The 214,162-nt window shown below is 37.2% G+C and overlaps 16 protein-coding genes, 2 long non-coding RNA genes and 1 pseudogene across 31 annotated transcripts; 8 read left to right on the top strand and 11 right to left on the bottom strand.

Moving 5' to 3' along the window:
• Window positions 1-8,673: 8,673 nt before the first annotated feature.
• Window positions 8,674-10,340, bottom strand: LOC120460704 (galactose-specific lectin nattectin). Its single transcript, XM_039648628.2, has 6 exons — window positions 10,217-10,340; window positions 10,065-10,143; window positions 9,605-9,747; window positions 9,330-9,470; window positions 9,058-9,172; window positions 8,674-8,907 (listed from the first exon to the last, which is right to left on the bottom strand). Exons 1-6 carry the CDS (start codon window positions 10,217-10,219, stop codon window positions 8,813-8,815), a joined length of 576 nt encoding a protein of 191 aa, XP_039504562.1. The 5' UTR covers window positions 10,220-10,340; the 3' UTR covers window positions 8,674-8,812.
• Window positions 10,341-17,088: 6,748 nt separating this feature from the next.
• LOC148978502 (uncharacterized) lies at window positions 17,089-18,449 on the top strand (annotated as a pseudogene).
• Window positions 18,450-20,447: 1,998 nt separating this feature from the next.
• Window positions 20,448-32,581, top strand: tcirg1a (T cell immune regulator 1, ATPase H+ transporting V0 subunit a3a). 2 transcript variants are annotated; one of them, XM_039689966.2, is made up of 21 exons: window positions 20,448-20,695; window positions 22,020-22,142; window positions 22,399-22,477; window positions 22,657-22,805; window positions 22,908-23,003; window positions 23,091-23,152; window positions 24,211-24,337; window positions 24,430-24,512; window positions 24,613-24,706; window positions 26,861-27,073; window positions 27,272-27,422; window positions 27,536-27,675; window positions 28,166-28,323; window positions 28,977-29,067; window positions 29,153-29,271; window positions 29,403-29,616; window positions 29,720-29,827; window positions 30,820-30,906; window positions 31,048-31,168; window positions 31,262-31,433; window positions 31,781-32,581. In XM_039689966.2, exons 2-21 carry the CDS (start codon window positions 22,026-22,028, stop codon window positions 31,869-31,871), a joined length of 2,472 nt encoding a protein of 823 aa, XP_039545900.2. In that variant the 5' UTR covers window positions 20,448-20,695; window positions 22,020-22,025; the 3' UTR covers window positions 31,872-32,581. The 2 variants fall into 2 exon arrangements, with proteins under 2 accessions (XP_039545900.2, XP_039545893.2); XM_039689959.2 differs by having other exon boundaries at window positions 30,814-30,906.
• Window positions 32,582-32,943: 362 nt separating this feature from the next.
• kdm2aa (lysine (K)-specific demethylase 2Aa) lies at window positions 32,944-56,337 on the bottom strand. Of its 8 annotated transcripts, none has more exons than XM_039689914.2 (23): window positions 56,048-56,337; window positions 47,845-47,983; window positions 47,680-47,758; window positions 47,457-47,503; window positions 47,168-47,346; window positions 46,977-47,083; window positions 46,331-46,424; window positions 45,732-45,885; window positions 44,495-44,610; window positions 44,121-44,144; window positions 43,874-44,000; window positions 43,561-43,793; window positions 41,750-41,827; window positions 40,990-41,241; window positions 40,779-40,895; window positions 40,489-40,575; window positions 40,149-40,307; window positions 39,792-39,818; window positions 37,626-38,770; window positions 37,257-37,420; window positions 36,990-37,136; window positions 36,677-36,892; window positions 32,944-34,132 (listed from the first exon to the last, which is right to left on the bottom strand). In XM_039689914.2, exons 1-23 carry the CDS (start codon window positions 56,096-56,098, stop codon window positions 33,951-33,953), a joined length of 3,924 nt encoding a protein of 1,307 aa, XP_039545848.2. In that variant the 5' UTR covers window positions 56,099-56,337; the 3' UTR covers window positions 32,944-33,950. The 8 variants fall into 8 exon arrangements, with proteins under 8 accessions (XP_039545848.2, XP_039545856.2, XP_039545832.2 ...); XM_039689922.2 differs by lacking the exon at window positions 56,048-56,337 and adding an exon at window positions 54,839-55,687; XM_039689898.2 differs by lacking the exon at window positions 56,048-56,337 and adding an exon at window positions 53,134-53,319.
• Window positions 56,338-57,158: 821 nt separating this feature from the next.
• On the bottom strand, window positions 57,159-61,466 carry stx3a (syntaxin 3a). The gene is made up of 11 exons (XM_089132840.1): window positions 61,437-61,466; window positions 60,164-60,238; window positions 59,974-60,073; window positions 59,790-59,864; window positions 59,619-59,689; window positions 59,426-59,534; window positions 59,240-59,313; window positions 58,145-58,291; window positions 57,905-58,102; window positions 57,539-57,624; window positions 57,159-57,422 (listed from the first exon to the last, which is right to left on the bottom strand). The coding sequence occupies exons 1-10, from the start codon at window positions 61,464-61,466 to the stop codon at window positions 57,547-57,549; spliced, it is 957 nt and encodes a 318-aa protein (XP_088988966.1). The 3' UTR covers window positions 57,159-57,422; window positions 57,539-57,546.
• A 1,797-nt stretch (window positions 61,467-63,263) lies between these two features.
• ndufs8a (NADH:ubiquinone oxidoreductase core subunit S8a) lies at window positions 63,264-67,007 on the bottom strand. The gene is made up of 7 exons (XM_089132096.1): window positions 66,901-67,007; window positions 66,122-66,178; window positions 65,950-66,015; window positions 65,767-65,856; window positions 65,493-65,665; window positions 65,221-65,349; window positions 63,264-63,996 (listed from the first exon to the last, which is right to left on the bottom strand). The coding sequence occupies exons 2-7, from the start codon at window positions 66,162-66,164 to the stop codon at window positions 63,865-63,867; spliced, it is 633 nt and encodes a 210-aa protein (XP_088988222.1). The 5' UTR covers window positions 66,165-66,178; window positions 66,901-67,007; the 3' UTR covers window positions 63,264-63,864.
• Window positions 67,008-67,517: 510 nt separating this feature from the next.
• Window positions 67,518-71,918, top strand: LOC120491950 (galanin receptor 2b). Its single transcript, XM_039689977.2, has 7 exons — window positions 67,518-67,640; window positions 69,335-69,474; window positions 69,577-69,766; window positions 70,879-71,020; window positions 71,105-71,269; window positions 71,356-71,434; window positions 71,562-71,918. Coding segments are annotated over exons 1-7 (930 nt in total). The 5' UTR covers window positions 67,518-67,639; the 3' UTR covers window positions 71,775-71,918.
• Window positions 71,919-72,830: 912 nt separating this feature from the next.
• On the bottom strand, window positions 72,831-73,775 carry tmem187 (transmembrane protein 187). Its single transcript, XM_089132095.1, has one exon. The coding sequence runs from the start codon at window positions 73,692-73,694 to the stop codon at window positions 72,924-72,926; it is 771 nt and encodes a 256-aa protein (XP_088988221.1). The 5' UTR covers window positions 73,695-73,775; the 3' UTR covers window positions 72,831-72,923.
• Window positions 73,776-75,564: 1,789 nt separating this feature from the next.
• LOC120491875 (uncharacterized) lies at window positions 75,565-81,789 on the top strand. 2 transcript variants are annotated; one of them, XM_039689886.2, is made up of 7 exons: window positions 75,565-75,839; window positions 76,167-77,114; window positions 77,287-77,357; window positions 79,507-80,008; window positions 80,785-80,866; window positions 80,977-81,165; window positions 81,300-81,789. In XM_039689886.2, exons 1-6 carry the CDS (start codon window positions 75,819-75,821, stop codon window positions 81,123-81,125), a joined length of 1,773 nt encoding a protein of 590 aa, XP_039545820.2. In that variant the 5' UTR covers window positions 75,565-75,818; the 3' UTR covers window positions 81,126-81,165; window positions 81,300-81,789. The 2 variants fall into 2 exon arrangements, with proteins under 2 accessions (XP_039545820.2, XP_039545812.2); XM_039689878.2 differs by having other exon boundaries at window positions 81,297-81,789.
• Window positions 81,790-83,266: 1,477 nt separating this feature from the next.
• On the bottom strand, window positions 83,267-85,140 carry LOC120491862 (galactose-specific lectin nattectin). The gene is made up of 6 exons (XM_039689854.2): window positions 84,620-85,140; window positions 84,395-84,476; window positions 84,136-84,275; window positions 83,863-84,003; window positions 83,684-83,798; window positions 83,267-83,428 (listed from the first exon to the last, which is right to left on the bottom strand). Exons 2-6 carry the CDS (start codon window positions 84,462-84,464, stop codon window positions 83,346-83,348), a joined length of 549 nt encoding a protein of 182 aa, XP_039545788.2. The 5' UTR covers window positions 84,465-84,476; window positions 84,620-85,140; the 3' UTR covers window positions 83,267-83,345.
• Window positions 85,141-87,972: 2,832 nt separating this feature from the next.
• On the bottom strand, window positions 87,973-96,628 carry p2rx3b (purinergic receptor P2X, ligand-gated ion channel, 3b). The gene is made up of 12 exons (XM_039689832.2): window positions 96,259-96,628; window positions 95,546-95,681; window positions 94,526-94,597; window positions 94,330-94,399; window positions 93,487-93,580; window positions 93,323-93,400; window positions 93,005-93,146; window positions 91,433-91,569; window positions 91,088-91,181; window positions 90,942-91,007; window positions 88,322-88,399; window positions 87,973-88,229 (listed from the first exon to the last, which is right to left on the bottom strand). The coding sequence occupies exons 1-12, from the start codon at window positions 96,399-96,401 to the stop codon at window positions 88,101-88,103; spliced, it is 1,239 nt and encodes a 412-aa protein (XP_039545766.2). The 5' UTR covers window positions 96,402-96,628; the 3' UTR covers window positions 87,973-88,100.
• A 6,889-nt stretch (window positions 96,629-103,517) lies between these two features.
• Window positions 103,518-114,575, bottom strand: ssrp1b (structure specific recognition protein 1b). The gene is made up of 18 exons (XM_039689826.2): window positions 114,484-114,575; window positions 113,967-114,066; window positions 113,690-113,875; window positions 113,487-113,592; window positions 112,809-113,002; window positions 111,700-111,800; window positions 111,456-111,585; window positions 111,221-111,324; window positions 110,695-110,823; window positions 109,954-110,175; window positions 108,924-108,996; window positions 108,104-108,236; window positions 107,688-107,733; window positions 107,290-107,413; window positions 107,040-107,207; window positions 106,196-106,293; window positions 105,880-106,054; window positions 103,518-104,926 (listed from the first exon to the last, which is right to left on the bottom strand). Exons 2-18 carry the CDS (start codon window positions 114,018-114,020, stop codon window positions 104,861-104,863), a joined length of 2,109 nt encoding a protein of 702 aa, XP_039545760.2. The 5' UTR covers window positions 114,021-114,066; window positions 114,484-114,575; the 3' UTR covers window positions 103,518-104,860.
• Window positions 114,576-117,682, top strand: pold4 (DNA polymerase delta 4, accessory subunit). The gene is made up of 5 exons (XM_039689865.2): window positions 114,576-114,729; window positions 115,461-115,562; window positions 115,693-115,782; window positions 117,347-117,458; window positions 117,545-117,682. Exons 2-5 carry the CDS (start codon window positions 115,463-115,465, stop codon window positions 117,567-117,569), a joined length of 327 nt encoding a protein of 108 aa, XP_039545799.2. The 5' UTR covers window positions 114,576-114,729; window positions 115,461-115,462; the 3' UTR covers window positions 117,570-117,682.
• A 1,407-nt stretch (window positions 117,683-119,089) lies between these two features.
• Window positions 119,090-144,694, top strand: LOC120491817 (sarcoplasmic/endoplasmic reticulum calcium ATPase 2). 2 transcript variants are annotated; one of them, XM_089132094.1, is made up of 23 exons: window positions 119,090-119,158; window positions 120,527-120,646; window positions 120,794-120,811; window positions 121,606-121,688; window positions 122,236-122,340; window positions 122,483-122,621; window positions 125,513-125,679; window positions 126,813-126,968; window positions 129,149-129,290; window positions 130,146-130,312; window positions 130,483-130,571; window positions 130,756-130,858; window positions 130,954-131,085; window positions 131,205-131,330; window positions 132,084-132,305; window positions 133,273-133,384; window positions 134,144-134,385; window positions 134,464-134,684; window positions 136,910-137,112; window positions 137,727-137,812; window positions 139,549-139,682; window positions 140,026-140,143; window positions 142,303-144,694. In XM_089132094.1, exons 1-23 carry the CDS (start codon window positions 119,134-119,136, stop codon window positions 142,585-142,587), a joined length of 3,195 nt encoding a protein of 1,064 aa, XP_088988220.1. In that variant the 5' UTR covers window positions 119,090-119,133; the 3' UTR covers window positions 142,588-144,694. The 2 variants fall into 2 exon arrangements, with proteins under 2 accessions (XP_088988220.1, XP_039545737.2); XM_039689803.2 differs by having other exon boundaries at window positions 119,118-119,591.
• A 123-nt stretch (window positions 144,695-144,817) lies between these two features.
• On the bottom strand, window positions 144,818-146,133 carry LOC148978501 (uncharacterized). The gene is made up of 3 exons (XR_016168824.1): window positions 145,474-146,133; window positions 145,368-145,400; window positions 144,818-145,273 (listed from the first exon to the last, which is right to left on the bottom strand). It is a non-coding gene; the product is annotated as an uncharacterized LOC148978501 (long non-coding RNA).
• Window positions 146,134-151,402: 5,269 nt separating this feature from the next.
• On the top strand, window positions 151,403-170,090 carry slc43a1b (solute carrier family 43 member 1b). Of its 3 annotated transcripts, XM_089132092.1 has the most exons (16): window positions 151,403-151,650; window positions 156,005-156,131; window positions 156,912-157,069; window positions 157,393-157,579; window positions 159,121-159,176; window positions 159,415-159,491; window positions 162,222-162,314; window positions 162,436-162,569; window positions 164,213-164,352; window positions 164,434-164,583; window positions 164,779-164,814; window positions 165,895-166,024; window positions 166,116-166,245; window positions 166,919-166,992; window positions 168,058-168,181; window positions 168,258-170,090. In XM_089132092.1, exons 3-16 carry the CDS (start codon window positions 156,916-156,918, stop codon window positions 168,438-168,440), a joined length of 1,668 nt encoding a protein of 555 aa, XP_088988218.1. In that variant the 5' UTR covers window positions 151,403-151,650; window positions 156,005-156,131; window positions 156,912-156,915; the 3' UTR covers window positions 168,441-170,090. The 3 variants fall into 3 exon arrangements, with proteins under 3 accessions (XP_088988218.1, XP_039545726.2, XP_039545718.2); XM_039689792.2 differs by lacking the exon at window positions 156,005-156,131 and having other exon boundaries at window positions 164,437-164,583; XM_039689784.2 differs by lacking the exon at window positions 156,005-156,131.
• On the bottom strand, window positions 168,702-175,669 carry med19b (mediator complex subunit 19b). Of its 2 annotated transcripts, none has more exons than XM_089132093.1 (6): window positions 175,310-175,669; window positions 172,633-172,755; window positions 172,320-172,453; window positions 172,064-172,160; window positions 171,890-171,984; window positions 168,702-170,447 (listed from the first exon to the last, which is right to left on the bottom strand). In XM_089132093.1, exons 1-6 carry the CDS (start codon window positions 175,530-175,532, stop codon window positions 170,382-170,384), a joined length of 738 nt encoding a protein of 245 aa, XP_088988219.1. In that variant the 5' UTR covers window positions 175,533-175,669; the 3' UTR covers window positions 168,702-170,381. The 2 variants fall into 2 exon arrangements, with proteins under 2 accessions (XP_088988219.1, XP_039545709.2); XM_039689775.2 differs by having other exon boundaries at window positions 175,325-175,657.
• Window positions 175,670-176,032: 363 nt separating this feature from the next.
• On the top strand, window positions 176,033-183,377 carry tmx2b (thioredoxin-related transmembrane protein 2b). Its single transcript, XM_039689767.2, has 8 exons — window positions 176,033-176,348; window positions 176,983-177,043; window positions 177,371-177,484; window positions 177,629-177,705; window positions 178,679-178,785; window positions 179,351-179,416; window positions 179,505-179,634; window positions 182,508-183,377. Exons 1-8 carry the CDS (start codon window positions 176,160-176,162, stop codon window positions 182,688-182,690), a joined length of 927 nt encoding a protein of 308 aa, XP_039545701.2. The 5' UTR covers window positions 176,033-176,159; the 3' UTR covers window positions 182,691-183,377.
• Window positions 179,533-181,207, bottom strand: LOC148978500 (uncharacterized). Its single transcript, XR_016168823.1, has 2 exons — window positions 180,799-181,207; window positions 179,533-179,755 (listed from the first exon to the last, which is right to left on the bottom strand). It is a non-coding gene; the product is annotated as an uncharacterized LOC148978500 (long non-coding RNA).
• Window positions 183,378-214,162: the final 30,785 nt, after the last annotated feature.

Below are 214,162 nucleotides of genomic sequence, written 5' to 3'. Positions count from 1 at the left end.
AAACCCAGCTATTTATTATGTTAATTTCCATGACCCATCTCCTATTTCATTTCTAACCCATGCCGGCATTGTGGTTGCTCACTAAGTGAAAACTATTTTTGTAGACAGTACATTTGTTGAGGAGAGGCGTCTGGTAAATGACAAGCATCTGAAAGGCTAATAGTTTTAGTTTACTAGCACACTAGACAATAAAAACGTGAGATCTTGTGATTACAGACAGAGTTGTGATCTCCAGGGCTCTCAAGTTTTGAAGACAGACTATTGTGACATTTGCCACAAAAGGGTGCTGTCCAAACAATATTATTAGTATCAAATAACATCAACTATGCAATACACTTTCATTTATTTAGTGCTACTAAAATTATTAAGCCTATTTGGAGAGAGAGATGTTTATAATGTGATGTGATAATATGTTAGTCATTGTGTGATAAGGAAATATGACTAGGCCTATACTACTTGTTCTGAGGAGGTGCTGTCAGTGAACAGGCTGTAAAACTGTTGGCTAAGTTACAGACACTCATGAAAAGCTGGTACTAATTATCTGGGAATCATTCTCTAACAGCAGTCAAGTTGTCATTGTTTGTGTCGAACAAATTGTGAATTTGTTGTAACATTAAAACAGGAGATCATGACTTACTCTGTGCTCAAAGTGATGCTCGAAGCTCCAGTGTTTTCCTCTGGGTAAACAAAACTTTAGAAAGATGACGTAGAATCACGCAGAAATATGTACAATTCCAGGATATGTTTTTTTTTTCATTGGTTGTTGCGTTAAATCTTACCCAGATACAATAGTGCTATTTTCTGATTGGCTATTGTGAAGCTCCTTTCTTTTTTTTTGATTGCGCAGGCTCGACTAAGAATTTCTGTGGAGACATGCTTCATGGCATAATGTATAATATTACAATTATAAATATATTATATATATTTTTTGAGGAATACAATTTGTGGCGGGAGTGCTTGACAAAAGACCGAAATGAGTGACTGTCACTCTCAACGCGTGACACAGCCCTGGATCTCTCAATGTCTCCACTTGACGCTGCCAGCCAAAGTTGCTGCAACTCACAGTCAGAATGGCTTTGCCTCTTATGATCGTGCATGATAAACTTGCAGGATCTCTTGTATAGAGACATTCATTATTTGCAATTACTTTAAGTAAACATTTGGGTGTTGCCATTCAATTCACTGCATTAGACATAGTCTGACTCAAGACTCTTTTTTTTTTCAACTTCAACTTTAACCTGATGAATTTACATTTGTCACTTTGTGTCGCTTTTATTTTCACTATACCCCTCCATTTTTCACCTCTCGTTCTCATTATCACTCTTCATCACACATTAAAACCACAAATGTGGCCTCATGATAAAGTGCTGCTTGTATTAGAATGTAAATGCATTATTCTGCAAAAAGCATTAGTTCTTCTCATTTCATTTATCAGGCAAGAAAAAAAAATCAACTGGTGATAGCCTACTCCCTTGACTTCCAGGAAGAGCCAAGAACTTGTTTAACTCACAGCTTGTAATAATCATAAACCATTAGTTTTTGTTTACAAATTCCCTCTGTCCTTACATTTCCAGTTTATCTCCACACATTGCTCCTTATTGAAGATGTGGTTGGGTTCACCAGTTGCCCAAATTTAATATTTCTGTTTGTTCCACCTTAATAAGTTGAAAGCCTCAGAGTCAGAAGCGCATTGTTTTGACTAAAAATATTCACAATGCATAGAGTTTTTTCTGAATTGCTAAAACACTAATGCCCATTCTCTGAACCGAATTCTTAATAGACTAAACCAATTTGTCGAATAAATCACTCTGTAAAACATTAAACAAGTTCAAGATGCAATTTGCAAATCTCATGCTCTTAACACATCACATACTAAAACACATTTTGCACTATGACTTATGTTTCAAAATGATAAACACAAGTGCAAGATGCTTTAGCACTTCTAATTTCTTATTCACCTTATGCACCAGAGAAACGTGGGCGCCGTCATCTTTAGAATATTGTCTTTGAACTTCCGGTTTCGGGGTCGCTCTGTATATTTCTATGGCATCACTGTCGAGGAGTAATTAGCTGGTGAAGTGGATTTACTTATTGTAGAGTTAACAAAAGTTACCATGAGCATTGTAATGTTTATCATAAGCATTGTAAAGCAGATGTCTTAACAAATGTCGACCAGGAATTTTTTTTACGAGCAGTTCATTCACACCTATGCAAGATCGCTGTAAAAATACAGACCGGAAGTCAAAAGACGAGCGCAATGCTGAAAAGGGGCGGGGCTACATAAGGTCTATAACCTGAAATAGTTCACTATCAACTCTGGAGCTGTTTATGCCCATTTTTAGATGCTGAAATGTATGATAATATATTCAATAGGGATGAGCGAGTACAGCATTATCTGTATCTGTATCTGTATCTGTTAACCATATGAATTATCTGTATCTGTATCTGTACTCGGACTGGGCGGGGCCTAAACCCGGAAGTGGGTCGGGTAGTCTTGAAATGGGCGGGGCTTTAACCGGTATGTTATTTTAAGCATGCAATTGATATGGGTTGATCTGAAATTGCTTTATTTTTTGCTGATAAGAAATAAAACTATTTACATGACAGCATCAGCATTGAGCTTCAGATCAATGGTTTTGATCACGATAACAAACGAACTACAAAACAAGTTTTGCAACAATGAATACAACACATGTGGCTGCAATTATGAAGTAAAATGTAATGAACAAGAGTATTCATCTCAACTACGGCTGGGTGATATGGACCAAAAGTCATATCCCAATATATTTAGGCTGAATTTCGATATACAAAATATATCCCGATATTTTTTCTGCAAAGTGAGAGCAAATGTTCAGTCAAAGCCAAATATGACATGTCACAAGTATAGTTTTATTGAAACTTGAACATTTGCCAAACCAAATGAATAAATAATAAACAGGTTTCTTCACCTTAGGGCTGCATGATTACAAAAATCTTCATTGCAGATTATTCCCTTGGAATTGTAATTGTGATTTATTAATTGGTTTATTTATTTTGTTAATACAACGTTGGTATGAGCCATTACAGTCATTAAAAAAATATAAAAAATAACACAAAGAAAAATAGGGGCATTAAGGGGTTAATATAGAAACGACAGTTACTATGGTGAATAGTGAATACACAATACTAACAAGAACTGTTTATGAAACATGGAAACTGCTCTGGTGAATAGAATGAAAATCATAACTGCATTGCTTTTATTTCGTGTAATTTACAACGTAACGGTGTTGCATGCTCGTATAGTTTCTTTTGCACTTTATATACAGAGGCGATCCAGCGCGCGCCGCCGCATTTGCGCGTGCAATTGAGTGTGCGCTACGACTAACGTTACAGTATAACGGGTGACAGGACAGAAAGTCCGTTTTGCTGAGGTGAAAGACTTTATTTCATAACATAACATGCTTTAATCAAGCACGCAAAGTGGAAAAGGAGTGGCTGGGGCGCGGGGAGCAGTGCAGAGAGCTCTGGATCAGCACTCAGCAGCTTGCTTGGAGCAAGGATCACAGCGCAAACCTGAATAGCCTATATCGATATGCAATATGGTTTAATTACATATCACATTTAAAAATATATATATATATTATATTGATATATCGCTCAGCCTTAATCTCAACATAACTTTTTTTTTTTTTATCCGAGCACAGATATTGACTCGTATTACTCGTATAATATTCGTACTCGACAAAAGTGCTTTATCCGTACCGGATACTCGTTTCAGCCGAGTATCCGGCTCAACTCTAATATTCAAGCAAGCTAAAGTTAAAACCGAAAGTAAAATTCTTGGATCATTGCATACTTGGATACTCTACATTCAGAAATATCTTAGTTGGCTCTTGAAATGCCTGCTAAAGTAAGAGTTTGGCCTGTGGGTATTACGGGTGTGTCATATTGTGATGACAATGCACTCAAAAATCTGCTCTTACTCAAAAAATATTTTTTTGTTAGAAAATGTCATTTGTATTGCACTTTACAAGTGAAGGACACATCTAAAAGTGCTACAGGTTCACAGGTAAAAACACAAAAAACATAAAAACAATCGATTTTTTTTTTCAACTTCACCTTTAACATGATGCATTTACATTTGTCACTTTGTGTCGCTTTTATTTTCACTACCCCTCAATTTTTCACATCTCATTTATTCATCACTCTTCATCACACATTAAAATCACAAATGTAGCCTCATGATAAAATAATGCTTGTTTTAGAACGCAAATGCATTTTTATGCTAGAAGCATTAATTCTTCTCCAGCCATGTCCAACTGCTCTGAGGGCACGGGCGCTTCGGTCTGGTAAAACTTCCGAAATCTCTGTGTAAACAATGTACAAGTGCAAGCGAAACTGTTTGTTTTTGTCACACAAACCACTCATTTCGTGTGTTAGGCCATCAATGTGTACTTACATTTACGAGTCATTAAATCATGTTTAATTTGGTTTTCTCTGTGCACGCTCTTAAGAGGTGAACCGAGGGTGGACCCCCTAAACCTGCATTATATGACTGATAGACAACAACGGTTTGACCGAAAAATATCAAAATTAAAAATACCGTGGAAACAAAGACACCTAAATCTTGGATGCCCTTGGGGTAAGCTAAAACATATCAAAAATTAATTTCAAAGTGAACTATCCCTTTAAAGAGAAGCCTGCCTTGATGAATAATGATAGAAATGAAATAATGTAAATTGGAGATGGAACAGGTTGTGTCCGGGGTGAGATGAATCTGCAGTGATGCTTCCTGCCTGTTTCCTGACTCTGGAAATGTATAAGTCTTGAATGAAGGGCAGGTTGGCACCAATGATCTTTTCTGCAGTCCTGACTGTCCGTCGTCTGCTCCTGTCCTCTTTGATCTGTTCCAGTTTCTCCCCTCTGGTAGGCGCTACAGAACACTGTAAGTCAAAACCAACAGACTAAGGAACAGTTTCTTCCTTCCCATGACATCCTGGCTCTGGCTAAATCTACATCTGTCCACTGCAGAGGCTATAACCACAACCTGGATGAGGACTATAGTGTAAATGTATAAAAGTATAATACTTTTAATAATTCCACAAAAGTAGTGGCACAATTCAAAGATGTGGCTTACCATGAACCCATCCATCCATCCATCTTCTTCCGCTTCCGCTTAGACACATACCTTTGCTGTGAGAGACCCAGGTTCGAATCCACTGTGAAACACCAATGTGTCCCTGCAAGACACTTAACCCCTAGTTGGAGCAATTGTAAGTTGCTTTGGATAAAAGCGTCAGCTAAATGAATAAATAAGTACAGAGCACTGCCTTTCCCTGGTGGTTCATCAAACAGAATTAAACCCAAAAAGCACTAAAAGATCTGAAAGTCCCAGAGCTAGAGATCATTTTTGACTGAGTAATGCTAGGTTTCACACACAAGTAGGTCTACATAACTAATGAGAACTACAAGCTGCATAAAAAATATATAATTTACTTAACTGACATATGAGTATATTACACTGGAGAAAAATGCAAAGGAAAATACAAAGTTTAAAAACTTTATAGATTTGTTTTGGAAGAGTTTTGTTTGGGGTAACAGTAGATGGGGGAAGCTGAGAGTTTTTAGCAGCTATAGTGTCATAGAAAGAGGAGCTGGAAGGCAGGTGAAGTTCTGCACACCCTTCAAACTCAGTGATGAGCTTCTGTTGGTAGCAGTGCTTGCCTTCTTTTTGATATAAACACAAAAACCTTGTTGCCTGTTGTCGCCACAGAAAGAGTCTGAAGTGACCTCTGCTGGTTGAGCTTCCACATAGCAAGAAGGGCTATAAATATGTTACAAACTAAAATGTGAATTAAATAATAGAAACTTATAAATAAATAGGCTACCTGCTATTGCAATGGGTAGAGAAAATGGCATCACATTTTAAGTGAGGAAAACAGTTACCTCCTTAGCCTATTCTTTTGCTTTTAATACATGTAAGCTAACATTCCCATGTTTTTCGTTGCTCTGCTTCACCGCAAGGGGTTATTATTTTATAATGTCTGAAACCACCACTCACTGTTAACTACACACAATATTTGAAGCAGAAATATGTCGCTGGTCACGTCAATCGTGCTGCTGCGACTTGCAAGTGACCCCATTAATGTGAGACACTGTATATGACAGATTATTTATGGTGTATTTCCCATTGACAAATTATATCTCTTTGGATAAAAGTCCAAAAAAAAAGTGCTAATAAAAATCAATAATAGGCTAAATTGTCCCATGATAATGTCCATAACTGTCCGTAGATGATACCCATGTCTAAAGTTCACATAAAACGTGAAAACCCAACAACCCAATGAGAATATATCCTTGTTGTGTAAAACATCTGTTAGTAATCTGTGATTACACAATTCCAATATGAATAGCACCGGGAGGCGTCTGGAATAACAGTTAATCAATATGGAGTATTAATTTCCTTTTCTGTTGGCCTCGAGATTTCTCGTAGTGAAAATGCGCAAAGCTTCTATGTGAGCGTGTGTGTGACGTACCTCCATAGACATTATAAAGATAGACGCCCTAATGGCTAACGCTACTGCACGGTCAGACCAGAGCCATGTATTGAGAGAGTTGGCTTTATGCACAGCTGCACTACTTCCTGAACTTAAGCCAGCTCCTTGTTTCCTGTCTGCCATTATTGGTCAAATTGATTAATTCAGGTGTGCCTGACCTCAGTAGTCACGGCAACAATAATCAGACACACCTGAATTAATCAAGTTTGGCCAATAATAGCAGACATGAAACAAGGAGCTGGCTTAAGTTCAGGAAGTAGTGCAGCTGTGCGTAAAGCCATTTGCGACACGCTTTGATGTCGCCGCAAGGCTGTCACGTGGTTCATGGAAGCCCAATAGTTCCAAAACAGACGCGGACTGTCATGTTCTTCAATGGACAGACAGCAGCGATTGCATTATTAAACGGTAAATATAAATGTAGGTTATTGATTCCCGTGATCTTGCTTATAAATTACGATTCAGCCACAACTCTTTATTTACTAAGATTAGTCAAAAAAAAAAAAATCCATAAAAAAGTATTGCCAAACAAATAGACATATTTTGGCCTCATCACATATAACATATGTACATTTACATTGTACATATTGCACATTGAGAGAGAGAGAGAGAGAGAGAGGGATGGAGGGAGAGAGAGAGAGAGAGAGAGAGAGACTGTGAGAGTACACGATACAAAATTTCTTGTTATGCTGCGTTTGTGCGTAACATTTAATTATTACATATTGTTAGCCTAAACAATAAATCAGGTAATCTGGCTTTCATAACTCAGTGCCTAGCCGTTAAAAACACCACATAGACCTCTGATAAACACCATTAAAAACTTATTTAAAACTTGGCTAAAGGTGATGACTTTGAAGTAGGCCTATTCAAGTTTTCCTTGATGAGTTATATATTTATAATAAATCTGATTTAAATAAATCCAATGTCATTTACTGAAATTACTGACAAGTTTAAAATCGCTAAAAAACATTATTATAAATATTGCAAATTAGGAACTTTATACGTTGCCCGGGTGCAAGGACTTGCTGAACCAGAATTAACTAATCTGGAGAAATGTGTATCTAAACCAAGCCTTTGGTGGAGGACACATATCTTGTTTTTATTGTTAGGTTCTCAGGAGTCATCTACATCCAGACTTGCCATGTGGGAGCAAGATCTTGGATTGAAGATAGATTATGAAAAATGGGAGCAAGCATGTGCAAAAGTCCAAGTACCGGCAATTAACAGCAGGCCAAAGCTGCTACAGTACAATTGGCTTATGCGTAACTATATAACCCCGGTGAAACTAAACAAAATTTATAGCAACATACCAGATAAATGTAACAGTGCAAAAGGCACATTTATTCATTGTATGTGGGAATGTGATAAAATAAAAGCATTCTGGAGAGAAATTAATAATATGATATGGCATATAATCTCAGTAAGATTGCCACTGGATCCTGGGCTTTTCATTATTGGTATTCATCCTGATAACTGGAAAATTAATAAGGACACTCAAGTATTGATTGACATGTGTATTCTACATGCCAAACGTTTCATCGCCATTTATTGGAAAAAGATAGAAAGGCCTATAACTTGATGGTTAAAAGAATTATCTTCATGCATAGCAGTAGAAAAGATAACATATATATATATATTCTTAAAGGTAAAGAAGACCAATTTAAGAAGATTTGGAGTCCCTTTTTACTATTTATTGAGCATGGGGATATGAACAATATAATGGAGGAAGAACAAAATGCTTGATTAGATATCATATCTATCTAAGTAAGTAAGTAAGTAGCTATCTTTGATTGCAGTGAATTGTTTACTCTGATTTCCAAAGTACATACTTTATTATCCATTGTTGGTTTGCACTATTGCACTTTTCAGGTAATAAGAGCCCCGGTGTTTGTTTGTTTGTTTTGTTTTTGTACATTATATTTGATGTTACAGACATGTGATGTATATTGTTGTGTAAGTGTTCAAGAAAATGCAATAAAAACAATATTACAAAAAAAAAAAAAATCTGATTTAAACCACTTTTATTTCCCAACACAAGCATTTGCTATAGTTAGATTAAGGCATGAATTTGAAGGAAAAATGTGTTACAAAATTACATATCAGACAAACAATAAATAAATAAAAATGAACAGATCATTTTGATTGCAAAAGTTCTTTATTATCATTTTAAGGAAGAATTGTTTTTAAAGAATTTTTTTTTTACGTTTTTTTGTTGATGCAGAGAAAATCATTTTATTCAGAATGTTTTATAGAATGATACTCAGATAAAACTGCTCCATCTACTCCTGGTCTATTTTCAGCATGTCAAGTCGTTTGAAGGCGCAGATGTAGTTTTTCTTGACACTACAAGAGGCGTCATTCCACTTGCCAACCTCTGAAAATGTGAAATGTACCTTCATCTATCATTGTGTTTTACCAAACATCCTATTGTCCTCACAGCATCAATGTCACTATAATAAATAATTTAGCCAAACATCAAGTTTAAACTCATTAGTTGTTTTAACAAGTTTCTCTCCATCCTTACCTTTCCAGTTCATCTCCACGCATTCCTCCTTGTTGGTGTACATGTGGTTGGGTTCACCACGTGTCCAAATTTGGTAATTCCAGTTGGAACCATCAATCCAAAAAAAATGACCAGACTAAGAAAGTGAGAAAGAGTTTTTTTTTTTAAATAGAAAAACTAAAGAAAGAAAATGAGAGGTTGTTTCTTTGTGTTTGAGAAACGAGTGGATGCATGTCAATAAAAAAAAGGGAAAAAAAGAAAATAACAACTCATTTCTTCTAATTTCTGTTTACCTGGAAGAATTCAAAGCCTCCGAGCCAGAAGCGCAGGTTTTTGCGGTTAAATCTTTTCACAAGGCAGAGCAAGTAATCATTTTCCTTTTTTTCATGCACTGACACCAGATGTGCACCAGGGGCTTTGGACCTACACCTGAGCTGAATATGTAAAAAGAACATTTAATAAGGCCTACTATAATGGTGGAGGTGATAATGTTCAGGGTAATATAAACTAAATATCTTCAGTGTAACAATGCAACAATCTATTTTAAAAAAAACATGCTACAACCTACCTCGGCATCAGCGAAGTTAGCACGGCCATAGAAGTATTTGACACAGTGTTTGCCCACTTTGAACCAATCAGTGAAGCCATGCACATCACAGGCTTTAGGCATACGGCACCACGAAGTAACGTTAGTACGGTCAACATCAGGACCTAAATGACAGTCACACACATTACTATTTTAAGCTTTATGGCACTTTAATAGTATGGATAGTTTGCCTTGTCTGTTTGAAATAACTTGTAATATATAAGTTAATATATCTGTTAATATATTAATGCTATCAATGTTTACTCAAAACAGGTCACATGTTTTGTGTTAACAGCATCTGCCTTACAGTTTATTGTTATTGGGGTACATTAAGGAATAGGGTTTACATTAGAAAAAAAAAGATTCAATGGGGTTGATAACTATGGGCTATAGAACCTTAAAGTGTAGAATTTTGGAAATATATTGTCGAATTAAACATTACCTCTCTCCATTGTTAAGAAGCTGCCACTCTCAAAGAGAAGAGCCATCAACAGAACAAATCTTAGGGATCCTGATTTCCCCTGCGAAAAAAAGCTCATATGAATAATATATAAAAATTGATACAAAAATTGTTCACTCAAGAAAATTACTTACCATTGCAGTTCTTGAACTTTTGTCTTCTATCTGTCCTTAGAGAAACTGTTTCACCTTATTTTATTCATTCCATTCATTTTCACAACTCCTCCCCTTCTCTCAATATTAACATCTTCAGTTTTTTTTATTCTTCATCACACAGAAACTGTTTCACACCTCTCCATTGTTAAAAAGCTGCCACTCTCAAAGAGAAGAGCCATCAACAGAACAAATCTTATAGATCCTGATTTCCCCTGCGAAAAAAAGCTCATATAAATAATATATAAAAATTGATACAAAAATTGTACATTCAAGAAAATTACTTACCATTGCAGTTCTTGCACTTTTGTCTTCTATCTATCCTCACCTTATTTTATTCATTCCATTCATTTTCACAACTCCCCTTCGCTCAATCTTAACATCTTCAGTTTTTTTATTCTTCATCACACAGGAAAGCGTTTCACACCTCTATACTGTATATACAGTGCCCCCTACTAATCAATTTACAGGTCTGTTGCTACTAAAGTACCATTAGTACTATATTAATGTTAATCTTGCACAATAATAGTATGTAGGCAAAAATATACTCATTAATTTAAAACTATAGCACCAAGGGGTCACTAGGATTTTTCTTGTAGGGAGGCTAAGCCCCCTATGAGGTATGATTTTTATCTTTAAGGTAACACTTTAAGGTAACACTTTAGTTTAGGATATAATGGTCACTATTAACCAGTTTCATTACCATGCAAAGGCTGGGTTTTATGATCAATGTGGTCCCGAATGTGAGGTAGGTTAAGTTAGGGCGGCTCAGGGATTCCCAGAGAAAAATTTGATTTCTCTGATCTATTATGTGCATTTTATGATGTTTTGAAGGCCAAAAAAATTGGATAACAGCTTTAAAACCATGTCATTGGGCAGCTGATTAATTTTCTCTCCTCATCAGCGTCACTGTGGCCAGGGGGGCATAGAAGTCTGTAGCAGGAGATAGCGGGCAGAACCGCGTGGTGAGTAGAGGCTGACATTTTTCCGGGAATCCCGCGGGACCGGGAATCGTGATAAAAAAACTATGATACCCAACTTTATTCACAAATAAAAAGTTTCTATAAATAAATTTTGAACTAAATTCTATTTGCCCCGTCTCTTAATGCTCTCCTGTTTGCTTTGGTGTGGCTGGTAAAGTGAATGACATGCTCCACACACCCGTACCAGTCGGTGGCTGATATACATAGCTGCCAACTCTCATGCATATTGGCCATAAGACACCCGCATTTGATTGGTTTCACATGCTCACACGCCACACCCCCGATTTCTCATGCTGAAGTGTCAACCTCGTCGGTCAAATGCCTGGAAGATGAGTTTTTCTATATATCTACCTGTTGAGCCACTCGTGATCGAGTAGTTATGCCGCAAATTAGTTAAATTCTCCCGGCACGAAGACCACGGCTGTCTCCTCCACTCACTCCACTGCTGCAGCTGACCCTCCGCTCTCTCCACGTCAATTCCTTGACCCGCTTCCTGACACTGGGGTCGCGTAGAAGGTCTGGGCCGGCCTGTTGGCGCTGTAGGGACCCAGGTCATTTCATTGATCGCTGTCCGGTGATGGAGGTGGGGACGCTTATCCGGGTCCCTGACGCGCCAGCGGCAGCCCTTGATCAGACTGGCCTGTACCAGTAAGTATAAGGGGGGTTACGTATCAGGCTTTGGTCGATTCAGGCTATAACCAAACCTCGATCCACCAAAGCCTGATTCATCCTCAGGCATTGGATAAGAGCCACGTGGTTAAGGCACGGTATGTGCACGGGGTCGTGGTGAGTTATCCCATTTTGTCTGTGGTGATTCAACTCCGGGGACAAAAGCATAGAGTTGGGGTGGCCGTTAATCCGCACCTCAGGCATTTGCTGATTTTGGGAACTAATTGGCCGGACTTTAACAAACTATTGGGGACTTTTACTGCGGGTGTCTCTTGGGTAAATGAAAATAGGGTCAAGTTGGCTGACGTTCAGGTGGGCGAAGCTGAGCTGGGACCCCTGGGAACTGTGCAGGCAAACGGAGTGCTCAGGGGAGAACCGTTCTTACAGAGCGCAATGATTTTCCCCTGGAGCAGTCCCAGGACGACTTGCTAAAACATGTGTTTGATCAGGTCTGCTCGATCAATGGCCAGCTCCTTCACCCAGACCAGCCGCTCTCTTATCCCTATTTTTCTCATTTAAAAGATAAGATGTATCGGGTGAACAAAGACGCCCAGTCAAAGCAAGATACAACTCAGTTGTTAGTACCAAAAAGTCTGTAACCCAATGGCAGGACATTTGGGACAAGCAGCTACACTAAACCGTCTCAGGACCCTGTTCTTCTGGCCGGGCATTCACGAGAATGTGCGCAAGTGGTGCGCCTCTTGTCGTGAATGCCAGTTGGTTAATCCACCGACCAACCCAAAAGCACCTTTGTGCCCACTTCCCTTATTGCAGGTCCCCTTCGAGCGAATTGGCATGGACCTCATCGGGCCATTAGAATAGTCAGCACGTGGACACCACTTTGCTTTAGTCCTGGTGGATTATGCAACGCGGTACCCAGAAGGACACACTGTTTTCATTAAACTCCCGGGTGGGATTCCCGAAAGAGATTCTCACTGATCAGGGCACGACGTTTATGTCACGTAAAATTCGCAAGCTTTATGAGTTATTGGGCATTAAATCGATTCGCACCATTGTCTCTCAGCCACAAACAGACGGACTGGTGGAATGATTTAATCACACTTAGAAGACCATGATTCGGAAGTTCGTCCAAGAGGACAGCAAAAATTGGGACAAGTGGTAAGACTTGTTGTTTGCTGTACGTGAGGTCTCCCCCTTCGAGCTTCTCTATGGACGTCCTTAGGGAATTAGAATTAGAGGCTCCCGGCCTGAGTCGGGTGGTGGGGGTATGTGGCGAGGGGGGCGTGGTTCTGCGAAGTCTGTAGCGGGACAGAGCGGGCGGTGAGTAAGTAGGTCAAGTGCAGATGATGAACATCTGTGTCTGATTGCAGTAATTGGCGTGGAGAGACCGCTTATAAACTGGCAGTAGACAGAGAGAGAGAGAGAGAGAGACTTGGACTGGGACTCGCGGGGGACTGCCGATCCTGAAAGAAGGACAATTTATTTGAGAAGAGAGAAACTGTCTGGTGCTGTGGACTGCCCACGGTGAAAGTAAAATATAAGTATTAATCTTTTCTTGTAAATTACCTAAGGAACGATCTAGGATTTCCTTTGTGCAAGGAAGCTTGGGAGGACAGACCTTCCTCTAGCAAAAATGAATTTCAGCATGTCCTAGCCCAAGACAAGCAAAGTCAGCTGTATAACAGGGCCCAGGGATCTAGGCTACGACAAATTTACACCAGGAGATAAAGTGCTTGTATTGCTCCCAACGTCTAGCTCAAGATTACTCGCAAAGTGGCAAGGCCCCTTTGAGGTCACATGGCGGGTTGGAGATCTCAACTATGAGGTGGTTCGAACAGACAGGGATGGAGCACTCCAAATATACCACCTCAAACTACTCAAAAAGTGGTCTGAGGCTGAGTCAGTGATGTTGGCGACAGTGGTGAGGAGGGAGGAGGATCTCGGGCCGGAGGCAACTCTAAAAACTCAATCCCTCGCCCTGGACCCTGGGGGAGATCACCTCTTGCCGTCCCAGCTCACTGACGTAAAGAAACTGCAGAAAGAATTTGCAGATGTATTCTCGCCCCTGCCTGGTCGAACCAACCTCATTCAGCACCACGTCGTCGTGCGCATAAAAACATTAAAAAAAAATGGTAGTTCAGGACAAATTAGAGGCAATGCTAGATATGGGGGTAATAGAAGAGTCCAACAGTGACTGGGCAAGCCCGATAGTTTTGGTCCAAAAACGAAACCTGACAGCTCGGTGTGGACAATAGAAAGGTGAACCAGGTGTTGAAGTTTGATGCTTATTGTTGTGAATTGCCCCATTGAAAACTGGTGGATTATATTATTGATCGCTGCAGAACTCTGGTCAGGGAGTCGGAGTCATCAGATAGAGTTGAACTGTTTATTGCACAAGAGTGACCATATGCACATAATAGTGTACTTGAGGTAGTTTCTGAACCAAATAATATAACAGAAATAAATACTCACTGTCTAAGCACATTCAACGATTTAAGAGATTGCAAACCCGAATTAAAAATCTCTGTAAAGTGCACTGATACATTAAACAAATCGAGAAATATATCAGTATGAGTCATCAATAATGTGCATACTGCAATGAAATTGACTGTAATAAGTCTGCATCGGCTCACACTCTTAAAGAGTAACTAAACACTTAACCAACTTTTTTTTAGTTTTTTACTTTTTTTAGTCTAGTTAGGCAAGTTCCATACAAAGAGATGCGTATCTGGTGCACGACCCCCTCCGCTGGGCTCTGCCCACTTTTACAGAATTTTTTCAAATATTGCCAGTGGGTGGAGTCAGGCTCTGACCAGGGGTTTAGTTACCCTTTAAAAAAAGTGTTAATAACAACACAACAGGTGTTGTTTTCAACACATGATCTGAGTGTGCTCAGGGACAACACATACTGTACTGTGTTGAAATACAGAATATATGTTGTGAAAACACACAGACAAATGTGTTACTTTGGTTAACACATTAATATGTCTTTTTTGTATACATCTAACACAATTGTGTGTTATAGATTTATTTTATTATAAAACATTATTGAAAAACCTAGATCAGAATACAATATGTACAGTTATCATGAAATCACACTGAAGAATTGAATAAGGTTCACATACTGTTTATTTAGCTTTTTTTTTTTTAAAGTTGTAAAAAAGTTGCGTATCTATTACCAGAAAAGCAATATGACATAACTATGTTTTCAGTAGTGTATAAAGAACTTACTTAATAAACCGTAATGTTTTTATTACCTTAGAATGAGACATTTATATCTGCATAACCGCGGGAATCATGCGAGTTCACTCATAGGCTGCAGCAGTTTGCCGCAGAGCAACCAATGAGCTCGCTAGCTAGCCCGCTCATGGTCTGCAGCTGCTGCACTGCGTTGACAATGGATACAAAAGTTAGGATAATGAATCTTAAAATGATAAAATGAATCTTTCCCGTAGCGTAAGCTAGCTTATGCAATACTCGTCCCCTCATCTAGAACCGAGGTTACGTTAGGTAACCCATTTGTTTGCTAGTATGTGGGGAGAAATGTGCTGGTTTACGTTTGTGAGACAATCAGCTGATTACTATTATTATATTAAATTATATATTAAAACCCTTGATCCTCACCTGACTATGGCTTTGTAAACTTTATCCATGATGTGGTTTATAATGGACTTTGGTACAGAAACAATGACAATGTTACACACTCTTTGCTTACTCTGGCTATTCTCTGTTGTCTCAGGCGACGAGATGCTTGTCCCGTTCTAGCAACCGTAGCTTCTTCGAAAGGGAGGGGTGAACAGTGGGCTGAGCCCTTAGTGCAAACCTGAAAACTCGCAACCGAACCGCTAGATGTCGCTAAAAACCCACACTGCACTTTTAACATGGAATTCATAATATAAAAATACTATTGATATAAAAATAAGCATTTCAAAACATCAATCATAAAATATTAAATAACATTAAATAACAACAGATCAAATATTTTTAAAACTCGTATGTTAGATCCTGTAAAATACAATGTCAAATAGAACAAAGTCTGAAACCATTTCCAAAATAAGTCCAAACTTTCTCAGCTTGGTCTAAAATAAGTATTAATCTTTTCTTGTAAATTACCAAAGGAACGATCTAGGATTTCCTTTGTGCAGGTTATACTTTTTTGTACATAATAAGTTACATTAGCAGAAGCATACATGCAGGCAGCAAAAAGTAGCAGCATAGTCTGACTTGTCTGACATTCTCTCCTAGATTATTTGTTCTGCTTTCATCAATTTGACAGAATACATCTGTTTCAGTGTGTCAGTTGGCATGGATATTGAAGATTACACAGCCAGTAGAATTTGAAAAGTTTTTCAACAGCACATGTGAGGTTTTCAACATCAAGTGGAAGAGCAAAGGAATCATTCTTAATTACCAACGCATTCTCACCCCAAGGCGTCACCTTTGACCATGCTTCAATATTTGACGTTTTAGGCGCCCTTTAGCGTCACTTACATGACGCGATCCTACGGCGTCATCTAACTGACGCTAAAGGAAAGCGTCTTAGAGGACGCGGTTAGGTTTAGGTGTGGGGTGGGGGTAGGGTACACGCGATCCTAGGGCGTCATCTAACTGACGCTAAAGGGCGCCTAAAGGCTGATTTATACTTCTGCGTCGAGGGTACGCCGTAGTGTACGGCGTTGGCTACGCACGTAGGCGACGCCGTTGTGAGCATTTATACTTCTGCGTTCAGGTATTGGTTGCTCTGCAGTACTGCTCCGAAACGCTAGGAGGCGGCGGAGGGTTTTAATGTTCCACTGTGTTTAGATTCCTCGCGGCTAGATTACTACAAGCAATAGCGACTGAAAGAGAGTGGATCATGTTGGAGTTGGAGCTTATTGGGGTGGAAAAACAGTTCATTTTAGTGAAATTACTAAAACTGAAAGGCAGAAATGAGAGAAGACGTCGGAGGAGAAGGTACGTGCGGAAATGCGTATGAGGAAATACGATGCTACCAAGCCGACCAATCACCGATCTTGCGGTCCGCGTCGTCGCGACGTGTAGTTACATTTTTGAAGAGGTGCGCGTCAGGCAACGCGGAAGGGTACGCGGTATGGGACGCGTCTGTGCGTATGCTACGCCGTACCTACTGCGCGCACCCTACGCAGAAGTATAAATTGGCCTTAAAGCGTCAGATATTGAAGCATGTCCAAATGCTTCCCAAGGCGTCAGTTAAGTGACGCCTTGGGAGTGAGAATGGGCTGTAATTACATACAGGGCTTCATGTCCTGCAGAGCCAATGGAAACCAATGCGGCTGTGCTGAGACCATAAAACATAATAAATACATTTAGGCTTCTGCTTCTTGCTCGGTAAATGACCAATCAGAATTCAGTAAGCAAATATTCTAAGTGGGAAGAGTTCAGTCACAACATTGTTGACTTTCAGGAAGCATACCTTGATGTTAGTGTGGGAGAGCTCTGAGACACATAAATTGGGGATTTTTAGATTTTACTTGTTCACAGAGCACCTGACAAATGGAGATGAAGTGTTCACAGAGATGACAGAAGGAACTGATCAACAGACAGATGCAGATGAGCATCAGAAAAACACAACAGAAGATAATGAGCAGATGACACAAAAAGCACATGAACGTGAACAGCAGACACACACTGTGGAAGCTTTTGTCTCTACTGCTGTAGAGATTGTTGATCTTACATTTTTGTGTGATACATCGGAGGTCCCTTTGCAAGGTGGTCCATTTTTAGAAGATCTTGATGACACAATCTTCCATGAGCCTATAGAAAAGGCAGATAAACATCAATGCCCTTAGCTCAACTCCTGTCAATTCTGACACCGTCTGCTGGCCCATTAAGTCCTACTTATGAACTTTTGCATGTGACAGTGAAACTCCACAAAGTCAGTGTCTTGGAGGAACTAATTACCCAATTCAAGGATGAAGCAATGATGTCCTACTCTGTGAAATACAGCTTCATTCATGAAATGGGGGCAGATGCTGATGGCGTGTCCAGGGATGTATATGGGAGTTTTAGACTGTGCAGCAGAGGGTGCAGATGTGAGGGTGCCATCACTATCCCCAAAAAGGCCAGAGGAAGAATGGAAATCTGTTGGTAGGATAATGGTCAAGAGATTAAAGGACCATGGATATTTTCCCTCTCGGCTGGCTCAAGCTTTTACAGCAGCAATCACATTTGGTGAACACACTGTCTCACCTGATTTACTGTTTGACTCACTAATGTTGTATCTTAGTCAGTCTGAGTGCATATCTTGTCCACCTTGATGCTAATGATGAAGATAAGCTTCTTGATCTTATGGATCGCATGGGAGTAAGAACAGTACCAACACAAGAGAACTAAGCTGTGCTTCTCCAAGTGGCCCACAAGCAAATTATCCAGCAACCAAAATATGCACTGGATGACAATCAACACAATCAAGTCTCAGGGAGTTCTTCCCCAGTGTGCTGGATATACAGATGCATGAGGATCTTAAACCATCAGCACAAAAGGTATTAAAGTTAATCACGGCCTCTCTAGGTACTTTAGCAGAGAACCTTTGCGATTTTCGCGATCTGTTCATTGCAATCTGGGTTGTGTTACACTTTGGCTAATGTTTTTTGCATTAAAGGAAAAAAATAAATAATAAAAAATAAATAAATAAATACCCTGCATATTCTGCTAATTTCCATGACACTTCTCCTATTTCATTTCTAACCCATGTCGGCACTGTGCTTGCTCACCAAGTGGAAACTATTTTATAGACATAGACAGAGGTGTCTTGTAAATGACAAGCATGCAGTTTTACTAGCACACTAGAAAATAAAAATGTGAGATCTTGTGATTACTGACAGAGTTGTGATCTCAATGTGTCTCCACTCCAAAGTTGCTGCAATTCACAGTCAGAATGGCTTTGTCACTTATGATCATAAAGATTTAATCATCAGTTTGCATGATAAACTTGCAAGATCTCCTGTATAGAGACATTCATTATTTGTAATTACTTTAAACTTGAATCTAAACATTTGGGTGTTACCATTCAATTCACTGCATTAGACATACTCTGACTCAAGACTCTTTTTTTTTTCAACTTCAACTTTTACATGATGCATTTACATTATTTTGTCACTTTGTCTCACTTTTATTTTCACTACCCCTCCATTTTTTCACATCTCATTCTCATTTATTCATCACTCTTCATCACACATTAAAACCATAAATGTGGCCTCATGATAAAGTGCTGCTTGTATTAGAACATAATTATTCTGCAAGAAGCATTAGTTCTTCTCATTTCATTTAACTGGTCATTTTGATTGCAACGATACAAAAAAAAAAAGGACATAAACTCAAACCGAGACCTGATGACGTCCAAAAAGCACCAGTTAGTGTTTCAAGAAACACTTTCATTTACAGACCTTTGTCAAGGTTGATGATTTATTTTATGTATGAAAAAAAAGGTGCGAGTTTATTTGACATAAAAAGTAGCAATACAACATTGTAACAACTTCTTTTTCAGTTTTATCACTTTTATTTTCACTACCCCTCCATTTTTTCACATCTCATTCTCATTTATTCATCACTCTTCATCACACATTAAAACCACCAATGTGGCCTCATGATAAAGTGCTGCTTGTATTAGAACATAATTATTCTGCAAGAAGCATTAGTTCTTCTCATTTCATTTAACTGGTCATTTTGATTGCAAAAAGGCACCAGTTGATGTTTCAAGAAACACTTTCATTACAGACCTTTGTCAAGGTTGATGATTTATTTTATGTATGAAAATATAAGGTGCGAGTTTATTTGACATAAAAAAGTAGCAATACAACGTTGTAACAACTTCTTTTTCAAGGATAACATGATAAAGTTGCATCAACTTAGTTGTGGTCCTTCATTTTCTTTTAACGATACATTTTCATGACAAACCACAACAAATAGGCTACACATATCCATAGCAAAAAATAATGTCTTCACTAAAGCCAACATTATCCTTTAAAATCTTTATGTCAAATGGCAACTTATTCCACTCCAGCGCACCTGTTAAAATATGAAATATGAAAAATATGAGTTAAAATAGAATGAGGCCTTATTATTAATTATTTTATGAACCATTTTTAGTTTCAGGAATGCTCACCGTTTTTCAATGGGTAACCATCCAAGCTGCTGTGTCCATTATCCATGGGTAATAGAACGATATTCTAAAGCTACTCTCAATAAATTTGGTTTTTGGCTTTATGTTATGTTAAAGAGAATCCTGCCTTGATGAATAATGATAAAAATGTAAATCGAATCATGGATTATTTAGATTTTTTTCCAGGCTGGTAATTCAATTCAAATATTATTACATTTTCATTCAATTATTATACATTTGCCAATTCAAATATTATTTTTATGATCTTTACTTAATTTTAACGAACTTGTAAAATATGCTTTATTATAGGCTAATTGTTTTCCAAAGCTATTAATTTCAAACATTACCGTTGTGCATCCCAGTATATCTTATGCAGAAATATAAATAGGCATTAAGAGATTATTTATTGTTATTTGTTACTTTCATCTGATCATCATATAAACATCCTCCTTATTGCCATCATTATATTCTGATCGTTGAGTTTTAGAGGTAATATGCTGCGTTGATGTGCTCTAGGCTTGTGAACTGTTGTTACTGTAGCAGTTCTAATTCATTGACTGAATCACATGGCAATGACTAGAACTGGAGTAATGAGCGGCCACGAGCTCAAAGATCCGCTGTTTACATCGCAAAACCTCACACAATGTAACCGACCATGAGATCGAATTGTGGATAATTCATTTTCCAACATCGACCGCCTTGGATTGATCGATCCGCGTCTCTTATACGGTAAGATCATCAGTTTTAATACGAATTTGAATTGAACTAATGTGTAAAACGAGCTCCTCGTTTACACAATAAATACTGCCTACTTAAACATATTCACAGGCAAATGAATCGAATTTGTTCATTTCACTGTACTGTCCCATTTCTGTCGGTGGGTTTTGTTTATGTTGTTACGCCATAATGCTGCAGTAACGGGACACTGCCACCAGACTGCATACGCCAAGTGCTTTTCGACAGACTCGAATAATTCCAATAATTCTCACAAAGCCACACCATATTGATTAAATATGTAAAATGTCACTGCAAATACTTATACCACTGTTTACACTGGCCTGAAAGCAGTTAAAGGCTCTCTTTGTACATCTTTACTTGTCTGGTAAAAGCGAGGAAATGCCTTGCAGCAATAGCATAACACCGTTAGGGTGACATCATTTTGATTAACAGATACTCAAATAATACTCGAAGTTTACTCACAGATGCCTTATTAATTTCAATACATTTAAAGTAGGTTATGCCTCCTCTAGAATATTGTTATATTAAGACACAAATTCAGATTCTTCGAGGTTACTCATGTTTTATTATGAAAGGTTTCAAAAATAATGAATGAAATAATGATAGAAATAATGTCTCTTTTGTATTAGCAAAATAAATATATAGGTAAATAATAAATAACTAAAAGAAACACCTCCAGGACGTGAAAACAGGTCATGTCACCCTAGTGTAGCTACTTGTTCATAAAGCGTTTGTAACTGTTTAAAATAAATAATCATTCAATGCTAAACAAATCTTTATGAGCATTCATATTTTCAAAGCATTACGGATAGTTTTATATTTAAATTGCTAAAAACAATATTTTTTATGCCATGGTTCTATCAATAATACAGATCCATTTTATTTAGCCATTTCTCAAGTGCAATAAAGTACTGATCACTGGGACCTTATCACAGATCAGTTTCAGATGACTCTAATTTAGGTTCTGTTTTCCTTTCATGAGTGTATTCATCATCACATGGGTATGGGTGAATCCCCTATGAAATCTCAAATTAGATTACATCTAACTACTGTCACATGAAAACCTCCATTGTAGAATCCTTTTCTTGGATCAAAATTAGGAAAAGCACAAGCTACCCTATTAAATAAGTAGCCGCTATGCCCAATAAGGGCTTTTATTTTCATTGTCACACTGTGTAAGCACACAATAAATAAGAACACTTATCATTTGTTCTTAAATGTGCAAGATATGGAAATGCTGATCTCTCAGCTACTTACATTTTTGTACTGTTAACATTGTATTGTTTATTGTTGAGATTTGTATGCATCATTTTAGGCTACCATGGGAAGCCTCTTCCGAAGTGAAGAGATGTGTCTGGTCCAGCTTTTCCTTCAGGCAGGTTCGGCTTACAACTGCGTCAGTGAGCTTGGGGAGTTGGGCCTAGTCGAATTCAGAGATGTGAGTTTAATGGATAAAATATAGCATTCAAAAGTTGGAGGTCAGTAAGATATATTTTTGATTAATACTTTTAATCAGCAAGATCAAAAGTACAAATTTTACATTGTTACACTGTTCTTTTGATCCTGAAAAAGGGTCAAGGTTTCCACCAAAATATTGAGCAGTACAAATATTTTCAAATTTGTATTAGTATTTCACAATATTACAATAAACTCTCTTCCCTCTTGTTCTGTCTCTCTTAAACCCATTTTCTCAGCTGAACCCAAATGTGAATGCCTTTCAGAGGAAGTTTGTTTCAGAAGTGAGAAGATGCGAGGAGCTGGAGAAAACGTTCAGTATGTAACCATTAAATATTTACCTTTCAGTGACCAGCTACCCCTACAGCAAGTGTTATACACAGTAGTTATTTCAGTCACTTTTTATTTTAAGGTACTCTCATCAAAGAATTGTAGCATAATCATTGTAGCCTGATTGTGCTCATTCTCAACACGTTTCCCCTTCTCTTATTCCTTAGAATATCTGGAGCAAGAGGTCAATCGTTCCCTCTATCCTCCTCTTAAAGGGCTTCTACCCATGGCCACGCCAATCCCATCAGCCCCACAGCCAAGAGAGCTGCTCTCCATTGAGGAGGAGAGCGAGAGACTTGCCAGAGAACTCAAAGAGGTGAGAGGAGGGAAGAGAAATAGGCTTAGAAATCAGAAATATCTTGTGTTCCATGATAAACAATTTAGTGCAAGTGGTGATCTTGACCCAGTTTGCATTTAGGTGTCAAGGAACAGGGATAGTCTACGTAACCAGCTGATCCAGCTCAGCCAGTACAGAGGGGTCCTGAAGCAGAGCATTTTACTACCAACCTCACAGGTTTTAAAAAAATCCAACTTTTAGCATGCTTACCTCCAAGAGATCTCTCTCCGATATTCATCAAACCTTCTCATGATGTCTTTAAAGGTTCCACCTCCAACTCTTGAGACCACAGCGCTATTGGACAGCAGACAAGATATGCGCTTGAGGTGAGGTGCAGTCACATTTACTGTTGCTCGGTATAGTTTCTTAGAAATTTCAATAGGATCCGCATGTTTAGTATTTTTATATATTTTCACCACTAACAACATATATTAGATCTCATTAAACGACAAATTATTGTATACTATCTATTTAACACGTCACGCTCTGCATGAGTGGTGTTTACAAAAGTAACGTTAAAAACAAGTACTCCACAGTGACTCTAGGGGTCGCTGTTTGACAAAAACGGGATTCCTGCTTGGTGTCCTCTCATAACATAGAGTGCAGTTATCATTATAATAGTGATGCCTGCCTTAGCAATCTAGATGAAAATGTAAATGTTAAGAAAGTGTTTCCCAACTCTTGGGGGCACACTAACAGTACACATTTTGGATGTCTCCCTTATCCGACTCATTTATTTTTGGTCTTGGAGTCTCTAGTAGTGAGCTGATTAGTAGAATCAGGTGTGTTTGATTAGGAAAAGTTTAAAAATGTGGACAAGGTTTTTCAACAAGGTTGGAAAACACAGTCAAATTTGCAAAATGTTGCGTGCAAAAAAGGTTGTAAATAGCTTAGAGATTTGTGAAGCACTGCTCTCACCAAAGTCACTTTCAAACAATTAGCTTTCTGTTGGTCAGCATGGCAAAGTTGGGTGACCAACTGGAACATGAGTGCAATCTGCGTTCGCCCTCACAAGAAACTTCAAAATACATGGATTGCTATTGTTATGACTGTATTTGGCTCAGCGAAATTTCATTAAACGTCAGTAAATGTGAATGGGGTAAGGTGACATGGTATTAGCGACATTTTGTTGGAAAAAATATCAATTGTCAGTAATGTTTGAAGGACAGCTTGCACAGAAGTCACTTTCAAAACTTGAATTTGCTTTCTGTTGGTCAGTGCGGCAAATTTGCATGAACATGAACGAAATCTGCACAGTGAATTTACCGTAAATGATTAGAATTTGCCTGCAAAATTTCACAGATCAACCTAAATGTGAGCAAATCTTTTGACTATTTGTAATATTATTTTCACATACGTAACAAAACACGTCTTTCCTGCAAAGCTTTGTCGCTGGCGTGGTTCATCCATGGAAGGTTCCGTCGTTTGAGCGGCTGCTATGGCGGGCCTGTCATGGTTATATCATTGTAGACTTCTGGGAGATGGAGGAGAGGCTGGAAGTGCCAGACACTGTAAGAGAGAATTACGTTAAAATAATTCAGATAACTCGTTTTAATAAAAATGTCAATTGGCCATAAACATGATGTGTTTTTCCTGCTCACAGGGAGAGATGGTTCAGTGGACTGTCTTTGTGATCTCTTTTTGGGGAGAGCAGATTGGACAGAAAGTAAAGAAGATCTGTGATTGGTACATTCATAGCTTATATCAATTTAATTATAGCTTACTATAGCACCTTTCCATGATATCACATTATTCTTATTTCAGAATCCCATCTCTCTATTCATAGTTTCCACACACACACCTTTGTGTATCCCGAGGGCTTGGAGGAGAGAGAAGTTATACTTCAGGGCCTGGAAAGCAGGATAGTAGATATCAAAACGGTGACTTGAATGTTCCCTTTATCCTTTTATTTTGTATATTCTCTTTGAGAAAAGATCATGCAGTGTAAAATAGTTAGATACTAGCTTTTCTTAAAGTGGCTTATGAAGAATCAAGTGTGTAAATATTTTTCTTAGCAAATTATTGTGATGTGTTTTTTTTTATGTATTGTGTTTTAGTGAGTATCTGTTATTGTGTGTACCTGCCTAGGGACTACGGACGTAAATTAGCAATATTGCTATAATACGGCTTGTTTACATCTTGTATTTTGTACAAATTGTCATTAACATGCTTTGTCCCTATTAAATAAAATAAAAAAAACTTCATTACATTAGATAGCAAAATATGAAGTGGTACCACCAATGGTACAAGCACACGTTTTTAAACAAAACATTGCAGATTATAAGTTAACTTATCTTTCATAATCTGATGTATTTCCAAGTGAAACAGGATAAAGAGAATATTATACACTGCCATTTAAATGTTTAGGGTGAGTAAGATTTTTAAAAAAGTTAAGAAATTAATATTTGTATTTAGCAATGATGCATTTAATTGAACAGTCTAGAACAGTTAAGGTGTTTACATTATAACAAAAAAAAGTATATATTTCAAATAAATGCTGGTCTTTTTTACTTTCGATTAAGAATTCTGAGAAAATGTATTATGGTTTACATAAAAAAAATATTAAGCAACACAGCTGTGTCCAACATTGCTAATAATAAGAAATGTTTCTTGAGCAGCAAATCAGCATATATGAATGATTTCTGGAAGATCACGTGACACTTAGAGTAATGGCTACTGAAGCGCAGGAATAAATGGCATTTAAAAATGTATAAAAAGAAAACAGTTTTCAATAATGTTAATATTATTTCACAATATTACTGTATTTTATATCAAACAAATGCAACCTTATAAGAGACTTCATACACAAACATAAAAAAATCCCTTTAATAAAAATATTAAATAAAACCGATGAATTGTGCACAGTACTTTCATTAAAAAAGTAAAGAAATAATGGTAAAACTTTAGTTCAGGCTCCAATTCAAACTATTAACTAGTTTTTTATTATCATGTATATTACTAGGATATTGGCTCTTTATTAAGTATTATAAAGCACATATTAATTAGAGCCCGACCGATAAAGGATTTTGAAGTCCGATACCGATACAAATATTTATTGGTTTTAAAATCCGATGTTCCGATATATCGCCCGATATTTTTTCTTAATTATTATTTCAGAAACGCGCAACAAATTGTAAAACATACATTTTCAATATAACATCTCATTGCTATAACTGTCACGCGCTATTAAAGAAATACTTCAGTCACATTGTCAAAAGTTAAAAGGACTACACTGTAACAACATAATGTAACTATTACTAGCTAATTCCGCTTCATTCTCGGCTTATTTAACAGCAGCAAAACTGGACATGATAGTCACAAATTTTGTTAAAATATTCATTATCAAAATATGATGCAAAATATTCATTTATTGGCCAATTATAACTGCCGATACCGATAATTTGGAAAATGCCTAATATCGGCCGATAATATCGGCCTGCCGATATATCGGTGTAGTGACGCAGATGGTTTCATTGTCTGTTTCTGACGCGTGCTTATTTTTTGACTTAAATAAATAAATGTCCATACCTTCAGATTCAATTTTTGATAAGCCAAATCCTTTTATTGCCCATTTGGCTTTGCAAACAACAAAATAAAACTAAAATAAAACACTAAACCTAAAATTGTGATTCAAACATACAGGCATGAGCACAATTCCACTCTCCACATAGCACAGCACGGTCAAAAAGTTTGTTTTACCTTCCATTAGCCACACCTGTTACTCGTTATCACCCCACTTAAATATACTCAAAATACTAATACGCCCTCTAGTGTTACAAAAAAAATACAATTCAAAATAATGGCTCCAACAATCGGTCTGGCTCTAATATTAATGCCTTATTCTACATCCCCTAATCCTACCTAATACCTAAACTTAACATTTACCTTAATGACTAATTAATAAGCATTATATAGGTGTTTATTGTGGCAAAAGTTGTTAATAGTGAGCTAATAATGAGAATCTAATCTAACGTGTGACCGAAATAATAATAAGATGTTATTAAGATAGTTCCACTTCAACTTCAACTTTGCAGGTGCTGTCTCAGACGGAGCAGTATATGCAGCAGCTGCTGTCCCGCTGCGTGTGTCAGGTGCCACAGTGGAAGACACGAGTGCAGAAGTGTAAAGCCGTGCAGACGGTCCTCAACCTCTGCAGCCCTTCAGTCACGGACAAGTGTCTCATCGCAGAAGCCTGGTGCCCTGTGGCCAAACTGCTTCTGCTCCAGAGCGCTCTGCTAGAAGGAACGGTGAGTCATTCAGTGAATTGTTTCACACGAAATACATCACAGATATCAAATGTTGATTTTTAGGTCTTAAAGAAGTACTGTGGTGCACACAGTTGCCATACTTTTTTAGATGACTAAGAAATATAATAGTGAACCGAAGGTCGCTCATTCAAAGCAGTGAATCTCACAATAGCATATATATTTTTTTCTATTTCTTAGAGAAAAAGCGGTAGCAGTGTAGACTCCTTCTACAATCGTTTACCTGCACCCACATCTCCTCCAACACTCTATAACACCAACGCATTCACGTCCAGCTTCCAGAACATTGTGGATGCGTATGGTGTGGCCAGTTACAGAGAGGTTAATCCAGGTAACACACACACACACACACACCACATGGACATTGTTACCTAAAGTTGCATTTAGCATTATTGTTTAGTATAAATTTAGTATAAATGTCTTGTGTGTGTGTTCCTTTCTCAGCTGTGTACACCATCATTACTTTTCCCTTCCTGTTTGCGGTGATGTTTGGAGACGTTGGTCATGGTTTACTCATGATAATGGCTGCCCTGTGGATGTTTCTGGAGGAGAGAGACCCTAAGATGAGGAATAGCACTAATGAGGTTTCTTTCATTTTACACAGTGCATATCATAATCTTTACAGCTGCCTGCAAGACTAAAAAAGGCATTTAAATAGAACATACTATACAAGACTCTTTCTTTTAAAATATCTTTCTAAGTTACCTTTCAACAGCATTGAGATTTTACACTACTGTTCAAAAGCTAGTAATCTTGTGCTCACCAAGGCTGAATTTTTCTAATCAAAACTACAGTAAAAACAATAATATTCTGAAATATTATTACAATTTAAGATAACGTTCACAAATAATCCTAATATGTAGATTTGGTGCTCAAGAAACTTCTCGTTATCATTATTACAGTTGTGTTGCTTAAATTTTTGGAAATCATAATAGGTTTTTTTTTCAAGATTTTTTTTGATTAATATAAAGTTCAAAAGAAGAATAAATTATTTGCAACATTATAAATCTATTTACTGTCACTTTTAATCATTTTAATGCATCTTAAAGTCTTACATTTGTGTTTCTCTTTTAGATTTGGCGCATGATGTTTGGTGGGAGGTATCTGATCCTTCTGATGGGGTTGTTCTCCATCTACACTGGTGCTGTTTATAATGAGTGCTTCAGTAAGGGACTCAGTCCTTTTTCCTCTAGCTGGCACCTCAAACCCATGATTCAGCACTATAACTGGAGGTACACACACTATTACATCCAAGCCAAGGCAAACGTACATTTTAACTAAAAAAGATTTAAGATCTCAGGACAAGGGATTGCTCTAACCTGGGCAATAATGGTGGACATGTTCAATAGCTTTTTTTTGTAGAGAAAGACTATAATGGGTTATTTCCTTGTTTATTAGTTTCCTAATTCATTATTTACTTGCACTAATGTCGTTCCAAACCCATAAGATCATCTGATCAACGAATGCTGACCAAGTATTTAAAGGTTGATCAGCGAACTCATTGCCTACTGATACAGCAGGAACCAATCAGCTGTGCCCTATAGAGAATGGTGTGATTGCAAGCAGATCAGCCTGCGCCATCTAGAGTTTCATGACAGAACTTGGTATGAATCAGTGCGATTGGAAATTTGTTCATAATATTTGGGGAAATATTTCCCCAAACAGATTTCGAAAACAGTTCAAGTTAGATTCACCAACAGAAAGCTTGTTCTGTGTGAGCTGTTTTGTACAGCTATACACATTTGACAGTAGACAATGGATGTTTTTTTGTCTGTGATCTTTTCACTTTGGCACTGTGAACCTGATCAATTATCCATCATTTCAGCTTGCCTATGTGCTCTCATTTTACACTCACTTTTGTCTTCTTTCTCCTGGGCTGGTTCAGTGATGAAACTCTGAGGAGCAACCAGTACCTCACTTTGGATCCAAACGTAACTGGAGTATTCCAGGGACCATATCCATTCGGCATTGACCCGGTAATCAGGCCTTTAATCAAATCCCGCTTGCGTCTAGCTTACTGTGAGGTTTGGGTTTGACTATCTCTCGTTCCCTGGTTCTTAGATCTGGAGCCTTGCCAGTAACCACCTCACCTTCCTCAATTCCTATAAGATGAAGATGTCCGTCATCATCGGGGTCATCCATATGACTTTTGGAATCTGCTTATCCTTCTTTAACTACATGTGAGTCATAAAGTAGGATTCATTTTGGTCTACCATTACTTTATATTTCTGATCACTTCTGGGTTTATGGGGATTAAAAACCGTATTCTTTTATGTTTTCTTATCCTTTTAATGCTACACTTTCTCCTCAGGTACACAGTGGATGTGAGCAGCATGTTTCTGGTGTTGATTCCAGAGCTAGTGTTCATGCTGTGTCTGTTTGGGTACCTTGTCTTCATGGTGGTGTTTAAATGGATTGCGTTTGGACCTCAGGATTCAGACCGCGCTCCCAGCATCCTGATCCACTTCATTGACATGTTCGTGTTTGGTGAGAACCCAGACAACCCACCACTTTATCCAGGACAGGTGAGAGATTCATTCAGTATACACTGATTATAGTAACATTTTTATATCGTACTACTGTTTTACTGCGGTGACAAATGCATACATATCCTGTCCCTCGCTTTAGGTGACAGTGCAGAGAGTATTATTGTGTTTGGCGCTGCTAGCAGTTCCGGTGCTGTTACTTGGAAAACCGCTTTACCTGTACTTCAAATACAGGAATAACAGAAGAACGGTAAGCCGGGGTGAAATTAGGCTGTTCTGGCGTCTTTGATTTAATAAATAATGCAATACTTTGGCTTTACAGAGTAACTTAGTTGACAACTTTTGACTCGTAATTTTAATGCCAGGCTTTACCTGACCAACCATGTTCTTTTCTTGATCAGGTTAACCTCAAATTTGAATATTGAATTGAAATCATAAAAATATAGAAAACTATAATAATGTACCATACAATGTAACAGAGTTGACGGTCCATTAATATATTCTCTGGCAATTGTTTATTGTAAATAAAATACTGAAAAAATGTAAAGGCGTTTTACAATGTTGTGTTCAAAATGTCCACTACAAAAGAAAATAACCATATGACTTTGGTTCAAACAAACTGAAACGGTGCAAAAAATATTTGTGAGATTGTGCTTTCCATTAATGGACAAAATATGATTTATGTAAAGAAAATTGTTATTATCAATGGATGTGAAATGTACCCTAAATTGTATCATATTAGAATGATCTGAAGGATCATGTGACACTGAAGACCGGAGTAAAAGCTGCTGAAAATTCAGCACTGGAATAAATAACATTTTAAAATATATTTATAGAAAAAGTAATACTATTTTACTGTATTTACAATTTGTTTTAATCAAATGCAGCCTGGGCAATCATAGGAGACTTCTTTAAAAATATATATATATATCATACCAATTCCAAACTTTTAAACGGTAGTGTAAAAAACAAACAAAAATAAATTCAGGTTGGTCTAGGACCCCATTTACACCTGGTATTAAAATGCGATCTGTATCCAGATAAGTTATCCGGATAATAAAAAAACGCATGTTAATGCAAGGTGTAAATACATTGTGATCAGATTGTATTCTGGAGCAAAAAAGTCCAGGTAAAGTACTTACCAACGAGACATGTGGCTCTTTTAGCTGAAATGTGAGTGTTCTTGCATGTTCTCCCAAAGTGTGTCTGATCAAAGGTCTTGACCCTGTTTTTCAGTTACAGGAGGAGCAGCACCCGCTAGTCACAGACACCAGCTCTATAAATGCTCAACTGGGAGACCTAGAGGGAGGAGGGGGAACAGAGGAACAGGTCAGAAAAAGAAAATATCATAACACCATTCCTCAAATGAAGCTAAACTTTTAGAAGTGTCAAATAGAGATGTGAAAGTGTAACATTCCAGTAGATTCAGAGTTGAAAGATTCTCCATTCCAGTCTTTTTTAACTTTACAGGACTTTGATTGGACAGAGGTTTTTATGCACCAAGCCATCCACACCATAGAGTACTGCCTGGGCTGCATCTCCAACACTGCATCGTACCTTCGACTTTGGGCCCTCAGTCTCGCGCATGCACGTATGCAAATACTCACAAGCATCATTACGCATTACATGTTCACTTATAGGTGAAATTGTTGTGCTTAGTTAGTTTTGGTTTTGTGTGTGTTAGAGCTGTCGGAGGTTCTCTGGGTGATGGTGATGAGAATTTCACTCTCGTGGCAAGGCTATGTGGGATCAGTGGTGCTGTCAATCATCTTCTCCATCTTCGCCATGCTCACTGTCTCTATCTTGCTCGTCATGGAGGGGCTGTCAGCCTTCCTGCACGCCCTCCGTCTGCACTGGTGAGAAATTCACACACAAACAAACTTAATATTGTAGTGGTTCAACCAAAATATTATGCCACTTTGGTATTTGAGGATTTTCCTCACCTTCCAAAGGCAGCGCTCTGTGTAAATGTTTTGAAGAGAAGGGAGATTGGTTCCGATCATCCGTTGGGCCGATCTCACTACTCTCTGCTGGGCTTTATGATAGAGGGCAGTGCGGTTCTCAAATCAGGCTGTGGTGCAAGATAAACGCTTAATTTCCCAGAAAGCCATTAGATGTTGAGTTTCAGTGAAGAATAGTACTTAAAGGGGTGATAAACTGAGAAATCAAATTTTTCCTTAATTTAATTTCCCATTTGATGCAGGGTGGAGTTTCAGAACAAATTCTACAGCGGATCTGGATACAAGTTCAACCCTTTCTCCTTTGCCACAATTCAGCATCTAGAGGAAATGTAAATATTCCCTGTAAGAATGGTTTTATACTTCATTTTGGAACTGAATGGTTTATCACATAAGTATAAAAGGTGATCTTCTCACCCTCATGTTGTTCCAATTATGCTTTTGTTTTATGGAAAACAAACTTTGGAAGAATGTTCCCTGGACTCTTTTTAATTCAATGCCAGCATGTCAGGGGCAGACATGCTCCAACATTTTCATTCTTGGGTGAAATCCTTCACCAAACGTGTGTCTCAAGGTTTGATTTAAGCATTCATTTAATCTTAATGATGAGAACATGATGTATGAATAACAAAATGCGCAGTAATAAAGGTTTTTGTTACTAAGAAATAACAATATTTACATTTCTCAAGATCGTGGTTATTCACAACCCCTTCACATCAAGTTTTACCTTTTTTACTTTGTCTAAATGCAAACGAAAACTCCAGAATAAAGTAAAACAAAATGCACCCTTGCCTTTGAAGGTGCTGTGCAGAGTTAACATTAATACATTAGGAGAATCCTATTGAGGGAAAATTTGAAGCGAATATTTAAAATCTGTACATGCTCACGGAGTAAAGATATTAAATACCCAAGAGCTAAAAAGTAATATATTAGCCATACATCAACTATACATAAACTGCGAGATAAAAGTTTGTACATTGAATGCAATTTATTGGCCATTTTGTGCAAATCTTAATTGTACAGAAGAATCCAAAAGTCTAAGTTGACCACTGTCTTTCCTTAATACAAAACGTGTATGCTTCAAATGGAGGCAAGGAAATCTGCCCTTTTGTACAAAGAGGTCTCACGGTCAATTTGATTTGTGACCTAGAAATGAAACTACACACGCATTTTATATCATAAAATATCATATCACCTATATTAACAGGAATAAAACAAGACGTTCAACATGATTTCAGACTTTGACTGTACTTTTTGATAAGCTAATTATTTTTTTCATATTTGAAGGCTTTCTATCCTGATAATTAACTTTACGCATCAGTAAAAATGAGATCTAAGCTTGTACATTAATGATGTAACAATTATGCATTCTGATGAAAAGCCGGAATATAAACAAAAATCAAACACGTTGTTTGCGTTCCACTTTTTATTTTTCCATCTTTTTCATGAAAAAACTTGAACTAAACGAACATCAATAAAAAAATAAAAAAAAAGTCCTCAGAAAATAATTGCTATTGTGTTGCTACAAGTTGCACTTAAATTATAGCTTTCCAAGGGTAAATGAACATTTTAGCCTAATCTGTGAGCAACCCTTCCCAGGACAGGAGAATGCAGGCGAATTGGCCATTTGAGATGACAGCAAGCGAAAGAACAAACCATCAGATGAAAGAAAACAAATAAAGAGTGATTTTAGTTTGGTACGAGCGAGTAAAAACTTAGTGTGGTCCGTTGAGTGTCAACAAACATCCAGGCAGCAAAACCTTCAGAGAGGTTGAACTACCAGAAATTGCGTTTAGACGGTCACTAAGAAAGCATGAGTGAACGATCTGGATCAATATGCTGAAGTCTTTATGATTTCGATTCATCCTGTGCTGGCACTACACTCTTTGATCAACAAGTTGTAGCAGATGAGAACTATCAGGATGTGTCATTTTCTTCCTCCTCAGCTTACCATTGACACCAACTCCTCCGTGCCAAAAGATCCAAGTCTAAACATCAGTGGTCACACCAGGACAGAATCCTCTGATCAAACCTTCAATCCCTCATTCACCAAATCCCACTTCGACTGGATTATGAAGTTCAGTTTCAAGCATAGCAGTAACATCTTCTGAAGAAGTCGATTTGGATAAGACTGAATGCCCAGAGAGGAAGGAGCCACACGCTGGATGTGCCTGGATCGGTCTCATGGGTTGTGGGAATAAAATCCTCTTCCCTGTTAGCCTGTTTTTACCCTTGTAAAACAGCGGCCATAGTCTTCCACCCGTCTCTTTGTCTTCAGCCTCATCCTCTTGTTCAGGCTAGATCAGCCTGTATTGAGTGGGATGGAGCACTCGTGAGCTCACTAAGCAGAGCTGTGTGGAGACTGTGTGTATGTATGCGCGTGTGTGTGTGTGTGTGTGTGTATTAGTGTGCACGTTATGATATTCTCTGAATGAGTTTTTCCTCTGTCAGACAGAATAAGGTGCAGTAGGACAGGTCAGAGATGAAGTTTTCACAGCCGTGCCGAGTCACATTCCTACAGCCTCGCAGATCCAACAGAGCCAGAGCCGATAATCGCTTCATATAGGACAGACACGCATCTGTCAACTTATTACACCCTAGAGAGACAGAGAAAAGTAAAACCACCAATCAGTGTGTACCAGACTGATCAAGACTTGTGTAATATATGAGCATGTCATTTTTGTGTAATTACTGCTTGTATGGTATCTTTTAAAAAAATCTAATTAAACCCAGATTAAATTAAGACATATTAAGTTTCAATTGTATATGGAACAAACCCATAAAACAATCTCAAAATAAATCATTTAAATGCGAAACAAGGTAGCTGCAATTAAAAGAAAGTTGTATTCAATATCCATTTGTATTGAAATTGGTTTCTGTGCAAATACTGCAAAACATACAAATTAGAGGTCAATCGATATTGAATTTTTGCTGAATTTGTACGATGGCAATTTTGCACGTGACGTCACAACTACTGGCTGGCGGGCAAGGACGTCATTCTGTAGCAACGAAACCCAACGATCTTGCCAGGACGTCGCAGGTTTTAATATACAAAAGTTGGTATTTTGTCATCTGTACGTGATTTGATTTGATATGATATGAGAAGATGAATACATGGAGAATGAATGACACGTTACTGTTGCACACTGCGTCTACTTATTACTCACTTACAGTTACTTTGCATGCATACTATCGTATACTTATTACAGTATTACATTACAGCCTAACAGATTGCTAACAGGATTACACGCATTTCCCTACCCCAGCTGCTCTTGTCTGTTGTCAGATGCTATGTGGAGTGGATAAGCAGGTAGGCTACAATGTTTCACATCCTGCTAGCCATATATGATACAGTTGGGACAAGTTTTTATTTTTGTATTTGTATTGTCTAAAAAAAAATCCCCATGTTTTCGGCGCTGATTTGGTGGTGACGCTGCATGTAACCAGAGAGTGACGCTGCCAATAATGAAAAACCTGTCATAAGGAACTGGCCAAAGTAATGATTATGAATGTTTCAAATATAGCAAGGAGACATTTTAATTGTTTATTAATAAATCAGAGTAATTAAAAAAATAATAATAACAGTTTAGCTAATAAATAGTGACCGCAGTAGATAGTTAAGTCGTCTTTAGAGAGAAATTAACATTTCATATGGATTGCATAAGCAGAGAGTATTCGGTTTCTTTTCGTTTTAAATTGTTTAGTTTAAAATAAGACATTTTAAGCTTTCTATATATATATATATATATATATATATATATTTCTTGTGTCTGTGAGGCAGCTTAAACGCTGAGTTTCGGTTCATTTATGAGATGAGCTCAAGTTCACAAGCGATGCAATCGCGCCGGCGCCACCGTGTCCTGATTATATTGTCTAAATGCTATATTTGCTTCTTATTTATTAAATCCAGGCAATTCGTTGATGAAACATTGATTAAAAATAAGATACAAAACAAAACTTAATAAAGTGCTCAAAATCATATCTGACCCACACGTCTCCCGATATATTGCGGCATCTTGCAACACATCCCGCCTTGCTAAAACACATGTGGGCTATTATGTAAATATGTCTTGTTTGTATTTTTTTTGTATTCTGTGTTAATTATGCTGCTGCAACACTGCAATTTCCCCTCAGAGATGAATAAAGTCTTTCTATTTCCTATTCTATTCTATGTGGGAGATGCAGAATGGATAAAAATAACTCAAAAAATAAAAGAGGACTTGAATTAGCCCAATAATGGCATTTTTTTAGTCATGCTCTTAACGAACTTTATTTTATTTCCTCTTTCCATATTGTGAATAAAAAATGTGTATCATTTTAATTTGCTTGTTACACAACAGAGCCAAAATTATTGTAATAATTATTTGACGTAAACTACTTTTAAACTTAGAATAATTTCTTGGCATTCTCACATAATAAACTGCATTTTTTTTTTTGCGTGCTGGTGGTACTCTTTTACGTAGTGTGCAGATTGATGTTAACATTTAAGCCAGCTGGTGAGAGAAAACGGCACTATCAAAGAGTCTAAAGAGGAAAGTTGACAGCGAAATTAGCCATACAAAGAATAATGAAAAGACAACTATGTGTTCATCCTACCTAGTTTTGTAAATGCAAAGCCAGTGTGTCTTATCTGCAACGAAGTTATCGCTATTTGGAAAATAATATTAGACATTTTATGATGGTTATTTTAGACTCTTTTGAATATCTTTCATAACTTTTCAGGCTGCGGCACGGGCCATATATTATTGCTGTTACATAGTGCACCTTTATAGTACTTATTATTTTTATTTTGAAATGTTTACACTTAACTGCTTCTAGCTGCTCATACAAAAAGATGAGGTAGATAAAATTATGAATGCTTACAACCATAACATATTACAACATGGTAAACATTGCATTCATCAACAGCAGATCATGAGCAATTGCTTGGCATATTGCACGTATTCAGCGCTGACATTTATTTGATTTCATTGAAATACTTTCAACTGTTTTAACCTTAATTTGATCTGAAACTGATTTTAAAGACATTATAAGATGTTGCTTTTGCACCAGTAGTTAGAAATAATCAGTTGTGTTGTATTGGCACCACAAAGAAAACCTAAATAAAAATGTGGAATGAAATATCAGAAGATCAGGGGTACCTGAAAGATTGAGCTGTCTGAGTGTGTTGCGAGTGTTGCAGCCAGTAGCTGTGAGAAGGTTGATGGACTGGTCTGTGAGCCCCTGGCAGTGGGACAAATCTAACCGGCGCAGTGATGGCATGTGTCTGACGATCATCTTAAGGACAGAGTCACTGATATCCAGACCAGACAAGCGCAGAGTGAGTAAACCTCTCAGTCGACTGCGACTTTCACTGCCTGTATGACAGGAGAAAGTAAAGGTGAAAGAGTGAATGATTCACTTCAACTCAAGCTGTACACACAGTCCCAGTAAAAATAATTATGAATGCCTCACCTGGCAGCACAATAAGGTCTTTAATTTGTGAATCTTTGACGCCCACGGCCCAACACAAGTCAAGTGTTCGCAAAACCGGACAGCTCTGCGAACTTAACGCTGACACGCATAATGAAGAACAACCTGACATTATTAAATCTTTTAAACCTGTGAGAAACAGAGAGAGAAAGAGTATTTTAGTCTTTATTGTGGTGCACTTTTTATTTTCAAGCATCAAGCATTAAAGCATCAGGCAATTTCAGAGTAGAGACTAAAAGTAAACTGTACTTGGGAGGTGATGAATGAGCCAGGCTATCTGTTTCTTTGATACAGGTGTCCAGGAGAGGTCAAGTGTCACAGGTTGTCGTTTAATGACAGCTGACAGAGCTTGGGGGGTAAGTGCCCGACAGCGACTCAGATCTATTCGTGTCCATAAGCGCTTATCACAACACCTGCAGCAGGACAGGAGAGGATCCACAACAACCGATCAGAGTAAAATCCACCCAGTTATCAAGATAACCATAATTACTTGTATTTTTAAGAAATATGAGCTTGTACTTTCTAATAATCATCCCTGTTTTTGTTCGGAATGCACAGCTATATTCCAACATACATTAATTTAGGTAAATTAAAAAGAAAACGGTGTACTGCACTTACCACTTGTACCAAGCCTTGCAGACTCTCATACACACAGCCAAGTCTGTCCGACCCAAGTAGCGGAACACTGATACCCAAATGTCTTTTTCACAGCCACGCTCATTTCCAACATCACGGAAAGAGGGATGAGAGAGGAGCGAAGGAGGAGAAGATGTGGTGACGGCTGGAGGAGGAGGTGGTGGAGAAACAGAGGAACGTGAAGACATAGAGGAAGGTGACGGTGTGTCTCTGTCTCGACCATCTTGGTTGGAGTTCCGCCTCGTGTGGCGGCCGGAAATGTGGGCGCTTTTGGACTGAGAGAGGCCATTCCCGGAAGGGGTCGAGGTACTGCTCCTGAGTCGGGTCCTGGGTAGCGTTTTGCGCTGGACGAAGCCAGGACCGCTAGGTGTGCGGGGAGACATAGCCGCCTCTAATTTGGGTACAATGGAGCCCGGGTCACGTTTGGCCTTTGGAGGGCGCTGGAGGGTCACAGTCAGGTAGGAATCGTTCAGCAGATCATCATTCAAGTCCGAGACAAGTAAGACAGGTGGATCAGGATCAGAGTCTGATTGGTTCTCTCCATCCTCATCATCTTCCTCTCCATCATCCAAGTCTTCCATCTCATCATCCTCTCCATCAAAGTCCTGTTCATCACTGTCTTCCTCATCATCATCCTCGTCATCATCATCATAGTCATCACCTCTTTGTCTCCGTCTCCTTGAACGATGATCCTTATCTGACCGGCTAAGATGCCTCTCTTCATCACTGTCATCCTCATCATCATCATCATCGTCGTCACCCTCATCATCATCGTCGTCGTCATCATCATCTTCATCCTCCGTTTCATAGCGCCGTCGCCTCATCTGGGATCCTCCTCGTAACCTTACCCGACCACCTCTCTCCCCTCTCGCCCCAAGTCCTCGCCTCATTTTTAGCGAACTTGTTGCCAAGCTGCCTCCGCCTCGACTCCCTCGATGCGAGGAGCCTCTCCAAACACCTCGCCTACCAGCTCCATAACCACGGCGGGATGAAGAGACCCCACCCCGGACTGACGACAGCTTGCCACTATCTCCATCGTCATCGCTGCCTGAATCGTCATCATGATCCATTCCATGTCGCCGGTAGATCTTAGCCACGCGAGGATCGAGAGATGAAGACTTGCGTTTCTGAAAGACAAAAAAAGACTATGTGAGAGACAAAATAAATAAAAGAAAACAAAACCCACAATAAATCCACCTTCAATAAATCCACCTTCAATAAACGACAGACAGGGAGTCATTCATTTCCAATGGAGAGAGTGCAGGAGCTGCTTGGAGTCCCAATCTTACGCTTATGTGGAATTTTTGATTTCTATGATCACCAAATGTAATGAATTCTAATGCCACAAAACTAATGCCACAGTCACGCTAGACTTTGAGGACACAAAATCTTCAGAGGACAATGCAGCGGTTGGAATATCACACTTTTATCACGTCTTTTCTAAAAATATCATTCAGTATATAATACCAATAAAAAAAATTACACTTTACTGAAAAATTTGCAGCTTTTAATTTCACATTCTTAGAATTCAGAGATGTCATGCTGTGAACTATCAATTTTCTATTGATCACGTTTTCACAAATTTGCAGGTCTGACTTCACCAAACTGTGGATCACAGTGAAATTTGCATGAGCGTATGAATGGAAGTCAAAAAGTGTGAGAATTACCTATATTTATGCAGTAAAATAGTATTCTTTAAAGACGGTTTCTGTCAAATAGGCAGTTTTAAATAATTATTTAGAGGTTTTCCCCTAGAAAACCTACAGTTTTTTCTTTTAGATGAGGTGAATAATCGGTGGGTAACAGCTGCTTCACAACCAATATGAAAGTTGCGTCCGATGGAGGAATGTGACAATCATTTGATAATGAGTGTGGGAAGGTAGCTTATGGGACCATTTCATATAAAAATGTATGATGAAATATTTTTCCAATACCCACTAAACCACCATCCAGAAATTGGACATAAAAACAAGCAAACATTTTTTACAATTACCGTATATATTTGACAAAAACATTCTGCTAACTTGTCATAAAACAACATTATTTAAATGTTACTAAATTTCACATTTTGTGTTTTTAATGTTACTTTCATTAAAAGTTTAGAAAACCATTCACAACACAATCTTCCAAAAAACAAATATAACTTACATGTGTTTTACCAGCTTCCAATTTTAGCTGCAAAACAGAATAATAACAACATACTGTGGTAAATATGAATTTGAAAAGAAAGAGCAGAGATAAACGCATCAGTACCACTGAATGGAATCACACAAGCTGCAAACCACAAAGCTAACTCTGAAACCCTCAACAAGTCAAAGCAGTGATTGGGCACGATGATGATGAACAGGGCTGGGTGGGCCAAAGAGAGAGCGAGAGAAGACACAAAAAAGGTGGAACAAATTACAGGGAAATGATTGCTGGAGGTATAGAGAGAGCAGAGAAGAGAATAGATTTGAGCGGCTGTGCATGCGGCAGCAGTGGCTTGAGTGAGGCGGAGCCTCTCACCCTCTTCCTGAGCCGCTGCTCAGGGGCTGTTGCCCGTTTCTGGAGCGACCCGTGAGAGAGAGAAGAGGGGGGCCGCCCGACCCCGTGCCATGCCCCGCCCTCGCCCCCACGCCCCCCTGACCCATCCTGTGCCGTGATGTCATCACCGCTGCCTGACGACTGGCACACAGGAAAACAGCCGTTACTGTTACACACGCACATCGGAGTGTGTACAACACAGTAAGCTCTCGGCATGCAATTTTTCTACATGGTGGGATTGATTGTGTATGTATGTGTGCAGGCCTGCATAAGCTAGTAGCATTAGAACAAAAAACTCATTAAAAAAACCCGAAAATCTTACCTCAGAATCGGTTTCTTTGCCGAAAACACATTTGGGACACTCCCAGCAGCTCGGTAGGTCTTTGTTCACCACTCCCTCACCAGATGTCTACAGACACAGAAGAAAACAGATTTTTCAACAGTAAATCTAATTACAATACAGAGGGAAACACTATAAATAGGCATTGCACTCATATGAACAAGAGCTGAACCATCCCACAAAGCCTCCAGTCACTATGCTCACCAGGTAAATGAATCTGAATAAAAAATTTTGAGAAGTGTATTGAATTGCTGTATTAATAATGTTTTTACCTTCAAACAGCTAGGATGAGCTATCTGAGCACAGTTGGAGCACTCCATGAGCTCTTCACTAGTCTCCTGGTTGCCTTCCTCACAGATCTCACATACAGCAGAGAGCGGCAGACCAGGCTATTGAGAGAACACACAGAGAGAAAGTGATATTAATAAATAGAAGCAAACAAAGGAAGACTACATTAACAATGCTCAATGTATTGACACTTACAGCGAGACACTGGCGCAGTACACAGGTCTGTTTGAGTTTGCCAGGGCCACCAAATTTCTTCATGTCTCTGCAGAAGTTGCAGTCTCCACATTCTGTTCGTAGACAGGCCTCACAGCGTTTACAGCGCACGCGGCGCCGTCGCAGGACCGACATATTGGAGGCTGGTTTCACTGGCCGTGAAATAACGGGTGTGGTTGAGAGCTTGGGACGAATGACAGGTGGAGGGGGAGGAGGGGGCTGGTACCAGGGGGGCTTGGGAGAGACACAAGAAATGAGAGTTAAGCACTGCAGTGTGGTGGTGGGTTTAGAATAGACTATTAAAACAGAATAAAAAAAGTAAAACTGCAGATTTATTTGTTTTAAATACTATGCATTAAAAATGCAAGTTAAATCAAGCTGTTTACTATATAGGATAGGTAGTCACAATTGTCTGGGAAACAAAGAAAAATTTCTGGTCATATTAGACTCGCACCAAAATCAAACGAAAAAAGGGACAAATAACATTGTGTTGAGCAATTAATTTCATGTGGTACTGAAAAATCACTGTCAGGACAATGCTTTTGTCCAAGCATATATTAAGTTATAAAATTATTAATTATTAAACCCGATAATACAATAAGAAGTTCCTATTTTTAAATCCACTTCATGCCATAAATAAATGGACGAAAAGAAAAACTCTATAAGTTGCTAGATTCATTTAAAGGGTTTTCTGTAAAGTCAATTAAAAATACTTTTAAAGAAAATAATTCTGTGATCTTACCCTCCTCGGCCACCTGACAATGGGTTTTCCCGTGTAAGAGAGTTTAGGGATGTCATTGGCATGATCTTTCAATAACGCCTGAAAGTGATAGAAAACACATTTTTCATTACTAACCATTACATTTTAAAATATTTCAACCACAATATTAAATTACTCCTTAAAGGTGCTCTAAGCGATGTCACACGTTTTTTAGGCACAAACATTTTGTCACATACAGCAAACATCTCCTCACTATCTGCTAGCAGCCTGTCCCCTAAACACATTGTAAAAAAAAAAACACAGTCTATGCAGAGGTTCCACAAATGGCAACAAAAACAAACTGCAGCAACCTGCTCCACGAAACATAACAAACTGTTCCAGCCAATAACTGACATGAAGGCCCTGGGGGTGGGGGTCAGTGCAGATGAGGAGGAGGGAGGGTCTATCTAGCCTCCGTTTTGTTTGAAAATACTTTAAACATCAACAAGAAGTCACGTCACCCGACATCGCTTAGAGCACCTTTAAGCGGTGTTCACACTGCCAGTGACAAAGAAACATGATTCCATTCAATTTTAATGGAGAGCTGGTGATTTCTGGCGACACGAGTGACACTGACCATTGACAACAGGATTCAGGCGTGTTCAGCAATGTCACAAAGGCTGAGAAAAGGCTTTATACAAATTAATAGCGATTTTCAGGCACGACAACAGACAGGAGTGAAGTCAGTGGAGTGCACATGATCCATCACTGCGTCTTGTAGTTGAGTGTCAGTATTCGGTGATATGATAACGATTTGATAATATGATACCATATGGTGGAATGAGTGAAAGATGCACATTCATTCTGACAGCAGATGGCGCTGATGGATCAGCAGAAATGCAGCAGTTACCCCGGTAACCACGTAAACAAAGCACCAGGGCAACTGAAAAGTATTTAAAAGGGACACTATGCAGTTTTTTAGCTAAAGTGAACAGCTTCGGAGTTATTGAAATGGTTATATGACTTCTTTTGGGTTGAATGGTAGCCGTCTCGCCCCCCATACAGGAACAAGGAAGGAAGGGAGGGAAGGAGTTTGTCACACTATCGTCATGGGTGAACCGACATATAAGGAGCAGAAAGATAGGAAAGCATTGTCGGAGGAACAGAGAAAGAGGAAACGGCAGACTAACTGAGCGAGGAGTCCAGACTATACTGACTATACACGAGCATAGGCGTAATTTGCGGGTGTAATATGTCCACATTGATATTGTTTGAATATGTTCTGATTCTGTTCACACTTGACTTTACATTAAGGTTCCATTATTTAACATTAGTTTTGGAAAGTTAATTTAGCAGTCAGCAATTTTCTTATAATTTATTATAAGTCTCTGTGTACATACATTGATATGAATGGCTTGGCTTTGTGAACTCAGATAGACTGGCGCTTGTGTTTTCCCCAAAGATAAATAGCCACTCATTTATATTTAGTCCTTTGCCACAAATGTTGTAGAAAAGGAATCCGTTTTCTTGCAGCTAAAACTAAACATGGAATAACATCCATGACTGTCATTCATACATTTTACAAGGCAACCGATAGTGGGAACGCCCACTGGAGACCTAACCGCCAGGCACTGGCGACATGCAGTGACAAAGCGGCGGTGTGAATGCAGCTTATAGCAACAAAACCTAAAATTAACAAATTCCAATAACATCCGGAATCTCATGTATGTAGGCAAGTCACATTTATAAAATATCTTGTGATACAGCTTCACAAATAACACTGGCAGCAAGTGCATTTGTACAACCATTTCCAAAAAACAAAAGCCTAATAGACTATGAGTGTGAGTTCTGACCCGTATGTCGTGTAGGAGGGCAGCAGCATTGTGTATTCCTGAAGGCACACATTTCTTATGTGAGGGCAGTGACTCCAACTTCCCAATCAGGTTCCACAACCCCTCCAGCTCAAAGGGAGTCAAGTGAAGCTTCACCCCTGGCCCAATAGGTGGAGAGGGAGCATTGTTGTCATCTCTTTCCTCTTTGGTGTGGCCATTCAGTACCTCACAGCCTGAGCTTTCCTGCTTCAAACCTGTGTATTAGTATCAGAGAGAAAAATAGTTTAACTTATGCAAATCTATATGGATGTGAATAGGTTGTTAATGTACTGACCGATGCCCAAAGAGTATTTCTGGAACTCAGGGATGAGGTGTGATGTGTTGGTCATGCTGTACAGATAACGCTCCAACACGTACCAGCCCATCTCATAATAGAATGGATACCGGAACTTAGCAGGCACCTGAGGACAACCAGAGACCATTACAAATTTCAGTAACATTATTTTTATACATTTTTTTTTTTTACATATTATCCTACCAAATTTCCAATAATTATGAGAAAAACATCACATTCTCATTACCGTAAAGCAGTAAGGAAAATCATCCTGTCCGGACACAAAGGTTTTGTTTTTATTAAAATCAGAAAAAAAAAAAAAATAATTCAGTACAGGAAATACTGCCATGATTATTTTTTTAATTAAAATATATCAATTTATTTGATTGAAAAAACATTATGGATTTTACCTTTTTATAATGACAATTGATAAAATTAGTGATTACTGTTATCAAGATAATATAACAAAGCAAAATAATGCATTAGAAAAACAAAGCTGCATTTTTGAATTATGCATCTTCTTCTTATAAATTTAGGATCAAAACTGACCCAGACGTGTTCTTTTTGAGATGATAAAAGAACTGAAAAATGGCAACCACTGCAGTGAAATGTTGGGCTCACCCTTGTCCTGTCCTCAATGCTGGAGATGTGCAGTTGCATGGGGATGTTAAAACTATGAAGAAAATTCCCACCAAATACAAGCGCATCCACTGGTGTGTACACTGCATGAATCCAACCTGATACAAAACAAAAGTAATTTAAGAAAACCTTTTTTTCAACTACCAAATAAATTTACCCAGGTTGATTAACCAGCAAAATAGCAAAAGTGGCTCCACTTTCGGTGGATGAGAATCCATGAACCCCATTATTAGAATTTTTTAAAGCTGCTCGATATATTACACCAGTGTTTCTCAAACTTTTTTTTAGAGGTGGGGCAAAAAAAAATAAAAAAAAATAGATGAATAAATAACAAAGTTTAAGTTTTATAAGCTCAAATGGTCAGCTTGCTCTGTTCTGTGATGCGCGTTCGTGACTCTCCTATTCGAACACGTTCATCAAAATGAACAAATCTTTTCCTGACTCAACTCGTTCGTTGAATGAACCAAATGACACGAAAAAAAGATTCGTTCATTTTGATAAACGAGTTCGAACAGGAGAGTCACGAACGCCCATCACAGAACAGAGCAAGGCGACCATGAGCTTATAAAACTTAAACTTTGTTGTTTTTTTAAATGAGTGATCGTTTCGCTTGATAAGACCCTTATTCATCGCCAGGTGTTGTTTAAAGCCCTTTGAACAGTTTGCACTGAAACTGTCTTTTGGACCTTGAACCGTTTGGTACCCATTGAAGTCCATTATATAGAGAAAAATCCTGGAATGTTTTCATCAAAAACCTTAATTTCTTTTCGACTAAAGAGAGAAAGACATGGACATCTTGGATGACATGGGGGTGAGTAAATTATCAGCAAAAGTTTTTTTTTTTAAAAGTGAACTACTCCTTTAAGAAAAAAACATCGACTGTATTTTCTTAATACAGTGTATTTTCGTTATACAATTTCTCAGTGGATGTTTTTCTTAACTGCTTAAGAAATTCTTTGTAAAGTTGCCAAATATTAAAGATTAAATAGACATTTGATTAAATGATGTTTAGCCAATCTTAAACATGATTGTTGTTGTTACACTTTACAGCCTTGAGGCCAATGCCATCCTCTGCAGGCATTAATATAATACAAAATGCACATACATGGCTTATGTTTATATTATGTACATTACATAAGTTACTTTCCGTGTTGTTCAATAAAGCCATTATCTAGTTTTCTCTTCACGTAAATGAACGTGTGTGTGTGTGCATGCTTACCCGATGGAATAATGAACGTGTTGCCCTGCTTGAGCTCAATCCTCTGACAATCCGTGGCCTTGTCACCAAGAAAGATGTCGCCTTGTTTCCCTGACAACACCCAGTTCTCATAAAGCTCCAGGTTTTGTGGCGTTGGGGGGATTAGCCAAAACACCTGTAGCAGACACAGGCAATAAGGCTCATCTAGGCCAAAAACATTTTGGGCATTTTGACAGCAAACTGATTATCAGATATAAAGCGCAACAGTTCATTTGGCATTATCAATAAGCAGAAGTGTCTAAGCTAAACTCATATCCCAATGATTTCTACATGTACACTACCATTTTGGGGTCAGTGAGATTTATGTAGTTACATTTACATTGAATCATTTGGCAGACGCTTGTATCCAAAGCAACTTACAAAAGAAGAGAGCAATAGATGCAAGTCAAATCACCCATTAGTAATAAATGACATTTTATAATAGAAAAAACAGCTATTTTATTGAAATTCTGATCAAATAAATGCAGCCTTAATGAGTATAAGACACTTCTTTTTAAAATATTTTAAAAATCTTAATGACCCCAAACACTTAAACAGTAGTGTATGTGCAGTTTTCTGACCTTGCAGCCCCGCAGTATGTGGTACCACACAGATGTGCCTCCAAAGTCTATGTGGAAATCTGTGTAACAGCCCTGCACACTCATTAGGCAGTACCTGCGCACAGAACAGGCCAATTTGAAATAGTGGAAGAGGACTGATTTGTTAAAATATAATAAAGAACAAAGAGAGCTGTGTGAGAAATGGGACGTAAAGATAGAAATTTTCTATCCTGAAATTTAGGATAGAAAATGGAACACAAGAGGACTCATTTCCTGGTGAATATAGATTATCTTTTTTGTGCAATAAAACAAAATGGTTTTGAAAGAAAAAATGACTAAATACTTATAGCAATAAAAATATAAATTACAAATAAGGCTTTTTTACTTTCTAAGGAGCGGGTAAACCTTTGTTTTGCTTTGTGCAGTTCATCATTACAAGCACAAATTTGCTCTGCTGTCACTCATTGCAAGTCTAATAGCTTTACTTAAAGTTTTGAATTTCCAATCATTCCAGTGGGCAGTATCTAAGCACCAGTCTCTCTCATTTGATCAAACAACTCTCAGACAGAGGATTCACTACTGATCTTCCACTCATATTGCGTGGTCATAGTATAACCCTTCAAGTATGAATAAATAAACTATATTGAAAGATCTAAGAAATGCTCACTTCTGCACTTTGGGGTATTGCATCTCCATGATAGAGTTTGTGGCATCTCTTTGCCTTTCTTTTAAGTGCCTTGGCCACATGTTGTCCACCCAGTCAATCATGTCCACCTGTGACAACATGGAAAAATTTGGCTATAAAAGACTGGTCTAAATATTTGTATTTTTGGCACATCTAAGCGTTAAGGTACCTACCGTGGTAGGTCTTTTGACGAGGCTCTCTAGTTTAGTGTGGCTAAATTCAAGGCTGATAACATTATAAAGCTTCTCTCTCTGAGAGGGAGGAGTCTCATAATAGCGCCTCCACTGGGCCATTGACATCTCTGTGCCCTTTTGAGTAGACACATCCATCACGTCAATCATCCGCCGACTTCCTGTTAACAAAGAGGAAGGGAGAAGAGAGAGGCTGAAGCATCCCAAAGCAGCACCAGTGATTCATTCACCTTTTCACCAGATTCTGCATTTCCACCACAAAAACACTTACCTACAAACAACTTCACATCATTCACGCTGAAGTCTGAATCCGGCATTCTGAAAAGGAAACATAGCAAATGTAGATTAGATTCAAATAAAGATTCTGATCCTGAAAAATAAACAAAACAGCAACAGTAAAAACAAATAGTCATATGTGAAACTCAAAAGGGAGGTTTTTATAATAAGAGAGTAAAGCAAATTACATGAAAAATGAAAAAAAGACAATCTCTTACTTAATTCCAAGTCCATCAGGTCTTTCAAAGATGATGGGATCCCGGAGCCCACATCTCTGCACGTACTCGTATGAGAGGTCTAAAAAACAAAATATGCAAAGTTAAATTACACACTCCATAAAGATGTATATCTTTGATTGGTTCTGCAAGAACTGCAACTATCACCTTTGCCCTCCATGTGTTTGACTCGGTCAGAGCTGAAGCGGCTACTATGCAGCTTCTCCTCCAGATCGAAAGTCCTCTTTCCATCGATCTCGTCATCGGAAATGCCATCGTCTTGGTAACGCCGCCGTGTGCCAGACCGCTGTAAGACAAGAGCATCAAACAATGGAAAATCGTTGCCAGAACAACACTATTTCTCTGCATACATTAATCATTTCCCTCCAACAGTTGAAATATTGTACAGTATAAACCACCACAGCACCAAAATGTTGGGTTATTTGAGCACACCTACTCTGGGCTGAGAAAGATGCACTTGTCAACAATCTCACACATACATAAACTACACTAAATAACTCACTTTCATCATAAGCACTAGCCCACACACAGCAACTATTAATTCAATAATATCATAAATCATGCTGATGCACAAGGATTCACTGTTGAGAGTCTTGAAGCAGAACTGCTGGTGTGGTTTCAGCAGAAAACCTCTAACGGCCAGTTTGGACAAATTCTCATATCTGTATAGCATGTTTACATCCTTAAGCCGGAGACTCACTTAACTGAGACTTTAGAGTACAGGTGAGTTTCAGTACAGTTCAGGAAGTTTCTTTAACAAGCTGTTCAAAAATGTATCCTTCAGTAGAGGAAGATGCATTTAGGATTGTATTTAAAACTGGCACTGCAGTACAAATAAATGTCAGTGATTTCAGCAACATAAACTAGCGTTCAAAAGTTTTGGGTTGGTGCAGTTTTGTTTTTGATGTTAATGCTCTCCAAGACTGCATACTTGATCCAAAAATATAGTAAAATAGTGAATCAGTGTCACACAATCCTTCAGTAATCCTTCTAATAAGCTATTCTGGTAACTGTGAGCAGCTTGTCATTGATGCACGGCTCTTAAACGCATCTGAAAGCACTGAGTCACTTATAGTGTGCATTTGAAAAAGCAAAACACGTCAAACATCTTTTCAAACATGAGAATCATTTATAAACCTCTTGTCCAACAAAAGACAACATTTAATAACATGCTTTACTCCAAACTCACTTCATAACGAAAGTTGAGCATCCTTCTGTTAGATGATGTGGCTTCTTACACAGAATAAGGCAGTTGTGTGTTTATTAGTCATGTTTAATCAACAAACAAAGCGTTTAAATCTTCTGTTTATTCAGCTACAGCGATGATGCCTGAAAGAGATTTCCTGGAATGATGCGTGTTATTGTACTTTTTTGAAGCGCGAATGTTGAAGGCGAACTTTGTCAACTCACTGGAAATCCAAAATACTTCCACACCAGCGACTTCAATGAAAGAGTTCAGGTTCAGTTCAGGTTCTGTCAATGGGTCTCCTGCATCTGCAGTTGCAAGGCTCGAAATTGCGACCATTTTGGTCGCATATGCTCCTGAATTTTAACCTGTGCGACCTAAAAATATATTTGGGAGCATTAGTGCGAGTGCAAATAATGGTTGTGGTGCGACCTGTTTTCATTTCTCTACAAAAAGTTCGCAAATTACTGTGTACCACACCGTGTCCTAACTACACGCGACGCGATAAAATTCTAGCGACAGCAAGTGTCTGTCCACACTAGACGCGACTGTGAGATGCCACACATTCAGAACAGCGTGTGAGCGGAGTCTCTCTGTGAAAGCGCACTGTTGGCCCGCACTCGCATTGAATATGGGTAAGGACATAATCAAATAAAGAAATAACATTATTAAAAATCAAACCATTAACAAAATATACTCATTGACTAATTTTGTTATGAAGTACAGTTGTATGTTTGCATAGAATTCATTTTGAACGCTATATTACATGCTTTCAAAATCTGAGGTAAATTATCCGTTATCGCTTGTGACACAGTGACCTTTTTTTAACTAAAAATAAATAAGGTATACTCATAACCAATGTAATTTCTTCATTCTGTCAGCCGCGACGTCGCAGAAATAGGAACCGTTTCTAAATTAGAAACTTCGCGTGTTGCCGTCGCGTCTAGTTAGGAGTAGGACAAAAACTCTGATTAACATGGAAAAGATACCTTTTATCGCGTGTCATTAGGACACAGTGTTATTCTGATACGCGGTGGCCAGACCATCATTTTATCCAACGTTACATAACCAATCAAACTTCATCCATACGTTCTTAACTTTAAAGCAGATTTTAAATTGGTTAATATCAGCTGTCAATCACTCCCTTTCGCGGCGCTCACGTGTGCCAATATAATCGGGGTCATAGCAGATAGATACTATCCGCAAGAACAGCGCAGTTAAACTGTCGTCAGCTCAGTACATCTCTTTCATTATCGATGGAGACACCGACCTGTCTGTCAAGGAGTGTGTGATCGTGTATGTCCGCGTCCAGCTTGATGGACAGCCCACGAACATCCCGGACACGTTGAGGTGGAACATGCAAATTTTTTTTTATTTATATTTTTTTCTTAATACATAGCTTCTTTAGTATTATATAGCAATATATGAGTAATATACTTTGGTTGTTTCATTCATGGATGAATCAGCGTTTTTTAAAACAAATCTCTTGAATGAATGATTCAATAACAAATACATTTAAGTCACTTGTCGCCACCTAGTGGAGTAACAATGTGATCGATACAATTGTTATTTGAAGCTCAATGTTACTTTCAAAAGGTGCTTGTCTCTATTTTCATCGCTTCTGTAGACGTCAGTGTTTATATCCAAACCATAATCTTTAATTCTAGTTCCGATTCAAGTTCTTCTGTGATGAGAATATTTGTAACACAGAAATAACAATACTGCGTAGTTGTATATACTCTCTGGGTCAGCAGGAGCACCATAATGTTCCACTGTGATTTATAATAGACATGTTTAATAGACAAAAAGTTGTAATTTAGGAATGAAAATCAGACATTAGATCTTCATTACATCCTAACACAGTAGAAGATCTAATTCAACTCAGCGTTGAGGGTCCTCCTTTGGAGGCGTTCGATGCCTCAGTGAAGAGATGGATGGAGGAGGGACAGAGAGCCTGGAGACCAAATTTTAAATCCTGGCCACAGGATGTGTAAAGCCCTGAAAAAACTTTGTTGGTGTTGATAGGTGTTGTTTTTAATTGAAAGAAATCTGTTTATATATAATTTGTAATTGTGGTGCTCCTTAATTTTTGGTGGGTGCTCCTTAATTTTTGCTGGTGCTCCTAACTTTTTGAAGTTGGTAGCACCAGTGCTACCAAGTAAAAAAGTTAATTTCGAGCCCTGAGTTGCCGTGCTTTCTTTTGACTGGCTGTAGTCATTGGGGTGTGGCAGCATCGATGATTTCATTTTTTAATCCGGAGTTCGAGATTGTGACTTAATTTCGGTTGATTTCGATTTAAAATCGGAATCATGACAACCTTACTCTCTATAGCATAGAGAGTAGTTTCCGTTTGAAAAAAAAAGGTGTCGGTCAAAGTGACGGACATTTTGACGATTTATCGGTCAAATATCGCCTCTTAATTAGTCAGAAACCCTGCACTATAGGAACTCAAGATTAACATGAGATTGGCAGAAACTGTGTGTTTTATGTACCATTTAAAGTATCTTTTGATTTTTTAAATCATTTCATAGATATATCATATATTCATTTTATTTTTAAAACAAAAAACATTATGCATTTATGTCACCTCTGAGCTGCATTAAACAGTCAGTGTAAATACATCTAAATGCCACTTCAGATACAGAGCTTCTGTTTTCTCGGCATTGCACAGAGTAAGGATTGGTAACATCCCTATAGCATCTTATTGTTCTAATTAAACATTTACTTAAGAAAAAATAATATATGCCCTTATAAATGGAACAAAAAATGCAGATAAAATGAAAAAAATCCATTTAAACTTATTTGAAAACGTAATTTCTGTCACTGATGCGAACTAACTACCGCACAGAATATGAAGAATAACAAAAACTTTAGGAGTCAGCTGTCCACACACACAGCAGTCCTAAACCTGCCAAAGTACCAGCACAATAAACACACACAGCAAAATATCATCTGATTATCATGACAAATACCAGAAAATAGATATATAATTTGTCAATTTTGCAAACCCCTAATATAAATCTTTATTTCTATTCTAAATAGAATCCTTTACGTTCACATCACTTTGGATACATTTACTGCATCCTTATCCTTACTATAATTTTACTATATGTAATATTTAACATTAATATTATATATGATAATATTAATTTCTTTTTCAAAAATCTTACTAAACCAAAACTTTTGAACAGTAGTTTGCAGTTTTAACGATGCTGTGATGCACAAGAGCAGGTGACTAACACATACAGGAGGCACACAATGAACAAAACAGTAAGACCCTCCTCTACTTGCCCTTGCCTCTGCCCACAATGTCTCTATGGTGATGTGAAACCACTAGCCAATCACACGGCCCTAAAGCCCTGTCATCACACCCTCTCAATGACAAGAATAAAAAAAGAGGGGGGTAGAAAAAAAAAATCAATGAAATGATTTGGGCATGACTGTGCAATATCTTAAGAAATGTTCTCCAAAGCATTCAAAAATCCTGATTGAACTGAACATTGTGCTCCTTTGTAAACATGCAATCAAACCCCTTTATATTAGCACACAAATGTCCAAACACACCAGCCAATTATTGGTCTCATAACTCTACTTTAAAGCACTATCAAGTTAAAAACATTTAAAATTAAAAACCGTGACTCAAAGTGTTCTGTTCCAATACATCAATTATGTCCTGTCTAGTTAGTTGCTTTTGAAAATTGTCACAATGTCGCCATGTACACAATGTTCCAATTCTAACCAATCAGATAGTGAGGTACAACTCAAAATGCAATTGTAAATGATCACAATATAAAGAACAGACATTTTTAAAGATGCAATTGTTATCAAGACCAATCTATGATCCAATTTCCGAGTACTAAGCACTTGTGCCCATCCCTAGTCAATGATGCTGCAGTCTTCCCAGTTTTCAGGGCCAGAGGGTAAACCCTGCCAATCTGTCACTCTCTTAATACTGTATTATTGCATCTTTCAATCTCTTCCATTCACAACAAAGATCTAGAAACTGTCAGTAACGAAAGCTGCAAATATGAATTCACGGTGAAACAGTACAACCTGTACACTAGAGGGAGATGAAATCAATCAAGATGAAACTGAGAAGAAAAAAAAAGCAACTGATGGCAGGATTAAAACCTTTTCTGTTCCCTTCCACATGCAGCTTTCCATCGCCCTCTCTCCAAGCGAGGCCCTAGACCGCAGTGCGCTAGGAGGAAGCCCTTGTGGAGGGCAATAAGACACTACACACCTCGCACCTTCAGTGTCACATCATCCTGCTGGCTTTTCCTCTTCCTGCCTCTCCGCCTCATCAACAACATCCCCCCGTCAACAAGCGCAAGGATCTCCTGTCCGTTCTCCATCCCTGCATTTCTTCCCTTCTTTCAAAATGAGAAAATCTGCTGTCTGTTCTCCTCTGTCATCCTTTCGCCTCTGCAGTGCCCCCGCCCACTCCTCCTCCCCCCGTTTCCGCATGTCTGATCACATGGTCTGCTAAACCAATGTAATCATTCGTCCTCCACTTCACCAGTCTCTACAAAAACAGTCTGCACACAACAAGATCTCAAATCCAGCACACTTCTCCATCCTGCTGGGTAAATGTTGCAACTAAACCATTTTAATCATAGATAAATGCTAACGCATTGATTGAGATCTTTTAATTTATGTGCTACAAATTCTCTAAAACCCAACCTTAAACAATAGCACCAACTGCACATGCACAAGTGTCTGGCTCCATCCGAAATCACATCATTCCCTACTATATATAGGCAAAAACCAGTGTGTGAAAAAATAAGTACGTCCGAAATAATTCACAGTACTCATAAAAAAGTAGGTGAAAAATATCTGGATGACCTACTTCTTTTAGCTAGAATCTGAAGTGTGCATGCATACGATGAACACTTTAATATCCCATGAGACCACGGGAGAGGATTTGTGAATGGCAGTTAAGTGTAGGTTACATGAGAATGGACGTACTACATTCGGCATGTTGTCAATCACATTCATACTTCACACACATACAGAATGTACTTTTTAGCAGTACAACACATACCTACCTACTCAGCCATTGCGTCAAAAACTAACACTCATAATCTTTACAACTGAGGGTATTGTTGGGGTAATAAAAAGTTGTTGGGATATTAAAAAGTGAATGGTGAAAAGTGAGTGACATGTCAGTTTGGATCAAAAGAATTAAACCACTTTAACTGAAATTAAGATGGCAAAAAAAACTATAAGTAGGAGCATAGAATTGATAAACTATTAAAAAAAAAAAAATCACAAGTTTTACCCAATCGTGATAAACTGCAAGCTGCAGGCAGCAGGTTTCATCACAAGTAAACTCCATAAGGACTTTAATGCATAAGAATATAGTCTAGAGAATAAATATATTTAACTTCTTGATGAGGCAAAGGAAATTTAGATATCTGCAAGATCTTCAACCAATTAGCTGTGTCGACTAGTAAATCTCTAGGTGTTTTAATCACCATAATTTATTCCAAGTATGCTTTGTAAATTAATTTACTCAACAAAATCTGTAAAATTTTCGAAAACGTGAAAATGGAAATGTTTTCAGATCATGCACCTGTAATGGTCAGTGGTTGCTTGCACATTTGCTGGTCACGTGGACCTTCTGTCAGAAGCCAGCCAAGAATTCAACATCTACAGTATTTATCCTTTCCATGAAAGTGCAAAACTTGTCAAAGCTTTCAAGAAATCCATCTGCTATCTGGACGCAATTAACCGATACGGAGAACATTAAATGAAAATAAATGTCTTCATTTACACCTTGCAGGTTATTTTTTTCCCACTCAAATGACAGCACTAGTGAAAATTGCTGCAAACATTTCAACAGCAAAGGAATTTATCAGCAACTGCTCTCAATTCAGAAACTCCATTGCAGACTACCATCCAGGACAAAACATTTTATTTTCCAAATGTCTACTGTGATGTAAGGTTACTTACCAGTCGCTTGCTGTAACGCGGTTTGGGATCGTCCATTGTCAATTTGTCAGAATAAAGACTCACGCGCAGCCCGCCAGTGAACTGACAAGTCGCGAGCCAGCGAACGCGCTTCTGTCAGTTTATCCCGTTAGAATTAACCGCCACAAGTTCAACTGTTTTCGATGGACACTTTATTACTAATAATATTAGTGTCCGTCTAAACGAAATAACGACACTTTACATGGATACTGCCTAGATATAATAATCGCTGTTTTCAAATACTTGGAAACTAGTCCGCAGCTTTTTTTTCACATAAAACGGACCATTACGCTACAAAATATTGTATTATATTTCACACCAAAAATAATAAAACAGCGGGTCATAATAAAACCATGACAGCTAGGTTGTCAAGCTAATCGCTGCTGAGGGGAGAGTGAGTGAACGAGCATCAGCACCAGCCAACAAACATTACGCGGGTGGTAAAAAAAAAAAAATTAAATACAAAGAGATATGGGGTTTTACTTATACATACGGCTTATATGTACAACGTATAACATTGCAGTCACCCATGAGTAGTGAGGCGAGGAATGAAGAGCGTATATTTATCGAGTAACATACGCTAATCTCGGTTCAAGTTTAAAATAAAAACACATTTCCAAAAGACTTAAACTCGGGCTCACAGTGGGGAAAATCCAGCGGTCAATATAGTCCTCGTGTATTGTTTACTAATAAAATGTTCACTCCGAGTAGACTCGTCTAGTAACTTTTATATTCTAAAGTAAGCCTTATTCAGACAGCTCCACTGTGTGAATTCACGACAAAGTTAATGTAGTAGAATAGATCATTCGCCGCCATTTTCACATCGTCACCAAAACACCACGGAGTAAGCCCCGCCCGCTACAGACTCGGCATCCAATCACAGACACATGCGACGCCATCGATTTGACTCCCATTGGTTAATGCTGCTGTCACTTCACATGGAGGCGGTACTAAGAGACAAATAATAGCGCAAGAAACTAGACGAGCCATGCTCTCATTGGCTGGAGTTGCACGCCGATCAAAACAGCTACACAAAGATTGGCTTACATGTGCTGTAAACTTCGCGTTGCCAACCAATCAAATAGAAAATATCAACACACTCATTCAGTTTTAGCAAAATGTATGTAACCAAATTGTTTTTAAGTTATTTAATATGCGTAATGTGATTAGTAAAACATAGCCTTTAAGTACCTTAGATCTTACGTGGCTTGGCGTCCCATCGCCGGCGGATGTCCAGTCCATGACTGCATATAAAGCTCTGGCTTGTGGCGTCTGGTGAAATATATCTACATTTTCTTTCGAATTAGCCCAGTGTAACTTCACACAAGGTCATCATGAAGCCATCGACATTCCCTTGAGTCCAATAAACCGTTTTGAAATACTATGAAAATTGGTACACATTGAATTTTCACCCGTAATCGACCCCAGATAACTCCGCATGGTAAAACTTTTTCGTTTATCCCAATCGATCAGGAAGTAGTTGCTGATTGGTCAGCAGTCATCTAACCCGCAGCGACTCATTGGACTAAACATCTGTCGATAATCACAACGTCACAATCCACTCCAGAAAAGTAGCCTTGATGAAAGAACGACCACCACAGATTTTTAGACCTCGGTCTTTTAATCACAACCACTCAGTCTAGACGATAACTCAAGTCAGACTACTGTATAATTAAACTCCGGTGTCTCCAAAATATACAATCCTACTATTATCAATTACAGAAAAATACTAGGCTAACTGAAGAAATAAACTAAGAGCTACACATCTGCATTAAATAAGTAAATGGTCAGTAACAACAGAACAACTCTCATTGAAAATCTCACAAATAATGTGACAAACACTAAATTAAAAACATGATTTAAATGTTTAAGTTTCCAGTAAGGACTAAGTGGGCACAAAATATTTTTGGTAGTGTAAAATGTTTCACCTGTCAGTTAAAAAAAAAAAAAATGAGGCCTCAGAAACAAAACGTAACCTCTTATTTATCTTTTATCATCATACATAGGCTTTATCATAAATTCCACATAAAACAATAAAATAATTTAAAGGGATGGTTTGCCCAAAAATGAAAAACGTGTCATTTACTCAGCCTTGCGTTGTTCCAAACCTGTATGGAAGACAAAAGAAGATGATATTTTGAAGAATGTTGGTAACAAGACAGTTGACTTCCATAGATACGATGGAAGTCAATGGCTACCATGAACTGTCTTAAACCAACATTCTTCAAAAAATCTTCTTCTTTTGTGTTTTATACAGGTTTGGAACAACATGAGGGCGAGTAAATGATGACAACATTGTTGGGTGCACTGTCCCTTTAAAGCTATTTTCATACCACAGCCCTGAAATTGACAGCTAGCTATTACATCACATTATACTATGATGCCTCTAACAATGCAAGGCCAACTGATAAGACAGGAAGAATGTAAAAGACCAAATAATATAAACAAAAAAAAACACAAAACATGTTATGTGTCAGTAGGGATGCTCATGGTTCACCGGCACTAGGATTCTTCTCTTGATTTTTGATAGAGACTCTGGACTTGGTAGATTAGACAATGTCTTTATCTGAAAAAGACAGGATGTTACTCACAAATAGTCAACATAGAGTTTTATGAATGTAGCTTTATGAATGCTTACCTTGAAGATTATGAATGCTTACCTTGAAGTTTATGAATTCTTACCTTACAGTTTATGTCAGCCAGCTATACACCAGAGAACCACCGATGACCGCAAGAATCGTGCAACACAGCATGATCATCATCTTCTTCTACAAAGTCGGAAGTGAATGGACAGTGACAGCATGATAATGATATAATAATAGCAGAGGAAAGCAGGGGATGATTGGGAAGGAGAGATTTAGAAGGTGTAGAGAACAGACATATACTGTAGAGATGGGGATGAGGGAGAAACCGAAATATAGAGAAGCAAAACAGAAGAAACTCAAGGGATGATGAAAAATAAAACCTGCTGAACATAAAAAATTGCTGCAAATAGTGTTTTTTATTATATGACACAATTGTTTTACTCCTCATAATTTCCAAGCTCACCCTGCGTGCTTCCTGTTGGAACTTGGCAGCCTTTTTAGTGTCAGCCACAGCTCTTTCCACAAAACCCACGGACTGGTCCATGTTGCTCTCAATTCTGTCAATCATACTTCCCTGTTGACAGATAAGAATAAAATGCTGAAGATATATAATAGACCGGTGTTCAACCTGAATCAAACAGCAGCTGTAATCATAAGGCATCTGAGATGGGGCTATATCTCTGCTTTATGCTCCACAAAAGACAAACACATGTACCTGATTCTCCACCAGCATTGCAATGTCCACGAACATGTCATGCAACTCTTTTATGCTGCTCTCCAGTCGCATAATATCTTTGTGTCGCGCCTCAATCTCACTTAGTGCCTGTTTTGATATTCCAGAGTCCATAATCTATAGAAAGGGAGAAAGTTGTTTAAATAATAAACACACACTACTGTTCAAAAATTTTAAATCGGTATGATTTTTTTATGGGTTTTTTTTCTCTCTCTCTCTTTTGCTCACCAAGGGAGCATTTCTTTGAACAGAATACAGCAACAATTTTAATATTGTGAATTGCTATTACTATTTAAATGACTGTTTTCTATATTTTAAAATGTCATTTATTCCTGTGATGGCAAAGTTGAATTTTTAGCATCATTACTCCAGTCTTCAGTGTCACATGATCCTTCAGAAATCATCTAATATGCAGATTTGGTGCTCAAGAAACATTTCTTGTTATTTTTAAATTCTGAAAACAGTTGTGCTGCTTTATAGTACCATTTATAGATTATCAATACCATTTATAGATTATGAAGACATAATATAGTAATCAATGACTACAACTAACCATTCATAAATGCTGTCTACATATTGTCACTTCTTATTGAGTCTCTCCATCTTTGTCTGACTCCGGTTTGAACATAAAAGGCTAAAAGTTTTTGAATTTTTCAGTGCATGTCTGTGTGAGGTAAAAGGACACAAGCTGTTGTAGCTCCGCCCCTGTGCCGTGAGCACCAGCTCATTTGCATTTAAAAGGACAGACACAAAAAACTGTGTGTTTTTGCTCACCCTCAAAAAGGGACCATTTTAACATGCTATATATAAAATATCTGTGGGGTATTTTTATCTAAAACTTCACATACACAGTCTGGAAACATCAAAAGTTTACTTGACATCTTGTGAAAAGGGCATTGTACCACCCATTTGAATCCTTGCTAAATAAAAGTATCAATTTCTTTGAAAAAAAAAAAAAATCTTTCTGACCACAAACTTTTAAACGGCAGTTTAAGAAAAGTATCTTTTAGCTCAAAAACATACAGACAAAACATCACACGGATAAGTATATAGAATAGTACTCACTCCTGCAGTGAATACTGCAGCGTTACCTCCTTCCAGCATTTCCTCCAGTTCCTCATCAGTAGTGACTTTGCCAGCTGTAAGACATAAGCCAACATCAGCCTAAAACATGCATATAACATTGTAAACACTGATTTTCTTTTTTAAATCAAAGCCTAAAGAAGATTTGTGTATCTGCTTGTTACTCACTGATCTCCAGCTGTCTTTGGATGCGCCCTTTGCTCTTCTCTTTAAACTCCATTTGGGCTTCATTGTATTTGGTCATCACCTCTACAAACTTCTTAGCAAGAATGGCTTGCTAAAATGTAGGAGATAAACACTGTATGAATAAAAACTCAACTACTTGAAATCCTTTTGGGCTTGTGGTAGAGCTAGCAGTTACCTGAGATTTCTTTATCCGTACATCTGCTGAAACCCTCTCCTCAGTGTTAGATGCCAAGCTCTGCTCAATGCCTGTCAAAAAAATCCGAATTTATTGACAAGAGTGCTGAAGCATATTGTCTAATTACTGATATATTTTCATGAACAAGCAACGCAAGAGCTGAATACTGACTTTTGAGTTTGTTGCGAGCATTGTTGGCCATTTTCTTTATCTCATTAGTAACTGCCTCCAATTCGTCCTGCGTCTCTAGTTGAGAAATGAGATGAGAGATATTTAAAACCTGAACGTGGTGGGGAGATGACAGAGAAAAATGATAAATCTCTTAAAAATAAAAGTAAAAAATGATTAGACTAACTCTGGTCTGATGTAGGTGCAGAGAGGATGACAGAATACAGTCGCTTTATCTCGGCTATATTTTCATCAATCTTGTCTATACTGCTGCGGATTTCCTCAATCTGTAGAACACATACAGAAATTACCCAATTGTGATCTTCAAATATCCACTTTCATTTTCTTAAAATGTAGTTAATTCACATATAGCCTACCTGAGTGAAGAACTCATCCATAAATTCTTTATTTTCCATTGGAATTTCCACATCGTCAGGAGCTTGGTCCGACTTCTATTTTGACATACAGGAACAAAGCAGAAAACGTATTAATTTGGCAGAAACAGCTTTCTCTGTGTAAAAACATATTAAACCAGTTAAAGATGGTCTTAACTGGTCCCAGGCTGGTCAAGTCAGATGGGATAACGACTAAGATTAGCAAACTACATAAGCTTTTTTTTTCTAGCAACCTTTATTTGCTTTTGTCAGAAAACTTATAAATAGAATCCATTGCAGTTTATCTTCAAAATTTCAACAGAAATGGAACATTACAAATTTTGACATAAAAAAAACAGATATTTTAAACAGATTTGGTATTACAAGTTAGTATGATGTGGATGCTAGCGAATCTCATCTATTAATGTCAGACGCATTAAAGGAGTAGTTCACTTAGTTCAATGTCAAACGCAGTTAAAGGAGTAGTTCACTTTTAAAAAAAAACTTTTGCTGATAATTTACTCACCCCCATGTCATCCAAGATGTCCATGTCTTTCTTTCTTCAGTCGAAAAGAAATTATGGTTTTTGATGAAAGCTTTCCAGGATTTTCTCCATATAATGGACTTCAATGGGAACCAAACGGTTCAAGGTCCAAATGAGAGTTTCAGTGTAGCTTCAAAGGGCTTTAAACAACACCTGACGATGAATAAGGGCCTTATCTAGGACCCTTCAAGTCATGATTTGAAAAAAGATTTGTTCATTTGATGAACGAGTTTGAACATGAGAGTCACGAACGCTCATCACAGAACAGAGCAAGGCGAGCATTTCTGCTTATAAAACTTAAACTTTTTTATTTATTTTTTAAATGACCTATCGTTTCACTTGATAAGTCCCTTATTCATCGTCTGGTGTCGTTTATTGCCCTTTGAAGCAACACTGAAACACTCATTTGGACCTTGAACCATTTGGTTCCCATTGAAGCCCATTATATGGAGAAAATCCTGGATTGTTTATCCTGGATGACATGGGGGTGAGTAAATTATCAGCAAAAGTTTTTTTTTTTAAAGTGAACTACTCCTTTAACATGTTGTTTGCCCTTTTAACCTATTTTTATCATGAGTGTGTGTAATTAGATAATCTAACCTTACTACGCGCAATTAACCATAACTTACAAAGACCCAGTTAGTCAATACTGAGCTCAGGACCTCCTAGGTAAAGGTCAAACAGTAGCAATTCAGTCAGTGAAATAATAACTCATAAGAAAAATCCTCTTACCGCTTTTAGTTGTTCCAGTCGATCCTTCATCTTCGGTTCAATGTAATATGAGACTTCAAATAGCTGTAATGGTCAATATACAAGCTATAAGATTCCAGCGACGATGTTTTCAGACTGGACAACCAGTAAACATGTTTAACTACAGCATGAATACTCCCAGTTAGAGAGTTCCAATAGAATCGATTAGGATTATTGATTTAGACAAAATATTCAATTTTAACTAAAAATATTCTTTTTTTATTGCAAAACAATCAATATGGCAGTATAGCTTCTATCTTGTAGTTGTCCTAAGTCTATCCTCTCAAAGCGGATTAGAGCAACAGTTGTATGCCGGGTAGCTAATCTTCCTTTGCTGAGGTGCTTCAGTTTCTCCATTAACACAGAACGATGCAAACAGGCTTGACACTCGGATCGCACACTAGGAATGACACTTAAAAATAAAATTAAGGAGTTAATTCAAACATAAAAATGGAAATAAATTAATACTTTTTAAAATAAATGTAAATACATAAACTGTTTAATTCATGTTTTAAAATGTAGTTAAATAAATCCCTAAATTAATTTAAAAAAAAACCCCAACATATTAATTAAATACAACTATTTAATTCCATCCAACAAAAAAGTCGAGGTGGGTTGGGGTACTGAAGTAGTCCTATACTGAATGTCTGTATGGAGAAAATTATTTACTAAAAAAGCCAAAGGAAGTGGGTATTGTCCTTGGACCCACCACTCTAACATTAATTTGTCATCATTTGTGGTAGAAATTTTGATCATTGATAATATTGATTGATAATGATTGATAATATCCATATACACAAACTCACTCACACATTGGCAGTGTTTTTTGTTAGACCTACATGTTCTTTATACGGGTACACAAAACATAATTCGATAACTTTGTCCATTACCATGCCAAACACTCATAATTATGACAGAAACACATAAAGAAGTAAAACACAAACTAGAAACATAATATAGACGTAATGAAGACCAAGTTCCAGTGAAATATCTTCTTTAAGTCCACCATTTTGGTGTAATTGAGTGGCAGTTTCTCTCTACAGAGGAGGTTATGGGATGTGGCTACATCTGGGAAGAAATACACAATTGAGTTTAGAGTTGGAGTGTGTCCTTTTCATTTGAATATGTAAAAATATTCATGTTCATGAAGGACAAAAGTAGCAAAAATGGACAGTATGAGAGTCTTTTACAATGTTAAAAGGCAAACAACCATATAAAGTCATGGGATAGCTTTTTTGTGTGACTGGGTATGTTTACGCATAAACCCAAGTAATAAACAAAATCTAACAATATAAATGATAAATTCAATATCTACTGTATACTTACTGACACTTTTCTCCACTAACTAAACAGAGCTGGCCACATGTTGTGTTAAACTAGAAAAAGTCATAATTGGAAGGAAACAAGTTACAATTTGAAAGTTAAAATCTATAGACTAATTCTTTTTAATAAAAGAAATAATTTACCTGTTGAGAATGTGTTGACAATATGTGTAGTTGGATCCTTGAGCTCCAGAAAACCAGTAATGAGGTGGCTTTGACAGTGATTTGAAAACAAAAAGGCGGTAATAAAGAAGCCTAAACTTTACATTTTCTATAATTTATTAGAAAACAGTTCAAGATGACGTGGCTCTAAATAGAACTGATACTAAGTGTAAATAACTATTTTTCTGATAGTTTTAATACAACAACAAATATTTCACACCCCTTAAAAAGAAGCAAAATGAAAATTATCTTAAATATACATCTTTTTTATGAAGCTGTCCAAAATATTGCAATTTAGAAAGAAAAGCACGAGACTTAGACAGACTTAGACAGAGCATTAATTTATTATATACGGTACACAAGTATTTAGTCTTTGTACAGTTCTCACGAGGACAAATAAAATGTTTTACCTGTAAGGATACAATGTGAGAAACTCAACACTTTCTGAAGTGCTTTTGTTTATTACAACTCTTTCTTTATTTAAACCCACTGGATGGTCAAAATCTGAAAGGAAGAAAATGGGGAGGTTCGACTGCTGCAAAATGAGAATATAATATTGTCCACAACTTGGTTCTCCTGCCATTAGACACATTTTATTACACAACTGACCTCAGTTTCTGTGTGAAGTTGTGCACAGGGACACTGTTCAAAGTCAAAATGACAGCTGTAGATGTACAGAGAAATGTTTTAATCTGTGTGTGAACCGAGCATCCATATGTATGACCAAGTTGAAAGAAATCGAAAAAGTATGTGCATCTTTAAAAAAAAGGATTCAGTCCCTGGGCATTGAAAATGTGCACTCAGCACAACTGTAACTGTCTAAAACCAATTATTCTTTATGCAATTGAAACTGTGATTATTGGTAAGAGAGCATGTTGAAGACTATATTGTCACTGTGTTGAGATGAGATAGTTCATGAAGCTTGTTTATCTGTAGAGATAGTCAGCTTGAATGTTGGCAGCGATCTCAGCCTCCCACTTATCTCCATTGTTGAGGAGCTTCTCCTTATTATAAAGCAGTTCTTCGTGAGTCTCTGTGGAGAACTCAAAGTTGGGGCCCTAAAAAGACAGAGGAGTAGAGGTAAACATTAAAGGAGATCTCCGAAGCAAAACCTTTAGTCTAATAAAACATTGGTACCTAGTCAACCGTTCTCTGAGATTTGTTTTCATGATAACCGAATGTAAAGAGTTTTATCTTTAAATTTTGTTTAGTGTATAACGCTAGTATATGGGGACATTTAATTAGTAAAAAGAAATCGCTAGTTAATACAACTAACAAGGCTCAAAATAGCCCCACATTAACACAGAAACATAATGAGGGTCCCTACATGCAAAACGAAGCATTGAGAACTTTGTAAGTGTACAGACCGTTTAATAAGAAGATATTTTATAAAGATAGTCCACTTTGTGTATACAGACAGGAGCCATCTTTGGAAAACAGACTCAATAAGTTGAACCACGAACTACTTCACTGTTTATGTCTATGTCGAGTCAAGCAGATACTAGGCTAATTCGTAGTCTAAAATAGTCAGAATATAAACACTTATTATGTGTTCAGTAGTGATTCAGGATAAGACAAAAAAAAAACACAGTTAGGAAAATGGATTCATGATGTACTCGCTTATAAATTCTGAACACAAAAAGTTACAGACTGCAGCTTTAAGCAAGGATGCATTAAATTGATCAGTAAAGATACAGCAAAACTACAATATATATATATATATATATTTCAAATAAATGCTGTTAACAAATATCACTGTTTCCACAAAATATTAAGCTGCACAACTGTTTTCATCTTTAATAATAAGAAATGTTTCTTGAGCAGCAAATCTGCTTATTAGAATTATTTCTGGAGTATCATGTGACACTGAAGACTAGAGAAATGATGCTGAAAATTCAGCTTTAACGTCACAGGAATAAATTACATTTTAAAATATATCCTGATAGAAAGTAATTTAAAGGTGTAATAGTATTTCACAATACTGTTTTCACTGTATTTTTGATCCAATATACACAGCATTGTTGAACGTAAGAGATTACATTACAAAAAAATCTTACTGACCCTAAACTTTTGAATGATTATGTATACCCTATTAGTTTTATCTAACTTTATTTTTTATATTGTGGTGTAGTATCTATCTGACAGCTCTAAAAATACATTCTGCAAACTTTTTTTCCACAGATCTCCTAGAAACCAGTTTGAACACATCTACTTTAAGGCATGTTGTCTGAAAACCGGGATGGCGGGATGAGCAGTTGAAATGTGTGCTGCTAGATGCTCACCTCTACAATAGCATCCACAGGACAGGCCTCCTGGCAAAAGCCACAGTATATGCATTTGGTCATGTCTATGTCATAGCGCGTTGTTCTCCTGCTGCCGTCAGCACGAGGTTCTGCCTCAATTGTAATAGCCTGAGTGACAGAAATAGGGTGCATACATTACTTTTATTTCCTTGCAATTACTCTTCCTAAATAAACATACATGCAATTACTGCTTTTCATTACAGTGTCATGATATATCAGGATGAACAAGGGCAGTTAGAAAGAGAATGTACCTGGGCTGGGCAAATGGCCTCACAAAGTTTACATGCAATGCATCGCTCCTCTCCAGAGGGGTACCTGCGCAGAGCATGTTCGCCACGGAAACGGGGAGACAGAGGGCCCTTCTCAAATGGGTAGTTGATTGTGGCAGGTTCACGGAAAAGATAGCTCATGGTCATTCCCAAACCTGCATCAAAACAAATATCAGGTGGCTCTTACTTTTTCAAGTTATCTGGATCATTTGTATGAAGACTTTATGGAAGATGAAAGGCTTTTGTTGTTACTGACCTCTGAACAGCTCTGTCCACAGAAGAGTCTGTGCTGCACGGTCCGTGATGGACTTCATATCTGTGGCATCTTCCAGATTATTGACATATTCTGCATATAGAAAAAGAGAGTTATAAAATTCTAATTATGGGAAACTTGCAATATATTAGAGTGGCTCCTGTTTTTGTACTATGAGATACTTACTTATCCCTGCTCTGTGCGCGGATAGGCTGAGAGGACGTGCAAGACATTGACTGGCCAGAAATGACCCTAAGGAGTAAATACATAACATCACACATATGTGAGCCAAGACCACCACATATTATGATATACATAAATCCAACTGTATTCGTATGTATCTATTTCATAACCCCACCTGGCCTTGATACGGTGTAGACCACACGTAACGCAGCAGACATCTCAGTGAAGTGCACTGTGGGCAATAGGCACAAGAATGAGGTAGTAGGTTTGTCAAGTATTTGCTCAGGTTACAACACTAAACTTTCTGGTGGATATCTTCTGACAATTTTTAATCATCTAATTTACAAAAAAGAAAGAAAATTAGGTAGTTACACAAATAAGTGTGCCATGAATTACTTCCCCTTACTGAACGTAAACAAAAACCCTAAACCATTGGTTCCGCTCATATCGCGAGGCAGCAGATAAGTTACATAAATGTGGTTAATTTGACAACCACACATCAATTATCACTAATTAATTGTTAGACAGCATGTAATACGTCCACAATAATGCATAAAGCACTGTTTGGACTGTAGCAAGTGGCTTAAGGACACGAACTAAAGCATGTCAAGCAGACTAGCTTTCGACACATTAACGTTACACTGACTGTTCAGTTTCATTAAGACATCAATGTATATGTAAGATTTCCATAACTATCTGTAACTCGGTGTTCATTTATTCGATCTCAAATGTTGCCCGTGCAGTGTTTGTAGTACTTAACGTTAGCTTAACCACAGGCAGATTTCTCAAGGACTTTCAATGACTATACTGCCATTATTTGTATAACCTTTAAACCAATTTTTGACTTCTCAATATTTAATTAATTATATCGGTTGCACAAATGCGTTTATGCGTTGCGTGCACACACAAAAAGACAAAAAATACAGTTGAGTTTAAAAATCTGTTCGTACTCACCGGACAGTCGCTATTTGGCCTTCTCAACCAGAACAGCGAGCGGACGATTGAGGAAATGCACACAGAGAACGCCGGAAGTGAGATTTTCTTACAAAATATAGGACGTACAGAATTACAGTACAAATAAGTATGCAAAATTAAAATATTATTTTAAATATTAAATTAGAAATAATAATAAAACGGCCTTTATAATCAGATTTTTATCGTTTCACTCTCATAAAAAAAAAATCAATAGTAGTCCAGGATTTGTCATATTTTTGAGAAATTGTATAATATGACATTTTATTAAAACGTCTTAACAGATCCTTCACTCAAACATTGGATATATATTTTTTCAACATTGTTTCACCATTGCACAACGATAATGACTTATGCAATAGTTTTCAAAATATGTGTTCATAGTTCAGCCAGACACGACGAGTTTATACACTACATTTTGGGTTCTGCAGGTGTTTAAAGTCCTAAAATTAAGATTTCTGTGTGAGGAAACGATTTCTCTTATAATGCTCTGCTGCACACAACCATTAGTGCCGTCACTGTGAAAAAGGCTGAATACGTGTTCAATGGTTAAAGCTTAATGAAGCACGCTAAGTTTAATTAAAGAAAGCTGTGACGTATGTCCTCATGTAATCACGGCATTCTGTGCTCTCATATATCACATCCAAAAAAACAGCCGAGTGTGAAGCTTTCCTTTTTCTAGGCTAATTGTTGGGTTTATCTGTAGGTGCTTCGGTGACAAAGTAAGTCAACAACCTTTAAACAAAATTATCTGTACCCTAATTTTATATTAGGATAAATAAAAAAATCAAACGTGATAGCCTATGCTTTTTTAAACACTTATTATTTTTTAAACACTATATTTGCATTGATGGTTCCTTAAAGAACCTTTGCACAAAAGGTTATTTATCATGGAAAATTTTCTTTAGATTATAAAATGTTTTTCACACGAAAATTGTTCTTTGGCAAACTCAAAATCACTGTGAAAGTCTCATTTTGAAACTTAAATTTTTACTTAGTAGCTACTCATGTTGATGCAGACTATAAGCAGGGCTTGACTTTAACAACAAAAAGATGAGGGTGGATTTCAGCAGTGGCATGATTATTCTTAGTTTCACCCTCATGGATTTTAGTTTATATCCTTCAGTCACATCATGTCTCATTTGTTCCCAGTTTCCCACCACTTGTTTGTCTCTCGCGGTTACTCATTGCGTTCTAGTTTATTTCTATGCTTATTCATCAGTTCCCTCATTTGAATCACCTGTGGTAATAATCAATCATTTTTGTTTTCACTTAGAATATGCCTGTGTTAAGTGTGCTTTATTTCTCATTTTTCGGTTCTCGTTAATGCTTATGTTAAGTTTGATGTAGTTCACTTTCATTTAATAAATTCTGTTCACTTTTATCTTCATCTTCAATTCATACCATACACCACACTCAGCCAAAGTGGGACAACAGTCACTCCTACTAGCCACTTTGGCAGGTTGAATTTTATAGGCGTTTTTTTCAATTGTAGTCTTTTAAAAAGGCATCTGAAATAATAAACAGTGGAATGTAGTGTTGTCAAAAATTTTAGATACATAAATTTCTATACATATCCATACTGAAATATCCAAAACACTTCCAATACCGCTGAATAGATACTCTCTCATCTCTCAGTCAAACAACGAGTTGACACACAAACCCGTGTCCCTTTACACGTTTAATTTGCTCCGGATGAATATTTTGCTGGTGTTACATGGCTTGAATTTCTGCGCAAGATTGTGCATAATTTTAATAATTCCCGCAGATTTTGTGTGCGCATATAAAGGTGCCTCTCAGTAATAAGTTGATTAATTTAATTACATTTTTTTTGCTGCTTATTGCATTTAAACAGTCCAATACTCACAAAAGAATGACAAAATGCTGGCCTTGGCTAGTATTCACGTAAATAGTCAGTTGTCTTTTAACTTTCAAGTGAATGCAAACCATTGAGAAAGAAAACACGTGTATAATGGGTCCGTGTATCAGGTCTTAAAGTGACAGCAGCTTAATATACCTGCTGCCAAATTAGGAGATGATATTAAAATTATCTCACTGTAAAAAAGTATTTTCAAGATTTGTTATCACAACATTTTTTCTTTTGTCAAATCAACTTAAATAAGTTATTTAGTTGAGATAACCTATTATTTTGAGTTTCTGATGATTAAATTAATCTCCTTCATTGTATTAACTCACTTTTTCCAGTTTAATCAACTTAAAATTTTAAAGCAACCGGTTACTTACTTTAAGTTAAACCAACAATATTTATTTTTACAGTGATATGACCCGCTATAGCCACAGTCGCTGGTGAACAAAAAAGTTAATGTCAAGCCCTGGCTATAAGTATTTAATTTTCATTTCTAAATTGATTCTCACTTTTTAGAATCTGTGACATTATGTATCTTATTCCTTGCAGTGAACACTTCAAATAATATAACGGAATCAGAGGAGAATTATTGGTCCAGAATTGAGAAGTCTGTTCTCGCTCCCATTCTCACAACTGAGATGGTACTGGGAGTTTTGGGAAATGGACTGGTTTTGATAGTTAAAATAGTGGTAAGAATAATGTATCATTTTATGTTTTTTACCCCCTTAATGTTTTAAAATACAATGACCTGCCTCATGCCTTTATTTATTTTATTTTCTGCCTTCTCACAGTGTAAAGAACATTATCAGTCTCTTTACTGGCTGCCACTTTTGAGTCTCACGCTCTCAGATTTCTTCTGCTCCATCCTCGTAATCTGTGGCTCCCTCTTAGCCGTACTGAGTGATGGTCAGATTTCACCGTGGTGTGAGGTGGTGAGCCTGCTAAAGTTCACCTTCATCACCTCTTCCATTGGAAGTGTAGGTATGGCTGACATTGGACAATTTAGGGAGTTAATTATAGCTCTATGGGATATCTTTACAAATACTGCTTTCATTGTCGTTAGTAATAAAGGACAATAAACAGCCTGAATGAGTGCAGACAGGTGCGTTGGACAGAGGATATATTACACACAACCACAACCTTTCATTCTTTTTCAAGTATTTATCTAACAAAAGTAATGTGACCACCTTCAGATATTCAAATGATTTGCTGTTTTAATTAATACTTCTTACTAGTGTTTGAGATTTTTCTTCTTTCATTATAATTAGAGCCTAATAAAATGTTTATTATTAATATTATTTGGTTATTTAAAGTGATTCAAATGTTTTTGTTTGTTTAAATTAAAGCAAATTAGAGTTATTATAAGAACTAAACTCCTGTTTGAGCCTTATTTTATTTCATCTATAAAATCTATTAAAAAAATTATGCTATCGAGGGAGGGGGTAAAAGGGTCAAATTCTTACAAGAAAGTAGAAAACAAAATTATTCCGAGACTTAACTTTTAATTATTCCGATTATTAACTAAACTCCTTGTTTGAGACTTCTAAATTATCTAAATTAAAATTATCTATATACAGTGTTAAGACACATTTATACAATAATTTTTTTTTCCACTTTCATTATTTTTTATTTGGTTATTTAATTTTTAATAGTTTTTTTATTTTTAGAAAAGGGTAAAATTCTTAAATGATTAAGGGAAGCCTTCGAACTTTTTCAAATATTTGTTTTAATTAAATTGAATTAAAAGTGAAGTTATTCTGAAAACTAAACTCTCTTTTAGCCTTAAAAAATAAATAAAAAAATCTAAATTATCTTTTATATATAAAAAAAAGGGTTGTCACAAATACAACAGTTCTTTGTCCAATAGCTTGGGATTTTTCTTCATTTGTTATGATTAGTAATAAAATATTTTATTAATTAAATATTTAATTATTTAAAAAAGGGGTAAAATTATATGACTGAAGCAAGTATTTTAACTTTAAATGTCAAAGTTAAAAAAATGAAGGTGTATATTATGAGAACTAAACTCCTTCAAGTTATTTATAAAAAAAAGTGTTATGTCACAATAGCATTCTTTTCTTCTTTGTCCTCAGCTGTTCTCTGTGTTCAGAGATTTATGGGAATTCCTTCCAAAGGTAAAAGTGCCATGTCTATTGTCATGGCAGTTGCATGTGTGGCATCATGGTGCATTGGTGCTATATTTGGAGCAGTGCCAGTAGTCTATGACTGGATAAGGTGGGTAAAGTTAATCAGAGATACTCCAAATACTGTATATGCATCTACATAACTTCTCACTGGACCCTGCGTCCCATGTTTCAGGTATGATCCAGCTGAAATGCTGTGTGCAGTGTTCTGGGAGAGCAGTTACTCTGACATGCTGGTTTACATCCTCTGTGCTTTCTCCATCTCCATCTTCATCCCTCTCCTCCTCATACTCTTCTGCTCCATCCTGACTTATTTAGGCTTTGGGAAAGAGTGTTCCAGGTTTGTAGAGTTGGAAGTGGTGAACACAGAGGTTTTCAGAAGGATTTTAAGGTCATTTCCTTTATCAGTTTGATCTGTTTGTATAGCCAGGATGACGTGTCCTCTATCACGCCACTACTGGTGATCGTGTATCTGTTCTGCTATGCTGCGTTTGCTGTATCTGAGGTGAGAAAAGAATGGAAAAATCTTCTGTTCTGTGTGTTTTTCAATGGCCTCTCTGTCAAAGGAAGGATCGATTTGAATGTGTTTGTCCAGTCCATGATACAAATACTGCTCATTGTTGTTTTCCTAGTTGGTTCTCCTTGGAAGGCTTGATCTGTCCCCATCTCCGGAGTGGCTGAGATCACTATCTTCAGTAATGGCATATCTGGACTGTTGTTTAAACCCATTCATCTACTGCACAAATAAAGGCTTCCGAGAAGCAGTATTCATACTGTTTTGGAAAAAATGGAGATCAACTTCCACAGAGCCAGTTCTGACTGGTATTGCAAGACTTGAAATATGAAGATTAGTTACAAGCAAAACAATGATAAGAAAGTTTAGATTTTTCTGTGCAACACTTTGTAATGCATCATAATATGATTTTTAATTGTAACAAATGACACAATTTTCTATGACTACATGTGCTGAGATCCCAGTATTGCAGTGTGTTTTTGCCCGTTGTTTTAATGAGCCAAGTTAAGTCAAGAATAATGGCTGTTCATTTGTATATTGTGCATGTTATATATATATATATATATATATAAAGAGAGAAAGTTACTTAAATTGATATATATATATATATATATATATATATATATATATATATATATATACCCAGACTGAAACATAGTGTCGGCCACTTCCGGATCAATGTGGATTCAACACGAAACAGATGTGTTGAAATGTTGCTGTCTGGTTGTTGAAATTAACTATATAGACACTTTACAATAAGGTTTCATTGGTTAACATAAGAAGGCCTATATTAATTAACATTACTTCTACAGCATTGATTAATCTTTGTTAATTTAATCATGAAGAAATGATTAATTAAAGTTGTATTTGTTAGTTAATGCACTATTAAATAACAAACAAATAACGAACAGTTGTGTTTGTATTAACTAACATTAACAAAGAAAGATGAACAAATACAGTAACAAATGTTTTGCTCATGGATTTTAATCTTGTAGTAAAGTGTTACAAATATATATATATAGAGAGAGAGAGAGAGAGAGAGAGAGAGAGAGAGAGAGAGAGAGAGAGAGAGAGAGAGAGAGAGAGAGAGAGAGAGAGAGAGAGAGAGAGAGAGAGATTTGGTTCTAAAATACTGTATTATAGGGATTCAGTCAAAATAGCCTATAATGGCACCTGTTTTTATGTTTATATAGGCCTACCCCCTTAAAAAAAAAGATTGCAAAAATGATTCAGGAGGATGAAACTGGTCAAAGAATATCATCAGATCAGTGTGTATTTACAAAATCGTTGATCACATTAAAAAAAAAAATCATTAGGCATATTTGTACAATCTATAGCCAAGGCTGTCAGTGTGACATAATGTTACTGACAAATAATAGGCTACAAAATGTAGCATTTGTTCATTGTCATATTATTCATATTGTGTTCGCACAGTAGCCTACGTACTAGGCCTACTTATTAAATTACACGTACTGAGCATTTATGAAGCGCGTTTTTGTGCATTTTCACTAAGGCGAGTTAGAAAACAAAAACTGTAATGAAACTGCAGAATGTCGCAAACTTTGGACCAGAAATGCCCAGTAAGATTTTGAAACACCCAGTACTCTGCAAGAGAATGGTCCAGAAGCTTCAGGACCACGAAACCAGCGCAGGACAGCAACGCCAACCACAGGTAGCGCATGGACTGGGTATCCCCGTGGCTCATCTGCGCTCGGACGCCTTTGAACACGGCGCAGGAGATGTGAAGACCCAGAGCTACCTCAAACCCTCGGTCGTGAAAGAGCGCCAGGCCATAGCTGAGGATAGAGCACGATTCGACCATTAAAGCGTAACGAGATGACCAGCCTTGGTCAATGACATTACACCACACCAGCACCCACGCAAAAATAGGCAAAGTGAACCACTGGTCCAAAACAGAGGGCGCGCGCCGCAAGGTGGCCAAGCGGACCCACTGCACCGGTCCATATGCGATTGCCATGAAGGCAAACACGTCTTTGGTGTAAGCGGCTCCACTGCTGTTTTTACCGTCTGACATCCGTTGCAAGATCCAATAGATTCCCAATAAAATGTATCCTGAATTTATCAGACAGTTAAACGGCATGGCCAAGAAGGCAGGGAGATCGTCTACTTTCTTCTCCGCATAGTGATCATAAGTGATATCCACCAAAACTTTGTCGAAAATGTGAGTGTTTGCAAGCGCTATGCAAAGCAGGAAGGGCACGAGAACGTGGACGACCGCTAACATCGTCATTTTTTAAAAGAATTACAATTCCGTTTGAAGCGACATCAAGAACACATGTGGGAGATTGTGTACAAAGTACAAAACAGTGGTTGTTTTCCGCAATCTATATCACGTGACGACCACTGTAGGCTTTCATTGGTTGCCACAGTGACCTCGGAACTCTCCGAATTTTAGCAGACAACCATTCTATTCATTCATTCTAACCATTCATTTGCCAAAATATGCAGCCAAGAACACTGTATATCCATATTCCAGTATATTCCAAAATTACATATGGACATGTGGTCTTTCTTTCTTTCTTTCTTTCTTTCTTTCTTTCTTTCTTTCTTTCTTTCTTTCTTTCTTTCTTTCTTTCTTTCTTTCTTTCTTTCTTTCTTTCTTTCTTTCTTTCTTTCTTTCTGTGGTTCTACAGATACACTACAAGACATTACAATTTACTGTAAATGTAATAGTATACATCCTCCACTTACCGTTTTTCTTGGCGAAAAGTTTGGATGATAGAATTGTTGATCTTTTAAGATTTGGATTCACTAATTTGGCAGCCTCTGCCATAGTAAGGCCTCGGTACACCACATGATCAACTTCATTAGAGACAACAGTTCTGCCCCCGTCTCTCTGATGACCAACCGTTTGAAAGGCCCCATGCCCACTTCTCTGACCTCTCTGTTGGTGCCCGTGCCCATGCCCACCTCTCTGACAGATCCCTTGTCCACAAGTTTTTCCTATTCCTTGCTGTCTATCCTGCTCCATTTTGAAAGAAATTGCCAGTACAACACCGCACTTTTACATAGTTTGTGCTTACTGCTATGTGAAATCAATTAGCAATAACGAGTATTCATGTGTGGTTACACATAATTTATATGTTACCCAAATCAGATGAGAGGCATATCAAAAGTGTTGTGAGCATTGCATTGTGAAAGACAATTACTTCATAGGTATTTATTTGATGACACACTGATTAGGTGTGGTGAAAAAGTCAAGTGAATGTGTACATTTGTGCGTTGTACTTAATTGAACATGTGATAACATGTTTTTGATGATCTGCTTTGAGTCTTGTACTAACAGTTGTGAGGTTTTACCACATGCTTGCGATAATAGTACCGAAGCGAATTAAAAAAAAACTGTAATATTGACAAACTCATAAACATTTTAATGGAGTTGAAATGTACAAAAATACTAAATATTTATTTAAAAGCTTATAAATCATGACAATAGTCATGAGAACTTTGAATATTGTTGTGGGGGACCTTGGTGTCAAAAAGGTTGAGAACCACTGCAATTTACTGTTGTGTATGCAATGCATTTTCACTGGTGTTGGTGTGTGAGCACATATCTATGTGTGGAATTTATGAAAATAGGGACACAATTTACAATCAAGTACGTAGTACGTACGTAGTACGTAGGAAGGACTTTCCTGTTTGTCAAGTTTGTCTGACCAAAGTGCTTCCTAGCAAGGTCCTCCTCCAAAGACAGAAAGATTTTTTAACATTTCCAGTCAGGATTTTTTTCTTGAATTTTTAAAAAATATTTCCTGCTTACATGTAGTCCAGAAAAGACTAGAGATATGTTTGATTCTGAAAAATAACAACATCAATACACACTCTTAATCTTGAGATACCAATAATATCCATAATACCCTCTTAATATCTTAATCTTAATATTTTACAGTTCCTTCCTCCACGTGTTATACATTTGCACATCTGAAATATATATTCTCTCATAGTAAAAAAACACAATTTTTTTTTTTAACAATTTAGTCTCAATAGTATTGTAAAACTGCACATTTTGAAATATAAATGATCTACAATCAAAATAAAAACATTTAGCCTAACATTTAATGCAAAAATACATTCATGCATAACATTGGACAATTTAATACTAGGAGATGGATTGTGTGATGTTTACAAAACAGGTTTTGGCAGTACAGAAATGCTAGACTATAAAAGGAAGTTAAAAGACAGAGAGAAAACAGTGACTCAGAGGGAAGCACGAGACAAGGTGCTCCACACAGGTTGCACAACTGTTTTGTAAGAGCTATAGACTCTCGATTAAAGAAAGGAGAAAATAAGTTAACACACTTCAAAATTATTAAGCAATGCAGGATGTGTAAAGGATAACCGAATATGAGAGACTATGGAGGAATCAACAGCAAAGGTAGGAACAGATTGTTAAAGACAAGTTTTGCAAAAACACATTTAAGTTCTTAAAGAGTGTAAAAAGATCACATAATTTTAGGTTTGTATATTATGTAAGAGTAAATATGCTCTGTTGCTATTGTACAATCTTATACTAGTGCACAAATAGTGCTTCAAAAGGTAAATCCAAAGCAACTTACAATTGCTATATATGTCAGAGGTCGCACACCTCTGGAGCAACTATATAGGGGTTAAGTGACTTGCTCAGGGACACATTGGTGCATTAGTGCCATTTTAGTGCATTAGTGCAACATAAAATCATTAGTTTTTTCTTTTTTTCATGCAGAGTGATGTGAGGGATGGTCATCAGAATAACATCCCATTGCTGCAGTCCATGCTTCTGAAACTTGGTCCAAAAAATCGTGTTGACCATCCAAATAGAAGGACTTCAGATGCATATCCGGATACAACCTCTCAAAGTGTGTTTTACCTATCTCTGGAATCTGAAGAACGTATAACAAATGAAGACAGGAATGATTTGGATACCGCAGTCAGATCAGATGGTGATGAGAAACAACCAACAAGCAGTTCTAAAACAGAAGATGGAAATGGAGGGGTTGAAGAGTTCAGAGGGCCTCCAGATGAGTTTCATGAATTTGAGAGAAAGAATTTTCCTCCTTTATCCATAAAAACACAGGCAGCAGAATCAAGTCAGGGGCCAAAAGAAGGTGAATTGTTGGAGGACAACAACAACAAGAAAGAACCAAGCGTGGAGGAGCACATGGCTGGAGCTGAATCACTGCTTAACAATCCGTCTCAACAATCATCTGCATACATGTCTCTCTTCTCGACGTCCTCAGAGAGATGTGACACTGCACAAACGGAGTTTAAGCATGAACAACTAGATGAGGCTTGTGGTGGTCCCTCAAAAGCAGTTGGTTTGGACACAAGCAGTGTTCTAACCTATCAAACTGCTGTGAACGTTACAAGCAGGACAACAAGATCCGCTTCAGATCCAGTAACCCAGAAGCGTAGGGAGGAGAGAACCCTCTCAGCTCCAAGTATGTCAAACCTCCAGGAATATGAAAACATGACAGATATAATGAAAAGGTTCAGCAAAGCTGCTACGATTTTGGAACAGGACAACTCACTTGTCAAAATGCAAAAGAAGGGAGTGAAAAACAAGATGAAGAATCTTACTCATAAATTGATGGACATGTTGAAAGAAAAACACGATAGTGAGCACGCCGACAATAAGAGCATTCAAGACAGCGGGGAAGAGGAGGCACAATGTGTATGTTTACTTTATCATACTTCTATTCTCAAAGTATTCTTAAAGTATGACAGATCTTTAATTTCAATGAATGTTGGAACTGATAACTACATTTTTTGTTAGCTGCGTTTTAACTATTTAACTCTTCCCTCTGCTCTTTTTTCAAACTTAAATCGCATGAATCACCATGCAGCTAAATTCCATGGAGGTTGATGTTCCACCACCACTTCCACCAAAAAATGGGAAATATGTTTTCTTAAACAGGTGGGATATGCTTAACATATTTACCAGTGTTATTTTTAACAGTGTAATTGTTTATATACTGTTATTGTATTTATTTATATTTTGTGAATTTATTTTCAGTTTTATTGATATCTTAATTTTAATTTGAATCTTAATTTTTTTTTATCTTAAAGGGATAGTTTACCCAAAAATAAAAATTCTGTTATTAATTACTCATGTCGTTCCAAACCCATAAGACTTTCGGTCATCTTCGGAACACAAATAAACATCTTTTTGATTAAATCGGAGAGATTTCTGTACTCTCTATTGACAGCCATGCAACAACCACTTTGATGAGACTCAGTCGCTTTATACGATAAACAGGTTTTATTTAGGCTTTTCTTAAATAAATATTGTTCAGTGACCATAAACAGAAGCTCAACCGAAACTGCTTGACATGCAAGAACAAATCTCACTGGTTCTTTACGGAAGCTCAAACGTGCTGCGTAACCCAAGAATTAACCTCATTGGTTCTTGCGGAAGATCAAACGTGCTGCGTAACACGTGAGTGAACCTCATTGGTTCTTACAAAAGCTCAAACGTGCTGCGTAACACGAGAATGAACATGCTTGAGCTTCTGTTACTAGCTCTGATGAGTGAGTTGATGAATGTTTATATACGAATAAAAGCCTAAATTCAATCTGTTCTTCACAAAGTAATTGTCTTTTCTGAATATTTGGACTAAGCCCCTCAATTCATATGGATTATTTTTAGGATCTCTTTGTGAACATTTGAAGTGTTAAAGTATCAGTTGTGTAGCTGTCAACGGAGGGACAGAAATCTCTCAGATTTAATCAAAAAGATCTTCATTTGTGTTCCAAAAGTGAACGAAAGTCTCACGGGTTTGGGACGGCATAAGGGTAAATAATGACAGAATTTTCATTTTTGGGTGAACCATTTAAATGATTCATGAGGTAACGATGTACATGAGTAAATTTTGTAAATGCAACGCACCTGTTTTCAGTGCAAGGGTCTCAATCTCAGTTCGGGCCACTGTCCTGCCGTGAGCCTGAACCCAAATTAAACAAACCTGAACCAAGAAAATAAGGACTTCAGGATTACTAAAAACGTCCAGGTATTTTGAAGCTAAATTCTGCATGACAATGGCCCTCCAGAAGCTGAGTTTGACACATTTGATATAGACCAGGGGTTCTCAACTAGTTTCTAACCCTGAAAACCTTGATTAGCTTGGTCAGGTGTTTTTGATTACAGTTTAACTTAAATGTGCGTTCAGGCCATGTCATAATTACTTAAATTACATTATTTCGATTTGTAAAAGGTGTTCATCATGTCCTCATAGAGCTCATAATGACCAGATGGGAATTGTTTGAGAGCTCCCTCTTATATCACGTGACCCCTGCATTTTAATTTAGGCATTAATGGTGGTGCCATAGAAACGCATAATTCCCAGTCTAGAATAACATTTCATGTTGTCATTTTAATAAGGTAATTATGATATGGTGTGAATGCTGCATAAAAAGAAATTCTGAAAGAAAGTGGACTTCAAGGGCCAGAGTTGAGAAATCAACTTGTTTAAATGTTATATGCACATTCCTTTTATTTTTTGTCAATTGAAACTCTTTTTTTTTCTTGTCTATTTTTTTTTAAAGCACTTCCTTATTAGTATATTGAAGTCCGCTTATTTATAACTCATTTCTAGTTCTGTGACATTCCTTTTATGTGAAGTGATGGAACAAATTAAACACAAACATGTATGGTGTAGGCTACTAATACTACAGATCTGCTACGGCTGCCCCTTAAAAACTGCTGAATGACTAAATCCACATAAACAAAACCTCCTAAACATGAAAAACCTTTTAAAGTGTACAGCAGGGAAAAAATCTGTTAACGGATAAATGGTGGAAATACATAGCCTCTGGTAATATCTCAAGTTCATTCAAGCACACTAAGTCCATTGTTAATTAAAATCACTGTATTATTTTGAGGGAACAACAAATGGTAACACTTTATTTTTGATAGTGCACTTCAGACCAGTTTGAATCTATGGGAACACTTTACAATGAGGTCCCAGTAGTTTAAGCATTAACTAACATGCAATGAACAATATTTGTTGCATTAATCGTTGTTTTGTTAAACTTTAGTTGCTAATATATCTTTTCTTTCTGAGCAGAACATTTACCTTAAAGGACTTCAAACTCAATCTTGAACCGATCAACTTAATGGATGAGATATTCACAGGAGAAGAATGGCTCAATTACCTGCCCAGCAAATCCAGTCCAGCAGAGAAAGACACTAGTGATCAACCAATGACCAATGATGTTCTCCAAACAGAAAAAGATACCCAGCTCAACATTCCACAGCAGACACCACAGCAGGACCAATCAGAGGACATAAAGAACAGTCAAGATGATGTTAGAGATGTTCAACAGGACAATGTTGCAAAAGTAAACAGTGACTTGCATTTAAGGCAGGATGCAAATACTTTTGCTATTCCTAAGGCACTGCTAACAACTAATGCAATAAAACTAATGGCACCTGGGATAGACTGCAAGTCAAAGAAATCAGATGATATCTATGACTGTTTGCACATGTATATTATACCCAAAAATGATGTACCATTAATGAATAGAAAGTCATCGGATGCTCCGCCGATGGACTTTTCAGCAGTCAAGGTGGGGAATACTTCTGTATTTTTGTTGTTGAAGTTACTATAGGTTATGTTAAAGGAGTAGTTCACTTTAAAAAAAAACTTTTCCTGATAATTGCTCACCCCCATGTCATCCAAGATGTCCACGTCTTTCTTTCTTCAGTCGAAAAGAAGGTTAGTTTTTTGATGAAAACATTCCAGAATTTTCTCCATATAATGGACTTAATTGGGAACCAAACACTTCAAGGTCCAAATGAGAGTTTCAGTGCAGCTTCAAAGGGCTTTAAACGACACCAGACAATGAATAAGGGTCTTATCTAGGACCCTTCGAGTCATGACTCGGAAAAAGATTTGTTAATTTTGAAGAGAGTCACGAACGCTCATCACAGAACAGAGCAAAGTCGAGCATTTGTGCTTATAAAACTTAAACTTTTTTATCTATTTATTAAATGAATAATCATTTCGCTTGATAAGACCCTTATTCATCGTCTGGTGTTGTTTTAAGCCCTTTGAAGCTGCACTGAAACTCTGATTTGGACCTTGAACCGTTTGGTTCCCATTGAAGTCCATTATATGGAGAAAAATCCTGGATTGTTTTCATCAAAAAACTTAATTTCTTTTCAAATGAAGAAAGAAAGACATGGACATCTTGGATGACATGAGAGTGAGTAAATTATCAGCAAAAGTTTTTTTTTTTTTAAAGTGAACTACTCCTTTCAACTAATATGTGAGAGAGTCTTAATTATTTTAACTTGATTTTAACTGTAACTTGATAATGTGTACGATTTTTTTCTCTCTCAGTCATTTGAATTGCTGGACAACTCTGCTCTCAAAAGTCGAATTCGTCTCAGCAAAAAGAGACCCCACAAACCACCCATAAAAGGTGAGAAAACGCTCTGGGGGGGTTGGGTGGAGTGAATGTACTAAATGAGAAAAATTAACATGTGCAAACCTCTGACAGATTTGTTGCTCTCGTTTTTTTTTTTCTCTCAGTAAAAAAAGAAAAGTCAAACGCCAAATTCTACGAGATTCCTGAAAACATCCTGAGTGAATCGCCTGTCCGTGCATCTTTACCATTTAACAGCATCCCCTTTTCCAAGTCTCCTCCTCATCATTCACCACTATTTCCAGATCAGACCTGACCAGTCACTCCATGACTGCTCTATCATCTGCAGTTGTTAGGTCAATAAAATCATATACAGTAGACAATAATCTATAAAAAGCTAAAACCTTTTGTACTAAAACCATTCCATTATTTAATCAAGTAATGTGATCATTGTATTAATGTTATTTCTGATTATCTACTTTCTCAGCAGATTAAAGGATACAAGTGACTGTAAAGACTGGAAAATTCAAAACTGTTGTTGGAAAAAAGTGTTTTTGCTGAAAAACAACTGAAATGACAATGAGCTTGGATTACACTAATTTAAGATGTTACAGTGGATAATGGTGATCGCGTCCTATACTATTTGCTAGGACCTTTTTTATGCACCCTAACAATTCTTTTCATAACAAATGTCATAAATATGATGATTTATCATGTTAATATAGGCAAAATGGAATTTTGTGTTATTGAAGTTAATAATACACATATTATAATGTGATTTATTATGTGAAATATCATGTCATTTTAAATTCTGTGTGTGTGTCCTTTGCTTGCTTTTCGATTTTGCTCAGGAACTGTAAATCAACAAGCTATTAATTGTTAATTAGTTGTTTTTTCCCTTCCACCCCTTTCCCTTTTATACTTCCTGAATTCAGTTTTGTGCTTTATGTGAGAATTTTGTGAGAAACCTATAATGAAATTCTGCACCTGGCTAAAAGTGATGACTTTGAAGTATTCAAATTAGTCGTTCTTAATCAGACAAACACTAAATAAATAAAATCAAGTGCTTGTTATGATTGCAAAAGTTTTTTTATGATCATTTTAAGAAAACCGTTTTATGTGATGGTACTCTGTTTTATATAAAACTGCTCCAACAACTACTCCTGGTCTACTTTCAGTATGTCTTGTCTTTGAAGGCGCAGATGTAGTTTTTCTTGACACTACACAAGTCGTCGTTCCACCAACCTCTAAAAATGTGAGGGAAAAAGTGAAATACTTGTGTTTTACCAAACATATCACTATAATTTAACAGCGCAGTCTCATCCCAAGACGTCATATAACTGACGTCTTGGGACGTCTTTTGACCATACGTCAACATCCGCCTTTTTAGGGTACCCTTAAACGTCGGTTAGATGACGTTATCGGATCCTAACCCTATCCCAGACCTAAACCTACCCCGTCACCTAACCGACGTTAAAGGTAAAGCGTCAGTTGTATGACGTTCCGGGATCGTCATGTAACCGACGTTTAAGGGTACCCTAAAAAGGCGGATGTTGATGTATGGTCAAAAGACGTCCCAAGACGTCAGTTATATGATTTCTTGGGATGAGACTGTGTAAAATTTAACCAAACATCAAGTTAAAATTAACTAATGTCAGATAAAATGACAGATTTTGTTGTAAAGTTTGATTAATTTTGGTGGGCTAAGTGTGGATGAGTGGTGGAAAGAGATAGACACCATAAAAAACTCTTGTTTCTTCAAAATACTGAAGCTGATTGAATCATGTCGGTGCACTTGCACAGTCAAATGGCATTTCAGCTCACCAAAACCACAACAATTATGATCTCAAGAAAGTAACAAAATAAGTTTCTAGGCCCCTTCTAGTGGCTGATGAGAGAACTGGGATAATGCCATAGTGCACTTATGACAATACTTTTAAAAGATAAAGGTAGGCTATTGGGACAAGAAAATAGTGATGCAGGCAGGGGTAACCCGGAAGACTTGTGATTGTCCTATAGGGTTTTATAATTTAGGTTTTTTTTTTTCTTCAATTTATGATTAAAATAAGGTCCGTACATAACTGTATTATATGCAAACATAAACATACAACACACACCCATATCAAAAACATGAATTTTGAAGCATATTTTTATCAAAAACAAAACCAAAAGAAGTTTTGGGTGTTAGTGTGTGCTGTTAAAATTGTTAAGTTCACCACAAAAGTTAAGTTTACCACAGACCTTATTTTACTAATAAATTGAAAAAAAAAAAAACCCATTATAAAGTGGCAAATTTGTCTTCAGGGTTTTGACATCATCCCTATACACCAATGAATATGTACCCCAACTATGTATTTATGAAGATAATATCCACTGGTAGAGTCCATGCAATACAATTTAAAAACTCGAAAACTCATTTATATAATAAAACAATTTTTTATTCATTTTTAAAAAATATGTCGTTTTCACAATTTTGAACGCAAAGTTTTAAGGTTAATTGACAGATAAAACAGTTCAGTCTAAGCCTACTGCAAGTCTAAGTCAAAGCTGTCATCACTTTGAAGGCGCATACGTAGTTTTTCCGCACATAACAAGAATCGTCATTCCACTTGCCAACATCTAAAAGAAAGCAGAATAAGGTCAAACCAACATAGAATGTGAGAATAAAATAATCATGATAGATTATAGGTAAAATGTTATACCAATCATGCAAGTTATTTGATTTTACCAATAAAAGTAACAATTATTGGGATAGTGGTCTCTTCCTGTAACTATTATGCAAAATCAACTAGCCTACTTGATATATGAAAAGTTCCACAAAAAATTTAGGCTTTTTAAAATTGCATATTTTAAAAAAGAAACCCCTTTGCTTACGATTCCAGTTCATTTCCACACAGTCCTCCCTGTTGCTGAATCTGTGATTGGGCTCACCGGGTGTCCAGATTTGATAGTTCCAAAAGGAACCGTCGGTCCAGACAAATCTACCAGACTGAGAAAGATCAAACATTTTAGGCTAAAGTTTATAGGTAAATTCTATAATTAGTCTCATTTACCTGAAACAACTCAAAGCCTCCGATCCAGATGCGCAGGTTTTGTGGACTGTATTTGATCACAATGCAGAGCACGTCACCATTAGCCTTTGTGTTGTGCATTGACACCAGGTGTCCACCAGGGGCTTTGCTTCTGCAGCTGAACTGTGTGCAGGAAAAGAGCAACAGCATCAATAAAAAAAACATCTTAACAGAAAATGAAGAAAGAATAATTAGGAGAATTACATAAGTCAGTTTCTTTTTGTTGTCTTTTTGTCCCACACTGATACTACTTACCTCAGCTGCAGTGAAGTTGAGAGGATTCCCAAAGTATTTGACACAGCGTGACCCCACTCTGAACCAACTCTCATAGCCAGTCATTGGACAGGCTTTTGGCAAAATACAGCCTAATGAGGGAATACGGCCAGCAGCCTCATCTAAATGTGAACATCACACCAAAATTTACCCTTAGGGGTTAAACACTTTCTTTTAAAATACTCTGTGTATATAACACGAAATATTTAAATAAATTAAATAGCCTAATTTTAATCAGCACCTCTCTGCATGGTTAAGAAGCTACCACTTCCAAAAAGGAAAGTCATCAACAAAAAGCTAAACATCTCCATTCCTGATGCACACTGTGAAGGAGAGAACATGATTGATGAAGCTTACAATATTGTTTTATAGAATAGTAATTTAAAAGAAAAAAATCCATATTTTTTCTTTTTTTAATAATTTAAAAATTATGCATGGTTACCAAATGGTAGTAAAATGTACTTACCACTCCTTCCACTTGTCTTCTTTATCTCCTCATAACATTTAGTCTGTCTCAAATCCACCACTTTTTTTTCACAACTCCTCCCTTTCTCTTACTCAGCATGTACTGTGTCTATATGGAGTTCCACATAAAAGCTCATAGCATGAGTTTTGCTGAATTTAAAAAAATAAATACATAAAATGTAAATGATTTATCAACATGAAATCAAAATTGACACTTCCTTCTATACAGAATATTGCAGTATTTACTATAATGATTTTTCTGTGTATATAACTTTCCCGCCCTCTTGCAATGACATCTCTTCTCAGATGATTTTACTTTAGTTTACTGTCACAAGGGCGGTACAACCTGTCATTCACATGACAGCAATAGAAAACCCCAACCATCCAAACATCCAACCAATTCCCAATGGACAAAATCAAGTCCCACCCTACATTTTTTCTTGTTTGAGAAGCCGTTTCACTGAGATACACATCACAATAGGGAAGATAAAACTATCGCAGCTTCTGTTTCATACCAACACACTCTCAGAAAAAAAGGTACAAAAGCTGTCACTGGGGCTGTACCTTTTCAAAAGGTAAACTTTTGTCCATTTCATGAGCTAATAAGTACATTTTAGGTGTTAATATGTACATTTTGGGTGCTAATATGTACATTTTAAGTGCTAATATGTCCATTTCAAGAGCTAACATGTCCATTTTAGGTGCTAAAATGTCAATTTCATGAGCTAATATGTCCTTTTTAGGTGGTTATATGTCCATTTTAGGTGCTAATATGTACCACTAAGGTACCAATATGCAGCCTTTGGGTACAAAAGTGTACCTTTTGAAAAGGTACAGCCCCAGTGACAGCTTTTGTACCTTTTTTTCTGAGAGTGCATGAATACCTGATGAACATCTGTGGAGCAGATTGACCAAATGCCTTATTTTGGTTTGGAAAACACCTTTAACATATACAAGATCATTGTGAAAGATAAAACCTTTGCTGTTGTTGAAGTTGCAATCAAAATATGTCAAACTGATGATTCCAACTTGGATGGGCTTCTGATCTACTAACAACTTGCTCCTTTAGACCGTTATACCACTGTGCCATGTGGTTACAGACACTGTTGCTGATCTCTTTACATTTCAACTTCTACATTTCACATTGCAACTACAGATGATGGAGATCACATGCTGAACGGCTGTACTGTTAGTCTGACTCAAGACTTAAATGTTATGAAAGACTTAAATGTTATTTTTAAGAAAAATTCTTTTTTAGTTTATAGTAAATCTATATTTACATATATATATATATATATATATATATATATATATACATATATATATATATATATCACGATTATGTTATGTGTGTTTAAGTTCTCTTTTCCTGTGTGAACTATTTTCCAGTTTGTTCCCTTGATTAATTCACCTTTTATTCAATTAATTAGCTCATTAGTTCCCTCATTTTGTCTGGTATTTATTCTCCCTGTTTTGTTCAGTTCTTTGTCTTGTCGATGTTTTATGTGGTTGTTGTATTGTGTTTCCTGAGTTTTCCTTGCCTGTTGGATTTAAAGACTGTTTTTGCTGATCTCCTATGTTGTTGTGCGCTTTGCCACACATGACAATATCAGTATAACAGTTACACTTTATTTTACGGTACAAGCACTTACAGAGTTCTTACCTTAAGTAAGATATAATATAATACAATTACATTGGTTAAGGTTAGGTAAGAGTATGTTCAGGGTTAGTGGCTATTTATTACAGTTATTGTCATCACAATAATAAGTACATAGCATGCACATGAGGAACAGGACTGTAAAGTGCTAGTGGTATAACACTTTCTTTCTTTTTTTTACAACCCCTATACTTCTCACTTTATCTTACTGTAATACTCAGCAGTCTTCACATGAAAAAACCAAACTGAACATTTGCTTGGTAACTTATGCTGTTAAAAAAAAAGTTAAGCCTCTAACCAGGGATTTCAGTTGATGTGACATCTTGTCAGTTTCGTTTCTCTGTCGTAACCCATTAGTTCATTCTTGAGACAATTTATATCAGAAATGACATGCATGTTTTTTTTTTTGCCCTGAGCCTCCCCATGAGCATCAATATTTACAAGCAAATTATAATTTTTACGACAATGATGTCAAAACTAAACCCACTCACGTGGATTCGCGAAAAACGATTAAAAAGTATGTATTCTTTACTGGCCAGTAGTTGGAGGTCACTTTGTAAGGAAAAACTACCCGCCTATGTAGGCCTACGTAATTCACGTCTTCACCTTTTTCACAATTTTGCATTTACACAGAGATGATAACAGTACGCCTACTGTTTTCAAAAACTTGCACTTTAAAATCTGTTTTCAAAAGTTTGTATTTTCAGGCCCCCAAATTGCTGTTATGTAAATGATCAGACAAAACACTTAAAGTTTTCTGTTTTTTATTGAAACTGTGTCATGCAAACGGCTGCTCAGGCAAACCGTAACAGGGACAAGAATGAACCAAAAATACTCCTGACAGTGTTAGAAAAGTTCAGAAAAATTTGATCAAGCAAAAACGTTTTCTTCTACACTTGGCCAAAACGTGAGGTTGATAGGCTAACTCTTTTACAATAACTTTATATTCACGACATAAAAAAACCACATACAGTTGCATAGCTACATTTTGGGAGTCTACAAAACAGTCACATGATTTATTAAGTAAGGATAATGTATAGCGAGGCGGTTCTTACAGCGAATACCCCAATGCGAAGCGGAAGGTTTATTGAGGAGTTTAAATAAAAAAAGAAGTTTATTGATTTAAAAACGATTGTATTGCTTCAGCTAAAGAAAATAGTCTGTTCCGTCTCTGAACTGCGTCCATGGCAACGCTCCGTTTTTCATGGCAACGGTCTGTTATACTTAGCAGCGGTCTGTTATCAAGAAAGAGCAGACCGCATTCTATATTAGGATTCAACCCTGTACTACATTATTACAACCATGTAATAACTATTTTTAATAATTGTGTAAAGGCCATGCTAACACTGTGAGCATACATATCAGAATTTGAGTATTTACTTAATACTATTATTTACAAAATATAGTAATGTTGTTCAATATTTAATTAGTCAGGCAAATTTTGAAGTTTAATTTGATTTGAAGATGATTCTAAAGTATTCCTAATGGTTAATGGGGGAAAATGTATTATACATATATATGAAGAGTTCAGATGCAAAAGCCTCTAAGTGCCATTTGAAATTTTCTTCTAAAATTATCATTTTTATCAAGCTTGTATATTTAAGTTCAGTAATTTCACTTAAATGGCAATAATAATTACCTATTAATTGTTATTTAAGTGAAATTACTGAACTTAAATACACAATCTTGATAAAAATGGTCATTCTAGAGCAAAATTTCAAATGGCACTTAGAGGCTTTTGCATCTGAACTCTTCATATATAAATTACTGAATTAATGAAAAAATCGCTTCTTGCAATCCTTCCCAAGCGCTGTGCTTTGCACTATTAACTATAGCGTTCAATGGAAAATGCTCCGGAGTCAGTTGAGAACTTCTCATCCGGTTTGATTGAATGCTGGCTGTGGTCTCTGGACCTGTAGAATGAAGCAGTGCTCTGAACATGTGAATCTGATACCTAGAAACAGAGCAAGATAGAGGCAGTGAAGCATTCATTGTTACCATAACTGGATAGATGTAATATTTTTGGCGACTTTCTAAAATGCAAACCTCTTCAAATTTCTTGGCCTTGTATTGGTCAGCTCCTTTCAAGAAGTTCAGCAGAATTATATCACAAAGCACTGTACCCTAAAATAAAGGAAAAGTAGTTTGGTCTACTTAAAGAGGTTCACAGGTATAAATTACTTTCTATTATTAATTCATTTCATTATTACTGTTTTTTTCAATTGCTTAAAGGGACACTCCACCCATTTGCATTAAGCTTTCCATTGTTAGAAACCCAGTTATACTATTGAATGGTCGTGCAGCACTCTTCTCATTTTCCCCTGAGATGAGAGAAATCTGCTATTTACCTTTTTCACTTCCTCCTACAATGACGCAAAAATCGTCATTTTACGTCATTGTAGGAGGGATTTCTGTAAAGACTACAAGCACAAGTTCCCACCCTTTGAAACCCATCCATAGGGGGTTGGGCCTAATGCGCTAACAGACCTGCCACAGATCAGTGCCAATGCGTTTGATTTCACCGGCAGAAACTTTTTGAAAATAAGGACGAAGGTACTGAATACGCAGACAGATGCATTATGGAGGATTGGGATTACACATAGTGTCAGCCATCTTTTTTGGAAGCTAAGCTAGTAGGCTCTTGTTCTGTGGAGAAAGCTGAGTAGTAACTTCAGGGGTTACCGTCCTCTTTTTTTTCCGGACATGTCCGGCTGTCGATGTCCGGGATTCAGCTTTTGCTTTCTGCAGTCGCCATTTATTGTTTACATGCACACCTTTTATTTCAATCTAACTGAATTCATTCTGATTGGTGAATCTGAATGTAGTGTTTACATGAACGCTAAACAAGTGATCGGTTGATATGCGTTTTAACATTGCTAAGAAAATTCCCGCTCCTCCGTGAGAGATACGAGACCGGTAACTTACGTCTCACAGCCGTCTTACCGCTCATCGGTAATCACACCCCAGCCTCGCGTCGTTCTCCACACGGCCCTCACTCGTCCTGCTCGCCAGAGTAAACATAATGAATGGCGACTGTAGAATGCAAAAGCCGAATCCCGGACATTTCGGGCGATCTCGAAACACATTTTCGGGCAGACTCATCACAGAGACTCACTTGTTGTTTAACTACTGCACTGTTGCTGGTAGTTGTGGCCTTTTAGGGCAGCAAAGCAAGTGCATTCTTTCATCCACATAAGCCAAAAATACATTTTCTGGCTTTTCTCAGTCTAGAAAGCTCCGAATTCAAAAATAATTTCACATTTCTTCTACATAAATTACCCATTTTAAAAACACATTAATCTTTCCAGAGGTGGAATGACCCTTTAAGGACAATTTTCAAAGTTTCAAGTTTGTCACAACACTACACACAATTAGTACAACCCTACACCAAAGTAGCACAATATACTTTTGTCAAAACTATACACAACTTCATAAAAACAATATTTTGTTACCATACGAAACACACACATTTCATATGACTTCAATCTTTTTGAATCAGTTACTGCTGTTGTTAACCTAAAACAGGTTTAGCATGTCTAATTCTCATTGATTAGAGTACTGTAAATGAAGTATATAGAGAAAGTGCAACTATACAATAGTTCACCAAACACTACACAAGACCAATGCTGCAGACTGAGGAAAATATCATTGATTTCTCTCCATATACCCAAATCAGTCAACATGGAGAATCACATGTCCCAGTTTTTATGCTACTACAGTAGTGTGCATAATCAGAAAACAACAGACAAACGTAAAATTACAATTACCGGTACAATTACAGTAAATAACAACAACAAACAACATAAAAAAATATCTGAAAAAAGGCAGGTGAACCCTCCTGCTACCTTTTTATAGTGTTTAAACCACTTCCTTGCAACTAGGTTTGTCTACAAGTTAGCAATCACGTGTTTGTGCATCTCATTTATTGATATCTTAATGATTTTTTAGAACGTTGTACATATTTAAAAAAATAATAATATATAGCATATATGCCAAAATTATTTTGTATTATATTATAGTAAATAAAGAAAAAAAAGCTCTTTCTACATTGAATAAGTTAGTTAAACTTCAGAGTAAGTTTAACTAAAATCTAAAAATCTCTGGGAGTAAAGCTGGGAGTTGATACACCTGTGTTTTGCCAGATGAGAAGTTTATCTATGTATCATCTTTTTACCCCTTTAATTGCTATAGTGTATGAAATGTGCTATAAACAAACTTGCCTTGCCTAAACGCGAACTTAATATAAAACAAATATTACATCTATTGATACATATTATTGATTCAATATTGATTACAAATGAGTTGAGTATTAATGCAAATGTAAAGAAATGTTGTAAACATATTTACATTTATTTGCAGATATCAATAAATTTCACAGATAAAACTATTGAGTTTAATCTACTTAACTTTAAGACAATATGGAATGAATGTTTTCGACTAACACTTTGCTGCAAGCCAGCAGTGTAATGTGAAGTGACCATCACATTAATATGAAATAAAAAAATTCCATCTTAAATAGTTGAATCAAATGGTGAATTTGAGTATGTAAAGCTGACATTTGGAGTTGACTTTCTACAAAGAATTACGAAAAAAGTGACACATTTATATGATCTAATTTGTGAAAACGAGCTGTTTTATGTTTATGCAGATAAATGAAGACACATACCACACCAACAGAGGTGAAGGCAGCAACCATGTTGATTAGAGTTGGTATCATGTCAAATTTCCCAGCCTTTAAAGAGAAAATGTAATGAGAAACTATGCCCAGATGCAGAAAATGCTCGAAAAAAACACAATTTAAAATGAACTCACATCTCCATTAACCAGCACATCGAATCTGATGGCATAGGCTTTCAGCAGAGTGCGATACTCAGTGCCGTTCTCCGTTTGAAAATACTTTGCATACCTAAGGACAAAGATTTAGACATGTTCGCGCAGATACAGTTTCAAAAAGGATTATAAAAATTATCAACTTCGAATGATTTGGTGCCTTGTAACATTTTATAGTGTGTGGCCACTACAAAAAAGTCTGATAAACATGTGGATGTAGTACGTGGACAAATTGGAGGCATTTGTTTGTGCAGTATCATTAGAGGCCTGCAGTGCAACAAAGCATTCTTGGTTAAACTTTAAGGTGGAAAGAAAAGGTTCTAGAACCTGAAGTTGTATCCCGGAGACACAGTAGTCTTTTCTGACATGGCGTCCAGACGAGTGAAGGAGTATTTGGGCTTACACTCATCATCTGCCTTGTCTAAATCACATGTCCATGCAATTTTTATCCCTATCACTCCTCCCTGAGAGAAAGAGACAGAGATTACTTTCACAAATCCAATTTGACTGTGCACTTAAAGAGAGTTTCACTGTAAAAAGTGATCAGTTGACTTAGTGAGGAAACCCGTTGCCTTAAAATAAGTAATAAACTTCATACATAATTGAAAAAGTTATGTAAACTTAAAATGAAATAAGCCAGTTCCAATAAAATTTGCCAGTTCCAATAAAGGCTTTTTAATAATTACCTTCTCTTCATCCGTTCATTAAGTGCCTGGGACCTGCATGTTGTTTCAGTGGATCCTTTCCCTATCCCAAGAGCACCTATCACTGATTAACTTCACCTGAGCGCCTGGTTGAATCTCTTCATATGCATGAAATGTATTCACTTAATAATTTTAAGGCAAAGGGTCTCCTCACTTTTTTAAGTCACCTGATCACTTTTTACAGTGTCTGAAATGTAATGTTCACTAATGTAATGTTTACTAACAGTTATTAGATACTTTTATGAAACAGTTATTATTTTATACAACAGGTATTTCTTTGGCCTCTTTTGAAGTGACTAGTGAAATTGGCCAAACTACTTCTGTTTATTGATATTAACTTATTGGTAACACATTGAATAATAAAGTTTAATTTGTTAAAGGGATAGTTCACTTTGAAATTAATTTTTGATATGTTTTAGCTTACCTCAAGGGCATCCAAGATGTAGGTGTCTTTGTTTCCGCAGTATTTTCAATTTTGATATTTTTAAGTCAAACCGTTCTTGTCTGTCAGTCATATAATGGAGGTATATGGGGCCCTCCTCAAAGAGCATGCAAAGAAGTCCAAATTAAACATGATTTAATGACTCGTAAATGTAAGTACAAATTGATGGCCTTTGACATGAAACGAGCGGTTTGTGTGAGAAAACAGTATTTATATTGTTTTTACCTCTTGTCACAGTCACGTCCAAGCACTCTGAGGGCGCGGGCGCTTCGGTCTGCGCTCGTTGCATTGATACACGTTGCATTGATACACATTGATAAGCGTTCGTTTCATGTCTTAGGCCATCAATGTGTACCTACATTTACGAGTCATTAAATCATGTTTAATTTGGACTTCTCTGTGCATGCTCTTTGAGGTGGACCCCATAGGTCTCCATTATATGACTGACAGACAAGAACGGTTTGACCTAAAAATATCAAAATTGAAAATACTGTGGAAAAAAGACACCAACATCTTGGATGCCCTTGAGGTAAGCTAAAACATATCAAAAATTAATTTCAAAGTGAACTATCCCTTTAATATGAGTTAATTGTATTAGTTTGTATAATTATACTTATATATAGAACTGTTGTAAAGTTGTGCTTGTGAACTATTTCTTAGATAAGTAAAACTAGATGATGAAAGGAAAAAAGCAAGGTAGAAACAAAGTAACAAAAAAAGCCAAATATTAAAAATAATTAAACAAACACTCACTTTTTTAGCAAGAGCGGTGAAGTTTTGATCTGCAAATCGGATCACATCACCCACTTTGAATATTGGACAATACATGTTACTCTCAAAGTCAAAGTTACATTTCTTTATGTAGCTACTATTGATATTGGGCAAAAAGTTTCCCCTGAAAGGAAAAGAGAAATATTTAATGAAAACCATAATTTACAGAAAAGGAGATCTAATTATGAAACAATGAGGGTCATTATTTAAAAAAAAAGATAATCCAAAAAGGTTTACTGGTAGATTGAAAAAGAATGATAATGATGAGATTTTTCAGTCTATGAGTTTAATTCCATTTACTTTGTGAAGTTAAACCGTGGGAAGCGAATGCTGTTCTTGATGAAAATGGTAAAGCTCTCCACCTCCATCATGGGGTCTCTTAATAATAAAAAAAAAACTCCATCAGTCCTTGTATATTCAACATTTACACATCTATTAATTTCTTTATTTAAAAGTGGACTCACGGTTGAATTTCATCAATCTCTGCAGGACACCATCCTCTGATCTCACAGGTTTTATGGGTAGTATTGAAGTTCACACATCGTCCTGTCAGCAACCCTTCGAGATACAACCAATAGATCAAAACATAACATACTGTAAAATTTAAACACAACGGTAACTGATATGTTTAGCCTTTGGCTAAACTACATTTTTGTGGCAAGCAGGGCAGGGCAGGGCAGGGCCGAGAGCCATTAGAAAACGGCACAAGGCCGGTGGCATGATTTAGAATGAGTATCTGTGAGGCTTTTACTTTCGTTTCGTGTTTGGTTGTCGATGAAACTGTTTAAATGTTGTTACAGTTATCAAGTTGCTAACACAAACCATGTGCCCGTTCGCCATCTCAGAGTCAGACAGCTGACTTCTAACAATCAGCATCCCTAGAAATAATAGGTGTTCGACTTGAAGCGAATTCTTAAAAAATTCTCACAGTTATGAGATTCAACCAATTTTGACTTTATTCTTTCTTTTCTCGTTTCCGTCTGCTCTCTAATTAGCTGATTTAAGCAACAGTTGCTAATGTAACGGCAACGGCAGCCGGAAGTAAAAGGAAAGCAAAAATCACTAAGCAACAGTAAACCGTATGTAGCGTAGGGATAATTTGATCATTTGATAAAATACAAACAAAGTAATTTATCTTAAAGCATATTAAAAACACCACATGGACATAAACATTAAAAACTTTTTTCCAACAAATTTAAAAATAGTTTCCTTTATTATTATTTATTGTAAAAATGATATATATGATCCTTCAATAAAAAAAAAAAATATTTATCTCACAAAGAATATAAAGAACATTAGAATTTTACCATTGCTTGATGGTTTTGACATCAGCTTCTTACAAGTACTGTCATTGTCACATTTGAATTTCATCTCACTCTAAAGAGTTACATAGACAAACACATGAACACACACACACACAGACAAGAATCAATGAAATTAGTGTACATTAACCTTGACAGATTTTAGCAAAAAACCCACTAACGTAATTCAAAGCCCACTTACCTCTGGACAGTTTCCTTGAACTTGGTTCTCTGTCGTGATGAGCTTTGTTATGATGCAGAAAACTGACGCCCCCTAGTGGACACATGCACACACACAGACAGTGTGTAAAAAAGACTGTATAATAAACTGCTATTGTTTTTGTTTACAATTACTATAAGTTTTTTTTTAAGAATTTGAAATAGTATAAAGTATTTACAGTATTTATTAGATTTTCCATGTAAGAACATCATCTAACAAGGAACGATCTCAGAACTTGGTCCAATGTTCTGGCAAGGTTCTCTCAAAGTTATGAGCAAGTATTATTTCAGTAGGCTAATGTTAAAGGTTGTATCAGCGATTTCAAGCCCAAACATAAATAATCACATTCATCGATCCACTAGCTGCCCGCCTCATAAGCATGCCGTCAAAAAAAGCGTCTCTGTAGGCAGCCTTGGACCTGAAATTGCTGACACAATGCAGTCCATTCTGAGTTATCCAGTCACCCTAAAACGAGTCACCTTAAAACGAGTCACCTTACTCGTCCTGGTGTTGATCTAATGGCCTATGCTTTGTTTTTCGGACCACAAAAGCTTTATGTTTTTAAAATGACCTACCCGCGCTTGTCAATACCCAGCACAAGGCTGTCTGATCTCCTATTTACATCTGGAAGACGTATTTTAAAGAGTCTATAGGACGTTTCCTGCAGATGTCTAATAGACGTTTATAAGATGTCAGTTTAACGTGCATTCTAAATCATTACATCTTAGAGACATCTTCTAAACGTCTATTAGACATCTGCAGGAAACGTCCTATAAATGCTTTAAAAAACTGGTCATTTTGAACGCTTAGAGAACATTCAAAAATACTGTTTTCATAACTTAATGAGAACATTAGCAAAACATTCTTAGAACCCCTCGCATGTCTCCAAAAGGGAGATTTTGTTAGATTTAATTATGTTTAATTTTGACAACAACCTGTAACACACATAACATTAAATATTATAGATCACACACACAAAAAATTGTAAAACTTGAGATTTACTTGAGTTGGTGTGACATAATCGGCTACATCCATGATCCGGTTGTTATACTCTCCGAAACCTTTCACTTTAGTCATCACTGATGACTCGATAGATGTGTCTCGCACTTGATATGCTTTCTCATACAAAAACACCCAGCTGAGGGAGGGGGAGATAGAGAGATGGGAAAACAGGAAATACAGAGCAATTTGTGCTTTCTTTAATGTAAAATGCTCACAAATATATATATAAAAAAACTTTTTTCATTTTCATGCACTTATATACTAAGAAAACATTTTTTTTTGTCTCATACAACTGTGCTGTACTTAACATCAATTATCATAAACTATCAATTAAGTCATTTAATTGTCCAAAAATAATTACTGCAATATATTTCTTTGGTAACACTTATAATGTCCCGTAGTTATTGCATTAACTATATTATTAACTATCAATCATTTTATTTGTTACAGTCTTTATTAAACTTTGTTAATGTTAGATAATTATAATACACTTGTTCATTGTTAGTTCATGTTAGCTCAGGTCCATTAAATAATAAGATCAGATTTTTAATCCATTTAATAATGGATTTAATGTTGAAATTAACATTAAGATGAATAAATGCTTAATACTTTTTAACAAAGTTTTTAAACACAAACAATATTTTATTTTTTTATCTATTTGGGGCACAAGTTTAAATCTCTCTACCATTGTAAAAAAGATTCAGCACACTCACCCAATGAAGTACGTTATGATGAGGAGTTGGACAACACGGTTGATGATGCCGATGGTCCAGCTCTTTACCACCACGGATTTGGTCGTCTCATAGGTAAAGAAATCTGTTATACAGGTCCACATTTTTCCAGACAACTGCTGCATTCACAGAACTTACACTTCAAGTGTATTAACGTATTTGCATGAATGTTTAGTAATGTCGGTGATAATTCTGTCCAAATACTTTATCCTGCGTTTTGTCAATAAAAGTCAAAAAACCTCTTCAGTAATCGTCCTTATTTGTTTCCCTGATAAAAAGTCTCCACATCTTGAGATCAAATGCTTTCATAGAAGAACAATATTTCTCTTCCTCCTTGTTCCCTCCCTCCATCTCTCCTCCCTCTTTTCTTTTTTTCATCCTTCAATTATTCTGTCAATTATCCAGATATAAAATTTACATTTGACATTCTTAGTAGATGTTCTCTCTTACCAAGCAACTTACAAAAATGTGTAAATCAAATTACTGGCAAAATGAAGGCTTAGTCCCAAAGCTCCTAACATCTCTTACTCAAGCATTTACAGTGTCCATAATAAAACAACAGAATCCGACACAGAGTCTTTGTGGTGGCGCTTTAGGCTAGATGTTAAGTGTCAGAGAGGTGCAGTAGCAAAAATCTCATTAGAGTGGCATTAAAGATTAGCCAACATCTTTGCGATCTTTTCCCAGATGGACCATATAGTCATTTTGGAATATCAGTTAGTTATCTGAACTCTCATGTTCTAATGAGATTGACTGAATGGTTTTTACATTTATGCATTTGACAGACACTTTTATGCTTGGGGGCCTAAAATCCATAATGTTGTTTTTGTATGCAAATAATATGAATAATATTATCAGAAACAATATTAGTTGTATTCATTTAAAATGCTATTTATTAACCTTTCCCCTTTTACCATTCAAAAGTTATTAGTAGTTTTTAATGTTGTAACATCTCTTATGCTCACAAAGGTTGCATTTGTTCAATCAAAATAATAATAAAAACAGCATTGACAATTAATAATATTCATTTAAGGAAATTAAACCACTTTCGTAACTGTTTTACAATTTAAAATGCAATTTATTCCTGTAATGGCAAAGCTGAATTTTCAGCAGAATAAAAGTATAAATAATAGTATGAATAAAAGTATTCATTTATTTTCTAAAATAAAAGCAAAACAAAAAGAAACCTTTGTCAAGCTCAAATTTATATAAATGTTTTTATATCATTATTTATATATCAATTTAAATATCAATCCTTAACACTGAAGCGTCCAGTTGGATGAGAGTGCCAGACTACCATTAACTACAATCTTAATTATGCAAATGAAAAAAAAAAAAAATCAGCATTACCACATAAACACTTTAACCACAACTAAGAGGCAACATTTCTTGAGAGGGCCGGGAGTGGAAACATTAACCTGTGGTTCTCTCGCTCTCTATGAGTTCAATACATCTGGGACTTGCTTCCCCACAAAAACACACACAATGAAGGAGTAACACATGACAGAAGACCAAATCGAATGAGAGGCAGCAGAGTGGGGCTATGCTCAAGCACTGCTGGAGTTTATGAAGATGTCTATCAGTCAGGGATAATGTTAAGTGTTAGATGTCTCACGCTGATTTGATTGTCTTGAAACTGGATCTTGAGATGAAGGGAAGGTACAAAGTGAAAAGGGGGTGAGAGAATGAGACTGAGGGGAGAGTGAGGAAATGGATGGGACTCAATACAAATTGGTGAACAAAGTCATCAGTGCGCCAAATGCAATAATGAGCAAAGTGGTTTGAGAGCCATGATTGAGAGAGAGACAAAATTCACAGAAATGTAACAGATATGAATAGGGGGAGTGATGAAAAAAGCAGACTAAAGGGAAATGATAGCACCAGGAAAGAGGAAGGGAGAGGTTTTGTGTTTACCAGTAACCAGCCCTTATGAAAATTAACCATGGTTTTATTATAGTAAAATTGTAGTAACCATGTTTTTTTGTGGAATAATTACCATTTGTATAACAAAAACCATGGTTAACCCAAATTAACCCATAGTAACCCAGAAGCACAAATTTTCAGGTTACGACTGTAACCCTAGTTCACTGAGAAGAGAACCTCCGCGTGATTGCGTCTGAAATACGTATATCCAATAATCCAAGAGGGAGAGAGGGAACGTCATGTGTGGGTGACGTCACAACCAGGAAAGGATTAAAGGGTTAGTTCACCCAAAAATGAAAATTCTGTCAGTATTTACTCACCCTCATGTTGTTCCAACCCCGTAAGACCTTCGTTCATCTTCGGAACACAAATTAAGATATTTAAGATATTAAGATCGCTCCTGCATACAGTCCATAGGCTTCTTGAGGGACTGGCTCTTGCTGTCCCCGAAAAGTCATTAAAGACATCGTTAAAATAGTCCAAGTGACTACAGGGGCTCAATCTTAAGTTTATCAAACGACGAGAACACTTTTGTGCGCAAAAAAACAACACAAATAACGACTTTATTTCAACTATTCACTTCCTTCTCCATGAGCCTGTAAGTCAGTTAACGTAGTGTAATTGCGTAGAGCTACGTCACACGTAGGCTCACTATTGGCCGACGCTGGTCATGTGTGTGTGATGCGTGTGACGTACAATAACAGAAGCTTACGCTATTAAACTAGTAACCTGACTCGCGCAGAGGGAGAAATAAACGAATAGTTGAAATAAAGTCATTATTTTTGTTGTTTTTTTGCGCACAAAAGTGTTCTCGTCGTTTGATAAACTTAAGATTGAGCCCCTGTAGTCACTTGGACTATTTTAACGATGTCTTTAATGACTTTTCGAGGACAGCAAGAGCCAGTCCCTCAATAAGCTTATGGACTAGTATGCAGGAGTGATCTTAATATCTTAAATATCTTAATTTGTGTTCCGAAGATGAACGAAGGTCTTACGGGGTTGGAACAACATGAGGGTGAGTAAATACTGACAGAATTTTCATTTTTGGGTGAACTAACCCTTTAAATGCACATCAGGGTTGACAGGTGTTAACTTCCATTAGCCGAAGCAAGTCTATCACAGGGATGAAGTAAGTATGGCAGGGTGACAGAAACCTTTCTGAAACTGTATCAAGGAAGGGGTTCGAATGAAGCCACAGATAAGCCTTCTAAAACAACAGCCAGGTCCCAAGCAGGAACTCTGGTTCGAATCGTAGGTCTCAGCCTCAAAGTACCACGAAGGAAACAAGTGTCGTAGATAAACCTAATTACCAACCAATAATACTTATACTCTGGCGTGTCTACTCGTCGACGTCGGCCTAGTCTAATAACCATCACTATGCCAAATCCAGCCCCAGTGTTTTAACTGATTGGTGAGTCAATCTCCAGAACTTCGACTTGACTCGGCTCGCCTTTGTTTGGTTTTTCACTGTGTAAAAGTTGTACCTGTACCTGCTTTCGGGTACTTTTTTGGCATCACCTCCGGCAAGGTTCTGAGCAAGCTGAGGCGATACTAAAATCTTCTGAGCAACCTGAGGCAGTCAAGAGCAGAGGGTTTTGAGAAGCAGGTTGTCACAAAACTAGTCACAGAAGCCTAAAACAGCCTCGCGCGCATGCGAAAAACCCATACATTTAACACACTTACTGTGAGGGTCGTCATTCGCAATAAAGCTATCGCATAGTGGCGGGGAACAACAAAATTCCATGGCACTTCACCGCAAGTAGAACTGAGTTCCACTATTCACAGTCGCTGAAGTGCAGATGAAGAATGCTGATGACAAATCTGAATTATTTGGCCAGAAAAACTGAGACAGAATGGCTTAAAATGAAGGCTTCGTGAAGGCAGAGAAATCTGAGCAGATGGCGCAGGCATGCTAATATAATATGATGACGCAAGGGAGTCGGGGTGGCACCTGCGCATTGCCATGATGCTATAAGGTTAGACATCTGTCAAGTTCATTTCCCATTTTTGTTATTTTTACACTCACACAACCAAAGTCATGAGGTTTCACTAATTTCGAACACTACATTTTTTTAAAATGTTAGGATGCCTAAAAGGGAAGTAAGGTAAGAATTAGTCATTAGAAACAAAGGGGTAACAAAGTCAGGTAAAGATTTTCATAAGGTTAGATAATCTAAAGGTCAGATTTTTAGAGTCAGAAACATGATAGTTCTAAAAGATAGTTTACTATCTTATCATTAAAAATCTACCACACAAGTTATTAGAGGGTTCCTCCCCTAAGATGCCTTATCCACAGGGGCAAGGTAAGCCGCTATGGCTGCCACATAAACCTTTAAGGTAGATGGGGATATCCCTGCCGAAAAGCGAACTTGTAGAATCCAACCCGGCAGTTAACTGGATCCTATTGTTGCATACTGCACCAAGAAGTGAAGACTTTACACTTCAGGAGGTTGAGTTGGGCCCCCTGTGAGTTGGGCCCTCTCAGGCCAAATCCACAAGTTCCATATTTCCGGGCGGGGTTGAAAAATCGCTCCTCCCGCCTGAGACAGCGGAATCTCCAAGGGAGACCCGCTGAGGAGGGACACTAGGCCCGAGAACCAAATCTGGCTTGGCCAATATGGTGTTAATAGCAGTAGACTTATTCCGTCCTGTGGGACTTTCTCTAACTCCTGAGAGCAGAGCAACTGGGGGAAAAGCATATGGCTGTAACCACGGCCACGTCTGTACCATTGCGTCTGATGTGCAAGTTTCAATTAGGGGAACTTAGTTCTAGGAACTACCAACAGAGTGGTTCCTGGTTACCCTAGGAACATTTTCCTGGTTGTATTCGCATTACTTTATTAACCAACATTATTAATTAGAACTGTTAGAAACCCTATTCTCTGTAGAGTGAAGGGACCTGTTGTGATGGATTTTTAATTAATAAAATAGCAAACTGTATATTAAACTAACAATGATTCTAACCACTAACCGACTTCCTTTTTGGGCCTAACAGACTAACAATTCTAACACAATGTACTAAGACGTCCTGTTCTTCGGCAAAATGTATTTGTCCCCTTTTGCGAACACTCATAACTTTGGTTGTGTGAGTGTACAAATAACAAATATGGGAAATGAAACTAGACAGATGTCTGATTTTGAAAACAAAAACAGAGTTCGGTTCTACCTGGTAACAGAAGTGTTTACATATGAAAACCAATCAAATTGTAGGGAAATTATGTAATGTATCATGGCATTGTTGCCATAACCCTATTCTATAAAATCGGTTATATCCGTCTTTACTGGTGGGATTCTCACTGGAACTTGTCTGAGAACCCCTGGCCACGCTTAATGCTTCTTCTTGGGGGAAGTTCTCTGAGGAAATGCAGAGAACTTCCTCCCGGCCGTGATTAAAGCATTTAAAGAACATTTTCTGACATCTGTCTGTTTCTTACTGTTGTGCAGCAGGAAGCAAGCAAGTCATTCAGGAGATCCAGATATATTAAACGTCGTAGATGTTAGGGGACGTCGATTGGAGACGAGACCCAGGGGACGTCGATTTGAGATGGGACCCAGCTAGACTTAAGAAAAGGCAGAACTAAGGGGACGTCGATTTGGAGACGAGACCCAGGTACATAGTTAGGTTTAGGGAAAAATGGACCACACTGTTCTAAAGCTTCTTTTACAAATATAGATTTAATTTCTTTCCTGCTTGCTATGCACTAACGTGAGTAGAATACCGTTGTATTGTGGTGGACGAGATCCAAACTGGATTCTGTAACCTTTCTCTACATTCTGCAGGACCCATTGAAATATGTTTGGCAGAAGCCTGACAGAACAGCCTCTTGAGGGCACCAAAGTGGCATGGACACCGTGTATTGGGGTGTACACCGCTCTACCCTGGAGGGGGCTGCCCTCAGAAATCTGACGCTGGTGGCATCAGGATTTCTTTTGAGCCGCAGCCTTCTTTGCTAAAAGAACGGTCCTCAGATCTAGCTTCTGCTTAGAAGGCTTCAGCTGAGATTGTCATCCCTGCTCCCATGATTTTTGTGCAGGACCACGGGATGTGACAATCCCTTTCAGCTGTGCCCTGTATGAGGAGCTTAACGGTAGAGGGTTGGGGATGGCGAGGGAGGTAGCGCTTGAATGCCTCCGCCTGCTTTGTACCCTCCTGGAACCTCTGGGTCTTAATTTGATGAATGAAGACCCAGAGTCAGAATTATAATAAAGTAAAGAAACGATTTACGGAAGAAAGTTTGCAGTTTCATCAGCAGAAGTTAGTTTCAAGACTCACGCAGGAGTTTGTATACCATTTCCAAGGTCTAAGCTACGTCAGTCCTTACAGGGTTGAATGATTCTCATTGGCTAAGAAATAGAAAAACATAGTAATTTTCCACAAATATACAGATAGATGGAAGCATATCTCCATTGATTATGCAGCTGACACTGTCACAGATTTGGGTTGCTGGGTGCCAGCATGTCTAGAACAACAACTCAGTCAATCTCCAATAATGCCAGTGGTTCCTTAACTCTGCAACCAAGAAAACTAACACACGCCAACACACAGCTTTAACAAGGTTGGATTTGACAAGGCTCTAAGTATAAACAGGAGAGTCCTCTCAAAACATCAAGATAATGCATTCTTTCTCTCAAGGAGAGCTACATTTTAGTCTAACTGGACAGTAAGCCATTAAGAGAGAGATACCCTTCAGTGGGTAACGCCGGGGCCTGTAGGGACAATGGTGAACAAGGACACAGATAACTGGCAAGTGTCTGTTCAGCCCTAGGCATTGGCCCATAACAAACTCATTCAACCCCTTTTGTATCTGGATAAAAGTGAACTTGGGCGCAGAAAAGACAGGACGAGTATTTTTTATGTCATAATGCTAGAAACGTTGACAGTAAATGTTGATAAAAGGCATTGATTAATGATTCCCAACTGAAACTAGCTTGGAAAATTTGCTCCTGCAAAAAGGTGGCGCCCTAGTTGGCTTAATGGGTTGTCTAACCATTAATCGATTTGCTGTTTTCTTTTTACACAGTAACGTCACAAAATATACATCTGGACATGATAATGTTGTGCTGATGATGATATTCACGTAGTCGTACAACTGAAAGTGAAAGGACGTTTCCCAGAACGTTTTACATCGCAGGCTGCCAGTTGTTGGCTTTTACTGGCAATACAAACACATTATCTTAAAAACCACAACATTTCCGCTTCCATTTCAGAAGATGATGAGCATGAGCACGTGAATGAGAAAATGGTTGTTGGCTTCATAAATGTCATAAATGAATATTATTATTTAGACAATTATTAGAAACATTTCTTAACAATAAAATATTTTTAAAATGTAGATTATTTAATGCATCAACAAACGTGCACAATTAGTAATGTGTTCGCTAAACATTTCAAAATACTGTAGAAAAAAAAAAACGTTGAGCTCGGATCAAAATCAAATATGTTTCCAGGTGAATACAAATGTAAAAAAAAAAATATTTTAGATTTGTTTCATAACTGTCATTCAATGTAAATACATATAGAGCAAGCTCAATAGATGTGTCAAAGATGCAGTTTCTATTCTGTTTGGAAAACAGCACTGTAAAATATGTCTGTACAAACAGATAAACATAGTGATAAGAACAAGTCCAGGACAAGATAAAATGAATAAACTCTTATTTAAAGGAATAGTTTACCCTTGTGTTGTTCCAAACATGTATGAAATGCCAATTCCGATTCATAAAAACCTATTTAAGAATTGGATCAACCGATTTATTGAAAATAGCTCAAACAAATGATTTGTTAATAAATAAGACATCACTTCTTATCTCCTGAATGAGCTAAAGCTAGGGTGAATTCAGTGAACAACATTTTCGCTGTTCCTCGCACAAAGCTATAGTAATAGCTCTGCAAGACTTGGAATATAATGTTATGGTTGTATGGGCTATTTTTATAATACTTCTATGGCGTCTTTGAAATTCATTCAGGAAAAAAAATAATCATACAGGTTTAAAATGACATAAGGGTCAGTTAATGACAGAATTTAATAGCTCATTTTTGGTGAGCTATTCTATGGAGTCAACAATACCAAAGTTAAATATAGCTGCAAGCAGCAATTATCGGGGCCAAGTGTAAAGAAGATGAAAAGACAAGCCAACGTGGCCAGGAGTGTCAGACCAACTGCAGCAAGGAGCAATTAAATACAATTTAAGATGATTTTAGGCAAAATGGCTGAATAATCATATATACAGTCACTAATAATATGATCTAGCGGTTTGACCATTTGGACTTTCGACCAATCGGTGGCTCAATTACGAAATTGATGTGGTGTGGTCAGAGTGAGGTGACAATGACACATGTTAAGTTTGGTGTCAATATGTCAAGGCATTGCAGAAATAAAGCCTGAATAGTCATGTTGGCATCATGCCTCAAATTTGCTGCTGCGGTATACGAAAACGGTTTCATCTATTGAGATAAAGTTCATGACATTTTGTCGGCACAGTGTGGAGATTTTGGTGAAAATCGGACAAACGGTCTAGGAGAAGTCTAGGCCCCTAAATACACAAGTGTTTTTGAATACATGTACTATCAGGATTTCATCAGGTCATGTACACTGAAATGATGAGAGAAGTATAAGAAATGTTTTTTTCCTCTCCCCCTGTTTATGTCTTTCATTAGTGTCTTTCAGTCTGAGCCAGATTCCTCAGAGCTTGGCGGTGTACTGACCGCTTCCTCTTCATCATCAGACCCCTGTATAAAAAGAAGTAGGCACAGAGAATGACAGGAAGACAATGAACATAGTGAATACATTTTCCCCCTAATACCCACTGGTGTAAGATCAAATCTGAAACAGGACAATAAAATATATACAATTATAAATTCTAAAAAGTGTCAGGAATTGTGGACACATAAATCAAAATTTGGATGGGATCATATTCATAGCAGAGAATAGAGGATCAAAAACAAATGACAACAACAAAAAATCAGTGTCACAGATAAATCAAAACAAATTGTATAATTGGACACTGGGAGACACATTTAAGTTTCATATTAAGACTAATTATTAAAATCCAAAGAATTTTCTGTTTATATTATTTAAGGTACCTGAGCTAACATGAACTAATAAACAGTTGCATTTTTATTAACTAAAGTTAACAAAGATGAATAAATACTATAACAGCTCATTGTTAGTTAATGTTAGCTACTGCATTAACCAATGCTAACTAATGGAACATCATTGTAAAGTTTTACTATTAAAAGTCATACTGCTCTTTTTTATTCTTGAGGTAAATCTTGAAATAAATCATTAGTATTGTTCCTAAAAATTAGACAGAATTTGCTTTATTTTTTATTCAACAGCTCATAGTAACATATGCAATGTGACTGAACATTTTTTATGGCTTGATACTTTTGTTATTTGTTGTTTGTAGGACTATATATATATATACATATATATATATATATATATATATATATATATACATAATCCTGACATTTGGGCAATACTTTGGTGTTGTTTGACAACCCTCCTTTTAGTATGTGATGTACATAGTATGATGTAGTTTTAAAAACGTACGTTTCTGAACTATATAGTTACCTACCTTCCAAACTATGTACTATGTTGCGCTGTTGCTGTAACTATGTTGTTGAGTGAAACTGTTTCCATTAGATAGACAATTTTGTTAAGCGTGTGTTAGTGTTACCTTGTGCTTCCGTCCCTTCCCTCTTTCTGACTCTGATGAGCTCTCTTCACTGGATATGAACTCTCGACTCTTAAAGCTGTCGTTGCCTGTTACTCGTTCCTTCTCTTTCTCCTTCCCACCGCCTGACTTCTTTTTCTTCTTTTCTTCATTCTTCCCTCCTTTCTTTTTCCTCTCCCTTCAGGAATAAAATTTGGGAAAAGAGTGATAAAGCCTATTATTAATGATGACATCAATGGTGATTGTGAGTTAATAAATGACATTATTTTTGGCTGAAGCAGTAAGTCGTAGGACTAGGCTATTTCACTATTTTGAGTACTTTTTAGAGCTGCTTGAGGATCCTCCACCACTCTCCTTGTACTCTCTCATGGCTCGCTCATAGTCTTTCTTTGCTTCCTCTGCTTTTCCTTCCCACTCCTGTTGGAATGAACAAGACAAAGGTATCAGTTCAAGTTTTAAGAGAAAACAATCTGAGGCATTAAAAGGATAATTCACCCAAAAATGAAAATTAGCCCTTGAGTCAGATCATCCTAAGTGTATATGACATTCTTCTTTCAGACGAATACAATCAGAGTTATATTAAAAAAAATGTTCTGGCTCTTCCAAGCTTTATAATGACAGTAAATGGCCGTTTCTGTTTTGAAGTGCTCCACATGGCTCCGGGGAATAATAAATGCCTTCTGAAGCGATGTGTATCTCTGAAAAATTCTAGCTTCCGGCTAAACGCAGTCTACTTTTGGCGTAGAATTAGTGTAGTGCATCATGGCGTAGCGTAAATACCTGCAGTATGTTGCATTACTTGCATAAGTTATGCTCAGACTTAAGTCGAATGCTAGTTATTTTACTTTATAAAGTTTTAAATAGGAATATTTTTCTTAAACAAACGCATCACATAACCCCCCGGAGCCGTGTGGAGCACTTTTATGATGGATAGATGCACTTTTATGGACTTCATAACAGAAACTGCCATTCCCTGCCATTATCAAGCTTGGAAAAGCCAGGAGAACATTTTTTATATAACTCCGATTGTATTCGTCTGAAAGAAGAGAGCCATATCCATCAAGGATGACTTGAGAGTGAGGTAATTTAATCATGGGTTAATTTTCAATTTTTGGGTGAACTATCCTTTTAACATTTTGGAAGGTCCAAGTGAATAGAGTCACCTCTTTCTTGTCTTTGGTGATTTGTTTCCACATTTCCCCAGCTTTTTTTGAGATTTCTGTGACAGAGATGCCTGGGTTCTCTGATTTAATGCGGTCTCTGCTAGAGTTCAACCAGAGCATGTAGGCACTCATTGGCCTCTTGGGGGCGTTGATATCCTTTGCCTTTTTCTACACACAAGAACACACAAAGTAGCACTGAATTTGTAAGTACTTGTACTGCTTGTAAACTGCTTGTTCTTTCTTTTCTCACCTCTTTCTTGCGTGGTTTTCTTTCTTTTACAATTTTAGCTTTCTTAGCTGGTTTCTTCTTTCGGTCTTCATCACTGTCCCCGCCATCAGCGCTGCTTTCACTGGCAGAGGCCTTACTGTCGTACCTGACACACACAAATATGACTTTTTCAGGTATCAGATTTTTTCATTTTATGAAAAAAAGTGTAAGTGTGTTAACACTAGGGTGTTATGTGTGTTTTTAGAATCAAATTTCATTGATACTAAGGTACTTTTATAGGTGCTTTTTTTTACTAATTTGTTTGTTAATATTTATAGTTATGAGTTTGTTCAAGTATGAGCAAAAGTAATTGTGATGTTTTACTTAGCAAGCACCACTAATTAAAGCTGTCACAAACAGATAAACGCAAAGCCTCTTACTCCTCTGCTATATCATCATCTTCTTCTCCAGGATTAAAAGATTCATCTGGGAGGAGAAAAAAAGTCAATTCAAATGTTAATTTATCTCACACAACACATACTCTGTTCAGCCAAGCCAGTTGTAATTTATCACACCCAAATACAGTTGCGGGTAGAAGTGGCTAATATAAACAAATTCTTATCTCAATGCGAGTAATTTTATTTCATGAGAACAATATAGGTATATCGCAATATAGTTATTTTTCCTGGAAATAAGGTTGTTTTGATACCAACTTTTAAGATACTACTGAAATTTCACAATTTTCTACAACAATTGTGATATCACAGCAAAAAACATCAAGTCATCAAGGTTATAGAAAACAAGTAAACAGTCATTAATAAAATAAGAATGATTGGCTCAGAGAGCTACCACTCACCACTCTCGCCCTCTGAGTCGTCACTGTCATTGCCCTCCTCACGGATCTTGCCCTCTTCTTTCATGCGCTCCAGGTACGCATCATGCTGGTCGTCGTCCGAGTCGCTGTACATGTTGTCATTACCTTTCATACCCTGATAGAATACAAATAAAAATGATATCAATGCAATATCAACATCGTGTCATTGCATAGTTAGTATTTGTAACAAAGCGGACACAGGAAACCCTCTCCAAGCATAGATTTCAAACCCATTCATGTTCCCATCCTCATCGACCTCTCTCTCACACACACACACGCGCACACGGTACTTTCATATCAGCAATCAGTGTTAACTCACTCAAAAGCACTCCCTTGAGCATTGCTGTGTTCATAGCACACACAACTGTTTAGATTAGAAAAGGTTTTTTTGTAAAGCGACCACAACATTAAATACAGAGTTCAGATGAAATACTGTTGCAGTCTGATAATGACATCTGAGTGATCTTAACACAGCGTTCACGGGTCAAATCATAAACCAGTGAGCCTGCCCACCGTTTGGTGGATGAGAAATCTCCTTTAAGCCTTCAAAGATATGAGAGAATGCTTTCGACACTCGGGTTGTGATTGTGACACGCAAACAAACACCATGCAAGCAAGTTATTGGAGCACCGACACCAAACCGCGGGACAATACCAACCTTTTTCTACATGAACACAATACAGACATACAGCACAAACACAAAGAGTAGAATGAGTGTACGTCCACTGTGTGAAAGGGTCTATATGGACATGTCTATGCAGATGAAAATGGTGATAGGACAGAAAAAGGACTGTAGCTGTACCTCTTTAAAGCCTCTGTTCTTGATGCTTAACTTCTTAGCATTGACGAAGTCAAAGAGTTTCCCATATTCTTCCCTAAAGAAGAAGGTGAAGATAGATTGAACATATAAAAACAAAGTAGTAGTTTTTATGGGGGTGTAGGGGGTAGGGGTAGGGGGGTAGGGGGTGTATACGCTCGTGATGGGGGAGGAGAGAGAGTGAGCAAGCAGGACATTTGTAGAAAGAATGTAGAGAACGAGATGCCGAGGTGTGTTTGTTTGGGTGTCAATTTCAAATATCAACAGTGTTTCTCAGAAATTGCTTTAAAGTTGGGTGGATTCTGATTGGCTGTCCATGTTTTTATCATTCATCAGCTGGAAATATATGTCATTATCAATATATCCGTGGTGTGGACTTCCCTATTCATATAAAATTAGAGCGAAAATTTTAACTTTATAGTTAAGTTAAGCGCAGTACATTTTTTGTGTGTATTGTTACCAAAAAAAAAAAAAAACGTACCAGAATGGTTGAAGAATGTGTTAAAGGGATAGTTCACTCAAAGAATGACATTTCTGTCATCATTTACCTAACCTATATGACATAAGTGTTTTGGACTTTCATTGCATGGACAAAAACAGAAAGTCAAACAGGTTTCGAACGAAACAAGGATGAATTGTTTTCAAGAAACTGTTGCTTCTGCCACATTAATGTGATGTGTTAGTGTATTGATTCAGTCATAATATGGACCCAACTGAAAATACTGTAATGTGCCTAAAGTAACTTTGTTCCCCTTAACATCTTATGTAGAAGGGGTCAGGTCACTAATAGAGAGAGGCCCTTTTACTTCAGTATGAGATAAAGCAGAAAGAATCACCACAAAGAGGTAGCATAGACTTTCTATGGCAGATGGGGGTTAAGTGCTCAAGGACATAATGACAGGAAGTGCCTTAAAGAGGATAATGGACACTGGTCTTTTCATTACTGGTATGGTCAAGTTCCCACAAAGCTATGTTCCCGACAAGTGGGCAACAATAACATTAGGCTTATGGGTACCTCTCGATGCTGCTGAAGGTGTACTGATTGCCCTGCTTGGTCTCAATCTCAAAATCGAAAGAGCGAGTGGTGGTGGTTCCACGGGCGAAGTTCACGCAGGCGATCTCTTCAAAGCGGAGGTGCACCGGAGGCTTGTGCACATAGATAAAACCTCTTTCCAAAGGATACAACAGCCCTGAAGTGGCCTTATATGAACATGTTATACACTGAGCTCCTGAGTGACTACAGAGAAGAGAAGGAGACATAATGATAGTGGAATTGATCAGACTTCATAAAATTTGTATTGGTATTATGTTGTACTACATACAGTAATGTTCAAAACCTTGGGGTCAGTAAGATGTTATTTTTTATAGGAATAAATTCAAATTGAAATTAAAAATTGTATTGATCAATTTACTGTTAAAAAATAAGAAATAAATCACAAAGATTTGATCCAATGGCAATGTTTTGGGCATTAAGAAAAGGCCTTTAGGTGTATATTTCATTATATTTATGCATTTTCTATACTCTTTAATGTTTAAAGATATAATATTAACAATGTGTTAAAGAAGCTACATATTGTTTTGTTAGACAAAACTGTCAACGTAAATTTAAATAATGTAAATAATACATTTATTTGTTCATTTTATTAATATTGTAATACAATTATATGTTTTTAAAACAGAATATTACTTTATTTTACAGTCATTTACTGTAGTAAATTTTGGTATATTATTTATATGTTTTGTATATGTGTTTTACCCTTGGAAATTTCCAGGCACTGTGATCTTCCTGTTGACCAGGGCCTTCATGACTCTGCTTACCATCTCATAGAGAGAGCCAGACATGTTTTTATTAAGTTTTCCTTCAAAACGTCTCTCCACCTCATCCCTGCAAAACAGGGAAACAGAGAGAAATAATACTGCTGGATGGCAACACATGTGAATGAATCAGGAAATGACAGCAGAAAATCAATTCAATTGTTCAAGTGAACAATTCCTTTTACTCCATGTTGCTCCAAGGTTTAGTGTCCTGTAATTTGCCTAGGATAAAGCGTCTGCTAAATGAAATAGCATCATCGACCTTGTTGAATTGAAACAGCTCCTCAGGAAGAGTTTTTTTTTTGACATAACACTTTACAGAATATAGCTAAACATAACTGCACACAAAATTAATTTCTCTTTGGTATCTCCTTTTAGTCTTGGCAGAAAATGTAAAGAGTTTATTTATGACACCCATCACATCCTTCACCGGTCTTACTCATTCTCTGTCTCTCGCTCTCACTCACTCGTTCATGTTGAGAGTGAGGCTGATGTCCTCTTCTTTGGAGAACAGAAGAATGAGAAAATGGTAGCGGGTTTGACCCTGTTTAATGGGCGGGTCCAGACTGATCTGAAAGAGAAGGGAGGTTGCAGGTCTCATATCAGACAATCAGACACACAGCAAAACTAGATTAAAGTCCTCTAATACTAGCCCTAAAGATGGATCAGAGACTGTTTTACAGACTATGATGCACCACTTACCACAAAGAACATCTGCCGCTGGTCTTTATGAGGCAACAGGAAAAGGCGGAGCACTGTGGTGTACGGGATCTTGTAGTCAAACGTCTTACCATGCAGATGGAGGAATGTTGGATAAATACGGATATCGTACCTAGAGAGAGAGGCAAAAAGTCATGTTCTGCTACTTCACACTTTTTTTTATTTTATTTTAAAGGCAAACCTGAAAAATTGTGAGGTAAATATCTTGGTGTGTAGGTGTATGTACCTGCCCCTAGGTGTGAGGCACTGCAACTCTCTGAAGATACACACAGCATCTCCTGTGGCCTGGATGACATCTGCTTTGGACAAAACGTTCTGAGCAAATGCCTAAAACAGCAGAGAAGAGTATTGTGGCCTCAATTTGCATTTCAGTTTAAGTTGGCTTTAAGGATGTAAATGTTGTACTTTAGGGTAGAGGTTTTTAAACTGGGATTTGGGGAACCCCCGGGGGCCGCAAAGGAATGAAGAGAGAGAAAAACCCATGTCGAATTTAGAAATAAATGCATAATAATGATAAAAAGAGATGAAACTAAACAAATAATAAAATTATTCAAATAAATATTTAAATAAATACATTCTAAATGATAAATAACACATCTAGCAATACATTATTTATAAAGTATAATTATTCATCTAACAATAGTATGGATTTTCTCTATATTGTAATCATTATGATCACAACTTGTAATATTTGCTTAAACGAGTTCATTATTTCTGCCTAAATTATTACATAGTATTAGCTAACTGGTTGATTTATATTATCTTAGAACTGTATATTTTTGACATATGGACATTACTTTGACACAGTCATGTCTGAAAACAGATCACTCTAAATTGTAATGTACAAACGTGCATTTTTCTTTTAAGCTTCTTTGAAATGATATGCATTGTGAATTAAATTAAATTGTACCATAGTGAGTAGATTTTTTAAAACCATTTCAAACATAAAATAAAACTACATTTTCCCCAAATAATATTTAAACATTTTTATAATATTAATTTTTACAGTATAATTTGGGTTTTTATACAAAAAATTAATAATAATATTAATAAATAAAATTATAATAAAATTATAATATAATAAAATTAATAATTATAAATTACATTTTTGAAATAAAATTTAAAATAATAATTCTTTTAAATAGGATTGGGGTACCTTGCATGAGGATGATCTTATTTGGGGGTCCGTCATGGCATCTAAAAGATTGAAACCCTTTGTTTAGGGGCATGTTATGATTGTTGCTTGGTAAACTACGCCATCTGCTGGTCAGTGTTAGGTAGGGGTGGACACGCACACACACACACACACACACACACTCACGCAAACACACTTACCTCCACAGGGTCTGAACCTTCATCTCCTGTGCTGGGGGGGACGTAGAAGCGCACCTCCATGAGGGATACCTCTGTGTCATCATTCTGATGAAACTCCACCGTGACCTCATTCTTTCCTGTTGCACACTGGGATACACTGGAGAGTGGAATCTCAAATGCAGGACTGTCATTTACCTCGAATGAAAGCAACGGCCCTGAAAAGCCAAGGGGGCAAAGAGTTTAATACCTTGAAATGGCAGTGAAAAGGCATTTTCAAGCTAAGTGTATTAAAAATGCTATGCTGGAACATGAAATTGGTTAAACAAACTCAGTAAACTTATCGGCAGAGGCTGATGATTAAACAATGACAAATATCTACTTATATAATATATATAATACTAATCTATCTTTCTATTATAGACCATAGAAACTTCATTCTTAAAAATAAAGGTTCTTTATTGACATCTATGGTTCCATGAAGAACATTTTACATCCATGGAATGGTTTCATTGCACAAAAGGTTCTTTATACTTCTTTAGATTATTAAAATGTTTTTCTCACTTTTTTAAGAAAAACGCATTGCTGAAATATCCCCTATTTGGAACCTTTATTTTTAAGAGTGTTGAATTAAGTCAAGTCACTATACAAGATGCAACTGTACATATCTCAGCAATAGCGATGCTTCAGGATTGCACTGACCATTAAATTTAGCTGTTCCCCAATTCCAGCCCTTCACACACATATCTTTCTCCATCAGCTCCACTTTGTAGTTGGCTTTGAAGTACTCAGAGATCTTGTCAAGGTCCTGTACATGAAGAGATGGATGAAAATGTAAGGCATTGAATGAAAGGGTGGAGGGTGGGAGGTATTTTGATTGATCGAATTATGTATCTCTGACTCACAGTGTCTTTGAAGCCATCATATTTGTAGATGTGACCAGTGGTGGTGCACAGTTTGATGCCGTGACCCAGACAGACTCTCCTCCACTGGGCCTGAGTGAGCTCGGAGACCCCAATGCTGTCCACCTTCCCGGTCTTATTGTTTTTAAACACCACTGTCTGCTTACTGAAGCGCAGACGGCCATCATTCTAAAGAGAGAGGCAAGTCAGTCGTTTTTGTTCAGTGTTTTCTAGAATAACATCTCAGATTAGAAACCAAACTGCTGGAGCCTCTACTCACCCAGCTGCCCTTGACCTCCTGATAAATTTCATTGAATTCAAGAGTGTCACTCATGTCAGCCACTCCAGCTTAGACAGAGTGGACCTGTGACGTTCAAAAGCTGCGACGGCAGGGGTAAAATCATAAATATACACATCATCCCGTATGCATATAAGTTAGCTTATTTCTTTTTCACTGCCTGTGGCATTATGGATTCGCCAGTTAAGGAAAGCTCATAAATGACAACTTTTTCCTTGCAGGTTGGTTTGGATGTAAACAGTTAGCTTTGAGGTGTAAAATAAAACTTTGCGAAATTAAATATTTTGCAGCTGCACACTGTCAATTGTTTTCTAACTATAAACAAATAAATAGAGCTAGCAACACAACCATATTCGGCCATACATAGCGGCTAGTGTTTTTTCTGTTTTGTTACGAACGACTTATTTTAAATTTACAGTAAATTCCAAGCATTAATAGTTTATTTCAAACAATTTTATTGCACAGCAAATGAAACGTGATATATATGAATCAGAATTACTGTAATTCGGCGAGAGGATCAAGGCCGACTCGAGTCCTGCGTGCGTAGATGTGCGGAGCGCCGCAGAGCTACGCGTTCGTCATCATGACGCCATCACGCTCTGTGCGTGGCCCCGCCTTTCCTATTGAATGTCAGTCTGTTTTGTAAACGATCGAACCACAAAGCGAAAGTTAAAAGGATTTGACGGAGACAACTGTCAACATTCGCAAATATTTTATCATCTGACAACGTTCTAGCAGCATTCAGGTATGCCGTAAATTTAAAACATAAGAGAATGCACGTACTAACGTTACATGCACTTTTGCAGAAGCTATAGTCGAGATGGAAGCATCCATCGATCGATTAATAAACATCACCATTAATGCAATTTTTAATCGAAAATTGGAATGCTATACAAAAATAGATTGTTTGCAATTTGTTATAATACATGCATTCGTTTCTTGGTCGAATGGGCTAGACTAGTAACGTTATCTGACCAAAGATCTGCGTGATGCGGATATTGTGTAATTAACAAAATGTGAACCCCTTGTTGTTCACAAAGCAACATTATTCCTTTAACACATAGACTGATTTACTTATCGAATTATCTTGTTGAAATAAATGTAATTTCATGTCAATCATCTTGCTCAATAAGCACTGTGCTCCCAAAAATGAAGAATTCATTCTGAAACACTATTAAATAAAAGATGATCTAACGTGAACTTGAAATAAAATTTGGGTTACTCTTTATGTCAATGTTTCACTGTTACAGTGTAATTATATATTTAATTACTGAGTAAATTTAAGTCTATGGATTAGGGTAATAGTAGGATTACGGTTTGGTTTAGGGTAAGTTGCATGTAATTTATAATTATTACAAATTACATGCAATTTTACAAGTTGATTTTTCATTAACTAACGTTAACAAAAATACTGTAACAAACGTTTCTCAACGGGACCTTACTGTGTAAAATGTTACCAACTATCTTTCATTTTAGATATGACACCTAAGCGTGGCCTCATCACCGACACCTTTAAGGTTGTAAAGAAGGCAAAGAGAGGGGGCAAGAGGAACAAGTCTCCTTCCCCGCCAAAAGCAGGTAGGACAGTTTGTTTCATTGTGTGTATGTGCCTATTATTTACATGAAAGAAGAGATTTGCAATGTCATTGTATTCCTAAATTATGCTAATTATTTAAAAGAGCATTAATAACATGTTATTACTGATCAGAGCCTGAGCCCCCACAATCGAGTGAAAGAGAAAAAGATCTACAAGAATTGAAGAAGTTTGATCTGGACTGGAGATTCGGACCATGTACAGGTACATCATCAGTATAATTAACCAATATCTTTGTGCCAGTTACATTATTATGCTGTTTATTTCTGTATTTTTCATTTAGCTTCTGAAGCACACTTATATAGAACACTGAAAACTGTCGGCTTTATCACTTTAAGGTCTTGAATTCTTTTGTTGCAAGCCTTGTCTGTATCTTGTTATTCACATTTTATAGTGTGTTTACTTAAAAAATAAAACTAGGTAGTACTAGTCCTCCTGAACCTATACCCCTAAACCTAAACTTAACCCATGTAATACCTTATAGACAGAGGCGGCCTTTGCAATTCAGAGGCCTGTTTCTGGAGGCTCCCCATCATTCAAATGAATTGTTAATAACATGTAACGAAATTCATTTAGAAAATTCAACATAACGAAAACATCACTGTGTTGCTCGGAGACACGCAATGGTTCTGTGGATTTTTGTTTGGAATTCTTGTTGGAAAAATACTGCAAAGACCGACAATGTGCTAGGCTAAGTCACCTAACATTAACTTTGAATGAAATCAATAGACTATGTTGGTGGCATTTTTGCCCTGTAACCCCGTGATTGCCGGGACGGGGCTCTTTTTTGAGTGCCAGCGGACGGAGGCCACTTTTTTTGTGGGTCCGTTTCAAGTGAACGTAGCAAAAGCTACTGCTTATAGGGTAAGATGATCCGCTGCCTTCATTTTTTCTCCTGGCCATAGATGGCACAAACTCTCATCTCATCGTTTTTGCTAAATGGGTATACTATTTTTAATATAATGTAACTTACACTTAATATAAACGTTTGTGAGATATAGTATAGTGAGGTAAATTATTATTATTTTTTGTTGTTTCTAGAAAATAGTGATCTATGACATTATATTATGTTGAATAATGTGTGTATTTGTTAATGAGGGATTTGTAAACACATCAGTGTTTTTGGATTTGTGGAGTAAAAAAATTGTATTTTGAAGTAAAAAGATAAAATGAGACCCTTGGGGTAAGATGAACCCCCCAGAATTGGCACAGAAGGCCCAGGATGGCATGTTGTTACTAGTGTTACTATTTTTAAATGTAATACTTATTGTTATTAACAGGGTCATTTACAATTTCCACAAATTAGACATTTCAGACATCTTCGCCTTAATTTAAACCTATTGAGTGAAATCATTCAGTTTGATTCCAAAGTGTTTCTTCAATGACGTATCTTTAATTAAAATATGGGCAATTAAATATGTAAATTTTCTTATGCCTCTAAATAAGTCATAGGATAATTTTAACTTTCAGATTAATTTCTTTTACTGGGATTCTGCTTTGTCTGACATACATTATTCAATAATTTGAATTCAAAACTAATTGTCAAAATAAAATGTTAAATAGAATAGTTGATTTAGTATATATATATATATATATATATATATATATCAAATGTTTACATTTATTTTAACACATTGGCTGATGCATCATCTTATGGGGGGCATCTTACTTAGTACTTTCTTGGGTAAATAGACTGTAAGTACATTGAAAATGCATGTACTGTAAAATAAAGTGTGTGTGACCCTATGTGTGTGTGTGTGTGTGTTAGGGATCAGTCGACTGCAGAGATGGGAGAGGGCAGCACTGCATGGGCTGAATCCCCCGCATGAGATTAAAGACATTGTTCTAAAAGAGTACACTGACCTAGAGTACACACAGAGGTATTCTCTCTTCCTTTTACACATTCAGAAACCACACAAACCAAAGCATTTTTTGCTAACACTCACTTTCCCCTCCTCTGTTTCAGTCTGTGGCGTGACTATCCCCTCTGAAAAAAACAGAAAAGGGTGAAAAGAAGAAAAAACTTGTTTGATTATGTTGTACTACGTTTGCTTTGCTGTTCATCACACTACATTGTATTAAACATTTTTCTATGCAAAAGCTATCATTGTTTAGTCACAGCCCTTTATAAATCAATCATGATTTAAGGTGCACCTGATACACCAGCTACACTTATCAGGTCCTCATATCCTCCATTTTTTCAATTTTATCCATCTTATTAGTATATTATTAGTAGAGACTCAAATTATTTATCATCTGACAACATTGAAAATGTCTGGAGTAGTTTAGCATTCAGTTATGCAGTGGTGTTCAAAGATATGTAAGGGGATGCATATACTGTACAATTTTAAAGGAGCTTACACTAGAGTTGGAAGCATAATTTATCAATCGTTTATATGGCCTTTTCTGGGGACTTTAATGCAATTTATTTTCAATTGAACCAGCCCGTTCTCATCCTTTAGCGTCATATAGAACGCTATATGACAAAACGGCGCTATACTACGGACATGGCACCCTTTATCGTTAATATAACACGCGAACCCAAGGCGTCATAAATCCTTTAGCGTAATATGAGACTACCCTACCCTACCCCACACCTAAACCTACCCATCACAGCGTGTGTTATATTAACGATAACGGGTGCCATGTGCGTAGTATAGCGCCGTTTTGTCATATAGCGTTCTATATGACGCTAAAGCAGCCAATGCGTTGATTGAACACATGTAAGCTTCACAAATGCATTGTTTATACTTTATTCTAATACATGCATATAATATTCAGAGAGCATCTTTTGTGGCTAAATAACAACTTTTTATAAAGTCCACATTGATTTAACTACAATGGCACACATTTTAGTGAGCACTCAATAGTTTGCACAGAAATAATTGAGATCAACAACTTTAAGCATTTCTAGCAGTTAAAAAGGGTTTTACTGTAAGGCATATGTATATATTTAAAATATATCCTTACAGGAATTACAGCAGCTTCTCTAGAGAATGGTATTAATTAGGGGCAGATAATTATGGCAACAATTGAAATAGGTCAGATCCCTTTCTTCCCCATTAGCCTTCAGTTTGACAGGAAAACCCTTACAATAGCTTCAAGTCGATATGTATTATGAGTTCAAACAAATTTGACGGTTCGTCATATCGACCTCGTACACTTGTGGACCGAAAGGACCGACTAGTGCGTCATGACCATGACATTACAATAAACCTCCGTTGAGTGACAGATGGTTGCGGGGGAGGGGCTGGATTATTGACCCGAACGACGTTGTTCGGTATCTTCAGCTAGAGTTGTTTTCTCATTGGTTCCTAGTTGCGTCACTTAACATTTACCTAGTCTGATTGGCTAGTGTAATATTAACTTATGTGGCGTACACTGTCGCACGCAACGGTCACTGGCTAAACAGAAGGCCCAATGCGGGTGGAAGCCCCGCCCTCCTGCAGCTAGAACGAGAAGGCGGGGTTATCAGTCGAGGAACAAAGATGATTTGTCCAGTCCAGCCGTCAGGACGATGTTTTGGTCGCTCATTGGCTGCAGCGCTGCCCGTCGATGTCTCGGTCTGGAAGCACCTACGGTAATAATGTCGCTGAGTGACCTAGTATTAAATACGTTAAAGCGACGGTTATAGCTAGGCGGTATCGCGGATTATAGCATCGGCTTTGCCATTTTAAATACTACCGGCATATTAAACAAGTACCGACAGCGTCGTAAAATCCACTTAAGAAGTCAATTATTCATCTCGGAGTGGATTTTCTTAAATTATTTTCCGGATCATGCTGAAATCAGAAGGAAAACGCATAGCAGAAATCCATCATTTGCCTTGAGCAGCGCTGCAGTGCCATCATTCTGCCTCTGTCATACTGGATTTCAACAGCAAATAGATCTACAATACCTCACCGCATTGGGTTATCATCACTGGGATATTCTCTTGTTGCGGTCAAGTATAACGGTTTAGTATATCGGAAGTTGTTGGTTTTGCAGAGGACTAAATTAAAGTTAACCTGTTGGTGAGTAACGTTAAGGTGTTGTGTCTGATAATACAATAGATTGAGGGAATATCGATCACTGTAACGGCTTCATCAGTCATTTAGAGGGAATCTGATGTGTGCGCGGATTTTGTTCAGTCAGCTAAAAGCCAAACTTGACAGCAAGATAAACGATTCACAGCTTTTAATGAGTCTCTGTTATTCACATTTGCATCGTCATATAACGTCAGCACTACTAGGGCAGCAAATGAACTACGCAGCTGAAACATTTAGTCTCTGGTGTTTCATACATAATAATGTGTGAATTGTTTTCTGAAACATTTTGTCACAGTGCTCTTAAATATATCTATTTTGAAATGTTTTCTTCAAAAGTCATCATAACAGCCGAACTTGCAGGTAACAGGTGCGCACTAGTTTCAATACAGTTAACGTACATGAAAATGGTTATTTTAGGGTGTGCCTGTTACAGTGTAATAATACAAATAAGTACTGAATACTATTAATTAACAACATGTACTTACAGGGTTTCATTTAGGGTAAGTTACTTAATTATGCATAATTTACTTGTTACCCCTGGTTCCTTTTTTTCAGACAACGATAAACAACACGTGCAAACAGATTTTAGCTTACATTACTTTTACGTTAGGATACTGTTTTTGTGAATATTGAAAGCTCCCTCTATTTCTCGAAAATGAAAGGGAGTCATTATTTAACCATCATGTTGGCCCAACCTTGTAGAAGATGTTAGATAGTAAGACTCAGTCACCATTCACTTTGCGTATTTTGACCGAAAGGTGACCGAGACATCTATCTCACACTTTTGTTTTTCACACAAGAAAGTGAGTCATACTTGATGTGGTAACAACATACATGAGGTTGAGTAAATTATGACAAAAATGTAATTTGATGGTGCTGGCCCTTTAAAAGCATCTTAAAGATATATTCTTCTCTTGCAGGGATGGACAATGCCCATACAAAGACGGTTGAGGAGGTACTGGGATACTTCGGTGTCAATGAGACAACAGGACTGAGCTCTGAGCAATTAAGGAAAAGCAGGGAAAGATGGGGCTCCAATGGTACTTGCAAAAATACAAGTGTTTTTGCAATATGAACAAGACGTACTATCATGATGACATTTAACCTCATACTTCTACCCATTTAACCTTATATCTGTTTTTTCTTCTGCCCATTTTTGTTTTATTTTGCTGTAACCTATGCCACAGAGTTACCTGCAGAAGAAGGTGAGCTCTTCCCTTGGGTTTGCGTAATTATTAGCAGATCTTTCATCATATTCTTTGTTGCATGGGGGATGCTGGTTGTGTAGTTAATTAGAGTTATTATTGGATTCCCTTGAGGAGTTTGGATGAGGTTTGCACTCTCTTTGTAGCTGAATAGATCTTGATTGAATGTTTCTTAGAGATGTTGTTTTTGTAAAGGGTTTCTATTGGTTACGTGTTACACATTTTCTGAGAGTTATTTGTCACTTAAATCAGGGGTTCTCAACTCCAGTTCTCGCGACCCACTGCTCTGCATATTGTGTATGTTTCCCTTATTTAACACAGCTGATTCAGATCCTCAGCTCGTTAGGATAGCCGTAGAGTCTATCTTAACGAGCTGAGGATCTGAATCAGGTGTGTTAAGTAAGGGAGACATACACAATATGCAGAGCAGTGGGTCGCGAGGACTGGAGTTGAGAACCCCTGACTTAAATGACAAGTTCAGTATTTTACACCCTGTTTTAAGATAGTTTCTGATGAAATAGATGCTTTCCAACGGGTTTTATCGTAGTTTTTGTATGACTCCATTGACTTGACTTGGACAAAAACTATGATAAAACCTGTTGGAAAGCATCTTTTGCAGTGATTTTGTGTGAGCATATCAGTAAACACTCGGCCAGCAGCATGTGTCCAAATTTCAATCTTAACCTTTCTATTTCAAGTGTAAAATACTGAACTTGTCCTTTAATGGAAAGGGATCTTGAACCTTTGTGATTGCCGTAAGTCTGTCTAATCTTTGTTTGTGCGTGTGTTTACAGGCAAGTCACTATGGGAACTTGTTCTGGAGCAGTTTGAAGATCTGCTTGTTCGGATTCTCCTTCTTGCGGCCTGTATTTCCTTTGTAAGTATACTCTTATACTGTAATCAAGAATAGTGCTGGCAAAGGACAATAGGACAAGCTTAATAAACAACTGAAAATGCTATAAATCTCTAGCTACAGCAAGTAATCAAAGAATATATATATATACTTACTGTATATATTCATATGTATACATTGTCAATAGCAGCAGCAAAAGTGTACCTATATGAACAATTCTTTTTTTATTATGTAAGAACGTAGTAGTTAAAGACACTTATATTATGTAAAGTGTGACCCATATTTGTGCTTTACCTGCATACAAACATTGTCATGCATAAATCATCTTTAATTGTGTGTTAAACTAAATTTAAGCTAAAATTTAAAACCAACTCAAAGCTTAATTTAGAATAATTTGAATTATGTTAAAATGTATGTCTATGCATCTTTTGTGAATCTGGTCGAAATTTTGCATGGTAAGCTTTTCTACCCACACAAATGAGAAATTAAAAACATTTACATTATATTGTTACCAAAGCATTGACAAACGTTTGATCTGACCATATTTTGCATCACATTTTCTCTCTTACAGACTCTGGCCTGGTTTGAGGAAGGTGAAGGAACCATCACAGCCTTCGTAGAGCCATTTGTCATCCTCCTCATTCTTATTGCCAATGCCATTGTAGGAGTGTGGCAGGTATTGCCTGTGAAATATGTTTTAAAAAACATGAATATAATGTAGCTTGAAATATTTTAACCTATGTATAAAGCAGTAATTTCGTTCTGTTGTACTAGAAATCATGTCTCATTGTGTGTGTGTATGTTTCTGTGCGTTGTAGGAGCGTAATGCAGAAAATGCCATCGAAGCCCTTAAACAGTATGAGCCGGAGATGGGAAAGGTGTACAGACAGGACAGGAAGAGTGTACAGAGAGTCAAAGCCAGGGACATTGTGCCTGGAGACATTGTGGAGGTGGCTGGTAAGAATGACAATTAGATTTCTACATCTCTTTTTTTGTGCCACAATAAAATGCATTTAATGATTAGGTTTCTGTAGTTTGTACATCTTTACACTGATGTATTTAATTCATGTCCTAGTTGCATTTTATAATATGTGTGCAACTAATTAGATTCTCACAAGGCTGGAGTTGTCAAAAATAAAATGGTGGCAGTGTTTCCGAGAAAAAGAAAAAAAAAAAATAGAGGTCCACTCTCAAAGGATATGTCTGGAGATAATTATAGGACGTTGCTGAATAGAGATGGCTGTTTTGATTGTATAAGCCAATCAAAACTGCCTAGAATAGTCTGCTGCAGACAGATGCAGACATGTAGTAAGGATGTTTCTCAAGAAAATAGCAGTCTGTTCCCACAGTTAAGCAAAGGATTGTCAAATACATTTTTGGCAAAGTTTGATTCTTTCCAAAATCCATGCAGAGTGATAATCTGAAGTAACGACTCCCGTGAGATTGCTGCCCAAGAATATGGGTTTCCCTCAACTTTATGAAAAATTACTCATCAGATTGTTGAACTTTTTTCATTAATCAAGGGTTCAAATTGTTATAGGTCCCTTGTGCATTAATAAAACAGTTTCTAATCGAAAGCACTGCCACCAATTCCATGTTTATAAGGTTTGTGTTGATCAAATACTGTTTAAATTTTTTTAAACGTGCTTGGGCTTTAAAAGCCAGTTGTGCTGTTAGAGCAGTCCTACCATTATTGTTGGTGAGCTGTGACTGTTCCTTTTCCATCAGTGGCGTTTTCACAGATCTATTTGCGAATGTTATCTTTGCAGACTGTTTAAATTGCGTTCTGTTTAACTGATGCACCTGCAGTCGGGATGTCTTTGGAACTCGTTTGCTTTGAAAACTCACATGATCAAAGTCCTACTTGTCTGACCCCATTTATAGCTGATGCTTGTTGCTAATTGGCAATCAACCTAATTTGGCTCTCCTTTTGAGCTACATTTGTAATTATGATTTGGTTACTTCAAAGTAAATCTATTATTCATTTAAATAAATGTACATGCACAGGGATGGTCAAAAGTCTGAGATCCCATTGAAAATCTGGGATTTCAAAACATCAATCCATCCATTCTCCAAAGCGCTTATCCAATGTAGGGTCGCAGGGATTTAAAATCGTTTAGGTCCTAGGAAGGTTGAGGTCCTTTTGTGTGTCGATCTGTATCTTGGCTGACATTGGTTTCTAAAGATACAGTTGTGGTCAGAATTAATGACACCCTTGGTAAATAAATATGATCAGAAATGGCTGTATAAAAAAAAATCTGTATTGTTTATCCTTTTGATCTTTCATTCAAAAAATGTGCAAAAATCTAACCTTTGATTGAAGTAACTGAATTAAAGAGAGGGAGGGGGGGAGGGGGGGGGGATCACATTAAGAAATTATTCACAATTATTGGCTCCCCTAGAATTTTTTACAAGTAAAATATCTCTGAAGTATATTCCCTTTAATATTTCCATTTTTAGCACGCCAGGGTGACCCTGAACATAAAATTGTCTAGCTATGACTTCTTGTTTCACAGGAGTTCAAATATGAGGAAGCACAAAGGCAAAATTCCCTTAATCATCCATCACAATGAGTAAAACCAAAGAATATAGTTCTGATGTGCATCAAAAGATTTTTGAGCGTCACAAAATAGAAAGTGGCTGTAAGCAAGTAGCTAAAGTGTTGAAAATCCCCATTTGGACCATCAGGGCAATAATCTAGAAGTTCCAATCAACTAAAGATGTAACGAATCTGCCAGGAAGAGGACACATGTCTATATTGTCTTAATGCACGGTGAGGAGGAAAGTTTGAGTGGCCAAAGACTCTCCAAGATATTGCAGATATTACTTAAGTCTTGGGGACCAGAAAGCCTAAATAAATATATCTGATCTCTTGTCAGTTGTTCTCCAAACTCATCAGGCATTATAGGAGAAAACTCAGAGCTGTTATCTTGGCAAAAGGAGGTTGCAAAAAGTATTTATTTAAAGGGTGCCAGTAATTGTGGAGAAAAGCAAGCATTTATTTCATAATTTGATTTACCCGCGACTTTCAATTATTTTACTTCAATAAAAGGTTAGATTTTTGCGCATTTTTTTGAATGAAAGATAAAAAGGATAACTAATGCCTATTTATTTTTTACTGCCATTTTTGATCATATTTACCAGGGGTGTCATTAATTCTGACCACAACTGTAGATTGTAAAATATGAGGCTAATCAGCAGTATTGTAGTTCAAACCTCAAAGCCCCACTGTAGCAAAATTATATATTAAATTATAATACATTTCTTTCTGAATTCCCAGCATTTAGGCCTTGTGATTGACATATGGCAACATCACAAGAATATCAACTTTCCTAAATAGTAGACATTTATTAATGATGCAAAAATGGTGCCTTTTATACACAAGTTTTGTATATAATTCACACAACACTGCCCATTAAATAATAGATAAATATTCCAAATATATTTTTGATGCTGTTTTTAAAAAAGCTGTTACCTTATCTTACCTTATTAAGTATTATTGCAACATTTTCCAATCTGTGACACCAAAAAAGCTAGGAAAAACGGAAATATTTAATTATAGTATTGTATAACATACCAAGGAAAGATGATTAAAGATGAAAAAGCGATATCTTAAGGTCTATCTGTTGCTAAATATAACTAAATATACAGTATTTTAATTCATCAACTTGTGTTTTTATACATTTTCTAAGCATTAGTGTTGATTTCTCATTGGTTGCGTTTATGTAAAATAAATATGCACATCTTTTATGCTTGTTACATCTTAAATTGTTCTTATTCACATTACATCCTTGACAAAAATGACATGATGACCTCTTTTTTCCTTTTTTGCCATTCCTTTTCTCCAGTTGGTGATAAAGTCCCAGCAGATATCCGACTGACCTCCATACGCTCTACTACTTTGAGAGTGGACCAGTCCATCCTGACAGGGGAGTCTGTATCCGTAATAAAACACACAGACCCAGTGCCTGACCCCCGTGCCGTCAACCAGGATAAGAAAAACATGCTCTTTTCTGTAAGATTTTCTGGAGTGATAATGTTGTGTCACCTGTGGCTGCTCCTTATGAATTTCAGGTTTTGTTTTTTGTCACTTGACATGATTAGGCATGAGATAAAACACCACAAGATGTGAAAGTGTATTGTTGTTTGTTTAGTGGATTATGTCCGGCAGTGGCGAGCCTGTGTGTTGAATAAAACATCACTCATATAGTTTGCTCCCACATGGCTATGGACTGAGTCATCATATCACACAGACTTTGAGCTCTTAGATGGATAATGACCAGAGAGTACCAGCCTCAAAGACTCCACCCCCCACAGATGCACACGCACACACTAAAGCATCCATTACTTTTTTCCTGCTGAGAAAGTAAAGTCTAATGCAGGGTTTCTCAACTCTGGCCCTCGAGGCCACTTCCCTGCAGAGTTAAGTCTTAAGGATTACTAGAAACCTACAGACAGGTGAGTTCGATGAAGGTTGGAGCTAGACACTGCTGGAAACTGACCTCAAGGGCCAGAGTTGAGAACTCCTGGTCTAATGGATGTCTGGCCATCTAAGGGCAGGAATATAAACCGTGACATGGAGCCTCTATCAAGTAAAGCAATAAATAAAATGGCTTTAAATATCACAAAATGACCTTTTTTGCCTCAGCTGCCATTGGTGGGTGTGTTAAAGTACCAGCTATACATTTTTCTTGCCCACTATGAAACTTTATTTTGTTTATTTGAAATATAGAGATTTGTTCCTACAACGAACTAACAATAATTTGTTTTGCCATTGTGTCATTCATATATGTCATGAGAAATGCCATCTGCTACAAAAATTGCCTGCAATATGTTCCCAGGATATTGCCAGTTAAGATATTATATTTCCAACTGAAGTAAAAGTTGAGGTAAAAAGATAATTCTCTTTAGTACACCATTTGTAATTGTTTGATGTATATGAAACTATCATCTACGTATAAATTGCCATTTAAATCATGTATAATGTCACGATTCCTTTCTAGCTGGCTAATAACTATGTTTTATTCATTTGCCAAAGGCAATTTGGCACTTGAGGAGTGTTTATTTTGGGACCTGGTTAATTGTAGGTGATCTTAAATTCAATACTGGAAATAATGTAAATATAATCATTTAAATGTGTTCATGTAGGGGACGAATATTGCGGCAGGGCGAGCGATTGGTGTGGTGGTGGCTACAGGTGTACACACAGAGATTGGGAAGATCAGAGATGAGATGGCAGCCACCGATCCAGAGAGAACCCCTCTGCAGCAGAAACTAGACCAGTTTGGAGAGCAACTCTCTAAGGTAGGGCACTCTTTCTTCTTTTTTTTTCTCTCTCTTTTTTAATCCATTTCTTTGGTGAGTAACTGCCTTGTCTGTTTTCTGTGCACATTATGGACATTTCTTGTGTGCATACATATACAATACCCTATTGCATTTGCAAAATGTGCAGTATAGAGCTGAGCAATGTGCTTGACATGATTCTCCATTTCGAATCTGATGATGAATGAAACTAGTAGGATTTTAAACATATTTTTTTCTTGATTTATTATTGAATTTAACTGCCAAGTTACATCTTAAAGGGATAGTTCATTTTGAAATTAATTTTTGATATGTTTTAGCTTACCTCAAGGGCATCCAAGATGAAGGTGTCTTTGTTTCCACAGTATTTTCAATTTTGATATTTTTAGGTCAAACTGTTCTTGTCTGTCAGTCATATAATGGAGGTATATGGGGAGGTATATATACATCGAAGAGCATCCACAGATAAGTCCAAATTAAACATGATTTAATGACTCGTAAATGTAAGCACACATTGATGGCCTAAGACACGAAACGAGCGGTTTGTGTGAGAAAACGAACTGTATTTATATCGTTTTTACTCTTGTAACCACAGCCACGTCCAAGTGATCTGAAGGCACGGGCGCTTCGTTCTGCGCAAGCACCGGAAAGCGCCGGAAGTGATCTCTTGCGCGGTTGGGAAAAAAAATCTATGTTGTCTGTTGATAAATCGAAATCGTCTTCCATTGCAATTTTCTGTATATCTAAATATGTTTAGATCTTCACAGTGAAGGGTAACACTTCTGAAATCTCTGTTTAAACAATTAGTGACGTACATGCGCAAGAGATCGCTTCCAGGGCTTTCTGGCGCTTGCGCAGACTGAAGCGTCCTCGCCCTCAGAGTACTTAGACGTGACTGTGATTACAAGAGGTAAAAACGATATAAATACTGTTAGTTTTCTCACACAAACCGCTCGTTTCGTGTCTTAGGCCATCAATTTGTACTTACATTTACAAGTCATTAAATCATGTTTAATTTGGACTTCTCTGTGCATGCTCTTTGAGGTGGACCCCATATACAAGAACAGTTTGACCTAAAAATATCAAAATTGGAATTAATGCAGAAACAAAGACACCTACATCTTGGATGCCCTTGAGGTAAGCTAAAACATATCAAAAATTAATTTCAAAGTGAACTATCCCTTTAACACAAAATGTGATTACAAGTACAAAATAATTATATTTATTTCTGAAATATGCCACATAGTATTCTTGCATGTTGCATATGACTTTTTAAAAATAGTTTGGCAGGATTTCAAGTATTTGACATGGATTTTTTTTTTTTTTTTTTTTAATTTGTAATTTGCATTGAACTGATCTCTTGCTATCTATACCTCACACCATTTGAACATACACCATTATTTGAATAATATATAGTTAGTTATTTTTATTTTTTTTTTTATTTAATTGTCTTGCACTTACATGCCCAGCCCAAATGGGCTTAGAAGACACTAATTACATAAAACATACACCAAACACAAGATGACCATCATACAAAAAAAAGACACAAGAAGATCACCAACACAAAAGGTACATACAAGGCACATTACCATAATTTTCTCAATATAAACAAACAAAAAACAAAAAACAAAAACAAAACACGACAACGTCAAATTATATCAGGATATAAATTTCTTTGCCTAAGTTTCCACGCCTTATCCACATATCTAGCCAAACTATAGATTTCATTTTCAAAGAGCCAATTCAACATATCCCCATCCGTCATCCAAAACATATCAGGCTTTTTACATTGAATCCTCTCAAACAAACTCACTCTTAATTCGTGATATAAAGGACAAAAAAACAAAAAATGCCATTCATCCTCAACAACCATTAGATCACATAAACCACATAGTCTATCCTCTTCTAGGACACTGCACTTATAACTGCACTTTATTGGCTGTGTACTTGTACTTTGCCCAATGTCAAACAGAATTAGGGTAATCTAATCTAACGTCTAGTATTCCACTACAAAAAGCCTCTGTGATAAATAAATGAACAATAATTTACATTTACAGGAGAATTAAAGCAGGTTAATTTCATTGACAGACCCTCTCAGCCGCTACGTAACAGTCAGCATTCACTCTGGTCAGCATTATCCAGTTTCATTATCATTCTTTCTTTCTGTCGCTCTCTGTCTAAAGGTGATCACAGTGATCTGTGTGGCGGTGTGGGGCATTAACATCGGTCACTTCAGTGACCCAGTGCACGGAGGCAGCTGGCTGCGTGGAGCTGTGTACTACTTTAAGATCGCCGTCGCTCTGGCTGTGGCCGCCATCCCTGAGGGTCTGCAAATCTTAACCTTTTTCTTTCCCTCTATTGAAATCTTCTTTGCTCAGGAACGCTTGTCATCAAGCTATATGTTGAGGTCCAGAAGTCTGAGAGCACATTAAAAATTTGGGATTCAAAATTTGAACATAAAATAATTTTTTTAGGATTTTTCTCATATTTACAGCACCTATCTTCCCAATCTGTCAGTAATGCCCTGGGCTAAGTTGATCATAACGATTCTTTCAAAAAAAAATTCTTTATAACTGTTTATTTCACACTGACACAATGAGTTGCTCTGCAGTAAACTTTGTAGTAACCGTTTCTGCGGGAGTGAGGGTGGGACCTTATATTTTGCGGCTTTACTTCACACTCACTGTACTGAGCATAATCAGATCCCAAATCTGCACATGATGTCAACACCATATTAGGACTTTGGCAGCTTCAGTGAGAGTGAAGGGGCTTTGTCCATCTTTTTTCACAGTCTATGTTTAGTACACATAGTCCTTGGAGATCATTTGTCCGTTATCATAGATGTATAAGGTGTTTTCCACTGAGTATATCCTGTGAGTTTAATAAAAATTAATCCTACATATTCCTTGCCTTCATGAGCTTTACCACATTATGTGACCAGTATAACAGACCATTCATCTACTTGTTTTCCAAATAATCCAGAAAACTAACCCATCTCTGATTAAAGTCTTGAAATTTAAATCTAAATAAAACTGATTGTTTCATGAAAAATTCAGAGAAGATTTATAGAAATATTGTTGAATATCTCATTGTATAATCGTAAATTTTACCCCCTCTATGATCCACTCCTCTATCATTTCTCATAACTTACTCGCTGACGTCTTTCGTTCTTTCCCAAAGGTCTTCCTGCTGTCATCACCACGTGCCTGGCACTTGGCACACGCCGCATGGCCCGCAAAAACGCTATAGTCCGTTCACTCCCATCTGTAGAGACACTTGGCTGCACCTCTGTCATCTGCTCTGACAAAACGGGCACTCTTACCACCAACCAGATGTCTGTCTGCAGGGTGAGAGAGACTTGCATCCACTGTGATTCTAACAAATGCATTGTGGGATTTTTTATTTTTAATGTTAGCTAGGAGATTAATACCATGGAATGATGTTTTAAAACCTTACTAATTGTGTGTGTGTGTGTGTGTGCATGCATGGCTGTGCATGTGTGTTTGTCTTCGTGCAGATGTCTATTGTGGACATGGTCGCAGGTGAGAGGTGTTTACTGAACGAGTTTACAATAACTGGATCTACTTACGCCCCTGAAGGAGAAGTGTGAGTTTATTTCACATCTAATTACACTCACGTACACACACTTCTCCCAAGAATCTCTTCTGAACTAACCTGCGGTTTGCTTATGATGTCTTTCACTAGACTCGCATCTCTTTCTCTCACTTTACCCTTTATTTTCTCCTGCATTCCTCCTCCAATTCCTTCTACTCTCTTCTCTCTGTTTCAGGTATAAGGACGGTGTGCCGATACGCTGTAGTCAGTATGAAGGGCTCGTGGAAATGGCCTCTATCTGTGCCCTGTGTAACGACTCTTCGCTGGATTACAATGAGGTACATATGCACATGTATTTACTCTTTCTATGTTATCATGAAGCTGTAGAGACTTCATTTTCTCTGTGTTTCCTCCATCTCTCTGAAAAACACAGAGTAAAGGGGTGTTTGAGAAAGTGGGAGAAGCAACTGAGACGGCACTCTGTTGTCTGGTGGAGAAGATGAACGTGTTCGACACAGACCTGAAGGGCCTCACACCTGCTGAAAGAGCCACTGCCTGCTGTTCAGTGAGTTGCTCATATAGTAATACGTTGGCTGTGGTTATTATATATGTTATATATATCAGTGGTTTTAAAAAATGACAGTCACTAAAGGTAGCGAGTCTATTTCTCTCTCTCTCTCTCAGGTCATAAAGCAGTTAATGAGGAAAGAGCTGACTCTGGAGTTTTCTCGAGACAGGAAGTCCATGTCTGTTTTCTGCTCTCCAAACAAACTCACTCGCTCTGCTTCAGGTGCCAAGATGTTTGTCAAGGTCTGGCTTTCATCCTTCCTTTTAAAATGACACGTTGGCACAAAATTAGGGATGGGAATCTTTAGGAATGTAAACAATGTCATTTATATATATACAGTAAATTCAAACTAAAAGTTTGCGTGTGTACTGTGCATAATTATTTTGTATTAATTCACACATATGTACACACACATGTATTATGTAAACACAAACTTTTATTTTGGATGTGATTAATCGTTTATATATGTATATATATTAATGATATATAATCAATTATTTATATCTCTATGTATAATTATTATTATAAAGGTTGAAAACAGTTGTGCCATTTAATATTTTTGTGGAAACCATGATTTATGTTTTTTTTTTTCAGGATTGTTTGTTGAAAAGACAATTGCATTTGCAACAATTTGCATTGTTAGATGCAAAAGCCTCTAAATGCCATTTGAAATTTTCTTCTAGAATGATGATTTTTATCAAGCTTGTATATTTAAGTTCAGTGATTTCACTTAAATGACAATGATAATTACCTGTTAATTGTCATTTAAGTGAAATTACTGAACTTAAATATACAAGTTTGATAAAAATCATCATTAAAGAAGAAAATTTCTAATGGCATTTAGAGGCTTTTGCATCTGAACTCTTCATATTCCCTTCCCATATTCCATTCTGAATATTAAATGCTTCTCGATTCTTGAAATTTATCCCCACTCTCCAAGCATCTACAAATCTACAAATTTTCATGCATTTTATCTCTTTGTCCTGACCTCAAAGGGGGCACCAGAGAGTGTACTGGAGCGTTGCCGCTGGATACGGGTTGGAGGTGGAGCACGGGTGCCACTGACCTCTGACCTCAGAGAGCAGCTCTTAAGCACAGTAAGAGAGTGGGGCTCGGGACGTGATACACTACGCTGCCTCGCCATGGCAACCAGGGATTCACCCCCTGACCCTCGAACCCTGAACTTGGAGAACTCTGCTGGCTTCATAGACTATGAGGTGAGCAAAGTTTGTGGAGCACTGATTCAAAATCATGGGAATAAGTTTGTGAATTCCTAAATTATGCAAAATTCCCTTTTGCATTGTTTTTGAACATATTTATGTGTCTGCAGTGTGTGTACACAGCTACCCTATTGTGGAAAAAAATCCATTCACTCCATTTGTTATTGTCCCCATAAATCTGAGACACTGTCTCAAAATGAGCCGTTCAGGAATGTACCAGTTTAACAGATTTAGTGCTACACTTATTGTCTCTTTTTTGTTCCCCACTAAATATTGTTTTTTTTCACTAAATGTTCAGGTTTTATACAATTATTGTGCACTCATGATTTTTCTAGAGTAACTTTTACTGCTGAATTATCTACTAATCTAGTTTATAATAGCATGTTTTTCATAGATTATGTTTTTTCTTTATAATGAAGTTGTCTGTATTTAGTAGATTGTGTTTAACACACAAAAGAGTGATTATCAGTTCAACACACAGAGTTATAGAAATTATACTTGATTTAAAAAAAAAACTGTGCTGATATCAGATCGGTATCGGTCAATACTCTGAAAAAAGACTGATAAACACATATAGATAATAAAATTCCATGATGATGAAGAACTGCCATGTCTCGTGAGCATGACCGCGATAGAGATGATAATCAAAACCAAACAGATGTTTTAGTTTTTGGCAGAGTATCCGATGCACAAGCTGTCAAACGCTGTTTGCATTTAAAGATACATGGGCAAAAAACTGAATGTTTTTCCTTCTATTGAACAATATTCATTTACAACATGGTTTAATAAATTATTTGTGGGGTATTATGAGCTGAATTTTTACAGACACATTCTGGGGACACTTGAGACTTATTTTACATCTTGTAAAAATAGGGCAAAAAAGGTCCCCTTTAATTGACATAAAAGCTTTTAAAATGCGTATTTTAGTGCCATAACTAACACTTCTTCCTTTTGCATCTCTCAGTCGGACTTGACATTCGTGGGGTGTGTGGGAATGTTAGATCCACCAAGGAAGGAAGTCCTGAGTGCAGTGCGTATGTGCAGACAGGCCGGCATACGGGTCATTATGATCACAGGTGGGTTAAACACATATGCTGAGGTGATTTTAAAGGGATAGTTCCCCCAAAAATGAAAATTCTGTCATTATTTACTCGCCCTCATGTTGTTACAAACTTTTTCCAACTTTGATTGATCTTCCAAACCACAAATTAAGGTATTTTTATTAAGAAACCTAAAGGATTTCTGTCCCTACATTGAAGGTCCAGGTAACCAAAACTCAGAAGATTCAGATTGTAAAATGAATCCATATGAATCGAGCAATTTAAGTCTTGTGAAGAGATACGATCACTTCATATGATGAACAGATATAAATTAGGCTTTTATTCAAACACATACACCAATAGAGCACATCACATATCCATGTGTAACATCATGCATGCATCATAAATAGTAAAAATAGTAAATAGTAAATCATGTGCTAGAACAAGAGCTGTTTGAGCTGTTTATCGTATGTGATGTAAATGAATGTGTTAATAAATGTGTAAATAAATATGTTTAGATGTAAATAAAAGCCTAAATTAAATCTGTTTTAATTAAGATCTAAATTATCTGCTATCTAAAGTGATAAGTATCTCTTCAAAAGACTTGGAATAAGCTGCTTGATTCATATGGAATCGTTTCATATGAATATCTCAAAGCGCAAGCTCAGTGACAAATATAAGGCCAAATACAAGACTGTCTATTATCTAACTCTACCCAGCTCCAGTAAGAATAAACAAATATGCATATTTAAAGAAAGTCAATTTAAGGTCTTCTTCCTGTGTTGATTTGTGTAGGCGACAATAAGGCCACCGCCCTGTCTATTTGTCGTCGAGTGGGCATCATCACTGAGCAGGAGGAAGAGGAGGCAGAAAGTGGGCCGTATGGCAGCGGCCTCACAGGACGTGAGTTTGATGAGCTGCCTACCCACCTGCAGCGAGAGGCCTGCCGCACTGCCCGCTGTTTCGCCCGCGTCGAGCCAACGCACAAGAGCCGCATTGTAGAATATTTGCAAAGCCTAAGCGATATCACAGCTATGGTACGTTTTTCTAGCTATGTTTGACTGCAAAAGTGCAAAAAACTCGAATGAACCCTCACACTTGATTTTTCTGTCCAGACTGGTGATGGTGTAAATGACGCCCCTGCTTTGAAAAAGGCTGAGATTGGCATTGCTATGGGCTCAGGCACGGCCGTGGCTAAATCTGCTTCAGAGATGATCTTGGCCGACGATAACTTTTCAACCATCGTGGCCGCAGTGGAGGAGGGTCGAGCCATTTACAACAACATGAAACAGTTCATCCGTTACCTTATTTCTTCTAACATTGGAGAGGTAGTCTGGTAAGTTCAGACAGAAATACAGACTCTTATATATCACACTTACTCGTAATGTCGTGATATACTCACGGCTGAGTTCTTTTTCCTTCTTCGCTTGGTGTTAAAAAGAAGTTTGAAATGCCTTTGTTATGCCAATGTTATGATGTTAGCGAACATCCTGGGGCTGCTCAAGCTCCTGAGAGTGGCGTTTATACAACAAAATGCTTTAAAGCAAGCAGCTATATAGTATTAAACATGAAAAAACGGTGTCAATGTGTCTTTCAATTAGAATTACAACTTCATTTTCCACTAAAGCCGCGTTTTTACTTGTGGACGTCTGATTCAATAAGACGGATCGAATAAGATAAATAAACCTGAGAAGATTTAACCCTTTAGGCACCAGAGGTTTTTTCCTAAAATGTTCGCTTTTGACATCTTAATTTCAAAAGGCTATATCTTAAAAGTGAAAACAGATAGAGACTTTCTGTAAAGTAGATAAATATCAAGGATGACCCAAAGTTTATGTAGGGATTACATTTTTCCATCTAATTTGCATATTATGATGTCATATAGTGGCAGCAATATAGAATTTTCATGAAAAGTCAGGTTTAAATGATAAAATACAGCACTTCTTTCCCCCAAAATGTCCATCACCTTCTGTATGCTATATTGCACAATACTGTATGCTCACATATATAATACGTAGTAAACAAACTGTGTAAATCACTACTAATAAATGGTATACATATGACACACAAACACAAGTAGACAAGACCGGTTTAGTTCAAAGATCACTCGCGACGGCAAGGCACAGATCATTAGTTAGATGATACGAGCGGCCAGATCTGCCTCGCACGCGTGCCGAGTATGCACACTATTGCGACTCCACACCCTGCCTTCAAGTTGCCCCCTAACTGTACTAGGAATACTTCGACCCTCGTCCAACATACCCTGTGATAATAGGCAAAGTCTCCACCACAAGACTGTCACCGCGATCACGAAAAGGGTCTGATAAAATGGCTCACTCTCACACTAGCTCTGCTTTTGATCGCACTGATTCAATGCGCTCTAACTCGAACATTTTGTATAGAAACATTACTTTTTTTTGAGTCGGGGATAAAGTATGACATGTCTGCCATTCAGTGGAGGGGAGGTCGAACGAAATTTGACACCCAATTTAACAAAATCGGCCATTTTATTCAGTGCCGCATCTTGTCGAGAAAACTCGACCAGGGTAAAACATCTAAGAAGGCAGAGCCTTAGAGCCACACCTATTACATAATCGCCAAGGACCAATGGTGGAGGAGTTTATCAGCCGGAGTGAATTATTCCAGAAAGTTTGCTTTTGCAAGTTGTTCTAAATCCTGAAATGAACTCCAAACAAACTTCACATGACCAACTTGAACCCATTGCGAAATCTGAGAGGGCAAATCGCCCTCATGTTAAATTCTTAATTGTGCAGATTCCTATTGAAACTTCTTGATTTCGCACACAAAAATTTGTCGAACAACTGAAAATGTGACCAGTGGCGTCCCTGCCTCTACTCAGAGTATGCATACCCTGACATTCAATATGAATTCAATTGCCATGTTAGTTCTTTCCGCAATTAAAAGAGAAAGTAATGATGTTTTGTGGCATTCTCTCTGATTCAATCAGTCTACCACTGAAGTCTGTCTGTCCGTGATAAAAAGCCGTTTGCGCTGCACCGTGTTTCGTAGATTAGCGTTTAGGCTGGGTGTTCACACAGAACCAACTGTAATAAGCCGAATGAACATGGAGCACTTTTTTTGCTTTTAAATTTGTGAGATGCAGTGCAGCAAAATGTCTCTCAAGTTTGTGTTTTTAAAAGTTGAACTTCTTGGCACGCTATTTTAAAAACTCATTGAAAAAGCAGTGAAATGCAGCACGATGGTCAAAGACGTCCGTCCAGTGCATGTTAAATATAAAATAACAATTTGCAACAACACATTTTATGATAAGGTTATTAATATAGCCTGCTGTTCCGTACGTTAGGTAGGATTGTCAGTTCGCAGGTTTCATCAAACCACCATTGATTCAGTGAGTTGATAAAGTAATAATATTGTTCGCTTCAGTGTAATTGAGAAGTTATGTCTAACATTTATACTTAATAACTTTGCACAGTTTACAGTGTTAAAGAGTTTTGATTAAGATGGTTAAATGTAAACAAACCTTGACTATAAAGGTTTTATAAAGGTGACCACACCTTAAACATTGTATCTTTCTCCCAGTATTTTCCTCACAGCTGCTTTGGGAATGCCTGAGGCTTTGATCCCAGTCCAGTTGCTGTGGGTCAATCTGGTGACGGATGGCTTCCCAGCTACTGCTCTTGGCTTCAACCCCCCTGACCTGGATATCATGTCACGTCCCCCACGCTCCCCTAAAGAACCACTCATTTCTGGTTGGCTCTTCTGCAGATACCTCATTATTGGCTGTGAGTCATTTACACAAATGTCACTTCCTTGTCATTACTGTATATAAATTAATGCCATTAAAATGAAGGATTGATCCAGTCTTTTGATTAGTCCAAATTCAATTGCTATTTATTTCTAGATAATCAACATTCAAATAAAAAACTAGTTTATATATTTCAATTTCATACAAGTCAGTTTTTTATATAAACGTTTGAATTATTTATTAATCTTCTCCAATTTTTCTTGAAATATAAACATTAAATGACGCTAAACATTGAAGTCACGCCACATTAAAGAGCGTCAAAACAATATTTAATGTTGGAATTTCATGATAAAGCAGAATACGAAAGACTTATTGGATGGGAGGTAGAATTTAAGAATCGATGTCACTTCGACAATATGAAGATCGATTTAAAATCGTTTAATCAATATTGTCAACCTAGCTCTAGTAAACATTACTCGAGAATCGAGAGAACTGTCAAGAGGCTAAATTACAACAATCTATGTATGAAATTTCACACACTCTCTTTTAGATGGTTACCATGAATTAAAGTTTAAGAATCAATGAATTGACTGAAAATGTTAATTGGTTAAATTGCATTTCAATGTCTTTATCTCTCTCTCTGTTTCTCAGGTTATGTAGGGGCAGCAACAGTTGGAGCTGCTGCCTGGTGGTTCATGGCCGCTCATGATGGACCAAAGCTCAACTACTACCAACTGGTAATAAAAAATAAAATCCCCAAAACAAAATCACACACTGCAGTTTCTCTTTGAAGAGTACCTCTTTGAAAAGGACTCCTGTAAACTTGATGTAAACTTCTCCTCGCTTTCATTTCCTTTTAATTTAATTTGAAAAATTGTTCATTGGAGTGGTCCAAGACCTTGGGTACAGAAGAGGATTAGGGCCAAGCAATAAGAAAAAAATAAAACCATCTCATCAGATTAAAGTCATTATAATGCGAGATTAAACTCGAGAAATTTTGAGAAAAAAGTCGAAATGCAATCTTGAGAATAAACTAATCATATATAGAGAATAAATTTGTGTTTCAAGAAAAAAACTTGTTAAATTTAGAGAAAAAAGTCGACATACAATCTTGAGAATAAACTCATTAAATATCGAGAATAAAGTCATTGTGTTTTGAAAAAAAAATCGCTAAATTTCAAGAAAAAAAGTCGTAATACAATCTTGAGAATAAACTCATTAAATGTCGAGAATAAAGTCGTTGTGTTTCAAGAAAAAAACTCGTTAAATTTAGAGAAAAAAGTCGAAATACAATCTTGAGAATAAACTCATTAAATATCGAGAATAAAGTCGTTGTGTTTTGAAAAAAAACCGTGTTAAATTTCAAGAAAAAAATCGTAATACAATCTTGAGAATAAACTCATTAAATATCGAGAATAAAGTCGTGTTCCGAAAAAACCTTGTTAAATTTCAAGAAAAAAATTTGTAATACAATCTTGAGAATAAACTCATTAAATATCGAGAATAAAGTTGTTGTGTTTCGAAAAAAAAAAACGTGTTAAATTTCAAGAAAAAAAGTCATAATACAATCTTGAGAATAAACTCATTAAATATCGAGAATAAAGTTGTTGTGTTTCGAAAAAAAAAACGTGTTAAATTTCAAGAAAAAAAGTCATAATACAATCTTGAGAATAAACTCATTAAATATCGAGAATAAAGTCGTGTTTCGAAAAAAAAACTTGTTAAATTTCAAGGAAAAAAGTCTAAATACAATCTTGAGAAGAAACTCATTAAATATCGAGAATAAAGTTGCATTTTCAAATAAATATTCTTCAAAGTTTTACTTGTTTTTTGTTCGTTTTTTCCCCTGCTGTCCACCTTACTATCTTGAATTATTATAAAATCTGACACTTCAGTATAAATACAACTAATTCTCTAAATACAAAATACTAAATACAAAATACTAAAACTAAATACAAAAAAAATTCTCAAAATTTAAACTAAAAATGCCAAAACTTTACCAAAAAGTGATTTTATAATGTCTAATATATACTTGAATGCAAACTAAAGAAAGAAACAGAAGTAAATGACTATAGGACCCAGTGGAACAGTTAATTCGGAATTCAGTTAATTCAGTAAAAACATGTTATATTATTGTTTCTCCACAAGAGGTCGGCAGAGACACCCAACGTGAGACTTTTTGAGAAGTATTGATAAAATCTAGTAATTTAGAGGTAAATAATAAAATAACTAAATGCCTCCAAAACTATTGCATTAAAAATAGAAAAATTATAAACACACACACACACACACACACACATATATATATATATATATATATATATATATATATATATATATATATGAATAAGTGAAATAAATGAATAATTATAATTTTAGGGATTCGGGTCAGAGGATAAGGATATTAAGGATAAAATATCATGAAGTGAGCCAGTTCTCTAAATACATCTTCTCTCTGTTGTTTTTTCTATAGTCTCACTATCTGCAGTGCAGTGAAGGTCATGCTGAGTTTGCAGGAGTGCAGTGCTCCGTGTTCGAGTCTCCATACCCCATGACTATGGCACTGTCTGTGCTGGTCACTATAGAGATGTGCAATGCCCTCAACAGGTAAGTGATTTTTAAGAAATTCTGTCATGACCTAAATCCACTAATGGATGTTTTTATGGGGAGAATAGAACATTCATATCTTATCTTAAAACTATACCAACTATTATGCTAAAATATTCTTAATGCAAATATACCATTTAATTCGATTTTCTCTTTATTTCATTAAAATGATGCCATTTTACTGTGTTCATTTTATTTGTGATTTATACTTTGAAGTAATATTATACTATCTTTCTGAACAGTAATAATACTGAAAAGGGCAGACTGAAAATACCTATGTTAGTTTTTAAGACAGGGGAAGCATGGACTGCTCTTATTGTCTTTGTGTGTATGTGTGTTTCAGTTTGTCCGAAAACCAGTCTCTACTCAAGATGCCACCGTGGTCAAACCCCTGGCTGGTGGGAGCCATCTGTCTCTCCATGGCCCTACACTTTCTCATTTTATATGTGGACCCTCTTCCTGTAAGTAAGATTCTGTGTGTCAGAGATTTTAAAAGATGATGACGAAATATCTCAGAAAAATGCCTGCCCTGGGGATAATTAAAGAGAAATGTGAGAGTTTAATAGGTTGGACTTGTGTATGCCTGTCTGTCAGTAAACCACACTAAAAGTGGTTGCCTAAAGAATCTTGGAAATGTTGGAAATGCTGCTTATTTCACTGATGATGAAAGGCTTCCCTGAGAAATTACAGCTATAATAAATGACAATACAATAAATCATAACCCCCCTCAGACTTATTTCAGTAATATTTGTGACTTACTCAATAGAATAATGCAATGTTAAGGAAATTATGTCATCTTTAAGAATGAAAATTTCAAATTGTGTAATTTTAAACTTCCGTACAAAATTTGGGCTCTGTTCGGTTTTTAAAAGAGGTCTATTTTTCTCACCAACACTGTGTTTATTTGATCATAAATACAACAGTATTCATACAAATACAGTAAAACACAAATACAGTAAAACAGTTATATATTGTGAACTCTTGTTACAATTAAAAAATATTTTAATATATTTAAAGATGTGATGGCAAAGCTGTATTTTCAGCATCATTACTCCAGTCGTCACTATCACATGATCCTTTAGAAATCAGTCTAAGATTCTGATTTGGTGCTCAAGTAAAAACAATTATTATCTTTTCTCAGGATTCTTTGAGAAATATAAATTTAAAAAGAAGTCTTTTGTAAAATTATGAATTTACCATCACTTTTAGTATTAAATTCTTTGAACAAGTCTTACGGACCATAAACTTTTGAACAATGTATTTCCAAAAATCTGTATGACTTTCTTTCTTTGGTGGGACACAAAATGTGATAATTTTTTTTTCTTCTATTTTTTTCTTCTATTTTTTTCTTCTTTTGAAGACAATCTTAACGTCATGTTAAAGTGAATTAAAGGAGTAGTTCACTTTTAAAAAAAAAAACTTTTGCTGATAATTTACTCACCTCCATGTCATCCAAAATATCCATGTCTTTCTTTCTTCAGTCAAAAAGAAATTGAGGTTTTTGATGAAAACATTCCAGGATTTTTCTCCATATAATGGACTTCAATGGGAACCAAACGGTTCAAGGTCCAAATGAGAGTTTCAGTGCAAACTGTTCAAAGGGCTTTAAACGATTCCAGACGATGAATAAGGGTCTTATCAAGTGAAACGGTCGTTCATTTAATAAATAAATTACAAAGTTTAAGTTTTACAAGCTCAAATTGTCGCCTTGCTCTGTTCTGTGTGACTCTCCCGTTCGAACTCGTTCATCAAAATGAACAAATCTTTTTTCGTGTCGTTTGGTTCATTCAACTAATTAAATGAATGAGTTGACTCTGGAAAAGATTTGTTCATTCTGATGAACGAGTTCGAACAGGAGAGTCACACAGAACAGAGCAAGGCGACAATTTGAGCTTGTAAAACTTAAACTTTGTAATTTTTTTTTAAATGAGCGATCGTTTCGCTTGATCAGACCCTTATTCGTCGTCTGAAAGCATTTAAAGCCCTTTGAACAGTTTGCAGTTTGCACTAAAACTGTCTTTTGGACCTTGAACCGTTTGGTTCCCATTGAAGTCCATTATATGGAGAAAATCCTGGAATGTTTTCATCAAAAACCTTAATTTCTTTTCGACCGAAGAAAGAATGACGTGGACATCTTGAAAGACATGTGGGTGAGTAAATTATCAGCAAAAGTTTTTTAAAAGTGAACTACTTCTTTAAGACTTGTGCCATCAAGCTTCAAAAAGGGTAAAAGGCACCATGAAAGTATCTTAAATGCTGTATGTATCATACATTTAAGATGCTATTTATTAAAAATCTTGACATCTGCCCTATCACTCCTTGTGTTGATAATGAGAGCAGACATCATATTTGTGAAAAAAAAAAAAAAATTCTTTTGAGTTCTAATTCAATGCTTCAGCTCTCAAAAACCTGAATGATTTGTTCACAAATCAAACTGGGCTGCATTTCCCAAAAACATTGTAAGCCTAAGTTGATCATACAAACCATTGATGTCAATTGTTAGGCTCCACAGAAGATAGAAAGTCAGACGGTTTGGAATGTATATTAGTGTAAGGTTGTAAATGATGACAAAACTATTCCTGTAAGTTAAAGCCATGTCTGTGACTGTTTGTCTCTGTAGTTCATATTTCAGATCAGACCATTATCTTGGCCTCAGTGGGTGACTGTTCTGAAGATGTCTCTGCCTGTTATTTTGATGGATGAAGCCCTAAAGTTCTTGGCCAGAAACTACATTGAGCCTGGCAACGAGTTGCTGGAGGAGGACGGTAATGTGGCCAGGGGGGTGATTGGCAAATTTCAGCAGGCATTTAGGGGTGTTTCCTGGTCATTTGTGCTCATCTCTGCCCCATTGCTGGTCTGGATCTTCAGCCTGGACTCGGACATAACCAATATCTTCTGGGAATAGAAGCAAGGAGTGTGGATGTGAGTCTGTGTGTGTGTGTGTGTGTGTGTGTGTGAGTCAGAGACAGACAGAAAAGCAGATGATGTACAGAAGCAGTGTACGGATCTATTGTAGAATGAATTTTATGCTCAGAGTGCAAAACAGAGAAGTACGAAGGAACAGTTACGGAGCCACTAAAAGGACACGGTGAAGGGAAAAAACAGGAAGATGGGAAGAAATATGTCAATGCATTTGGCTTCAAAATTTTGATGTCAAGTTTGTGTTCCTTTAAGAATCTTTTCATTCGTTGCGTTTCCTCCCAAAACTTTTTAGAATCCTTTTTTTTTTTCCTTTGTCCTTTTAGATGCTCTGTAAAAGCTAGAGCTGGACCAGGACAATCACAGATAAATGAATGCTGGGAAAAGCTAGGGACAGACAGAGGGAGAAAATTTTAATTCAGTCTTAAAAAATGGCAAATGATGTGCTTATGACCAACTTCAGCCTTCCCCTTGTGTCACTGGTTTTGCATTGTACTTTCAGTTTTTATTTTTGTTATTTATTTTTTTTAAATAAGTTAAAAATGCACATACTTATATATATTAATTTTAGCCTCAAATGTTAATACAATTTTGAGTTTTTCTTTTAATTAGTTGCTTTTTAAAGGTTATTTGTGTAATTTTTGTATTACTAGCGATACCAAACGGAAATGCCACGTTTGCTTAATCAGCCCAACCGGGCGAGACAAAAACATTGGCTCAACCGCATGAATTTAGCAGGACTATCCATTTGACTGACCTATGAAAGACAGTGGAGACCTTATCTGGTGCTTCTATTGGGACACTTTCCCTAAAGAAATATAGTTAAAACAGCCCAAAAGCATTGCAATTGTCTATCAAAGGCTTAAGTTTTTAACCACATAATGCCACATGCTTTAAAATATATTTGTTAGGCCTTAAAAACATCACCACTAAATATTTAGTTAAAAATTTCAGTCAAAGTCAAAGCAGGTTGAAAAAGTAAATATCCCAGAAAGGAAGGAATTTATAATTTTTTCATTTGTGCTTGGGGTAAAATACACATTCTTATGTTCAGGTATTTTATGTTTATTTGTTTGGTACTCAAAAAAAAAAGTTTTATCAAGTCACAAAGTCAGTTAATATTTTCGCATGCCGTTCATTGTAATTTATTCAAATTTCCCCAGTCCAAATGATGTGACCGTCCAAAAAAACAACAACAACAACAACAACAACAATCCTTTTTATTATCTTACCCGGAACACTTCCTTGTCATCGCATTGCATTTTTGAAGATCTTTTATTTGAGTATCCCAGCTATACCATGAGTATTGAAAACTGGTCATACAAGTTCCATAGCATGTGCTCACATTGCATTCCCTTTTTTAGGGGGTTGGGGTTTTGGAACGCTCACACTCACGCTGAATCATTACTTTCAAAATTACGTTGGGGATTTTTAAAAATGTTTTCAATGTAACTGCTTTATTTTTATTGCTGTGCCTGTATGGCAGGGAATGTTGTTTTTTTCCTGCCTTTATCCTTTAATATGACTCTTGTGTCCTGAGTCTAACCAGCTACTATTTATTGGGGGCCATTTATTACTTATTAAGACCAAACATCTTTATCAGGTGTCCAGTTATCATACTTGGCTTATCAGATGGATGCTGAAAACATTTGGCATCTGTAATTAATCAGAGCCCAAAAAAGAAAGGCTTTTTTGAGTTGAGTATCAATTGTTAAGAACAGAGCGATTAAGTTCCATCCTAATGTGTCGAGTTTTGGGGGGAAAAGGAAAATGTTCATGTTCATAATCTGTTTATTTCATGTATTCATCCTTTTGGTCATTGTTTCCCTCATCCATCTGAGTCTTATTTAAATGATAGCTTTTTTTTTTTCATTCCACTAAACAAGCTTTATACAAGAATGAAAATCCTGTTCTTTCTATTTGTCATTTAGATTCTATTTATTTCCTATTTCTTGAAAAAGACGTTTTGAATTTTGTAGTATTTTGTTATTCATGCAGTTGATACCATAATTGTCATTTAATTGCTGTTCCATTAACAGGGAATTGGAAATCGCTTCATGAAATGGAAAAATAAACTCTTGATTTAAAATTCACTAGCTGTCTTTGTGTCTCTAGCATTTTGAAACATTTGACGGAACACTTCTGTAAATATTAAAATGTAAAACATTTTTTATTGACATACATTTATCACAATAAAAAAATACAAATTTCCAATTTATCCCAGAGGTCAGGTGCACAAACAATGTGTGAAAACGTCATATAAAAGCATTAAATGATAAATAAAAATGTATAAATATTAAAGTCGTAGGCTATTTAAAGTATTTAAGGACACTTAGGTTGTATTATTTGTAAACACTCGCCAATGAGCTTCTTAAAATCTTGACATTTGTCCCACAAAAAGAGACGTTGAAGTTTCGAGGAGCACGAGGGATTTGATAAATTGCACGTTTTTTCTTCTTTTGAGCCTGTGAGCATCTGCAAATAGAAAGAAACGTTGAAACTCATCTTGTGTAATTTGCAAATGTAGTACATTCATCTTTAACACTTTTCATTACCTGTAAGTTATCAATTAGGCCATCGATTTCCATCCTGATTTTATCGCCAAACACTTTCTCGCAGTTACAGTAATCATTAAGTTCCTGTAAAACTTTGGTTGTAATATTTCGGTTTGACTGAGAAAAGAACAAATGCATATCTTGTCAGATACAGTACAGCTATAAGCACTAAAAGAAGCTGTTAAAAGTCAAATGTCCGCCTGTAACTTACCTTTCCACTGCCTTTTTCGGTAGAGCTGTCCGACTAAATGTACAAATGGAATTATCATTAGATTAAGAAATTAACTCATAATAGACTGATATTTTATGACACTTACACATAGATTTGTCAAAAACTGGTTTATCCTGTCAACCCCCTGCTTTGTATTGCTGCAGGTACTTTGACTCCCTGTGTGTGTAGTGGGTGCAAGGCTGCCAGACCTCACACACAGTATCATTAGGAAGGCATATATCATAGAATGCACTGTAAAACAAAACCAGAAAGCTCATACACTGACAGCAATGAAATCACAAGCAAACTCGTAATTCATTATCATATAAAGTCTTACTTGTATCTCCTCGGTGTCAAGCACAAAGTCACTTTGCTGGCAGTGTTTTAGAGTTGGATGCCCTTGTCAGAGATCGACGTCTGTGCCACGGCTTCTGCAAATGTTCCTGATTCTCCATCTTATATATCTTGAGGTCCTCTTTCATCACAAGCTGGACTCAAACTTTCAGACTGAAGAGTCATCAAATTTCTCACCAGACTAGAAATATGTGAATTGTGTGTGGGTGTATTGATTGGACATGTCTCAACGCTATTATCAATTCGTTAGAATTTCCTAAACCCTCATCCTAACTGCTTGTCACTTCCTCCTGGGAAACTATCATAAATTTTGTAATTAAGGATGGAATAATATTCCAGGAAACCACTTCTAGTTTGTCCACTGCTCAAACAGGTCAGTGGATGTCTAGTCTCGCGTAGCCAGACCTTCAGACTGACGAGGCTGAGACTAGTGGATGTCTGACACCACAAATCTCTGGCATACAAACTTTTGGAAGATTGGTAAAATTGGGAAATTCTTGTTATAGATTATTCCATTAAAACTTCCGGAATTGTTTTTGTTGCAATAGAGCAGGAATTTGGGCTGATGTAATGAATACTACGTTTTTTGATTTTCAGATCTCAGGTAGGGGGGAAAATGCAACAGGACTTTCAGGTTCAGATCTTTCTTCATGTCCCACTGTTTCTGTATGGCAATGCACAGCACATTTTTGTTGTACATTTGTCAACACAGTATTCAATTTACTATTCATCGACTTCGACTCGGCGCATATATATCTATGGACTCGGCGCAGTAATATCATTACTCCGGAGAGTGAGAGGGTTATGATTCAACTCATTTTTTAATATCAGTTTAATGTAATTTAAGTTGAAATGACTTAAATATCCAAGTTGATTGTACTTTTTAAGGTGCATAGCGCAAGTCTCTCAGTATTTGCAGAACTATGCCCCCTCTGGCGACAAGTGAAACTGCAACCAGAGGTGTGCACGCTCATAGACCACACGTACACTCACGCTTGCACGAGCTGTTCATAACCAAAGGAGCATCAGCCGCACAAATCTTTTGTTACAGTCATAATGTCGTCAGAGGTAATAAAGTTATAAATCTGCAACTCATTGTAAATATGAAAGGAAAGGCATTTGAGTGAATTACACACTTATGTGTGGGGGGAAAACGGGAGTAGCCTAGTAGAAAACTTCGTTTTTTGTTTTATGTGCCCTGAAGCGTTTGAGCCCTAGAGCAGACCGGAGATATCTCCATTTGTTGAAAGTCTTCTCGTTTTATTCTGATGCATGGCACAAGACAAAAGTTTTATTTTCTTTGTCTTACGTGGAGTTTGCTTTGGGGTTTGGAATGAATTACAAGGTCTTTGAATCCATCTTCTGCTTTTGCCGAAAGTTGATTAAAGTTTTGTTGCTCGAGTTGTCTTCTCTTCGCTGGTATGGAGAATGGTGGTGAATTCACAAACCTGTCAGACATTGCCAGGTGAGCGTGAACGCACATGACGTCACGCCCGCAGTCTCAAATTCCCTCTGATTTATTTTACTGTACAGGATTATAGAGGCAATCGCAGTTATCAGAAAAGGGATCCATGCAATTGTTTAAGCATGTATGGGTTAGAAAAACTTCATGGTATTTTTAACATGAAATGTTGTGCAATGCACCTTTAAGGCAGCAAACTTTGAGGGAATGCGCATGACATCACTGTCGGCCGGAGTGCCTGAGTAAGGCTACTACTTACAGCATGACTCACAGTGAGTGGCAAAAAGACTGAGCCGCTGTATATGTTTTCAGCGTGAATGCCGCGAAAAACAAACACAACACAAAGTGGGAAAGAGCTTTGTGATTGACTGTACAACTAGATTTGACAAAAAAAGCAAATAGATCACTGCAATTCACAGAAAAAAACTGGACTCCAGTCAGCGAAAGGTGGAAGCAGTTATCATTTTGTGTTAATATGCTGAATTTAGGTGTAAAACCATAAAGTAAAATAGGGTTGTTTTATAAACTATAAAGTTTTAGTGCTGGACGATATGATGATCGATATATATATATATATATATATATATATATATATATATATATACACTCACCGGCCACTTTATTAGGTACCCCATGCTAGTAACGGGTTGGACCCCCTTTTGCCTTCAGAACTGCCTCAATTCTTCGTGGCATAGATTCAACAAGGTGCTGGAAGCATTCCTCAGGGAGTTTGGTCCATATTGACATGATGGCATCACACAGTTGCCGCAGATTTGTCGGCTGCACATCCATGATGCGAATCTCCCGTTCCACCACATCCCAAAGATGCTCTATTGGATTGAGATCTGGTGACTGTGGAGGCCATTTGAGTACAGCGAACTCATTGTCATGTTCAAGAAACCAGTCTGAGATGATTCCAGCTTTATGACATGGCGCATTATCCTGCTGAAAGTAGCCATCAGAAGTTGGGTACATTGTGGTCATAAAGGGATGGACATGGTCAGCAACAATACTCAGGTAGGCTGTGGCGTTGCAACGATGCTCAATTGGTACCAAGGGGCCCAAAGAGTGCCAAGAAAATATTCCCCACACCATGACACCACCACCACCAGCCTGAACCGTTGATACAAGGCAGGATGGATCCATGCTTTCATGTTGTAGACGCCAAATTCTGACCCTACCATCCGAATGGCGCAGCAGAAATCGAGACTCATCAGACCAGGCAACGTTTTTCCAATCTTCTATTGTCCAATTTCGATGAGCTTGTGCAAATTGTAGCCTCAGTTTCCTGTTCTTAGCTGAAAGGAGTGGCACCCGGTGTGGTCTTCTGCTGCTGTAGCCCATCTGCCTCAAAGTTCGACGTACTGTGCGTTCAGAGATGCTCTTCTACCCACCTTGGTTGTAACGGGTGGTTATTTGAGTCACTGTTGCCCTTCTATCAGCTCGAACCAGTCTGGCCATTCTCCTCTGACCTCTGGCATCAACAAGGCATTTCCGCCCACAGAACTGCCGCTCACTGTATGTTTTTTTCTTTTTCGGACCATTCTCTGTAAACCCTAGAGATGGTTGTGCGTGAAAATCCCAGTAGATTAGCAGTTTCTGAAATACTCAGACCAGCCCTTCTGGCACCAACAATCATGCCACGTTCAAAGTCACTCAAATCACCTTTCTTCCCCATACTGATGCTCGGTTTGAACTGCAGGAGATTGTCTTGACCATGTCTACATGCCTAAATGCACTGAGTTGCCGCCATGTGATTGGCTGCTTAGAAATTAAGTGTTAATGAGCAGTTGGACAGGTGTACCTAATAAAGTGGCCGGTGAGTGTATATATATATAAAACACTGATATAAGTGATTTAGACCTACCTGTATTGTATTTATATAAAGCGTTCACAGGCAAATTTGCTTTATGATTAAGGCAAACATAAATGTCAGGCAACACGATTCCTGGCTGCATGTCAATATCCATGGATCACTGGATCTTTAGTAAGTTGTAAGGAACACTATATTGAGTCCAACGTTTAGTTTAAATTGATAAAATTGTTTGTTTTAGTCGCATTTTCGGAAACTTCAGCAGTGCGTTCGTTGTAAGAGGCCGGTCACATGGATGTGACTATTGTGAGTCAAAGTTATAGCGCCACCAACTGGCAGCAGGAAGTGTGTCATTTTTAAAATGCTTTGAAATAACCCTCTTATTTTTACCCGATTTGCTTCAAACTTTATGTGTATAATGTAAACACACGGCAGATATAGAGCTGTGAAAAGATTATTGATATCTTAGATACTGTTGCCGTGGCAACGCATCACACTTTAATATTCTTGTTTGATGCTTTTGAGACTCTTAGCATGCTTGAAATTGTATAAAATTCGAAAGACACATTATGTTTCTCAGCCAGTAGACATGTGCAAAGTGTCAGAAACGGGCGTGGTGAGGGCTCAGTAGCGCCAACTTTTGTCAAAAGTGGGGGGATAAGTTTTATCTACAGTTACAAAAATCGATATGTATATTGTTCTCCTCGAGCCAGACAACTTTCTAATTTGCAATTATTAGCTCCAACCAACAGAAAGTCAGATATTTTGGTTTGAATATGGTGAGCCTCTCTCTGAGCCTACGTCTCTGTATGGCAAGCCCTTTTAACATTTAAAAGCTAAGTTTGACTATCCGGAATTAACATTGTAGATATCAACAACGTCTTTCTGACTAGTCGTAATTACATTTTGGATAATTTGTATTATTATTTAAGATATCTGTAACGTAATTGTGACTAGTCGAAACGACAGACAGAGTATGGAAAGCCGTTTGACATTTAATAATTTTAACCTACTAGTCTCTATTTTCATGCTACCATTGTAAAGAACGATACTTTTTAAACATAACCCTAAATCGCCATTAGGTGTCATCAGGCGACCCTCTTAAAGGGACACCAGACAAGAATGCTGTTTTTGTCAAACAGCGACCCCTAGAGTAACTGTGGAGTACTTGTTTTTAACGTTACTGTCGTAAACACCACTCACGGCATGAGGTGTTACATAGTATACAATAGTACATTACATTGTGTTTAAATTGTCGTTTAATGAGATCTAATATATGTTGTTAGTGGTGAGATTTTTCACGTGATTAAATACATATCCCCATGAGCTTTAATGGTCAAGAGGAAGAACTTTTGCCATGTGTGTCACAGGTTCTGGGTTCTAATCCTTACTAATAGTATAGTTTATTTTCCTCATCAACACCGATTGTTTATTAGTGGCTGTATTTCAAGCAGTGACATGTTTTTGTGCATTGGGTTTTGATATACTCAAATAAACTGTGTAATTAAAACGTTTGTTTTTTTTTTGTTTTTTTTTTGATAACAGTACCTTTCTCTGTAATTACAGTGCAAATAGTGTTGTTTCGTATTGCTACATAGTAAGTTACCCCCTTGTTCTGTGTAGTTACAGGGTAAGTGTAACTCCTGCGGGCTGTAAATTAAAGTGGTGCTTACCCCTTTTATTACCCCAAACTTACATATTGTTCCCTTATACCTACACGGAAGTACAATATAACTACAGAAACGTACACCGTAATTTCGGTGTAGCCTACTTACATAGTTGTTTGCGGGGCGTAAAATAAAGTGTTACCAAAGCTTTTACTGACCTTTTTGGTTTTTGCAGTTGGGTCGCTGTATTTTCACATTATGCAAGTGGTGAATATACAGACATTCGATAGGCAAATGTATACTATTCAATATTCAGTGCAATACTATTTGCAGTGGATATTGTATTCACCTTACTACTCTAAGTTGTCATTAGCCTAATACTTTTTTACGTAGGCCTATTGCAAAATTTGTTACAATAGACTTTTTTCTGTGACTGCATGCTTTGGATTCTTTGTTCTCCATTTTTTGATGTAGTGTTTAATGAGTGATCTGTGGTGTTTGTAATTTTGACTCGCTGTCTGTATGATCTGAGAGCATTGTTTGATTTTCAGCGCAAATGAAATGGTTTTGAGGCAATTGTTTGATTTTGCCAGAAGAGAGAGGTTCTTTGAATGTGGTTTGAAAATTTTGTTTTGAGTGATGTGATGGTTTCAAGAAATGTGATTTATAGCAATTCAGAAAAACTGTAAATAAAGTTTCGGCGGTCACGGCCACACGAGGGCGCCGCTGACACTGCGAATGATCAGGCTTCTTCACTAACAATCAGTCTTGTGTGCTCTCTCGGAAACATCCATAAATTGAGTTTTAGTTTGGAAAGGTTGGGAGGAGGGTCGATCCCGAGAGCCATTTATAGACATAAAGAGAAGGGAGAGAGAAAGAGCATAATAAACTTGACAGTTCCTTTTTACTTTGTACAAACGTGCAAGTAAACCTGGAGGGCACGAACAGAAAAACGCAAAATTATAGCACAACGTTTTGGAAAGGATACCAACACTGAGGAAAACCAGACATATGCCATTGCTATAAATAACGGTACATAGCACAGTGGTAAGTTTACTCTCTCCATGCTTCCAAGATGTTGGAAACTTGTTTTAAGAGTCAAGTTGATAATTTAATGCTAAGTTTTTGCAAAACATAAAAAGAGAGATTTGTATGCGAATAGCATAGAGTAGAAAGGACAGTTTCTTTTCTCGTTATCAGTTGATTTTCTAAGGTGTGTGTGTGTATACTTTGGTGGCGTACGAAAACTTTGCATAAGAAACTAAATTGACTGCTTTAATTAGCTCATTGATTTTTTTATCTTTAATTGTGCATTTTTACGAGATTCTTTTTATGTAGAATATCAAATTACACAATCCAATTCAATAATGAACAATAAACTAGGCTGCAGTTTATTAATTATGACATTTTACAATTGATATAGGCAATCTCAAGTGCGCGCGGTGTTCTTTCCTTTAGGAAAATGAAGTGCGCACGCGGCAATTCTTGCAGTGAGCACGCGGTAGAAACTGCAGCCAGTGTGAAGGAAACAGCTGTTTGCGTGTGTGTGTGTGTGTGTGTGTGTGTGTGAACCATACGTCATGGAGACAAAATGTCCCCACAAGAATGGCAATACCAGAAATCTTTGATCTTGTGGGGATGTTGGTCCCCATGAGGAAAAGTAGTTATAAAGTTATCACATACATTAGACACTAAAGGAAACTATAGGAAATTACTATAGGAAGTTACTATAGAAAACAACATGTTTTTTTTTGTTTTTTTTTTAAAGTGAAGTTTTAAAAAAAATTTTTTAAATACAGTACAGTAAAATACACTGTAAAATACAGAACGTTTTCTGTGATGGTTGTTTAGAGGAGAATATCCAAATTGCCAGCAAACAAATTTAGGTTCTGGGAACGTTCGTTTTTGGTTCCCTGAAGGTTCCATAGAACTTTCCCTTAAGGTTAGGGAACGTTCCCAAAACATTCTCCTTACGTTATAAAAATGGAACCTAAAAATAACCTACATGGAACGTTCCTATAACGTTCTTGTTTGTCCCACCCCCCAACCCCCCCCCCCCCCCCCCCCCATGGGACCTTCCGGGAACATAGGGGTACGTTCTGTGTTTGCTGGGTTATACAGTATAAAAACATGGAAAGTCTATGGAAAGTCACCATATAACATGGAAACCCAAAGTGTGTGTGTGTGTGTGTGTGTGTGTGAAAGAGAGAGAGAGAGAGAGAGAGAGAGAGAGAGAGAGAGAGAGAGAGAGAGAGAGAGAGAGAGAGAGAGAGAGAGAGAGTTGAGCGATTTGGAAGGCAGCTTTTGACCTTTTGAGACTCTCAGTTCATCTTGCTTTCTTGAATGGAAGCATTTCTTCATAAATTGCCCCAGAAAAAAGTAATGTTTTGCTACGTTACTGTTTTTCAGTAAGCTATGAAAACATTTTTTCTTAACGTTCTTTGAAAGTTCAAAAAGTAAATCGTTTTTTCTTGATTATGCAAGCGTTAAGGGAACATTCCATTTTATCAATATGCAAACATCATGGAAACATAAAACATTACTTTCAACGAACATTCTATTAACATTACAGGGTTCATAACTTTGAGAGAACCTTGACAGAACGTTAAGTTCTGAGAACGATCCCTGTTAGCTGGGGACGGGGTTGCACAAGCTAAACTTATTGTTAATTAGGTAAATACTTTTGTGCGGAGACGGGAGAAAAAAATATTAATTCAGTCGCAAAGAATTTAAAAGTTTTAAGCATTTTGAATGGAAATACAGTGTTTCTCATATTATTTAGATATAGTATTGCATTTATAACCCCAACATGGTGTTCATTGTGAACATTTTATGTATCTAGTAATCCCAGAGCCAGCATGGAAAAGAATCCAGCAAGGGATTCAGCATGAGAATCCCTTTTATAGTGTGCACCATGGGGAAATAAAATATTTGTATTCAAGATCAAGACTATAAATTACAACAAGAATACAGACAAGTTGTGCTTCTCATCAACAGTAAGCGAATCACTTTGATTCAGTTGGCTTTGTCAGACTGATTCAACCCTTTATCTCTGTAGTTTGTTCCAAATTCAGCAACTCACACTAATGGTTTGAATCAGACTAAACAGGTCACACTTTATGCAAAGCGGAGCAGGAATCACTTGGTCATGCAACTTATTTGTGGTTTCATGTCAAAAATATATTGTTACGGCATCAATTAACTTGTTAGAATTTACTTGACTCAGAATTTCTTTTTGCTAAAGCAATTGAAAATGCAACTTTTTGTCTGTAGGTGTGCTGTATATCAGTAAAATGTGCATGCTTAAGTTATTTTAAAAGGTATTAACTCAACAGGCAACAAATTAGAGCCAGACCGATTTATGGGCAGGCCGATGTTAGGCATTTTCCGAACTATCGGTATCGGCAGTTATAATGGCCGATAAATGAATATTTCAAAAATAAAATAAAAACGGACGAAACACGCTTCAACCATGTCATAAGTGTTGGAGTTGTATAGTTTGTCCACCAGAGGGCACTCTACACCGTCCCTGTTGGCAACACTTGTGTATAACGTGCCACACATCCTGCAACCTGCTGATCCAGCTCATCATAGACTAGCTAACCACAAAGCTAGCTAATGCCACTATCATCAGTCTGTTTTGTTGTGACAATAAAAGAAACAAGTTTCTTTTTAAAATGGATTATCATATTATTTTAGTTAAAACTCATAAATAACTACAAATAACTAATGTTAGGGAAATCTGTTAATGTTTTGTTGCGTTTCTGTAATTAAAAAAAAATAATAAATAAAATATATCGGCCGATATATCAGAATATCGGATTTTAAAACCAACATATAGTTGCATCGGTATCGGCCTTCAAAATCCTTTATCGGTGCAATAACCAAATGAAACTCAACGGAGGATATATTTTAGTACGCTGAATAAACATTTGCACGAAAACACTTCATAATTTAATAAACTGACTATCTTCTATTCTTCAATAAATATATTTTTGTTGTCGTTTACATTTGGAGATTATCACAAAAAATAGTTTTATAAGATGAATTAAAAAAAATCTGACATCACTGTTAAATACTCCTCATGCTAATGGTAATGGTCTGGTTTGGATATAATGGATCCATGTTCATATGAGTGTTACAGCAATTATTATTTTATGTGTTGGTGAAATCAGATAAGATGCTTATGGAGTGCCATGAAGTTATTTCTGGTGTCAACAGGTCAAGGCGTGTGTTGACATGTGCTCGATGGATAATACTTCAGCCTCTTTTATTCATGTGATGAGGACAAGTATAAAAAGCTGTGTTCAGATTCTGAACATAAATAGATATAAATCACTTTGTAAACTCGCAGATTGCAATGATTTGGGAGATAGACACTTGAACTTCGTCCTAAATCGCCAAGTCTCCCATTTCATTTTGCAAGATAGACTTGTGCTGCTCAAGAATGTGCTGAACAAAGAGGACAAGTACTGACATAACTTGTAAGTTCTGTTTCTCTTCTAATTTCTGTTGTTCACATGCAAGTAATGAATGAACTGGTCTTGTGACCAGTTTTCTCATTCAATGCTGGTCTTTGGTGTGAAAGGGTGTATATTCATACTTGCTTAAATTCACATTTCTGGTCTTCAGTTCACATTCTGGCATGAATGAGTCTATGCAGGCTGTTAATTTTAATGAATGTTTTGTGTGTGTTTTTTTGTGTGTAATTGGGTGTAATTCACACTGGTACACTCAACTATCTTTTTTTGTTGTCGTTTTGTTCTCTTCTTTTACAGTATGTATGGTCTAATTCATTTTGGTATGCCGACTAAATGCAAAAAATAAAAGGATTAAAATGGATTTGAACTGTTGTTGGCCTTTTACTAAACATTTGCATATTGATTTTCTGGAATACAATAAGAAAAAAGGAACGAGTGCATTAAGTAGTAAATAAACTGATGTTAGATTAAACTATCTCTATTGGATCTAGATTCATTCCTCCTCTTACAGAACAGGAAATTAAACTTATTCATGAACTTAGTCCCAAAGCAGATGGAAATTAAGGAAACTTCCATTTTACTAATTTAAAGGGATAGTTCACTTTGAATATGTTGAATATGTTGTATTTGAATATGAAAATTTTTATATGTTTTAGCTTTCAAGGGCATCCAAGATGTAGGTGTCTTTGTTTCCACAGTATTTTCAATTTTGAATTTTTTTGGTCAAACCGTTGTTGTCTGTCAGTCCTATAATGCATGTATAGGGGGTCCACCTCAAAAAGCATGCAAAGAGAAGTCAAAATTAAATATGATTTAATGACTCGTAAATGTAAGTACACATTGATGGCCTAAGACACGAAACGAGCAGTTTGTGTGAGAAAACGAACAGTATTTTTATAGTTTTTACCTCTTGTTTACAGCTATGTCGAACTGATCTGAATAAAATGTCCAACTGAACCGAACTGAACCTTGAACGTTACGCCGGATGTGATCTCTCGCTCTACGTCACGCATTGTTTACACGGAGATTTCGGAAGTTTTACCAAAGGTAAAACATTTTTGTGAGCTGTTGCAGCTATCAAAATCAAAATTTGTTTATACAGTGTAAAGGCAAAAGTTGCTGCCTTAAATTTTTAAGTACAATCAACTTTTGTCATTTCGACTTAAATTACATTAAACACTTACATTAAAGGGATACTCCACTTTTTTTGGAAATAGGCTCATTTTACCACTCCGCCAGAGTTAAACATTTGAGTTTTACCATTTTCAAATCCATTCAGCCGATTTTATGATATAGAAGAATATCAGTAACAAGAAAGTTTCTGGTCTCATTGACTTCCACAGTAGGAAAAAAAATACTATGGAAGTCAATGAGACCAGAAACTTTCTGGTTACTGATATTCTTATAAATATATATTTAAAAAATGGCTGAATACATTAGAAAACAGTAAAACCCAACTTTTTAACTCTGGGGGAGTGGCAAAATGAGCCTATTTCCCAAAAAAGTGGAGTATCCCTTTAAAAACGAATTGAATCTTGTATAACTTATATTGATGAGTTAAAGCAATGTAAAAAAAAAAAACTTTATTAAAAACTTATTGATCATATCATTTTTTACAGTGTATTTCCAAAATACAATTAAGCTGTCCAGTGAAAACATTGGAAATCTTTTCTTTGTTTTATCAGTTAAATAAAAGTTGAAGAGAATGAAAGTAAGTGTTCAAATGTCGAACACTTAAGGATAGACCTGTTCTCAATGTACAGTTTTGAATTGCTGGATTAAAATCATGTGAACTTGTGAAATCATGTGGTTCGTTTCATTCTCCAGTGCAATGGCTCCGTCACTCGCGCAGGCCTACAGGAGGCGCTGGTGGATGGCTGTCACGTCAATCATAGAAAACCTGCTCTTCTCTGCCGTATTGTTGGGTTGGGGTTCCCTTCTTATCATGCTGAAGAACGAGGGCTTCTACTCACACCTGTGTTCAGGTACATGGTCAGAATATCCACACTGACCGCCTCTATGCGTTTCTTTTTTCTTCGGCTGAACACAAAGGAAGATATTTTGAAGAACGATTGGAACTTTGGCGCCATTGACTTCCATAGTATTTTTTTTCTACTATTGAAGTCAATGGTGCCAAAAACTGTTTGGTTCCATTCGTTCTTCAAAATACCTTCCTTTGTGTTCAGCAAAAGAAAGAAACTCATACAGGTTTGCAACAACTTGAGGGTGAGTAAATTATGACAGAATTTTTGGGTGGAGTGTCCCTTTAAAGAATTTAACTGTCTATTTCTTCCTCTGTTACTATTAGAAAATGTCACAGAAAGTCACACTAACGCGAGTTTGACGGAGCACCCGGTTTGGCTGAGCTGTATTGAACAGGAGGAGATTCTGAATCTGGGCTTTACGATTGGCTCGTTCATCATCAGCGCAGCCACTCTGCCACTAGGTGTCCTGATGGACAAATTTGGGCCTCGTCCAATCAGATTGTTTGGCAGGTGAGTGACATACAGGTATCAGTATAAAACTTGAGAAGTTCCTTAAAACTAATGCGGAATGTTGGCCTGAGGCCCCGTCCACACTACTGCGTTTTCGTTTAAAAACGGAGAATTAAAACGAATACGATGTCCGTCCACACCAGCGTTTTGTCTGCGTATTAGAATTGATCTCCGTCCACATTAAAACGACTGAAAACGCAGATCACGTGACCATTCACCAACACTGGGCATGCGCGCGCCGGTGTAAACAGTAGTTGGCGAATCAGGGAAGGACACGTCATGACTGATGACACCCAATCATAGAGCCGAGCGTAAGCCTCTGCGTCATCGTTTGTAAACTCCTCCGTTTTGTCTCGTCCACACTAAAACGCCCTCCGGAGTTTCAAAACGCAATACGCAGCTGCAGCGTTTCTAAACTTCTCCGTTTTAGGTCTTCGTTTTTCCCGTTTTAGTGTGGACGGGAGGTGCAAACGTTGCAAAAGGTCTCCGTTTTTAAACGAAAACGCAGTAGTGTGGACGGGGCCTGACATTAAAGGGGTGGTAAAATATGATTTCACTTTTCTAACCTTAGTTAGTGTGTAATATTGCTGTTTGGACATAAACAACATTATCAAAGTTACAATGCTCAAAGTTCACAGCAAAGGAAGATATTTGCTTTTAAAGAAATCGTTTTTTAAGGACTACAACAAACAGCTGGTAAGGACTACACAAGCATCCTCCCGCGTTAGTGACATCACCAACCCTAAAATGTGCATAAACCCCGCCCCTGGGAACACGCAGTACATGTTGAGAAGAGCAAAAGTTGTTGTATAAGAGTACGTTTGTGAGTCAAATCAAACTTCAGCATCCATCTTTTCACATACAATAGAAAGTCACACCGTGTGCATCTCACAACAGTTCCTATACAAGTGATTTATAGATTATCATGACAGAATATGCTAATTTAAGATAGTTAACTCCACAACAGCAACATAGATTCATCAACTAACCATTCAGAGACATCCTGTTGCATTGTTGTTGTCACTTCTTCTTGAGTCTCTCCAATCTTTGACTGACTCTGTTTTAACATTGAAGGCAGAACTGTTTCTCTCATTTTAGTGTGTCTGCTTGAGATAATTGCAGGTGCTAACACAGAGGGGCTCTTGAAGCCCCACTCTCTGCAGCAGCTCATTTGCATTTAAAGGGCCAGACACAAAAAGATGCGTTTTTGCAAACCATAAAAAAAGTGACAACTTTAACATGCTATATAAAAATATCTGTGGGGTAATTTGTGCTAAAACTTCACACACACACACACACACACACACACACACACACACACACACACACACACACACACACACACACATACACACTCTGGAGACATCAGAGATTTATTTTACATCTTGTGAAATTGGCATTTTACCACCCCTTTAAGTTTGAAGGGGTTTTTCTGCAGTGCATCTGAACGAAATTATATATCCATCACTATCCATCACTTCTGCCCTGTAACCCACATCATGGTCACTTCCTCCAATTCTCTGTTTTTATGACTCTTGTAGTTCATGTTTTGCACTCTCCATGGCTTTGATTGCAGTCGCATCTTATAATCCAAAAGGTCAGTGTAGTAATGCTTATTTATGCTTATTTTATTGGAAAAAAAAACGTATAATGCACATAAAACATATACCACCGAAATAATAAATGATATATATATATATATATATATATATATATATATATATATATATTTATTGCTAAATCATTTCACAGGTCTATAATTAGTGATTCTGCATTTTTGTACATTTTGTACATGTATTATAAGTAATAAAAGCATTGTTTCTGTTTTCCCTCAGTGTTATCAGCTCTCATATTTCTTGCTGTCTCCATGAATGGGTTTGGAGGAATCTGTCTAACCTTCACGTCACTAACAGTAAGGCACATTCACATAGATACAAAAAATACACAATAGGCTGACTAAATAGATACAAAATAGACTGACTAACAGCTATCAATTCAATTCTTATACTGTATATACCCAAGATAACTACAGTATCATAATGATAACTATGCAAAGTTGCCATTCGAGCTGTTCTATATTCTGAAGCCGAGTTTGAATGTGTTTGGGTACATTATTACATCATGAACAGTGTTTCTTAGTCGGCGCACGGTGATCATGTTGACACTGGACTCTGTTGGTGTCTTTATACACAACCGGTGAAAAGTTTAGAATAACTTTTTAATTTTTTTGTTCTTGAAAGAAGTCTTTTTAAATGAAAAATACAATAAATTACAGCAATATTGTGAAATACTGTATTATTACAATTTAAAATAATGTTTTCTATATTAATATATTAATGTATTCAGCAAATGTGAATTTTCAGCATCATTACTCCTGTCTTCAGTATCACATGATCCTTCAGATCTAATATTCTGATCTGGTCTAGAAACATTTCTACCTGTTTCTACATGTTAAACATGTTGAAATTATTTTTCGGGGCGTAATATTTTTGTGTAAGCTCTGAACATTTTTTTTTCAGGAGTCTGATGAATAGACCATTAAAAAGAACAGCATTTATTTGAAATATAATTTGTCTAGAGTCTTTACTGTAACTTTGTACAGATGTATTTAATGCATCCTTGCTGAATAAAAGTATTAATTTCTTTAAAAAAAAGCAGCTGTTAACAACTGTTTAGTAACTGTTTCACCATTGGTAATAATAAGAAATGTGTTCAGCAAATCAGCATATTTGAATGATTTCTGAAGGATCATGTGACACTGAAGACTAGAGTAAGGAATAAATTACATTTTAAAATATTTTTAGATATAAAAGGTATCTTACAATATTGCTCTTTTATTGTATTAATGATCAAATAGTCAAAAAATAAATGCCGACCATAAGAGACTTGTGTAAGCTCTGAAATTGTAAGTGTTTGGCTGATCACTTGAGTGCTGCACATGTTTTCCATCCCCTCACCATTTCAGCATGCTGATCAGCCAATCACAGCACAGATCCGACTTCACGCCCTCAACTCCGCCAAGCCCACCTTCTCTCGACACAGCACACATTAACAACCACTGTCCTTGCTTTCTCTCACGCTCTTCTGTCCCCCTTGCTTTTACCTTACCATAAATAACTGCAAAACAAATCTTCCGTAACCTACCATATATAAATGGACCATACATTTAAGTATGAGAATGAATCTAGATTTTATTTTGTATTTATTTTGTAATTCAATTCATGCATGTGGGCATTTGTTCCCATTTTACTTCCATGATACAATGTAGTTCTGAGTACAACAGCCTATTCAACAAGCAAAAATGTATTACGGGAATTGATACAGGGAATCTGGGGTTTCATTTGAGGGTGAAAAAAAAATTAGTGTCTTGGTAGCTTTGTTAAACTGGTAAATGTGCCAGATTATTTGCCAATTAGATCCGTTTATAGACATGCAAACATTGCCACAATGTTCCCTTCTAGTTTATCAAGCTCACTGAACTCTTCTACCCACCTCTCTCTGTCCTGTATCCTCTCTCTCTGTAATCTTTGTGAATTTACTGCTGGCATATGCTGGCAATATGAGAGAGAGTCATATTATCCTATTCAAACTGAGACAAACACAAACAAGTGGCATGGCAAGAGGCTGTCAATGAGAAACAGTTCATTACCAGCTTTAAAAATAACCCTACTATTTTAGCTTATAAATAGTCAGTAGAAATTAAATACTTTCAGGAAACTGACATGTCCTTCTTTCCTGGTAGTCCATCTGCAACCATTTAAACTGCATTTTGCCACTTTGTTTATATTATACATTCAAATTTTACGACCTCATAGTAATTGAAAATTATTCAGGTCTTTATCTAAGTTCAATTCAGGACGTGTGTGTGTGTGTGTGTGTGTGTGTGTGTGTGTGTGTGTGTTTATCTGATTGGAGTGTTAGAGTATTGTTGGCACAGCAGCACAGGAATAATACTTAGGTCAGCATTTTATTATGGCTGTTGCTACCCGTGCTTCAAAATACCCACAAATGTATTATGACACAGAGTGAATCAAATAAATCAGGGAACATTTGATTTAAATTTAGAAAGAAAGATGGACAGAATGTTGGATAAATAACAAATGACTGCAACACGTTTGGAAACATTCATGCCATATCTTGTAATTGTGTACACATTCACAGTATTTACATATTAAAGAATTATTATAATAATAAATACATAAATAAAATAATACACTAAAATTAAATATAATTGTGTTTTATAATATAATATTAATAATTGTCATTTATAACTATTAAATAAATAAAATAATTGTAAACATTTATTTATTTGTTGGTTTATTTCTTTATTTAATGTACCACACATAATTACAAATCATATATAATAACTATATATTTAAATAATAATAAATAAATCGCATAGCATATAAATTATTTATACTGTTATGTACAAATCATCATCAAACTTTTATTTCTACTTGTATAAGCAGTAAACTCCCTCATAAACAGTGGAAATCTTGAGAGTCTTCACATGTTGTGTAGATAAATGCTATTTCAAATTTCTAGCTCACAATGCTCTCTAGTGGCAACAGACACACACTACAGTTTGAATACATATTAGTACCTCAATTTATGATTCTCTCTTCTTGATTGATTTTCTCAGTTGCCGAATATGTTTGGAAATGTGCGCTCTACTATTCTCTCTCTCATGATCGGCTCCTATGCCTCCTCTGCTGTCACCTTCCCAGGAGTCAAGGTAATGTACAAACAACACTTGAACAACAGCAATACAAAGTACTTAGACATTATGCTCAAACACTTTTCTCCTTCAACACAGCATTTGAACCAACATGTCCTCTCTCCGTCTTGTCCTTTAGCTGATCTACGATGTGGGCGTATCGTTTTCTGTGATCTTCTGGATGTGGGCAGGGTTCGCCTGCTTCGTCTTCCTCAACTGCTTCCTTAATTGGCCGGGAGAATCTTTTCCTGCCCCTGAGGACATCAGATTTAAGTCAGTACTTGTCGAATACACACACTATATGCGAGCCCGTTCTCATCCCAAGGCGTCATATACTGATGCGTATACATCCAATGCACATCGCACACTTTAGCGTCAATATGAGACGCAGATTTATATATATAGGGCAAAAGGCGCCTCCTAGTGGTCTAACCCTACCCCAGACCTAAACCTACCCATAACTGAAGCGTGTTATATTGGAGCCCGTTCTCATCCCAAAGCACCATATAGGACGCTTTTGCAAAAGCGTAAATATCCAACGCACATGGCACCCTTTAACGTGAAATGAGACGCAGATATATTTGGGCAGAAGGCGCCCCCTAGTGGTCTAACCCTTACCCTACACCTTACCTAAACTTAACCATAACCGAAGCGTCTCATTAGACGTTAAAGGGTGCCATGTGCGTTGGATATTTACGCTTTTGCAAAAGCGTCCTATATGGCGCTTTGGGATGAGAACGCGTTGTATATTGATGCTAAAGGGTGCCATGTGCTTTGGATTTCTACGCATTGTCAAAAGCGTCACTAAATGACGCCCTAGGATGCGAATGCGTTGTATATACCTAATGCCCAAAATATTCAGACATCTAAACATCGAACCTATGTTTAATTGGTTACACTTTATTTTACAGTACTTATGTGTATTTACAGTGTAGCTACCCAATAAAGAACTTGTAATATAAGGTAAAAACATGGGTTTGGTTAGTTTTAGGGGAAGGCTCAGGGTTAGTACCTAGTTATTACCCAGTAATTGTAATTGCTATAAGTACGTAGTATGTACATGGGGAACAGTATTGTAAATAAAGTGCTACGGTTTAATTTCATTTCAAAATGTGTCTTTATATTACCATTCAAAGTTTGGAGTCAGTTAGATTTTTTTGAATAAATTGATACTTTTATTCACTAAGGATGTTGAAAATTGATTAATAGTGGCAACTTGAAGACTTGTTACATAATGTTACATAAAGATAATGAAGATAATGTTACAAAAGGTTTCTATTTCATATAAATGCTGTTCTTTTACACTTTCTATTCATCAAAGAATCCTGTAAAAGACCAAATCTGTGTATTTGAATGCGAACAGAAGAATGTATACAATATCTAGGGTCAAACCAAAATTTATTCAGACAACATTTCTCAAATTAACACAGTTTATTTGCTGTAGTTTTGAAAATGGTACTAAAATATGACAAGACCTCAAGAGTTATAAAATCAGTTGATATTTCACTGGGTTTGGCCATCGTTCTGTTAGTCTGTCTCACAAATGAATTTGGTCAAATCAGTTGTCAGCTGTTAATTTAAAGTACACAATTAGATAATACCAATTAAGGTCAACCAATTACCAAGCACTGCTTAATTTTGTTCAACCTGTGGTGTAAACAGTCAGGTCAAAGTGTCTGAATAATTTTTGGTCCCAAATTTTTTATACATTTTACTGGTAGTCCACTGTATGACGAATGTCATAGTTTACTTTATTTTACTATCCTCACTTACATAAATGAACTATCGTGTCCTACACCCACTAGTATTAAAATATCAAAAATGATATCTGGTTTCAGAATCATTTTTGATTTGACTGTATATATTAGCTACAAATAATTGTGTCTATTATTGTAAAAAATCGTTTTATTTCATAGTACAATGGTGAAGTTGAGTGGTAAGGTAGTGGACGATGAGATGACTGACACTGATGTGAGTCTTAAAGAGCGAGAGGTGACTAAAAAACAACCTTCTACTGATGAAGTCCCCAGCGATGGAACAGTAGCAGAGAACCAGGGTAAGTCTCACAAACACACTGTCCACAAAAAGGACAAAGAATTATGAAATTAATAATAAAATAATCCTGTTTGCGGGACAGAAGGATCCCCTCCCTTTCGTCGCTCTGTGTGCTCACCGATTTTCCTGTGGAGTCTCATCACGATGGCGATGACCCAGCTCCGTATCATATTTTTCATGGGTGCCATGAATAAGATGTTGGAGTTCCTGGTTACCCATGGTGACCCTAACCGTGAGCATCAGCCTAATATTTCATTTGTTTTAATGAAATGTGAAATTAAAAGATGTGCTCTTTTAAATGTGTTTATGTAACTTTGCTTTTGAAAGTTTTGCAGAAGCATGTGTTAGTGGGTGGGTGTTTGTAAGTGGGTAGTAAACATAGTTTTATATTTCGCTATTTTCCACCGCCTGTTTGTGTCTGTTTTAGCCTCAGAGGAGTTGGAGAAGGAGGCAGAGGACAAAGGTAAGAAAAATCCTGTTATTTTCACCTAAACAAGATATCTTTCTTTTGGTTTTGGAACAAACAAAGAATTACTTACGACACATTTAATGTATGAAGATATTGCACTAGTTGCCAGGTCAAAGTCAAGTGAGACATTTGACCCAAAAAACGTTTGTTGACCTTGATACCAGTTGATAAAAGTTTAAAAATGGCTCAGAAAAGTTAAATTATTTCTGAGAAAATATGTAGCATAATTTATTTGGTTTAATACATTGATGACTAATGCGATCTGTCAGTAAAAGTATCAGCGAGAATATTATCAGTATTTTATGGAGGCCTTATTCCGAAATTCAAAGAGCTGTGTGTGAGTGTTCTTGTTTTTCTATCCTGGTTGGGATTATGAGTGTTTTTGAAAATATAAAAATGCTGAAAGTTTTGTGTGATAGGTAGGTTTAGGGGTAGGGTTAGTGTAAGGGGATAGACTTCAGTTTAGTATTAAAACCATTATGGCTATGTTTACACGGAAACGATTCTGAAGAGAAAACGCAAAAGTGGCGTTGCGTTATCACTTTTTATTCTGCGTTTAGACGAGCGTTATGGGTTGGAAATCTGTGTGCATATGGTGACGAAAAAGTGTGTGAAATTTAATGTAGTATGTACTCCAGGCAGCTAGGATTGCCACACAACAACCCAAGTCCACACGCCTGAGTACAACCTTCACTGTCTAGCAGACTTTGCGTTTTTTTCCATTCTGGAGGGTGGTTTCACTTTTTATAAGCGCCAAAAACGCCATCGCCATGTAAGCGAAAGGCACATCCGATAAAATGTTATGCTTTTGCGAGCATTCTCGTGTAAACAGGGCCCATGTCTTCAGAGAGTCTCCCAAGACCTGTGTGTTTTTGGTTTTGTGTGTTAGTTTGTGTGTGTTTGTTTTTTAGTGTATGTGTGACAAAATGTCTCCACAAAGGTGGCAATATCCAAAATCGTTGTCCTTGTGGGAATTTTTTTTGGTATAAAATTTTGGTATAAACTATTATGTTCCCACAAAACATGGAAACCCAATTTATTGGGTTATTGTGTGTGTGTGTGTGTGTGTTATAGTAAGTCTCTACTCGTCCATCTTTGGCACTCTTCAGCTGCTCTGCCTGATTTCCTGTCCTCTGATTGGCTACATCATGGACTGGCGAATGAAGGAGTGTGAGGATGTGGTGACAGCTGAGGGAGAAAAAAGGTGAAGGTGGAGAAAGAGAAGGAGTGAAATGTTGAATTATTTGTATGTGTCAGTGATATGGTTACATTTTCCCTTTCATTGTTTTCTTCAGTCCATCTGGGCCTCCAAAGAGGGACAGAAAGATCCAAAAACTCACTAACGCCATCAGAGCTTTCATCTTTACTAATATACTGCTAGTCATCTTTGGCATCATCTCCCTCATAGACAATCTGCCCATACAGGTTAGACACAAATTTGTTACAAATGTGCATATTTGTTAAGAAATATTAATATTTATATAATTTAATTACATTAAATATATATAATTATATAGCCTGGAGAATTTTATTTAATTATATATTTTATACATTTTATAATATAACTATATATAACTTTGCCCATCATTTTTAATGTAATATATATATATATATATATATATATATATATATATTTATAAAATTAATTTATGTATAAACTTTACACTCATATGTTTATATTTTATTTTGTATATCAGATTTTCAATGTGGTATAATTTGGTTTAACATATTGATACCTATTGCATTGTATCAGTAATTATAATATCAATATTGGCAACATTATTATGAGAGATGCTTGTGATGCTTGTGTTATGAGAGAATTAATTTAATTTATATAACCAGCAAAATGTTAAGGACAAATTTTATATACTTTATATAATACATCTAATCATATATATCTTTGAAGTAAATACAATTTTGAATTTTAGTGAATAAAATTTTCCGGGTTTAAATTACAATTCAACTTTATTTTGGACCCGTTTTCAGTGTAGTCTATGATATTTATGCTCATGTATGCTTATGCTGCAAAACAAATATGTTCACCAGCTCCTCAAAGCAGCAGCAGAAATGTGATGACTGTTAATATTATGTGTTACAGGTGGTGTCTTTTATTCTTCACACTTTCGTTCGAGGTTTCATTCACTCCTGCTGTGGTGGCCTCTATGCTGCTGTGTGAGTTTTACTTATCAAAATCCACATGATTTTTGAGCCATTTAAAGGTAAAACTACCTGAACACAGCAAACAACATTATGCTCATATGAAGATTAGCCTAATATTCCTGCTAAAAAGGAGAAATGAGGGAAAAGAGTAATTTGAATCAGTGTTTCAATTTAGTATCACTAATATTTTGAATTAGATTCGATTTTTATATTTTCTGTTTTTATTTTTTAATTGTATGTATATATATATATATATATATATATATAATCACTTTACTTGAATGGGTGTGCATAAGACTGACATGACACCTTCATAACCATGACATGACATATGTCTTGAATATGAAGTATGGTTTATGCATGTTTATGACTGTCATTAAGTATCTTATGCTCAATAATGACATTTTGAATGCAAATATGACATTGTTTAAGACATTTTTCATGACAACTTGACATAAAAGTTAAACTGTCATGTGGTTGGCTTTGACATTGGCTGTCATGAGGCCATTATAACTGTGTCATGAATATTTTTTCGTGACCTCAACTACAGTGGTACTAATTGAATTTGTCATTAAAAAGTTATAATGGCTTCATGACAGCCAATGTCAAAACCAACCACCTGACAGTTTAATGTAACGTTAACCAATAAAGCTAGGTGGTTTCTTAAGTTTGATCATTAATCTGCTATGTCATGTTTATGACAGGTTGTGTTGTCTCAGTAATGTCAAGTTGTCATGACAAAGACACTGACGGGTTATGATGTATTGGTTTATGTCAAGGTGTCATAACAAAGACATCTCAAAATGTCATAACTGAGCGAATGACACTTAATGACAGTTGTCATAAACATGCATACTTCATTTTCATAACATGTCATGTGATGATTATGGTGTCATGTTAGTCTTAAGAACACCCCTTCAAGTAATGTGTTACCATATATATACAGTATATATATAGTTTTTGTTAAGACTTAGGTTGTATTTTATAAAACACTGTAAAAAAAAAAGCCTGAGTAAGTTGGATATGTATTATATTTGCTATTTGTTTTATCTTCAAGCTGTTTATATGTGTATTTAGCTACCCAACCAATCACTTTGGCACTCTGACGGGCATGCAGTCCATGGTTAGTGCTGTGTTTGCACTCCTGCAACAACCCCTCTTCATGTGGATGGTGGGACCATTGAAGGGCGATCCCTACTGGGTGAGACAGTGTGTGACAAATGTACATTTATATATATACACCAATGTAACAAACATGACACTTTTTGAATCAACAGATCAACTTGGGCCTGCTTCTATTCTCTTTGGTTGGATTCTTGCTGCCAGCATACCTCTTCCACCATCGGAGACAACTTATAAAGAAGAAGGCAGCGCGCGATAGTCTATCACTGGCGCAGGAGAGCGTCAGCCTCAACCAAACAGCTGAGTCTTCAAAATACCAAACCAACGGGAACGTCTGATCTGGAAAACATTTATTAGTGAGATGTTTGTGAATTATAGACCTAAATTATAACAGTTAATCAAATGAAATCAAATGAAAGTGCAACAGTTAAACAGTTAAAGTTTTTTATAAAAGTTAAAAATCAAATGAAAGTGCAATTTAAAGTCCCTATGAAATCAAAATTGACCATACTTACTTTGTTTGCCTAAATTGATCGTTTTGTGGTGAACAATTCATACATGCAAGTCAATCCACACAAAAAGTTTTTGGCTTCGTAATCTTTAATCAAAGTTTGAAAATGCCCCTCCCCTCTGCATTGGAGGACCTTGCCCGATGACGTAGGCTTTACGATTTGGGTGTCTCCTTAACATCCATAACCACGCCCCTCCAACTGACAGCTGCTGTGTGTTTGCGAGCGCCGAGCGAGCATTGATTGACAGCGTGTGTAAACTTGCGTCATCCTCCGTTTCAGAATGAAACACCCATTTTTCTAGATCCAATCAGGTGCTAGTTGGAAAAAAAGCCACGCCCACTATTTTGCCTCATTTAGTATTCCGTTTCTCTCGGAAATACGTCACAACACTGGAAAAAAGTCGTTTGCAACTTCCGGTTCACGGGGACTTCCGGTTCAAGTATCAGCCAAGGCTTTGACTGTGTGACTGGGTAGGATGTATTTTCAAGGCTTTTATTATTACCTGCTCTATGTTGTTGACTTGTGAATCAAATTGACAGACAAAATGAAATAAAGCTACAGTTAGCATTTTGTTAGTTTGTTAAACTTTAAGTCTAACCATCACAACCACATTTACAGTATTTTCGTGGTTGCATCATACGCGTCTACAATATGTTGTTTGGCTTTAGAAACACTGTTTTCTACATCATTACATTGACACATTGAAATGTCCAGGAAAATGGTTGTAAAACAACGAGGAAATATGTCGACAGTATGGAACCAAAATCTACTTTTTATTATATGTTCGCAGTGTTATTGTCCATAATTTATCAGTGCATGTCATACCAAAGACAATCATTTAGTGTTTAATAATCTTTCAGAAAAACTTGATCCCACTTCAGAAGGAAACGTGACCTCCATGTCTCATTCAAGAAGCCTGTCAGAGCTTTTACAATTGACTGTAAAGTCGTATTCTACCATGATATGATCATCAGTATGTATGTGCGGGTCACAGACATATTCAAATTTAATAGCATGAGTAGTCACTATTTTTAAATAATGTGTCATTTAATGGAATTTTGCTGTATGGGTAAAACTAATGTCCCATTGTGACTCAGGACAGGTAAACGAGGCAGGGTTTCATGTAACGCTCACTTTACCATGTGACATGGATCAATTTAAACCATAGGTCTGGAGTTGTAGGTTCTCTCATCCCACTCTCACTAAACTTGATGGACACTCAGCTTTATGTGACAACTGGTAAATACAAATAGTGTTTTTATTGCAGATGCCGGTATTGCGCTATATTTTTGTTTTGTTTCAAAAGCACTGTTCTGTATGTTACAGAGCTGTGATCATGTGCTCAAAGGTTTCAATGATTCTAGTGATTTTTTTTTTCAACATAATGGTGCTTGCATTGTGCTCGTGACTGTAAATATGCCTGAACGGGGGAAAAAATCAAATAAATACAAAGATTTTGTCACAAAAATCGCCCTATTCTCGGCTGATTGTGTTTTATTTGTAAAAAAAAAGGTTTTTAAAAAAAATTTAATGAAAAATGTTCCATTAATCATCAATCTCATAAATAGATACAGAGGCACTTATACACTTACAAATGCAACAGATATGATGGTTTACCACCAGGTAAATTATGTAACAATATACTCTGACACATATACACACAAATCTGACTCTCACTGTAACTGGCCCAACTTAAGGCCCAACTTTCCAGCTTGTGAATCACTTTAACTCCTTTAGTTCTTGGTTTTTCTGCCATCAAGGAAGTTCTTATCTTAAACTGCTGCTGCTGGGTTGAGTTCCAGTCATGCCTGGGTGGTCAGGGCTATGGCGATTCTGAAAACAGGCAAATAATACAATAATTAATAGAAATTATATATATATATATATATATTCTTTGTTTTGTATTTATTGGAATATGTACTGTTGACCATAATTTAATTATTAATGAAACAAATCAAAAACAAACAGTACAGTTCAGAAGTTGAGGCTTAGTATATAAAGACTCATTAAAGGGATAGTTCATTTTGAAATAAATTTTTGATATGTTTTATCTTACCTCAAGGGCATCCAAGATGTAGGTGTCTTTGTTTCCACAGTATTTTCAAAAAGTATTTTCAAGTTAAACATGATTTAATGACTCGTAAATGTAAGTACACATTGATGGCCTAGGACACGAAACGAGCAGTTTGTGTGAGAAAACGAACAGTATTTCTATTGTTTTTACCTCTTGTAATCACAGCCACGTCCAAGTGATCTGAAGGCACGGGCGCTTCGGTCTGCGCAAGCGCCAGAAGTGATCTCTTGCGCGGTTGCGGAAAAAAATCTACGTTGTCTGTTGGTATATCGAAATCGTCTTCCATTGCAATTTCCTGTATATCTAAATATGTTTAGATCTTAATAGTGAAGGAGAACACTTCTGAAATCTCTGTGTAAACAATGAGTGACGTACACACGCAAGAGATCACTTCCGGGACATTCCGGTGCTTGCACTTACAGAAGCGCCCTCGCCCTCAGAGTTGGACGTGACTGTGGTTACAAACGATATAAATACTGTTCGTTTTCTCACACAAACCGCTCGTTTCGTGTCTTAGGCCATCAGTGTGTACTTACATTTACGAGTCATCATGTTTAATTTGGACTTCTTTGCATACTCTTTGAGGTGGACCCCATATACCTCCATTATATGACTGACAGACAAGAACGGTTTGACCTAAAAATATGAAAATTGGAAATACTGTGGAAACAAAGACACCTACATCTTGGATGCCCTTGAGGTAAGCTAAAACATATCAAAAATTAATTTCAAAGTGAACTATCCCTTTAAATTGTTCAAAAGTGACAGTAAAGACATTTATGTTACTAAAGATTTCTATTTCAATTAAATGCAATTTTTGTGAACTTTCCTAAACAAAATGCATCATGCTTTCCACAAAAAAAGAAGAAAAACCTGTTTTCAACGTTGATAATAATAATAATAATAATGTTTCTTGAGCAGCAAATTTGCATTTTAGAATGATGTCTGAAGGATCATGTGACACTGAAGACTGGAGGAATGATTCAGCTTTAACATCACAGAAATAAATTACATTCTAAAATATTTTCAAGAATAGAAAACAGTAATTTTAAATTGTAGTAATATTTCACAATAGTATGGTTTTTACTGTATTTTATCAAATAAACGTAGCCTTGAAGACTTTTTTGAATGTAGAAAACTATAAAATAAGTCCATTTGTAACATGTATTTTCATCCAAAGTGTATAACAACAACAATTAACCTTCTTTTTCTTTTTATCTTTCTTCTTTTTCTTTCTGTCTGGATCATCATCCTTCTTTTTCTTCTTCTTCTTATGATCTGAATCTGATGGAGTTTCTGTGGTAAAGAAGTACGATTAACAGTCGATATGTAAGAAATCACTTTCATCTCTTTGTGTTTTTTGCGTGACAGTTACCAGGTGGTAAAGGATCCTGAGGCCGATGATGTTTATGTTTGTGTTTGTTCTTCTTCTTCGGCGGTTGAATGTGCATCAGTCTGTATTGCTCTGGCAACTTTGGCAGGAGAAAGAGCCACATAAAACATGCATGTAAAAAACAGCAATATCTGATTGACCCACATAACCATTCACAACCAACACTGATTAAGAAAGATATGGACAATCCTCAGAGTAACAAGTCCTTCTTTTGTCTTTCTCATACACACACACTTACAGGGCCAGTGTGTAGCCTGAAGCCGGTGAGCATGACCCCAGTGAGAGGACTGAAAGAGTTGTTGCACACTGGCGTCTTCTCAATAAGAGAGCGCAGAGAGCTGTTGTCCTGAATGCCCGGGCTGTCAATCATACCTGGAGTCCAGAAGGATAGAAAAACCACCAATGTAGTTTAAACACAGGCACTTAACCCAGGCCTGGTGTTGGTATAAGTGAAGTCAAGAGTATACTACTGTGTTCCTTTTCCCCTACTGGAATATTTTTCGAGAATTATTCTAGAATCGTGAAAGTATGATAAAAATATATACACGCACCAGGAAGCTCTGGAAGAAAATTGCTGAGTTTCTCCTTCACCTTCTTTCCACAGAACTTGTTATAAGCGTGCTCCAGGTTGTAGTGTGTGATGAGATTAGTGTGTCCCGTCAGCTCATTCTCCACTGTCAAGAAGAAATAACAAGTTCACAGAACACTGACAAATCATTTTCTAGGGTTGTAAGGGTTCTTACTCTTTTTAACCAATGAATTTACATGACTTTTTCAGTCTTTTTCAAGATTTACTGGATAAGGAAAAGGATTTAATTTTTTTTTTACCTTACCATTCTACCCGATAAAATATCTTAGAGCTTGTAGAGAAATGATACATAGTGTATATTCATTATAAAAATAACATTTTAGGTTATATTAATGTACATGACTTTTGCAGGTCCTAAAATCACACCTTTAAAATAAGGCTTCCTCATAATATCATAAGTTTTTTCAAGACTGAGATTTCTGATTCTTCATAGAAAAAACAAACAGTTGTTTAAAGCTTAAATATAAAACGAAATATATTGATTACTTGTTGTTTTAGATTATTTTAAAGGTGCATTGTGTAACAAAGTTGAGTATCTATTAACAGAAATGCAATATGACATCCATAACTATGTTTTCAGTGGTGTATAAAGAACTTACTTGATTAGCCGTAATGTTTTTATTACCTTAGAATGAGACATTAATAGCTCCATAACCGCGGGAATCCCCTTCTATGAAGGTCGCCATGTTGTGACGTCATATTCCTACCGTAGCCGAACGCGAACAAACAGCGCTACAGAACGCGTTTCATCACTACCTTGAAAGAGAAGTAGCGGAAAGCTGGAAGCTAGCCTTACACTCCGTGAGTAGTGTTTTTCCCCTTGTGAGTGGTGTAAAATATGTAGTTGGGATTGTTTCATGTAACTTAGTTCTCCCTCGCTGTGTTATGGGTTTGTTATGTTGGGGATAGATGTGCTGTTACGTTCTTGAGACAGCTGATGATTAGTATTCATGTCATTGACCGTAAAACAGTACGTTACAGGAATCACTAACCCGTCGATAGAGACTTTTACTAAAGTCTTTTATCACTAAAGTCGATCGCGAAGAATTTTAAAAATCAGAGAAAAAAGCCTATTGTGTGTAGTAAATAGTCTGGGATGCGGAGATGACATGATTGTAACAGCGCGCGCACTTCCGACCTTTGGACTCATGCGGACGCGTCCCAGCTCAGCCACAGTAACAGCTCATATTAGCCAGCTAAACTATTACTACCCTGTTAGAAAAAATATATAGCTGCTCCCTCGCTGTATTATGGGTTTGCTACAGTATGTGTGGAGAAATGTGCTGCTGGTTACGTTTGTGAGACAATCAGCTGATTATTATTTTATTAAATTATATATTAAAACCCTTGATCCTCACCTGACTATGGCTTTGTAAACAGACAGTATTCATGATGTGGTTTATAATGGACTGTGGTACAGAAACAGTGACAATGTTACACACTCTTGGCTTACTCTGGCTATTCTCTGCTGTCTCAGCCGACGAGATGTTTGTCCCGTTTTAGCAACCGTAGCTTCTTCGAAAGGGAGGGGTGAGCAGTGGGCTGAGCCCTTAGTGCAAACCTGGTGCAAACTCGCAACCGAACCACTAGATGTCGCTAAAAGTCACACATTGCTCCTTTAACCCTCAATTGGGTCATGGGGTCTGTACGACCCCAATCGACTTTTACTCAATAAAAAAAAGTTTTCCTTCATCTCAGAATAGGATTTTGTGACTTCTCATACATTATCTATCTATACACACACAAAAAAACGGCTTGATTCGGTTGTTCTGAAGGTATGTAAAAAAAAAAAAAAAAGTTTACACTTCTGGTCTTCGGGGTCAATATGACAATTGAAATGAATGGGAAATGTGAAAAAAAAACAACTACATATATTTTCTTCATGTGTTAAAAAAAAAATCAGGCATAAATCTGAAAATGTTTACACAGAAATCAAGGCCTAGTACTAGAGAATAAATGCAATGTATCATAAAAAATAATAATATTTCATATGCAAGCTAATGGTGTAGTTGAGGAATTGTGTGGTATATGGATACAAAAGTACTTTATATCTCCAAAATAAAGCATTAATGAATAGATGAGAAGTAAACAAAAAATTTTTTTTTTAAATTATTTGTATGATTACAAATGTATATTTTTTGTACAGTTACTCAATCAATTGTTGGGGTTGTATAGACCCAGAAGCCCAGAAGTGTAAACATAGACCATTAGAAGGTTAAAGCTTGCTGTCTAATTTTAAATTATCTTGACTTGAGGCCCATTTGGTTTGCAATATAAGTGAATTATCTCATAAGTGAGTTACCAGGCTAGTTTATAGTAAAGGTCTTACAAGACATATATTATATTTCATACTCATACCATCATTGCGCATGTGTGTTGAAGGTATTTATAACGGTAAAGGTATTATTAGCACCACGGCATCGTCAGTATGGTATAATAATTAACGCACGTTACCATGTCCATGGTACAGTAGTACAGTATTAACGTGCCAATGTTGTGTGGAATTGGTACCAACCAAAGTATTATTATTATCATCATCATACTATACAATCACTATACAACGGCATTGACACTGACTGACACAGTGGTTTATTACATATTTACAACGAAATCAATACAAAACCGAAAATTAAACACACAAAAGAGGCGCTCACTGGGCAGTTCTCGCAGCAGGTAGAAGGGCTCGTTCATCGCGGAGGGTTTTCTGATCGGACCCCCTTCATCCCCCATCTGATGCGGGAAACAGATCGGGCCCATGTTTTGGGGTACCTGAGGTTTCCCAGATCCAAAACCCAGCGCAGACGGTCCAGATGGACCCTGGGAATCAGGCTGACCGTACAGCGAGGAGAAGATTTCTGTCATGTTGACAAAACCACCCTAGGATGTTGTGATGATTGTGTGGGCGTTTGTATGGGGTTTACTATGAGTGAACGTCACTCCCGTCCCTACTCCTTACGTTCTGTTGACAATTGCTTCCGGTTGTTCTTTGTATCTCCCTTGGGGAAATTACCGTAATTTATCAAGTACGTTACATACATGATGGTATTGAGTCCAGTTCCTACGTTTGACTAAATAAACTCACATAATGCGTCCTAAATGCATTATATAGTTTAATACTGCACTTTAATTGTAAAAATAATCGTAAACGAGGAGATAAACAAGTCATGTTTGTGTCAGTGACGCATATTAAAATCGTCGCATGCCGTTTATGTATTACGGTAAACCCAACACTTCCGTATGTCCTTCCCTTTATGTGACATCATGACCAATAAGCGACGTCGTTTCAGTAAAGTAACCAATCAACAGGGCTGCTTTAAAGAGGAGGGACGATTTTTTCCCTTCGTCCGCAGTGACCTCTGTCCCTTTAAATCGTTTAATTCATTTGCCGACGAATATTGTCTCGCATTGATAGCGGTATTGATGCGGACTCTGTCGTCTCGGATCTCCACAACAATCGTTTTCTGAACAAAAAGAGAAGAAATAAGAAAAATGGCATTGTTAACACCTCTGTTAGCATTTCTGTATCATTTGCCACAGGTTTACAAATGGCTACTAAAACCATACTACATAGCCTCGTTATTTATGTCTAGCGCGTTCCTGCTTATCCGCAAAACGCCTGGTGTCTGCGAACATCTTTCGACGCAGCGCGAGGATGGCAATTCATGCGATTTTGATTGGGTATGTATAAAGCAGACCTTTGGGGTTTCATGCTGAATGATAACGCATATAACCTGCTTCGTAACAAGGGGACTGGGCAGTGGCCATCAGATGATGGTCTATAGAATTTGGGGGTGGGGGTTGCTATTTAGCTGGGACGGGAACAAGCCTAAATCATGGTAAAAGGGTCTGGAATGCCATGCATATGGAAATGATGCATGTGTAAGGGAAAAACAAAACAAAAAAAAACTTGGCAACCTCTTCCACGTGTGGTTCATGTGTATCACTGAATGATCACACTGTTGTGTTGTTTCTTTGACTTTATGTGTATATTTATTATTATATTGTACTTAATATAAGGGAACCTGGAAACAGAATGTTTTAATGTTTAGATTGGAAGTTGAACCATATGTATATATATATGAGCACCATTCTAAGATCATGAAGTGTCAGATTTCTTGGTTCTGTTAACTCTCACAGGATGCTCTTTGAAATTTTCTGTTATCATTCGACATTACTCTCATGTTATTTATTATAAATATGCTAATTGTATAATTTCTAATTATGTATTTTAGGACCCACTTATATTAAGTGTCTGCTATGTATGTGCATTTAAAAACATTTCAGCCATTTTTCTGTTCATTTTGGTTTTCAGAGAGAAGTGGAGATACTGATGTTCCTGAGCGCTATAGTCATGATGAAAAACAGAAGAGCAAGTAAGTGTTTCTCCCCCCTTAAAACGGTTTTTGTATAAGAAAGTATTTCGTATACAGCTTTGTTTATTGACAGTCAATTTTCAGAAAATAATCTCTAGCCATATGGAATCTGATGTGAATAGCCTGAGGTTGAATGTTAAGGTTTTGTTTATACACTAAACGCTCTGACATCTGTGTTCTCAGTGACGGTTGTCCTTGTGTTTGTTGTTAAATCAAATGTCCTTTGTCATTCAATGTTTCTGTTATTCTCTCCCCCTCCTCCCTTTCACTATTCATTTTTGTATGACAAATATAATAACGTGTTTTCGTTTAATCTTTGCTCCCCAGTTACTGTTGAGCAGCATGTGGGCAACATCATCCTCTTTAGTAAAGTAGCCAATGTGATCCTGTTCTTCAGACTGGACATACGTTTGGGGCTTCTCTACTTGACCTTGTGTATTGGTCAGTATTTTTATTTATTTATTTATTTCACTGTCAATCAGTGGAAACGTTCTAATGTTTAAATACTAAACCAAATATTAGATGAATTTAGTATGACTGTCAAACATTTCTATGCATACTGATGTTCTTTTATCACTGATGCAGTTTTCCTGATGATCTGCAAACCTCCTCTGTACATGGGCCCTGAATACATCAAGTATTTCAATGATAAAACCATTGATGTGAGTATGATTTCACATCATACTATGAATTCAGTCACTCTTCGTGGGCTTCTGGTTCTCAAAACAAAATTGCACAGAATGGGAAAAAGAACAAAATATTCAAAGCCAGGGGACTATTTAAGTTATAAGATATTTCTGGGATTTCTGCTGTAGTTATGACAAAGCAGCTTATTTTCAAGGTGTATTAACAGAAACTGGGGTTATTGACATATTAACTGTTTCCCTGCCATTGGCGGAATATTCCGCTTTCCGCGTTTTCACCGTTACACTGTATCTTCTGAAAGAGACCTGAATCTCCAGATCAAAACGCAGCAGAAACAACAAGCGATCTCATATGTAATTAGATGCATATGAAAAATAATGCTATCAGCATATCAATCAAAACTGACGAATATGACTCTGAATGAAATATTGACCCAGGATGAGCTACAGGACTTTGTAAGCATTAGGGGTGATGATGGACTCGATCTACTCCATTTATGTTTTGATCAGCGTTCTGAATCCGAGGCCAGATGTAGTCTTTGACAAAAACGTGATTTTTCTCAGCTTTTAGCTCAAAATGTAAGGAAACACCCACGTTCAAGTGTTGATAAAAAAGAATGCTTGAAGCTAGAATAAGATATATTTACTTATTCTTTATTATTGTTTCTTCATCTTTAGTTTCTGCTACCCAATGCTTCGGTCATAGCGTCTCTTACAAGTGTGCACTACGACTTCTCATTGCATGCTATTTGCCCACTTTAAACATCAAGGGGGACCAACTCCAGTGTCTTATTAGTAAGAGGAATTCAAAGCCCATAAATGTTAATTTGTCCATTGCAGTTGGATACATTTTGGAAAGTTTTTACCCAATGTTAATGGTTTCGACCACATTCATAGTTGAACTTTAACTTCAGCAGCCTGAGGGATATAGTGTGCAAATACATGTTGGAAACTGAGTATAGATGTTCATTCACCTTTCTTTTGTGTTTAGGAGGAGTTGGAGAAGGACCACCGAGTGACCTGGATCGTGGAGTTTTTTGCTAACTGGTCACCAGAATGTCAGTCTTTCGCCTCCGTCTACGCTGATCTGTCCTTGAAGTAAGAACATTGATCTTAATACACTGCCATTCAAAAGTTGTCTGTACTTTTTTTATTTATTTATTTATTTTTTAAAGAAATTATTACATTTTATTGAGGATCAACGATGCATTAAATAGATCAAAAGGGACAGTAAAGGGCGGCATTTATAATGTAACAAAAGATTTAAATTTCAAATAAATGCTGTTCTTTTGAAATTCCTATTCATCAAAGAATCCTGCATCTTTTTTTCCATGATTTCCACAAAAAAAAAAATTAAGTGGCACATTTTCAACACAATAATAATAAATGTTTCTTGAGCAGCAAGTCGGCATATTAGACTGATTCCTGAAGGATCATGTGACAACTGAAGAATGGCTGAAAATTTAGCTTTGACAACACAGGAATAACACTGTTTTGCTGTATTTTTGATCTAATAAGTTCAGCCTTTGTGAGAAGAAAACTTTCAAAAATATTTATAAAAAACTACCCCATACTTTTGAACCGTAGTGTACGTGCTGCTGCTCATCAGTTACTGTGAATTTAAATATTGTGAATGGAGACGATTAACCTCTCTCTCACTCAGGTACAACTGTGCCGGGCTGAAATTTGGCAAAGTGGACATTGGTCGTTACAGTGAAGTTTCCAAGAAGTAAGATGCCCTGTTGTGTCTCACTGTTTCTCATCATACTCTGATAGACAGACTGTGACAATATCCTGTGTTTGTTCCCCCCCATCAGGTATAGGGTCAGCACCTCTCCTCTGTCAAAGCAACTGCCCTCTCTTGTGCTCTTCCAGGGGGGAAAGGAAGTGATGAGGCGCCCTCAGGTGGACAAGAAGGGACGCGCAGTGTCTTGGACATTTACAGAGGTGAGGCTTAAAGCCATAGACATCATATAGGTAGACGCCCTATCGACCGCTACTGCCTATTGGCACGGACGAGAATTGGAGCCGCCATCTTAAACCGGTCATCCGCTCCGCTCAGTGTGATCTGAATGGCAGGTGAAATGAGCTGTCAGCGCATTAAATTAATCATATCTCACTGAATACTGAACTGATTTTCACGCGTTTTTTTTTGCTGCAAAAGTCATTCATGTAGCTATGATACAGGACACATGGATCGGCGTATTTTAATGTCCATTGTAGGTTAACAGTAATATAATATTCTGATATAAGATATAAAGTGACCAGACACAATATATGTGATGAAGGATATAATGTATTTTATAATTCACACACTATAAATATAATAAAGAAGCAGAAACAGATAGTAGATAGTAAAGTAAGATATTTTAATAAGTTGAAGAAACAGTTTATGATTGACACACGCACATACACACGCACATACATACACACGAACAGACACACACTCTCTCTCTCTCTCTCTCTCTCACACACACACACACGCACACACACACTTTCACACACAGAGAACGCAGCCACCGAATCCACCGAACGCAGCCACCTGTAATAAAAATTGAGAAGAAGCTTTTCAACGTGTTTGCATCTGTAACGTTAATTTCTAAAAATTAAATTCGGACAACATTAAGCCTATACCTTTTTTATTGTATGTAGATGTAGGAGGGGAATGTCGAGACTAAAGCCCTATTCAGATTAACTTTACAAGGGTAGATGGGGTAAGTTAATGTAATTTTACCACAGGACTTCTGTAATATCAATAGCCAAATCGCACGTGGTAAGATATAGGTTATCAATAAAACTAGAAGTTGGAGAGGTAACTCAATTTGCGCATCGCTGTCATGCGTGTACATATTACGTTGCTAATGTGCGCAAACACAAATAACCTATACAACAGGGCAGTTGAATGCTTATCTGACAACCTAGAAGCTCTTGTAATTATTACTTTAACAGTTACCCCACCTCTCCATGCCGGGTGAACACCGGCTGATGCAGTAAACAGCATTTCACAACGATTTCAGTACAGTAATAGCAAATAACCTTGCTCCTTCTCGATTATCTGGTAATATTCTATTCACAAAATACAACCAATAGTACGGTAATGTTAAGACTTACTTGTGAAAAGCCCTATTTTCGGTGGTCCGGCGATTAGAACAGGAAAATGCTCCACAGTGCTCTGGCATCTAATCTGCTGCCACGCAACGAGACTAGGAATACGACCGGTTCAAGATGGCGGCCGAATTTCTCGTTTTCCAGCGGCCAATAGGGTATCTAGTCTCTATATGATATCTATGCTTAAAGCTACACTGTGTGATTTTTACCCCCATCTAGTGGTGAAAAGGTATATGACCATCCAGTGAATATTAGTTTCCTCTCAATTCCGATTTCGTTTTAACTCCTACGGTGGCCAATGTAGTCCAAGATTAACATGGCTTCCAGTTCGACCTCGTCCATGAGTGTATTCTCAATGGCATATTATACACTCACGAGAATACTTTATTACTTGAACGAAGTAAATATATTAATGAGCAGTGTTGGAGTAACGCATTACAAAAGTAATACATTACAGTAACATATTAGTTTTTGCTGTAACGCAGTAGTGTAAGGCATTACTAATCAATTTTCAGTAATATTTTACTCGTTACATGTTCAGTGAGGCTTATATTACAGTTGTATTACAGTGTATTGTCTGCTTTTACTTCTTAAAGGCAACAGACTATGTGAAAGTTTTAAAGCAGTCTTTTAGTGCCAGTTCAGAGCGGTCGCATCTGTAACATTGTTTTTCCTCATAAATGCGAACACGAAAACTAAAATAAAATGAATATTTTAAGTTCTATGAAGACTGGAGAGCCAACCCTTCCTCATCCGATTTGCGCAGTGTAATTAACAGAATTACAAAAAATATATTTTGCCTCCTATTTTTTTGTCACGCATGACTGTGTGTCTTTTCCCTAATATTAAAAATAAAACATAGACTGATATTTGTCTAATGTCTGGAGCCCTATAAGGAAGTACCCTATATACGTTTCAATACATTATGTATTTTCTGAGAATTTTTGTTTCAAGTTTTGATTGCAAATGTAATGTCCATAATGCTGGACTTCCCCAATTTTAAATAATTTATCCTCGACTAGTTTTGTGGTGTAGGTCTACGTATTTTATAATGTTAACTTCAAATAATACTAATAGCCTAATTTAAAGATAAGGTAGCATTGGATCTGGACGGTAAGGAGAATAACGCTGGAGTTGGAAGAGGTGTGTTGCGATTCTGTAGGTTCGTGGATCTGAGTCGTGTGGCGAATCGCGATTTCGGTTTCATATTGCATATCGTTACAGCCCAAAAGTTAAGTTCTACTTAGTCATTTTGGTGAAAGTAACTCAAAAGTAATACACGAGTAATGTAACGCATTACAATTCTGGGACAGTAATATTGTAAGGTAATGAATTACTTTTAAATAACAGTAACTAGTAATACCTAATGTATTACAGTTTGGAAGTAACTTGCACAACACTGTTAATGAGCACATATATTTTTGAAAGAACCAAGTGTTTTTTTAGCTAAGAATAAACTAAAAGAGTAACACAGTGTAGCTTTAAAGTCAGCATGAAACAGAAGCTGCAATAGTCTTTCCTGTGACTTATATCTGAGTGAAACAGCTTCTCGAACAAGACCAAATTTAGACTGGGACTTGATTTTGCCAATCAGGACCAATTTTGATTTCATGTTGAATTAATCAACTGAAAAAAATGTTAGAAACATCCTTGAAACAACCCTGTATGTTTTCTATACAACACAGAGATATGTTTTTATTTTTTTCTTCTAGGAAAACATCATCCGAGAGTTTAACCTCAACGAGTTGTATCAGAAGTTTAAGAAGCTCGGCAAGACCAAAGGAGAGAAATCCGAGAGGCCAAATGAATCTGTATTTTCCCCTGTGCCCGAAGAGGAGGAACCGGAGACCGAGACCATCACTGCGATGGACACAGAGAGCAAGAAGGACAAATAGAAAGTGCCCATTTGCTGAAGAGCACTGTCAATCACTATGGGACTGGACCAGATTGTGCTAATGTAGAGAGAGAGAGAGAGAGAGTTTGTATGTAGTTATAAGCAGAATGAATGATTATTTCGTTTTGTATAACGTATTAATTAATTGCAAAATCAGTCCAATAATATAGTAAATCCTAATTCCTAATACATTAATTAAACTTCATCGATATACTGGATACAGTATACAGGTGTCCAAACAAGGTCATTCGGGACATTGTTATTGAGAGTTGAACATAATTAAACATTGGACTTCTACCTCTAGTGATCATTAGAAAGGGGTTATTCTGTGTTGCATATGCATCACAAATTGGGGAACAAACTTTATCAGTTCTTTTTCTTTTACTGTATTGGTAATCCTTCCATACCTTTGACACTCGTAGGATTCTTATTTTTTAATTTTTTACTTTTCTGAGACGTAGCTTGTTTGTATGGTACTGACTACTTGACAGCATTCAGTGCTCTAATAAGGAGGGTCTATTATACAAACAGTTCATATCATTTTACAAATTAAAAACTAAGTGAGATCTGCAAAATGTGGTTGCCTTTGACATTGAGACCCAGTTACACATTTATTTTCTGATTGAATACTGCTGTTAATGTCTTAAGTTATTTAAGTTTATATTAAAAATTTCTTTGTGCAGAGTTATTGAATCTTTTAACATTTTTATTATAACTTTAAACACCGAAGAAAGCTGCAGGCAGACTTCATGTTTTAACCTTTTCCAATCATTACTGTTGGAAACTTATTTTCAGTGTATGTAGAATTTTGCCATCAATTTCCTTACAAAGAGGAGGAATGTTGTTTTAGTGCACTATTGAATAAACCATTTTTGTGGCCAGGTTTAAGTCTCATGGCCCTCTATCAGAATCCAGAGTTTTGAGAAGATTGGAGAAACTTAATTTTTCGCCCGAAAAAAAAAAAAACCGAAAGGGGTACCACTGTCGTTTTTTTTTTTTTTCGGGTCGAATTTTTGAGTTTCGATATCTCAGCTCTGGAAGGGGCTAGAGCCTCCATTTTTGCACTCAGGTCTAAGTCTCATGGCCCTCTATCAGAATCCAGAGTTTTGAGAAGATTGAAGAAACTTAATTTTTCGCCCCAAAAAAAAAACGAAAGGGTTGAATTTTTGTCAACCCTTGACAAAAAAAACGAAAGGGTTGTACACTGTCGTTTTTTTTTTCGGGTTGAATTTTTGAGTTTCGATATCTCAGCTCTGGAAGGGTCTAGAGCTTCCATTTTTGCGGCCAGGTTTAAGTCTCATGGCCCTCTATCAGAATCCAGAGTTTTGAGAAGATTGAAGAAACTTAATTTTTCGCCCAAAAAAAAAAAACGAAAGGGGTACCACTGTCGTTTTTTTTTTCGGGTCGAATTTTTGAGTTTCGATATCTCAGCTCTGGAAGGGTCTAGAGCCTCCATTTTTGCACTCAGGTCTAAGTCTCATGGCCCTTTATCAGAATCCAGAGTTTTGAGAAGATTGAAGAAACTTAATTTTTCGCCCAAAAAAAAAAAAAAACGAAAGGGGTACCACTGTCGTTTTTTTTTTTCGGGTCGAATTTTTGAGTTTGATATCTCAGCTCTGGAAGGGTCTAGAGCTTCCATTTTTGTGGCCAGGTTTAAGTCTCATGGCCCTCTATCAGAATCCAGAGTTTTAAGAAGATTGGAGAAACTTAATTTTTCGCCCGAAAAAAAAAACGAAAGGGGTACCACTGTCGTTTTTTTTTTCAGGTCGAATTTTTGAGTTTCGATATCTCAGCTCTGGAAGGGTCTAGAGCTTCCATTTTTGCGGCCAGGTTTAAGTCTCATGGTCCTCTATCAGAATCCAGAGTTTTGAGAAGTTTGGAGAAACTTAATTTTTCGCCCGAAAAAAAAAAACAAACGAAAGGGGTACCACTGTCGTTTTTTTTTTTTTTTCGGGTTGAATTTTTGAGTTTCGATATCTCAGCTCTGGAAGGGTCTAGAGCTTCCATTTTTGCGGCCAGGTTTAAGTCTCATGGTCCTCTATCAGAATCCAGAGTTTTGAGAAGATTGGAGAAACTTAATTTTTCGCCCCAAAAAACAAACAAACGAAAGGGGTACCACTGTCGTTTTTTTTTTTTCGGGTTGAATTTTTGAGTTTCGATATCTCAGCTCTGGAAGGGTCTAGAGCTTCCATTTTTGCGGCCAGGTTTAAGTCTCATGGTCCTCTATCAGAATCCAGAGTTTTGAGAAGATTGGAGAAACTTAATTTTTCGCCCCAAAAAAAAAAACAAACGAAAGGGGTACCACTGTCGTTTTTTTTTTTTCGGGTTGAATTTTTGAGTTTCGATATCTCAGCTCTGGAAGGGTCTAGAGCTTCCATTTTTGCGGCCAGGTTTAAGTCTCATGGCCCTCTATCAGAATCCAGAGTTTTGAGAAGATTGGAGAAACTTAATTTTTCGCCCGAAAAAAAAACAAAAAAACGAAAGGGGTACCACTGTCGTTTTTTTTTTTCAGGTCGAATTTTTGAGTTTCGATATCTCAGCTCTGGAAGGGTCTAGAGCTTCCATTTTTGCGGCCAGGTTTAAGTCTCATGGCCCTCTATCAGAATCCAGAGTTTTGAGAAGATTGAAGAAACTTAATTTTTCGCCCAAAAAAAAAAAAACGAAAGGGGTACCACTGTCGTTTTTTTTCGGGTTGAATTTTTGAGTTTCGATATCTCAGCTCTGGAAGGGTCTAGAGCTTCCATTTTTGCGGCCAGGTTTAAATCTCATGGCCCTCTATCAGAATCCAGAGTTTTGAGAAGATTGGAGAAACTTAATTTTTCGCCCGAAAAAAAAACGAAAGGGGTACCACTGTTGTTTTTTTTTTCGAGTCGAATTTTTGAGTTTCGATATCTCAGCTCTGGAAGGGTCTAGAGCTCCGATTTTTGCGGCCAGGTTTAAGTTTCATTGCCCTCTATCAGAATCCAGAGTTTTGAGAAGATTGGAGAAACTTAATTTTTCGCCCAAAAAAAAAAAACGAAAGGGGTACCACTGTTGTTGTTTTTTTTCGGGTCGAATTTTTGAGTTTCGATATCTCAGCTCTGGAAGGGTCTAGAGCTTCCATTTTTGCGGCCAGGTTTAAGTCTCATGGCCCTCTATCAGAATCCAGAGTTTTGAGAAGATTGAAGAAACTTAATTTCTGCCCAAAAAAAAAAAAAAAAACGAAAGGGGTACCACTGTCGTTTTTTTTTTCCGGTCGAATTTTTGAGTTTCGATATCTCAGCTCTGGAAGGGTCTAGAGCTTCCATTTTTGTGGCCAGGTTTAAGTCTCATGGCCCTCTATCAGAATCCAGAGTTTTGAGAAGATTGGAGAAACTTAATTTTTCGCCCAAAAAAAAAAACGAAAGGGGTACCACTGTCGTTTTTTTTTCGGGTCGAATTTTTGAGTTTCGATATCTCAGCTCTGGAAGGGTCTAGAGCTTCCATTTTTGCGGCCAGGTTTAAGTCTCATGGCCCTCTATCAGAATCCAGAGTTTTGAGAAGATTGAAGAAACTTAATTTTTCGCCCCAAAAAAAAAAACGTAGGGGTACCACTGTCGTTTTTTTTTTTCGGGTCAAATTTTTGAGTTTCGATATCTCCGCTCTGGAAGGGTCTAGAGCTTCCATTTTTGCGGCCAGGTTTAAGTCTCATGGCCCTCTATCAGAATCCAGAGTTTTGAGAAGATTGGAGAAACTTAATTTTTCGCCCAAAAAAAAAAAACGAAAGGGGTACCACTGTCATTTTTTTTTCGGGTTGAATTTTTGAGTTTCGATATCTCAGCTCTGGAAGGGTCTAGAGCTTCCATTTTTGCGGCCAGGTTTAAGTCTCATGGCCCTCTATCAGAATCCAGAGTTTTGAGAAGATTGAAGAAACTTAATTTTTCGCCCAAAAAAAAAAAAAAACGAAAGGGGTACCACTGTCGTTTTTTTTTTTCCGGTCGAATTTTTGAGTTTCGATATCTCAGCTCTGGAAGGGTCTAGAGCTTCCATTTTTGCGGCCAGGTTTAAGTCTCATGACCCTCTATCAGAATCCAGAGTTTTGAGAAGATTGGAGAAACTTAATTTTTCGCCCGAAAAAAAAAACGAAAGGGGTACCACTGTCGTTTTTTTTCGGGTCGAATTTTTGAGTTTTGATATTTCAGCTCTGGAACGGTCTAGAGCTTCCATTTTTGCGGCCAGGTTTAAGTCTCATGGCCCTCTATCAGAATCCAGAGTTTTGAGAAGATTGGAGAAACTTAATTTTTCGCCCCAAAAAAAAAAAACGAAAGGGGTACCACTGTCGTTTTTTTTTCGGGTTGAATTTTTGAGTTTCGATATCTCAGCTCTGGAAGGGTCTAGAGCTTCCATTTTTGCGGCCAGGTTTAAGTCTCATGGCCCTCTATCAGAATCCAGAGTTTTGAGAAGGTTGAAGAAACTTAATTTTTCGCCCAAAAAAAAAAAAAAAACGAAAGGGGTACCACTGTCGTTTTTTTTCGGGTCGAATTTTTGAGTTTCGATATTTCAGCTCTGGAACGGTCTAGAGCTTCCATTTTTGCGGCCAGGTTTAAGTCTCATGACCCTCTATCAGAATCCAGAGTTTTGAGAAGATTGGAGAAACTTAATTTTTCGCCCGAAAAAAAAAACGAAAGGGGTACCACTGTCGTTTTTTTTCGGGTCGAATTTTTGAGTTTCGATATTTAAGCTCTGGAACGGTCTAGAGCTTCCATTTTTGCGGCCAGGTTTAAGTCTCATGGCCCTCTATCAGAATCCAGAGTTTTGAGAAGATTGAAGAAACTTAATTTTTTGCCCCCCCCCCCCCAAAAAAAAGGGGTACCACTGTCGTTTTTTTTTTCGGGTTGAATTTTTGAGTTTCGATATCTCAGCTCTGGAAGGGTCTAGAGCTTCCATTTTAGCGGCCAGGTTTAAGTCTCATGGTCCTCTATCAGAATCCAGAGTTTTGAGAAGATTGAAGAAACTTAATTTTTCGCCCAAAAAAAAAAAAACGAAAGGGGTACCACTGTCGTTTTTTTTTTCGGGTCGAATTTTTGAGTTTCGATATTTCAGCTCTGGAACGGTCTAGAGCTTCCATTTTTGCGGCCAGGTTTAAGTCTCATGGCCCTCTATCAGAATCCAGAGTTTTGAGAAGATTGGAGAAACTTAATTTTTCGCCCAAAAAAACAAAACAAAAGGGGTACCACTGTCGTTTTTTTTTCAGGTCGAATTTTTGAGTTTCGATATCTCAGCTCTGGAAGGGTCTAGAGCTTCCATTTTTGCGGCCAGGTTTAAGTCTCATGGCCCTCTATCAGAATCCAGAGTTTTGAGAAGATTGAAGAAACTTAATTTTTTGCCCCCCCCCCCAAAAAAAAAGGGGTACCACTGTCGTTTTTTTTTTCGGGTTGAATTTTTGAGTTTCGATATCTCAGCTCTGGAAGGGTCTAGAGCTTCCATTTTAGCGGCCAGGTTTAAGTCTCATGGTCCTCTATCAGAATCCAGAGTTTTGAGAAGATTGAAGAAACTTAATTTTTCGCCCAAAAAAAAAAAAACGAAAGGGTCGTTTTTTTTTTCGGGTCGAATTTTTGAGTTTCGATATTTCAGCTCTGGAACGGTCTAGAGCTTCCATTTTTGCGGCCAGGTTTAAGTCTCATGGCCCTCTATCAGAATCCAGAGTTTTGAGAAGATTGGAGAAACTTAATTTTTCGCCCAAAAAACAAAAACAAAAGGGGTACCACTGTCGTTTTTTTTTTCGGGTTGAATTTTTGAGTTTCGATATCTCAGCTCTGGAAGGGTCTAGAGCTTCCATTTTTGCGGCCAGGTTTAAGTCTCATGGCCCTCTATCAGAATCCAGAGTTTTGAGAAGGTTGAAGAAACTTAATTTTTCGCCCAAAAAAAAAAAAAACGAAAGGGGTACCACTGTCGTTTTTTTTTTCGGGTCGAATTTTTGAGTTTCAATATCTCAGCTCTGGAAGGGTCTAGAGCTTCCATTTTTGCGGCCAGGTTTAAGTCTCTTGGCCCTCTATTAGAATCCAGAGTTTTGAGAAGATTGGAGAAACTTAATTTTTCGCCCGAAAAAAAAAAAACGAAAGGGGTACCACTGTCGTTTTTTTTTTCAGGTCGAATTTTTGAGTTTCGATATCTCAGCTCTGGAAGGGTCTAGAGCTTCCATTTTTGCGGCCAGGTTTAAGTCTCATGGCCCTCTATCAGAATCCAGAGTTTTAAGAAGATTGAAGAAACGTAATTTTTCGCCCAAAAAAAAAAAACCGAAAGGGGTACCACTGTCGTTTTTTTTTCGGGTTGAATTTTTGAGTTTCAATATCTCAGCTCTGAAAGGGTCTAGAGCTTCCATTTTTGCGGCCAGGTTTAAGTCTCATGGCCCTCTGTCAGAATCCAGAGTTTTGAGAAGATTGGAGAAACTTAATTTTTCGCCCAAAAAAAAAAAAACGAATTTTTGAGTTTCGATATCTCAGCTCTGGAAGGGTCTAGAGCTTCCATTTTTGCGGCCAGGTTTAAGTCTCATGGTCCTCTATCAGAATCCAGAGTTTTGAGAAGATTGAAGAAACTTAATTTTTTGCCCCAAAAAAAAAACAAAAGGGGTACCACTGTCGTTTTTTTTTTTCGGGTTGAATTCTTGAGTTTCGATATCTCAGCTCTGGAAGGGTCTAGAGCTTCCATTTTTGCGGCCAGGTTTAAGTCTCATGGCCCTCTGTCAGAATCCAGAGTTTTGAGAAGATTGGAGAAACTTAATTTTTCGCCCGAAAAAAAAAAAAACGAATTTTTGAGTTTCGATATCTCAGCTCTGGAAGGGTCTAGAGCTTCCATTTTTGCGGCCAGGTTTAAGTCTCATGGTCCTCTATCAGAATCCAGAGTTTTGAGAAGATTGGAGAAACTTAATTTTTCGCCCGAAAAAAAAAACGAAAGGGGTACCACTGTCTTTTTTTTTTTTGGTTGATTTTTTGAGTTTCGATATCTCAGCTCTGGAAGGGTCTAGAGCTTCAATTTTTGTGGCCAGGTTTAAGTCTCATGGCCCTCTATCAGAATCCAGAGTTTTAAGAAGATTGGAGAAACTTAATTTTTCGCCCGAAAAAAAAAAAACGAAAGGGGTACCACTGTCGTTTTTTTTTCAGGTCGAATTTTTGAGTTTCGATATCTCAGCTCTGGAAGGGTCTAGAGCTTCCATTTTTGCGGCCAGGTTTAAGTCTCATGGCCCTCTATCAGAATCCAGAGTTTTGAGAAGATTGAAGAAACTTAATTTTTCGCCCAAAAAAAAAAACGAAAGGGGTACCACTGTCGTTTTTTTTTTTCGGGTCGAATTTTTGAGTTTCGATATCTCAGCTCTGGAAGGGTCTAGAGCTTCCATTTTTGCGGCCAGGTTTAAGTCTCATGGCCCTCTATCAGAATCCAGAGTTTTGAGAAGATTGGAGAAACTTAATTTTTCGCCTGAAAAAAACAAACAAAAGGGGTACCACTGTCGTTTTTTTTTTTCGGGTCGAATTTTTGAGTTTCGATATCTCAGCTCTGGAAGGGTCTAGAGCTTCCATTTTTGCGGCCAGGTTTAAGTCTCATGACCCTCTATCAGAATCCAGAGTTTTGAGAAGATTGGAGAAACTTAATTTTTCGCCCGAAAAAAAAAAACGAAAGGGGTACCACTGTCGTTTTTTTTTTTCGGGTTGATTTTTTGAGTTTCGATATCTCAGCTCTGGAAGGGTCTAGAGCTTCAATTTTTGTGGCCAGGTTTAAGTCTCATGGCCCTCTATCAGAATCCAGAGTTTTAAGAAGATTGGAGAAACTTAATTTTTCGCCCGAAAAAAAAAAAACGAAAGGGGTACAACTGTCGTTTTTTTTTCAGGTCGAATTTTTGAGTTTCGATATCTCAGCTCTGGAAGAGTCTAGAGCTTCCATTTTTGCGGCCAGGTTTAAGTCTCATGACCCTCTATCAGAATCCAGAGTTTTGAGAAGATTGGAGAAACTTAATTTTTCGCCCGAAAAAAAAAAACGAAAGGGGTACCACTGTCTTTTTTTTTTCGGGTCGAATTTTTGAGTTTCGATATCTCAGCTCAAGAACGGTCTAGAGCTTCCATTTTTGCGGCCAGGTTTAAGTCTCATGGCCCTCTATCAGAATCCAGAGTTTTGAGAAGATTGGAGAAACTTAATTTTTCGCCCGAAAAAAAAAATGAAAGGGGTACCACTGTCGTTTTTTTTTCAGGTCGAATTTTTGAGTTTCGATATCTCAGCTCTGTAAGGGTCTAGAGCTTCCATTTTTGCGGCCAGGTTTAAGTCTCATGGCCCTCTATCAGAATCCAGAGTTTTGAGAAGATTGGAGAAACTTAATTTTTCGCCCGAAAAAAAAAATGAAAGGGGTACCACTGTCGTTTTTTTTTCAGGTCGAATTTTTGAGTTTCGATATCTCAGCTCTGGAAGGGTCTAGAGCTTCCATTTTTGCGGCCAGGTTTAAGTCTCATGGCCCTCTATCAGAATCCAGAGTTTTGAGAAGATTGAAGAAACTTAATTTTTCGCCCAAAAAAAAAAACGAAAGGGGTACCACTGTCGTTTTTTTTTCGGGTTGAATTTTTGAGTTTCAATATCTCAGCTCTGGAAGGGTCTAGAGCTTCCATTTTTGCGGCCAAGTTTAAGTCTCATGGCCCTCTGTCAGAATCCAGAGTTTTGAGAAGATTGGAGAAACTTAATTTTTCGCCCGAAAAAAAAAAAACGAATTTTTGAGTTTCGATATCTCAGCTCTGGAAGGGTCTAGAGCTTCCATTTTTGCGGCCAGGTTTAAGTCTCATGGCCCTCTATCAGAATCCAGAGTTTTGAGAAGATTGGAGAAACTTAATTTTTCGCCCGAAAAAAAAAAACGAAAGGGGTACCACTGTCTTTTTTTTTTTTGGGTCGATTTTTTGAGTTTCGATATCTCAGCTCTGGAAGGGTCTAGAGTTTCAATTTTTGTGGCCAGGTTTAAGTCTCATGGCCCTCTATCAGAATCCAGAGTTTTGAGAAGATTGAAGAAACTTAATTTTTCGCCCAAAAAAAAAAACGAAAGGGGTACCACTGTCGTTTTTTTTCGGGTTGAATTTTTGAGTTTCGATATCTCAGCTCTGGAAGGGTCTAGAGCTTCCATTTTTGCGGCCAGGTTTAAGTCTCATGGTCCTCTATCAGAATCCAGAGTTTTGAGAAGATTGGAGAAACTTAATTTTTCGCCCCAAAAAAAAAAACAAACGAAAGGGGTACCACTGTCGTTTTTTTTTTTTCGGGTTGAATTTTTGAGTTTCGATATCTCAGCTCTGGAAGGGTCTAGAGCTTCCATTTTTGCGGCCAGGTTTAAGTCTCATGGTCCTCTATCAGAATCCAGAGTTTTGAGAAGATTGGAGAAACTTAATTTTTCGCCCCCAAAAAAAAACAAACGAAAGGGGTACCACTGTCGTTTTTTTTTTTTCGGGTTGAATATTTGAGTTTCGATATCTCAGCTCTGGAAGGGTCTAGAGCTTCCATTTTTGCGGCCAGGTTTAAGTCTCATGGCCCTCTATCAGAATCCAGAGTTTTGAGAAGATTGAAGAAACTTAATTTTTCGCCCAAAAAAAAAAAAAAAAACGAAAGGGGTACCACTGTCGTTTTTTTTTTTCCGGTCGAATTTTTGAGTTTCGATATCTCAGCTCTGGAAGGGTCTAGAGCTTCCATTTTTGCGGCCAGGTTTAAGTCTCATGACCCTCTATCAGAATCCAGAGTTTTGAGAAGATTGGAGAAACTTAATTTTTCGCCCAAAAAAAAAAAACGAAAGGGGTACCACTGTCGTTTTTTTTTCGGGTTGAATTTTTGAGTTTCGATATCTCAGCTCTGGAAGGGTCTAGAGCTTCCATTTTTGCGGCCAGGTTTAAGTCTCATGGCCCTCTATCAGAATCCAGAGTTTTGAGAAGATTGGAGAAACTTAATTTTTCGCCCGAAGAAAAAAAAAACGAAAGGGGTACCACTGTCTTTTTTTTTTTGGGTCGAATTTTTGAGTTACGATATCTCAGCTCTGGAAGGGTCTAGAGCTTCCATTTTTGTGGCCAGGTTTAAGTCTCATGGCCCTCTATCAGAATCCAGAGTTTTGAGAAGATTGAAGAAACTTAATTTTTCGCCCCCCAAAAAAAAAAAACGAAAGGGGTACCACTGTCATTTTTTTTCGGGTTGAATTTTTGAGTTTCGATATCTCAGCTCTGGAAGGGTCTAGAGCTTCCATTCTTGCGGCCAGGTTTAAGTCTCATGGCCCTCTATCAGAATCCAGAGTTTTGAGAAGATTGAAGAAACTTAATTTTTCGCCCAAAAAAAAAAAAAAAAACGAAAGGGGTACCACTGTCGTTTTTTTTTTTCCGGTCGAATTTTTGAGTTTCGATATCTCAGCTCTGGAAGGGTCTAGAGCTTCCATTTTTGCGGCCAGGTTTAAGTCTCATGACCCTCTATCAGAATCCAGAGTTTTGAGAAGATTGGAGAAACTTAATTTTTCGCCCGAAAAAAAAAACGAAAGTGGTACCACTGTCGTTTTTTTTCGGGTCGAATTTTTGAGTTTCGATATTTCAGCTCTGGAACGGTCTAGAGCTTCCATTTTTGCGGCCAGGTTTAAGTCTCATGACCCTCTATCAGAATCCAGAGTTTTGAGAAGATTGGAGAAACTTAATTTTTCGCCCGAAAAAAAAAAACGAAAGGGGTACCACTGTCGTTTTTTTTCGGGTCGAATTTTTGAGTTTCGATATTTCAGCTCTGGAACGGTCTAGAGCTTCCATTTTTGCGGCCAGGTTTAAGTCTCATGGCCCTCTATCAGAATCCAGAGTTTTGAGAAGATTGAAGAAACTTAATTTTTTGCCCCCCCCCAAAAAAAAAAAGGGGTACCACTGTCGTTTTTTTTTTCGGGTTGAATTTTTGAGTTTCGATATCTCAGCTCTGGAAGGGTCTAGAGCTTCCATTTTAGCGGCCAGGTTTAAGTCTCATGGTCCTCTATCAGAATCCAGAGTTTTGAGAAGATTGAAGAAACTTAATTTTTCGCCCAAAAAAAAAAAACGAAAGGGGTACCACTGTCGTTTTTTTTTTCGGGTCGAATTTTTGAGTTTCGATATTTCAGCTCTGGAACGGTCTAGAGCTTCCATTTTTGCGGCCAGGTTTAAGTCTCATGGCCCTCTATCAGAATCCAGAGTTTTGAGAAGATTGGAGAAACTTAATTTTTCGCCCAAAAAAACAAAACAAAAGGGGTACCACTGTCGTTTTTTTTTCAGGTCGAATTTTTGAGTTTCGATATCTCAGCTCTGGAAGGGTCTAGAGCTTCCATTTTTGCGGCCAGGTTTAAGTCTCATGGCCCTCTATCAGAATCCAGAGTTTTGAGAAGATTGAAGAAACTTAATTTTTTGCCCCCCCCCCCAAAAAAAAGGGGTACCACTGTCGTTTTTTTTTCGGGTTGAATTTTTGAGTTTCGATATCTCAGCTCTGGAAGGGTCTAGAGCTTCCATTTTAGCGGCCAGGTTTAAGTCTCATGGTCCTCTATCAGAATCCAGAGTTTTGAGAAGATTGAAGAAACTTAATTTTTCGCCCAAAAAAAAAAAACGAAAGGGGTACCACTGTCGTTTTTTTTTTCGGGTCGAATTTTTGAGTTTCGATATTTCAGCTCTGGAACGGTCTAGAGCTTCCATTTTTGCGGCCAGGTTTAAGTCTCATGGCCCTCTATCAGAATCCAGAGTTTTGAGAAGATTGGAGAAACTTAATTTTTCGCCCAAAAAAACAAAACAAAAGTGGTACCACTGTCGTTTTTTTTTTCGGGTTGAATTTTTGAGTTTCGATATCTCAGCTCTGGAAGGGTCTAGAGCTTCCATTTTTGCGGCCAGGTTTAAGTCTCATGGCCCTCTGTCAGAATCCAAAGTTTTGAGAAGGTTGAAGAAACTTAATTTTTCGCCCAAAAAAAAAAAAAACGAAAGGGGTACCACTGTCGTTTTTTTTTTCGGGTCGAATTTTTGAGTTTCAATATCTCAGCTCTGGAAGGGTCTAGAGCTTCCATTTTTGCGGCCAGGTTTAAGTCTCATGGCCCTCTATTAGAATCCAGAGTTTTGAGAAGATTGGAGAAACTTAATTTTTCGCCCGAAAAAAAAAAACGAAAGGGGTACCACTGTCGTTTTTTTTTTCAGGTCGAATTTTTGAGTTTCGATATCTCAGCTCTGGAAGGGTCTAGAGCTTCCATTTTTGCGGCCAGGTTTAAGTCTCATGGCCCTCTATCAGAATCCAGAGTTTTAAGAAGATTGAAGAAACGTAATTTTTCGCCCAAAAAAAAAAACCGAAAGGGGTACCACTGTCGTTTTTTTTTCGGGTTGAATTTTTGAGTTTCAATATCTCAGCTCTGAAAGGGTCTAGAGCTTCCATTTTTGCGGCCAGGTTTAAGTCTCATGGCCCTCTGTCAGAATCCAGAGTTTTGAGAAGATTGGAGAAACTTAATTTTTCGCCCAAAAAAAAAAACGAATTTTTGAGTTTCGATATCTCAGCTCTGGAAGGGTCTAGAGCTTCCATTTTTGCGGCCAGGTTTAAGTCTCATGGCCCTCTATCAGAATCCAGAGTTTTGAGAAGATTGAAGAAACTTAATTTTTTGCCCCAAAAAAAAAACAAAAGGGGTACCACTGTCGTTTTTTTTTTCGGGTTGAATTTTTGAGTTTCAATATCTCAGCTCTGGAAGGGTCTAGAGCTTCCATTTTTGCGGCCAGGTTTAAGTCTCATGGCCCTCTGTCAGAATCCAGAGTTTTGAGAAGATTGGAGAAACTTAATTTTTCGCCCGAAAAAAAAAAAAACGAATTTTTGAGTTTCGATATCTCAGCTCTGGAAGGGTCTAGAGCTTCCATTTTTGCGGCCAGGTTTAAGTCTCATGGTCCTCTATCAGAATCCAGAGTTTTGAGAAGATTGGAGAAACTTAATTTTTCGCCCGAAAAAAAAAACGAAAGGGGTACCACTGTCTTTTTTTTTTTGGGTTGATTTTTTGAGTTTCGATATCTCAGCTCTGGAAGGGTCTAGAGCTTCAATTTTTGTGGCCAGGTTTAAGTCTCATGGCCCTCTATCAGAATCCAGAGTTTTAAGAAGATTGGAGAAACTTAATTTTTCGCCCGAAAAAAAAAAAACGAAAGGGGTACCACTGTCGTTTTTTTTTCAGGTCGAGTTTTTGAGTTTCGATATCTCAGCTCTGGAAGGGTCTAGAGCTTTCATTTTTGCGGCCAGGTTTAAGTCTCATGGCCCTCTATCAGAATCCAGAGTTTTGAGAAGATTGAAGAAACTTAATTTTTCGCCCAAAAAAAAAAAACGAAAGGGGTACCACTGTCGTTTTTTTTTTCGGGTTGAATTTTTGAGTTTCGATATCTCAGCTCTGGAAGGGTCTAGAGCTTCCATTTTTGCGGCCAGGTTTAAGTCTCATGGCCCTCTATCAGAATCCAGAGTTTTGAGAAGATTGGAGAAACTTAATTTTTCGCCTGAAAAAAACAAACAAAAGGGGTACCACTGTCGTTTTTTTTTTTTCGGGTCGAATTTTTGAGTTTCGATATCTCAGCTCTGGAAGGGTCTAGAGCTTCCATTTTTGCGGCCAGGTTTAATTCTCATGACCCTCTATCAGAATCCAGAGTTTTGAGAAGATTGGAGAAACTTAATTTTTCGCCCGAAAAAAAAAAACGAAAGGGGTACCACTGTCGTTTTTTTTTTTCGGGTTGATTTTTTGAGTTTCGATATCTCAGCTCTGGAAGGGTCTAGAGCTTCCATTTTTGCGGCCAGGTTTAAGTCTCATGGCCCTCTATCAGAATCCAGAGTTTTGAGAAGATTGGAGAAACTTAATTTTTCGCCCGAAAAAAAAAATGAAAGGGGTACCACTGTCGTTTTTTTTCAGGTCGAATTTTTGAGTTTCGATATCTCAGCTCTGGAAGGGTCTAGAGCTTCCATTTTTGCGGCCAGGTTTAAGTCTCATGGCCCTCTATCAGAATCCAGAGTTTTGAGAAGATTGAAGAAACTTAATTTTTCGCCCAAAAAAAAAAACGAAAGGGGTACCACTGTCGTTTTTTTTTCGGGTTGAATTTTTGAGTTTCAATATCTCAGCTCTGGAAGGGTCTAGAGCTTCCATTTTTGCGGCCAGGTTTAAGTCTCATGGCCCTCTGTCAGAATCCAGAGTTTTGAGAAGATTGGAGAAACTTAATTTTTCGCCCGAAAAAAAAAAACCGAATTTTTGAGTTTCGATATCTCAGCTCTGGAAGGGTCTAGAGCTTCCATTTTTGCGGCCAGGTTTAAGTCTCATGGCCCTCTATCAGAATCCAGAGTTTTGAGAAGATTGGAGAAAATCAATTTTTCGCCTGAAAAAAACAAACAAAAGGGGTACCACTGTCGTTTTTTTTTTTCGGGTCGAATTTTTGAGCTTCGATATCTCAGCTCTGGAAGGGTCTAGAGCTTCCATTTTTGCGGCCAGGTTTAAGTCTCATGACCCTCTATCAGAATCCAGAGTTTTGAGAAGATTGGAGAAACTTAATTTTTCGCCGGAAAAAAAAAAACGAAAGGGGTACCACTGTCGTTTTTTTTTTCGGGTTGAATTTTTGAGTTTCGATATCTCAGCTCTGGAAGGGTCTAGAGCTTCCATTTTTGCGGCCAGGTTTAAGTCTCATGGCCCTCTATCAAAATCCAGAGTTTTGAGAAGATTGAAGAAACTTAATTTTTCGCCCAAAAAAAAAAAACGAAAGGGGTACCACTGTCGTTTTTTTTTTCGGGTCGAATTTTTGAGTTTCGATATCTCAGCTCTGGAAGGGTCTAGAGCTTCCATTTTTGCGGCCAGGTTTAAGTCTCATGGCCCTCTATCAGAATCCAGAGTTTTGAGAAGATTGGAGAAACTTAATTTTTCGCCCGAAAAAAAAAACGAAAGGGGTACCACTGTCGTTTTTTTTTTCGAGTCGAATTTTTGAGTTTCGATATGTCAGCTCTGGAAGGGTCTAGAGCTTCAATTTTTGCGGCCAGGTTCAAGTCTCATGGCCCTCTATCAGAATCCAGAGTTTTGAGAAGATTGGAGAAACTTAATTTTTCGCCCGACAAAAAAAAACAAAAGGGGTACCACTGTCGTTTTTTTTTTGGGTCGAATTTTTGAGTTTCGATATCTCAGCTCAAGAACGGTCTAGAGCTTCCATTTTTGCGGCCAGGTTTAAGTCTCATGGCCCTCTATCAGAATCCAGAGTTTTGAGAAGATTGGAGAAACTTAATTTTTCGCCCAAAAAAAAAAAACGAAAGGGGTACCACTGTCGTTTTTTTTTTCGGGTTGAATTTTTGAGTTTCGATATCTCAGCTCTGGAAGGGTCTAGAGCTTCCATTTTTGCGGCCAGGTTTAAGTCTCATGGCCCTCTATCAGAATCCAGAGTTTTGAGAAGATTGGAGAAACTTAATTTTTCGCCCAAAAAAAAAAACGAAAGGGGTACCACTGTCGTTTTTTTTTTCGGGTTGAATTTTTGAGTTTCGATATCCCAGCTCTGGAAGGGTCTAGAGCTTCCATTTTTGCGGCCAGGTTTAAGTCTCATGGCCCTCTATCAGAATCCAGAGTTTTGAGAACGTTAAAGAAACTTAATTTTTCGCCCAAAAAAAAACAAAAACGAAAGGGGTACCACTGTTGTTTTTTTTTCAGGTCGAATTTTTGAGTTTCGATATCCCAGCTCTGGAAGGGTCTAGAGCTTCCATTTTTGCGGCCAGGTTTAAGTCTCATGGCCCTCTATCAGAATCCAGAGTTTTAAGAAGATTGAAGAAACTTAATTTTTCGCCCAAAAAAAAAAACCGAAAGGGGTACCACTGTCGTTTTTTTTTCGGGTTGAATTTTTGAGTTTCGATATCTCAGCTCTGAAAGGGTCTAGAGCTTCCATTTTTGCGGCCAGGTTTAAGTCTCATGGCCCTCTATCAGAATCCAGAGTTTTGAGAAGATTGGAGAAACTTAATTTTTCGCCCAAAAAAAAAAAACGAAAGGGGTACCACTGTCGTTTTTTTTTTTCGGGTTGAATTTTTGAGTTTCGATATCTCAGCTCTGGAAGGGTCTAGAGCTTCCATTTTTGCGGCCAGGTTTAAGTCTCATGGCCCTCTATCAGAATCCAGAGTTTTGAGAAGGTTGAAGAAACTTAATTTTTCGCCCAAAAAAAAAAAAACGAAAGGGGTACCACTGTCATTTTTTTTTTTCGGTTCGAATTTTTGAGTTTCAATATCTCAGCTCTGGAAGGGTCTAGAGCTTCCATTTTTGCGGCCAGGTTTAAGTCTCATGGCCCTCTATCAGAATCCAGAGTTTTGAGAAGATTGGAGAAACTTAATTTTTCGCCCAAAAAAAACCCGAAAGGGGTACCACTGTCGTTTTTTTTCGGGTTGAATTTTTGAGTTTCGATATCTCAGCTCTGGAAGGGTCTAGAGCTTCCATTTTTGCGGCCAGGTTTAAGTCTCATGGCCCTCTATCAGAATCTAGAGTTTTGAGAAGATTGGAGAAACTTAATTTTTCGCCCGAAAAAAAAAAACGAAAGGGGTACCACTGTCGTTTTTTTTTTCAGGTTGAATTTTTGAGTTTCGATATCTCAGCTCTGGAAGGGTCTAGAGCTTCCATTTTTGCGGCCAGGTTTAAGTCTCATGGCCCTCTATCAGAATCCAGAGTTTTGAGAAGATTGAAGAAACTTAATTTTTCGCCCAAAAAAAAAAAACGAAAGGGGTACCACTGTCGTTTTTTTTTCGGGTTGAATTTTTGAGTTTCGATATCTCAGCTCTGGAAGGGTCTAGAGCTTCCATTTTTGCGGCCAGGTTTAAGTCTCATGGCCCTCTATCAGAATCCAGAGTTTTGAGAAGATTGGAGAAACTTAATTTTTCGCCCGAAAAAAAAAATGAAAGGGGTACCACTGTCGTTTTTTTTTCAGGTCGAATTTTTGAGTTTCGATATCTCAGCTCTGGAAGGGTCTAGAGCTTCCATTTTTGCAGCCAGGTTTAAGTCTCATGGCCCTCTATCAGAATCCAGAGTTTTGAGAAGATTGAAGAAACTTAATTTTTCGCCCAAAAAAAAAAAAACGAAATGGGTACCACTGTCGTTTTTTTTTCGGGTTGAATTTTTGAGTTTCGATATCTCAGCTCTGGAAGGGTCTAGAGCTTCCATTTTTGCGGCCAGGTTTAAGTCTCATGGCTCTCTGTCAGAATCCAGAGTTTTGAGAAGATTGGAGAAACTTAATTTTTCGCCCGAAAAAAAAAATGAAAGGGGTACCACTGTCGTTTTTTTTTTCAGGTCGAATTTTTGAGTTTCGATATCTCAGCTCTGGAAGGGTCTAGAGCTTCCATTTTTGCGGCCAAGTTTAAGTCTCATGGCCCTCTATCAGAATCCAGAGTTTTGAGAAGATTGGAGAAACTTAATTTTTCGCCCGAAAAAAAAAACGAAAGGGGTACCACTGTCGTTTTTTTTTTCGAGTCGAATTTTTGAGTTTGATATCTCAGCTCTGGAAGGGTCTAGAGCTTCCATTTTTGCGGCCAAGTTTAAGTCTCATGGCCCTCTATCAGAATCCAGAGTTTTGAGAAGATTGGAGAAACTTAATTTTTCGCCCGAAAAAAAAAACGAAAGGAGTACCACTGTCGTTTTTTTTTTCGAGTCGAATTTTTGAGTTTCGATATCTCAGCTCTGGAAGGGTCTAGAGCTTCCATTTTTGCGGCCAGGTTTAAGTCTCATGGCCCTCTATCAGAATCCAGAGTTTTGAGAAGATTGGAGAAACTTAATTTTTCGCCCGACAAAAAAAAACAAAAGGGGTACCACTGTCGTTTTTTTTTTTGGGTCGAATTTTTGAGTTTCGATATCTCAGCTCAAGAACGGTCTAGAGCTTCCATTTTTGCGGCCAGGTTTAAGTCTCATGGCCCTCTATCAGAATCCAGAGTTTTGAGAAGATTGGAGAAACTTAATTTTTCGCCCAAAAAAAAAAACGAAAGGGGTACCACTGTCGTTTTTTTTTTCGGGTTGAATTTTTGAGTTTCGATATCTCAGCTCTGGAAGGGTCTAGAGCTTCCATTTTTGCGGCCAGGTTTAAGTCTCATGGCCCTCTATCAGAATCCAGAGTTTTGAGAAGATTGGAGAAACTTAATTTTTCGCCCAAAAAAAAAAAACGAAAGGGGTACCACTGTCGTTTTTTTTTTCGGGTTGAATTTTTGAGTTTCGATATCCCAGCTCTGGAAGGGTCTAGAGCTTCCATTTTTGCGGCCAGGTTTAAGTCTCATGGCCCTCTATCAGAATCCAGAGTTTTGAGAACGTTGAAGAAACTTAATTTTTCGCCCAAAAAAAAAAAAACGAAAGGGGTACCACTGTTGTTTTTTTTTCAGGTCGAATTTTTGAGTTTCGATATCCCAGCTCTGGAAGGGTCTAGAGCTTCCATTTTTGCGGCCAGGTTTAAGTCTCATGGCCCTCTATCAGAATCCAGAGTTTTAAGAAGATTGAAGAAACTTAATTTTTCGCCCAAAAAAAAAAAACCGAAAGGGGTACCACTGTCGTTTTTTTTTCGGGTTGAATTTTTGAGTTTCGATATCTCAGCTCTGAAAGGGTCTAGAGCTTCCATTTTTGCGGCCAGGTTTAAGTCTCATGGCCCTCTATCAGAATCCAGAGTTTTGAGAAGATTGGAGAAACTTAATTTTTCGCCCAAAAAAAAAAAACGAAAGGGGTACCACTGTCGTTTTTTTTTTTCCGGTTGAATTTTTGAGTTTCGATATCTCAGCTCTGGAAGGGTCTAGAGCTTCCATTTTTGCGGCCAGGTTTAAGTCTCATGGCCCTCTATCAGAATCCAGAGTTTTGAGAAGGTTGAAGAAACTTAATTTTTCGCCCGAAAAAAAAAAAAACGAAAGGGGTACCACTGTCATTTTTTTTTTTCGGTTCGAATTTTTGAGTTTCAATATCTCAGCTCTGGAAGGGTCTAGAGCTTCCATTTTTGCGGCCAGGTTTAAGTCTCATGGCCCTCTATCAGAATCCAGAGTTTTGAGAAGATTGGAGAAACTTAATTTTTCGCCCAAAAAAAACCCGAAAGGGGTACCACTGTCGTTTTTTTTTCAGGTTGAATTTTTGAGTTTCGATATCTCAGCTCTGGAAGGGTCTAGAGCTTCCATTTTTGCGGCCAGGTTTAAGTCTCATGGCCCTCTATCAGAATCCAGAGTTTTGAGAAGATTGAAGAAACTTAATTTTTCGCCCAAAAAAAAAAAACGAAAGGGGTACCACTGTCGTTTTTTTTTCGGGTTGAATTTTTGAGTTTCGATATCTCAGCTCTGGAAGGGTCTAGAGCTTCCATTTTTGCGGCCAGGTTTAAGTCTCATGGCCCTCTATCAGAATCCAGAGTTTTGAGAAGATTGGAGAAACTTAATTTTTCGCCCGAAAAAAAAAATGAAAGGGGTACCACTGTCGTTTTTTTTTCAGGTCGAATTTTTGAGTTTCGATATCTCAGCTCTGGAAGGGTCTAGAGCTTCCATTTTTGCAGCCAGGTTTAAGTCTCATGGCCCTCTATCAGAATCCAGAGTTTTGAGAAGATTGAAGAAACTTAATTTTTCGCCCAAAAAAAAAAAAACGAAATGGGTATCACTGTCGTTTTTTTTTCGGGTTGAATTTTTGAGTTTCGATATCTCAGCTCTGGAAGGGTCTAGAGCTTCCATTTTTGCGGCCAGGTTTAAGTCTCATGGCCCTCTGTCAGAATCCAGAGTTTTGAGAAGATTGGAGAAACTTAATTTTTCGCCCGAAAAAAAAAAAACGAATTTTTGAGTTTCGATATCTCAGCTCTGGAAGGGTCTAGAGCTTCCATTTTTGCGGCCAGGTTTAAGTCTCATGGCCCTCTATCAGAATCCAGAGTTTTGAGAAGGTTGAAGAAACTTAATTTTTCGCCCAAAAAAAAAAAAAAAACGAAAGGGGTACCACTGTCGTTTTTTTTTTCGGGTCGAATTTTTGAGTTTCAATATCTCAGCTCTGGAAGGGTCTAGAGCTTCCATTTTTGCGGCCAGGTTTAAGTCTCATGGCCCTCTATTAGAATCCAGAGTTTTGAGAAGATTGGAGAAACTTAATTTTTCGCCCGAAAAAAAAAAACGAAAGGGGTACCACTGTCGTTTTTTTTTTCAGGTCGAATTTTTGAGTTTCGATATCTCAGCTCTGGAAGGGTCTAGAGCTTCCATTTTTGCGGCCAGGTTTAAGTCTCATGGCCCTCTATCAGAATCCAGAGTTTTAAGAAGATTGAAGAAACGTAATTTTTCGCCCAAAAAAAAAAACCGAAAGGGGTACCACTGTCGTTTTTTTTTCGGGTTGAATTTTTGAGTTTCGATATCTCAGCTCTGGAAGGGTCTAGAGCTTCCATTTTTGCGGCCAGGTTTAAGTCTCATGGCCCTCTATCAGAATCCAGAGTTTTGAGAAGGTTGAAGAAACTTAATTTTTCGCCCAAAAAAAAACAAAAAACGAAAGGGGTACCACTGTCGTTTTTTTTTTCGGGTCGAATTTTTGAGTTTCAATATCTCAGCTCTGGAAGGGTCTAGAGCTTCCATTTTTGCGGCCAGGTTTAAGTCTCATGGCCCTCTATTAGAATCCAGAGTTTTGAGAAGATTGGAGAAACTTAATTTTTCGCCCGAAAAAAAAAAACGAAAGGGGTACCACTGTCGTTTTTTTTTTCAGGTCGAATTTTTGAGTTTCGATATCTCAGCTCTGGAAGGGTCTAGAGCTTCCATTTTTGCGGCCAGGTTTAAGTCTCATGGCCCTCTATCAGAATCCAGAGTTTTAAGAAGATTGAAGAAACGTAATTTTTCGCCCAAAAAAAAAAAAACCGAAAGGGGTACCACTGTCGTTTTTTTTTCGGGTTGAATTTTTGAGTTTTAATATCTCAGCTCTGAAAGGGTCTAGAGCTTCCATTTTTGCGGCCAGGTTTAAGTCTCATGGCCCTCTGTCAGAATCCAGAGTTTTGAGAAGATTGGAGAAACTTAATTTTTCGCCCAAAAAAAAAAAAAACGAATTTTTGAGTTTCGATATCTCAGCTCTGGAAGGGTCTAGAGCTTCCATTTTTGCGGCCAGGTTTAAGTCTCATGGCCCTCTATCAGAATCCAGAGTTTTGAGAAGATTGAAGAAACTTAATTTTTTGCCCCCAAAAAAAAAACAAAAGGGGTACCACTGTCGTTTTTTTTTTTCGGGTTGAATTTTTGAGTTTCGATATCTCAGCTCTGGAAGGGTCTAGAGCTTCCATTTTAGCGGCCAGGTTTAAGTCTCATGGTCCTCTATCAGAATCCAGAGTTTTGAGAAGATTGAAGAAACTTAATTTTTCGCCCAAAAAAAAAAAAACGAAAGGGGTACCACTGTCGTTTTTTTTTTTTCGGGTCGAATTTTTGAGTTTCGATATCTCAGCTCTGGAAGGGTCTAGAGCTTCCATTTTTGCGGCCAGGTTTAAGTCTCATGGCCCTCTGTCAGAATCCAGAGTTTTGAGAAGATTGGAGAAACTTAATTTTTCGCCCGAAAAAAAAAAAACGAATTTTTGAGTTTCGATATCTCAGCTCTGGAAGGGTCTAGAGCTTCCATTTTTGCGGCCAGGTTTAAGTCTCATGGCCCTCTATTAGAATCCAGAGTTTTGAGAAGATTGGAGAAACTTAATTTTTCGCCCGAAAAAAAAAAACGAAAGGGGTACCACTGTCGTTTTTTTTTTCAGGTCGAATTTTTGAGTTTCGATATCTCAGCTCTGGAAGGGTCTAGAGCTTCCATTTTTGCGGCCAGGTTTAAGTCTCATGGCCCTCTATCAGAATCCAGAGTTTTAAGAAGATTGAAGAAACGTAATTTTTCGCCCAAAAAAAAAAAACCGAAAGGGGTACCACTGTCGTTTTTTTTTCGGGTTGAATTTTTGAGTTTCAATATCTCAGCTCTGAAAGGGTCTAGAGCTTCCATTTTTGCGGCCAGGTTTAAGTCTCATGGCCCTCTGTCAGAATCCAGAGTTTTGAGAAGATTGGAGAAACTTAATTTTTCGCCCAAAAAAAAAAAACGAATTTTTGAGTTTCGATATCTCAGCTCTGGAAGGGTCTAGAGCTTCCATTTTTGCGGCCAGGTTTAAGTCTCATGGCCCTCTATCAGAATCCAGAGTTTTGAGAAGATTGAAGAAACTTAATTTTTTGCCCCAAAAAAAAAACAAAAGGGGTACCACTGTCGTTTTTTTTTTTCGGGTTGAATTTTTGAGTTTCAATATCTCAGCTCTGGAAGGGTCTAGAGCTTCCATTTTTGCGGCCAGGTTTAAGTCTCATGGCCCTCTGTCAGAATCCAGAGTTTTGAGAAGATTGGAGAAACTTAATTTTTCGCCCGAAAAAAAAAAAAACGAATTTTTGAGTTTCGATATCTCAGCTCTGGAAGGGTCTAGAGCTTCCATTTTTGCGGCCAGGTTTAAGTCTCATGGTCCTCTATCAGAATCCAGAGTTTTGAGAAGATTGGAGAAACTTAATTTTTCGCCCGAAAAAAAAAACGAAAGGGGTACCACTGTCTTTTTTTTTTTGGGTTGATTTTTTGAGTTTCGATATCTCAGCTCTGGAAGGGTCTAGAGCTTCAATTTTTGTGGCCAGGTTTAAGTCTCATGGCCCTCTATCAGAATCCAGAGTTTTAAGAAGATTGGAGAAACTTAATTTTTCGCCCGAAAAAAAAAAAACGAAAGGGGTACCACTGTCGTTTTTTTTTCAGGTCGAGTTTTTGAGTTTCGATATCTCAGCTCTGGAAGGGTCTAGAGCTTTCATTTTTGCGGCCAGGTTTAAGTCTCATGGCCCTCTATCAGAATCCAGAGTTTTGAGAAGATTGAAGAAACTTAATTTTTCGCCCAAAAAAAAAAAACGAAAGGGGTACCACTGTCGTTTTTTTTTTCGGGTTGAATTTTTGAGTTTCGATATCTCAGCTCTGGAAGGGTCTAGAGCTTCCATTTTTGCGGCCAGGTTTAAGTCTCATGGCCCTCTATCAGAATCCAGAGTTTTGAGAAGATTGGAGAAACTTAATTTTTCGCCTGAAAAAAACAAACAAAAGGGGTACCACTGTCGTTTTTTTTTTTTCGGGTCGAATTTTTGAGTTTCGATATCTCAGCTCTGGAAGGGTCTAGAGCTTCCATTTTTGCGGCCAGGTTTAATTCTCATGACCCTCTATCAGAATCCAGAGTTTTGAGAAGATTGGAGAAACTTAATTTTTCGCCCGAAAAAAAAAAACGAAAGGGGTACCACTGTCGTTTTTTTTTTTCGGGTTGATTTTTTGAGTTTCGATATCTCAGCTCTGGAAGGGTCTAGAGCTTCCATTTTTGCGGCCAGGTTTAAGTCTCATGGCCCTCTATCAGAATCCAGAGTTTTGAGAAGATTGGAGAAACTTAATTTTTCGCCCGAAAAAAAAAATGAAAGGGGTACCACTGTCGTTTTTTTTCAGGTCGAATTTTTGAGTTTCGATATCTCAGCTCTGGAAGGGTCTAGAGCTTCCATTTTTGCGGCCAGGTTTAAGTCTCATGGCCCTCTATCAGAATCCAGAGTTTTGAGAAGATTGAAGAAACTTAATTTTTCGCCCAAAAAAAAAAACGAAAGGGGTACCACTGTCGTTTTTTTTTCGGGTTGAATTTTTGAGTTTCAATATCTCAGCTCTGGAAGGGTCTAGAGCTTCCATTTTTGCGGCCAGGTTTAAGTCTCATGGCCCTCTGTCAGAATCCAGAGTTTTGAGAAGATTGGAGAAACTTAATTTTTCGCCCGAAAAAAAAAAACCCGAATTTTTGAGTTTCGATATCTCAGCTCTGGAAGGGTCTAGAGCTTCCATTTTTGCGGCCAGGTTTAAGTCTCATGGCCCTCTATCAGAATCCAGAGTTTTGAGAAGATTGGAGAAAATCAATTTTTCGCCTGAAAAAAACAAACAAAAGGGGTACCACTGTCGTTTTTTTTTTTTCGGGTCGAATTTTTGAGCTTCGATATCTCAGCTCTGGAAGGGTCTAGAGCTTCCATTTTTGCGGCCAGGTTTAAGTCTCATGACCCTCTATCAGAATCCAGAGTTTTGAGAAGATTGGAGAAACTTAATTTTTCGCCGGAAAAAAAAAAACGAAAGGGGTACCACTGTCGTTTTTTTTTTCGGGTTGAATTTTTGAGTTTCGATATCTCAGCTCTGGAAGGGTCTAGAGCTTCCATTTTTGCGGCCAGGTTTAAGTCTCATGGCCCTCTATCAAAATCCAGAGTTTTGAGAAGATTGAAGAAACTTAATTTTTCGCCCAAAAAAAAAAAACGAAAGGGGTACCACTGTCGTTTTTTTTTTCGGGTCGAATTTTTGAGTTTCGATATCTCAGCTCTGGAAGGGTCTAGAGCTTCCATTTTTGCGGCCAGGTTTAAGTCTCATGGCCCTCTATCAGAATCCAGAGTTTTGAGAAGATTGGAGAAACTTAATTTTTCGCCCGACAAAAAAAAACAAAAGGGGTACCACTGTCGTTTTTTTTTTGGGTCGAATTTTTGAGTTTCGATATCTCAGCTCAAGAACGGTCTAGAGCTTCCATTTTTGCGGCCAGGTTTAAGTCTCATGGCCCTCTATCAGAATCCAGAGTTTTGAGAAGATTGGAGAAACTTAATTTTTCGCCCAAAAAAAAAAAACGAAAGGGGTACCACTGTCGTTTTTTTTTTCGGGTTGAATTTTTGAGTTTCGATATCTCAGCTCTGGAAGGGTCTAGAGCTTCCATTTTTGCGGCCAGGTTTAAGTCTCATGGCCCTCTATCAGAATCCAGAGTTTTGAGAAGATTGGAGAAACTTAATTTTTCGCCCAAAAAAAAAAACGAAAGGGGTACCACTGTCGTTTTTTTTTTCGGGTTGAATTTTTGAGTTTCGATATCCCAGCTCTGGAAGGGTCTAGAGCTTCCATTTTTGCGGCCAGGTTTAAGTCTCATGGCCCTCTATCAGAATCCAGAGTTTTGAGAACGTTAAAGAAACTTAATTTTTCGCCCAAAAAAAAACAAAAACGAAAGGGGTACCACTGTTGTTTTTTTTTCAGGTCGAATTTTTGAGTTTCGATATCCCAGCTCTGGAAGGGTCTAGAGCTTCCATTTTTGCGGCCAGGTTTAAGTCTCATGGCCCTCTATCAGAATCCAGAGTTTTAAGAAGATTGAAGAAACTTAATTTTTCGCCCAAAAAAAAAAAACCGAAAGGGGTACCACTGTCGTTTTTTTTTCGGGTTGAATTTTTGAGTTTCGATATCTCAGCTCTGAAAGGGTCTAGAGCTTCCATTTTTGCGGCCAGGTTTAAGTCTCATGGCCCTCTATCAGAATCCAGAGTTTTGAGAAGATTGGAGAAACTTAATTTTTCGCCCAAAAAAAAAAAACGAAAGGGGTACCACTGTCGTTTTTTTTTTTCGGGTTGAATTTTTGAGTTTCGATATCTCAGCTCTGGAAGGGTCTAGAGCTTCCATTTTTGCGGCCAGGTTTAAGTCTCATGGCCCTCTATCAGAATCCAGAGTTTTGAGAAGGTTGAAGAAACTTAATTTTTCGCCCAAAAAAAAAAAAACGAAAGGGGTACCACTGTCATTTTTTTTTTTCGGTTCGAATTTTTGAGTTTCAATATCTCAGCTCTGGAAGGGTCTAGAGCTTCCATTTTTGCGGCCAGGTTTAAGTCTCATGGCCCTCTATCAGAATCCAGAGTTTTGAGAAGATTGGAGAAACTTAATTTTTCGCCCAAAAAAAACCCGAAAGGGGTACCACTGTCGTTTTTTTTCGGGTTGAATTTTTGAGTTTCGATATCTCAGCTCTGGAAGGGTCTAGAGCTTCCATTTTTGCGGCCAGGTTTAAGTCTCATGGCCCTCTATCAGAATCTAGAGTTTTGAGAAGATTGGAGAAACTTAATTTTTCGCCCGAAAAAAAAAAACGAAAGGGGTACCACTGTGGTTTTTTTTTTCAGGTTGAATTTTTGAGTTTCGATATCTCAGCTCTGGAAGGGTCTAGAGCTTCCATTTTTGCGGCCAGGTTTAAGTCTCATGGCCCTCTATCAGAATCCAGAGTTTTGAGAAGATTGAAGAAACTTAATTTTTCGCCCAAAAAAAAAAAACGAAAGGGGTACCACTGTCGTTTTTTTTTCGGGTTGAATTTTTGAGTTTCGATATCTCAGCTCTGGAAGGGTCTAGAGCTTCCATTTTTGCGGCCAGGTTTAAGTCTCATGGCCCTCTATCAGAATCCAGAGTTTTGAGAAGATTGGAGAAACTTAATTTTTCGCCCGAAAAAAAAAATGAAAGGGGTACCACTGTCGTTTTTTTTTCAGGTCGAATTTTTGAGTTTCGATATCTCAGCTCTGGAAGGGTCTAGAGCTTCCATTTTTGCAGCCAGGTTTAAGTCTCATGGCCCTCTATCAGAATCCAGAGTTTTGAGAAGATTGAAGAAACTTAATTTTTCGCCCAAAAAAAAAAAAACGAAATGGGTACCACTGTCGTTTTTTTTTCGGGTTGAATTTTTGAGTTTCGATATCTCAGCTCTGGAAGGGTCTAGAGCTTCCATTTTTGCGGCCAGGTTTAAGTCTCATGGCTCTCTGTCAGAATCCAGAGTTTTGAGAAGATTGGAGAAACTTAATTTTTCGCCCGAAAAAAAAAATGAAAGGGGTACCACTGTCGTTTTTTTTTTCAGGTCGAATTTTTGAGTTTCGATATCTCAGCTCTGGAAGGGTCTAGAGCTTCCATTTTTGCGGCCAAGTTTAAGTCTCATGGCCCTCTATCAGAATCCAGAGTTTTGAGAAGATTGGAGAAACTTAATTTTTCGCCCGAAAAAAAAAACGAAAGGGGTACCACTGTCGTTTTTTTTTTCGAGTCGAATTTTTGAGTTTGATATCTCAGCTCTGGAAGGGTCTAGAGCTTCCATTTTTGCGGCCAAGTTTAAGTCTCATGGCCCTCTATCAGAATCCAGAGTTTTGAGAAGATTGGAGAAACTTAATTTTTCGCCCGAAAAAAAAAACGAAAGGAGTACCACTGTCGTTTTTTTTTTCGAGTCGAATTTTTGAGTTTCGATATCTCAGCTCTGGAAGGGTCTAGAGCTTCCATTTTTGCGGCCAGGTTTAAGTCTCATGGCCCTCTATCAGAATCCAGAGTTTTGAGAAGATTGGAGAAACTTAATTTTTCGCCCGACAAAAAAAAACAAAAGGGGTACCACTGTCGTTTTTTTTTTGGGTCGAATTTTTGAGTTTCGATATCTCAGCTCAAGAACGGTCTAGAGCTTCCATTTTTGCGGCCAGGTTTAAGTCTCATGGCCCTCTATCAGAATCCAGAGTTTTGAGAAGATTGGAGAAACTTAATTTTTCGCCCAAAAAAAAAAACGAAAGGGGTACCACTGTCGTTTTTTTTTTCGGGTTGAATTTTTGAGTTTCGATATCTCAGCTCTGGAAGGGTCTAGAGCTTCCATTTTTGCGGCCAGGTTTAAGTCTCATGGCCCTCTATCAGAATCCAGAGTTTTGAGAAGATTGGAGAAACTTAATTTTTCGCCCAAAAAAAAAAAACGAAAGGGGTACCACTGTCGTTTTTTTTTTCGGGTTGAATTTTTGAGTTTCGATATCCCAGCTCTGGAAGGGTCTAGAGCTTCCATTTTTGCGGCCAGGTTTAAGTCTCATGGCCCTCTATCAGAATCCAGAGTTTTGAGAACGTTGAAGAAACTTAATTTTTCGCCCAAAAAAAAAAAAAACGAAAGGGGTACCACTGTTGTTTTTTTTTCAGGTCGAATTTTTGAGTTTCGATATCCCAGCTCTGGAAGGGTCTAGAGCTTCCATTTTTGCGGCCAGGTTTAAGTCTCATGGCCCTCTATCAGAATCCAGAGTTTTAAGAAGATTGAAGAAACTTAATTTTTCGCCCAAAAAAAAAAAACCGAAAGGGGTACCACTGTCGTTTTTTTTTCGGGTTGAATTTTTGAGTTTCGATATCTCAGCTCTGAAAGGGTCTAGAGCTTCCATTTTTGCGGCCAGGTTTAAGTCTCATGGCCCTCTATCAGAATCCAGAGTTTTGAGAAGATTGGAGAAACTTAATTTTTCGCCCAAAAAAAAAAAACGAAAGGGGTACCACTGTCGTTTTTTTTTTTCCGGTTGAATTTTTGAGTTTCGATATCTCAGCTCTGGAAGGGTCTAGAGCTTCCATTTTTGCGGCCAGGTTTAAGTCTCATGGCCCTCTATCAGAATCCAGAGTTTTGAGAAGGTTGAAGAAACTTAATTTTTCGCCCAAAAAAAAAAAAACGAAAGGGGTACCACTGTCATTTTTTTTTTTCGGTTCGAATTTTTGAGTTTCAATATCTCAGCTCTGGAAGGGTCTAGAGCTTCCATTTTTGCGGCCAGGTTTAAGTCTCATGGCCCTCTATCAGAATCCAGAGTTTTGAGAAGATTGGAGAAACTTAATTTTTCGCCCAAAAAAAACCCGAAAGGGGTACCACTGTCGTTTTTTTTTCAGGTTGAATTTTTGAGTTTCGATATCTCAGCTCTGGAAGGGTCTAGAGCTTCCATTTTTGCGGCCAGGTTTAAGTCTCATGGCCCTCTATCAGAATCCAGAGTTTTGAGAAGATTGAAGAAACTTAATTTTTCGCCCAAAAAAAAAAAACGAAAGGGGTACCACTGTCGTTTTTTTTTCGGGTTGAATTTTTGAGTTTCGATATCTCAGCTCTGGAAGGGTCTAGAGCTTCCATTTTTGCGGCCAGGTTTAAGTCTCATGGCCCTCTATCAGAATCCAGAGTTTTGAGAAGATTGGAGAAACTTAATTTTTCGCCCGAAAAAAAAAATGAAAGGGGTACCACTGTCGTTTTTTTTTCAGGTCGAATTTTTGAGTTTCGATATCTCAGCTCTGGAAGGGTCTAGAGCTTCCATTTTTGCAGCCAGGTTTAAGTCTCATGGCCCTCTATCAGAATCCAGAGTTTTGAGAAGATTGAAGAAACTTAATTTTTCGCCCAAAAAAAAAAAAACGAAATGGGTATCACTGTCGTTTTTTTTTCGGGTTGAATTTTTGAGTTTCGATATCTCAGCTCTGGAAGGGTCTAGAGCTTCCATTTTTGCGGCCAGGTTTAAGTCTCATGGCCCTCTGTCAGAATCCAGAGTTTTGAGAAGATTGGAGAAACTTAATTTTTCGCCCGAAAAAAAAAAAAACGAATTTTTGAGTTTCGATATCTCAGCTCTGGAAGGGTCTAGAGCTTCCATTTTTGCGGCCAGGTTTAAGTCTCATGGCCCTCTATCAGAATCCAGAGTTTTGAGAAGGTTGAAGAAACTTAATTTTTCGCCCAAAAAAAAAAAAAAAACGAAAGGGGTACCACTGTCGTTTTTTTTTTCGGGTCGAATTTTTGAGTTTCAATATCTCAGCTCTGGAAGGGTCTAGAGCTTCCATTTTTGCGGCCAGGTTTAAGTCTCATGGCCCTCTATTAGAATCCAGAGTTTTGAGAAGATTGGAGAAACTTAATTTTTCGCCCGAAAAAAAAAAACGAAAGGGGTACCACTGTCGTTTTTTTTTTCAGGTCGAATTTTTGAGTTTCGATATCTCAGCTCTGGAAGGGTCTAGAGCTTCCATTTTTGCGGCCAGGTTTAAGTCTCATGGCCCTCTATCAGAATCCAGAGTTTTAAGAAGATTGAAGAAACGTAATTTTTCGCCCAAAAAAAAAAACCGAAAGGGGTACCACTGTCGTTTTTTTTTCGGGTTGAATTTTTGAGTTTCGATATCTCAGCTCTGGAAGGGTCTAGAGCTTCCATTTTTGCGGCCAGGTTTAAGTCTCATGGCCCTCTATCAGAATCCAGAGTTTTGAGAAGGTTGAAGAAACTTAATTTTTCGCCCAAAAAAAAACAAAAAACGAAAGGGGTACCACTGTCGTTTTTTTTTTCGGGTCGAATTTTTGAGTTTCAATATCTCAGCTCTGGAAGGGTCTAGAGCTTCCATTTTTGCGGCCAGGTTTAAGTCTCATGGCCCTCTATTAGAATCCAGAGTTTTGAGAAGATTGGAGAAACTTAATTTTTCGCCCGAAAAAAAAAAACGAAAGGGGTACCACTGTCGTTTTTTTTTTCAGGTCGAATTTTTGAGTTTCGATATCTCAGCTCTGGAAGGGTCTAGAGCTTCCATTTTTGCGGCCAGGTTTAAGTCTCATGGCCCTCTATCAGAATCCAGAGTTTTAAGAAGATTGAAGAAACGTAATTTTTCGCCCAAAAAAAAAAAAACCGAAAGGGGTACCACTGTCGTTTTTTTTTCGGGTTGAATTTTTGAGTTTTAATATCTCAGCTCTGAAAGGGTCTAGAGCTTCCATTTTTGCGGCCAGGTTTAAGTCTCATGGCCCTCTGTCAGAATCCAGAGTTTTGAGAAGATTGGAGAAACTTAATTTTTCGCCCAAAAAAAAAAAAACGAATTTTTGAGTTTCGATATCTCAGCTCTGGAAGGGTCTAGAGCTTCCATTTTTGCGGCCAGGTTTAAGTCTCATGGCCCTCTATCAGAATCCAGAGTTTTGAGAAGATTGAAGAAACTTAATTTTTTGCCCCCCAAAAAAAAACAAAAGGGGTACCACTGTCGTTTTTTTTTTTCGGGTTGAATTTTTGAGTTTCGATATCTCAGCTCTGGAAGGGTCTAGAGCTTCCATTTTAGCGGCCAGGTTTAAGTCTCATGGTCCTCTATCAGAATCCAGAGTTTTGAGAAGATTGAAGAAACTTAATTTTTCGCCCAAAAAAAAAAAAACGAAAGGGGTACCACTGTCGTTTTTTTTTTTTCGGGTCGAATTTTTGAGTTTCGATATCTCAGCTCTGGAAGGGTCTAGAGCTTCCATTTTTGCGGCCAGGTTTAAGTCTCATGGCCCTCTGTCAGAATCCAGAGTTTTGAGAAGATTGGAGAAACTTAATTTTTCGCCCGAAAAAAAAAAAAACGAATTTTTGAGTTTCGATATCTCAGCTCTGGAAGGGTCTAGAGCTTCCATTTTTGCGGCCAGGTTTAAGTCTCATGGTCCTCTATCAGAATCCAGAGTTTTGAGAAGATTGGAGAAACTTAATTTTTCGCCCGAAAAAAAAAACGAAAGGGGTACCACTGTCTTTTTTTTTTTTGGGTTGATTTTTTGAGTTTCGATATCTCAGCTCTGGAAGGGTCTAGAGCTTCAATTTTTGTGGCCAGGTTTAAGTCTCATGGCCCTCTATCAGAATTCAGAGTTTTAAGAAGATTGGAGAAACTTAATTTTTCGCCCGAAAAAAAAAAAACGAAAGGGGTACCACTGTCGTTTTTTTTTCAGGTCGAATTTTTGAGTTTCGATATCTCAGCTCTGGAAGGGTCTAGAGCTTCCATTTTTGCGGCCAGGTTTAAGTCTCATGGCCCTCTATCAGAATCCAGAGTTTTGAGAAGATTGAAGAAACTTAATTTTTCGCCCAAAAAAAAAAACGAAAGGGGTACCACTGTCGTTTTTTTTTCGGGTTGAATTTTTGAGTTTCGATATCTCAGCTCTGGAAGGGTCTAGAGCTTCCATTTTTGCGGCCAGGTTTAAGTCTCATGGCCCTCTATCAGAATCCAGAGTTTTGAGAAGATTGGAGAAACTTAATTTTTCGCCC

This window comes from Pimephales promelas, chromosome 6 (assembly GCF_988280905.1).
Source record: "Pimephales promelas chromosome 6, fPimPro1.hap1.1, whole genome shotgun sequence".
Lineage (NCBI taxonomy): Eukaryota > Metazoa > Chordata > Actinopteri > Cypriniformes > Leuciscidae > Pimephales > Pimephales promelas.
The sequence above is the reverse complement of the archived record's forward strand: the minus strand, read 5'-3'. Positions and strand labels throughout refer to the sequence as shown.

Excerpts from the sequence above, each read along its gene's own strand:
- LOC120460704 (XM_039648628.2), bottom strand. Across the intron at positions 9,748-10,064 it reads CTTCTTAACAATGGAGAGAG|GTCCTGATGTTGACCGTACT; the intron begins GTAATGTTTAAT and ends ACTGTCATTTAG. Across the intron at positions 9,173-9,329 it reads GAGGCTTTGAATTCTTCCAG|TCTGGTCATTTTTTTTGGAT; the intron begins GTAAACAGAAAT and ends TCACTTTCTTAG.
- tcirg1a (XM_039689959.2), top strand. The coding sequence starts at position 22,026 with ATGGGAAGCCTCTTCCGAAGTGAAGAGATGTGTCTGGTCCAGCTTTTC. Across the intron at positions 27,676-28,165 it reads TGAGGAATAGCACTAATGAG|ATTTGGCGCATGATGTTTGG; the intron begins GTTTCTTTCATT and ends TTTCTCTTTTAG. Across the intron at positions 29,828-30,813 it reads ACAGGAATAACAGAAGAACG|TTACAGGAGGAGCAGCACCC; the intron begins GTAAGCCGGGGT and ends CCTGTTTTTCAG.
- kdm2aa (XM_039689898.2), bottom strand. The coding sequence starts at position 53,238 with ATGGAGAACGGACAGGAGATCCTTGCGCTTGTTGACGGGGGGATGTTG. Across the intron at positions 47,984-53,133 it reads AGGATGATGTGACACTGAAG|CGGTCTGGCACACGGCGGCG; the intron begins GTGCGAGGTGTG and ends CTTGTCTTACAG. Across the intron at positions 40,308-40,488 it reads GCAAAGAAACCGATTCTGAG|TCGTCAGGCAGCGGTGATGA; the intron begins GTAAGATTTTCG and ends CCTGTGTGCCAG.
- stx3a (XM_089132840.1), bottom strand. The coding sequence starts at position 61,466 with ATGAAGGATCGACTGGAACAACTAAAAGCG. Across the intron at positions 59,690-59,789 it reads TGCTCGCAACAAACTCAAAA|GCATTGAGCAGAGCTTGGCA; the intron begins GTCAGTATTCAG and ends TTTTTTTGACAG. Across the intron at positions 58,292-59,239 it reads CTGCAGTATTCACTGCAGGA|ATTATGGACTCTGGAATATC; the intron begins GTGAGTACTATT and ends CCCTTTCTATAG.
- ndufs8a (XM_089132096.1), bottom strand. The coding sequence starts at position 66,164 with ATGTCTGCTGCGTTACGTGTGGTCTACACCGTATCAAGGCCAG. Across the intron at positions 65,857-65,949 it reads CGCGCACAGAGCAGGGATAA|AATATGTCAATAATCTGGAA; the intron begins GTAAGTATCTCA and ends TTCTATATGCAG. Across the intron at positions 63,997-65,220 it reads CTGTGGATGCTATTGTAGAG|GGCCCCAACTTTGAGTTCTC; the intron begins GTGAGCATCTAG and ends CTGTCTTTTTAG.
- LOC120491950 (XM_039689977.2), top strand. Across the intron at positions 69,475-69,576 it reads TTTTGATAGTTAAAATAGTG|TGTAAAGAACATTATCAGTC; the intron begins GTAAGAATAATG and ends GCCTTCTCACAG. Across the intron at positions 71,270-71,355 it reads TTTGGGAAAGAGTGTTCCAG|CCAGGATGACGTGTCCTCTA; the intron begins GTTTGTAGAGTT and ends CTGTTTGTATAG.
- tmem187 (XM_089132095.1), bottom strand. The coding sequence starts at position 73,694 with ATGACGATGTTAGCGGTCGTCCACGTTCTCGTGCCCTTCCTGCTTTGC.
- LOC120491875 (XM_039689886.2), top strand. The coding sequence starts at position 75,819 with ATGGAGGAATCAACAGCAAAG. Across the intron at positions 77,358-79,506 it reads AAATATGTTTTCTTAAACAG|AACATTTACCTTAAAGGACT; the intron begins GTGGGATATGCT and ends CTTTCTGAGCAG. Across the intron at positions 80,009-80,784 it reads TGGACTTTTCAGCAGTCAAG|TCATTTGAATTGCTGGACAA; the intron begins GTGGGGAATACT and ends TTTCTCTCTCAG.
- LOC120491862 (XM_039689854.2), bottom strand. The coding sequence starts at position 84,464 with ATGGAGATGTTTAGCTTTTTGTTGATGACTTTCCTTTTTGGAAGTGGT. Across the intron at positions 83,799-83,862 it reads GAGGCTTTGAGTTGTTTCAG|TCTGGTAGATTTGTCTGGAC; the intron begins GTAAATGAGACT and ends GATCTTTCTCAG. Across the intron at positions 83,429-83,683 it reads TGTGGAAATGAACTGGAATC|ATGTTGGCAAGTGGAATGAC; the intron begins GTAAGCAAAGGG and ends GCTTTCTTTTAG.
- p2rx3b (XM_039689832.2), bottom strand. The coding sequence starts at position 96,401 with ATGCAGCAGTTGTCTGGAAAAATGTGGACCTGTATAACAGATTTCTTT. Across the intron at positions 95,682-96,258 it reads ATCATAACGTACTTCATTGG|CTGGGTGTTTTTGTATGAGA; the intron begins GTGAGTGTGCTG and ends CCCCTCCCTCAG. Across the intron at positions 93,581-94,329 it reads GTCAAAACCATCAAGCAATG|GGTTGCTGACAGGACGATGT; the intron begins GTAAAATTCTAA and ends TGTATCTCGAAG.
- ssrp1b (XM_039689826.2), bottom strand. The coding sequence starts at position 114,020 with ATGAGTGACACTCTTGAATTCAATGAAATTTATCAGGAGGTCAAGGGC. Across the intron at positions 113,876-113,966 it reads AGGAGGTCAAGGGCAGCTGG|AATGATGGCCGTCTGCGCTT; the intron begins GTGAGTAGAGGC and ends CTCTCTCTTTAG. Across the intron at positions 111,325-111,455 it reads AGCGGCAGATGTTCTTTGTG|ATCAGTCTGGACCCGCCCAT; the intron begins GTAAGTGGTGCA and ends CTTCTCTTTCAG.
- pold4 (XM_039689865.2), top strand. The coding sequence starts at position 115,463 with ATGACACCTAAGCGTGGCCTCATCACCGACACCTTTAAGGTTGTAAAG. Across the intron at positions 115,563-115,692 it reads TCCTTCCCCGCCAAAAGCAG|AGCCTGAGCCCCCACAATCG; the intron begins GTAGGACAGTTT and ends ATTACTGATCAG. Across the intron at positions 117,459-117,544 it reads GACCTAGAGTACACACAGAG|TCTGTGGCGTGACTATCCCC; the intron begins GTATTCTCTCTT and ends CCTCTGTTTCAG.
- LOC120491817 (XM_089132094.1), top strand. The coding sequence starts at position 119,134 with ATGTCTCGGTCTGGAAGCACCTACG. Across the intron at positions 125,680-126,812 it reads AGAAAAACATGCTCTTTTCT|GGGACGAATATTGCGGCAGG; the intron begins GTAAGATTTTCT and ends GTGTTCATGTAG. Across the intron at positions 133,385-134,143 it reads ACGGGTCATTATGATCACAG|GCGACAATAAGGCCACCGCC; the intron begins GTGGGTTAAACA and ends TGATTTGTGTAG.
- slc43a1b (XM_039689784.2), top strand. The coding sequence starts at position 156,916 with ATGGCTCCGTCACTCGCGCAGGCCTACAGGAGGCGCTGGTGGATGGCT. Across the intron at positions 157,070-157,392 it reads CTACTCACACCTGTGTTCAG|AAAATGTCACAGAAAGTCAC; the intron begins GTACATGGTCAG and ends TGTTACTATTAG. Across the intron at positions 159,492-162,221 it reads TAACCTTCACGTCACTAACA|TTGCCGAATATGTTTGGAAA; the intron begins GTAAGGCACATT and ends TGATTTTCTCAG.
- med19b (XM_089132093.1), bottom strand. The coding sequence starts at position 175,532 with ATGACAGAAATCTTCTCCTCGCTGTACGGTCAGCCTGATTCCCAGGGT. Across the intron at positions 172,756-175,309 it reads GCCCAGTGAGCGCCTCTTTT|TGGAGAATGAGCTGACGGGA; the intron begins GTGTGTTTAATT and ends TCTTCTTGACAG. Across the intron at positions 172,161-172,319 it reads TCAGGCTACACACTGGCCCT|TTGCCAGAGCAATACAGACT; the intron begins GTAAGTGTGTGT and ends CTCCTGCCAAAG.
- tmx2b (XM_039689767.2), top strand. The coding sequence starts at position 176,160 with ATGGCATTGTTAACACCTCTGTTAGCATTTCTGTATCATTTGCCACAG. Across the intron at positions 176,349-176,982 it reads ATTCATGCGATTTTGATTGG|AGAGAAGTGGAGATACTGAT; the intron begins GTATGTATAAAG and ends TTTGGTTTTCAG. Across the intron at positions 179,417-179,504 it reads TACAGTGAAGTTTCCAAGAA|GTATAGGGTCAGCACCTCTC; the intron begins GTAAGATGCCCT and ends CCCCCCCATCAG.